This window comes from Myotis myotis, unplaced genomic scaffold, assembly GCF_014108235.1.
Source record: "Myotis myotis isolate mMyoMyo1 unplaced genomic scaffold, mMyoMyo1.p scaffold_m19_p_16, whole genome shotgun sequence".
Lineage (NCBI taxonomy): Eukaryota > Metazoa > Chordata > Mammalia > Chiroptera > Vespertilionidae > Myotis > Myotis myotis.
The window spans coordinates 16569632-16839358 of record NW_023416320.1 but is presented as its reverse complement, the minus strand read 5'-3'; the positions used below and the strand labels follow the sequence as shown (position 1 = coordinate 16839358).

The following is a 269727-nucleotide window of genomic DNA, read 5'->3' as shown; positions in this document are numbered from 1 at the left end:
ATCTATATCTCTAAACAACCCTAAGGAATCAAGCATTTGAGTACCTGGAAAACTGAAATCTTGGTGCTAATATTTATATACTACTGATGAGAAAGCATACTCAGATGGTTACTTAAGGTCATATCTAGTTAATGTTTAAGCAAGGAATTGAAAATGCCTTTTCAGTTATATCACACTGCCTTCACATTATTATTGCCTTATGAATCCTTTGAGACTAAATTTACAGTAGGTGAAGGGATATATGTTTAGTAAGTTGTAAATGAGGATCTTGATCCACAAAACTAAATCATGCTATTATATATTTTTTTCTATCAGTATCATTGGATACTAGTTGCTCCACACACAAAAAAATAAACACCAAAGCATTGAAACATACAAAACTATGATGACTATCTGAATGTTTTTCTATTTATGCTCTGCTCCTTTAAGGTTATCCTATATAATAAAACCCTAATATGCAAATTGACCAAATGGTGGAACAACCAGTAGCTATGACATGTACTGACCACCAGAGGGCAGGCACTCAATGCAGGAGCTGACCCCTGGTGGTTAGTGTGCTCCCACAGGGGGAGCGCTGCTCAGCCAGAAGCTGGGTGAGCGCAGTGGTGGGCCTAAGCTGGCACTCAGATATACCCCAAGGGGTCCCAGACTGCAAGAAAGTGCAGGACGGGCTGAGGGAACTCCCCTCCCCCTTTCCCCCCAGTGCATGAATGTCATGCACTGGGCCTCTAGTCCATTATATGCATAATTAATGTTTGCTTTTTCTACCACTTTGTTCTTTTCACATACTGCTGGACTTTGAAAGATAATGCAGTATGAATTCCTAGTATCAATCAGGAAAAAAAACTATGTAAACTAATGCCCAGCCCTAGCTGGGTGGCTCAATTGATTGGGGCTTCCTCGTGTATACCAAAAGGTTACAGGTTCAAATCCCAGTCAGGCATGTACCTGGGTTGCAGATTCTATCCCTGCTCCAGCTCATATGGAAGGCAACCAATTGATATTTCTCTCATCAGTATTTCCCTTTCTGAAATCAATAGGGTCATAATTGTGGGTGAGAATTACAAAAACAAAAAAAAAAGAATGACCATTTTTACACATTGCCAACATTTGTTCATCATTAATATGCATTTGAGAGCATAGATTATGTACTGATTAATTTTCTTTTGTGCGTTTCTTTCCCATTAAATAGTGAGACCCTCCTAAGTAACAGCAGCTTTTTACAGGCTCTGGGACACATCCAAGAAGAGTTCATGAACATTACATTAAAGAGTTGTCTCTTTTTAAAAAGATTTTATGCATTCACAAGCATTTGTGTTTATGCTTTTAAAAATGGGAGGTATACAAAAGAATATATATTCAGTTGAAAAAAAAATAAAACCAATACCCATTTAGCCAGTGCCTCCTACCTGCTACTCAGCTTAAGAAATATAATGGTCCTAGAACTTTGGAAGAGCTTGTGAGCCTCTCACTAATCTTATTTTCCTCTTTACCCCTGTAAGTAACCACTACCGTGATTTTTGCATTAGTTCTTTCACTTGTATTTGTGGTTTTATCCTATATATGTATTCCTAACAATGTTTAGTTTTGCATGTTTTTGACATGTATTTAGTTGAAATCGTACTTGATATCCTGTCTTGTTTTTCTAGACACTGAGATTCATCCATGTTGACTTATTCATGTTGGTATATTTGGCTTTAGTTAATTCTTTTTCACTTCTTCATAGTATTAACATTGTCCGATTTATACCATAATTAATTAATTGAAGTGTTTATGAATACAGTGTTTTTATCGTCTTGCTTGCCTGGAGTTTTAGGAACCAGTCTGATGGTCATGTTTCTGTTAACTAGAGAGATAAATTTATTTTCTTTTATTATGATTACTAACATATGGGTTTATTTCTATCATCATTATGAGTTTTCTACTTTTCCAATTTGGATTTTTACCCCTTATGGTTCCATTTTTCTCTCCGACTAGTTAGGCATCTAAACATTGTATTTTTATTATAGAGGTCACCCTACAAATTTCAACATGTGTGTTTTGAAGTCTTAAAATTAGTATCTCTGCCCCCCAATAATAGGAGGAAGGCTTTTACTGCTATCATCTTCCTAGACAGTTATTTTTGTCCATAATCTGTCCTTTATATTGCAACCTTAACATTTTGACATTTTGTATAATTTTTTCTTGTTTATCCCTTTTGTAATTAAACTTTTTTTCTCAGATTGCTTCTAGGATTTCCTTTTCATTGGTGTTCTTCAGTGTCACTACAATATATATCTAAGTGAATTTTCAAGAAATTAATACTGCTTGGAATTCACTGGACCTCCTATGTCTGAAAATAGCTTTTGTCTCACAACAATTGTAGAAAATTATTTCTTTGGATATTTCTTCTTCTTGGTTCTCTGGTTTTTGAGTTTCTATTCCAGAAAAATCTTACTCCCTGTCATATTTTTGTTATCTCTGACATCTGTGCTGCATTTCATTTGGAGTAATTTCTTGATATCTGTCTTCTAGTTCAATAAAGACCTCTTCTACTGTGTCTAATTTGCTGTTAAATGTCCACTGAATTTCTTATTTTAATAATGTTTTTCATCGTGTTAGTCTCTTATGCTATTACTAGAGGCTCAGTGTACGAAATTTGTGCATGGTTAGGGGCCTTCTGGCTGCTGGCTGGGGCCTTCCTTCGTTCCGTGCTGCCCCCTAGTCGTCAGCGCTTGTCATAGCAAGGGATCGGTCTCGGTCGAACTCCCACAGGGACAATTTGCATATTAGCAATATAAATATATATATATATATATATATATATATATATATATATATATATATATATATGGCCCGGTGCACAAAAATTTGTGCACTCGGAAGGGGGGGGGGGTCCCTCAGCCCAGCCTGTGCCCTCGCAGTCTGGGACCCCTCGGGAGATAATGACCTGCTGACTTAGGCCTGCTCCCGGGTGGCAGAGGGCAGGCCCAATCCCTAGGTGCAGCCCCTGGTTGGGCTCAGAGCAGGGCCGATTGGGGAGTTGGGGCGCCTTCCCCAGTCATGCACAGAGCAGGGTGGATTGGGAGGTTGCGATGCCACCCTCAGTCACGCTCAGGGTAGGGCCGATTGGGGGGTTGGGGCACAACCCCCTGTCACACTCAAGGCAGGGTCGATGGGGAGATTGCGGCGCCACCCCCTGTCACGCACAGAGCAGGGTCAATCGGGGTTGGGGAGCTCCCCCCTGTCATGCACAGAGCAGGGCCAATCAGGGGGTTGAGGAGCTCCCCCCTGTCACTCACAGAGTAGGGCCAATAGGGGAGTTGGGGCACCGCCCCCTGTCACACTCAGGGCAGGGCGGATCAGGGGGTTGGGGCCCCGCCCTCTATCACCCACAGAGCAGGGCCAATCAGGGGGTTGGGGTGCCGCCACTCTCACACTCAGGGCAGGGCCAATGGAGAGGTTATGGCTCTACCCCATGACACACAGAGCAGGGCCCATGGGTGACGGGGGGGTTGGGGCACCACACCCTGTCACACACACAGCAGGGCCGATCAGGGGGTTGAGGCACCGCCCCCTGTCACACACAGAGCCGCAGGGCGATCAGGGGGTTGGGGAGCTCCCCCCTATCAGGCACAGAGCAGGGCTGATCAGGGGGTTGGGGCGCCTTCCCCTGTCATGAACAGAGCAGGGCGGATAAGGAGGTTGTGGCCCCGCCCCCTGTCACACACAGAGCCGCAGGGCGGTCGGGATTTGGCGCTGCCCCCTGTCATGCTGATCCTGGTGCCAGGAGGCCTCTGGGCTCCGCTGATCCTGGTGCTGGGAGGCCTCGTGGCTCCACTGATCTCGGTGCTGGGAGGCATATTACCCTTTTACTATATAGAATAGAGGCCTGGTGCATGGGTGGGGCCGGTTGGTTTGCCCTGAAGGGTGTCCTGGATCAGGGTGGGGGTCCCTACTGGGGTGCCTGGCCAGCCTGGGTGAGGGGATGATGGCTGTTTGCAGCTGGTCACACACCCTTCAGGTTGGGGGTCCCCACTGGGGTGCCTGGCCAGTCTGGGTGAGGGGCTGAGGGCTGTTTTCAGGCTGCGGGTGACTGAAGCTCCCAACTTCTCCTTTTTTTCCTTTTTCTTTTTTATTCTGGGCCAGCTTTAGCTCTGGCTCCAGCTCTGAGGCCTCTGCTGCTGAAAGAAGGTATCTGGTTTGTTTCGGTTCTATAATCGAAACAATGTATAACTCCAGCTCTGAGATCCCGGGCTCGCTGAAAGCAGGTTCCTGGGGTTTTGTTTAGCTTCTATATTTGTTACAATGTTTCTTAAACTTCAGGCTCAGAGGCCAGCAAGGCAGGCAGGGAACGTTGGAGTCCTCCATCACTGAAGCAAGCAAGCCTCATGTTAGTTTCAAGCTGCCTGGCTGCCGGCCGCGATCTTGGCTGGCAGTTAATTTGCATATCTCGCTGATTAGCCAATGGGAAGGGTAGCGGTCGTACGCCAATTACCATGTTTCTCTTTTATTAGATAGGATATATATGTGTGTGTATATATATACATATATATATGTGTGTGCGTTAAATTTTCAGTGTGCACTTGTATTCTTTAAACTTATTTTATATTTTGTGTTTTGAATCTATTCTGCATCATTCTTGCCCAAATTATTATCCATCACTTAATGTGTACAATAGCTTTTGAATTATTCTCATTTTAACTATTCTTGACCCCTTTTTCTCACCTATTTTCCATATTACAGAGTTAATCTTTTCAAGTTTAAATTTTACCATTTTTTCTCCCCTGTTTAAAATACTTAAATGGCTTTTCATTATTCTTAGCCTAATGACTAAATCGTTAACATGGCTCTCATTATCTGTTACCAGCTTGCAGCATCAGCTTCATTTTATGCCAGCCTGGAGCCCCAATCGTCTCTTCTCTGTCCTTTAAAAGAGTGGCTTTAAGCTATTTTGACTGCTACAGAGTAAGAAAAATGTTTTGCATCATGACCCAATACTATAAAAATAAATACATTTAACTGTTACAAAAGTGTTTTTTTTAAATATATATTTTATTGATTTTTGTACAGAGAGGAAGGGAGAGGGATAGAGAGTTAGAAACATCGATGAGAGAGAAACATCAATCAGCTGCTTCCTGCACACCTCCTACTGGGGATGTGCCCGCAATCCAGGTAAATGCCCTTGACTGGAATCAAACCTGGGACTTTACAGTCCGCAGGCCGACACTCTATCCACTGAGCCAAACCGGTTAGGGCTGTTACAAAAGTTTTGTTAAACAATACCCACCCTAACTGTATGTAATGATATCTATTTTTTATTATTCTATGTAATTGTAATTGATACCATTAATTGGTATCAATCCACATTTGAAAACTGCTTTAAAGAGCCACAATCCATCCTCTGCTTTGATATTTGCAATGCTGTTTCTACTATCTGAGGGTTTTTTTCTCCCTTTAATCCCACTTCCCATGCATAGATGTACTTCTAGTTTATATGTTATTTATACCTCAGAACTCAACTCAGATACCAAGGAAAACTTGACATTTTCTTCCTGAAGGAAAAGTTTTCCTTACCTCTAAACTGGGCTACATTCCTCTATTACAGTATCAGTCTCTTTTGTATTATTCACCCCACTTGTAATTGCATTGTTAATTTTATAATTAGTTGACTAATATATGTCCTAGACTGTCATTTTCATTTGTTTATGAATGACATCTGGCTTATTGATTATTGAATCCCTAATGCCTGGCTCATATTTGATTAAATAATTGAATAAATGAATATTGTTCAACATGGTATAATGGAAAAAATGTGGACTTGAAGGGGAAAGGTTGATAAGTAAATGTACTTGTCCGAAAACCTTAATTTTGATCCTGTTATTATCAGGTGATCTTGGACAAAAATATGTGTTTCTTATTCTCTGATTCCAAATCTGTGTAAAGGTCATATTAACTGTTTAGTGTGCTGGCTTCTTGAGATTAGACCCAAACAAAAGATTGCCATGGTCTTTCTCTCCATGAGTTCACAATTGATGTCTGAGATGCAGACACTCAAACATACATAAGAACTATTGTATGTGAAAACAGACGTAAGTATGAAGTGCTGTTACAAGATACTTTATTATGGTTAGGTCAGTGGAATATTGGTTAAAAATGTGTTACTGCAATTTATGAAAAGTTTCAAACCTTGCCTTTCTCTTGGTCTTGGCTCTTTCTTTGTAATGGAAGTAAAAATAGAGGCAGATACATATACCAATGATTTCAGATGTTTTCCTTCCTTTTTACTTCCAGTGGTCAGGAAAACAGCTGGATAGTATACAAAATTATTGAATTCTAAATTCACAATATTTTGAACTTGTGTTGTTTGCCAGCCTACTGTTGTTTGCTGACCCCCGCCCTCCCCCCCCATATGACCACTCTTGTTTTCCAGCTGGTGGATGTGTAGACACAGTACAGTCAGATACCCTCAAGCATCGTGAAGATGTCAGTTGGGAAGTAAACCCTTTGGTTCTAGTGCTACTGTTAACACAGGAGCAATTGAAATTCTAAATCAGATTTGCCTCAGCAGTAAATGTCAGTAAAATACTGAGCAGTCAAGACCATCAGTAAGAAAAGTAATCAAGGTCAGGGCCAAACTGCTAGAACGAAATGTTTAAAACTTCTAATGAGTCATTAGACTCTTAGAAAATAGGCTGCTGTTAAACTGTTTTGTGTGTTTTCCATGCATAATTTACTCCGCTGTATTTTTAATTCTTTCAGAGATCAAACAATCCCCTGGAAAAGTGTTAACTTCCTGGAGAGGTAGCACAAACACTGTTAGGTTTTGTTAATTTTTCATCTCATGGATTTAGTAAACTGTTTGACTGTTAGAATCTGTAAGAAATAACATTAAGGCCATTTCCTATTTTGGTTCTAAAATTGTGACTCTTGTTCTGACTTCCATTTAGTCTGATGCGATTGGAAGAACAGTGCCAGATTGATTAATTTTGTTTTTAAGTGTTGTGAAGACAATTGAGCCATGGGAAGAAGTTGACATTTTGAACTGGCAAACAGCTTGGGCACTTAGGCACAATTCCAGGTAAATAAGTTAAGTATAGGTGTGTATATGTAAGTCTGATTGCTTAAAGGTATACATCTAAGATCCCATATGATCAGTGCTAGGCAGCAGCTGATGTGCAGGATGGCAGGGGAAGAAAAACTGGATCACAGACACTCTTACTTAGGACTTGAAATCTGGCAGCTTTCCTAGGGGAATAAAATACCGTTGGATTGCATTTGTTTGTGGACATTTTTTTTCTTGCCTTCTGCATTGCCCTTTAAGCACAGAAACCATGATTTGTTCATCTTTGTACTCCCCAAACAGTAGGTATGATTGTCGATACTAAGAGATAGCCACTCTTTCATTACCCATTTGTTCATTCAGGGCCACAGGTGATGTTTGGGAAATAGTAAAAGCAGCAGTCCAGCAGAGAGGGCATTGCTGTGATTCTCTGGCTTCCTCTACTAGGGAGTCTGCAGCTTTTCACTTCGTTTTAAAGACAAATGGTCTGCATAGGGGAAGCACATGATGAGCTGTGTCTTTGTTCAGTTGGCTAATCAGGTCAGAGCTGTTGGTCCATCTGTGGATACACCAGTTCGTGTTTCACCACTCCTAGCCACAGATTTGCACCTTGAACCTTTGCCAGCCGTTTCCTAAGTGCATGCCTTTGCATGTGAGGGAGCCCAACAAAAGAGTGCACATAGATCAGCTTAAAATCATCACAACTCTTCAAAACAAAACAAAACAGCTTAAAGCATGAGTCCCAGAGTGGCGGCCCAGGAGCTTGATCTTTGTGTATCAGAGGTCAGCACGGTGGTGCCATATGTATTGCTATCACTATAAACACTGCACTAATAGGGACAAACTTAAGAAGCTGTGACAAATGAGTATTGGAACTTTTGTTATTTTTACTTAAAAAAATTAAATTTCTTAGGGTGTTAGTATAACCAGCCCTAGAAAATATTGGGTGGAGGTGGGTGGTCAAATTGATTCAGAACTGGCCCAGAGCTCTACAAGATCGGCATGATTTATGTTTTCATAGATGACACAATTACAGAGCGTTATTGGTTGTACAACTTGGGGACTTTGTTCTTTGAAGACTTGTGGTACTTAAATGAGGTTTCACTAATAATCAGTAATAATGCCGCTTTGCTTCGCATTTCCACTTTTACGTAACATTCACCTGTAATTGTTTACATCATTTCAAGTGAGTCTCAAAACAATCTTGTAAGTTGGACATTACTTTTCAGGTTTACCACTTGATCATCCAGCAACCTCTTTTTGTCTGAACGTCGGTGTGACTTAAGGAGCTCCAGGAACAACAGTTGACTAAGAAGTATACAATGTCCCATACTGACAAAATTATTTCTTTTAGAAGTTGCTGCATTCTCTTAGAAAACAGAATGAACATTTAGGTGAAACAGCATTCATCAAGGTAAAAGAAAATTACCGAAACAGATTGCTCCCTTCTAGAGCATCTGAGGAAAAAGGTGGAAAAACTCCCTTTGGCATCTCTGGATATTTGAATAGACAGCAAGGAAGAACTGTAGCTTTCTTCTTTCTTCTTTTTTTTTTCTTCTCTCAGCTAAATTATCCTAAGAACACTCTTCTCCAACATAGGAATTCCAGTGGAATAAGAGATGGTAACACAAGATGCACCAGGAGACTCGAGGTTTTGTGTGTTTGAAACTTATATTCTACTATAATGACTAAATTGTAGAGAAGCAAAACTAATGTGTGTGTGTTTTTTTAAATTTATCCAATGTTTTTCTGGTTCTGTCTTCTAGGAGCAGACAAACTTCTTTTGTGTTTTGTTTGTTTGCTTGTTTGTTTTTAAAAGTTCACTCTTAAACTTTATAAAACAATATAAGACAAGGAAAATTAAAGTTACACTACATTGGAACAATGTATTTCCTCAAACAAATGCCAAAGGCATATGAAGATATAAAATGGTATGCAGTGTTCCCCCCCACACACATTATTTATTTAAATTGGTAAGACTTTTTTGTCTTTCAACATTTAATTTTACTATAAACAAAAGTGAAGTAAATGCAATGATTGTTATCAACTGAATACTAGATGAGGTCTCAGTATTTAAAAGAACATAGATCTCTTCTTATAAACTTGCTTTTGATTTTAATTCAAGAATAATTATGGTGGGTTCTTATGTCTGACTGGACAAAAAAACATGTGGTTGTGTGTTTTGGCATATGTTCTTCCAGATTTTTCAGTGATAGTTATGATAACCAACAAAGGAAATTTGGATTGAAAGGCTTTTCTGTAAGAGATTCTAATCATCACCCTAAGAATAATTCCAACACCTATTAGTTACTTTTACTTGGAGACCAATGTATATATGCATGCCAGTGACTCTAAGAGTTGGACAACAGGGACATGGAATTCTGAAGAATAAAGTTTTGGAATAGATACCTGCACAGTACCAGCCCCACTGCTGTTACTAGAAGAAGACTTGGGTAAGTAAAAATGAATTTAGTACAAATACAGCGTTTTTACATTTGTTTCATGTCTATAGCTTTCCCCTGAGAACAGAATTTAAATTGTAAACCATAGCTTTAATGTATATCATTACCATAAAGGAAAATAATGTATGTACATGCGCACACACATCACGGCATGTGTGCATGCACACACACACGTAGAAAAGTCTAGATTTTTTAGTATCTAACACAGAGATGTGGGTGTTGTGCAATCAACAAAACACTGTTGTGCAATAATTAAGGAATTTTTAAACTGAAGATTAAATTGGAATGTTGTTATAAACATAAGGGAAATGGACAACATTTTTCCTTGTATCAAAAGAAAACTCATTTCTAAAAATAAGCACCCTCTTTGTGATGACCCTTTAAAATAGTTTTAAGTAATTCCATTCACCGATGAGCTTTAGGTCCACAGCACTTTGCTGTAAGTGGCTTGCTCTTTGATCTTGCAGCCTTTAATCAGGTGTGTATCCAGAAGAAAGCATTGACTTGGCAATATCACCAGCCAGACTCTGCATCTCTGAAAGCGAATTGAACATGGCATGACTAAAACATGCTGCTGGGTCCTGAAAGGTTTTCTTTGGTGTATGAATCTAAGGAAATATTGATTTGTTAAAGCTATTTCCCATTACTAAACTTTATCTTATCAAGTGGAGGCAAACACAGACCTTCCTAAAGTTATCAAAGTAAAAAACTTGATTTTTTAAAAAAGGAAAGTGTTTTTTGTTTTCTCCCATGTTTCATTTTACTTTCCCAGAAATGACAATGGAGTAAAAGGGTTGAGAATGTTACCTTGTCTTTTAAGTGTTGTTATTGACCATCAGCGGTCAATTCCTTTGTAATGTGAAATTGATTTAGTGTAATCTAAATGACCCTTGTTTTTCTTGTGTGTGTTTTACTTAGAGTGTCTTGCATAGTGCTTTCACAACAATGTTTTATTCCACTTCTCCACTCAAATCCATATTTCTTATCACTACTGATTCTGTCCTTTAGACACAAGACCATCTTTTTCTTCCCTTTAGCTTCCACTATCTAATCAGTGTCTCCCCCTAATAATTAATAACTTAGTGGTTAAGAACTAGGCTTGAATTTTGTGCCCTTGGGCAAGTTACCTAACCTCTGTAACGACTGTTTTCAATACCTGTTTTGTAGGTTGATAGGATTAAATGAAACAGTTCACATGAAGCAGTTAGCATAGGGCCTGCACTCAATACATATTAGCTACCTCTCTTCCCCTCCTCACCCTTCCCTTCTTGTCCTCCCAGGACTCCTCTCCCCACCCTCCTCTTTCTTCCTTTTCCTCCGGCCCTTCTTTCTTTCCCTCCTCTTTGAGTGAGTGCTTGACACAAGGTAAAAAATAAAATGGTCCTTTTCTTTTTTTCATCACATTGTATTTTTTTTTAATTTAATTTTGGTTTATTTCTTAAAGTATTACAAAGAGTATTACATATGTCTCCTTTTTCCCCCTCTTGACATTCCCCCGGCCTCCCCTACCCCCCAGTGTCTTGTGTCCATTGTTATTCTTATATGCATGCATACAAGTCCTTCGGTTGATTTCTTACCTGCTCCCAACCCTCCCCAGGCTTCCCACTGTAGTTTGACAGTCTGTTCAATGCTGCTCTGCTTCTGTGTCTATTTTTGTTCATCAGTTTATAATGGTCTTTATTATCCATAAATGAGTGAGATCATGTGGTATTTTTCTCAGCTTCCCAGGGGCCGGCGCAGCCTCGCAGGGGCCGTCTCAGCCTCACAGGGACCATCGCAGCCTCTCAGGGGCCATCCCAGCCTCACAGGGGCCGTCTCAACCTCACAGGGGCCATTTCAACCTCTCAGGGGCCGTCTCAGCCTCACAGGGGCCGTCGCAGCCTCGCAGGGGCCGTCGCAGCCTCGCAGGGGGCACCGCATCCCACGTTGGGGGTGAAGGTGTGAGTCAGAAGCTCCTCTCGCTGTCTCTCCTGCTGCTCCCTTGCGTATCGCCGATGCTGGAAGTTTCTAAGAGCAGTCTGCAGGTGCTGGACATCATACTTTAACTGGTCAACACGAAGTTTGGCATTCTGTCTTTTGTTGAGTGGCTCCTTGCTGGACAAAATCTCCAGGCGTTCTTGGTGGCTGAATATCTGTTATGCTTGCTTGGATTTCGTTTTCTAATTGCACACACTGCTTGTCTGCCGTCTCCCAGCGTCCCATGTGAGATTGGATCTGGTGGACCTGTTGTGTATTTGCTGGTACAGTGGTTCCATGTCGCCGGCCCAGCCGGGTTCGGCTCCGGCTTCCTCCAAACCTGATTCTGCTTCTTGAGTGTGTCCCTTATGGGTGCGAGGAGTTGAAATCTGCAGTTTGTTGGGTTATGCTGTAAAAGTGCATGTGGTTCCTTTTGTGCCTCTGGCACAGCTTGGGCGGGGATGTAAATTGAGTAGGGCGGGGTCTCCCGGGAATCACCAGGGCGGAGCAAAGAGCAATGGCATCTCCGCGACTCCGCATCTCCGTCTCCGTGTCCCCAAGTGCCAGCGAGCAGCTCCATGAGAAAACCACCCTCGCTCTCCGACCTGCTGCAAGGCCATCCCACCTCTCCCCATAGGGGTCTGGGACCTCAGAATCCCACTCCAAACAAGCTCAGTGGATTCGAGAGTTTGTAACCCCTTCGGATTGAAAAAAACCCACGCATCCAGTTGCAGCCTGCCTGACGCGCGACTCCGTACCTCTGGTCTTGGCGCCTCTATACATCCTACTCAGTCTCAATGCTCTTCTTTCTTTCCTTCCAGTTCTAGAGCTTCCACTGGGCCAGCTTTCCCATGGTTCTGAATGATAGCTGTTTGTCTTATAGTTGGTAGTTTCAATGTTGTTGTGGGAGGCACAGGTCTGTACCTTATGCCGCCATCTTGGTTCTCCCAAATGGTCCTTTTCAAACTGCCTCCTCCTCTCTAGGAATCAGACACTCACCATTTCCCCCTGGAATACTGAATTTGTTAATTGGTCTTCCACATCTTATTTATTTCTGTTTTTCACATTAAAAATAGTTATAAAAAACAGTTAAAATTCAAATACCTATCAACTTGAATTTATAATAGTTTTTTAAAACAATTTTTTATTGATTTTTAGAGAAAGGAAGGGAGAGAAACATCTATGTTAGAGCAGAACATTGGCCACCTCCCACAGGCTCTGCACCCAGGATTAAGCCCACAACCCGGGCAGTGCCTGGACCAGGAACCGGTGACATTTTGGTGCATGGGACAACACCAACCAACTGAGCCACACCAGCCAGGGTGGTTTTTAAATCAAATCATACATTTGGTATTGGGAAATATATGGAAAAAAAATCACTGTTAATAACTATTATGCTTTTGTTTTCTGATCATATTCTGTCTTCATATAGACGTATTTTGAAGATTTTTAAATGACTTTGAGAACGTATATAAACTGTTTTACTTAAAAAGAGTTTATCATGTGTTAGATACTATAATTTAAGTGTTATACATATATTATCCTATTTAATTCTCAGTAACCTATGCAATAAGTCCTATTACCACCCATTTTACAGAGAAGGAAACAAACAGTTATGCTTAAGGTCATATAGTTATAAATAGTAGAGAAGGATTTAAACACAGATGGTCTAATTCCAGAGCCTTTGCTTCTAAACACCAGTCTATACTGCCCAGCCCCCACCTCACCTTCCCACCCCCACTTCCAGGAATAATTACATAATGTAGTAATCCTGGGTACTTGCGTTAAAATGAAAAATTCCTGAAAATTCAGTTTCTAAAAGGAAAAAACAAATTCCTTTTGAATAAATACTACTGAAAAATAAACCTGAAAACAAATCTTACCATTGACTTTTCATCTTTTTTCATGGCTGGTCAGTAAAGTTTTCTGAAATTATCTGAAAAAGGAAATGTGTCTAAAGGGTAGCACTTGAGTTGAAGAGACAAAATCATAAGAAATAGTTAAAGAATCTGGAGATACTTAGCCTTGAGAAGACTGGCGTGGAATGAAAACTTTTCAAAGATTTGAAGAGCTTGCATGGAAAGGGAGGATTAGATATACTCTATGTGGCCCAAAAAGATAGAATTAGAACCATTTGTTGAAAGCAATTAGACAATAGCTTTCTAACAGAACTGGAAAGACCTTTACCAATCAGTTTAACTGTTTCTACTTGTCTAGCTCAGAGATCTCACACTTTCAGGGAATGGGAAAGTAGCTCAGTTTCCGCAAGAACATCAGAGATCTTCAAGTGCTCACATTGCCTCTGAGATGGAGGCTATCATGTGAAAAGGATGCTTTTTAAAAAAAATAAAATAAAAAGTCAGATTATAAGTGCAATACATAGAAAAATTAGGATTCCATAAAACCAGAAACCTGCCCCTAATCCCACCATTCAGGGACAATAATTTGGGGTATTAAAAAGATGTATCTTTTATGATTATAAAAATAATATTGTAGAAAATATAAATACAGAAAAGCATAAAGAAAAATATATACTAAAGGACAAAAGTAAAAACTTCCATAATCCCCTACATATTCACCACTTACATTTTGATGATTTTTTGAGTCCTTTATTATACTATTTTTATATATAACTTAATTTATAATTTTTAATGACATTTATACTTTACAAAGTTTTGTAGGCTATTTTTCCCACATAGTATTATATTATGGGCATTACCTTGTAATTTTAATATTTCAAGTATGTAATTTTTTTAAAAATATATTTTATTGATTTTTTTTACAGAAAGGAAGGGAGAGGAATAGAGAGTTAGAAACATCGATCAGCTGCCTCCTGCACACTCCCTACTGGGGATGTGCCCGCAACCAAGGTACATGCCCTTGACCAGAATCGAACCTGGGACCCTTGAGTCCGCAGGCCGACGCTCTATCCACTGAGCCAAACCGGTTAGGGCATCAAGTATGTAATTTTTAAGGGGGACATTACTTTGTTATGAATGCATTATGATATAGTTAACCAATTTCCTATTCCCACATAATTATGCAGTGGATTTTTAGTATAGGTAACACTGCAGTGAACATCTATATATTAGTAATTACCCAAATGTTAATTGTGTTCTGAAGTTAGATTTTAGAAGTGGAATTATTAATTCTGTTATGTCTGGCCAAATTGATCTCTGAAAACCATATATTAACTTTCTTTCTCACTGTCAGAAACTTTAATTTTTAATAGTTTGGTAAATCTTAGTTGGTAGATTATGCAGGCAATTTTTATTTTAATTTGTATTTAAATAAAATTGATATTCTATGTCGATCTTATATGTCTCATGACCAATTATAATTTCTTAACATACCTATTCATATTTTTCTCCATTTTCAGCTGTTTTAAGAATTTACTCATAGAAATCTCTACATATCAAGACATTAAACCTTTATGTTTTATTGCCTTTAAATGTATTTATGTATTTTAACATTTAGAAGTTTTAATTTGTATATATAATCATACTTATCATATTTTGTGATTTCTTCCATTGCTATTTTTTTAAGTCCTTTCCTTCAGTCCCTTTTCAGTTAGACACTGTGTCAGCCACAGTTCAATGAGAGAAGCAGAACCACTAGGAGGTACACACACACACACATTTGAACCTATGCAATTGGTGTGGGGGCGGAGGGGCAGCTTAAGCAATTGTCTGCAAGGCTGCATTATTTGCGTCTGATGCTGGAGCTTGAAGTCCAACAGGCAAGCAGTTGGAAGGTAAAGTGGGAAGAGTAAGGATAAGGTGCAACCTCAGTCTCAAACTGGACTCCCCAGGGATGGAGTGGTGTGGTGTGGCTGTCTGCCTTTGGTCATGAGGTCAAAGACACACCTGACCCAAGAGTCAGAGCAACTGAAGGCAGAGCACTGCAGGCCTGGACACCACATCACACCATCAGGTGAAACTGCAGGTCGGTGAGGTGTGTCCAAGCTGCGAAAGGGCTGCTGCTTCACCTTCGTTCTTCCAATCTCCCATAAGAATCTCTCTTGGCCATTCTTATGAGAAAAAGAAAGGGAAGTTGAGACATCACAAAGCCACCCACACCTACATTTTTCTAGTTTTATTAAATTAACTCAGGAAGAAATTATTTCTTTGCAAAATTTGCCTATTCAGGAACACGATATGTTTCTACATTTAAATCTGATTTTGTATAAGGAAAAGTGCTATAATTTTGTCAAATGAGCCCTACAAAATTCTATTAGAATTATTTTATGTTTCTTGTTTGTAAAGCAAATGGAATCATTCCTCCCAATTTTTTTAGTTGATTGGAAAAAAAAGCTATTTTAGCATATTTATCTTTTATTCTGCTGCTTTGCTAAAAACCTATTAATTTTATAATTTTGTAAAGTTTATTTTCACTAGTTTTCTAAGTATGTAATTATATTATCTACACAACAATAACATTTAATACTTTCTAACTCTATTTTCACTTCATCTCATTGTTCTGGAATTCCTGATGGATGCACTGTTAACCAACAGTGATGAGAGTGGGCATCTTCTCAGTTTCCTGAGTTTTAGTTTTAATAGTTTTAGTTTTAATATTATAGTTTTAATTTTCAACAGCTATTTCCATTTTTGTTTGTTGATTTCCAAAATCAGGAATCTGTATGGAATGCCATTTGACATCTAATAACATCAATAGCCCTCCATCTCCCTCAGCTACAATTCCCACTGGGTTTTACAGTCAAAAGTTATGAGCCTTCTTTTTCTGGTACCGGAACCCTGGGCTCGTGTCCTGGTGTGGGGCTGGGACCCCTCGCTCCTCAAGGGGGACTTCCACAGCAGAGATATCCCTCCCATTTTTAAATATATATATTTTTTTATTGATTTCAGAAAGAAAGGGAGAGAGAGAGAGAGAGAGAGAGAGAGAGAGAGAGAGAGAGAGAGATATCAATGATGAGAATCATTGATTGGCTGCCTCCTGCACAGCACTGGGGATCAAGCCCGCAACCCAGGCATGTGCCCACACCAGAATCAAACCTGGGACCTTTCAGTTTGCAGGCCTACACTCTATCCACTGAGCCAAACTGGCTAGGGCTCCCTCCCAATTTTTATTATTATTATTGTTATTATTATTATTATTATTTTTTTTTTTTTTATTAATCCTCACCCAAGGATATTTTTTCCATTGATCTTTAGAGAGAGTAGAAGTGAGTGGGAGAGACAGAGAAAGAAACATCGATGTGAGAGAGACATATTGATTGGGTGCCTCCCGCAGGTGCCCTGACTGCGGCCAGGGATTGAGCCTGCAATCAAGGTACAATGCCCTTGACTGGAATCAAACCCAGGACCCTTCAGTCTGCAGGTCCACACTCTAACCACTGAGCAAACCAGCTATGGCCCCCTCCCAATTTTTAACCACAACACATGGGTATGGGACCAGCTAGGTCCGCATCTCCACCTTTCCTATAGTCTCTCTCTCTTTTTTCCCCCCCCCTTCCTACCAGTCTTGATATGGCTTCTTCTTTTTGTTCTTAGTTGTAGGACTTCTGTTCAGCTACGTTCCAGGTGGTTCTGAATGATGGTTGTTCTGTAGTTTAGCTATAATTTTGATGCAGTTGTGGGAGTTTTCAAGAACTGCATTTACCTGCACCACTATCTTGACCAGAACCCCCCTACATTCACTGCTTTTGGCTCTTATGCTGCCAAGAGTCTAGCTTATACTCAGCTTTCTTCTTTCACTAATCCTATATAATAAAAGCCTAATATGCAAGTTGTCCCTTCGACTGGGAGTTCAAGCAGGGGGTGGAGCAGGCTGGCCAACTGCCCATGGCCCCTCCCCCCAGCCAGCCCTGCCCCAGCCAGCAGCCTCAAGGGCTATGGTTCTCAACCTGTGGGTCGTGACCCCTTTGGAGGTCAAACGACCCTTTCACAGAGGTTGTCTAAGACCATCGGATAACACATATATAATTACATATTGTTTCTGTGATTAATCACAATGCTTTAATTATGTTCAATTTGTAACAATGAAAATACATCCTGCATATCAGATATTTACATTATGATTCATAACGGTAGCAAAATTACAGTTATGAAGTAGCAACGAAAATAATTTTATGGTTGGGGGTCACCACAACATGAGGAACTGTATTAAAGGGTCGCAGCATTAGGAAGGTTGAGAACCACTGCTCTAGGGACTCTATCCATGCATGAATTTTGTGCATTGGGCCTCTAGTACTCTTATAAGCACATGAGTAATGGTACTTTTAGAAACTCCATCTTATTACTTAATAGTGCTTGCATACACCACCTTAGGATAGTGCCATTACTGTAAAAGCAGAGGCATTGATTGCTTTTATCTCTCAACTGCTATGCATATAGTGTTGGTCAGTTAGTACTTGCTCTAATGAATGTTTGATTTCATATTGATAGCTTTGATTCAAACTCATTTTAGGTAGGTGACATAACATATCATCTAAACTCAAATATATGATCACCCTAACTTCATGTAGTGTTTTAGAGAAAGGGTTTTCCAAGGAGGCATACAGGTTCTTTGGGGATATTGATAAGAGTAGAAAAATAAATCTGATTTTAGAGGACTTCAACGTAAATTTGAATTTGTAGGAAAAAATTTTATTAAAGTAAAAAGTGAAAGTTGAATAAATATTTATTAGGACCGCTTTTATTTTACCATCTTTATTTTGTTAAGTCAGATTTTGACAATTATAGCCATAGCATAAAACACAAATTAATCCTTTTGAGTCCAGTTCAGTGGCAGAATTGCTTTAAAAATTATGGAAACAGCAATAATTGGTCCTAGACTTACTGAAATGACTTAGTCATAAATTTTGGAACCTCCAGAAAGAAGATGGGCATTGGGCATTTTCCAACTCATTTCTCTTGGCATTTACCATACGGGGGTCAAAAAAAGCATCTGAATTTTAATAGCTTTAAGAGTCTTGAGTCATTTCTTGAGCCAAATTTTGCTTTTCTCAAGTCAGCATATGAGTATATAGATCAATTTTAAAGACATCTGGAAAACATTTAATATCATCGGAAATTCCCATAATTTTATTTTAAATTCAGAATCATATGAACCATAGTAACTTATTTTGACTAAGAAAATTAATAAGATATTTAATATATTCTCTTGAAAATGTCAATAGCCATTTGAAATATAAACAGATTTACAAAGATGTGTTTGGGGAAGATGAAAACCCACCATTTACTCATTTGAAGTGGTTACTGAGTTTCCTAGGTAAATTCTTGTTCTAATGATTAAGTGACTTTTTAAGGTAACAGTAAAATGATGCCATAGGTTATGAGACAGATTAGAATGAGGCAAATCATGAGCTCTATTTAAACATAAATCTACTTGGGATTTGCTGTCTCTTACTTAATATCTTCTATGATATAGATTGGGATTTCTTCAAAACATCTACAGCTATTAATATCAGAATAATTGGGGATTCTTGTTTAAAACGCATCCAGTTTGAATACATCCTTCTGTCCAACTGGTCAATCTTTAGCAAGACTGACCAAAACAAAGAAAAGAGAAAACCCATTCACCAGTATTAGGAATGAAATGGGAGATACCTCTACAGACGCTAAGGAAATTAAAAGAATTAAATGTACCATGAACATCTCTATACTTATAAATTCTACAACAGGTTAAGTTGAAAATTTTTTGAAAGACACAAATTCCCAAAACTCACTCAGAAATAGATCACCTTAACTGTCCTATATATATTAAAGAAATTGAACTTATATGTTAAATGCTTTCCAACAAAGAAAACTTGTACCATTAGCAAATTATATAAAACATTAAGGAAGAAGTAATATGAATTGTTTCGGAAGAAACACTTCCCAACTTTTTTTAATGATCTCAGCATTATTCTAATACCATAACTAGACAAGGATAAGAAAAGAACCCAACAGACCAATACATCTCATGAACATACCAAAAATCCTCAATGGTACATTATCAAATACAGCAACATATAAAAGAATAATACATCATGACCAAATGGGGCTTATCCCAGGAATGTAGGGCCAGTTGGACATGCAAGAATCCTATATAATAAAAGGCTAATATGCAAATAGACCGAACGGCAGAACAATCGAACAACCAGTTGCTATGATGTGTGCTGACCACCAGGGGCACACATGGAACCTGGTGGGTGTTGGCTGCGGTGGGATGGTGGAGCAGGTGAGCGGGGATGCCAGACCAAGGTCGGTTGCCAGTTGCTGTCATCCGGCAAGCCTCTAGTACAGTGATGGCAAACCTATGACACGTGTGTCAGAGGTGACACCCAAACTCATTTTTTTGGTTGATTTTTCTTTGTTAAATGGCATTTAAATATATAAAATAAATATATAAAATAAATATCAAAAATATAAGTCTTTGTTTTACTATGGTTGCAAATATCAAAAAATTTCTATATGTGACACTGCACCAGAGTTAACTTAGGGTTTTTCAAAATGCTGACACGCCGAGCTCAAAAGGTTCGCCATCACTGCTCTAGTGGTTACTGAAAATTCTTTGCTCCCTCGCACCACAGTCCTGCCCGGCGCTCAAACCTGCTGCCAGCGCAGGCCCCGCTCACACCTGTTGCTGGCACTAGAGCCACTACTCACACCTGCTGCCAGTGCCTGGTGCTGGCTTTGATCACTCAGCACTGTCAGCAGGTGCAAGCGGCAGCTGCTGGCCCTGATCACCCCTTAAGACTTCTCCACCTCCCCCTGCTCCTGAGGGGCGATCAGCGATGGCCCTGCTCGCACCTACTTGCCGGCACTGGAGCCACCGCTCGTGTCCACTGCCGGTGCCGGCCCTGCTCGCACCCGCAGATGGCGCATGGCGCTGGTCCCAATCTCTTGGCACCGTCAGCAGGTGCAAGGCAGCTGCCAGCCCTGATTGCCCCTGAGGGCTTCTCTATCTCCCCCTGCTCCTAAGGGGTGATTGGGGCACCAGCCTTGGCTGCACCCACTAATGGTGCTGGCCCTGCTCTCACCCGCTCCTGGGGCTGGCCTCAATCGCTCCGCGCCATCAGCGCATTGGAGCAGCAGGGTCAGGAGTGGGGATGCCGGCAGACAAGCGACCGGAGCCGCGGTAGGAGGAGCCAGGAGGGAGTTCAGAGGATGGGGCGAGACCGGCCCCTGGGCCCACTGTAGCCTCCTGGCACACAGTTCCTTTCAAGGTGCACAAATTTGTGCACTGGGCCCCTAGTGAATCAATATAATTTACAGTATTGACAGATTAAGAGGAAAAACTCCATGATCCTCTTAATAGATGCAAAAAAAAAAGGGCTTGTAGAAATTCAAGAACTATTCCTGATAAAAAGTAACAGCAAACTAGATATGGAAGGAAACTTTCTTAACTTGATAAAGGGCATATAAAAAAAATACTACAGCTAACATCATAATAGCAAAAGACTTAATGCTTGCCCCCTAAGGTTAGCAACAAGTAAGAATGTCTGCTCTCATCAATCCTATTAAACATTGTTGTGGAATTCTTGCCAGTGCAATAAAATAAGAAAAATAAAATAAAATGCATACAAATTGGAAAGGAAGAAAACTGTCTATTTAAATGAATTAATCAAGGTTATAGGATACATGATCAATATGCCAAAAAAATTATTCCTATTTATTAGCATTGAACAACTGAACATGGAAAAAACTTAAAGCTACTATTTACAACATTAAAAACAAAAACGTTTAGGTTTAAATCTAGCAAAATATATGCAGTATCTATATGCTGCAAACTACAATTTTTTGATGAAAGAAGTCAATGATAATCCAAATCAATAAAGATATATATTGTGTATGGATTGGAAAATTCAATCTTTTTTTTTTTTTTTGTAAAAATTGTGATAAAATGCATAATATTTACCATTTTAACCATTTTATTTATTTTCTTTTTTTTCTTTTTCTTTTCTTTTCTTTTATTTTTTAATTTATTGCTTAAAGTATTACAAAGGGTATTACATATGTGTCCATTTTATCCCCCCGCCCTAGACAGTCCCCTAGTCTCCCCTACCCCCCAGTGTCTTATGTCCATTGGTTATGCTTATATGCATGCATACAAGTCCTTTAGTTGATCTCTTACCCCCCTACCTCCTGCCCCCCAACCCTCCCTGGCCTTCCCGCTGCAGTTTGACAATCTGTTTGAGGCAGCTCTGCCTCTGTATCTATTATTGTTCAAAAGTTTATAATGGTCTCTATTATCCATGAATGAATGAGATCATGTGGTATTTTTCCTTCATTGACTGGCTTATTTCACTTATTCAATCTTACTAAGACATTAATTCTTCCCAGATTGACTTATAGATTAGTGCATTTTCTATATAAATTTTAATAGGATATTTTATAGATATTGACATGCTGATTCTAAAATGTACTTGAAAAGACAAAGGAGCTATAATTGCCAACATTTGGAAAAAACAAAATTGGAGAGCTAACACTACCTGATTTCAAGGCTTATTTTAAAGGTACACTAATCAGCGAGTGTGGTATTTATGAAAAAACAGGTACATAGATCAGCGGAACAGAATACAGAGTCCAGAAATAGGCCATACATATATGGTAAATTGAAATTTGCCAAATGTAATGAAGATAATTCAATGAAAAAAGGTAGTCTTTTCAATAAATCTTGCTGTAACAACTGAAATATGCAAAAATAATGCATCTGGACCTATAATCCATACCTTATACCAAGCTTATCATAGACATAATTGTAAATGGTAAAACTAGAAAATGAGAAAATCATTGTTACCTTGAATTAGGGCAAGAATTCTTAGATACAGCATCAAAATCACAATTTATAAAAGAAAACTATTGACAAATTGGACTTCAAAAAACATTTTTACTCTGCAAATGACACTGATAAAATAAAACACAAACCATTGACTTAGAGAAAATATTTGGAAACCCCGTATCTGACAAAGACCTTGGATCCAGATATATAATGAAAATTCAAAAATAAGAAAAGAATCTAATTTAAAAATGGACCAAAAATTTGAACAGATACTAGAGGTTACCAAAGGAGGTATGCAGATAGTAAGTATGTACATGAAAATATGCTCAACATCATTGATCATTAGGATTATACAAATTAAAACTACAATGTAATACCACTACTCATAAATTCTAACGGCTAAAATCAAACACTGTTCCACAAGTTCAAAAAGGCATTGAGCAGCTGAAACTTTTCTACTAAGCTGGTGAGAATGCAAACTGGTACTTGGGAAAACAGTTTTGCAGGTGTGTTGTTTTTACTGAAAAGCATACACTTAAATTACAAGTCTGTAATCCCACTTATAGGCATTTAAGTGAAATAAAAACCGATGTTACATAAAAACCTGTATGTAAATATTATAACAGTTTTATTCATAATTACCAAAACCTGTCAATAATCCAATGTCCCTCAACTGGGGAATTTGATAAAAAAATATTCATATAATGGAATATTGTGCATCAATAAAAAGGAATGAACTATTGATTCATGCAACAACATGGATTAATCTCAAATGCATTATGCTAAGTGAAAGAAGCTGGATTCAAAGTCTATATAATATGTGATCCCATTTATATGATGTTCTGGAAAAGGCAAAACTATAGGGAAAGAGTACAGATCAGTGGTAGCCAGACAGTAAGGCTAGAGGGAAAGTCTGACTCTAAAGGGATAACCCAGGGTATTTAGGGGGCTGGGTGTAGTTCAATGGAACTGTTTTGCATTTTGTTTTTTTTCTTTTTTTTTTTAATTAAATCTTTATTGTTCAGATTATTACATTTGTTCCTCTTTTTTCCCCCCATAACTCCCCTCCTCCCAGTTCCCGCCCCACCTTCCGCCCTCACTCCCCACCCACTGTCCTCATCCAAGGGTGCACGATTTTTGTCCAGTCTCTTCCCGCATCTCCCACACCCCTTTCCCCCCCAAGAATAGTCAGTCCAGTCCCTTTCTATGTCCCTGATTCTATTATGATCACCAGATTATTTATTCACTTGATTCTTAGATTCACTTGTTGATAGATGCATGTTTGTTGTTCATAATTTGTATCTTTACCTTTTTCTTCTTCTTCCTCTTCTTAAAGGATACCTTTCAACATTTCATGTAATACTGGTTTGGTGGTGATGAACTCCTTTAGCTTTTCCTTATCTGTGAAGCTCTTTATCTGACCTTCAGTTCTGAATGATAGCTTTGCTGGATAAAGTAATCTTGGTTGTAGGTTCTTGGTATTCATCACTTTGAATATTTCTTGCCACTCCCTTCTGGCCTGCAAAGTTTCTGTTGAGAAATCAGCTGCCAGTCGTATGGGTATTCCCTTGTAGGTAACTGAGTTTCTTTCTCTTGCTGCTTTTAAGATTCTCTCTTTGTCTTTTGCTCTTGGCATTTTAATTATGATGTGTCTTGGTGTGGTCCTCTTTGGATTCCTTTTGTTTGGGGTTCTCTGTGCTTCCTGGACCTGTAAGTCTATTTCTTTCACCAGGTGGGGGAAGTTTTCTGTCATTATTTCTTCAAATAGGTTTTCAATATCTTGGTCTCTCTCATCTTCTGGCACCCCTATAATTCTGATGTTGGTACGCTTGAAGCTGTCCCAGAGGCTCCTTACATTATCTTCGTATTTTCGGATTCTTTTTTCATTTTGCTTTTCTGGTTGGGTGTTTTTTGCTTCTTCGCATTTCGAATCTTTGCCTTGATTCTTGCGCTCCTCTGGTCTGCTGTTGGGAGTCTGTACAGTATTCGTTATTTCAGTCCGTGTATGCTTAATTTCTAGTTGGTTCTTTATCATAACATCGAGGGTCTCATTAGATTTCTTGAGGATCTCACTACATTTATCGGCGGCTTCTAGACAGTTCTTAAGAGACCTTAAAAGTGTGGTTCTGAACTCAATATCCTCCATTGACAGTTTTGTCCTGTTTCTTTGTCTCTGCATTTTTTATGCTTTCTTGGTGCACCCCCTAGTGGTCTTTGTGCGCAGTCTTGTTGTAGTTAAGCCTTGATTGTTGTCGGCAATACTGGGGGTGATTTGACCTCCAGGCTAACTGGCTATGAGAGTCCGCTGTGTCTGCAGTGGGAGAGCTTCTGTGCTGGATCTCTAGGGCGGTGCTAATCTAGCGTTTTCCTGAGGCTATCCGGCAAATGGGCTCTGTGCATGGCTCGGGCGGAACGGGTCCCCGGGGGATCTACAGGGCGGGTCGGAGCGAGCAGTTATGGCTGCTCTCAGTTCCGTCCCTAGGGGCTCTGCCTCACAGAGTCCCAGCAACCACTGCAAACCTCGGAGAGAAAGCTGCCTTCGAGTTCCGACCGAAGCCAGACAGTCCCACTTCTCCCGTTTGAGTCTGGGTCCCTAGAGACTCGCCCGGATCTGGAGCTCAGAGTCTGAAACTCCCTCCCGATTGAAAACAACAACCACACCCTCTGCCTCCAGCCTGCTCTGCGTGCACTCCGCACCTTAGTATTTCACTTCAGCACTGCGCCTCCTCTGAGCCTGGGCACGATATTCTCTTTCCTCCCAGTTGTAGAATTTCCACTCAGCCAGCCTTCCTGTGGTTCTGGATGATGTCCGTTCCGTCTTTTAGTTGTTTTTTGAAGTGGTTGTTCGAGGCAGCAATCTCCGGCATTAACCTATGCCGCCATCTTGGTTTCTCCTGCATTTTGTTTGTGGTGATTGTTACACAAGTCTGCATTTGTCAAAACTCATGGAACTGTATGCTGAAAAGAGTGAATTTTTTTGCTTATAAATTAAAATAAAAAATGCATCTACACCTCTGGATTTTAGAATTTGTACCATCTCCTGGTAATTTCTGTGCATACTAACTTTCTAAACGCCTGTGTGGCTGATTCAGAAAGTAACTTCTCAAGGGACATCTCTACAATTTCAGTTTATAAATTGCTTTGTGGTTATATAAGCAATAATATAGCTAAATACCATTTAGGGGACCAAGATTAAGTGACATATGGTACTTTTTACTGAAAGTATAAAGTTTTAACTATTATTTAAACTACTAGAGGCCCAGTGCAAGAAATTCATGCACGGGCAGGGTCCCTAGGCCTGGCTGGCGATCAGGGACGATCTGTGGGGCAACAGGCAGGGTGATCAGGGCCCCGGCTTGCACCCGCCTTGGCTGGCCTGGCGCTGCCCGTTTGCCGGCCCTACCCCCTGACGCCACCACTGGCCGGGGCCTGCGGGCTTGGGGCAGCTCCTGCGTTGAGTGTCTGTACCCTGGTGGTTAGTGTGCTTCATAGAGGCCAATCGTTCTGCCGGTTGTTCTGCTGTTTGGTCGATTTGCATATTAGGGTTTTATATAGATATTATAAACTATAAAAATAATATTTATGATTATAATTGTATTTCTCTCCCAATGATTCTAAGAGCATTGTGTGGTGTTTAACTTTCACTAATCTGAGCAATGGATGTAGGATAAAGAACAAGGAGAAGAGCCAGTTGGTAACGTCCACCCTCAGGAAACAAGGATCCAGTGACTCATCGGAGGGACAGGTGGTAGAAGAGAATGTCTTGACACTTACCAGAGTCTTAATGAGCAGAGGTAATGGTCATGTTATTTTTTTCCCTCCTGTTCTACAGATGGTCATTTATGGTGACCTACATAGAGAGAACAGTAGGGATAAAAATGTCCATGGAGCATCTAATACTGTTACTCTAACTAGTGATGACCGCTCTTCCCTGAATATCATTGCAAGTTGAAAGTTTGAATTTTGTAGTTTAAAGAAAAATTTCCCATAACATCCTATAACGAGAAGCAGTGTGTGTGTGTGTATGATTTAACAAGAAAAAGTATCAGTATCAAAGGCTTGATGAAATCTACAGAGAGGTGGCAGAGCATACATGTGAGGTCAGACATATTTAGGTTCAAATCCCAGCCTGTCACTAGCTATTTAGGCAAGTTACTTAACCCTCAGTTTCCTTGCTTTTATTTTAATTGTTAAAATAGATGTGGGTTGTTTTGGATTTTTTTTGTATTTAAATTTATGAACCAACCAGCCAAACTGGTATTATTATCACGTACAGCAAAATACAAAACATCTTTTATGAATACTTGATAAATAAACAAATTAGTAAAAGGGGCCGAGATCAGTGAAGCATATTATAGCTTAACCATCACCTGAAGTGAGATTTTTAGTAAGCTTCCCAATCTCAGAAAATATGAATAATCCTTTCACACATCTTTGTACTTTCACTTTCTATTCTTGAGGTTAAGATTCTAGATCCTAGCCAAAACCAGTTTGGCTCAGTGGATAGAGCGTCGGCCTGTGGACTGAAGGGTCCCAGGTTCGATTCCGGTCAAGGGCATGTACCTCGGTTGCGGGCACATCCCCAGTGGGAGATGTGCAGGAGGCAACTGATCGATGTTTCTCTCTCATCGATGTTTCTAACTCTCTATCTCTCTCCCTTCCTCTCTGTAAAAAATCAATAAAATATATTTAAAAAAAAAAAAAAGATTCTAGATCCTAGAGTTATCCAAAACAGTATTATATCTAATTATGTATAGCCAGAGACATGTTTTATCATTTGTCTATAGCAGCAAGGCTACAGAAAGCTCTGATTAGACTCCAGTCATACCCACCCCACTGCTCCAAATTGGAACAACAGGCATGAGAAGCAGCATATCAAGGCAGAGATACATAGAAAATCCCAGGAGAGGTAATACAGCCACTGCCAAAATTGAGATTGAATAATGATTCAATCTCACTGTATGTTCATGGAGTAACCTGGGACTAAATCCATGGTTTGCTGGGTACTACAATACTCAGAGGGGTTTTCAGTCCTGCATCATAGCTTCCCCCAGCAGTTTCCAAGGTGGCCTCCAAATCACTGGCAGGATTGTGCTGCAGGGATCTCTCTTTATAACTGTAGAACTGATTGTTCCAGGCCTGGTTGTTCCAAGGCCCAACTACTCCAGGAATGGTAGTTACAAGATGGGCTGTTCCAGGAATGGTCCCAAGTTAGGTTACTGTAGGTCTGGTTGCTCCACCTTGAAGGGTTTCCAGAAGCCTGACTGGTGACGGGAAGAGAGGCCCAGCTACTCTGTTGTTGCTGACCTCAGCTGAGTCACACAGTTGCTATTCTTTGGCCAGTTGTATTTCTGCCACCTCTTACATTTCATTTTCTGGTTCTGGAACCAGGTCTTAATCTGTAGCTAAGGTTCAGCATGTTGGAAAGTGCTTGCATCTGCTGAAGGCTGAGATATTTCTATCTCTGAAATTTCTGAGTACACAGAGCTGGGTCTGTGAGAAGACAGTTCTGATCTGCTTCTTGACATGGACTTAATTCTTTCTCTTCACTCTCTTGTTCTCCACAGAAGTGGGTAGTTTACACTGGGACTGGTGGAAGAATCAAGGCTGTTCTGAATGAGCAGAGCCATGGAGGAAGGAAAAGGAGAAACAGTCTCCAAGTGGAGTATCCCAGATGTCATTTGCAAGGATGCATAGTTTTCTTCAGGCTCATTTGAAGGTTACCTACAATTGGATTCTTTGGGGCAGAACAGGCTTTGGGGATGAGTTGAATCCACACTCACGCTGCTGATGAGAGAGAGAGAGAGAGAGAGAGAGAGAGAGAGAGAGAGAGAGAGAGAGAAATTAGATTGTAAGAAAGGCCCAGGTTTAAATATCTAGAGGAAGAGCTTAGAGAAATATAAAGATCTCCAGATATAAAAGTATCAAAAAGATGGGATGAAGTGATACTAGCAAAAGGTGAAATTTTTGGAGGATGTTAAGTTGGAAATACAGTACCTATCATAATGAATTCTTGGGAGAATGAATGAGATCATGTAATTGGCTGAATTTAATATTTATTCTTAAAGGTACTCAACAAGTAATAGCTGTTACTATTTTTTTATTTTATTGATTTCAGAGAGGAAGGAAGAGGGAGAGAGAGATAGAAACATCAATCATGAGAGAGAACCATTGATTGGCTGCCTTCTGCACACCCCCCACTGGGGATCGAGACCACAACCTGGGCATGTACCCTTGACCAGAATCGAATCTGGCACCCCTTAGTCTGCAGGCTGACGCTCTATCTACTGAGCCAAACCGGCTAGGGCAATAGCTGTTTCTATTAATGCTATTGCTATGACTATACCTTTGTAAATCAGCATGGAATAACTAAATTGAATATATTTAAGTTTCTATTATTCCTTTTGTTTTAACACTCACTACTGTTTGACTTTGGACACATTATATCACTTCTCTGGTCTTAGTTGTCTCATCTAACAGGAGGATAAGCATAGTGGTACCTATATCATAGCATTGTTGTGAGGATTAATTAACTTAATATACTAGAGCTCTTAGAACACTGATTTGCACATAGTAAGTACACAATAAATTTTAGCTAGAACTACTACTACTATTACCATTATTGTTATTATTCTCAACCAAGAATTAGCATGTACTAATTGAGCACTGTTATGGGCCCAACAGTGTTGGTAAAATAAAAGACTTGTGAGCTATACTGAATATTAAGTTGAGTAGTATTGTCTAAGTTCCTAGTACTAAGTACTTAAAGTATTTGATTAATTAATGAAGGTCTGCATTAGTAAGTCAAAGAAGGAACAGTAAACTGGTAAGGAAAAATCAGGAAGAACAATATTCATATTTTGAGAGATTTGAACATGTGAGGAGAAAAAAGGAGAGTATCTAAGTCTGGACATGGAGGCAGAAGAGGAGCAAAGTGCATTTGGATAGTGAAGTAATACAATGGGCTACTGGAGAGCAAAAAACTTCCACTAATACTACCTACATGTCAATGGGGATGGGACTCACAGACAACATGGAATGAAATAAGCAGGTCACAAAATAAAAGCCATTGTTCCATTAATGTAAAATTCCAAGACAGGCAAAACTAAATTACAGTGTTAAGTGACAACATATGTAAATGATAAAACTATTAATAATGATTGTCACAAAAGTTAAAATAGTGTTATGTCTGGGGAGGGAAGTGAAGCTCTCCTGGGATATGAATGTTTTATCATTTCATAATGGGTGTATGTGAGAAGTCAAGTGCTAGCTTTATAATTGTTTTTGTTGTTTTTTATGTGAAGGTATGCTTTATACATTATTTTTTATGGGTGACATATTTCACAATAAAAAGTAAAATCACTTAAAGGTAAGAGTGAATGGGGTCGAGGAAGTCAGCAAGCCCAACCTGAGGATATTGTATGTTGTGGAATAGCAGGAATTAAAGCAAATAAAGTGACATTCAGTCAATCCATTTTGTTTTGAGTGCAAAACAGTATTCTATTGGTTGCTTTCCCCACACCCCTCTGACCCACCCAACTGGAAGCTTAAAAATCTCACCTTCCTCAATATATAGAAACAAATAATGGAAGTCATCAAGCAGAGTCAAGGGGTCATGATGGAGGGTATTGAAACCTCCAAGAGGAATGTTACCTCTGACACCTAGCTAAGTGGGCTGGGGTATCAGGCACAAGCCAAGAGTGAGGCGTTGATAGACAGTATCGATATTCAGGGCTTCCTCATTACAATCGAGGCCCTTATTCCAGTTGACAAATGACACCCCACCGAAAGAGATGATAGAATTCATTCTGCTATCGAGGGTATGGCTAAAGTAGAGTCTGGTCAGTCCTCAGTGGGAAAACAGAAGAGATCAAGTGAAGATAAACCAAAGGAATGTACTTCTACTAGGAAGATCAGAAAGAGATATAGGCTTATATATGTGCAAATTTAGAAACTTGGAGTTTATCTCCTGTGTCCGAAATCTGCCCCAGACATTCCATTGCTCATTACTCTTAAAAAAAAAAACCAAAAAAAACCCTGCTGTCGAAGTAATATGCAAGTTGGATAGATGGAAACTAAAGTCAATGTTTAATATTCTATTATTAAATTCTAATATTCTAGAATTTACCCAGCAAGGAAAAGGTTCCTTCTGAACCCTTTATTTTAATGGGCAACCAGCTAAGAGCTGCATAGCTGGATGTTTGGAAGTATTTCTGTGTTATTTGGGTTCAGTCAAAATATTTCTCTCTCTCTCTCTCTCTCTCTCTCTCTCTCTCTCTCTCTCTCTCTCTCTCCCTCTTCCCCCCGCCCCCTTAAAAATTATTCTGGGAACAAGGTAAATGACCAAGGCTAACTAAGAGAAAGACCAGAATACTCTAGCAGATAAATCCTTCTTTGTTATAATTGTTGTATATAAAGTGGTAGACACTTCACATAATCCCTCAACCACCTTGCAAATTGGTATTTTTCTAAATAAGAAAACTGAGGTTATATGAGGTTAAATAACTTGACCAAGTACATATAGTGAAGCTAAGATGCCAACTCAGTTCCAGCTGAACACAAAGCAAAAGTGATAGTTCGGTGATAACTTGCTTCTTAAAAGCAGAAGGAGGGGACTTGAAAAGGAATCTTATCAGAGCTGGTCAGAGAGGCAGGATAGTTTCCAGAGGGTTTGGTATATCTAGGGGAAGTCTTTCTAAAGTAATGAAAGACAGGGAGGTGAGGCTATTCATTAGCATGTACCAGGGAACTTCCTCAGGAAAAGAGAAAGATGGAACCATTGAAAGTGAGAGTGGGCCCCTAAATTGGAAAGACACAAGATAGCACATTTGAACATCGTCATCTAAGTGATCAATTATGGTTCAACTTTTGCCTTTATATTGCCATGGAACCTAGGGCAATCATTTCACCAATTTGACAAATGCAAACTATAGCGTGTCACAATGAATTGAAGTTGGAAAATGTGTGAGGTAACCTAGACCCGAGATAACCTGGCACATGGAAGGAGTGAAGATAATTAGTGTCAAGCCATAGGTTTAATGTTTATACATCTTCATTTCTTTCCTGTTATAAGGTAAGAACTGTACCATTTTCTTTCTGCACCTCACTGGATTATCTTGGCATTCTAAGGTACACATTCAAGGCACTTGGAGCCCTCTGACCAGGAGATGCATCCCTGAAGATAGCAGAGTAATTCTAAGTCTCATTCCAAGGACATACGCTGAATGGAGCACAGGATGAGGCTGGGAGAACGGCAGTTCCAGCTGGAGACCTCTACCTCAGCAAAGGTCAGCCAGGTTAAATACATCAAGAAAGGAATTTGGTTTAGAAATACTTTGAGGGGGGGGTGTGGTTAGGAGAGGGAGCTGCTTTATGGGCTCTGCATTACAGCTCTCCTGCAAAAATGCTCTCTAATTTTTAAACATAAAGAGACCTTTGTTTATCTGAAAGTGGCTTATGATGCACATCACACACTCAAATGCCTAAAGTGACCTCAAGTGAAGTAAGCTGAGTGTGCACGGACACTCAGTCCTTTTGTTTTCTCATTTGGGTAAGAAATACGCTTCTACTACAAGGAACAGCTTGTGTGCAGATAAGTGGCACGAGCCACTCAGTGGAGGGCAGCTGTTGGGGATGATGGGGACAATGTGAACTGAGAAAGGCATATGCCATTTTAAAGGGGGCAGTGGCTACTCATTTCCAGCTGATTATTATAATATGGTATTTAAGCCTAGTGTTGTTAAATTTCTTATTTTTTAAGAGGCCAGAAATACAACTTTTAAGTAAGAATCTCCTGATTTTTTTAAAAAGACTACATTGGGTCTGACTTTTTTAAAAAATATTTTATTGATTTTTTTTTTTTTTTTCAGAGAAGAAGGGAGAGAGAGAGGGATAGAGAGTTAGAAACATCGATGAGAGAGAAACATTGATTCAGCTGCCTCCTGCACACTCTCTACCGGGGATGTGCCCACAACCAAGGTACATGCCCTTGACCAGAATCGAACCCTTCAGTCTGCAGTCCGACGCTGAGCCAAACCAGTTAGGGCTGGGCCTGACTTTGTATATAAAACATTATAATGGCCAAATAATGCATTCAGCCTGAATCTGCCTTGTAGGCAACTGGTTTGCAACCAGGGACTTATTTCAATGCTGGAAACCTGGGCTTGCAGATGGTCTTCCTTCTGGCCTCTGGTATTAACTAGCTGTCCTCAGGAAAGCCTTCCCTGGCTGGATTGGCTCTCCCCACTGTACTTTCTCTAGTCTTCTCTGTGTTTCCCTGTCCTACCTCTCCACACACTTTTTGGGGAATTGCATTTGTTGTTTATCTTTCCTGCTGGACTGTAAGTTCATGAAGAAGGGAGCCACTTTTGCGTGTGTTGGTTGTTGTCATTGGGTTTGCTGGAATCGGACCTGCTGATGGGGAGCTTTGAGAAGGCTCACTGCAGTATTCCTGGGAGCCAGGTGAGTGAGGAAACAGGGCTGGACTGGGAGAGGTTTACCAGTAGGGGGAACTTTTTAGAGTCCTAGCCTGGGACATAGCTTATACATAGTATAACAATAAATAACTTACACATTTTTACTTTAACATAAAGATATAAAAAATGAATGTTTAGTTGAGATTATGTTAAATTCTGTAATATTTACTTTTCTTTATATAAATGCTATTATTTAAACCAAAGCAATAGAGCTAGTTAACAGTGAGAGTAGCAAGTAAGAGTAGGACTAATTCTAACAATATTTTGATATTATTTTCCTCTGATGCAATGATTTATTTAACTCCTGTTATTTCTTGATTGGATGTTAAACAATTTCAGGCTAGTAGTGTGTATTTTAAGTTCCATAATAAATAAATAAATAAATAAATAAATAAATATTATCTATATCTAATTAAAAATAATTTTAAAAAATGAGATGTTTCTTTCTGTCTCGTGATACAATAGGATATTTTGACTCTTTCAATTTCCTTTTCCAGTAATACTTCTCTGAACTGCCCATGGCCTTTACCTCAGGACATCCCTTTTGTCTTTCATGTGGTAAAAGTAAATAGCTCTGCCCTGAAGCCCACATCACACCGATTCCTGATGTCAGCCCACTGTGGTGACATTGATCTAAATGTCTTGAGCATTGACTACTTGGGATTTTACTCACTAGAAACAGCGGGTTTTCGGTCTCATAAGAATTTGTTTCTAGCTCTCCCCAAGTGCTTGTTCATTTGGTGTCTGCAGACTTGATTTGGAGAACAGCTTCTTATCAAGCAGGTCCTTTGCAGGTAGAAGTCACTTAATAGGTTATCCATATCTAAATTCTCCATCATTTTTACACCACACTCTTAAGCATATTGGATGTCATAAGTTAAGAAATGGTTTTAAAGCAAAGAGGTAATTTGAACTTGTGAAATTGAATTTCAAATAAAGTACAGTGTTAGTAAAAAAAAAAAAAAAAAATTAAAAAGTCCTATTTAACTTGGCTGCCATTTCCTGACTTTTGAAGCTGTCATTTTTTTTTAAGTCGTTTTTATTTGTTTGTTTTTTACTCTAGGAATTTTGTTGTGATCTTCATATAACATTAAACAATTCATGTGTAGTCAATTCACCCTTTTCCAGGTTCCATGTGGCCTCTTGAAAGATCATCAGACAGTTCCAGAGAAATAGCATATCAACTTCTGGTTTACTGTAATCTTTTTTTCCCATTCTCACTCTCATGCATTTTCAAATCAGAGATAGATGGTCTCCTTGTCCACTTTGAAAATATGACTTTATGGCAAGCTAACATTTTAACGTCTTTTCTATGGCTAGGAGCAATGACATCCATCTTACAGGCATATGTCTAAGGAGGCAATATCCCTCCATTTCTATAAGGTCAATAATATCATTAAGTGCTTCCGCACATTTTAAGGAAATTGAAAAGTGACCAATGTTTTCATTTGGAAAGTCTCAATAAGCAAATCACACTCTCCCCTTTTTTTAGCAGTGTTGTGTATAAGCTGTGTAGCATATATAGCAGGTAAAAGCTTTTCATTTGCTTTTATATAAGTTTATGGACTGTAATTTAATAAAACATAATTGTACAGTCCATCTGCTGAATATGCAGATAGCTGAGCAGAGTATAGTTCTATTTGAACAAGGGCTCAACAAAGTTTATGAAGTTTTAAAATCTTCATAGAAATCAAGAAGAATATGATTGAAACTATTTTTCAATTTTTTGGAAGAGTTTGAGAAGCATAGGTTTTAAATCTTCTTTGGACATTTGGTAGAATTCACTGGTGAAGCCATCTGGTCCTGGACTTTCGTTTTTTGGGAGGTTTTTGATGGTTGTTTCAATTTCCTCACTGCTGATTGTTCTATTTAGATTTTCCAGTTCTTCATAATTTAGTCTAGGAAGGTTATATATTTCTAGGAACTTATCCATTTCTTCTAGGTTATTGAATTTGGTGGCATATAGTCTTTCATAATATCCTAGTGTGATCCTTTGTATATCTGTTATGTCTGTGGTAACTTCTCTCTCATTTCTGTTTTTGTTTATATGGGTCTTTTCTCTTTTTCCCTTAGAGAGTCTAGCCAGCGGTTTGTCAATTTTATTAATCTTTTCAAAGAACCAGATCTTTGTTTTATTGACTTTTTGTATAATCTTTTTATTCTCTATTTTATTTAATTCTGCTCTAATTTTTATTACTTCCTTTCTTCTGCTGACTTTGTGTTGCTTTTGTTTTTCTTTTTCTAGTTCTTTAAGATGTGATGTTAGGTTGTTTACTTGGGATTTCTCTTATTTCTTGAGATAGGCCTGTAATGATATAAACTCCCTCTTACTATTGCTTTCGCTGCATCCCAGAGGTTTTGACATGCTGTATTGTCATTCTCATTTGTCTCTCTATATCTTTTGATTTCACCTTTTATCCTTTTATCTCTTCTTTGACCCAGTTATTTTTCAGTAGTATGTTGTTTAATCTCCATATGTTTGCTGGTTTCTTTACTTCCTTTTTGCAGTTGATTTCTAATTTCAAGGCATCATGGTCAGAGAATATGCTTGGTATAATTTCAATCTTCTTGATTTTGTTGATGCTAGTTTTGTGATAGTCACTACTTTCAACTGAGCATTGGTGTCTTTAGGGGAGATGAAAAATCTATTGATTGATTTAGAAGTCCTGTAACTGCCTGTTTTATTCCTAACTTGTGAGATTTCACCTTCATATATGCTTTCACCTTTCCTTCTCCTCCATGCCCTATACCCCCCTTTTTTTTTCATATCATACCAATATTGTGCCAACAGTTTTTGGTTTGGGCATGTGTCCAATATTTCATAAAGTGTTTTTAGTGGTATGACAGACCAAGCCTGGAGCTATATCTTTTACTTAGGAACTCCTCTGACTTACCATCTCATCTTCAACTGCTTAATGGAGTTCATTTTAATTCTTAGAAACCTGTTCAGTTTTCTACATGCTGCATGAACAAGAAGCTGTACTGAAAGTGAGGCCCCGACAGGAAATTGCTGTGAGTCCTGGAGTCACTTAGTACAGCACAATGGAAATGAAAGCCACCTCCCTTCTGTTGTTACATTTCTCCTTTTGGATGAGCAAGTGGAAATCATCTTTACGTCATTATGTATTCATTAAGGGGCTGTGACCTTAATCCATAAAGTCCTATAGAGTTTATGCCTTGATTACCTTAAAGCCTGCCTCCCCCTATGCAGAGTCCCAGACAATGAGAATCGCCCGCAATGTGTCTGCTATCAGTTCACAATGTCAGTAGACTGAAGACCGAGCCATCTGGTAAACAGGGGTTGGCACAAAGATTCCCCTTTAGGGGATCTGACCATACCACACACTTTGCCTGGAAATCTCCTCCAAAAATGCCATAAAGCTAGGCCAGTTTTTAGAACTCTCTTTGAATTATTAGAGACTATAATAACAAAAAGATACTATGATTATTGATCCACCATAATAAAGTCTCCATGAACAAGTTACACATGTTTCTAAATAGTGGCATTTAGGGATTTCCTGTTATTAAAAGTGGATGAATAAGGTTTAAGTTCAATCAGAGGTATTAGGGAAAAAACAAATATTTTTGAAGGGCCTACTATGTGACAGGAAATTGATATATTTTCTAATGTGGCTCTCACAACTCTATGATGTAGATATCATTATTCCTATTTTTCTAAATGAGGAAACTAGCTTACAGAGGTTAAGTAACATTTCCAAAAGCACATGGGTAAAAAGTGATAGGGTTGGAATTCAAGTTCAAGGGTGTGGGCTCCAGACTCCAGTTCTTTGTACTCTATTACTCAAATAATAATCTCTTTCTGACCTCCCTACTTCTCACCTCTGCTCTAATTCACTTCTTCTTTATTCTCTTTACTCTTACTATATTGTCCAACGGATTGTTATATTTTTCATCATTTTTTTTCATAATCTCTTTACTACTTTTAATGACTATATTTTTAGTTTCATTTCTCATCTCCAACAGTGAAAGCCATTTTCGTCTACTAGACCAATGCATTACTCTCCTAACAGGTCTCATATGTATTATCTTTCCCCTCATAGCCTGTAGTCTACACATGATAAAAGGAAATAAATAATCATGCAACTCTCTTGCTCAAAAATCCTTCCATGGGCATATATCACAATTTAGAATATACTTCTCTCTTTTGATGGATGAGAGGGTCCTGTTGCTCTGCCTGCACTCTCTCTCACTCTGTCTCTTGCCACTGTTCCCCATGCTCAAACTGTAGTCAGCCTGGTTTTCTTGCAGGACCTTGCACTCCAAGCTCATTCCTGCTTTTGCACTTGCTGCTCCTTCACCTTCTCTCTGATCTTTTCTTGCTTACACTCTTCATTTAGGTCTCTGATGAAACATCTTTGACACTCCTTTTCTAAAATAACTGCCATCCTTTCACAAATGCCTCAGGAATAATCAAGGTGATCTTAGCAAATTGCTTTTCTGGTCTCTGAGTTATTTCTCTCTTATTTATTGCATTTTTTAGTTAAACCCCTACTCTAGCAATTGATCATATACTGCCTTATAACGTATTTTGTATTACCTAAATAAATTGTATAACAATATAAGTTTGTGTGTTTATCTTGTTGATAAATATCATAGTAGCATCTTAAGCATGAACTGTACTGCTCTTAGTATTTCCCATAGCAACACAGTTCATTTATAACACATAGGATAAGATGCTTTGTTATATGATGATTGAATTAATGACTATTAAATACCTATGTACAAGACAATATTCTAAGTGCTTTTTCAATATTATGTCTTTTATCCTTATGACAACAATCTGAGAGTGGGAATCCTTATTCTCATCTTGCAAATAAGAGAACTGTAGTTGAGAAAGGAGAAGTGACTTGCTTCATTAAGGTTGTATACCTAAGAAAAGATTAAGTGGGTCTTAGACATAGATACTGACTTGCCCTGGCCGGTGGCTCAGTTGGTTGGAGTATCATCCCAAAGCAACCAATGGATGTTTCTCTATCACATTGATGTTTCTCTCTCCCTCTCCCCCTCCCCTCTTTCCTAATAAAATCACAACAACATGCCCTTGGGTGAGGATTAAAACAACAACAACAAAAACCTTTAAATATAGATACTGACTTGAAAACAACTGCTCTTCCCACTAGAAACTATAGCTTTGTAGTAAATCTCTGTTAATATATAGATTCAGTCATAAAGCACAGTGACTCCCAAATCATGCTGAGCTGACCTGTCTACTGTAGGGGAAGAAGAATGTACTGAGTGCAGTATGTTACTTTTGATTATTACCTTTATGCCATGTGCTTACAGAGTTATGTGAAGAAGAACTGAAAAGGTAACTGAATCTACTAAAAAAAAATTTTTTTAAAATGTTGCCAAAGCCGGTTTGGCTCAGTGGATAGAGCGTCGGCCTGCGGACTGAAAGGTCCCAGGTTCGATTCCGGTCAAGGGCATGTACCTGGGTTGCAGGCACTTCCCCAGTGGGGGATGTGCAGGAGGCAGCTGATCGATGTTTCTCTCTCATCGATGTTTCTAACTCTCTATCTCTCTCCCTTCCTCTCTGTAAAAAATCAATAAAATATATTTTAAAAAAATAAATAAAAAATAAAATAAAAAAATAAAAATGCAACACCGCCTGGCCAGGTGTAGCTCAGCAGTTGAGCATCGACCTGTGAACCAGGAGATCACAGTTCGATTCTCAGTCAAGGGCACATGCCCAGGTTGCAGCTCAATCCCCAGTGTAGGGTATGCAGGAGGCAGCCGATAAATGATTCACTCTCATTGTTGATGTTTCTATCTCTCTCTCCCTCTCCCTTTCTCTCTGAAATCAAATATATATATATATGCAATACAAATGGGTGTAAAGGGTAAAGTACAATTTTGATCCAGTTCTCGTTATTTGGGTTCCACATTACTTGAGACCCAAGACAAAGCATGTTGCTTTCCCTTTTCCTCCCTATGACCATTATTCCTAATTAGGCTTGAGGTGTAGGAATGTGTAGGACTAATTAGAATTGGAAAACTCAATATGGAGCCTATGGGAAAGAGAGTCAGTCACTAGTTAACCACATTTCAGTTCTCCACAGTTGTCCAAACCTTGCTTTATCCTGACACCTTTGCAAGCATGACATTGTATAAGGTGCCTAGCAAAACCAGAGATATGGAATTCCTGCCTAAAGAGCAGCACACAGTGGGTATTTGGTGATTTGGTGAAGCTTGACATTTCATGATATCTTTACCTTTGCTGTACCTTCTTATTCAAGCTGAATTTCCCGAATGTTATCATAAACCAGTGGCTCTCGAGTTTAATATATTCAAGATACCAAGGCACCCTCTGTGGAAAAGCAGGCCTTAGGGTCCTCACTGCCAGAGGTTCTAATTTATTGGGCCTTGGGTCGAACTTGAGAACCCAAGTCTTAACCAGGTACCTCCAGAGGATGCTGATAACACATTATCCATAGAGATATGTACGTAGATATAAAAAGAAAAAAAACCTTTCCCCCTCAGATATTTTAAGTCTGAAATTATGTTTTATATCTTTGAATAATATAGTATTTCCCACATGAGCATGGAGGACAATTGAATATGCTATTGTGTTAATATTAGAAACTCAAATCCAAAATGATGATCAGCCAAGAGATTCCTCTTATAATAATTTATTCAAGCCTTTTTTTTTTTTTTTTTTTGGTCTTCTAGGGCTTTTAATGCATAGTCCATCTTTTAAATTAGACATTGGCCAAGCTTTAGCTCACAATCTATATTACTAAGTACTAAAAGCTGGCCCAGCATTCTGGCAGGAAGGATGGGCAGTGAGCAGCAAGGCCTGACAGCCAAAATGGTGTGAAGTGCTTAGATCACCCTTGCAGGAATCTTGGCACAAGTGCTAATCCCTATTTCCCAGAAGGTTCCCCTCGTGTCACACAGTGGAGAAGTCGTTAGCAGACACACTGCGAGAGGACTCCGATTGCTGCATCTTCTGGGCAGTTTTGTACAGCTTCCATTACATGTAATTTCTCTAAATATTATTGCAACACCCTATTAGAATTATATATGTCACAGTCCTTGCTTTCTATACCCCAGTGGTTCTCAACCTCTGGCCCTTTAAATACAGTTCCTCATGTTGTGACCCAACCATAAAATTATTTTCGTTGCTACTTCATAACTGTAATGTTGCTACTGTTATGAATTGTAATGTAAATATCTGATATACAGGATGGTCTTAGGCAACCCCTGTGAAAGGGTCGTTCGACCGTCAAAGTGGTCGCGACCCACAGGTTGAGAACCGCTGCCCTAGAAGGTATGGATAGATGCAGACCTATATGTTATTACTCATGACAGAATATGAAAAGCACCACACAGAAGATCTGAGCAAAGTGCTCAGAGATCAAAGGTGGTGAAGGAGATGGTAAGGATGATGTCTGAGTCAGGCCATAGGGGGTAAGTAGTCTTTCACCATGCAGAGAGGGGAGCAAAGGTCTATCTATTGAGAAGAACTGCCTTAGGATAAGACAAAATAATAGCAACTAGCATTTATTGAGAACTTATTATTTGCTGGACACTATTATAAGCACTTTGTGTTTCATCTCATTGAATTCTCAAAAAAACTCTGTAATGGGTGCTGTGATTATCTTCAGTATATAGGTGCAGAGACCCAGCGGGGTGCATATGTGGATACTTGGGGAGCAGAGCAAGAGCAGGTCAAGCAGTGGCAAATGGCGTGGTGTGACCTGAGTCAACAGAGGAGGCGTCAACAGTAGGTTGGGGCCAAGTGATGAAGTGCTTTCATTAGATGCTGATACAGTGCTTGCATTATATGGAGAGTTTTGTTTTGCTTTTAAAATGGTTTCCTAGTCCAAAAGTAATGTCTACATATGGTATTAAAAATCTACAAGAACATACAATAAAAAGCATCTTTGGCAACCCAGACCCTAGGTCCCACAGCCTCTCTCCTGGGAAGCAGCTGTGACCGTTAACTTCTGTGTATCTATGCGGAAGTAGTCTATGTGTATATAACTCCTTTCTTCATCCTTTGTTGCATACACAGGAGCATACTGTACAGACCTTGCTTTGTACCTTGCGATGGTTCCATGTCGGCACATTTGGCACATTTAGATCGCTCTCGTTCTTTTCCACAGCTCCATGTTTCTGATTATGTGGAGGGATCAGGGTTTATTTAACTAATCCACTAATGAGAGACATCAAATGTGTTACCAGTCACTCCATAATGATTGGAACATTCTTGTCTTTGAAAATCTGCAAGTATTACTGATAGGAGGTACTCCTCAGGGTGGAATTTCTGTGCCCTAGGAAGGAATTCAGACAAGGAACAGCAGGGACAAGCTATGGAGCCACCAGTCTGGCAGGTGTGTGGAGGATAGAGTGAGTCAGAGCAATTAGAACAGGGAGACTGGTCAAGAGTCTCTTGTATTTTTCCAGGAGAAAGGCAGAGAGAGAGTTGCTGAAACCCTGGCCATGGGCAGGTGGAGAAACAGTTTATGAACAGAACCAGCTGAGAGATAGTTGGCTTCCACCCCCCCCCCCCCCACCTTCCGCTCCCCCCGCCCCCACCACGTCTTTCTATTTTCCACTAAGCTCTCTCCAGCAGACAACCAGAACCTGTGTGTCAGCATACCCATCTCTATCTTTGAGGGTAAAGCTATATGTTTTTAGTATTTGGAGATTAGTAACCACAGAGAATTTAATAGGCCAAGGGAGGGAATCCTTTTTACAAATGAGTTCCAAAAGTGGTGGCCGTGTTATCTCGGTGGTCAGTGTGCTCCCGGCTCCATCAGAGGAGCTTGGATGAAGCTGTGCACTGTGTATCTTTTATTGCCATTGTTCCCTTTTCTTCTCATACCAACAAAAGCACACTTGTTATCCTTTCCATTTGGGGGTAGCTATGGTATCCTCATTAAGCCCTGTGACTTCTTTCATTCATTGTCTAATCATAATCTTAATTAGCCCTACTTTAAAAAGCTTAACCTACTTAAAGGGGAAATAACACACTAATCCTAGTTTGACAACACATGTATGGTGCATCTGGCATTCGGACCAATGCGGTCTACCCAGCATCTATCACTGTGCAGCTTCCAGGGGAAAATGCAAGGAAGTGTAGGCTCCCAGCAGCCGTCCTCTTTTCTCTCACGTATGGAGTTCGCTTTGGGAATGGACTTACTCCAAACCCAAGCTCAAGAGAACTCCACAACCCATGTGCCCTAGGGCTGTCCAGCTTTGTGGAACCCAGAAATGAAGCAGAACTCCTTCTGCTGTGGTTGCGAGTCAGTTAGAATTTTAGAAACATAAACTGAAAGCCAGAGAGGACAGTGTGCTTTTCTGCCAGGGCATGCCTGTCCCCTCCTATATGTACACCAGTGTTTATTCGATTTGGGGGGGAAATGCCCCAAGTGCACCTCACACGACTTTGGCTCAGAGGAAGACCCAGTAGTCACAGGTTGCGCTCACGCCCGGCAGGCAGGTAGCTGCTGTGCATTGGGGGGAAATATGGAATCTGCAGCTTGGTTGTCTTCCAGGCACATGGTGCTCACGTTTAATTACTTCCATTTTAATTACCATTGTTCTGCTTTCCTGGAGGAAGAAGGAAGATAAAGGAAAGCTGTAACTGTGATCTTTTAGGTGGTGGGCATATTTGTTTGTTTTTAGTGGTGAACCTGACTTTATTCAACAATCCTTTTATCCTTGGGAACATTGAAATGCAGAGCAGGTGAAGGAGCAGGGAAAAGGAAGAGGTGAAAAGGGGAGGGTATGGGGTAGGTTCTTCATGACCTTCCTGCCTACGAGCCTGGAATATTTCTCCAAGGCGGAACTTCCCAAACAGGGCGGTTTCAGTTTTGATAAGATATTGAGCCTTTTAGCTTATAGGTGGCAGGACAGGGTCAAAAGGGCCTCAATCTTCCTTTTCTATGTAGCCCAAGACACTTTCAAATGTAGTCCTCTTCTGTGTATACCAAGATGTAAAATTTTTGAAGGCACTAAGAAATGCTATCTTAGCCCAGCCAGTGTGGCTCAGTGGTTGAGCATCTACCTATGGACCAGGAGGTCACGGTTCAATTCCAGGTCAGGGCACATACCCAGGATGCAGGCTCAATCCCCAGTAGCAGCTATACAGGAGGCAGCCGATTGATGTTTCTCTCTCATTGGTGTTTCTATCTCTCTATTCCTTTCCCTTCCTTTATGACTAAAAATCAATAAAAAAAATACTTAAAAAAAAAGAAATGCTATCTTAGAACCTATGAATCCCAAATTCTTGTATAGGAACACAAGATGGATGTTGACCCCATCAAACCTTTACTTTTCTAGGTTGTGTGGATGTATCTGTGTATTTACATATATAGGCACATATGTATACATGTGTGTCTGTACCTATATCTATAGAGAATATTCTGGAGTGAAGCATAGTGGCTAACAGCACATCCTTTGGAGTCCAGTGGATTTGGTTTGAAACTCAGCTTCACCACTTTCTCACTGTATCACCTTGAGTAGGTTCCTAAACCCTTCTGAACCTTAGTTTTCTGGAGGATAAATACCCACCTTTTAGTATTATGACCTTGAGCAAGTTCCATTTCCTCATCTGTAAAATGGGCTAATGATAGCACCTACCTCATAGTTTTGCTGTAAAGATTAATATGTTAACTCATGCATCAATGCATGTGTTCATACAGGTAAATCACTTAGAACACTCTCTGGCACATGGTAAAGTATGAAATTGTGAGTTCTCATATTTATCACCATCATCATCATCATTACATAAGTATTTAGCACAGCGTCTTATATACATGGTAGCTACCAGCATCCACTTCATCATTATTGTAGTTAGCTTTGGGAAGGAAAAATGTTTTTGTTCCCACAACAGAAAACCAAAATGTGTGGTGCTCCGAAAATGTGGTTGCAACTTCTGAGAACATAGGAGATAAAACTCTTGTCTGGGTGACTCCACAATTGAAGTCATCTTTGCAGCCTAGAAGATGAGCTCCAATGTGGGGTTTTGTCTAGTCAGAAGTTTGTCCTCATTACCCCTTTCTTCCAGCCTCTCTTCATCATATTCCTGTTTTTCGTTAAAGCATTTATCCATTAATTCTGCCAAAAAGAAAAATGGGAATATTTGTGTTCTTTGGAGCCCTTGCCTGCCCCTTGCCCAATTAGAGAGCCGCTGCCAAGGTGACGCTGCCTGGGGCTCACTGGCTTCACCTTAGCATTCCCATTCAGCTGCTTCCACATGGGCTGCTGGAGGAAGCAATGTGCTGGGAAGGCCCGTGAGGAGTCAGCAAAAGCTGAGCTGGGCTACAGGGTTTTTAGAAACAGAAAAATGGAGCTTCCAGATGGAAAGATAAAGAAGCAATTAAAACCAAGGAGGCTTGGCTGGATATGTCATGCAGCGAGTGTGGCATGACCAGCCTTCTGAGGACGTCTCATTGCTACCTGCCATCCCATCAAAAGGACCAGGAAATGGGCAGAAAGCTGCCCCTGGGAGAGGAATAAAGCAGGAATTGCCTCGGTTTACCTCTTTTCCCTCTGTGCATGCTTGACAAACAGGTAGCTGGAGGAAGGAGGGAACAAGTCAGAACTCAAATATTCCACCCAGAGTTCACTCCGAAGCTCTCAGGCTGCTGCCCAGGGACTAGGACAGCTACATGGGGGTCAGAAGAACCTGCGCTGAAGTCCTAGCTCTTCTCTGTGACCGTGGTCACATTATTGGAACCAGCATCTGATAGGTGGAGGTACAGGCGGTTGCACACATCACATTAGGCCCGAATGAGTTAATGTATGGAAAGAATTTGTGACAGTGGGACATCACAGGTGCTTAATAAGTAAATGGTAGCTGTTGCTATTCCATCATTATTATCATTAACGGTAACATCACTTACACACCGCTCTTCAGTGGGTCTGCGAGAAAACCTTTTTCCTTTTTCACTCACTTCTGCTGGAAGCTTCCTGCTGGCCTTCCTTGACTCCATTTCCCCTTTGAATACTGCAACTGATTGTGCTTTTGATCTGAATTTTCCTTGTATAAACATGTTCACTCTTTGTGAAAACCCCTGGACCCTGAGCTCTCCTCGGGCCACCCTGCTCAAGAGTGAGGTTGGGAGAGAGAGAGAGCTCACAGCCTCGACCCAGGCTTGTCTCCTGCTCTGATCCCTCCAAAGTCTTTCCCTGCCACATCCAATCTGCCCGAGGAGTCTTATAAACTACAGATGCATTCATGGGGCACTGGCTTGGGTCAGGAAGAGGAAAATGATCCCTCCCTATAGAATGATCCCTGGGCGGGAAGGTGAAAGGGAGCCTGGCTTACACAACTGGGAAAATGCCGTGAAATCTTGCTGTCAGTACGTTCTTATTGGTAGTTATTTTGGTTTCTGGTTTCGAAACTTCTGTGCAAAGTCAGCTATTGACAATTTGGGTTGCTGTTTGTTGATGCAGGGGGATCATAAGCCCAACCAAGTTCCCCAAACCTCTTCCCCGGGATTGTTTCACAGAAAAATAAAGAGAAAAAAATATTAGTATCTTCTCCCTCCAAAGCTTTGGTAGCGTCTCCAATTATCATTCTAGATTAGAAAGAGCTCTCACCCAGCATTTCATAAAAAATCCCAAATGAAGCTTGCAAAAATAATCCTTTCTGGGCCACAAAGAGGAATGACATTAGATGCTGCAGATAAAAATACTGGCTCCAGGGGACTGAGTGTCAGTATGAACAAAACCATCTTGATGGTCATAGACAGAGGGACTCCACCGGTTAAAATGCAAGAAGTGTGCTTCAGCCTCCTCATTAGCCTGTAGAGAAGGCACCAGGATCCTTAGAGTGACTTTGCGATCCCAGGGTCCTAAGCCTTACAAACCAGCAGACATCTTTGGTAGAACATTTGGTTAGCTTTACAAAGAAATAAAGAGGAAGAGTTTTAATTGAGTAAATGAATACCTGGCACCTGTGTGTTTCAGGCACCTCTCTTTGCTCCTGAGCACAGTTTCAAGTGATATTATCTGCGACTGTACTGAAATGACTCAGGATATAAGTATTCCTTGGCCCCACCTGAGTGATTTACTCTCTCCTACCCCCTATGTCTAATGACTGCTTGCCACTAAGTTTAATTCCTGGAATTAACTGGCCACTAAAATTGTCTAAAATTTGGTATGTCCTGATCATATCTAGTTAAGGAATCCTAACTAAATTCATATTCACTGTGTTGCAAAGTGGCTCTGAGGTCTGCATCCTGGGACTGGAGGGGATAAAGTAGTACAATGAAAAGAGATAAAGGGATTCTACCCTTCCAAAGACAATTTCCTATTCAAGTTAACCTTTGGCCAAGGGATGGCCTCACCCTTGCTGGCCGAGCTGAGAACTATGTATTTTCCCCTGTCTTTCCCCTAATAGGGGATTTATTTATTTATTTATTTATTTATTCATTTATTCAACAAATGTTTATTGAGCATCTACCATGTGTGAGGAACTCTTCCAGATCCTGGGAATATAACAGTGAACAAAACCAAGTTTATGCTCTCATGGAATTGTATTCTACTAGTGGGCAACAGACCAATAACCCAATGAATAAGAATGCCAGTGGAGATAGATCCTACAAGGAAAAATAAAGCAAGCTACCCAGCAGAAGACTAGTTTGGAAAGCACACTACTCTTGAGCATTGAGAGTAAAGCATGAACACTTCAGACATCATTCATTTGGTAGAGCTTTTCCCATTTGAATGCCTCACGACTCTCAAATGATGTTAGTGGGTGCTCAGAAAAACAAACGCCTTTGTACAGACATGGAGACATATGTACTGAAAGAACCCTGACTCGGTGTCATTTTGACTGCCCCATGTATACCAGCGCTTACCTCAGAGGTGGAGCTAGGCAGACACAGGTTTGTGCTGAGTTTGACACATCCAATTTAGTTCTTCTTTTGGCTTTAAATCTACATTTCTAAAATCATGGTGAAAAAACACATCACATAAAGTTACCTTCTTAACAATTTTTAAGTACAATATTGTTGACTATAGTTGACCTCAAAAAATGCAGGGATTAGGGGCACAGATCCCCATGCAGTCAAAAATCTGCATATAACTTTTTACTCCCCCAAAAGTTACATTGTTCCTCATAGCTGTGAGAGATTGTTTCCAGGACCTCACACCCCCATACCCAAATCCATAGATGCTCAAGTCCCCTATATGAAATGGTGTAAATCAGTGCATACAGGTAGCCCACTATTTCCAGAGACTGCCAACTGAAGATCATAAACTGTACAGGCATTTATTTTTAAAAATCTGCAAATAAATGGACCTGCACAGTTCAAAACCTGTGTTGTTCAGGGTCAACTGAATATGCACCTTGTTCATATTCCAGGTCTCCAGAACTATCTCTTCCTGCGTGACTGAAATTTTATAGCCACTGAACACTCCCCATTTCCCCTCCCCCAGCCCCAGGCAACCACTCTACTTTCTGTTTCTATGAGTTCAATTACAGGAAGTACCTCATATAAACGGAATCATAGATTATTTTTTTCCTTTTAGTTATACTTTTTTTATTAGATTTTTTTTTTATAATCAAAAGAAACCTTTAATGTGTTGGCTTCATTAGCACAAAAGAACTTTGTAAATAGTTCAAGGAGGCTAGTTTTACATCCGTGTCTTCAGATGCTTCAAATAGAAAATCAGAATAAGTTAAAAATCAGAATAATGGCTTGATTTTTTTTTAGTTTGCTTCTTCATGGAATCAGAGGAAAGATTTTTGATAGTCAATCTTGGAAGATAAAACCTCTGGCGTTAAAATAAATATTACCATAAATTCAGTTGACAAATTCAACAATCGAACGGAAATTTTTGGTTTTGTAGTGATAGCATAAATGCGGAATCATATATTATTTGTCCTTTTGTGACTGGCTTGTTTCGGTTAGCATAATGTCCTCAAGAGTCATCCATGTTGTAGCATTGACAGAATTTCCTTCTTTTTTAGGCTGAATAATATTCCATTGTAAGTATATCTACTTTCTTTATCCATTGATGGACATTTCCGTTTCTTTGACATTTTGGCCTTTGTGGATAATGCTACAAGAACACATGTGAGCAAATATCTCTACAAGATCCTGTTTTTAATTCTTTTGGAACCAATTTAGCCATTCTTGAAACACTATATGATGTGTTGCTTCTTAACCCCCCATGAAATGTATGAATCCTTATTATTTTCAGTGGTTCTCTGGTTCCTCCAACTCCCATGCCTCAAGCACTGGCTATCCCCCAGACACTGGGAGATAATAATAAATAAAACCAACAATTTACATGCTGGGCACTCTCTTACACTAACCATGGGAGGTAGGTACTATTAGAATCACTCCCCATTTCAGCAAGGCACACTTAAATGGCAAAAAGAGAATGGGATTTGGTAACAGGCAGTCTGGCCCCAGAGGCTGTGCCTGTAACCATCACACTGAACAATCTTTCCTCTGCCTTCCAAGAGTTCCGTGGACAGCAGGACAGACTGACAGACAAAGAAATGACCACATTCAACAGCACAAGAATTCAGCAATGTGGATTTGCTCAAACAGTTTGCTTCAGGAACACAGCAAAAAGCACTGAACTCTACAAAGTTGGGCAAGATTTTTCCAGAGGTGGAGAGATTTGGGTTGAACCTGGCAGATCAGTGGGAGGAAGCATCGACAGCACCTTCCAGGTAAACTAAATTCCATGTGTTTGCATACCTGTTATGTGCATACTTGCATCCAATTCCTACTGTTTAAGTCCTTTCTAGGTGCTAGATCCTGTGGTAAGTATTGTATGTCTTATCCCTAACAAAGCACTGAAGGGCAGGTGTATTGATCCTCATTTTTCAGATGAGGAAGCTGAGTTTCAGAGAGGGAAAGCACATTGCCCAAGACACACAGTCCAAGTCCAAGTGCAGTGTGTTTGACTCCCAGGCCAGTGCCCTGACACTCTGCAAAATATAAAGGGAGCGCAGATGGTGTTGAAGTCAAACTCTTCACCCTGGGAACCCCCAAGGGTGCAGTGGACCAGGCAAAGGCGTGGCGTGAGCTGGTCCAACTTGGCCCACTGGCTGATAAACCTGACTGGCGTACACAGCAGAAAAGGAAAGGTTAGGGAAAAGGGCAAAGTAGCAAGATCTTTCTTTAAGGAGAAGAAAGCCGGCCTCCTCCTCCCCCAGCCTGGCGGTGCGGCACCAAGGAGGAGCCGGGTGTTCGGGTGTTCGGTTGCCTTGCAGCCGCTGCTCTCTGTTCTAAGGTTGCAGCGCAGGCCTCTGTTCACCTGACACTATTGAGAAGCAGAGCGAATGAAACAGTGGCTTATCACAAAGCACCGGAGGTCTCTGTTTCTGGCTGGGTTCTACCGTGCACTTGGCATTCAGAAAGCACTTGTGGATGGACTGCCAAAGTGCCAGCTTTTTTTTTTTTTTTTTTCCAAATCCAAAGTAGGGTCAGATTTTCTCTCCATCCACCCCCTCTCCTTTCCCCACAGCAGTAATCACATCCCAGCGAAACCTGAGCTCACTTGTTTCTTGCTGCCTGCTCCTGTTCGCCTGGGAAGGACATCTGCTGGAGAAGACTTCGGGAGGAGCCAGGTTTATCGCTCTTTCCCTGAGAAGTTTTGCTTGTGAGAATTCTACTGTGTCGGACCCTGGGTGGAATTTCGGTCTTGCTCTAAAGGATTGAGTCTTGGAAATGGGATTCACAAAGGGCATGTTCTGGCCCCTCCAAGCACTGTGATGGGGCAACTAATGAAGGCGAATAGAGAAGCGTGACTTGTTAAACTGTCTTTGCTGAACTACTGGTGGATCTGTAACTACCAGCCCGATGCACCCTGATGGGCATCCAGGCTGTCTCTCAAGCCCTCCCTGGCCTCTGAGCACACACACCTCTGTCTCCTCACCCCTCACACACAATGGCAAGATGCCCTGGACCAGGGGAACAGAAAAGGACTAAGAGTGTTTTCCCTTCAATAACAAACAGCCTTAGTGATGTAGGTGCTCTGTGTATGTGTTAAATGGATGAGCTGGGATTTGAGGAAGAGTGAGTGATGTGGAAATCAGGGCAAAGGGAGGAAGAGGTTGGTGGCCCAGAGTGGGAAGACAAAGCTGGTGTCCAGACCTCCTTTGCTTTCTTCATGACCAATATCTTTTTACAATCCTGGCTTGAGAAATCAAATATGCTCAGTATGTCCACACAGAGGAGGGCCTTTCCCTGAACTGAAATGGCCAGGGAGTATTGTAAGTAGAACTTGAAATCTGTTTTAACTTTGGTGTTCCAAGAGGAACCCAAACCCAGCGATAGTTTCTCTTTTGTGCGACAGTCACGTAGTTGAGCACTTGTCAGCACTGGGCCCAGGAGTGGTGTTTTTTTTGTAACCATCCTGAGTGTTTGAAGAGAAAAACTTTTATCATTTCTCAAGTCCAGAAACTGTGATTTGGTAGATATGAAGAAAAGGATATTTTTGACAACTATATAGGAAGATGGAACAAGGATTACCTTGATGTTCATTCTGAAAATAATCCAATTGCTATCAAATGGCAAAATACAAAGTTATAGGCAACCAGCATCATCATTTCTGAAGGGGTGGGGCAATAATGTACATTCTTAGCGAGGTTGGACTGGACTCCTGAATTCTAATTTACCTGTTGGAGAGCATTATTTTCCAGTCTTCTACTAAGTTGAGGATCAGAATAATTTGATACACAGTTGCATCTAACTACTTCGAGAGAGGAGCCCAGCCATGGTGGCTCAATGGTTGAGCATCGACCTTTAAACCAGATCACAATTCCATTCCAGGTCAGGGCACATGCCTGGGTTGCGGGCTTGATCCCCAGTGTGGGGCATGCAGGAGGTAGCTGATCAATGATTCCTCTCATCATTGATGTTTCTATCTCTCTCTCCCTCTCCCTTCCTCTCTGAAGTGAATAAAAATCTATCAAATAAATAAATAAATAAATACTTCCAGAGGGGAGGGGGAAATGATGAAAATGCTGCCAGTTTTGTTTTTTTAAATATTTCAATTCTTTTTTTTTTTTTTAAGAGCAGAATCTGGAAAAGACCAAGTAAATTATGAGACCTTGCTTCACATTGCTCATCATGAGCAAGAAAGGAGCTTTCAGCATCAACATGTTGAGACCCAGAGGAACAGAAAGTGGATTCAGAGTCCAGGGGGCTTCTCTAGACAGCAGAGCATGCCCAGAAGCTTTCCCCGTGGCCCCTGAGACACTGTAAGAGCCCTGAGGTCCAGGGCAATGCCTCTCGTGCATAGCTCTATCCAGGATCCCTGATGAAGACTGGTTACCCAGTGAGTACTCAATCAATAATTTTCATGTAGACTGAATGGAATAAAATGTAAAAGGTATTGTGCTAAGTGCTGATGATTTAGCAGTGTGTAAAACAAAGCCCGTGCCCCAGGGTGCTTCCATTCTCACACCATGGCGCAAGCATAAATAATTTCATCAGAATTTTCCCACTGATGACATATTCTGGTTGAGAAACTATTTTTCTGGAGTGAATTGTACCAAATTGACTTAATTCCTTGATCAATTTTCTATAGAGTACAGTTAAACATTTCTAATATTTCCATTTTCCTTCTTATTTTATTAATTTATTTTACTATTTTTATTGAGATTTTTTTGCCCTGTGAAAAATTTACAATGTGGAGATTTAAAGAGATTGGTACATCTCTTTACAATGAGTACATCTCTTTAAAATTTACAATGACATTTTATTCACTGGTTAGTTGTGTGTTTTTCCCCCCATATAAGATACACTAATTGTAGCTTCTTTTAGTTGTTTTTGAACGCCCCCTCCCCTGTTGGTCCCTGTATTTACTAAGTATAACTTTCCAGGTCAGATTGAAAATCTCATAATTTAGCAGTTGCCAATTTTGTTTTATGTTGATTGATTCTGCTATTTGTTGTAAATGGGATAGAAGATCACTCGTTTGCGTATATGTTCTAACAAATCCTCAACGCGGTGCGGAATGGCTCTATATGTCTGGAATTAGTCTCCCGCATTGCTAACACAGTTATTCTGATCACTTTGCATACTCTGTTCTCCCTATTGGCGGAACAGAATGTCCTGTCCTGTTTCATCTGTAACTTTATTGCATCCATGACATATTAGGCATCGCAAGTTCCAGCCAAATGGACTTCCCACTGAATGTTGCTTAACTTCTTATTCTTTCCCAACTTGAGGGTTTTTTGCTTACGTAAATTGTACCAATCTCTTTAAATCTCCACAAAGATGTTTCTGAATCTTCCAATCAGAGGTAAGTTTTTTAAACAACTCTAATGGCACAGATAGGATTTTATAGTGTTTTATTACACTATATTATATATACTACTATATTTATATAATATAAATGACCTTGTTTTGTTTTCCATATATATCTTGAAATTTTTTTGAAGACAGGGTTCATGTCTTACTTATAGTGATGTTATCTAGGATTATTAAAAAATTAAAGTTGAATTCCTCTTTGAACCCTTGTCACAGTAGGCAAGAGGGATTACCAGTCTCATTTCTGCTGCTCCCCTCCTATCACCAGTCCACACACTGCTTCTTCACTGAGACACCTTCATTCCAGCTAGAACAGCCCTTTCATTTTCTGCAGCTGTGCCCCATCTGTACCACACTTGGGTGTGGGAAACATAGGCACTGGGTGTTCCTGGGCCAAGGTTTCTTGGTAACTCCTGCATCCAGCTCTCAGAGGTCTTGTCAACTCCCAGTTGACTTGTGCTCCCCTTGGATGGGCCTGGGTCCACAATCCTCTTACTTATCACAGAAAATACGGTTCTCTGTTCTACCCATTCAGGATCTTTAAAATAAACACTTCAGTAAGTTTTTCCAAAAGACGAAAAAAACCATCTTCTTTAAGCTGCTTCTGCCTTCTTCTCAGCCAAATTCTCTGTGTCGAGGAAATATGAAGGCCTGGCTACTTTCTTGGAATGTTAGGGTAAAGAAAAAAACATGAAGAATAAATATGTATTAATATTTTTTTTGGGGGGGGGGGATTGTTTTCACAAACAAAAGGTTGAAGAATTGGTCCCGAGATGTAAGCATTTATAAAAATGAAGGACAATTCTGAATCCGGGTTGTAACTAGCTGTTCAACAGATTTGACTCAGAAGACCAGACAACTCTAAGCAATAGGAAATAGGAGGAAATAAGTACTGGCAAGTGAGCTGCTGGAGATTTGACAACTAGCAATGGCTAGAAATGTCAACAAGAAGAGAAGAAGCATCAGGAAGGCTTGGCAGAGAGTAGAGAGTAGAAGGCTTGGGACTCAGGGTTCGAACACTGGCCATTGGGAGGACCAATGGGACCCAGGTAGGACTTCAGGTATGGAGGGATGGGCTTTGGATCAGGCATCTCAACAGGATATTAAACAAAGAAAAACACTATGAGAACCTAGTTATTAAAAGGGATTCAAAGGTTAACTATGTCCAGAAGCAAGGCTGACTTCATTCTGGGTTGCTGAGTCACTGAGCTACTTGCTTAAGGTTCCAGAATTGCCTGGCTAATAGGAGGGAGGAAGATTGGTCCTCAAGCTGGGGGTGGGGCTAAGCTTCAGCCTGAGGCAGAAATCTGAGTTGCCCCAGGGGTGGGGAGTGGAGGGAGGGGGGAAGGAAAGGAGAGTGAGTCAGGCAGGCCATTAAACCAGGCTTTTGATGCACAGTGTTTGAAAAGGACACTGGCATAAAAATTAGTCTTCACACACTTCTCCACACATGGATGCCATCAACACTTAACTTAAAAGATATTGACCAAAATAAAAATGGCCTGCTTTTCAAAAATCACCATGTATATTTCCTTCTCAAAAGCTCAATTGCCACAATCCAAAATAAAGAATGTCTCATATGTTGAAAATATAGTGACAATGTTATTCTGACAATGACTGTTAGTGAAGTCTGAAGAACGACTGGCACATTTTCGGGGGGATTAGTGAGCATGTCATGGATGATTGCCAGTTTGTGAACCATTAGTCAGGAAACACTTGTGTTAGGGTAACTCTAAGACCTTCGGTTGTGCAACAACCATAATTGTTGCCGTGAAAGCACTTGAATGTTTTTCAGTGACTTCATAAGCAAATAGATCCAATCTCTTTCCACTTTAATCTATACCACATTCTGCAACCACAGAAAGCTTTCTTAAACTGTTACTTAAATACGTTCTTCCTCTTACTTCAAAACTTCCAGTAGATCCTTAATATGCTCCATGTCAAATCCAAAGCCTTCCTGACCAACATCTCCACCAATTCAGTCTTCTCCATTGCTCCCAGGCAGTCTCCACCTTCATCTGTTCTCTGCATGTGTGAGGCTAATCATTCAAATCTGCGTTCTACTTCTGGTGATGCTGTTTATGCCACTAGAGTAAACCCTTTCTGTCTTCTTTTGCATATCTAACTTTTGTCATCTAGCTCTTGTTTCACTTCCTCCATGAAACCCTTTCCAAGAAATTTTTCCCTTTTCCAACTCTCATTATTTCAGAAACAAATAGTCGTCTACCAGTCTCCCTTTCTTTCTTCTTTATAGAATCCCAGATCCTTTGGAGCATGAAATGATAATATTCTGGCCAGTGAGACAAATAAATTTCTGGGAAAATTGCTTTCCCAGTATTGAACTGGAGCCATCTTTTCCTCCTAAGGTACTTTTTTCATCTTTCCCCCCAGCCTTATTAAGATATAATTGACATACAACATTTTTCAGGATTAAGGTATACAATCAATGTGATGATTAATATATATATATATATGTATATATCAACCTTCCACCCCTGGCAACCACCAGTCCACCACTCTCTTCCTATGAGTTTGACTTTTTTAGATTCCAAATATAAGTGAGATCATAAAGTATTTGTCTTTCTTTGCCGTGCTTATTTCACTTAGCATAATGGTCTCAACATTCATCCATGTTGCTGCAAATGACAGAATTTCCTTCTTTCTCATGGCTGAATAATAGCCATTGTGTGTGTGTGTGTGTGTGTGTGTGTGTGCGCGCACACACACATTTTCTTTATCCATTCGTCTGTTGTTAACACTAGGCTGTTTTCATGTCTTGGCTTGTGAATAATGCTGCAATGTACATGGGAGTGCAGATAGCTCTTGTAGATAGTGATTAATAAAAGTGGATGATTCTCTGCTGTTTTGTTTGTTTTACTTTATAACCCTTTTGTCTTTACTTTTTCTATTAAAGTGTAGTTGGCATACAGTAGTATATTAGTTTCAACATTGTGATTCAACATTTTTATACTTTACAATGTGATCACCACATTAAATCTAATATTCATCTGCCACCAGGTCATAACAATATTATTGACTATATTCCCTGTGTTGTATATTACATCTCTGTGGCTTGTTTATTTTATAACTGGAACCTTGTACCTCTTATTTTCCTTTACCCTTTTTACCCATTCTCTTATAGCCTTCCCTGCAGCAACCATCAGTTTGTCCTCTCTTTCTGAGTCTGTTTTTGTTTTTTAATTTTTTGAGAAATCTCCATACTGTTTTCCATAGTGGCAGAAACAATTTACATTCCCATCAATAGTGCCCAAGGGTTCCCTTTCCTCCAGTCTCATCAGCACTTACTATCTCTTCTTGTTTTCTTTTCTCCTCTTCTCTCTCCTTCCTTCCTTCCTTCCTTCCTTCCTTCCTTCCTTCCTTCCTTCCTTCCTTCCTTCCTTCCTTCCTTCCTCCCTCCTTCCCTCCATCCTTCTCTCCCTCTCTTTCTCTTTCTCTCTCTCTCTCTCCCTCTCTCTCTCTCTCTCTCTCTCTCTCTCTCTCTCTCTCTCTCTCTCTCTCTCTTTCTTCTTCCTTTCTCTTGTCCTCACCCAAGGATATGTTTTTTATTGATCTTAGAAAGGGAGAGAGAGAAACATCAACTTGTTGCCTCCCATACACACCCTAACCGGGGATCAAACCCACAACCAAGGTATGTGCCCTGAGGGGAAATCTAACCCAAAATCTTTTGGTGTATGGGATAACACTCAAATCAACTGAGCTACTTGGCCAGGGCTCTTGTCTTTTTAATAATAGCTATTTTAACGGGTGTGAGGTGACATCTCATTGTGGTTTTGATTAGCATTTCACTGATGATTTGTGATGTTGAGCACCTTTTCTTAACTGTAGGCCATTTGTAATTGTAAGCCATTTGTATGTCTTCTATTCAGGTCATTTGTCCAAGTTTTCATCAAAGTATTATTATATTTATTTTGCTATTGAGTTGCATCATATTTTAAAATATATTTGGGATATTAATCCTTTAGAATAGATGAATGGTTTACAATATTTTCTCCCATTCCATAGGTTGCCTTTTAAATTTGTTTATTGTTTCATTTGCTGTGCAGAAAATTTTTTAGTTTGATGTAATCCCACTTTTTTATTTTTTGCTTTTGTTGTTTCTGCTTTTAATGTCATATCAAAAAGAATTGTAACCAAGACAACATATAGTAGCTTTTCCCCATTTTTTTTTAGGAGTCTTATGCTTTCACATATTCCATTTAAAATTTTAATTTTTGTGAGTGGTGTAAGATAGGTCCAATGTTATTCTTGTACATGTGAATATCCAGTTTTTCCAACACTATTTATTAAAGAGACTATTCTTTCCTCCTTGAGTATTCTTAGCTGCCTAGTCAAATATTAGTTGGGCATGTCCTCTGCCCATTTTTTGATCGATTGTTTATTTTTTGTTACTGAGTTGTATAAGTTCCTTATATATTTTGGATATCAACCCCATTATCAGATCTATCTTTTGAAACTATCTTCTCCCATTCATTAGATTGTCTTTTTGTTTTGTTGATGGTGCCCCTCACTGTGAAGAAGCTTCTTAGTTTGATGAAGCCCCATTTGTTAAATTTTTAACTCAATGATTCTATTTATTCTTTATTTTTCATTTTATTATATATTTTGGGTATGTAACTTCTCCTGTTTAATTTCATTTTGTAGAATTTATCAAGGATTTTTTGTGGCCTACAATAAGGTCAGGTTTTGTCCATGTCCCATTGCTGTTGGAAAAGACTACACTTTTGGCTTGGGTGGTCTGGAGTTTGATATGTAGTTCTTGAGTTCATTTTATTGATTATGTTATTCAATGATGAGGACACAAATTCAGAGCTTAACTAATTTTGTGTTAAACTCAAAATAATCTGTGTATACTATTACATAAATAGCTTGTTGTATTGAAGAAAATTTGAAATTTAGCTAATTTGGGAGATTAACCCTGTAATGCCAACTTTGAAAGGTTGATTGATTAATTAATTGATAAATAAAAGTTTATTATTTTAAGCTGAAAGTTGTTAAGAGAAGTTGCCTAAAATTTAAGACTATTGAAATATTTATGAGAATTTGAGATTCTCTTTCTCTTTCTCTACACACACACACACACACACATATACACACAATTTCTTAGACAAAAGAGTTGTATAAATTCTAGAAAGGATTTGCTTAATAGTGCTATGTACCTGCCTAATCATGCATTTGAAGTTCTTTATTTTTTAAATTTTATTTTATTGTTTAAAGTATTACAAATAGTATTACATATGTTTCCTTTTTTTCCCTATTGACCTTCCCCCAGCCTCCCCTACCTCCCCACCCCCCACCCTTACCCCACCCCGCCAGTGTCTTGTGTCCATCCTTATGCTTATATGCATGCATACAAGTCCTTCAGTTGATCTCTTACCTCCCTCCCCCTCCCCCAACATTCCCCAGCCTTCCCGCTGTAATTTGACAGTCTGTTTGATGCTTCTCTGCTGCATTTGAAGTTCTTTAAAATAAAATATACTAATCTGAAATGAAGTTTTAAGTGCTTAGGGAAATTAATTAAGTCCATAAATTAAATGGCTTAAGTGGAATTGAGTCCAGTCTACATTAGGTGGCCAAACATTAATTGAAGATTCTCCTAAAAATTATTGTTCTTGTTTTACATAAAATTTACTAGATTTATAGTTAAAATAAAATAATCTCTTAGGTGGATTTAAAACCATAAGGAAAATGTGGGTTTTAAATTGGGCACTTCATTATATTGAATATTTAAACCTTCTATAATTCTAAATAGTCTTTTCTGGGCACAAAAGCCTTCCTTGAACAGCAGAAAATTCCCATTGATGTAAACTGGTATTTTAATCAAAATTTCAAAAAGGGTTGGGGGGTGGGTTATGACTTTCTAAGCAAGGACACATAGAAGAAATCCCAGTGAAAGACTTCAGGTGAAAATGGTAGCATGAGCACAGGTATCATAGAATCCTTCCATGCTCAACTGAAATGAACAAAGGAGTACAAAAAATTGAGAAGCTGTATGTAAAATTTGGAAGATTATACATACCTTACATACTTTCATACATTTTTGCTAGATTCATTGCAAATGGGACCAAATTAACAGAAGATATCAAGGGTTTACAACTGTCACTTTTTAAAAAGTAAATGGACAAATAACCTGAAAAATATCATCAACATCCTCTAATTTTGAGGGGCTAGGGCTGGATGCAAAGAATGGGGACTCTGGAATGGGTCAGGGGAATATTTCAATTAGAGTCTCTTTCACCATCACAGATCAAGAGTTTGGAAGCAGAATGTCTGAAGGCAAGTGTGGGCACACTAGGCAGAAAGCTGATTCTTCCCTCCCTGTGTGACCAGACAAGGGCTCATGATGTGGCTGTATTTATTACAAATAGTTCAAATCAATGTTCATATACTGAGGGAGGAGTGACGTAGGGACTGGTTCAGAGTCGTATGAAAAGGGCCAGGCTCTACTCTCATCCTGCTTTGTTTTTTTCCTGCTGAGTCTTTTTACACTAAAAATTAAACCCTAAGATTTATTCCCCTACTTCCTTCAGTGGTTCATTAGGAATGTCAACTCTAGTTCATTGGAGTTCTAGACTATGGATTTATGGAATTGGGGAGTGAATGGGAGGGAACCTGGTCTATACCAGACCCTTTTCAACCTTCCTGTTGACTGTAGAATCTGTGGTCTTCAGTGTAGACCTAAGAACCTGAGAAGGTGATGTATGATTGGCTTTTTTACATGTATAATTTGATAGAGTAAATGCCTTGTAAAATGGCTGTCAAATTCATCTATCCTCAGTTTTAGTGATGCTGGTTTATGCGTGCAGTGAGTTACAAGAGAATAATCATTTATTATCTTATGATTGTACTTGTTACCAGGGAAAGCAATTCATAGGCATTTTACCTTATCTTTGACATGATCATGGCTGAAATCATATTGTTTTGTTAAGAAAAATTGGTCAAGCCGAGACCAGTTTGGCTCAGTGGATAGAGCGTTGGCCTACGGACTGAAAGGTCCCGGGTTTGATTCCGGTCGGGGGCATGTACCTGGGTTGCGGGCATATCCCCAGTGGGGGATGTGCAGGAGGCAGCTGGTCGTTGTTTCTCTCTCATCGATGTTTCTAACTCTCTATCTCTCTCCCTTCCTCTCTGTAAAAAATCAATAAAATATATTTTAAAAAAAAGAAAAAGAAAAAGAAAAATTGGTCAAATACGACTGTATTTGAAGTTGTTAGTTGTTCTCTGTCTTTTTTTTGCTTTTTTGGCTTAAAGAACAGGTGGCAGCTAAGGGATCTGTAAATGTAAAGTCATAACTAGGTGAGCAAGGATCTACTTAGCGTATGCTTTAAAGTAATAGTGTGGTTTAGTGGAAGAGCAAGGGCCCAGGGTCAGACAGATTTGCATTTACCCTCTGGCTTTGCCACTGACTAATGTGTGATTTTGCATAGATTATTCAATCTTCCCAAGTCTGTTTCCTCATCTGGAAAGGTGGTAACACAGCCTACTAATCATAAAAATAAATTATTAAATTAAACAGCAAAATCCTTGAACACAGTGCCTAAAAGATAAAACATGCTCAGTAAGCACCAACTGTTCCCTAAATATAGCTTATAATTTATTCTAGGTGATGTGATAGTTTCTGTCCTATGAGTAAAAACTCTTGGGGTATTGATTTTCAACTATATAGAGAGACCCTCAAACTTGGCTACAAATTATATATAGAGAGAATAATTCCCAGACATCTGAACACCCTTCTAGTCTAATGCCATTCCTCAGTCTTGGTGTATTTGGATACCTATTTATATTTCAAGGTTTAAGGCAGGATGACACACTTTTTAAAAAGAGAAATTGGATTTCATTCCATTACTTTCTAGTGCCTAAAAGTCATGCCAGGCACTTTGCTTTGTTGTACCTAAATATAAGAGATGAATGTTAAGGTGAGGGAGTGAGCAGTATAAAGGATAAAGGAAAAATCAGGATGATGAAAGTGGGAGCAACAAGAAACACTGTTTCTCTCTGACTTAGGTTATGTTTGCCCTTTCATGTATGACGAATGTCTAAGATGGCCTGTGTAACTGACTTCTTGACGGGCACAATTTGGTAGAGTCATGGAGTTTAGTGACTCTGAAGCAGCTGGCAAACAGCCAGCAGCACATGCACTAATTAGCATAGGCGATATGAAGGGTGGGAGGAGCAGGGCATGAGAGAGTAGGGGGAAGACTGAGCAGCACTGTAGTTTTGAGAACTGGTTTGAAAAACAACCCAATGACAGCTTGTCTCTTTACATTCAACAAATTCCTACACCCATATTAACTTAGTTTATATGTTAGACTCCCTGGGTAGTTTGTAAGCTCCTTGATGGCAGGTACCATGTCTTATTTCTCTCTGTACACCCACCCGCTAGCATAGACACTCCATAAGTACTTGATGGATGAATGAATGAATAAATGAAATCACAAAGTTAAGTAGTCTACAGTTATTGAGCTGAAGGTGTCCAACAATCCTAAAAAGTTAAGACTGTAACTTCAGTAAATATTTTTAGAGGCTAACTTTGTCCATTTACATGTCCAGAGAAATGTCACTATCACCAAGGCAAGGCCTATAGTCTTAATCTGGTAAACAGTGTGTATATGTGTGTATGTACTTAACATTTTTAAGTTAGCTACACAGGAAAATTGGGATATGTCTTAAAAATTTAGATTTGTATGCTTTTCTTGATTAATCTTGACTGATACACCATTTTCCTTGAAAAAAGGAAAGATTTGGCTTTAGTAGATCAAATGCTTATGGGGAAAAATTTGCCCAGAACTAATAGTGACTGACCTCTCTGGATGGGACATGTAATCTGTAGTTCACCACTTTCTCCTCCTACTCACGTACCTCCTTTATGTTACTTGCTTGATCCCAAAGACCTGGTTGAGTTTGTGACCTCTGCACCATGTCATCACATGTTGGGTAAAAAAAAAAGGGGGGAGGGGCGCTTGCACACAGGAAGAAGGGGATACCTCCTCCTCTTCTAAAAATCCCCTGAGAAATCTGATTGGCATCTGATTGGAGCAGTTAGGGTCGGAGGACACGCATACCTGCAAAGTGGCTGCATTTAGGGCAAGGCTGATACAACTGTCTGCGCATAGAGAGATGGAGGAAAAGCCATGGAAGATTCCAAATTCCATTTCATTAGGCTGCATAACGGCCCTTCATGGTCAAGAAAGACCAGCCTTTCGGCAGTCAGGGCCTGGCAATTAACTTGGTTTCTGAAAGGGGGAAGAGCAGGCGGAGGTGGGCTGAGATTGCACTCCATCCAAACTACCTCATACAGCTCTCTGGTTCTTAGAAGTCAGCCAATTCAATTTACTTACATTTGGCTTCCACTTTCAAAAACGCATACACTGGATGACACAATCTGTTATATTAGATTTACTATTTTACAGTGATGCAGCAAAGAGCAGGCCAAGTACCTTAGATACATGAGATTTATGGCCAGTGATTAATCTTGTAACAATAATAAATTGCCACTAAAAAGGGGAAAAGAACGGATTCTTTCCCAAACAGGAAAGGAAATCTAACCCACTCATTTGATGGATGAATATTTCTTTTAAAAAAACCAAATAAACAGAAAACATTTGAAATCTTAAAAAAAAATCTCTTTCTGAACACCCAGCAGTCAACATCTTCCCAAACCAAGCTGGTGGATACCGTCGAATGTGCCCTCTCACCTTAAGAATATTAGCAAATTGCGATGGGTGCTTCCAGGAGAAACACGATCTTCTCGCACCAGGACTTCCCAGCAGGGACATAGCTCCGACAGCTGGCAGGCTCCCACTGACACGCGCAAACAGGTCCAGTTTGAAAGATGAGGATTCAGGATGCAGTGAACAGCATATTTTTCTTATTACTTTTTATGTGTATCTAGACTTTTGGGGGGGGGGGGGAACTAGAGAAATGTCCCTGAAACTGAAACTCAAATGACTTATAAAAGCCATCCCTTATTTTTTCCCTCTAGCTCCTACTTTCTTCCCCCCCACCCCGTGATTTGAAAAGAAAGATTGAAAATGAAATTTTCTTTTTTAGATATAGGGGAAAAGTAATTTTCTTTCTTTTTTTTTTCTTTTTTTTTTTTTTGAGGAGAGCTGGGTAGCAGGTTGGCTAAAGCTATATATACATACTCACATATATACTGGATTGCTGGCAGTACTCTTGCCCATTATTATACCTTATAAAGTGAAAATCCCACCTTTTCTGAGGTGGTGTTACCTTATTATAGTCCATTGCTTTTTTGGGGTGGGGGTGGCATGGGGAAGCTTTATATAAAAATTCAGGCGAGTCTTGCTTCACTGGTTTTTCATGAAAGAAAACATTTCCTTTGTAGCTTGGAATTAAAAAATGCAACTATTGGAGTTGTTTTCCTTTTCCTTCCTCTAAAACCAAGAAACATATTTTTCTTTCTGCACTGAGACTATTACTGAACTATCAGATGACCAGTTAGGTCCTGAAACCAAGATATTTATAGTCTGTAAATATTTTTATGGTGGTAGTGGTGAGGAAAGGGGTGGTCTTCCCTATACACACAGACAGCCTTATAATTTTTTTTTTTTTTTAACATTTAAAAGTAAAGTCTATTTTTCCTGCAATGAGAGCAAAGCAATCTAAGTCTCTGCTGGGAGAATTTATGGAGATTCTCTTTTATTGCATTCTTGGGCATTGTGAATCTGTGAATTATATGAGTAGTAACGAGTATGGGTCAATTTTTGGTGGTTCTTTTTCAGGTCCTACATAGGTATTGAGAAATAAAAAAGAAAAAATTATAAACGTAGATAAAATTATATTTCACACATTGTATTGTTTTTCTGAATCAGTTTTATCTCAGAGCATATAACCCTGGAAAGAAAGTAACTCAGGAGTTTACTTTAAAAAATAATTGATGTTTGCCTGGCCAATGTGGCTCAGTGGTTGAGCATCGACCTATGAACCAGGAGTCTATGGTTCAATTCCCAGTCAGGGCACATGCCTAGGTTGCAGGCTCGATCCCCAGTAGGGGGCGTGCAGGAGGCAGTTGGTCACTGGTTCTCTCTCATTGATGTTTCAATTTCTCTCTCCTTCTCCCTTCTTCTCTGAAATCAATAAATATACATTAAAAAAATAACTGATGTTCGTGCTTCAAAGGCAATTTAATGATGCATAAGTCAGCTCTGCTTTGGGAACAAATGATCCCTCCACCTCAATAACTTGGAATAACAAAGGTGCCTGAGGGTTAGCAGTGGCTCCATTGCACATGTCTTCTTATTCCAGGATCCAGGACAAAGGAGCAGCTCCTATTAGAATCATGCCATTTTTGCATCCAAAGAAAAAGAGCTAGAGACACTAGCTATGGTTCTTAAAGCTTCTGCTTAAATGTTATGGGTCAAAAATGCTATTGACCAAAGTAAATCTCATAGCCATAGCTGATGTCAATGGGGCAGGGAAGTGCGTTTGTTCCACAGAAGTCACTGCAGGCTCCATGGCAATGAGTAAGATGAATAATTACCCTAAAGGAAAGGGGAAGGGAATAATTGAAAACCACATGCAATCTACCATGATGATCAAGAAGAACTTTCCATAAGCCCATCACCAGTCTGTCTAGGGCAGTGGTTCTCAACCTTTATAATGCCGCGAACCTTTAATACAGTTCCTCATGTTGTGGTGACCCCCAACCATAAAATTATTTTCGTTGCTACTTCATAACTGTAATTTTGCTACTGTTATGAATCATAATGTAAATATTTGATATGCAGGATGTATTTTCATTGTTACAAATTGAACATAATTAAAGCATAGTGATTAATCACAAAAACAATATGTAATTTATGTAATTATATTTGTGTTTTCCGATGGTCTTAGGTGACCCCTGTGAAAGGGTCGTTCAACCCCCAAAGGGGTCACGACCCACAGGTTGAGAACAGCTGGTCTAGGATGTTTCCAGTCTCCTTCCATCCATTGAAATCAGGATGCCCCCTGCCATCCAGAACACATACAGAGTGCCTTCCTTCTGGTGTTTGATGTGCACTTACAATATTAAAAAATAAATGTTATGATTTGTACAAGCAGAGGAATTTTGGAAGGGTCAAAAGTCTAAAAGAGCTCTATCTACTGAGTTGGTTTTGCTCAGTGGATAGAGCGTCATCCTGGGGACTGAAGGGTCCTGGGTTCAATTCTGGTCACATGCCCAAGTTGTGGGTTCTATCCCCAGTAGGGCGTGTGCAGGAGGCAGCCAATCAATGGTTCTCTCTCATCATTGATGTTTCTATCTGTCTCTCTCCCTTCCTCTCTGAAATCAATAAATATATATTTTTAAAAAGTGTAAGAGAAAAACATTATAATGTAGCCCACAACTGGAGACACACACACACATGTTGCTCAATAGTCCTAATTTCTTCTACCTGCTCTTATTCTTTCCTTCTCTCTTCCAATTTCTCTCCTTCACCCTTTCCCAAAAGACATAATCTTTATTTTCTTACAATCTCTCACTTTTTCTTCATTTCTCTTATTTCCTATTTCCTTTTCTCTTTTCATTTCATTAACTGATTCCTTCAATTAATTAATATTGCTTCCTGAATATATCTAGGATACCAAGGTAAAACATATATGGTCTGTACCTCAATTTTTGAAATGGAAGTCTGTCCCAGCTACTTGATAACTCTGAAATCCTATGATTACTTGCTCCTCAAGGTATGCAGATTTGTAGGTGAGATAAAGAGGCACAAAATTAGCCACAATAGGAGGTTAAATGTTTTAAGTTCCGGGAAAGGGTAATTGATAAGGCGGAAGTTCAGTAGAAGGAGATTATTTTTAGGATTGGTTGGTAATAGATCAGTCTTCTATCTGAATTTTCTAATCATTTCCTCTTAAACTTTCTGTTCCCCTTCTTTTACTGATCCTTTCTCCCTCTTTCAGATAGTTTATTCTTGTTGACCGGCCCACTACTGACTACAGTTCTTATACACCAGGACTCTCTTGTTTGCAGAAACACAGTTCAAACTGGTTTAAGCAGAAAAAGTGAATGTACTGCCTCATAAAATGGAAAAGTGTCAGGCTCAGAACCTAGGTACTTAAAGGATGACATTAAGAATCTGTTTCTCAAGTGATCAAAAAACTTGTATGCATATATGCATAACCATGGACACGGACAGTGGGGTGGTGAAGGCCTGGGGCACGAGGTGGTGGTGGGCTGGATGGGGTCAATGGGAGAAAAAAAGGGGATATGTATGTAATACTTTCAACAATAAAGTTTTTTTTTTTAAAGAATATTTTTCACCCTGGCCGGTTTGGGTTCAGTGGTTAGAGCTTTGGCCCCTGGGCAGAAGGTCTTGGGTTCTTGGGGTCTTGGGTTGATTCCAGTCAAGGGCAGGTATCTTGGTTGCAGGCTCTACCCCCAGCCCCAGGTTAGGGGGTCAGGGGGTCAGTGTCTCACATCAGTGTTTCTCTCTCTGTGTCTCTCCCCCTCCCTTCCACTTTCCCTAAGAAATCAATGGAGAAAATATCCTCAGGTGAGCCTAGCCAGTTTAGCTCAGTGGATAGAGCGTCGGCTTGAAGGGTGCCAGCTTCAGTTCCGATCAAGGGCACGTATCTCAGTGGCAGGCTCAATCCCCACCCTGGTGGAGGCACGCTTGGGAGGCAACCAATCGAGGTATCTCTCTCACATCCATGTTTCTCTCTCTGTGTTTCTCCCCTTCCCTTCCACTTTCTCTAATAACCTCCGGTGAGGACTAACAAAAAAATAAAATAAGAAAGCTTTTTAAAAAAAATACCCTCAGGTGAGGATTAACAACAACATCAACAAAGAATCTATTTCTCTTCCTTGGCTTTGCTGTTCTTGGTGTTGGTTTTAGTCACAGGCAGGCTCTCTTCTCACGGCACTTAAGAGAGCCACCACCCTGCTAGTTTACCTGTTTAGTGATCTCAGCAATTTTAGTTCTCTTGGGAGTTCCAGCAAACGTTCTACTTTTATTGGTCTCTCTTGGGAAACAGTCCATTGCTGAATCAATTACAGTAACTGGGGGAATGGAATGCTTCCATTGGCCAGGCTGCGGTCACCTTACCACTCTTGGAGTCTGGAGGAAGGTGAGGCTTCCTTGTAAATGGACACACTGCATGTGGAAATAAAATTGCTGTTTGAGAGGAAGGGAGAATGGAAAACAGACATGCAGAAACAGCAGATACCTGCCACATAGGAAGGGCTTAAGAGTGCATTTCAATGGAAATAATGCAGTTACGGATGTTATTCATTTTATAGGCATGTATGGATGCAGAGTCCTTTCTTTTCTCCCCAGAACTTTATTGTTCTTAGCCTTTTTTCCCCTATCTCCATTCACTATCAATTCTACCCCCTGAAGATATTGTCAAGCTTGTTTTTTTTTTTATTTCTTTAAACACATTAAAGTATAATTGTTTTGTAGTTTGCCTGGTTATACCAAGGGTCTGTGGTCTATTGCTTCTTGTCCACAGAGACTGTTTTGTGTCTATATGTCTAGTTATCTTAAATTTTGTGCTGCTTATTATATTTGAAAAATTATTCACAGAACTAATATGACTTCTGGATAAAGGTACTTTATTCTGGGCAGTTTTTAAAAAAATACATATATTTTATTGATCAGAGAGAGAGAAATATCAATGATGAGAGAGAATCATTGATCAGGTGCCTCCTGCATGCCCTATTCTGGGGCTTGAGCCTGCAACCCAGGAATATGCCCTGACCAGGAATTGAACTGTGGCCTCTTTGTTCAGAGGTCAACACTTAACCACTGAGCCCAGGCAGGTTTTAAATTTGCTTCTGCCAGCACCTGTGGGCACTATCAGTACAGGTAGAGCAGTGGTTCTCAACCTCGGCTGCACATTAGAATCACCTGGGAATCTTTTTAAAATCCTGATTTCTGGGCCTCATCCTCCGGAAATTCTGTTTCTTTGTTACGAATGTTGTGGCCCCATCCCATAACAAAGAAACAGAATTTACGGAGGATGAGGCCCAGAAATCAGGATTTTAAAAAGATTCCCAGGTGATTCTAATGTGCAGCCGAGGTTGAGAACCACTGAGGTAGAGGATCAGCTTTTTCCAACTCAATGCCTGAGGGTCTCTAGACCACCGAGGTAATGAAAGTCTGGGATGCAAGGTGTGGTGAAGGCGGCTTTACTGCTGAGCCACCCTGACTCTAAAGCTACTATTTAACCTTCCCTGAAAAAAAAATGAAAATTCACATTTTTATGTTGGTCAAACAGCCTCAGAATAAAGTGGCTTTTGTGCTCACTTATCATCCTGAGTTCTTGTTTGGCCTGTTATTCTTTACTATCTTACTAGCTGCTTGTGGCTATTGGAAAAAATGTTATTATAATCAGCATTTTTAGTGGTTTCCAGCAGGACAGTTGGTTCAAATAATTTAGCTGGCCATTCCTAGGAACTGGAAGCCTTCTCTCTGAAAACCCTGATCTGTGCTCCATCATTCCTGGTCCCTGGTTTCTGTTGTCCACTCTCCCAGTTTCCTGCCTCGTTCTTCCATTGTCCTCTGCGTGTGGATAGTGTTTGGAATGGGATAAGCAAACCTGTATTTCTTTCCTTTTTAAAAAAATATTTTTATTGACTTCAGAGAGAGAAAGGGAGAAGATGTAAATAGAAACATCAATGTTGAGAGAAAATTATGGATCGGCTGCCCCCTACTGGGGACCGAGCCCACAACCCAGGCATATGCCCTTGACTGGAATTGAACCTGGGACCCTTCAGTCCGCAGGCTGTTGCTCTAGCCTTTGAGCCAAATGAGCTAGGGCAAACCTATATTTCTTGATGTGACATGGATCAACTTCTCATGATCTTTCTCTCTCTCGATAGATGGTGTGGGTGCTTCTGATTTCCTCAAAATATTATCATCTTGGTCCATTTGGACTCTGATATACTTCCAATCTTAACTTTCCAATGTTGACTCATTTCTACCATCTGAAAGCATCATAAAAACTACAGTGTGACACAGGCGAAGGGTACCAAATATACAAGCAATGCTGCCTATTTAGAACTGTGTTACATAATTGTCACTGATATTTATAACTTACGTTCCCCCTAGAACTGAAATAGAGGGGCAGCCTACTAAAGTCTTACTTTATTTGTGTAACAGAAAAGTTTGACTTATGGAAATGTAACTTGAGTCACCACACTGGAGAGTCACAGCCCTTAACTAATCCCAGGCTTGAGCCAGTTCACATCCCGGAGCTCCTTGAAGAGAAGGTCAGGCCTCTTGAGCAAGGACCCTCGCTGTGAATTTCTCCTGGCCTTCCCCAACAGGACCTGGGCCCTTTACTCAGATGAATGTGTTTGCAGGGAGGGGAAATAACCAGACTTTGGAGAACCACTGTTAATTTCTTGACATTCAGAATGTCAAAAGAAGGGGCTGATGAAGACTAGGTAATTAGTGGACTTTTGGCTTGGGTCCATTTCCCAGTGGGGCTAGTGGATCACCAACTTCACACCATGGTTATGTCCTCAGTTCTGGAAAGAATAGAGTAGACACACTCAGCAACTAGAAGAACCCTCTGGCTGATTCTCTGAGCTGTGTTTATACTTTTGTATCGTTATGAATGTAATGTATGCATTATTATTTTTTGAATGTTGTATATTGTTCCAAAGTTAAAGTGGCTTATAAAGATGCATATAATATTGCAAATTATAATACATTAAAAATAGGCAAGTAAAACATAGCAAAAGGAAAATAAGAATAGAAGCATAAAATGCAGCAAGAAATGAGACCAGTAAAAAGCCTATCTGTCTTGTACATTTGCCACGAATTTGTTTTGTTCAATAATGCAATTCATTACAACCATAAGTTAAAGACAAACCGATGGCTTAGTAGAAGCATATCTATTTTGGATACTAGTACTGAGAAAAGTTCTGGGAAGGTAGTTCCTGCTCTTAGGGTTTCCCTATTCCATTGTTCATCTCAGTATTGCAGCGAAAAGAGATATTCTCTTCGCATTAATGAAAACTGAGTCTGTTCTTAAAATGGCTGAGAATCTTTATGTATCTCTTGTTATTAACTGGGTGTAGTAACACTTCCTCCCACAAAAAAGAATGGAAATGACACATGTTACTGTAGTTCAAAAGAGTTTAGAACACACAAGATTAAAGAAAGGAAGTAATTTGAAAACTTGAGGTCAAATCTTGAGATTTCTCTTATGAGCTGGTCAGAGTGGGACTTCCTTTGAGGGGGGCCTCCTGGACCTCGTCCATGAGGATGGAGAGCAGATGAGAAACGGGCCTTATCACATCACCCGCAGACCAGTTCTTGAGTGTCAGAGCACAGTATTAACATTTGGAGGAGTCAAATATTTACACATTTTTCAAATGTTAAATAAGTGATTATGGTGTGGCTTTTAAAAACAACAAATTGGCCTGGATAAGGACTGGTCAGTGACCTTGTTGAAGATCTTTCCTGTTAATGAATTTAATTATTTCATACAAAATATGACAAATGAACATAGGCTATTACATGCAACCAACAAAATGGACATTCAGCTTATATTTAACAGAAAAAAAATTATACTATCAATATGATACAATGGCAAAAAATGATGTAATTTATTCCAAAGTAATTAGTGAATAAATTCTAGACCAGAAGAGTGAGTACAGTATCAACAAATTTCAACAATGAATAAGAATGTGGGAAACTTTAAATCAGAGAATATGAATATCTGATAACATAAAAGATAAGAGAATTCTAAATCAATTAGCTAATGAAAATGAGAGTCAGAGCCAAAGACAACCAATCTGTGAACAAAAATGTTTAGGAAAGATTCAGAAAATGTTAAATCCATTCTAACGTAGCCATGTCATACAGCCATAAAATCACTAATATCTTATAGTTTTTAACATTAAAAAAAGTATGTGGAAATTGACAAATGAAAATTTAGGAAGACTGGCATGGGAAAGAGCTTTTATAAGTATTACACAAACATAGAAGCTATACAAGATAAGGCTGACAAATTTAACTACATAAAAATATTTTATAATTTTCAACATAGTGATATACATTAAAAGCAGGGTTAAGAGGCAAGTGAGATAAATTCAGGAAAACATATGAAATTCAAATCTCAAGGAGAAACTAAGATGGCGGCATAGATAAACACCAGGAAATTGCTGCTTCCCACAACAATCGATAAATGCAAATCTCAAAAGATAATATATTTCTACTAGGGCCCAATGCATGAATTTGTGCACCTTAAAAGGCACTGTGGGCTGCAAGGCTGCGGTGGGCACAGGGGTGAATCTTGGCCCATCCTCTGTGCCATCTGGCCCCCCCCCCCCACGCCGCCCCCCACCCCCCCATCTGCTGGCAGCCCCATTCCTGCTGCTGCCTGCCACCAGCAGCAAGTGTGAGTGGGCCGGTGCCTTCAGCAGGTGCGAGTAGTGGCTGCTGATCGCCCCTCAGGAGCAGGGGGACATGGAGCAGTCCTCAGGGGCAATTGGGACCAGCAGCCACCACTCACACCCGCTGATGGTGCTGAGCGATTAGGACTGGCCCTGGGCACCGGCAGTGGGTGCCAGCAGTGGCTCTGGCGTCAGCAGTGGGTGTGAGCAGGGCCAGCGCTGGCAGCGGGTGTGAGCGCCTGGTGGGACCGCAGTGTGAGAGCAAAGAATTTTCAGTAACCACCAGAGGCTTGCCCTGAATACAGTGACTGGTGCCCCGCCTTGGTCTGGCACCCCTGCTCACCCACTCCACCAACCCACTGTGGCCGTCGCCCTCCATTTTCCGTGCTCTGCCGCCTGCTGCCAACACCTGCCATGTTCCATATGCCCCCTGGTGGTCAGCACATGTCATAGCAACCAGTTGTTCAGTTGTTCCGCTGTTTGGTCTATTTGCATATTAGGTTTTATATATATAGATGTATGTGTATTCTACAAAACAAAAATTAATGACAACATATAAAAAGAGGTCGCCAACATCATGGAGAGTTTATGGAAAAGGAAATATAACTTACTTAAGTATATTAAAGACACATTAATTTATTTAGAAGAAAAGAAATAAAAATTTAAACTACTGAGATACCATTTTTTTTTGCCTAGGAGTATCAAGGACCAAAACATGTTGGTTGGTTTGTAGGGAGACAGACACTTTCATACACAGTAATTTGATAGAACCTCTGTGGAAGGTAATTTTAAAAATACATACATATACATGTACACACACACACACACATTCAACTGTTTGATCCAACTTTTCCACTTTTAGGAGTTTATAGTGAAAAGATAAAATGACCCGTGCAAAGGTTAGTTAAAGCTTTGCTTACAACAGAAAAAGAATGAATGCCATCTAAATATCCATCAGTAGGGAGCTGGCTAAATACAACTGGACAATGAAATAATATGTGGAACAGGAAAGTCCTTTATGAACTGATATTGAATGAACTCAGATGCATAAAAAATTGAGGTGCATATTAGTGAATACAGTATTCTAGTTGATGTTTGTAGGACAATGAGATCACCTAAGGAAGGACTCATTTCCCAGAATGTATCCTTGTTGTTAAGCAACACATGACTGTGTGTATGCACACACACACATTTTCCTGATAAACACAACATATCTCTGGAAGTATACTCAAAACCTGGAAGGTAATCATGGATAATTGGTTGTTTCTGAGGAGAACTGGCTGGCTGGGGCAGAACCTTTCCCCCCTATGTCCTTTATTAGAGATTGAAGTTTAGCTGTATGAATGAATTACAAGTCTAAAAAGTAAAGTACACAAGTTGCCTCACATCTGTAACATTTTCCCCCATCCCTGCCCTCAGTTAATCATCTCTATCACCCATGAGTGTTATGAAGTCCACCTCATCTGTATGCTTCTCTGTAAACAGACACCAGGCATATGTCTATTTACAAAGCCAGTTTAATGAAACCGCCATCTAAACTCAGTTTGAAGAAAAAGTCTATTGAGCCTCCAAGATGGAGAAACTATGAACTCGGCCTCAACAACACATTCAGGGTTTAGAAATGAAAGGAAACAGAAATACAGAACTAAAGTTAATAATTTAGGGTCCACTAGAGCTGTATTTTTTAGAAGTGAGATCTTTCCTGGAGTCTTGAAATCAGGAAAAATATTCAGTGAATGGCAAAAAGAAAAAAAAAAATCTGCATTATCAACAGACTAGGCCCAAAGAGATTAAGTACTTCAAGAACTAAGTGTGACAGATATTTGAGGATCAGTGGTATCCTTTAAAAAGCAGAGACAGACCAGGAGGAAGCACAAGAAGAAAGGAATTAGGCATCATCTTTTCTCCCAGAGCCCATCCTTATCTTATTAAGAGCATTAACCAATCTCCAACAGAAGCAGTGCTGTGAAAATTCTCCTTTCCAAAACGGATCTGGGAGTTCACTAAATTGAAAAGTATCTCTGGTTTTAAAAAATGCCATCTGGGAAACCCAAATGATTAAAATTATGGAAGTAATCTTTGAAGACAGAAGGTGGAAAGTGGGCTGTACATTTAAGGAGGGGAGTGGCTGACTTACTTTTCTACATTGAAAACCCGTCAATGGTTTGTCCTCACACTGGTTAGACTCCATAGCAAACTTCTTGATGCAAATAGACCGTTGATTGTAAGCCAGAACATAACAGAGATGGAAGAGTTCTTGGTCTAATTTCCTAAAAATATTGCCAAGAAGCCGAGAGCCAGAGAAATGCCCAAAGTGACCCTGCTGGTTAGTGGGAGAGCTAGATCTACTGGGTCTTGTGCTTAGTTTTGCTCTGAAAGATTTGAAAAGACGCTGATAACCACTGTTCTTGGTTATTAAAGCTGTATATGAAGACAGAGGGCTTATCTGGAGAAGGCCGTATTCTCCCCTGGGTTAAACTGCTTTAGAAGTGCCATGAATTTGGTGTGTGCATATACGTGAGTGGGGGGGAAGTGGTATTTATGATGGAGGGCCATTCACTGCAACATCAAGTCATTATGTTTGTGTCACCCACTCCCTAAGCTGAACTGTTTCCAATCGCTTCCAAATTCTGTGATAAAAATCAAACACTCTGGGAGCAGAGAAACAGATCCTCTGTTTCTGCAATGTGTTTGTCAACTCTGAGCCCTATGGGCCAGTCTCAGGGGCCGACTTTCCTTATCTAGGAAATGGAACCAGTGATCGCAACGCAGATTTAGGCAACTCAGACGAGCATAAAGGGAATTCTTAGCACCTAAGTCTTGCTATGCAATAGTGATGTTGGTAGAAATGGTTATAGATAGGCAATAATGCAGTAGTTAATAAACATGACTATTCTAATACAGTAGTCTTATTGTTACGATACGATTGACTCAAGTCTCCACCTTCTGAACATCTGAAACTGAAGGCATGGAAAAGAAAATTAAAATGGTACAAAACGCTCCCATAATCAGTCCAAAACGTCAATTACAAGTGGCCCAGGTGTGGCATCTTTGGGAATGCGGCTCAAGGGTTTTTTCTCCTCCCATCGGAAGCGGCAGCACAGAAGCCTTCTGCAGGAGGGACGGCGCTGAGGTTGGGACCGCCCGCGGAGTGCCCGAGAGGACGCCTTGGGGGTGAAGCCCGCTGGGCTCCCCAGCCTAGCAAGGTCAGGGGGCGCCCCCACCCCTGCTACCCACTCCAGGAAAGCCCGGAGGGGGCTCGCTTGGGGTTAGGCTAGCTGGAGGCTGTCAGCGCGCTTTAGGACCTCAGGGAAACCTGAGACTTTCTGGCTTTAGGACCCAGGAACTCCTAGGCAGCTCTGGCTTAGATGCCGTGGACCACAGCACCACCTACTTATAGAAGCATCCTGAGCCACTGCCGGCTGCATCTCCGTCGGAAAGTGCGCTCGCCACATCCCTTCGGCCGCCCGCGAGCGTGTCGTCTCCGCTTAGAAAGGGAGAAACCTGAGCTGTGAAGTAGCTGCGGAGAGAGCTCGGGAAGCCGCCCCATTGGACAGGGACCCAGGGAGTGAGAGCGGGCGCGCCCCTCGTCCGAGGATCGCAGTCCCCGGCGGGGACGCAGCACCCGCCGCGCTCCTGCCGGGCGCCGCCCGCCCGGAGGACCCTCCGCGCACTGGGAACCCGCGGCGGCGGCCGGGATCCCGAGCTGCCAGGCGCTCCCGGCGGGTCCCGGCTAACTTTCCCCCGGCCCACGTGCTAGCGGGGCGGCTGGCTTCCGAGCCCGGGATGGGGCGCCGCGCCTAGGCACCCGCACCGCCCGAGACGTAAGTGCCCACGGCGGGCGACCCCCGCGACCGCGGCGCCTGGGGGTCCCACCCTGGGACCCAGGGGCCGGAAAGCGCTCCCCGAGCCCCGCGCCCTCTGTGCCGTGGGGGCGCTGGCCTTTCCCTGGAGAGCCGCACGCGCCCTTTCCCCGGGTCGGGGCCTCCAGCGCCGCGGAGGTGGCTAATTTACTGATTGTAATCACCTCCCGCCCCTGGTCAGAGGCAGCTGTGCGCTCGGGTGAAGCTGCTCCGCGGCCAGTGCTTGGCCAGGAGCTCGCTCCCAGCGCCCGCCCCTCCTGAAGTTGGGACGCGCGCAGAGGCGGCTGCCTCCCGGGGGCTCTCCACCCCCCACCCAGCCCGTCTCTCCTCCTGGTCTCAGGGTCAAGGCGGGGAGATGCCAGCCGCGCGGGACTGACCAGCGCTGTCCTCGGGCTCCTGGCGACTCCCCCTCCGCGTCCTCCCACCAGCGGGCAGCGCCGGCTCCTCTCCTCCGATGAGCCCTCCAGTTCCCCGACTCTGAGAGGCGCCTCTCCCCCGCCCGGCCGCCCAGATGCAGTTTCGCCTCTTCTCCTTTGCCCTCATCATCCTGAACTGCATGGATTACAGCCACTGCCAGGGCAGCCGATGGAGGCGCAGTAAGCGAGGTGGGTGCTTTCCCCCCGAGGTGCGTGGCACGGAGGGCGGGTCGTGACCCTCCCTCCCTCCCGTGTCCCTGGGCTCCCGGGAGCAGGACAGTGCCCCCCACTGCAGGGCACACCACTGCTCCCCACTCTCCGGACGCGGAGCCCTGCGCGATGCTGTCTTCCCGTCCTCGGAAGGTGTGGCCGACCCGGGCGCCTCGTGCGGGGAGCCCGGCTTCCGTGGGGTGCTCGGGGCTCCATGGAGTGGTCCTGCCCAGGTTCGCCGCCGCGCGTCTCCTCCGAATTCCTCTCTCCTTTGGTCTCATTTCTTATTTGGCCCCCAGGTTCCTTGTTCTTCTCTGCCTCCTTTTCCTTTTAGTCCGTTTGACCGCCTCCCCTGCAGCCCTACCTTCCCCCGCGCACGTGCGCCCCAAATCGTGGCCCCAGGTCGCTCTGGGCACGGCCGAACGGCGCGTGTGCGCGCGTGTAACCGAGGGCGCGGGAGAGCGGCTCGGAGGGCACAAGCCGAGGCGGAGGACCTGCATTTCCAGGAAAAGGGCAGCACTGATGGCTTTTTCTGGAGCCTCAGGCTGCATGAGCTGCTGCACGGAACTGTCTGCCTTGAGCAGGGGCTGGCTAGCAGGTTTTCTGGGGGAGAGCTTGCCAGTCCCGTGATGTTTTGGGGACAGGCCGGGCTTTGCCCTCTCCCTTTACTTCTCTCCACGAAGCAGCTGTTTCTGAGAGAGGTTTCTGTTCTCCATGAAATTCACTTGCGGCTTTTCAACCGCTCCCTCCCTCTCCATCACTTGTGTGAGCTGCGGAGTAGGCGAGTGGAAGCCTCCAGAAAGGCTTCAGAGCGCGAGCCCTCCTGCAGAGTTAGAGCGCCAAGCGCTGCCTCGCAGCCCCGCTGTGGCTGTAGCTAATCCAACTGCGTTTAGAGGAAGAGCTGCTAAGCGCAGTAAAGTCTTCTGCGGGATTTAACGCCCCCCCCCCCCGCACCCCCCTTTCCCAACCCTCCTACACCTTGCACTGCCCGCTCCTGGGAGGTGCGCAGCCGCCCTTCACGGCCATCTAAGCAATTTGAACTTTGGCGCGGTTAGGAGTTGCCTTGAGGTCAACAGATCTTGATTCCTCTGGGCTGTAAACGTCTCGCTCGACCTGTGATGTGATTTGCTTATAACTCGTTTTATGGAATCTCCAGTCCTGCATCCAGATTTTGGAGCGAGCTTTTCGCACCCTAATTTTTTCACAGTTTCTTTAGGAAGTCGTTAAGCTGTTCGCACCTACCCGCGGGGCTGGAGGCTGGCCCCGCCGAGGGCAGAGCCGGAGATAACCCGTGGCGTGCAGCCTCCCCAGCCTGCGCTCCAGCGGACGCTGCAAACCTGTGGGTTACAAGGAGACTCCTCTCTCTCTTGCTCTTTCTCTCTCCTCTCTGACATTTGGAAATGCTTATTTTTAGAGACTTTTCTGTATAAAAATACTAGGGAGAAATGTCTCCCAGAAGCCATGAGAGTTTGATATTGATATTAGTCTTGGAAAAGTCCTGTCTCCCTCTTCTCCGCCCCTCCCACTGGCTCCTTTCTCTGCCCCAGTGTTTTCTTTCGAGGTATTATTTGGTTGAGTTGGCAATTTTTGATTACACTGTGGTCGACAGTGTTTGGAGAGGCTTCCCCTACTTCCCCCCTCTTAGAAGCAGAAGTTGCAGTCTACTGGGTCGAAAAAGTCAAGTGCTTAGAGTTTGAGAAATACAGAAATATCAGAAAACCCTCCGCCAAGTTCTTGCTGATTAGCGGACTTGCTAATTCAGGGATGTCTTTCTGATCCACACAGTCTGCCCGGTTGCGGTTGAGCTGGGAAGAATCCGGCGCATTGTGTCTGTAGAGTTTAACGTGGAGAGTGACATTACAGCACTCCTGCGGCCAGAAGCGATACTGCATGCTTCTCTCCCGTGCCATCTCTAAGTCCTGCTCTGCCTTCTTAGGTATCGAGGCAAAGCCTATTTATTTCAAAGCCGCTTTAGCAAAATCTCATACCCTCCACACCCCCCAAGTGCTGACATTTAGCAACCCGGTCCTAAAGTCTGCAGTGGTAACTTTTGCCAAACCAACTTTTCAATTTCATAAAATTCAAATGCTTTCAAGTACATGTAAATTGGGAGGGTTGTAAAGAAAAATAAAATTCTATCAAAGTGTACTTCCCTCCCCTCCCCCACCTCTTATTTCTTAGCAGATGTCCCTTCCCAAACCCCAAGTTTCTGGCTAAAATAACTGCGGTCCTTAAAAGTGACCACACTATCTGTGCCAACAAAGGGGGTACTGTGTTTTTAATTAAAAGTGGAACTACTTAAAGGGCTGGCTAGACAGTGTAGGGTGATAGTAGCTATTCTGCTTTGCAAGGAAGCTTAAGGATTGCATTGTGAGAGTCTTGGAATGAATAGAGATCTAACTCAGGTTGTGTGAATTGTTCCTCTTCACAAACTTAAGCTGGTTTTAATTGATCTCATGTCCACTGATTGATCCTACACCAATTGTTGCGCATACCAAACAATTGGCTTCCCCCAAGGAGATGGATTTAAATGAGTTCCTTGGTGAGTGCCTGACTACAGGCCAAATCATGTCCGCAGTGACAGCTGACATGCTAGAGCCCATTGTGGTACCAACATTTCCCCTTTTCCCTGTGTTTTTGAATAGTGGCAGTTAAATATTACTTTCCAGGAAGAAAAGTGATTAGTACCTTAAAAAAAGAAGGTGTTGTGGTTCAGAAGATCAGTTCTGTTCTTGGCTTTGTGCTGCCATGTAGGCAGTAGTGATACCAGGATTGGTTAGGCTAATGCCTGGGATCTGATACTTTTTTTTTTTTTTTTTCATATCCCATCTGCAAATAATCAGCCCTTCACTGTGGAGCATTCTCAGAGCTTCTTTGGCATTATGTTTAGTCTGCTCTATGATCTCAGATGCGCTATAATATCATTTTCTTAATGAAATAAAATTCTTGGCAGAGATCAGATAATTTAGTCAGTTAAAATCAATTGCATCCAGTCTGGAATAGAGAGCAAATATATCGTTTAACTCTATGTTTTATTTCAAAATATAGCCAGAGGATTTAGAGACTAGAATGCCGACCTTCCCCCCTTTTGGACAAACCTTTTTCTGGGGGAGACCATCATACGCAACCCCGAGTAATCTTTCTTCCCCTTTAGTTAGAAACATTTCTAAAATAAAAGTGCATTTGATAAACACTAATAGGGCCCAGCAGCAATAATTTTGAAAATGAATTAGGCACGAACACAATACTGAGAATATCTTGAGGGGAGACACGTGTCAACGTTTTGAAAAGCTGATTGACAACTCCTGTGCTGTCTATATGTTAACAGTCATACCTCATTGGCCCCCCTTACCCACCTCCCATTCAAATGCATAGTCATTATTAGCTACTGTTAACCCCTCCTGCCTGCTTCTGTCTTTGGACCTCTCATGATTTTATTTGTATGGTAAACTGGCTTATTTGATTCGTTTTCTTTTTTGTAGTGGTTGTAAGCCACATTTCAGGCTGAATTACTGAGAGGTGGATAGACACATCATAACTTTATTATAGGCCCCTGGGATTTCTTGAGCCTGGTACATAGTGACTTATATTTATATCTCTCATTCTGTTTAAATGCTCAGTCATATTTTAACCAGGGTTTTATGAGAACTTCTTGATAAAATTCTTTAAAAGCAGCAAGGCCCCCAAACCTGTAATTGGTGTTCCTGGTGGTCTGATGGTAAAGGGCGCGGTGTAACAAGTGCTTCCTGCCGTAGCCTTTTCCATACTGAAGTGTGGGAGCATCTCATTTTCCTAAGATTAGAATTGGCTTCTTCCGTGAAACTGAAGTATTGATCACAAACTGTGTGGTGTGTTTCTAGCAACTGAGGTTGGTAAAAAACAAATGTTTTCTCTTACACCTTAGAGGGCTAGACTAATTTGCATCTTTACAAATGGAATGAAGAAATTTGGAGATATTTGCTTTTACACATACTTTGAGTGATAGCTTATTCCTCACAGTATTCTCTCAAAATATGAAATGGCACATGGAACATATTAACCTGCACTTAAACAAAAAAGCTTCGAAATACATTTTGTATGCTTACTTCCTTTAAGTTCCAAATATTTCAGAAAAGCTGATGTGATGTTTAACTTTGCAACATAAACACGTTCTTTCTTTTCTTTGGTTAATGGGCTGCTTTTTCTTCCCCCATGATTCTGGGTTTTTCCAGCTAGTGTCTTAGCAGTGCACGGGGGTCAGAAAGGCGCCATGCCCCAACCAACACCTTAGTTAGCTACTGGAATTTTGGAAGTGATTCAGAATAGGTAACGCTCTCCCAGGCCTCCATTTAATCCTGGCTTTCTGTATCTGCTTTTAATATCCAGCTTGGGTGGAATCCAATATTTGCAGAAATCACAAGTTGGAAATGACACTTCTAATTCCTTAATGCAAAACCACCTCTTGATCTAGTCAGAGACTGACTGGCCAGTTTATGGATTGTCCAGGCTACTTTTTACTTTTAACTTCTCTCCTCCCAAACGGCTGCCTCTTAATCCATCCTCCCCCTCCCCCCAGAAATAAGTATTCTCACCCCTCCCAAGGCCAGGAAAGAGGTGACAGACATCTTTTGATATATCACTTGATCACCACTCTGCTGAAAGGAGATGGTAAGCTCTCATATGAAGACAGAGTTTTAAACATTCCTTTTTTTAAATTATCATGATATTCATTATTTTCCCTCAGGATTTGCAGCAATCAAGGACTCACCCTTAGGTAAATATAGTGTTACATAACCATGTATATAAATTTTCATATTTTAGCTAGAATACATATGGAGGGTGAAATTAATATTCAAGTGCATATATTACAGACCTAACTATTTATATGATAGGGCATGTATATAAGCCTACAGGTATATGTGTGTGTGTATATTTAGGTGTGTGGGTGTGTGTCAAGAAGAGGGGTGGGGATGGTATGACTATAAGGGATTGGGTTTTTGCAACTAAAAAGGATTTTCACTTATCTTTCTCAGTTCTTGTTTCCCTTCCATCTTTCTCTCATCCAGGTTGACAGTACAGGACAGGAGACAAGGGATGGGAAGGAGGAGGAGGAGAGGGAATGAGTAAGAAAGGGTAGAGCATTTTCAGTTTTTCCAAGGCCAACCCTTATTCTTCTCTCTTCTAGGACTTTCTGTATCACTCACTTTCTTTTCAAGCATGCTGCTGCCCCCTAATTCTAAAATTCTTCATCTCCTTCCCCAGGGATTTTTCCAGTCTTCCCCCCCTTTTTTTTCACTTCTCTTTTCCTTTGCTTAACAGTCCTCTTTCGTTCATTTCATTTCAGGAAAGTGTGTTTTGTTTTGTTTTGTGGGTTTTGTGTGTGTGTGTGTGTTTAATGTCATCCATACCCAGTACTCACCTCATTGCCAACTCCACCAACATGATTGCAGTCCTGTTACTTGTTCCTCGGGAGATATCTTATCATTCCTATCCAGAAAAGTCTCTTTCTTTGGCTAGTGGCTCATGTTCTAGTTTTGCCTCCACATTCTGCCCACTTCTCTTATGTCCCTCATTTGGAATAGGCACAGACTACTATTTCTTTATTCTTCCCTTGGAGATTGCACCCATCCCTATATCTTAGGGATATAGGGATCCCTATATCTTGAATTGTTATTTACACATAGAGCCCTTCAACTCAAGTCCCAACTTTTTTTCTTTTTAGAATAAATGATTTTTTTTGAGCTTCAGAATATATTACCCTCTGATTTCCCAACTACTGTCATATGGATAGATAGTCCATGCATCTTCCTATATGGATAGATAACCTATGCACCTTCCTATATGGATAGATATCCCATGCACCTTCCTGTATGGGTATGTTTTCCATTTCATGCACACTCAAACTTGATAACTTCTTTTTATTTTTTATGCCCTCTCCCAAATGTGTTCCTCTGCCTGTGTTCTTATTTTTATTCATGGGGTTTCTATGTGTAAAGGCTGGAAGCCACACTGTAGGATTTGACTTTCCTATTTCCTCTTTTATTGGTTCATTCAGTCCTAGTGAGTCTACCTCAGAAATTCTGTTCATATCCACCCTTTCCTTTCCATTCCCAAAGGTATTTTGTAGCTCAGACCCTCACTGACTCTCATCTCCCAGCATCCACTTCTTCCTCACTTCATCCTTTACAGTGATGGCTGCCACACTGACTTTTCCTCATCCATGATCATGTGACTTCTCTTCTAATAAACCTCAAACCTTCCAGGTCTCCATATCAACTGCCTTTTTTACATTGCATTCAGGGTTCCCCATCATCTGACCGCAGCCTGTTTCCAACCTTCCACCACCCTGAAAGTACTATACGCTTAAGCAATACCAGATTACTTGATTTCCAACCACGCCATGTGTTCTCATGTTGTTGAACATGTGGTAGTCCCTGGCTAAAACGTCACTGCCTCTGCGAAGCCTTCCTGGAATTTTCCTGTTTTCTTAACTTTTGGTGCTGCTCTTAAAGAACTCTTATTTTCACTTCTAGTCTGGTTATTTTGCCATAAATCTTACTACTATATTTTAGGTTCCTCTTTGGCAGAACTTCAGCATATTCATCTTGATACTCCCCTAAACGAAGTCTAAAGAATGCTTCCTCCACAAGTTGTGGCTGAACAAAAAAAAGTCATTGACTATGAGGTTTTGTTTATTTCCCATTAAAATGATTTTGGTCACTTCATGAGAACTTTTTTAAGTCAAAGGTCTTTGGACATAGTTGCACTTTGAATGAATGATTAGACAATGAGTATACACTCACTGTTAACTATATTCTTCTTTAGAGTTGAAAGACAAACAAAACAACACTGATGTATAAAAGCATCCCCAGCCCAGTCCTCATCTTGTAGTCCTCTCTTCATAATCTTCAGGATTTCACAGAATGTTAGTGCCTGTGGGTTGCATGTGGTTGAGTTGCTCTGACTCTGATGACCCTGTAAGTGATGTCCCCAATGTTCTGTCCTCTACAGCCCCACACTAGCTCCTATAGACTCATGCTTGTGGCTTCTGTTATGGAGTCTTTTACCTACACATCTGTTTATAATTTGAATGATAGAGTATCTCAAATGACAGGTGAGTTTGGGGCAGGGTAGGGTAAACTCTGTGTGTGGGGGTAACCTATATTTTAAAAACACTTCTTTTAGAGAAAGAGTCAATAAGGGATTTTTTTTTTTTTTGCTCCAAAATAGTTTGTCTATATGAATAAGCACTTAGGGCAGTGGTTCTCAACCTTCTGGCCCTTTAAATACAGTTCCTCGTGTTGTAACCCAACCATAAAATTATTTTCGTTGCTACTTCATAACTGTAATGTTGCTACTGTTACGAATCATAATGTAAATATCCGATATGCAGGATGGTCTTAGGGGACCCCTGTGAAAAGGTCATTGGACCGCCAAAGAGGTCGCGACCCACAGGTTGAGAACCGATGACTTAGGGGAAAATAAAAGGAAGCGGTATTTATCTTTTTAAAGGTAATCATATCAATAACATAGATCAATTCGTGCAGGAGAACATTCAGTCTATGTCCTTATGTTTATGACTTTAGTGTAAATCTAGCTATGTAGAGATACCTGTGAGAGGCGTGTGTGTGTGCGTGCGCATTTTAGAACAAGTTCTTTTGTAGGTGTGAGTAGCCTATGTAGTTTCTTGTATTGTGACTTTCAGGAGAGCACTGATAATTCACTACCTTTGAAAGAGTTGAGACTGGGTTGACTTATTAGAAAGATGAGCTTCTCACTGAAATAAATGTGATTTTATAAAAACTAACAGTTACATTGAAAAGAAATAGAACTAGAATTCAACCCTCCTGAATTGCCTGGCTTTTCTTGTACACTTTCAACATAAATACTCATTTAAAAAAAGGAAAGAAATCACCTTTGTACCCATTTAAAGTTCTTTGGTCCACAGATTATTATTCAGCCTTAGAACGAACTACAACTCATAATTATGCTAATAACACAACTGATATTAAGTAACGGAGGGCCAAGGGGGTGAAGTGTGATCTGGCAAAATTTGCATATTAATATGGCTAAATTTATTATTTTTTAAAAAATCAATCTTGTATATGAACTATAGGAACCTCTTTTATTTCTGTATTCCCATAGCCAGAACAAATGTGTGTGTGTCTGTGGGTGCACACTCATGCATGTGTGTGTATATACGTATTTTATGTATACACACATATTTTAGCCATCAGGATGCAATCAGATAACCAATCAGGATTAGAGGAAAGTTATTAAATATTTCTTACATTTACTCTAAAGCCTAGAAACTAATTATAGGTAGCTATCCCCCTTATATAGTTGTTGGGAAAGCCTTACAATTTACTCAGAACCTTTTCATTTTCATCACCCACTGGAGGATATTAAGCACACTTATAAAACAGAGTTAGGCTTGGTTGGAACATTTATTTTGAGTAAGGTTTCTTCACTGGGGACTCCAGAGGTGGGGACAGTGTTTTTGTGTCTCCTATAATTAGAAGGAGAAGCTTTTTTGTTTTTTGGGGGGGTGAGTATATATAGAGAGAGGATCTAGAGCATTTGCTGAATTATCAAAGTGGCCCACAGTTCATCTTTCCTTCAACACGTTAAGAAGCAATGATTAAAGAAATAGAAGGTAACCTTCTTAATTAGCATGATGCCAACTGGCTGCTTCACGCTGATACAGAAATTTGTTCTCCAAGTTCATGTTCTGTGTGTCGGTTTCTAGCCACTCGCCATGAGTATACTTTACAATACGAGGACACATTGGGAGCACCATCTCAAGATTTATTTTAGTAAATACCTACTTGGCTAATACTCCTTACTCCAAGACAATAGTTGTTAAAGTCTCCTCTCCATTTCCCTAAAAAGTTTATGAAAGTACAAAATAAATAGACAGCATAAGGAGCTCTGTTAAAACTTTTCATATGGTCTAATTTTGACCGCATTAACAAAGCAATGATATAGTTTTAGCAATCGCTGTTGCAATCTTCCAGCTGATGCCAGATGGTGCCGGCACTGGTGTGACTTGTATGTTTCATGCTGCCAGTTCATAGACTGGACAGAACCAGGCTAAACCCTCTTCGGTTCTGGCCAAATGGGCTGCTGGATCCTTGCTGCTGGGTCAGCACATTTGGAATTTTTCCACAGCGAGGGCTTCAGCCTCTCACCTATTGCTGGATACCACTTGCCAAGCAGCCACTCCACAATGAGAGCGCTCAGACCGATAGAGGGCACACTCTGCATTCTTTTCCTTGTGCTTTGTTCTCTGACTTTCTGTAGGATTTGTGTTTGCTTCGCTTTCCCCTGTAGGTTCCGGTGGCAAGCCTGCTCTGCTTTCTCCACTAAGATTGATGCCATCATCGTCTTAACATCCTCACAGAGAGGGAGGGGAAAAGGAACCATAAAGAGAGCTTTCAGTCTGAGCATTTCTGGGTTTCGTCCTTAATCTCCTTTATACAAGACCTTTTCGTCAAAAGGCAAATGTAACCAACCTCTCAGTTTTAATATCTGGAAGGCAGATATTGAAGCTAGGAATTGCATTAGCCTGGGGATGGATTCCAGCTTCTACAGCCACTTGGAAAACATTAGGGTTTTTTGTTTGTTTGGTTGTTTTTTAAGGATGTTTTCCATAAATGGCATGCCTAAAAAATTAAGCAACTGGTAATATTCGGGGTTGCCCAAACAAGTTCAAATTGATACTTCCCAATAAATTGTTTGCCAAACTCTTTAATGTTAATGGAGAAACCCATTTCTTTCAATGATTCAACCCTTTGAGAATGGTGGAAATTGTCTGATTTTATTTAAAAAATCCAAAGTTTATTTTTATTTTAAAGTTTTCTCTCCCCTCAAGTAATGAAAGTCTGATGTAGGATTAAAAAACTCTCTTGTCCCTTGTTATTCACCTTCCATGCTGTAGGCAAAGCTGGTTTCTAATGTTGAGGAATTTGTGCTATATCATCCTCAACTTGCATGTTTAGTCTATCACACTGCTTCAGTTTCAAGACCAGGTTCCAGTTTAGTGGAATCAGAGTGGGGTTAATATCCCTATCACGAAGTGACACATCCTATGTCTGTCACCCCCACAGAAGTAGACCTTTGGGGGTAACGCAGGGATTTGTTTTCTCAGCTCTTCTACTGCCATGATTGGTCTTTGAAGACTCTCTATTCGAATGAGAAACACTTGGCAGCCCAGTGGATGGAGAAGGACTGCACCTGGGGCACCCAGGTTACCATCCGTAAATCTGCGTTAAATGAAGGCAGACCTAGTGTTTGACTTATGTCCTCTGGGCAGTTCTTGTAGGTGGGAGAATACTTGGTTACAGTTCATGCTAATTTTGACACTTTGCTTCTTGATGATATGTTAGAAATTCACTTTCTTTGGAAGTGAGTGTGCATGCGTGTTTCAGGGTCAGGCTTATAGAAGAATTTTGAGGGAGCTAGTTCTGGGAAGACATGGCCAAGAACAGCTGTAGGTTGGGTGACTGGAATGAGCAAACTAACTTGAATTCTTGTATTTATCTAAGGATCTGGATATCTGTTTAATGCTGTGAGAGAAGTCAGAGCTGTCCTATCCATAACATTCCTTCTACTGGTGAAAGATATTTTGTGGTCACCCTCCTTCCACCAGCTCAGTATAGTGGAGAAACTTTGTTAGGGTCAAGAGACTAAGTAATTTGAAAAACCAAATGTTGTTTGATAGTGGACAGTGGTGGTTCCCAGAGGCACCATTAGTGGATTGAGGTTAGTTTGTTGTGGAGTTAGGGAGGCCAGTCATACCACTCCTAGTGGCCAATAAGTCATGCAGTGGCTGATGTGATTCTTGACTGTATCCTGTCAATTACGAAATATTTATTTTAAAGCACAGCCCAGATATGTCCTTTCATCCTATGTATATTTCTTGCAAATATGCTTATTCCTTGGTAACACATCTTAATTAGTATGTAATCAAACTTCATCATTTGTCTCAAAAATATCTTTATACAGCTGGTGTGTATGAATCAGCATTTGAGTAATAGCCACACATGGCTAGGTTGATATGTCCCTCAAGTTTCTTTGATTATAAATCAGGACGTTCCTACCCATCTTTCTATGCCATTGACTTACTGAAAAACCCTGGTCAGTTTTTTTGCAGACTGTCTAATATTCTGGATTTTTCCATTTTCTCCCTCCTGGGGGGTCATTTGACTTTTTCTGTATTTTTAAAATATCCTCCATATTATCTGTAAACTTGAAAGTCTCCTTGAAGGTTGGATTAGATTCAGGTTCCACTTTTTTGACTGGAACACTTCCGCAAGTGGTGCTGTGTGCTTCATTTTACACCAGTCAGGAAGCGCAAGGCCCCATGTGCCATTCTTAGTGATGCTGAGATTGATCAAGGGTTCATGTGGTAACAGCCTGATCCTTCCATTTTAAGGTTCCTATTAACCTTTTAGCTAATGGTTTCTTCTATTAATTATCTATGTCTGATTAGGAGTTACAAATAGTGATCTTAAAAAATTTTTCATTATTCCTTTCACATGTGCTAGCTGAAATTTTATTAAAAATCATTTCAGTCCTGGCCAGATAGGGCGTGGTCCCAATACACCAAAATTGTGGGTTTGATTCCCCAGTCAGGACACATACAGAATCAATCAATGAATACATAAATAAGAGGAACAACAAATCATTTTCTCTCCCTTCTTTTCTCCCTCCCTCCCTCCCCCTCCCCCCCTCTCAAAATAAATAAATTAATTTAAAAAGTTAATTTTAGCCATAGATATTTTATTCCTATGAAACATAGTTATTATAGGAAAAGCAGACAATGCACTTAATTCTTTCCCTTTAATTGCCAGTCTTTAGAGTAAGGAGTTGGTCCGGGTCTGGCCAGCCAGTGGATCAACTTCACTATAAGTGAATGAAATGCTTTGATTTGTGTCAAACGATTTTGCCTGTCAGATGGAGGAGGTGAAGTCTTCCAATGAGTAGTTTCTGCTACTGAAACAGTAGTGGGAGCCTGACATCCAAAACATCTTTTTGGCTCCTGCTGACAAGAATGAAATGCAAACCTTCTGAAAACCTGACTTCTATTAGACATCTTCTGATAATGTTTTCTGTTAACAGCTTTCAGAGAAGCTACCGAGTGAGCATACAGTAGCTCCGGCCTGGTGTAATCTGAGGCTCATTGGGTAGGAAAACAGTACTTTGTGCTACTTAAACACTCTCTGGAAGGCTTAGAGAGGAGAGGAAGGAAAATGTTTGAGGAGATCAACTGGATGTTGTAGAACACAAGTAACATCACCTGAGAAGGATTAAAGTTTCCCCGAGCTTGACCTGAATGGCAGCTGGCCACTTGCAGTGCGCTCTCCAGACCCGTTGGTGGCTGGTTGTGCAGCGCAGTCTGACTTGCAGATGAGGAAAGGGTCTAGATATTACATGTTTTTAGTGAGGAAGTGACGGCAAAGTTGTAAAAAAATTCTCCTACTTATTAGATGCAGCTGGCTCTTTCAATTACAGAAATCTTTCCTTTATCCATTTAGAAACCTAGCTTATTGCTACTAAGAAAGCCACTATCGGTGTAGTTTTTGGTACCACCCAATGAAAGACACCATGATATGTAGATTTAATAATTTCAAATTGAACATTTAATTTACACAGACATCCATAGGGAGGACCAAATTGGAGAGGACGTTAGAGATTTTGAATATAAACATATTTGATACACGACTCTAGCAAGCCGCTGCCGGAGAAGTACAGCACTAAGGAGTGGAGTGCCTTCCCAGGACGTTGGAGAGGGCAACGGTGTGAACACAAGGCACTGGCTATGTTGCCAGCGAGGGACACGGGGCTGGGAATGCACACGGAGTCTTTCCTGATGGAAGGTTCTGGAGAAGGAATTTTTTTCCTTTTGACCTGGATGTGTTTAAGAAACCAGATGAGCTGTATCCACTGGTTAGGGGCTAGTAGTTCATGTCCTTCATACTCCATTTTCTTTCATTTGGTTTTAAAAGTTATTTTGGTGATAAGCCCCCATATTGTTGAGACATTTAGGTGTTTTGTCCTGGAAGCAAGTGGTAACGACTTGACACCATGCTCACATAAGTTGTTGGTTTAAAAAAGCCACTAGCTGAGGAGTATTTTTTTTTTTTTATGAATACAAACCAACATTTAATTCATTGTTGGAAATTTGGAAAACCGAAAACATAATGAAGAAAACAAAGCTAGCAATCATCTTTCCACTCAGTGATAACATTTTGGTTTTTATATTTCCAGATGTTTCCTTCCCTTCCCCATAAATAGAATACTTTAAAACAATATATCATAAGCACATAATCTTAACTCTTTTAATGATATTGTTTATAATGCCTGGATCATAAGTTATTGATAACCATGAAATTTAAAAATCCATGTCCCTGTTGTTGGACAGTTAAACATTCCAGTATTAACTTTTCAGTATTAATAATGATGCTGTTATGAACATTCTTGTATATCTTTTCCTTAGGAACCATTTCAGCCCTAGATATAACAATTAATATACTGTAATCATTGCACTTATTGAGCAGTTACTATGTACCATGCATAGTTCTTGAGGCTACATATGATCTCATTTCATCCTCAAATGACCTTGTAAGGTAGGCTCTATTTCTTCCCCTTTTTATAGATGAAGAATCTTGAGGCACAGGAGAGTCAGTACTTTGCCCAAGATCACCGATCTCTAATAAGTGGCAGAGTCAATCTAGGCCTTTGACTCAGCCGTGGTCTTAACCACCGAGAAGGAAAGGTGAGACTTCAGATCTTATTGCCAACCTTCCTTCAGAACGGTGTACTGATGCTAATTCTGTAGGTGGGAGATGGTGTGTACATTGCCTTGAGGCTTTGATAATATATATTACTTTCTTTGAAAAACACTTTGTTGAATTATTCTTGCTGAGAACACACAAGAAGCATCTCCCTGATCCCTAAGGAGCTCATGAGCTAAACAGAGAGACACAACGTTCTCTTCTGTTTCTCCTGCCTCCGCGTGACATGAATATCCACGTCGTGGCTTAAACCTTTGCTCCTCGTTTTCTCAGCAGCACTTGTTACTTCTGTGTCCCTCTCCAGTATATCTTGAATCACTCTTCTCTCAGCCTATGGATGTGCTGGAGAGCAGGTCGTCAGCATCTCCGCCCTGTACCACATCCGCAGCCTTCCAGCCCATCTCCCTGTGACCCGCTCCCCACAGGGTGACCAGAGGCATTGGTCATAAAACAGAAGTCAGAGCATTTGCTGTCACCGCTGAAATGCTGCAGTGGATTTCATCTATAGCTGACATAAAGCCCAACGCCTCGTCAGCCCGGAAGACTGTGTGACTTGGTCTGCTTATTTCTGCAGGCGCCTCAGGCCCATTGACCTCTATCTGTTTCTCAAACAGGAAACTTGCTCCTGTCTCGGGACCTTTGCATTTGCTGCTTAACTCTGTCTAGAAAGAACAGCTCCTTTCCCGATAACTGTATCTAAAGCAGCATATTTCTCTTTTTCCATTTTCTGTATTCAATTGTCCAGGATAGGGGGAGGAGAGGAAGGGGGCAGTTATGGCATAGATCTCAAGATATACTTGCCTCAGCCCGCTGGCATGGCTCAGTGGTTGAGTGTTGATCTATAAGCTGGGAGGTCACGGTTTGATTCCCATTCAGGGCACGTGCCCAGGTTGTAGGCTTGAGCCCCAGTGAGAGGCATGCAGGAGGTAGCCGATCAATGATTCTCTCTCATTACTGATGCTTCTATGTCTCTCTCCCTCTCTCTTCCATTCTGAAATATATATATAATTTAAAGATATCCTTGCCTTAGGCTACGTGTAAGCAGCTCCTTATATTTTGTATTGTAGGAGCCTCGTTCACTCCATCCTAGTCCCAGCCCTGCTCTATTATGTCAACTGTTTATTTCTTAAACATACTAGAACTTTCTCTGTGGCCGAGAACACTGTGTTCATCAAAACACATTTCTTTTGCCTCTTGGGCATGTAGCTAGACCGTTCCAGCCTCCCTGGGAGCTGGGTGTGGCCAGGGGCCCTCGGTTTGTAGTGGAAAGTGTGCAGAAGTGATGTAGTCACTACCATGAGCCCTGGCCCAGGAAACCTGCGGAGGAGTCTCTCACTCTTCCTGAGTCAGTCAGCTCGGTAGGGAGGACCTAGGCACCCCACCTCTCCCTGACCCTGAGCCCCTGGGGACAACAGGGCCTCCATCCAGGTAGACGGGCTTGGGTGCCCGATTGACCCCGTGGGGGTCCCCAGCTGTGTATGTGCACTGGATCCTGTGTGAGTAGGAAACACACTGTTTGTGTTTAAGCCGCTGAGACTTTGACATTTGCAACGACACGGGTGAATCTGGAGGGCATTACACTAAGTGAAATAAGCCAGAGAAAGACGGATACTGCATGGTATTACTTATGTGTGGAATAATAATAATAATAAAAAGTCAAATTCATAGAAACAGAGTAGAAAAGTGGTTGCCAAGGCTTGGAAAGTCAGGGAAACAGGGAGAGGTTGGTAAAAGCTGCAAACTTTCGGTTATAAGATGAATAAGGTCTGGGGATCTACTGTAGAACATGGTGACTGTAGTTGGTAACACTGTATTGAATAATTGAAATTTGCTAAGAGAGTAGAAGAGAAAAACTAAGGTGAATATGTTAGGTGATGGAGGTGTCTATTAATTCATTGGGGGAATCCTTTCACAATGTATAAATATGTCAAATCACCTTTTTAAAAAATATATATTTTATTGATTTTTTACAGCAAGGAAGGGAGAGGGATAGAGAGTTAGAAACATCGAAGAGAGAGGAACATCAATCAGCTGCCTCCTGCACAACCCCCCACTGGGGATATACCCACAACCAAGTTACATGCCCTTGACTGGAATCAAACCCGGGACCCTTTGGTCCGCAGGCCGACGCTCTATCCACTGAGCCAAACTGGTCAGGGCCAAATCACCTTTAAATATACTTTAAATACATTACAAACTTAGTTGTCAATTATATCTCAGTAAAGCTGGGAAGACAAAAATATAGCACCGCTCGTCCTCGCCATTGCAAGCTCTGGTATCCCACCAGAGGATTTGGAACATGTGCTCCAAAAGGGTGGGGACCTTGCTCACATTATATCAAAGAAATATTTATTTGAACAAATGCATGTAGAATATCAACATCGGTTTATAGACAATTCAAGACAGTATGCTAAAGAATGATGCCGGTAGGAAACATCTCTGGGTTTAGAGGGGAAGGAGTGGGTGATGCTCTAGGAAAAGATTTCATGAAAATGGAACTTCATTCTTTTAAAATATATTTTTATTGATTTCAGAGAGTAAGGGAGAGGGAGAGATAGAAACATCAATGATGAGAGAGAGTCATTGATAGGCTGCCTCCAGCATGCCCCACACTGGGGATCGAGCCCACAGTCCTGACCAGGAATCAAACCATGAGCTCCTGGTTCATAGGTTGACGCTCAACCACTGATCCATGCCGGCCGGGTGGGACTTACTAGTAACTCTTAAGTGTAAGGTATTCACTATTTATAAGTGGTCCTGATAAATTCCTGAGTCACAGATGTTTTGAAAAACTATACCAAAGGTATGCCACGGTGATTTCACACGGGAAAGTATAGAATTTAATAACAGTTTACATACTAGGCTATATCCAATCATTTTTAGAGTTACATGCCTACAATTGGAAAGTACTGAAAATTTCCTGCCTTTATTTCTTACTGATTATACCCAATATATATTTGAACTTATATTTTAAGAATTTTGTAACTTATGCAACAGAGAAGGAAAGCCTGCTTTTATTACTTATATAGTGGGATTCCTTGATGTCCAAGGTCAGTTGATTATTTTTTCTTGCCTAGTGGGAGAAACATTAGTGTGGGGTTAGAATCTGTTGGCATTCTAGAAATTATTTAGATTGGATATTATTTAGCATTGAACAGTTGATGATGGGAAGGATTTGGGTAAGGACTAAAGATTTTAACCCTTATAAGAAGAGACACTGTTTGTAATTTCTTGGGAGCCTTGAGACTGGACATGGATCACTGCTGCTAATGAATTTTCTGGGCAGGTTGGGGCCTGGGGCAGGGTTGAGAGGGTGGGGATGGGGAGGGTGTGCTTCTGCTGGTTGTCCTGGGGGCCTTTCCACCTAGTGGCCCACAGGATGGATTGGTGGCAGCTGATGGCCCAGGTTGTATGGTCTATTAGATCTAGATACACAGACTCAGCACCCCAGTTAAGCCCTAGAATAAGTAAAATCTGGGGCTTTGTTCCTCTTTGTATTCTAAACTCACAGGTAAGGTGTGTGGCTCTCAATGCTGCCTACACTGGCCCTGATAAGGTTCTCTTTGCCAGCTCTGCTACAGACTGAGAGAGAGAGAGAGAGAGAGAGAGAGAGAGAGAATGAATATATGAATGAATTTGAGTTCACCTTGTTGATAAGACATCCTGCTTACTTAAAATAAAGGGCTTGGATTAAATGGCCCCAAGAGTCCTTTCAACAATAAAATTCATATTTCTATTCTTTCTTTGTTCACAACTTTTATACCAAAAATTCTTCAACCCTTAATTATTCTGTAACATTGATCAGGTTATTTTGCAGCTCTGTGCTTCTGTTTCACTGTTTGTTAAGAGGGGTTAATACTCTTACCTAACTTGTGATTTTTGTTGTGAGAGTTAGAGGGGACACGTCAAATCCTTGGAAGAGTGCCTGGCACTGAGCGAATGCGCCGTGACCGTTGGCTGCTGCTAATTAAATTTTCCACTTGCTTACTCTGCATGTCTTCTTACTCATATTTACTCCCACATCAGATTTCTAATAAGTTCTTCATTCATGGTTTTGAAAAATTTCCCGAAATGGTGACTTTTTAAACTTTGTACTAATTCTAACGGACCACTAAGTTACTTCTAAATTATGTAGGAATTAGAGAAAAGGTATTTTTCTTACTTTATCTTTGTTGAATGTGGTGCTGAAGAATGCATACTTGCCGGAAATTTGTTCAAAATAAGGAAAGTTTGGATTTCTCAAAGGAAGCAGCTTTTTCTCTTAACACTGGCTGCTTCTGGTGAGAACAAAACATGTTCATGCTTAGAGATAACAAATGCTGCTCGTTAGGACGCAAAGTACACCTTACACAAAGTAATGAGCTCATGGAATCGTGTTAATCTCGAGCTCTAAGTCTTATGCTCAGTTTTCTCTATGATCCAGTTTGATATAAATAGGTTTATCTCACTGTGAAAATGAGTCACATTAGAAATAATCCACCAGCTGAAAAAGTTAAAATTTTCCTTTTCATACTTTTTAAAAATTGATTTTAGAGAAGGCGAGACAAAGAAAAAGAGAGAGAGAGAAACATATCCATGTATGAGAGAGAAACATGGATTGGCTGCCTCCTGCATATGCCCAACCAGGGATCGAACCCGCAACCTTTTGATGCATGGGATGACACTCTAACCTGAGCCACATCGTCCAGGACCTTTTCATACTTTCAAAAAAGTATACATGCACCCAGCCGGCGTGGCTCAGTGGTTGAGCATCAACCTATGAACCAGGAAGTCATGATTCAATTCCCGGTCAGGGCACATGCCTGGGTTGTGGGCTCTATCCCCAGTGTGGGGCATGCACGAGGCAGCTGATCAGTGATTCTCTCTCATCACTGATGTTTCTATCTCTTTCTCCCTCTCCCTTCCTGTTTGAAATCAACAAAAAATACTTTAAAAAGTGTACATGCAAACTAATATGTTAACATGTACATGACTCAGTTTAGTATAACTTACAAAAAAACTAAGATGGATTCCCTAAGAAAACACTTGAGGAAACCAACTTAAATTTACTTAACCCTGGTTGCTCATGTGATTTTAAAAAAAATTTTTATAGAGATATAATTGATATAATCAAAATCTGTACATATTTAATAAATGCAATTTGATGAGTTTGGGGATAAGTATACACCCATGAAACCACTACCACCATCAAGGCCAGAGACATATCCATTACCTCCCAAAGTATCCTTCTGCTCTCTTTAGTTTGTTTGTTTACTTATTTATGTATTTATTTATTGTGATAAGAACTTAACAGCAGATTGAGCCTCTTAGCAAATTTTAAGTAAGCAATGCAGTATTGTTAGCCTTGACACTAGGCCAACCATAGTAGATTTCCAGAACTTATGTATGTGAATGTGATATGAGTTCTTTGGTGATCATTTAGTAGAAAGTGCTGATTTAAGCCCTAGCTGGTTTGACTCAGTGAATAGAGCACCGGCCTGTGGACTGAAGGATCCGGTTTCTATTCCAGTCAAGGGCACATACTCAGGTTGAGGCCTCAATCCCCAGTAGGGGGCGTGTGCAAGGCAGCCAATCAGTGATTCCCTCTCATCGTTGATGTTTCTATCTCCCTTGCCCTCGCCCTTTCCCTCTCCCTTCCTCTCAGAAATCAATATATATATATTAGAAGCCTAGTGGATGAAATTTGTACCCGGGAGCGGGGGTGGGTCCCTCAGCCTGGCCTGCAACTTCTCGCACTCTGGGACCCCTTGGGGGATGTCCAATTGCCAGTTTAGTGGGCCTAAACTGGCAGTCGGACATCCCTCTCACAATCCAGGACTGCTGGCTCCTAACTGCTCACCTGCCTGCCTGATCGCCCCTAACCCCTCTGCCTGGCTGCCTCATCGCCCCTGTCCACCTCTGCCTCGGCCCCTGCCACCGTGGCTTCATCCGGAAGGATGTCTGGAATGACGTTCGGAAGGTCGATCAGCTGTTTGGTCTAATTAGCATATTACGCATTTATATATATACTAGAGGCCTGGTGCATGAAAATTCATGCACTGCAGGGGGGGGGGGGGTCCCTCATCCTGGCCTGCCCCCTCTCACAGCCCGGGATCCCTCAGGTGCGGGAGGTGACCCGGCGATCAGGGGAAGACAACACCCCTATCACACCTCTGCTGCTGCCACTGTCGGCAGTGCAAGCCTTGGGCAGCCCTGATTACCTGAGCCTCGGGTGGCCCTGGGCCAGCTGGGCAGCCACCACCAAGGCTTGCCTGAACCTCAGGCCAGCTCTGGGCAGCTGGGGGGCTGAGGGCAGGTCTGGCTGCACTGTGCACTTGCTGCCCCCCCCCCCCCCCCTCGGTGGGGCTGAAAGGACTGGGGGACTCTGGCAGGGCTGAGGGGACTGGGCACTGCCATCTTTGTGACAGTGTGATGGTCAATTTGCATATTCCCTCTTTATTAGATAGGATATATATATATTTTTTAAAAAAAGAAAAGGAAAATGCTGACTTAAGAGGCAGGAGGCCTGGGCTAGAGTTCCTTCTGGAACTATAGTCCTCCAGTCTTTCTGGGCCTCATGTTAAAAGAATGAATTTGAGTATGTGATTGTTACTCCCCTCCTCTGTCTCTAAAGACTAACTCCTTATCTTTCTTCTTCACTTACTGGGATGATACTCACAATCCTTTTGTACAGCTGCTCCACTTGTCCTTTTAAAATCACAGCCTGGTAAGACCCACACCCATCTATCCACCTCTCTAAACATTCATGTGTTTGCTCTGTGCATTGTTATTTTAATTGATGAGATTTTTAAGCCATAGATAGTAGTTTAAAATTTTCTTTGAAGTCATTTGACATCTTTTTAGTACTCACATTTTCTGTATAGTGCAAGAAGCAGCCAGTTCAAATGAGAAATTAATTTCTCTGCCACCTTTTCTCCTGCTGATGGAGTCCCCAACCCCAGACTTTAACTGGGTTAACTTTGAAGTTTTATTTTTTTTCTTCCCCCTCTAAACTGTCTCTACAATGCTCACTCTCAGTGTGGTGACTGCCAGTGACACACGTCTACATGATTTTATAGCAATAGGCATCCTATTTTAATATTTAGATGAGTTTTTTTTAAAACATTGAGTACCCATTTTTATTCTCTCCCTTAACATTTCAATGAGGTTGGCTTTTTCCCTTCACCAAACGTGTTATTGGTGGGGTTGGGGTGCAGTGGGCTAGGGAAGCTTTGCTCACTGCTGAAAGCCCCACAGCATCCTTCGGTCTTGCACACATCCTTACATGTGGTTTTGATTTTATGGGGTGAGAGGGTTCTTCACTTGTGGATTCATCTGTGCTGTGTTGCTGTAGCCGTCACTGTAATTAGCCTCCCAGGAAGAAATCTGAAGGTTGAAGTCGGTAAAAGGGAACCCAAGAAAAATCAGCTGCATAACAGTGTTCTTCCCAGGTAATTCTTCTGTCCTTGGAGATGTAGATATCTTCTCTCCCTTATCACATTGAGTATACTTTGCTGTTTTTTAATGCAGAGGGTGTTGGGATGGGAACAGATTCTCCAGGTCCCAGGTCCCGTTCAGCCTTGACCAGGTCCTGGCAGCAGTTGTCCCTGGAGACCGTTTCATTTATTCATGCTTACAATTTTCTTTCTAGCTTTGTTCATCCCAAACAAGATTTTGTTAATGCTACTGTACCTCCTATTGCCTTTTTAAAAATGCTTTCTTGTGTCTGTATTTATTTATTTATTGTGAGAGCATGCAGATGTCCCCAGTTTTCCCCCATTGCCCCTTCCACCCAGCTCCCACCCACTCCCTTGTCATTTTGATAAGCTAGAAATAATCAGAAACATGAAAGGATGCCCAAATACACATCCACATACCCACAGCTAACATGTTTGCCATATTTGCTTCCTCCATCTATACACACATACGTTTGTTATTTGTTTTTAATGGGGAAACTATGACCATTTAATGTGGATGATCCCATGAAAGAAGTGAAGAATTATCCAGAGAGATGTTTTACTCTCGTATAAATTCTTTTTAAAATATATATATATATATTGATTTCAGAAAGGAAGGGAGAGGGAGGGAGAGATAGAAACATCAATGATGAGAGAGAATCATTGATCGGCTGCTTCCTGCACGCCCCCTACCGGGGACCGGGCATGTGCCTCTGACTGGAATTGAACCTGGAACACTTTAGTCTGCAGGCCGGTGCTCTATCCACTGAGCCAAATCAGCTAGGACTCTCGTATAAACTTTTTAAAATTAAGTTAATTATTATCATTAATAGTCTGTACCTCAAGTCCAAAAATCTTATGAAAGCAAATGTTTTAGCCCTTAAATATGTACAAGTAAAAAGCAATTTGTTTTCATTGCATGGCATTTTTCTGGGCTGTGGAAATTTTATTTGAAAACGCAATAAATATAAAACAAATATATCCTGGAAATACACGTGGCTTGGAAGGTAATGAGGATTTTCCAATGTTCTAACTGTGGTGGAAACAGTAGAGCAGTGAGTAGTCTAGTGTTTTGTTTTTTCCCCTGGGACTATTGACCTACGTATAAGACAGAATTTGGGGCCGGGCGGGGTGGGGGAGGGTGTAAAAAGAAAGGTAAGTGGGATGGAATTGTATTTTTCTAAACATCAAGGTTTTAAAGGTATAGTAGCAGAGCCTAGGCTGTTTATAACTCTAGAGAAGGAGTAATTTTGGAGAGCCAAGATTCCAAGTAAATGAAAATGATGATTATAAGTGTAGGAACTTAGAAAAATGGATGTATTTCTTACTTAAATATAGTCATTTTCCCGACTCTAGTAGATTTTCTGTAGTTTCACTGTTCCTTTGTGGCTTTGTTATTAGATTTTGACAGGTTAGCTCCACTCCCGTCCTGTCCTGTAGCCCTGGAATTCACTTTCTTAAAGTCCCTCAGGAATTTGCTTTTTCAAGTCCCCCACCCCCCCACCCCACAATGAGGCATATAACAGCAGTAGGTATTTAATGGATTGCCCCCTAGGTCTAAGCTGTGTGTTTTCAGCAAGTTGTTCAACCTCTCTTGGCCTCAGTTTTCCCATCTGTTAAATGGATGTTAATAGTACCTGCCTTCTAAGGGTAATTATACGCATTAAACAATGATACATAAAAAGTACCTAACAGCTCGACTAGCGTGGCTCATTGGTTGAGTATTGACCTATGAACCAGAAGGTCAAAATTTGATTCCTGGTCAGGGCAAATGCCTGGGTTGTGGATTCGATCCCCAGTAGGGGACGTGCAGGAGGCAGCTGATCAGATTCTCATCATTGATATTTCTATCTCTCCCTCACCCTTTCTCTCTGAAATTAAAATATATGCAGAATTATTTAACATATACACAAAACAGATCCCTTGTATAGAGGTATTTTCTCTTTACAATAAAGAAAAATCTCGTCCCTTGCCCCATTACTTTGGGCTATCAGCTTCCTCTTTCACTGCACCCAGTTTTTTACTTTGCCACATTATTTACTGAGTAAGAAGCAGCACAGGTCCAACAACCTTTCTAGAAATTTCCCTGAGGTGTTTGGAAGAGCATGTCTGGTGAAGTGTGCAAATTTTTCACCGTTATCAGAAGATAGCTCTTTTGCTGACAAGACACGCGGTCACAGACTCCCCAAAGTCCCCTTAATGTACCTGGCATGGCCTCTGACCTAAGCAGTAACAAAGGCTGCCATTGAAATATTTATAGTGGGTGAAAGCTGTACTCACTGGTACATGATTACATTTCACGTGCATTCATAATATTTCATATTCTAGGTAATACCCCTAGGTTATATGAAGTGATACTGAAGAGCGGGGAGGTGATAAAATATTACCCATGGCTAGTCCTCTGTCCGGGGGGTGACCTCTGGCAAGGAAATGGCATTCTGGCTGCCGAGTTCTGCTAAACACTCATGTCTCTAGGCGCTACTTGCTGATTCTGACTCATGCAGTTTCCAGCTTTGCTGTTTTCCCCTCTTCCTCTTGTCTTTTTACCTTTCTTGACTTGTTTCTCTCCAGATACTTGGAATCGCTGTGGTCCTTGCGAGTGATTAGGATATTTTTTTTCCAATTATGTCTGCAGACTTGAAGCTGTTTTGTCTGCACACCCAAATGGTTGATTTTCTTTCTAGAAAGCCTATGCTGTGGATGGCCCTTGCCAATTGCATTGGGAGAGGGCGTTCAGAGGATGAATGTTAAAATTCTTGTCCATTTCGTGTGTACTTTGGCAGAGTTGCATCACTCAGCACACGGGGCCAGACTTGAGTTGTGGACTGGAAGCATGCGCAGTTCCGAGCACTGGTGTGTCAGGCCGCGCAGAGAGCAGTCGTTTACAAATGATGCTTTTGTCTCCAGGGGCCAATTTTAACCCCGGAGGAACGTTTACATGGCTGGATATGACGTAAGATTGTTCTTTCCCTACACAAGTGTTTAGAAAAATGACCAGTGACCATTTTCATTGCTAGTCTTAGGTCTTTTTATTTTTCCTCTCTCTCTCTCATATGTATTCATATCTTAATGGTTCCATCTACCACTGAATAGACATTTTTCTTCCTTTCTAATCATTTGATAGTCTTAAAGAGGACCTTGTTAAATGTTTCCTGGTGTATGCGGTGTGAGACAATCTATAATTGTTCTTGATGGAGACATTTCTCCAGGCAATCAAACCCCAGATATTGCAATCCATGATACATGATAGCACATTTTATCTTTGCATTTGTGAAATCTCATTATACTGCTCTGCAAATGTATCAACGTTTTCTTTTCAAAAGGCCCTGGGCCTAAATCATGGCCGCTCATTAACAAATGGTTTCCATGCTCCGTGAAACGTGTGCGGGCAGCTTCTCCCAGCAGCAGCGCCATCACGCGCACAGTCTGCATGGGGGTCAGTTAGCATTTACTCTACCTGCCTTGGCTTCTTGCCTCTCCAAGAGAAGCGGTATTTCATGTTTTATTGAATACTTACTTATGTGAACCCGAGGCACAGGGATTCTCCACGTCAGTGAATAAAGATGGCAAGGCAGGAAGAAGAGATTTAAAACATAGCTGTGTTTTCTATTACACAGTTTAATTCCAACCGTATATACATTTATCCTGGAGTGCTGACTCTGTGGCAACCTGAATGGAGTAAGCAGTTAGCAAATTGTTCACATGTTTCCCTCTGCAACTCGCTGAGGGAGATGGAGAGAAAGAGTCTTTTACTGTTTAAGATGTATATATCAGTGTAACATACACAGACGAGATGGCTATCTTTCAGTGTCTTGAAAAGGTGAATATAATTCAGCTAAGCTTGTGCTGCAAGTACGTGTGGAACAGACATTTCTGCCCTTTACCCACAACCCCTCCCCCCCAAACACTTTCTTTTTAAATATATATAATTTTTATTGATTTCAGAGAGGAAGGGAGAGAGAGAGATAGAAACATCAATGATGAGACAGAATCATTGATTGGCTGCCTCCTGCACATCCCCTACTGGGGGGATTGAGCCTGCAACCCAGGCATATGCCCTTGGCCAGAATTGAACCTGGCACCCTTTAGTCTGAATGCCGACACTCTATCCACTGAGCCAAACCAGGTAGGGCCCAAAAAACTTTAAAAAAAACCCACATTTTTATTGATTTCAGAGAGGAAGAGAGAGGGAGAGAGAGATAGAAGCACCAATGAGGAGAGAGAATCATTGATCAGCTTCCTCCTGCACATCCCACACTGGGGATTGAGCCTGCAACCTGAGCCTGTGCCCTGACTGGGACTTGAACCCTAACCTCCTGATTCATAGTCATGGCTCAACCACTGAGCCATGCTGGCTGGGCCGAAAAAGTTTTAATACTTTTGAGTTTTGGTATTTGTGAATAGTGATGGAAACATACTTCTTTATGATTTTGAATGTATCATATCTATATATATAAAACCCTAATATGCAAATAGACCAAACAGCAGAACAACCGAATAACCAGTCGCTATGACATGCGCTGGCCACCAGGGGGCGTGCATGGAACATGGAAGGCGTTGGCAGCCAGCGGCAGAGTGCAGAACATGGTGGGTGTTGGCCGTGGTGGGATGGTGGAGCAGGTGAGTGGGGGCACCAGACCAAGGTGGAGCGCCGGTCACTGTCATGGGGGTGAGCCTCTGGTGGTCACTGAAGGTTCTTTGCTCCCGCGTGCCACAGTCCCACCTGGTCCTTGCACCTGCTGCCAGCACCAGCCCTGCTCGCACTTGCTGCCAGCACTGGAGCCACAACTCGGCTCAATCAGTGGGTGTGAGTGGCGGCTGCCAGCCCCAATTGCCCCTGAGGGCTTCTCTACCCTCTACCTCCCCCTGCTCCTGAGGTGCCAGCCTTGCTCGCACCCGCTGTTGGTGCTGGCCCCAATCACTCCTCACTGGCAGTGGGTGCAAGCGGGTCTGGCGCGGGAGTGGGGCTGCTGGCAGATAGGGGACCGGGGGCCACGGTGGGAGGGACCGGGTCGGGGCACGGAGGATGGGCCGAGACCCACCCCTGTGCCTGTTGTGCCCAGATTTCAAAGTTCCCAAGACCCCCAGGGAGCCAGTCAGTCCGATGCAAAAGCAAAGAGTCATTTACTTCAAACCTAGGTTTGGCTCCCCTGCCACACTCACCGATGCAACGGTAAGCTCCAGTGGCCGAGAGAGAGAGACGCCTGATGGGACAGGGGGTTTTAAAGGGGGGTGGAGTGAGGGCAGGAGAGGGGACTGTGGGCCCCGCTGATTGGCCAGGCACAAGTCGGTCATAGTGATGGCGTGCACTTCCCTTGATTATTATTGGTTAGTCCAGAGAAATCCTGGGTGTGGCTAGTAGCGGCTTCTTCCCGTGAGGAAGCACATGGTACCGTCCCAAAATGGAGGACCCAAGGCAAGATGGAGGGCGCACGTGGCTCTGTCCCAAGATGGAGGCCCCAAGGCAAGATGGAGGGCGCAGTCCTTGTCCGGTTCCTGCTGCTGCCGCTCGAACTCACCACAAGGCAGGATGGCCCTCCCGCACAGCCCCCGCAGCTGGCCTGCGGGCAGACTGGGACTCTAGCGCGTCTGGGCAGCACAGGCCCAGCAAACGGGGTGCGGCCGGTGGAGCGGCCCAGCTCTGGAGGAGCAGCATCCGCTCCGAGCAGGCCCGGCCATGGGGCCGGTGCACTGCAGCATGGCGGCCTCCCCGAGCTAGGGCACGCGCCCCACTCCGCTGCCGCTGCTGCTGCACTGGGCCCGGTCCGGGGGGCAGCGGGCGGGTGGCAGCCCACGCCGGGCTCCCGCCGTGGGCTGGGGAGCCAATGCCCCCCCCATGGGGCCCAGCGGCTGGCCCACGCAGGCCCCGGCCCCCCCGACCGGGCCCCAAGGGCCGCATGGACCCCTGGCCCCAGCGCGGGCAAGCGGGGAGCCGACCACGGGGGAAGGGAGGGAAGAGCCAAGCGGTGAGGCCTCCATTTAAGGTGTATGAATTCATGCACCTGGACCCCTAGTTAGATAATAAAAGAAGACAATTAATGTTCTGAGGGCATTTGGATTTGAACCCAGATGTCTAAAACATGGGCTTTGTAATCCAGTGAGAAATTTATGTTTAAAATTAAACTTTTAACAGTTTTTTTGAGGAAGCATAGATATTAGTGTTTTGTTTTATTTTGTTCTGTTTTTAAAGAGCATTTAGGAGAGTTTTTTTTAGGAGCATAGGTATTAGTGTTACTTCTTGGCTCTAAAATTGGGATCTGCCCCTTCTTGATCACTTCCTAAGTATCCATAGCTTCTTTTCTGGACCACAGAGTTGGTGGCATTTTATGACTGTAATTTAGAATTAGGGCATAGTCATTGGGACATATCAGCTATTCATGGACATAAATTCATTGAGCAAAGGTTTCTTCAATTCCTACTGGGTGTCAGGCATTGTGCTAGAAGTGATTATTTGTAAGACAGTAAAACATTGCTTTTCTGCAAAAAAATTTTTTTTTTAGTGGGGAACTGAGCATTTTTTTCCTCTAAAGTTGCTATTGATAATTCGAATGCAGTTTTACCCATGGGATGTCTCTTCACATTTCTGGTTATTAAAACAATGCTGGTCAAAAGTGGCTCTTTCATTTCACTTTTCTCTGGAGGATTCTTGCCCGCCAGAGACTCCTTTTCTTTCCTCGTCCCTGCTCTGCGGTTTTCACATTCTTGTGCCTCTTGATTGGCTAGCACAATTAGAAAGTTCAGCCAAGTGGTCATGGGTATCGCTTCAATTTTCTTTCAAATTCAACGTGGAGCGAGAGAATGTTGGCATGCCTCGGGCAAGAGGTGCTGACTATCTTTTGGTGTGTTTTTTCCCCAAGATACTACTTTTTTAAAAAAAGTATATTAGTAAAGGGTATAACTAAATTAAAAGAACCATTCTCCTGTAGCAATTCAGCAAATTGAGCCATGTCTTAGACAGAATTTTAGAAATACTTTTCTTTTGTTTCTTATTAGGAACCAAACATTACGTCTTAACTTGGTCCCATTAGTGAAACAAAGCAGATGAGAGAAAAGCATTACCCAGTTGGAGAGCAGCCTGGTGGACGTCTCCATGGGGCAGGCTCTCCAGGACACCCTGCCTCTCTCTATGGCTCAGACAAGATGCTTTTTTTAAAAATATATTTTATTGATTTTTCACAGAGAAGAAAGGAGAGGGATAGAGAGTTAGAAACATCGACGAGAGAGAAACATCGATCAGCTGCCTCCTGCACACTCCCTACTGGGGATGTGCCCACAACCAAGGTACATGCCCTTGACCGGAATCGAACCTGGGACCTTTCAGTCCGCAGGGCGACGCTCTATCCACTGAGCCAAACCGGTTAGGGCAAGATGGGTTTTTAAGGTACAGATTTTCAAGTGACAAAGCATTAATGTAGCACATGAACAGAGCAAGCGTTTTAATCCAAACAAGCTTCCTGTTACAGGTTGAGTACACTTACCCGAAGGTGTACAAGCCCTGTGTATCAGGGCACTTGCTCTTCTGCCCTTGCCCGATGGTCCCCTCTCCCTCACCCACAGGTTGCCCAGACGGCTTTCACTATCTGAGGCTTCTCAAGGCCTCCTCCCTTTAGGAACACTACTATCCCTTATTTTGGATGTTGTTTTTGTATCCTTACTATGTCTCAGCCACGTGCTTTATAAGTATTCATTCTTTTACTTACTCCCTGCAGCAGCCATCTGTAGTTGGTGTGGATTTGGAAGCACATAGATGAGGAGTTCTTAACGCCAGCATGTGATGGGACCAGGTTTAAAGCTGGGTCTGACTCCAAGCCCAGCCTTGGCTCCCCCAATCCTGCCTCCTGCCCGCCAGTCTCTTGCTTCCTTCATCATTTCCCACCACTGTTGTCCTAGAGTCGCAAAGCTTATCCTGCACCTTCCGCTAGTCTAGGAACCACCTTTAAGAACTCAGCCCTCACTTCCCCATGCTCCCCACGTTGTCATGTAGATTCCCTGGGTGTCAGGAGAAAGCTGTGTGAATGACAAAGTTGCTTCTATTTCTTTATGGAGACTCCTTCCATCTTCTTGCCTTTTGTTAACTCAGCATTCAAAGAGCACCAGTACTGAGCTGTCATGAAATCTGGGTTGCAAGCCACAATGCCTTTTTTCTGGAATCTTCCTCTTGGGAAGACCCGCTCCTTTTATTTCTCCAGATTTCCTTGGAAAAGGAAGGAGGGCTTCTTATTTCTCTGCGCCCCATTTAACCATTATTCCCACCATTGTTACGTAAAACACTCTCCCTCTTTGGTTTTGACTGCATTCATTTCTGCTGCTCCCCCCACATTATCACCCATCCATGGACCTTCAGGACATTTCTTCACCATCTTGCATTACACTTGGGTCCTAGTGTTACTTCAAATTCAGCACCAATAGGCACCCTGTTGGTGACTCATGAGAGTTTGTCCTTGATCACATTTTCTCCTCTATGACTGTATCTTGAGACTTTCCTCATTCCCAGCTCTCAAATTTGTATTTTCTTCTCTTGAATATCATTTATGTGGCTCACCCTCTCCTTACCATCCCTTAATTAACTTGTCCATTGACCTTTGGTAACCACACACCTCTACATTTCATTTATTTATTTTTTACTATCAGCGTATTATTACGCTCAGGATTCTGACTGGACCTGTAGTGATCATCTTAGTCCAGTTGGGCTGCTGTAACACAATGTCATAGATGGAGTGGCGTATAAACAACAGAAATTTATTTCTCATGGTTTTGGAGCCTGGCGGTCTGAGAGCAGGGTGCCCGCATGATTGGGTTTAGTGAGAATCTTCCATGTGGCAGATGGCTGTTCTCTTGTATCTTCATGTGGTAGAGAGAGGGTTAGCGAGGCCTCTGGCCTCTTGCAATAAAGGCACCAGCTCTATTCATGAGAGTTCCACCTCATGACCTGATTAATTCTCAAAGGCCCCACCTCTAAATACCACCACTTTGGGATTAGGGTTTCAACATATGAAGTTTGGAAGGACACAAGACACTCCGTCCTGTCTTCCAGGCTGCCATCTTTTTATCCAAATGCTTTCCCCTTTGACCTTTTATGATGCAAATCCCATGCTGCTAAGCATTATCCAAATGCTTTCCCCTTTGACCTTTTATGATGCAAATCCCATGCTGCTAAGGGGTATTTGGTGTGTTCTTTGCACACAGGTGGAATTTATTTTCCATGGAAATCCTTTTCAGCATTGGATTTGGAGTCCTTTTTGCATCTCCCCCGTAGTGTCCTTTGCAAATGGTTGTCTGCAATCTGGTCTTTATTCCATCCTGTCTCTTGTCACTCAGATAACCACCTTGCCACTCAGTTTACTGATAAAAGGAACATTATCTACCGAGAGCTCACTTATCTTTTTGCTTATTCTCACTACACTTGCATTTTCCTGTTACCATACACTACTCTTCTTAAAAACTTCTTTATTCAGTCACTACTTCTCTTATATTTATTTAAGTGGGGTCTCTTGCTTCTACTTGTACTTTGGTCCTGGTCTCTTCTACTGGCTGTGCTCAGATATGACCTATTCTGTTTGTATGTTCTTCCTCTCATTCCTGGCACCGTGCCCTTTCTCTTGGAAACATTTTTAGATTATCTTCAATGTTGCATATTAAAGTGTCCTTCGACTCTGCAACCCTAAAGAAGTAGTATTTTTGCTTTTGTCATTCCTTTCATTGTTTAACTTCTTGGAAAAAATAATCATTTGAAATCCCCATAGGATTTTTCTTTCTTGCCACACACACGATCATTCTTTAACTTCTTCTAACATGTTGCAAGGAGTAGAAACTTGATTTCAGCTCATGCTCTGGGACCCTCCTAAATTGTTTAATAACTTTAAAATCTCTCTGTGACAAGCCCTGTGTTTTCATCTGCATGCTGGAGAGCTCCACTTTTTTGGCCAACTGAACTTGTCCTAAAAGCAAATCCTCTGTATGCTCTCCCCCAGCCAAAGTTAAGCAAATGAAACCCACATCCTCACTGTCATCTTGTTCAACATGGACATTGCTTTTGATTTTAGTGATACCTCAGTTCTCTCTCCCCCAGGTTGGAAATTTTGACAATGTCTTCAAATAGTCTCTCTCCTTCAGATCCTCACACTCTGTTACCAACATGTGTTAGGTTTTTGGTTCATGATTTCCCCTTGCCAATGCTTTGGTCCAGGTCAATATTTCAGTCATGATTATTGCAAAAGTCATTTAACTGAGGTTTCTATTAATTATCCTCTCGCTCCATTAGATTTATATGTCAAACCAGATTAGTCTTCTTATTATGATTCTTTGGTCATGTCGTCCTCCTGCTCAGTTTTAGGAACTTCTCAGTACCTGACAGAAACTAATTTTGTTTCTCAGATATTCCATGTTCTGTGTGGTCTGGACCCACCTATCTTTCCAGCTGTCTCCTGAGACTATCAAGCTATATGCTGCACCTGAACTTGTTCCCAAACATTTGCTCATGGGGGTATATTTTTTTTCTGTCTAAAATGCCTTTACTTCCCCTAAACCTTATTTCTGCTTGAAGCCTAGCCCATAACACCCAGTTCAAATTCCATCAGTGGTCACCTGGTTGAGAAGTTAGTGGATTAAAGTAAAAATTTCAACACTGCCTGTTCATATAGCCTTTCTGATGGGACATTTTTAAAGGACTTTATTTTTTTAAAAATATTTATTGTTGAAAGTATTACAGATGTCTGCTTTGTTTTTTTCTCCCATTGACCCTGTCCTCCCTCTCAAGCTTTTGACACACTATTGTCTATAATCATATCTTCTATTTTCTGATTCCTCCGCAGCTTCTAGCAACAGGTGCTTAGTATTATCTTCTTGGTCAATCCTTTGTTTATACTATTTATTATTTGGCTGAGAAAGGGTAAGTGTGTGTGATGACTCACTAGACACTGAGACCCCCTTCAGGTTCAGGGGTGGGGTTGATGGGAAGGCTGGATGGATGAGCTCATGGCTCTTCATTATCCAGATCTTTTTTTTTTTTTTTTCCTTTTGAAAGGAATCTTAGAATAAACCATCTTTCAAGTGTTTCTTTCTTTTCTTTCTCTCAAACACACAGGAAAACACACTTGAATCTATCTTTGTTCTACACGCTAAAGGCAGACTACCTGTGTGTTGAATTCTGTCTCTGACACTTAGTGGCTGGATGACCTTGGACCAGATACATAACCTCTCTGAACTTCACTTAACCCTCCGTATACTTGGAATAATAACAGTATCTCATAAGGTTTTTATAAATGTTAAATGAGTTAATACATGCATAGCATATGAATCAGTGTGACAGTGCATTCTCAAATGCTGGGAATTACATTACCATTATTAAGCAATGAGGAAGTGCTACAAGAAAAAGGGCAGATATTAGAATTTACAGTTTGTAATTTGCTTTCCAGATTACTAAAGTGCTATGATTTTAACACGTGAGGTCAAGAACCAGTAAGATCTAGAAACTCTTACAGTGGAGCACAGTGAAAGAGAATGAATGGAAATGTCAGGAGTTATGGAAGCCAGCCTCACACTGGCTGTGTTGCCATATACACCCTGATGTAATTACTTAAGCTATTTAAGAACGTGCATGATGACTCGTGTGATTCCTAATAGGCACTAAGCAAAGCATTTATCGAATACTTCCTCGATGCTGGTCATATGAAGAGGAATAATGCATGGTCCTTGTTTGGGGGGTGCTTGGACTTGTGCAAATGGGTAAATACATGCAGCCCAGCCCTGAAAGCACAGGCACCTATGATGCATTGCAGGCCTTTCTGCCAAGACCAGAGGGAGGTGTCATAGGAGCTGAACCATTAAAGGTGGCCACACTCTTACAGAGGGGCTGGAGACTTTGCTATAGACTTTAGTAGTTTTTAATAATGTGAAGTGGGTTTTTGTTTTGTTTGCTTTATTAAAATCTGTGAGAACAGCAAAGTGCCAATGATGGTTTACTTGGTATGAAGGGAATGCTATTGTACCAAGTATTTTGTTTTTATTTTTCATAAACTATTTTAGATTTTGAAACTTTTTAGAATGTTGTGTTTTTTTTAATACTTGGAGGACAGTATGTACAGGTTTACAGGCTGCCTTTGTGTCTCTATCTCTGTAATATGTCTAATAAAATCAAGAAAATGCTCACATGAGCCAGGACATGGATAGACTGTCTGTGGTTCCTAAACCTGATAATAGCAGGAATAACCTGGGGGAGCAGTTAATGACGTGGGAGCCGGGCCCCAATCCAGATAAACTGAAACAGACCCTCTGAGGGGAAGCTCGGACTCTGTGTCCAGGAATCACAGATGTGTAAGGGCTGCGGGAGAAACCAGTGCTCACTTTAAGCTTGTACCGTTGGCATGGAAATTACTGGTTGTGTCTGCGATACTAATTCATACTCTTCTGAAACACCGTGAGGAATCCCAAAAGTGAGTTGAAACTCAGTAGGAAATATCATCAAATTCTGACTTGTGCTAACTAATCTGGTAACTCATCCTGAGAAGCAGCTATGAGAGGCAGTAATTTGAAGATAATATAATTCAGAAAAAGTATTTAGATTTCTTAAGTCCTGTTGCGACTGCTAGAAACTCAGGTAATCATTCAATCTTTTGTCTCCATTAGATTGTTTTCTTGGAAAAGGCTCCAGTCATCTTGTTCCCAACTCCCTTTTTTTTTTTTTCTCCCTCTTCTGAGTAACAGTCAAGACTTGGAAGATGTGTTTACCTGGAGGAAGTTTTCAATAAGTTTTGATTGCTTAATGTAAACCATGTTCACTGGTGGTGGGGACAAAAACAGCCTTTAGGGGAAACATTGGTAATTTCAGTCAACACATGGGCCATGTGAGTTATCACAATATTATTAGGTGTTCTGTATATACACACATCTTTTCTAGACCTCGTATTTCAGGTGCTTCCTGGATTGATCTTCACAAAGCTTTGGCCGTCCCTGGTCACAGCAAGTCTTCCTCTACTTTGATGCTACTGTGCCCTCAGACCTCGGTTGGATCACTACAGTCGTTATTCCGAGTCCTATAAAGAGGGGACAAAGTAGACATTATGAATATTTTTATGTGAAAAATTTCAATCAAACCACAAATAGAGGATAGCCCCAAATGTGAGTTACTCAGTTGCAACACTTCTAAGTGGATCTATGTATATTCTATATATGCTTCATTTGTCCTTTCTCTTTTGTCTCTGCTAAAAGTATTTTAAAAAAAATATTTTTATTGATTTCAGAGAGGAAGGGAGAGGAGAAACATCTATGATGAGAGAGAATCATTGATTGGCTGCCTCCTGCATGCCCCATACTGAAGATCGAGCCCGCAACTTGGGCATGTGCACTGACCGGGAATGGAACTGTGACCTCCTGTTTCATAGGTGGACGCTAATCACTGAATCATGCCAGCAGGGCTCTGATAAAGTATTTAAAGCAAATTTCAGATATCATGTATTTTACTTTAACATACTTCATTATCTATATATAAAGTGTAGTTCTTTTATAACCACAAGGCCATTACCGCATTTAACAAAATTAACATTAATTTCCCAGGATTGTTTAATACCTACCACAACAAAATTTCTCAAATTGTCTCAAAAATGGCTTTTTTCATTTGTTTATTTGAATTGGGATCCTTGTTTATTTGGATTGGGAAAAGGACATTTTTAAGGGTGGTACTAATGACACACTTAAAGAACACTTTATTCCTGATATAATTAGAAAAAGCGGGAGGAAAACCCAGAAGCTCGTGGGATTTCTTAAGTATTTCGTGGAAGGAACTAATACATTTTTCTCAATTTTCTGTCCTTAAGGGGCCCTGTGATCTATCCCCAGAGAATGAGCGATCCGATGTACTTTTTAAACAATGTAAACCACAGTTTCTGGTTTAATGAGAGATTACTTTTCACATTGCATTCCACCTCGGTGCAGATACAGTGATTTCATGTTCCAAAGTTAGTCCTGCAATTACCATTTTGATTGCTCCTAGAAAAATGCACACAAGGACTACAGTGACTCAGTGAGGGGTGATGCCCATGGGTTGCAGTTTTTAGCTTTCCAATTATGATGGAATTGCATAAAGAATGTACAACACCATGTTGCTTTCTTTTTGCCCCCCCCCCCCCCCCGGCCTTTAAAAAATATTGATTTCAGAGAGGAAGGGAGAGGAGAGAGTGATAGAAGCATCAATAACGAGCGAGAATCACTGATTGGCTGCCTCCTGCATGCTGCACCCTGGGGGTCGAACCTGCAACCTGGGTGTGTGCGCTGACCAGGAATCAAACCGTGACTTCCTGGTTCATAGGTCTATGCTCAACCACTGAGCCACACGGGCTGGGCATGCCCTCCAGGCCTTCCCCCCCTCCCCCCCACAACACCACCAGCACCAAACGACTCAGCCTCCTTTTTTTATCTTAGTTTTTTTCTGTGTGTGTGTGTGTGTGTGTGTGTGTGTTTAAATATTAACAAGGGTCTGGGAGCACAGTACACGGGTGAATTGTAAAACTCCCTAGCAAGCACTTCCTCTTAATAAGAAGTAAGCTATCCATTCCCTCGTGATTACAAAGACTCATGGGTTATAGTTAGAGAAAATAATCCAGAGAGTCCGAAAAGTCTCATTTTGGACATATATCGATGTTCATGTGGCATCTCAGTCGGTGAGGTAGCTGAATGTTCTTACTGAAAACATGTGAATGGACACTGAGTTGAACAAGACATGACACCTTCCAGGTATCCCTGTCTTCTGACGGCGATGAGAGCAGGGCATGGGGAAGATTCGTGGTTTGGAGGGGAGGAAGCTGGAATCAGGGTTGGGGGGGGGCACCTAGAAGTTCTTGCAATAACCTGAGCACAAGTTAATGACCAGCTGGACTAGGATCCCAGGGTTAGGCAACAAGAAGAGGAGCTAAGAAGGTTTAGAAATATCCTCAACTTGGTGACTTAAGAAGGTGGTGACCAAGTATTTGTGCCACAATACACAATAAAAGATGCTTATTTTTTTTTAAGAGAGAAATTGATGGGAGAGGTCTATTTTGGAAATTTCAATATCTTCACTTTGAAGTCTTAGGCAACTAAAGGAGAAATGTTCACTAAATATCTAGTTTATGTAGCCAAGATACAGAATAGAAATGGGTATTGTTGATTTGGAAGATAATAAAACCATTTATTCATCTATATAGAATACATTGACAGTCCCTAGAAACTGTATTAAGGTGCCAGTGATAAAATTTTAAGAGTGTCTGCTCTCAAGGACTTCATCATTTAGCACGAAAGAAGATGAATAAGTTCTCAGAGGGATGGACCACATGTGAACTATGTATATTATTACATTTTTATGATTATATATTATGCAAATTTGGCAGAACCAATGGATTTTTTTTTATGTAACTTTCTCTCTTCTTTCTGTTCCCATTTTTCTTTTCCTTTTTTAAAAATAAATATATTTTTAGAATTAGGACAAGCATGTGCGAGGTGATTTACTGAAGTTGTTGAGTTGACGAAGCAGGATCAGGGTCAGAACTTGTATTTGTTCTCTATTCCTGTGATCTAGTCATATTTCCTGAACGAAGGCCACAGCCTGACCAAGCTGTGTGTTGCTGTATAGGGTGACAGCCCAGCTGTCCCTTCCCTCACTGCTCTTTGCCAATCTAAGCCTCTATTGTAGCTACCAGTCCAGTTTGTTATGAGCAAAGTGTGGGATACCAATCCTGCTTTATTCTATGACTTTTTTTCTTCTTTGCTACTTGTGCTGGAGTTGGACGAAGCTAGTCACTATCTCCAAAGGATGTAAATGACCTCAGCAGCTTTGTGTATCTCCTGGTTCAAGGTTACTTCCCCCCCCTCCCCTCTTCCATGAACAGAGGAAAAACAAAAACACAACCTGAACCAAAGCTTCAATCTTTAGCATTCCCAGTGTCAGTAGTGTTTTCACATTTTTATTCAAGGGACATCTTGAATTTTCAATGTGCAAAATTATGGTCTTTTTTTGTCCTGATTTTTTTATGTGATGTATCACGTTTATTGACTTGCGAATATTGTACCAACCTTGCATGTTCTAATTTTGATATCATTTCTTATTCTCATCCAGGTGACACTTAATACTTTAGTCCTCTTGTTCCGAAAGAGCTTTTGCAAACATAAAAGGTTTGGTCTCTTTAAAAAAAAAAAAAAAAGGAATCACAGTGTACTCTGTGACGGCACTTTTTCAAAGTGCATGGGATGCATAGTGTTTTTAATAATCAGTAATAAACATTACAATTTATTTTTGTAAAGTTGGTAGCATAATAAAGCCATTTAGTTACACCACAAGAAAGGAAAGCTCATAATGGACTTCATCTGTTTACTCTTACAACTTCCTGAGTCAAGTTTTCTGCACTATGTAATGGTGATCCATTAGTGATGCAAGATATTTGCGATCTTTTAAGTACCCTCTTTACAGCCATTATTTGAAGAAAGATGAATCTGGTGGTAGGTTCAAGCGTGTAATACCATGACTTACAAATAGGCTGGTTCAAGTTATGCTTGTTTCAGTTTGAAAATGTAACTTAGATGCATATCCTGTGAAACACAAGAATAATCTAACAATGGAATTGGTTGAGCCTCAAAGGACTCAGTAAATGGGAGACACTACTCTCCGGTAGCATAAAAAATCATCTGGATCTTTCACGGCTATTAACACAGGATTATAATCGTCAGTAGCAAAGTGCTTGCCAGTTCTTCATGCAGTGATTTCAGTGGATGTTAGAAACACTTGATGAAATGTATCCTGTTGTTGTACCTGCAGGAAGAGAAAGCTGAATAGCTGACAGAATTATAAAAAAGAGAACCATTTCATAACAGGGAATGGCTTTCTTTGTTACAGTCTTAGTAAAACCAGATGTAACTGGTCTTCCTCGGAGTTCTTTCTGACTTGCTTCAAGTGGCCAGATTTGGAGTCCCTTCTCTGGATTCCACAGGAGCTTGTACACACCTCTATCACAGCACTTACTATACGGTAGGGTTTTATTTTCATGTGTTTCCTAAATGAGTAGGGCATATTAAAGCCAGCAGAAGAATGACTGAAGGACTATGGGTTCCACTCCCAGCCAATTACTCCCCTTATTTCTGGGCATCACCTGCAGTCACCATATGGCACCCATCCTGTCTTTCCTCCCTTGCTTAGAACCCACTAGTCTATGGCTATGGCTCCTGGAGTCATTTGGGGGAGCCTCACCATGACCACTGCCCACAGGAGTGCAGGCATTAGGCAGGAACAAACACTCTTGCTTCTGAAAGTTCTCAAGTTGCCAGCCTGTGGGGTTCGGGCCATGCTGACTTACATGCAGAGGTGGAGACACCGGCACCCTCCTAAACTTTAAGGTATATTTTGATCCTGAGGATAAATACTGCTTGGGTCTCTCCAGAGTCTCCTCAACCAGCTCATCTAGCTACGATTTCTCACCTTTTCACTTCTGGCCAAGTGGCTCTCGACATCACAGGCCTAGCTGCCTGGACCTTTAATCTGTCCTAGGACTCCCCCTTGCAACACCCACTCACCCCCACTCCATTGCTGGTATGAAATAAAAATGACTTGGAGCTGAGAAAAGGGGAGATGGGTCGTTACTTCTAAAAGTGTTTGAACTTCAGTTTGCAGAATTCAGATAACCCTGTTAAATGCATGTTTGTGTTCCTTCCTGGACTCTGACCCCTACAAGGACACGGTCTGTCTTTATCTTGGATCCTTGGCACTTAACACAATGTTAAAGGAGTCAAAGTTAATTGCAGGAAGAATTAGTGCACAGTCTCAGTCAGACTAAATAGTTTTCACAACTCATTTTAAATGGAAATAACTCCCATTGGTACCCTCTGCTTCTCATCCATTAAAGATGATTAAATATGTAAATATACTTGTTGCTCAAATTCTATTTCAAGATTCCCCTTAGCGGAAAAAAATGTTTGGTATATCTTTCATTTCTCTTGAGTCATCGTTGTTCTTGGTAACACTGATAAATGTCTGGTAGATGAGTGTAAGTTTGTGGTAGGTAATGCTTCCGGAGCCTCCAAATTTGTGGCAAATTAAAAATGATGATTCTTGTAGCTTTTCCCTCCTGTCTTAGGGGTGGGATATTTGAGAATAGGGTGTTTTGGCCGTTAATTTTGTATGCCCATAGGAATTTTTTTTAAATATTACTTTAAAATTACTGTGGTATTTAAATGGATAACACCCATTAATATGCTAGGCCCTAGCAATAAATAACATCTGATCTGTGATCCTCACAACAACCCTTAGAAAAGGGATCAGCTTTATCTGTGAAGGGCCAGAGAGTAAGCATTTGAGGCTCTGTGGATCATAAGTCTCTATAGCAACTGGGAAAAAATTTGGACTCAGGTGTTAAGAGACTTACTCAAGACCACCTTGCTTAAGGACCAGCCTCGGGATTTGAACTGACTCCACTCTGTCATGATTCAGAAAAATATAAATAGTAAGATACGTACACCTGCTTCCTCAGATAGGGGGGCCTACTATCCGCAAGGCACTATACTGTGTGCTATGGAGGCGATACAGGTTTGGTTACAGGACCCTACAGTATAGGGGGGAGGTCGTCAATAGATAGTATCCCTGGTACATGCCAAAATCAAGCTGTGCGTGATAACAAATCAAAGTTTTCGGATGGAAAACTGAAATGTTTTTGTTACTGGTGAAGCTGATACTAGAGAACACGGCTTTGATGTACAGGGAAAATGAGCTCCTGATTTCATACCCTGGATTCAGACAGACCCATCCCGCTAGGTACGGACAGTGTGGACAACCACTGGACTCCACGTGGAGGCTGCTTCTGTAATACTTGGGGAGTGCCAGCCGACTCCAAAGGGGAAAAGAAGAAGGAGAGCTCTTGTCAGCAGTGCATAGTTCCTGGTCCCTAATTCTCCATCCAGAGGACCCCTCCCCGCTTTGTAGGGATTGGTGAGCAGGAGGAGGATGTGCATAGTATGTGCATAGAGATGTCCCCACCCCCACACACATGTGAAGGTCACATCAGAAATAGGGAGTAAGGCCCCACCCCCTTCTTTAGGGAGTAAGTGCCCAACAGGGAAGAACTGGCACCATTGAGTTGCTTTGGAATTTACAGTGAAGAGAAATTCTAGAAATGGAGAAAAAGGAACATGACAGAGAACTTGGCATTTAGATAAGTCCTCGAACAATTGTCACTTGGATATGTGGAGATAATGGGTGGTGGGGGAGCTGGATGAGCCAGAGAAAAGGAATATCAGGAGCAAAGGTGTCGTCGGGAGGTCAAGAGGTCAGTTGCTAGGTCACAGAGCTAGGGTGACCAAACGTTCGATTTGTCTGAGACTCCGTGTTTCAGCTCCAAAAGCCTCACATTCTGGGGAAACCCTCAGTCCTGGGCACACTGGATGGTTGGTCTCTTGAGGCTAGGAACTTGAAACTTTAATTTGTTGGATGGTACAAGATATAGAATGGCTGCATGTATGGCAGGTCACTGCACATGTGGTACGTTTAATTCCACTGGGCTGGAAATAATGGGTGAGAGGCCAAAGGTTATCAATAGACATTGGGAACCACTGAAGAATTTGTGAAGGCTGTGAGGGGTTACAGTGAATCTCCAAGTATGTAAATATGCGGAGAGGACTTTGTGGACTGTTGAATATAAAACCAACTGAGAATAGGTCAGGGAGTAAATTGAAACATCAAGGGGGGGTGGGATTTATTTTTGAGAATGATGACATCCTAAAAGAAATGTAATCACTTTTTATTGTTCCTATTAGGCTCTGCAAAGAGCTGCTTAGCATTAACTCCCCAAAACTATATCCATTCCAATCTGTCCATTCCAGTGGGTAGTAGAATTTATGTGAGGTGATGGAGGTATTAGCCAACACTCTGGTGGTGATCATATTGTAATATATAAATGTGTGAAGTCAACACATTGTACATTTGCACAATATTAAATGTCAATTATGTCTCAATAAAAAAGAATCTAATGGATAGTGGTAATTTGTATTTTCCCATATAAAAATGCCTTTGTAATGGAGGATGCATTTCCAGCAAGTTTCTTAAAATTATTCAAGAATTGTTTTCATTACCAGGGCTGTATTGAATGTTCTGCCTGCGTTTGATAATCCTGCCAGATTGACAATTCATTTGGCAAAGCCCATTGGATAAAACTTCCATGGTGGTTTGTTTTTGGCACTGAACTAATGAAATGGGATGAACCAGAGGTAGATGTTATCTGTGTAAGCGTCTGGTGTCTTTCATTGAATAACTATTTGTTAATGAATTAATCAGTTGCCTAATTTTCTCTACTGAGAGATCTAAAGCGAAAATGCAACATGTTTGGGTATGTTAGTCTTTTAAGTAATTAGCCTTATTATGTAAGAAATATCAGAGGTGTTTTTCATGATTTACTCAATAGCTCCAGGAAATATAGACGTGTTATAGAGATCTGGTTCCTTGGGAAAACCAAGAGCAGTTTCACAAAACTATTTGCATTAGTTGCTATAGTTATTTTATAGGTAATTATTATGTTAATTATTTTTAAATGGATTGGTTGATTATTGCTTTTTCTGCCTAAACTTGGATTACTATATTGTTTAACTTTTTATTTTGAAATAATTTCAGACTTACAGAAAAGTTTAAAAATTTGTACAAAGATTTCTTATATACCTTTTACCCAGATTCCTCAAGTGTTAAAATGTATCTTCCCACGCTCCAAATTTGCTATATCCTATTATTTATCTGTCTCTATTTTCCTGAAAATTTGTAAATGAATTGGAGACATACTGCTCCTTAAAAACATCAGTATGGCCCAGCTGGCATGACTTAGTGGTTGAGCGTTGACCTCTGAACAAGGAGGTGATGGTTCGATTACATCAGGGTACATGCCTGGGTTGTGGGCTCAGTCCCCAGCGTGGGGCATGCAGGAGGCAACCAGTCAATGATTCTCTCTCATCATTGATGTTTCTATCTCTCTCTCCCTCTCCCTTCCTCTCTGAAATCAATAAAAATATATTTAAAACAACAAGAAAAAACATCAGTATGTATTTTCTAAAAAAAACACCTACTTTATAACCACAATTAAAATAAGGAAACTAACATTGATGTATACTGTCATCTACAGAACTTAAATTTTCTCAATTGCCCCACTAATGTGTTATGATGTAAAAGAAAAAAAAATTGTTTCAGATCTAATCCAAGTTTTTTTTTATTAATAAGTTTTCATTGATTTCAGAGAGGAAGGGAGAGGGAGAGAGAGATAAGAACATCAATGATGAGAAAGAATCCTCAATCAGCTGCCTCCTCCATACCCCCTACTGGGGATCAAGCTCAAAACCTGGGCATGTGCCCTGACTGGGAATTGAACTATGACCTCCTGGTTCATGGGTCGATGCTCAACCAGAGTCACACTGGCCTGTTCTAATCCAAGTTTTTAACTCTCTTTTCTAACAATGAGAAACCTCTCTCATTTGCACAATTCTAAATTATACATAGAATAGTTTTAGAAAAACCTATGCCACTGGGAAAAGCCCACTGTGAGTCAGTGTTTATTTACAGTGTTCATTGTCTTTAGCTTGAGCATATGTAGTCAAAACATTGTTCAAAAGTTACCTAAGTTAGGTTCCCTCTCACTCCAGTGTAGTTCTGTTATTCATTTGAAATTCAGTTAGATTCATCTGTGTTTGTTTTTTTCTCTCTACATATTTTGGTTTTCCTTTTCCCCATCCTTGTTGTTGTCACTTATTTATTTTTCAAGTATGTCAAATATCGCCATGCTTTTGGAGGTCAGAACAATACAAAAGAGGTGGACAATTCCCCACACTCTACCCCTTCTTTCCTGCTCACATTTCTTTATCTTTTTATTCCATTTCACCTGCCTACTGCAGGCAACTAATCTCCCTAACTTTTGGTTCTATATCTTATTATACAAATGAGCAGACATGCATTTTTTTTTTTTATCTCTCCCCCTCCTTTTTATATCAAAGGTAACACACATTAGGTATTTTTTTTTGCACTTTGCTTTTTTCTCCACTTCATACCAGGTTAGCAATCCTCCTCATTCTTTTTTATGGCTGCATTGCACCCCGCTGTGTGGCTACACCATAATTACCCACTTACTCTCCTGTGTATGGGCATTTGGGGCGCTCCCAGGATGGTGTGGGGACAAACAGTGCTGCAGAGGACAATCTTGTGCAAATGTACTTTCGGATTAATATACTTTCTATTTCATCAAAGCAATTTAACCCACATGTTCTCCGAACTGTCTTTGATGGGGAGCATTTCAGAGTTATGTGTTAGCTTGTTTTTCTTCCTTCAGAAGTATCCTCCGTGTATAAAATTGTTAAATTATTTTACTTTTAAACACAGAAACACACTATATTGGGACTGCACACCATGAAATGTCAGTAATTTAATTCATGTTTAATGTGTGGTCAAAAGAGCCCTTATGCTTCCTGGCTTTTTATTATCTTAGGTAATCTGAGTAGCTTCTAACGAGAGGTTCTAAAAGAATTTGGGTAACTGGTTTTATAGCCGTAATTGAGACACAGCTCCGCATAACTCCTTCCATCCACCACTTCCTCCTCCTGGGCAGGATGCAGGCCTTAAAGACCACAAGGAGGGCCATGTGCGCTGTTGAATTAATAGTTGTTCTTTTATTATCAGTAGTCTCCTAAACAATGCATTTTCTAAACACTTGGTTATCTGATATCTGTGATCTGTAAGCACAACGCAAGGTCTTATTAAACAGAACCGTCTATCTTGTGGATTTACAAATAAAGATATTTATAGGGCTGCTTTGCACCACCTTTCATATCACCACTTTTCTATTTCACTGCCACCTCCTAAGAGGATGCCAATCTTCATTTTATTTGTACATCCTTTCTCTTCAGTGTTTGCATTCTGCTGGTTTCTTAACTTTTAATCCGAAATCAAAGCATATCATTTTAGTTCAGATGCTATGTGTTGTGTTTTATCTGCTTCCCGTGCACTTGAACTCGAGTTTCCTTGACAAAGACTCTCTTGTTTCTGGGGTGATTGACTTAACCAGAAGCTGGTGCTTTCGAAGCTTCATTTTCACATGGTCTCTGGGGGCCGTGTGGCATGCTTAGGTCCTGTGGGGTGCTGAAGGGCTATGATGTTTCCTCCTTTCTGAATTGGCTGCATTCGATTCAAGTGATATAATTGTATTCCTTTGCTGTAACCTGGAAAGGGGGCTGTTCTCACTGTTTCTGATGAGTAAGTTATAAATAATGATATGAATACCAAGGGAGTTCAATTTGAAAACTTGCTGATTGAGTCATCTACACTAACAAAAGAGAAAGATGCAAAGTGACCGTACCTTTGTGACATCCACCAGCCAATCAGGAGTGAGTATGCAAATTAACCCAAACAAAGATGGTGGGTTAATTTGCATATGCAGGCGCTGAGCAGCCAGGGGCAGGGTGGGATGTTTGCATTGTTGCCATGGCGACGACACAGGCATTCCACCCCACCCCAGCCACTCAGGGCCTCTGGGCAGTGTGGGAAGGCAGAAAGGCAGTTCCAGGCCTGAGCGAAGGTGGTGCCGGCAGCCAGAGGAAGGAAGGCCCATTCTTGCACAAATCTTTGTGCATCGGGTCTCTAGTTTCATTATAAGAAATGAATTCATCTATCACTTCATTTCCTCTTTCCCTTTTTCTTTTGGTTCTCATTTTAGTTACACTTGCTATACATAAATATATCCTCATTGTAAAAAAAAAAAAAGTAAAAAGCATGTTTCCCATGTCCCCTTTCACTAACCTTCTCTAGATGTGACCACTGTTATGTCAGTTTCTGATACTTTCTGTGTGATGATAGTTGGACATACATAAACTCTCATACGTGTTTGGGAGCTTGGGGATGACGAACTGTTTCTCTTCCAAAGGCAAGGGTGGGGTCTTCAGGAAAGTCACTCAGCAATTTCCCTACTGCTGACAGGAAGAAGAGAATGGAAATCTGCTCAGGCATGGACTGCTCTAGCTGTGCAGTGGAGAGAAAGGGGACCATGACATGGAAACAGCCTCTGGAAGGTGCTAGAGACTGAGCCTGCGTGTTACAGGCTGGATGAGATTAGGGATTATGCTCTTTTTAAACAAATGCATTTATCTTTGTTGTTGAAAGTATAGATGTCCCCTTTGTTGTTTTTTTTCCCCCATTGACCCCCTTCTCCCTGCCCCCGCCCCTCCCAAACCTTCGCCACACTATTGTCTATGCATGTATGCATATAAGTTCCCTCGTAAAATTTTTTCTTACCCTCCTAGATTTTAGATTTTATTGGTGGATATAAACAAGTAAACAAGATACTACACTGAACTCATAATGCTGAACAGAACAAAGGGGGAACGCTAGTTGCACAAAATTAGTGGGTTATGCTGAAATGCAATATTTAAGGGATACATTTAAGGATACATAGTGTCACCTTTATAAATTAAATTAAAGAAAAAAATCCTCAAATCAATTAGTATTATTGACCCCAAGTTAAATTCAGCCAAATAAAGTTATGCCAAGTGGAAATTTTTCATTCCTTCCCCAATGTTGTATTCAATTAAAACAAATATATTAAAAATTTGATGATATTTTTATGTTATCCATTGCTTTGGGGAAATTGTTTATAACTATAACACACCCGTGTATACTCCTAAAAGACAAATCAAAACTCAGTTTTGCATTGTGTTTTTTCTCCTCTTTGAATGATTCATTTACGCATTGTTTCTTAAAAAGTCTCTTTAGCTCTGGCTTCTTTGACATCTTTTTACATGATTTTCTTCCTACATACGCAATATTGCCTTTGCGGTGTCTAGTATTGGTTCTTATTTCTCTATGGCTCTAAATTGTTGGGTTCCCCAAGGGATTGTGCCCTTTGACGGGACCCTTGTAGCATCGTGGGGAAGGGGGTACCCTGCGGACATGGTATTAGCTGGAGGATGTGAGGAGATTTGTAAAGGGACTACCAAAGCCTAGAGAAGTTGCTATGGGTGCTAACCTACCAGGTAAGTTTCCTTTTGTTGATGAAGGTGATGAAGGCATCACTTTTCCTTTCTGAGCCCATTGGCAATGAGACCATTATGGTCAACTAAGGAAAGGGGTGAACCCTCATCTTTTAAGTGGATAACATGGTCCATCTTCCTCTGTATCATACGGGGAGGTTAAAGTACCAGCCCATATGTTGGGGAATTAACTTTTCCTGCCTGTGTGTGGGAAGGGGAAAAATTCAATTTAAATAGATGATTTAAAATAAAAAGGAAATATGCCTTAAATATGCAAGAAGAACTACTGTCATAAATTTCAACTTGCTTTCATTTATGGAATCTGCTCAGTAATGTCTAAGGAACTGACACCCAAAGAGAAAGTAGGGGTACAAGGTAACAGAAAAGGGGGCAGGTTTTTGGGGAAAAACAGTTAATTTACATATCCTAGAGAGTCAAACTTTCTCAGTAAATGGTTAATGGTTTGTTTGGCAAAGAGATAGAGTTGATTTGTCTTTCAAATCCATGATCTCTAAAACCTTGTCATAAGATTGTTCCAAATGATTGAGACCAAACCTTAGAGACTTTCCTCTTTATTCTATAATGTTGCATGAAATTTGGCGTATCGCGTATGCATATCTTAGGTTAAACTGTATGTTCCTGAAGACTAGGAGCCTTATTGTATTTCTTAACTAGCCAAGTAAAAGACGTGTGCATTAAAATTTGTTAATGGAAACATACTGCATTTTAGCAATTTATTTTTGCATAATAGCAAACATCTATACTAGGTTCAAATCATCGAGGTGGACTCTGGGCACATCAAAATATATAGGCGGTGACACATGCCATTGTCTACTGGGGAAGACAGAGAGACAGCTGGGTGACATCATCCTAATGTGACAAATATAGTAAAAGAAGACAGTCCAGCATGTCTCAGGGGAAAACTGTCATGGCCCTTCACCCCTTAAAAGTGGTTAGAGTATCAGAGAAGGCTTCCTGGCGGGGATTGCATGCTCCTATGTCATTTTACTTGTCCCTTTGTCCTTAGTGTGTAGGACATATAAAATAATCATAAATGTTGAATGAATGAGTGAAACACAACCTGATAAGAGTCTTGAATTATGAATATAGTATAACTAGAAAAATAAGGGCAGTTGGGAATGAAAGTATTAGGGATGGATGGTGAAGAGCAGAAGCAGAAACTCGATAGTTTGGGGCCAGTGTTTTGTGTGGGGATGAGACATAGTTTGGTGGTGAGACTAGGCTTGTTTCTTTGGGTGGTGGAAACGATAGCGGAATTTTAAATGGGGAATGGTTGAATTGTAATTTTAATTATATATATATATATATATATATATATATATATATATATATATATATTTGGATTTTAATTTTAAATCCCTCTGAAAGTTTAGTGGAGAAAGGACTAGATGAAAGTGAGAGTTGGGAGCTCAAAAGTGTGTAGGCTAGTAGAATAGCCCAAGTTCTGCAGTGAGAAATGTAATTATAGAAATGCAGAGTTCTTGGAGTGACTGACACATCAGAGAGGGAAGATTGGTAGGAGTTGGTAACTGACCATGGTGAGGGGATGGGAGTCTAAATGGAGGTAAGGTTTTGGTCTCTAAATATAGGCAGAAATCTTCTGGTTAGGGCTTCTGGAAAAGCTTTTAGGTTCTTAAAAAAAATGAGAGAGACCCTCTGGTGTATACCCTTGTCCCTGACTAGAGTGCATGCAATGAGTGCCTCCTAACTATCAGAGGGTCTGGGAAATCAGTTGTTCAGCCAAGCATATGGCCTCCCTCAAGAGAACTGGGATCCTGAAAGAGTAGGTAACTAGTAATGTCTGATATATATACACATGTAAGTTACCTGTTAGTCTTCCTACACTAGTATTAAAGAGCATGAGGTCTGTTCTTTTTAAATATGTTTTTATTGATATTTGAGAGAGAGAGGAATGGAGAGTGAGAGGGAGAGAGAAACATTGATTGACTGCCTCCCGCACACCCCCACAAGGGCTCAAACCCACAACCCAGGCATGTGATCTGACCAGGAATTGAACCAACAACCTTTTGGTGCATGGGAAAATGCTCAACCAACTGAGCCACACCAGCCAGGCTGAAGTCTGTTCTTTTTAAGAACATTCTGAGGAAAGCATAAACCAATGGGCAGTTATTCTATCTATAAGAAAGATGTGGCTGTTATATCTACACATGCACTCAATCGGCAAGTGCTTTAGCACTTTCCAAGACTAATTATTGTTCTAATCACAGAGAAGAGCAAAAAAAGACAAAAGAAACAAAAAAGAAAGGAGGTAATTGTGTTCTTTCTCACCCAGCTTGATTTGAATGAAAAGTTAAAACACACACACACACACACACACACACACACACACACACACACACAAAACCATCAAAGGAAAGTTTAAGAGCAGCATGTAAACATGTGATTACAGTGTGGTTCAGACCAAAAGGCTAAGGGAAACCCACAAAAGGGAAAGACTACCATGGAGTGGGGACAGCTTTGTAGCCCATGCAATAAAGATAGACGAGGGAAAGAGTGGAAAGGGTTGTATTTGTTTTTTCAATAAGAAGCAGTGTTGGGTAGTTCATTGTAACATTTTGAATTAAATTCAATTTGTTAGGTTTGAAAATAGTGGAGACTATGAGGTCTACAGAACAGAAATAAAATAATAAATCTATCAGGTTTGCTTTTATATACATCTCTTTTGTATTTATATTTTAAATAATCTATATTATATTGGCTACACTTAAATATACCACCATATGTCAGTTTTCAAAACTATTTTAAACATATAGGCAATAACATATGTGCAATTCTTGGGCTGGCATGAAGTCTGTTTTCTTAAAGTGTGAATTGTTAAATATAAAAGCCAAACTCGCTAAAAGACCATGAAGGCATAAAATTTAGAGTACTGGCACTTTTCGGTTCTTCATGTTTTACAGGAAAGAAAAATCTTCACATTTGATGATACATGATTCATTTTTAATGCTTTATCTGGACTTTCTATCATGTCCCTACGCCCTTTCCATTCCTATTTAAGAATTTGAGACATCTTGGCAAAGAGGAACAAAGAGTTTTAATTCTTAGTGAATATGAAACTCCTTAGGTCTGGATAATGTCTGTATTTTTGCTAAGTCTGGAAAGATGTGAGTTTTAGCCAAGATTGGAACAGCTTAAGAAACTATTGAAATCATACATGTATTGTTTTGTCTCTTATGTAGGAAAGTACTTCTGTGTGGCCTGGGTTTACTTGATGTGGTCCTACTTAATCTGGTCGGCTGCTTGAGGACTCTTATGTTGACCTAAGGGAGGTTTGGGAAATATTGGTTAATATAGTACAGCGTGAGAAGGATTTATTACAAATGCCATGTATTTTTAATATAGGAATTCTTATCTTGTAAACCCAGTATTTTATATAAGAATGCATGATGATAACTTGTATTAATTTCCTCATTTCCCCCTGAGTAAAATAAGAGATCTCCCTCCCTAAAAGGGTTCATCATACAATGAGGTGAACTGTGTGTCTGTCTTGAAACTTTTGCTTTCTGCCAAGATTTAAGTGAAGTCCCCTTTTATTAAGGAAATATAAATATGAATTAAGGGTATAACTTTATCCACAATTAAGTACATAAAAATGTTATAGCAAATAATGTTTTGTGTTTCTCTACATCAAGGAGGTTTTGTTTAATTGCTGAAAAGGCAACATAGTGTGGAATGAGACCTCAGATTTTAAAGTTTTTTGTTCTGTTTTGTTACTTTTCTGATTGGTAAAAATTAGAAAAAATCTGGGAATTTCAATATTGTAATATTAATTTCTGATAGCCCACAGAATATTAGCATTCAGCTGTATATTTCTCTCCCTTTAACTTTGTAAGGGCTATGTAATTGAATCTTTACTTTGGAATTTCTTCTAATTTTATCCCATAAAATTAAAATTTTCCCAAGTATAATTCCCTAATCATATATTCTAATATTAGAAGAAAATAAGTACAGCTTTTGTTTTAAAATTTTGTTTTTAAGTTATACACACACACACATAGTTTAGATCAAATGTTCTACCAGGGTTGTCATGAAAAAGCAACTGTCCTTGTCCCAGTGCCTTCCTGCTACCTCTCCTCTGACTATCTTAAAATCTTTATGTAGTTATGTTCATAACTCCTCATAACATGCTTTTATTGCTCTTGCTCAACCTTTTTTAGGCGGGAGGGGTATTGTTGAATTTCCACTATGGGAGATAATGATTTACCTCACTTTTACCACTTCCCTTCCTCACTATCCTCCTTCCAGTATAGTTATAGTATAATTTTGGAAGGATGAGTAGTTTGTGTTTATATTCTTACAACCACGCAAACACAGCTGAGCCACATAGTGTGTGTATATATTTATTACATTTCCTATTTGTTTTCTTTAGAGATGGCTTTTCTTTTACAGATGCATGCCTCATTCAACTCTAAATCTTCTTCAGTTAGATGTGGACTGAAGCCTACATCTCTTCCTAATATGTTAGACTATGTTAGAATATATTAACTAGTTTATTCATTTTATCTTTTTTAAAATATATTTTTTATTGATTTCAGAGAGGAAGGGAGAGATAGAAACATCAATGATGAGAAAGAATATTGATTGGTTGCCTTCTACACGCCCCACACGGGGGATCGAGATTGAAACCAGGGCCTGTGTCCTGACTGGGAATTGAACCGTGATTTCCTGGTTCATAGGTCGATGCTCAACCACTGAGCCACACTAGCTGGGCTAATTTTATCTTTTTGAAGAAACTTCTTCCAGAGTCTCTGATCTGCTACAATCTACACTGATTGCTTTATGGGCTATTTCACAGATATTGTTTTGGGATTTCCCTTCACCATTACCTTTGGATTCCTTCTGCCTTTAACTTGTGTTTGATGCCCTCTTTCCTGGATTCCATTTTTACTTTTATTTGGTTACTCCCCTGGTTTTGTGGAGCATATTCTTTAGTAACTTACCCTAAAAGGCATATGGGATATCTATTTTTGAGACTCTACATATCAGAAAAGTCTGTATTCTGCTTCACAATTGGGTATTTTGGGTAGTCCTGGACACTTTCTGAAGATTTTCTACAGACATCTCCTTACTCCCAGTTTTCAATCTCAGGATGAGTCCACATCTAACTCTCCTAATCTCCTCTTCAGTTCTTCAGCACCCCAGTGGGTGGTTGGTGTTAAGAGAATGTGTGCTTCTCCTTTCTGCATCCTTACCTTCAGAAGTTATCATAGGTGCTGAATGTTGGTATCTTATTTTACTTTGAGTTGTCAAAGAGAACTTGAACTGGACAATAGTTAAAGTGGTAAAAGCAGATTTTATTCAGGAACTATTGCAATAGGAGAAAAGAAACCTTGGTATAGAACTGGACTCAATTCCAAATACAGCAAGAAAAAAATGGGGATTTATAGTCAAGGATTAGGGTGGGGAGGGGGTTGGTGGATGCAAAATCAGTAGGGGAATTCTTGCTAAGCTGACTTGAATGACTCTTGATGAAGGCAGGCCAGGGTGATCAGATATCCAGAAAGGGAGATGAGGAAATGTGATTAGGTATCAAAGGTGGGAATGAGGAGTGTGATTGGATATTGAGGTGGTCAGATATCAAGGGTGAGGAATTCTCTCTAAACTGACTTAGCAGGATTCTTGCTATGTCTGGGCTACGCAGGCCCAGTCCAAGGCTCCCAGAGGAGAGAGCTTAGAGGAGACTGACAGATGTTTTGTCCAGGTTGCAATCTTTGTCATGGTTGAAGTTCTTGTGACTTTACACATGGGTTCGGGTATTAGAGAATAAAAGAATTCTCCAAAAAATACTTGTAATACTTCTCATGAGTGGTGTCACTTATTTTTTGTGTGACCTCTAAGGGGTAGTATCATAGCCATTAAATTACCTTCTGGGGATAATAATTTTTTTTAAGACTAATCATGCTTACTTATTAGCCATATTGAAGGATTTAATACAAATATGTATGTATATCACAAAAAAGTGATATAACTATGTATAAAAAACTTTGTCACCATATACTTGGGGAGTATATACTTTTGTGCTTCTATTATGGTTAACTAACTTAGGTCTAGGAATCCCAGGTGTAGTGTGGGGCATTTTTCTATAAAGGAAATATGTAGCAAGCTGGGAATCTTAAAGATTGATGATCAATGTAGTCCAAAGTTAATTTATTATTTAGAAAGAGTATACAGGTTCTACTTTTGCCTGCCAATTCTAATCTCTACCGGGTAGTAGAAAGCCAAGCCAATGAAGAGAAATTTTAGGGCAAACTCTTAGCTTACCTGAGTGTGCAAAAATAGAACTATGCAGATGAGTTTATGTTTACAGTGGGAGACAAGTATATTAGTGGAGGAAAAACAAAACAAAAACAAACAAAAAAGACACAAAGAAGGTGAATTATAAGTATGGGAAGTTAAGTGTCTAGATTATGTTAATGTTACTAGTATTGATAAGGGCTTGCAGGACCCCTGAAAATTTTGACTGAGGTCTTAAATCATCAGGAAAGGAATTTTGAAATCAATTTCAGCACATTCCCTTATCTTTTAACACATCAATAGTATACCTACTTCTCCCAGAAGATATATAGTGAAATTGGAGAAGATATAAGAAGCACACTAAAATGGTCAAGGTAGGCGGTGCCTGCCCATAGGGAGTAAAGAAAATCAATAAGAATCTATAGACACAAGTGTGAGGAGATAGGGCCAATTTTTTGACATAATGGATGATATGAATGGTATTGATAGTAACAACACTGCCTTATTCCAAGGTTTGGTGATCAGGAAGATGAGAAAGTATCACCTTACCCAACTCGTTATAACTAATGGAACTGGCTACTCTAAGAGGAAGTAGGAGTGGGAAATATAAATAACCTCAAAAATGATTTAACTAAATTTGTGGATGACAAATCCATAGTAGGTTATTACAGGGAACTACAATGTTTTGGGTACACTCCTAACCTTTGAGGTTGACGTCAAAGAACTGCCATTCTTCCCGCAGTGTGTCCCTTGGTGCCATCATCTGAATCCTGGACAGGAAGGATCATGAGTCTGATCCAATGTGGCAAGACCCATTAGACTCTGATCTGTGCCAGGTTTATGTGGGTTGCCGATTTAGGGTAAATTCCAGTATGAGGATTGTAAATTTCAATGAAAACCTTAACTTTTATATTTCCTAACTTGTGTTAATTCTCCTTTACATAGTGTACTCATTTTCTTTTTTTTTAAAATTGTTTTATTGCTTAAAGTATTACAGAGAGTATTATATATGTCTCCTTTTTTTTTTTCCTCCTCTTGACCCTCCCCTAGCCTCCCATACCCCCCAGTGTCTTGTGTCCATTGGTTATGCTCATATGCATGCATACAAGTCCTTCGGTTGATCTCTTACCCCTCCCCCCCCAACCCTCCCGGGCCTTTCCGCTGTAGTTTGACAGTCCGTTCGATGTTGCTCTGCGTCTGTATCTATTTTTGCTCATCAGTTTATAATGGTCTTTATTATCCATAAATGAGTGAGATCATGTGGTATTTTTCTTTCATTGACTGGCTTATTTCACTTAGCATAAATGTACTCATTTTCAACTTTGGGGAAGATCTCATTATCATGTAGCATGTACTTGACTATGATGATACTTTGTAAACCTAGTAGTTGTCCATACTGTAGGTTGAATAAGGTCACATAATAACCCTGGGAAATTAATCTTCTCCCCTTGGCATTTCTTTTGCATGTCAACCTATTTTCAATTTGCAATTTAAGACTGGGAGAATAAAATAGATTCTACTTCAAGTATGACTTTTGTTTTTTTGTTTTGTTTTAAATAGAAAAATATATGAATTTCCCCTTTGAATTGATCTTAGTTTATGTATAGGAAGGCATAAAGGGAATTTTAGTGTAATTAGGTACAGAGATTTATTTTTCTTATGTTATTATTTTTTTTGGGGTGGGGGGTGTTGTTGCATTTAAAACTTAGATCTAAATGCCTTTAAGCAATGTGTAGGAATTGCCTGGGGATCTTGTTTTAATATGGAGTTGGATTCAATAGGTGTGGGGTGAGGCCTGAGATTCTGCCTCGAGGTGAAGCTGCTGCTGGGGCTGAGGTCCACGTGTAGATTTGCACACTTTGCTAACGTAGCCCTCCCGTTTTAAAACCAATCTTGGTTTCAACTTTCCAACTAAATATGTTTTTGGAAAGCTTAAGAAATAGTTCAAGCAAATCATTGATATAAACAGGATGCGAATACTATGTTTATTTGGATATTGAACCAATCTAGGAATTCCTTCTTTCCACCTATTCTGAATTCTTCCATCTCACTTCCTTTCCTTTCTTAAATATTCCCCTTCTGTATTGAAAAACGTGGGCTAAATGACACAATGTCTCTTGATTGTATTAAACTTAACGCATATACACATGCACACACTCTTCAGTTCTGTGTACTTTGCCTAATTACTGGCAATAAAACTCAGTAAAGGGATTTAAGGCTTATGAATGCTCTACTTGGAGGAAATTGTAATTAAGGTTATTAAAGCCTTTGGGTTCCTGTGTGTATTTTAAGCATATTAGGGTTTTATGTGTTTTTTAAAGGGACAGTAACTCTTCCCTGCCCAATGATTTCCTTTGCATGGATGAGCACGCCCATTTATTGCATATGGTTTAAATAGCACATGTCCTGCTTTGTTCTTACAGGTAAATCACTGATGCAAGTTAAGGATTTTTCCCCTCTTCCCCCCCGACCCCCAATTTCATGTGTGGAACTCTGGTAACGTAAAGTAAAAAGTTAGAAATGGAGAGAAATGTTCCATTGTACTTTGGTACCAAAATTATTTTTAAAATCAAATTATTCTTTAATTTCTTTAAAATATCTTAAGGCAGAATAATTGTCATTTGCCTTTTAGTTTCTAAATAACCTGTTTTCTGTAAAAAAAAAAAAAAAAAAAAGTAATGGGTTCATTGCAAGACATACAAAGTGCTGAATTATATAAAGAAAATGATCAACTCATTCTCCCTCCTTTCATTAACCACTGTCAATATTTTTGCGTCTATTTTTCTAAGACATTTTTTCTGTGTGTATGTAGAAGGTGGAAATTCCCTAAGACACATACTCAGGAGTGCAACAAAGTCACTTTATTTCCAAAACTTGAATTTAGTGTCTACCTTGAGGCCTTGTTCCTTTGAGTAGTGGAAAATTAATCCTGGTACGTTCTTGTACTCTGTCAATTAAGTGTTTTTCCATTTTCATCCCCAGATGAGCCCTGCCCTTCCCTTCTCCTCCCACTCCCTTCTCAGCAAGATTTGCGTCAAGTGTGTCTGGAGAAGGAAAGCAATGGAGGGCTCTGTCACCCTGATGCCACTTGCCACTGCTGCGCCCTGCTGCCCTGCTGTTGATCTGTCCTCCTCCACTTCTAGCCCTGCCCGCCCCGCCACCCGTGGCGTGCACTCTTGGGGGCTCTGTTCATCTGTCCGTGCGCTTTTGCCTTCTGTCTTGACTTAGAGGCTGTCCCTGGGCTGTGATCTCTCTCAGCCACTTCTGAGCTCTTCTTGGGAGGGAGGTTATTTAGGGGGGGGGGGGGTCTTTTAGTCTGCTTTGGGTTTGAGGAAACTTGTTAGGCCCTCTCTGCCCTGAATGCTTCACTCCCATGTCCCCCCTCCTGTTGCTGTAAGTGTCTTGGTTGGAAGGGCACACCTGGGTGCTCCTACTTTCTTAGGATTCGCAGAGATCTTCTGGTCTGAATCTCAAATTTATCAGGACAGGATATGAATATTCTTTTGTTGCACCACCACCCCCCATTCCCCTAAGGTTAGGGCACAGGTCCCTTTATAGAGACACACTCAATATAAACTCAGTGTTCTCATCTCCCTCCCTCCCTCCCAAATTATTGGGCCTTTATCTTGTCTAAGCTGATAAATGTCTCTGATGGGTTCCACAGTCCTCATGATTATTTAGGACAGAAACGTTTTTTTTTGTGTGGTGTCTTTGTGTCTCTGGTTTTTTTTTTTGTTTTTTGTTTTTTTTTTTGTTTGTTTGTTTGTTTGTTTGTTTTTTAAAAAAAACACCTTGTATTTATTGATTTCAGAGAAGAAGGGAGAGGGAGAGAGAGATAGAAATATCAATGATGAGAGAGAATCACCGATCTGCCGCCTCCTCATGCCCCACACCGGGGATCCAGCCCACAACGTGGGCATGTGACCGCGACTGGGAATCGGCCTCCTGGTTCATAGGTCGATGCTCAACCACTGAGCATGGCTTTTTATGCCTCTCAGCAGGCTGACACTCTTCCAACACGACTAGGTCAATCCTGTGCCCTAGCTCTCACCATCATGGACCATGACTTACACTCTGAACTGTACTCATACAGTGCATAGAATGTCATAGGCGAGGACTTGATTGGAAAGGGATTTGAAGAAGTGAAGGCTTGCATGTTTCCTAGGAAATGGTCAAGGAAGACTTCTTTGACTTGTTAAGGACTTTTGGAAGCTGGGTTGGGCTCCTTCTCACAGCCTGGGTGTGCTCCAGCACCCCAGACCTTAGCTTCAGCATGGCGTGGGTCTGTACCCCAGCTGGTTTTTGATACTCAAACAAACAACAACAACAAAAAACCCCCACAAAAACTCAGTGTCTTCTAACGCAATAAAATTAAAGGAAAGGGAAGGCTTTTGTCTCTTTCAAAAGTCTTAAAATTATTTGAAAACTCAAAATTCGAGCATTTGTACCTCTTTGCGAAACCTGTTCCTCTGTATATTTCAATGGAGAAAAAGCGAAGGGCTAAAAATGCATTTAAAATACATTAGTTAACACTTCAAAATATATCATTGTACATAATCTTTATTATTTAAATTGATTTTGAAGAGAGGAAAGGAGAAGGAGAGAGAGACAGAAACATTGATGAGAGAGGAAGTCATTGATCGGCTGCCTCCTTCAAGGCCCCCACTGGGGATCAAGCCCACAACCTGGGCATGTGCCCTGACGGGGAATCGAACCGTGACCTCCTGGTTCCTGGGTCGATGCTCAATCCCTGAGCCACACCAGCTAGGCTATCCCATAGTTATTAATTCACAGAGAGAAAGGTTGCATTGGTTTGTCAGATGACTTAAACGTCCCCGTTAGTAAGTGACTGAATGTTAGGAAAATGTTGTACAGGACAGCATGAACTCTAGTGCCCTGTCTCCTTTGTGGAAGGTGGTCCTCAGAGGCCCGGTGGCTGCTCTGTGAGTGAGGTGGGTCATGTGCTTGACTGTGGAGAGTGGTGAGCAGAAATAGAGAGCATTTGCCTGGTTAATGGAGGCAGCTGCTATACAGCTCAGGCCAATGGTTATCGAACTGGAATGGGGGCCATGCCATCTGATGGTTCTAGAAAAAGCCAGAAAGCTGGATTTCCATTAAAAAATTTAGAGGGAAAAATGTAAGTAGTATTATCTTGTGCATATCAGTTTCTCAGTTCTGACAATGGCTTTGTGATTATGTAAGACAATTACCATATTCTTCAGCAAGTGCATGCTGAAGAATATAGTGTGCAGTATTGTGATGTCTGCAATTTACTTTCAAATAGTTTACCTAAAATATATGTATGTATATTTCATTCCTCTTTATCTACAGATCTATGTGTATATAGAGACATAAATAGAAAAAAAATGGAAAATTATGTGGTTTTTTAAAAAAAATAATGAGGTTCATTTTTATATAACTTATTCTCCTGTTTTAATTTAGAAACATTGACTGCAAACCCAAAACTGCTTCCTTCCAAACTTTTGAAAATATACATTTCTAATGTTTTAGATTATACAGTCTCTGTGCTCCACTCTTAAAAACCCCACGGCACCATCATAAATTTCCTATTTTCAACAAATGCCTCCTGTATCCCAGTTAAGTTCTGAGAGGCTCCTTCTGTCGTTTCTGCATTTGTCTGGAAGTGGCACTGTCAGTGAGCCAGGCCAAGGCTTACCAGACGTACGGACCCTCTTGTCTTTCTATTCTACGAAACTATGCGCACATCGCTCCTTGGGATAGCCTCCTCCAACTGGCAAACTCCTGCTTTCTCCTCAGAACCCAACTCATATTGCCCCCTACTCTTAGCTCTCCCAGGATAACTTAGAGCTCTTTCCGCACTATTCCAAGCACTTGGTGCCATGCACATAAAATACAGTTTCAAAACCACAGCACCTTGAAGGATTCTCCCTGAACAAGTCTAGGCTAAGTTGAGTGTTCATACAGTTACAGATTATTGTCCACTGAGTAAAATCCACGATTTCCTACTAATATAAACAAACAAGCAGACAAACAACTGAGGGAGAAGGGGATCTCTCTCTAATACTAGAATGCCCTGTAACGAATGGAGAAGGAATAATGGCACTAGAACACCACCTTTGATAACAACCAGAATACGAGTTGATTTACAAGAATCATCAATGAATACCAAAACAAGTGTGTGGAGTTTGGGGGAAGAATAGGCTACTAATACAGTCTTACTGCATCTCTTCAAAAATTACTTGCTATAGAGGGAAAACAGTGACTTTACAATGTAGACACCTGGCAGACATTCTCTTAACCAAGAGATCGAAGTTAACATCACCAGTAATACAACCAAACTCATCTTGTGCCACCTGATGCACACAAAGAAAGGACACAACATCATTTTACACATTTCCCTCAAAGTGCATGACCAATCATGAAGGAATGTTAGACAAACCCAAATGGACATTCTCTAAATACCTGATCCGTTCTCTCCCAAAACATCAAGTTCAGGAAAGAGACTGACCAGGTTAAAGGAGACTAAAGAGACAGGACAACATGATGCAGTACATAATCTTGGATGGGATTCTAGTCTTGGAGAAAAATGGATATAAAGGATGTTATTGGAATAATTGAATATGAGCCATGGATTAGAAAAGAGTAGTGTATCCATGTGGCTGATATAAGACAATGTCTTTGTTCTTCGGACATACATAGTGAACACTGACAAATTTAAAGATAAAAGAGCATAATGTCTGTAACTTGCACTCAAATGATTCAGAAAACTAGTGTATGCATATATTTGTATACACACAGAATGTCTATGCACATAGCTATGTCTGTATACACACATAACATCCTATATAATAAAAGCCTAATATGCTAAGTGTGCAGTCGTCTAGTCATTTGTTCAACCAATCAAAGTATAATATGCTAATGATATGTTAAGGCTGCTCAACCGTTTGCTATGACATGCACTGACCACCAGGGGGCAGATTCTCAATGCAGGAGCTGCCCCCTGGTGGTCAGTGTGCTCCCACAGAGGGAGTGCCGCTCAGCCAGAAGCTGCACTCATGGCTGACTAGCTCAGCGGCGGTGGTGGGAGCCTCTCCTGCCTCCATGGCAGTCAGACATCCCCTGAGAGTTGGACTGTGAGAGGGTGCAGGTCAGGCTGAGGGACCTCCCCCTCCAGTGCACTAATTTCGTGCACCAGGCCTCTATATGTATGTCTATAAACACACCTATGTCTGTATACACATGCATTTTTGTCACTTTTTGAAAGAGACCAAATACTATTTAGTGTCCCATTAACATTTGTGTAGTTTGCCTGTGGCTTCCAGGGCGTAGAGGGAGTGGAGAAGAACCATGGTCAGTGAGCAAATCGCTCTCTTCTTCGTGTCAGTCTGTCAGTCCATACCTCCTTCCTTTTGCACATCTTTCAAGTCTAGTTGCATCCTTTGCGGGCCTTGCCCAGCCTTTCTAATTACATAGGTATGCCTGCTGCGCTGCTTCAAAGGCCCCTTGGCCAGGGCAGGCTCTGTCTTCAAAGACGGTGAGGAGAGTGGCCCATTTGCAGGAAATTGCATGGTTTGGGGGTGATTTTTTTTTTTTTTACTTTGAACTTGTCAAGTGGAGATTCTTATTTACAAAGTGCTGGTGCTTTGCTGTATGCCCAAATAGTTTAAGACTTTCCATTTATAATTCTGAAGCCTTCTCTCTAACCTACACCAGAAGAAACCTGTAACAGTTTCCCCCATTATCTTTTTTTTTTTTTTTTAATGAATCAGCTGTTCTATCCTGAAGTGCTTTTGTGGACAACACCTTAATTTTGTTGGTTGAGATTTTATATAGTCCTAGTTATGTTAGGAAAGAATTAGTATAGTACTCTTAGTGGCTAATCATCAAAAGTAAACCTTGATTATTTTGCTGTAGCTAAAAGCAGAACAAAGCGGCAGGGAGCAAATTATGAGGGCACAGCCTAATGAAAGAATGTTCTCACAGTTTTAATCATGGTACAGTGCATTTCCCCCCACCCCCTGGGTGCTATCCATATATCTCTTAAGGGAGAAATAGCATGGCTTTTAAAAACAATTGATTTGAGAGAGAAACATCGATTTGTCCCACTCATTTATGCGTTCATTGGTTGATTCTGTATGTCCCGTGACCAGGAATCAAACCCACAACCTTGACCTGTTGGGATGAGGCTCTAACCAACTGAGCTACCTGGCAGGGCCAGAAATAGCATGGCCTTTGAAATCAGAGGTGGGAGCTGGATTCACATTTGTCACTAACAAACTATATGACCTTGGAAAGGTTTCTTAAACTCTCTGATCTGTTTGTTTATTTTGATAAACAGAAATTATAAGTAATAAGCATTACTTTCATAAAGTATGAAATCATGTAGCCTGCAATTTGATACATGACACGTTCCCCAAAGTTCATTTTCTTTTCTCCCTCCAGCTCATTTTTACCTTCCTCTTTTTCATTTCTTCTTCTGAATAGACAGAATTTTTTTTAGAATAATAATGGTTAAGGAGCTAGATTTCAAAGTAGTTCTAACGTATGAATTGTTGTGAAGTTAGCAAATCAATAAAGCGTGTACTGAAATCATTCTGAGTTTCGTTAACATATGTGATATATTTTTTTTTAACCAAGTGACCTACACTGAATATAATGATACTTTCACTTTTTTTTTTCATCAGAGTCTATTCCTGAATAACTCTTGCATAACAATCTTTGTCAACCCTAAGGGTTTGTTATTGTGTTTTTCATTAAGGCAACTTAAGCAAAATTTTATTATCTTTGTTTGAAGAAACCTTTTTCTAGGACAGTAGCTCACAGAGGGCTCATTCTCAATTTTAAAACAGTGGTCTGACCCCTGGAAGTTTCCACATCTAAAACACATGGGGCCTTTAATCTGGTTAGTTATGACACGGATTCTTCTTCAGGGCTGTGTTTATGACACCAAACAAGCCATCCAGTTTCCTTTCCATTTATTGTTTTAAAATGAAAAGAGTGGAAGAAGCAGGAGTTGGCAAACAAATTTCTATTCTAGGAAATAGGCGGTATGTGAGGGGTGGTCGAACAGCTTGTACATGATGGGAATATACGTTAGGTAGACTCCATCCGATCCCTCCTTCCTTTGAAAAAACAACTTGATCTTTGGCTAGGCAGGAGGGGGAGATGTTTTCCTATGGGCAGTGGGGTAGGTCAGACACTATGGCACTTATGTGACAGTGTTTAGGAAGTACGCAAACACTATTTGGGAACAGTGTTAGTATAACAAGTATTTAAGAACTTTATGGAGTAAATACCTGGCTCTGTGAGCCCCTTGTTTTTTATATTTAAACTAGGGGCCCAGTGCATGAATTCGTGCACCTTTAAAGGAACCGTGGACCGTGAGGCTAGGGTAGGCACAGGGGCGGGTCTTGGCCAATCCTCCACGCCCTGGCCCTGGTTCCTTGTCTGCCAGCAGCCCCGCTCCCACGCGCTGACAGTGCCTGCCCCGCTCGCACCTGCTGAAGGCTCAGACTGACTGGGGTTAGCGCCAACAGCGGGTGTGAGCGAGGTGGGCACCGTCAGTGGCTGCAAGTGGCAGCTGCTGCCCCGATCACCCCTCAGGAGCAGGGGGAGGTGGAGAAGCCCTCAGGGCTGGCAGCCACTGCTCACACCCGCTGATGGCACCGAGCGATTGGGACTGGCACCAGGCACTGGCAGTGGTGTGAACGGTGGCTCTGGCAGCGGCTGCAAGAGGGGCCAGCACTGGCAGTGGTGTTAGCGGTGGCTCCGGCACCAGCAGTGGGTGTGAGTGGGGCCGTCGCCAGCAGTGGGTGTGAGAGGCGATTGCCGGCCCCAATCTCCCCTTAGGAGCAGGGGGAGGTGGAGAAGCCCTTGGGTGATTGGGACTGGCAGCCACTGCTTGCACTCACTGATGGCATCGAGCGATCAGGGCCAGCACCCGGACGCTCGCAGTGGGTACAAGTAATGGCTCTGGTACTGGCAGCAGGTGCAAGTGCTGGGAGGGACCGTGGCGCATGGGAGCAAAGAATTTTCAGTAACCACCAGAGGCTCACCCTGATGGCAGCAACCGGCACCCCGCCTTGGTCTGGTGCCCCCACTCACCTGCTCCACCATTCCGCCGCAGCCGACACCTGCCATGTTTCATGCATGCCCCCTGGTGGTCAGCACACATCATAACAGCTAGTTGTTTGGTTATCCGGTTGTTGCACTGTTTGGTCTATTTGCATAGCAGCCTTTTTATTATATAGCATAATTGGATTATCTCCTTATGTAAACATGCATGGTTGTGAACATGGTGGTTTCACGATCTTCAGAAATGTATATATTTGATTTGCTCTTGTTGGAGTTACCATTAGCAACAACAGTCTGTCAGCATTTCCACGGGGTCTTTTAAGTATGTTGGGAAAGCCCAAGCCAGCCCTTGGCATGTGTAATCCATACGACACAGCAGTTTCTAGCTACGGCTTATAGGATCGCATGCATTCTAACTAGAAGCTTACTTTTCTTTTGGCATTAGAACAGTTTCCTGGAGTACATTTTTTCTCTTTCACAGATGTAAACAGGTGGCTTATTTTATACAACATAAGATATGATTTTTTCCCTTGTTTTAAAACAACATATATCTTAGGGAAAATGAGCAGTCTCAAACCGTCTCCCCCCCTCCACCCCCCGATTTTATCAACTAATGTTACTGGTGTCAGCAGTTGCAGAAGCTGAAGAGCACATGATTCTGGTGGCATATGTTGCCTGCTTTCATAGCTTAGTTTTGTGATGAGAGTGTTCCCCCCCTACCTATCAGAACTAACGATAGTGTAGGGATGTTCATTAAGATTTGTTTTTGTGTCAAAGAGTTTGTAGGAGGGACCAAAGGAATAATTCTTCTAGGGTTTGGCTTCCAGAGTGAGTGTTAATTAGGAAAAATTCATTGTTTAAGGAATTGTATATGCTAAACTGAAGGCTCATGATTGTAATTTTTTAAATCAGGGTCTATACATAGCTACTTTTTTGTATGTGTGTCTTGTCTTTCTACTTGAATTTGGGTATTAGCCTGTTTCTGAAGAATTTCTGAATTCCGTTTAATTTATTTGAATTCTTTTGCTCTACTTGAGCTCCTCACTCTGGTACCGGCTAGGACAGCCGTGGGCAAACTATGGCCCGCGGGCCGGATCCGGCCCATTTGAAATGAATAAAACTAAAAAAAAAAAAAAAAACTGTACCCTTTTATGTAATGATGTTTACTTTGAATTTATATTAGTTCACACAAACACTCCATCCATGCTTTTGTTCCGGCCCTCCGGTCCAGTTTAAGAACCCATTGTGGCCCTCGAGTCAAAAAGTTTGCCCACCCCTGGGCTAGGAGGTAACTGACTCTTGATCAGTGCATAGAACTGCTGTCACAGTGTGATTTAGCACCTCTCTGAGTGCTGAGCCCTGAGGACTAGGGCCTGATGGTGCAGATAGAAAGCACTGGAGTCTCTTTTATCTTTTTTTTTTTTTTAAATATATATTTTATTGATTTTTTACAGAGAGGAAGGGAGAGAGATAGAGAGCTAGAAACATCGATGAGAGAGAAACATCGATCAGCCGCCTCCTGCACATCTCCCACTGTGGATGTGCCCGCAACCCAGGTACATGCCCTTGACCGGAATCGAACCTGGGACCTTTTAGTCCGCAGGCTGACGCTCTATCCACTGAGCCAAACCGGTTTCGGCAGCACTGGAGTCCCTTACATTGCAATTGCTGTGCATTCAGAAGCTCTGGGGCATCTGTGGCTCTCACCACCAGATGTGCAACCTACATCCGCTTCAGCTGCTTACGTTTAGGGTGAACTGTGTTGAAGGAATACTGCTTTGTCTCAAGGTAAAATGTGTTGAACCAAAGTTATTTTTCCTCTAATGTCTGTAATGATTGTTTGTTTTGGTACTTGCTTTCAATCTCCTCCAGGTGTTTTTTTTTTGAAGTTTTTATCTTGAAATTTAAAAAAATATATATTTTTATTGATTTCAGAGAGGAAGGGGGGGGGGGAGAATGAGATAGAAACATCAATGATGAGAGAGAATCATTCATCAGCTGCCTTTTGCATTCCCCCTACCGGGGATGGAGCATTCAATCTGGGCATGTTCCCTGACCAGGAATTGAACCACGACCTCCTCATTCATAGGTTGACGTTCAACCACTGAACCACACTGGCCAGGACCTTGAATTTTTTAAATTTTATTTTTCTACTAGAGGCCTGATGCATGAAATTCGTGCAAGGACCTTGGCCCCCGCTGCTGTGGCAGCCACCTCTGCCTCGGTCCCCACCCATCGTGGTGGCCAAGGGCCTCTGCCACCTCTGCTTCGGCCCCTGCCCGCTGTGGCTTTGTCCAGAAGGAAGGACGTCCGGTCTAATTAGCATATTATGCTTTTATTATTATAGATTACAGTTTACATTCAGCATTTATTTTGCATTGGTTATAGGTGTACAGCACAGTGGTACAACCAAATACTTCACAAAATGTTCCTTCTGATATTTCCAGTACCCGCCTGGCACCGTACGTACAATCTCCTCCAGTTTTGCAGACTGTCTTGGATGTTGATGATATGTGTGATTTGTTCAATGAAAAGCAGAATGTTTAGCTTGTTCTTGATAGATCTGTTGTGCCCTCAAATAGACACATGTAAGACTCTATCCACATTTATTTTGCAACCATATCTTGGTTCATCTTTCCTTGATCTACAATTATTGAGTATTCTGGGCTTCCCTGGGATATCTTAGTTAAATCAGACTTGAAGTTTTCTGCTTTCCCATGTTGTGTGCAAAGTATCCTGTCCAGTGAGCCACACTATGGCCATGGTTAATTGTAATTGTAAATGTACTTCTGAGGTGTGCCCATCTATAAAGATTGTGGCTCAAATGGTGCTGGCACTGCAGAGTAATTAATTAAAAGTGTATAATTATGATAATTTTCTTCATGTTTTTTAAAAAATCTTTATTGAAAGTATTACATATGTCCTGTTTTTTCTCCCATTAACCCCTTGTAGCCCGCCCCTAGCACCTCCCCCCCTTTTCCCCCTCCCCCTGCCTCAGGCCTCCACCACCCTGTTGTCTGTGTCCATGGGTTATGCATATGTGCATACACATTCTTAGGTTGATCTTTACCCACCCACCCTCACCCTCCCTTCCTCTGAGATGCCACAGTCTGTTCCATGCTTCTGTGTCTCTGGATCCATTTTGTTCAACAGTTTATTTTGTTCATTAGATTCCACATATGAGTGAGATCATGTCATACTTGTCTTTCTCTGACTGGCTTATTTCACTTAGCATAATACTCTCCAGGTCCCTCCATACTTCTTTTTTACTATTGCACATGTTTTGTTTTAGAAGATAGTAGCACTTCATGTATTAAAAAATAAATCTGTGACTTTATTAACTCTCTTCCTTCATATTTTAAAATCTCCTAGTAGCTTAATTTGAGTTTTCGTAGGAGAAGCAAAATCATCCTATTAAAGACCTTTAATCCTGTTGTTATTAACAATATTCATTTCTAGAGATGATTTCCATATTTTGAGGGACTTGTAAATTTTTAGAAATATTATTTTCTCAAGGAATACATCTAGAGATAAGGATATTTTTCAGGCTTCATTCCTAATTAACATATTTTAGGTGCGTAAAATGGTATTATTAACTAATAACATTTTCAAACCAATTAATAATGGATTTTTATTTTTATTTATTTATTTTTTTTAATAATGGATTTTTAAAAAAATTTATCTTTATTGTTGAAAGTACCCCCTTTCCCCCCATTAGCTCCCTCCATCCACACCCTTGCCGCCCCCCCCCCCCCCCCCCCGGGCCTTCACCACAATAATGGATTTTTCAAAACTAGTACTTGGAGGTTAGTTTTGTAAGCTTTTTATCTAAAAGTATTACCTATTGAAGAACTTATGAGAAAAGAAGAAAAGATTGAGAAAATAATTGTTTAATTATAAAAGTTCTATAATTTTGGAGTTTTTGGTACATTTATCCTTTTTATGCTCAAAATTTTTTCTAGATTAAATTCATGTTAATTTAGTCCTCTAAAACTTTAATGGACATGTAGAATTGTATCTCTGTTTATTAACATTGTAAGTTTTAACATTTATTTTCTGTCTAGGGCATGATGGTGAACATCTAGAATGTTAAAATTTGTTGTAGGTATCAACGATCAGATTACATGTTTTATGGTGATAGTTTCTATAAATACTTATAATTTAATATGAAACTAAGCAAAATGTCCTGAGATAGGCATTTCTCATTTTGGTCAAATCTTGTGTGGCTCAATTCATGGCCTTGATTACTTAGTTGAGTTTGAGTGTGGTGGTACACATGATTACAGGATTGTACTTTTACCCCAATGTTGCCAAGCTCTAGTGGGAGGATCTATGCCCAAGTTGATTTGTCTAAGATCCAACATGCAAGTTCCTATTATTGGTGCCACAGATAGGGTTTTGGTTTTTAATTATAGGTCTTGAATTTATAATTGGGCAGAGACAAACATTAGCAATTTTATGATAAGCTGGATCAGTGAAGTTCATAGTGATTATTAATTTTTAAAAATCTGTTGAACTTGTAACGTTATCTAAGCAGCAAATATGGAGTAAGGCTACGATGCCAGCTGCCCAGTGTTCAGTCCCATTATTTTCAATATGAGAAATCTGTGCCTTTTGTCAGGAATGGATGCCCTCACTTAGAAGGAATTTAGATTTCTTCTTGCTTGGCCAGGGCTAACTCCAGAAACAGGGGAGCACTTTTAAAAAGTGTTAGGATTATATTAGAAACAGATGGGCATGCAACACCTACACAGAATGCTCTCTGGAATAACTGAATTTGATTTAACAAAGGATCAAACTTAAAATACCAAGATTCATAAAACAAAAACAAACTCACTTTGCAATTTAAGAGGAGTCAAAAGTAAAAATTTCTACTAATGTCGTTTTTCTCTCTTGATGCTCTTGTTGGTGACATAGGTATTGTCACCTGGTTTCTGCCTCATCATTTGTCTTGTTTTCTATATCCACACATTCCTTTGGAAATGTGCGTGGATTTGTGTTAATACCATTAAACATCATTTTTGAGGATTTTTCATGTTTTGAGTGATATAGTTCATCTTTAGAATTTTGGGTGGGTCTAGTTTTAGAACAGTGTTTTGGTTGGAATGATGAGGCTCTGGGTCTCAGCAGGCTTTAGGGTAGGAAAAGTTGAAGCTTACAGAGAGAGCAAATAAACATGTCATCTGAGCTGGGAATTAAGATCTGTTTATTCATCTGCACACTTGAATTAAATCTCAAAGCAATAGGCAGAGCCATTTGACTTACTACGATCCTGACAAAATAAATTACCTTGGTCATGTTTAAAGGTCTATTCTTGCCTGACTTTAGATACAGAGATTGGTGTAGTCACCATATTACAGGTGAAGAAGTTTTTGTTAAATTGTTAAGTTATTGATTTACAGCAAGGAGGCTACTAGGGTACTAGACACTGGGCATGGTTAGTTAAACTAAAAAGTCTATTTGAGGTTTGGAGCATGAAGCTTCAAATTGCAAATCCTGCCCTTCAGCATTGAGGAGCACTGTTAATGACTGAAGAAGATTGGGGGAGAGGAAGAGAGAGCACTTAGGTTGGGTGTGGCTCACGTCATGACGGTTTAAGAGAACTCTTCATCTGTAGGGTTATAAAGATATCTAAGATAGAGACTCAGGTAACTATTCCCTAATTCATTTTCATTAAGCCAGTCAAGGTTCAAGTAAATAAAGCAATGCTTTTAATGATTTAAGAATACCTTTAAAAAATGTGAAGAACAATTTGTTGACTCTGAAAGCTTTGTGATCAAGATGAAAGTTGGCATCTGATACATAAAAACAGAACAAAACAAAAAGCCTATCATTTGTGTTGATTCTCCTAGTTCTGTAATTCTCTGTTCTCCTATGGAGTGTGATTTATGGTGATAAAGAGCCTCTTGGGTTAACTTCTGAACTGAAAGTAAGGACGGTTTCAGCTTTAGATTGTGATGACTGTGGTCCAGAGAACCTTCGTAAACCTGCTGCTATGTATGTAGATCTTCCAAAGCCTCTCTTTACTTATGAAGCTAAGTTTGGGATTTGGGTAACCTTGATATTGACTTTTCAAATCTATAGTTAAACTGAAGATCAGAAAGCGGTCAGCAAACTCCTCCTAGACGTGTTCCTACTTAAAGGCTTTCTCTTTCTCAAAAGAGTCATAAATTACTTCTCCAAATATCATGCCATGGGGCCTTTCTGCTAGAGGCGGGCTCTGTTCTTAGACAACCTTGAAAGTTACAATGAGTTGGGTTCTCCCCAGTTTCCATCTCCTCTGCTAAAGCCATTTCATCCATCATTCAGCGACTGGATATTCCCAGTTCTGTTCCTCTCACTCAGCGTTCTGCACTTACCCACTCCTCTCCCCAGTCTTACCCCTTTCTTACACAGAGAAGTTGAGCTGTATCCCAGTTTTTGAAACTTACAGGCTCACTCCTTACATCCTGCTCAGAACACCAATAGCAATATTAGAATAAAACCTTTCAGAAGGCAGCTGGAGAGATTGTAAATAGTAGAGGCTATTTTCAGATAGTTGAAAATGCTCTATAAACAGACCATAATGATCTCAGAGTAAGGTGTAACAGAAACCCTTAAATAAGTATAAAAGCAGAAATAGAGTGTAGAGTGAAGTAGAGAGAGGTGGGTGGGGGTTGGGTTGCCCTAAGTAGATCTAAGTGAGAAAAGGAATAAGGGCCTGGTTATGAGACTAGTGAACTCACAAGGATGAGGGTTGGAATTAAGTCACTAGTAGGAGACATTATCATGAAAGCTAGAGGAGAAAGGAAATTTTCAGCAGTGACTCAAGCTACCAGAGTTGTGAGAACCAGGAACTGAGAATGGCGTCTTACTGAGGATTAGGAAAGTGGTTGTGGTCTTTGGAAATGCGGTGTTTGGGATAATTGATGGGTGGTCGTGGCAAGTAGAGGCAGCAGATAAAACCGATGCTTTAAAGAATATCAGAGTGATATTGATCTGGTTCATCACTATGAAAAGATGTTCACAACTTAACTGAAATTGAGCAAGTTATGTAAAGTCTGATCACAGTGATGAAAAAATACAAATCACACATTGCATATATATGCATACATAATATAAAGGGTTATCTGGAAAGTTTGCCAAATTTTATTAGGAATTATTGCCGAGGAGGCGAGTTTTCATCTGAATGGATTATTTCTTCCTCCACTATGGCAGATTTTAAAAATAAGGCAGTAAATGAGAAATAATTTGGGAAGGGTAAATAGGTTTGCAAGCAAGAGAATGTCCATGAAATAGATTCAATATGCAGAGAAAAGCAGTTGAACAATTGATAGAACAAAGTTTTGGAATAGATGGGAAAAAGTAGATCTCAGTGGCCAATTCAAGATCTTTTATTCAGTTGAGTTTATTGGGGTGACGTTGGTTTGCAAAACCATACAGGTTTCAATTGTACTACTCAATAAAACATCATTCGCACACTGCATCGAGTGCCATCGCCTCCGATCAATGATTCTCTCTCATCATTGATATTTCTATCTCTCTTTTCCTCTCCCTTCCTCCCTAAAATCAATACAAATATTTATAAAAAATAATAATATTGAATGTAAACTGTAGTTGAGCAGTAAAAATTTTCAATAAAATTTTTAAAAATTTTCAATAAAATTTTTAAAAATTAAAAATGTATTTTATTGGATTAATATTAGAAGTAAATAACAAGATGGGAGAATTGGATGAAGGTGGTCAAAATATACAAACTTCCAGTTATAAGTACTTGGGATGTAATTAATATATAATGTGATGACTATAGTTAACACTGCTGTACAGTATATTTGAAAATTGTTAATAAAAGAGATCCTAAAACAAAACTATATATATATATATATATATATATATATATATATATATATATATATATATATATACATATATTTTAATGGTCCTGATCCTGGTCCTGAGTGCCTTTATTGATCCCTTCCCTGGGAGGTAGACTAAGCCCTGGTTTTGGGATCTCCCTGGAAGAGAGGCTATAAGGCCAAATCAAGGTCAAAAGCGGGGGAGAGCATCTTATGAAACTGCAGTCTATATGGATTTGCTACAGGTAGCTATAGGTAGATTGGATGTTGAATCCTTATAAGAAAAGGAAGTGTGTGGTATACAGTGTATTTTGTTGTATTGCTGCTAGTATGAATACTTATTGCTTGATATTTTTTTTAATGTAATAAAGATTATATGTAGAGCAAATAGAACGTAGTCTCAAAGCTAAAAGTTTCAATAATGGATGAGTTTTCTATTCCTTCTCTTATGTCTTTCTTTTGTAGGTTAACCCAATAAAATGAAGTCACTGTGACATTATATATCTTGTTATATTTATGACCTTGCTTGGTATAGTAATAACTAAAATTATGTAAATTTTTTACATTTTAGAAATTATACTGGGATTTCAAATTGTATCATTTCTGAATTTTATATCAGGACTAGAAACAGTATTTTGTTTCTTTTTCAATTACTAGGTGTAGTGAACTTCCTAAAGCTCATATATCAATTATCAGATGCTATTTCTACACTTACTTACTGGTAGTACTATCCACATAATCCCTCCAATAAGACATTTCTGTTTTGTTTTGTGTGTGTGTGTTTTTAAAAAACAACATAAAAATAAAGATTAGGTGAGAATTCAATATAGTTTATGAATCTTCAAATGTGATGAAATTATAAGTAACTACATCATCCTTAAAGTTATTGTGTATAACATATTGTATTATAATTTACTTATAAATTATACACATTATTTATAAAAATGCATAGGTCTTAAATGCACAGTTTGCTGAGTTTTGCAAATACAGGATGGGGCAAAAGTAGGTTTAAAGTTCTTTATATGGGAAATAATACAATAGTGAATAAATAATGAAACAAGAATAAACTGTTTTTTCTTTTACCTACTTTTGCCACAGCCTTTATATATGTTTTTTAACGTATATCTAATCAAGATTAGAACATTTCCATTACCTCCTGCAGTGGGTTAAATAGTCCCCCAAAGACCCCCAGCTCTTAATTCACGTCCACCTGGAACCTCAGAATGTGCCCTTATTTGAAGACAGTGGCTTTGAAAATATAGTGAAGGTAAAGATGAGTATGAGATCATACTGGGTCCAGGTGGGAAACAGGAAAGGATACATACAGTTATGTAGGGAAGGCACATGTGAAGATGGAGGCAGAGACTGGAATGATGCTGCCACAAGCCAAGGAACTCCTGGGGCCACCAGAAGAGGCAAGGAGTCCTTTCCGGGGGCCCTCGGAGGAATCTGGCCCTGCTGACACCTTGATTTCAGACTTCCAGTCTACAGGACTGAGAGAATAAATTCCTGTTGTTGAAGCCACATCTTGTGGTAATATGTGAAGGCAGCTTTAGCAAACTAATATACCTACCAAAAATCCCACCATAGCCCTTTCCAGTTAGTCCCCAATCCTCAAAGGTATTAGTCACCATGGATTAGCTTTATGGGCCCTTGATATCAATATAAATAGAATTATTAGAACAAACACTTATTTTTCCTTTTGGTCTCGCTTCTTTTGCTCCACAAAATGCATATGAGTTTCATTTATGTTTGTGGTTATACTGATAATTTAATCCTTTATATCATTAAAATTCATATTAAGAATACTAGAGGCCCGGTGCACAGATTTGTGCACTGGTGGTGGTGGGGGGGGGGATGGCCTGCGGGAATTGGCCTCCTGTGGGAGCACCACTTATCCTGGTCAGCCAAGCAGTGCTCCCCCTGTGGGAGCGCACTGATCACCAGGGGGCAGCTCCTGCGTTGTGCGTCTGCCCCCTGGTGGTCAGTGCACATCATAGCAACTGGTCGACCAGTCGTTCTGGTCATTCCGCCTTTCAGTCGCTGGGCTTTTCTATATATAGATACCACAATTTTCAAATGTTTACAGACATTTGGATTGTTACTTCCTACTCGTTTTTTATACATTTATTTTATCTGTTTGTAGCCACCCTGGTTTATAAGTTATGCATTATTCTTTTTGTACTTGCTGTTTGGAGTTTTAGCAAGTACATTTAATGTTACAAAGTTTAATTTATATTGGTCTTCCTCACTCATAATAACAGAAACTTTAATTGCTTTAACTTTGCTTCCCTCAAGTCTTCCATTCTATTGCTGTTGAATATAAAACATGTATTACTTTTAAACCCTGAGGCTTAATCATTGTTTTTGAAATTGTTACTTTTATAGGTACACCACCATTTTTCTCAAGTGGTTTGATCATTATTGATTATTACAGTCTACTTCCTTCTGGGTTCCATTTTATTTTCCCCAATGTATACAGTTTATTAGTCCTTTTAGTGAGAGTTTCTGATTAATAGGTTCTTTGCCTTTATTTTGGCCTCATTCTTCCACTATCATTTAAGTGCTTATAGAATTGTAGTTTGAGAATTTTCCCCCAGCCTGTTGCAGATAAGATTCCACTAACTACCTAACATTGTTTCTAATGAGGAGTCTTCTAAAAGTCAATTTTTTATTCGTTTCTAGGTAATCTGTTCCCTCTGGTTTGATTTCCTTCTTTAAATATAAATAGGCTATGTTCAGATGCCAACTTATGCTTGCTGATCTGCTCAGAACTGATTTTATCTGATTTTATCATTGAATAATTCATGTATTTCTTTAATTCTGGAAACTAATTGGCCATGATCATTTTGAATATTATGTCTTATTCTCTTTATTTGATTTTGCAATACCAAATAATCATGTTTTGGAGCTTTACCATTTTTTTTTCTTTCATGCGTCTTACCCTTTTTACATTTCTGCCTTTATTTTGTTGTGTGCTTCAGTTCTTTAAACCTGTTTTCCAGTTAGCTCCCTCTCTTCTACTTTGCCATGTAATCTGTCAGCTCTAGAGTTTTCATCATTTTCTAATTTTTGCACATTATTTTATGATATTCTGTGATTTCTAGTCCTTATTTTATCTCTTCAAATATCCTAAAGATACTCATTTAAAAGTCTTTTTTAGATTGTTCTGTTATTTCTGACTTTTTTTTTTTTTTTGCTGTTTGCCTAATAAGTTTATTGTCTCTCTGAAAAATCTTCGTAGAAAATTGTGATTTGGTTTATCAGCTCTCAGAAGCCCGTTCCTGAGCTCTGAGGAAGCTTGCTTTCTTCTGAGCTACCTGATCTTTCTTCTGGGCAAGAGACATTTTGGGATGGTTCCACCTCTTCTTTTTAACTTCTTTCTTAGGCTTCTTCTCATAGACTGGATTCTCTCGTATAGCAGCATGAGCTTTCTTATACATCTCTTCCATCATGTCTGGAGTTACGTTGTTCTTTATGTATGGAGAGAACTGTTTCTTGTAAGCATCTTCATCTTCTTCCATTAGATAACGCATATAATCTGCAACATTTTGACCCATTATGTGCTTCCGATGTACTTCTGCATTGAATTCCTTGCTTTCTGAATTATAACCAGGGAATTGTTTGGTACTGTGAGAGATAGGCCTCCATCCTCAGCTCCCAAAAACTTTATTTCCAGTAGTAGTTCTGGCAAGCCCTGCATCCAAATAGCAGGTGAAGGCACCAGGTTGACCATCAATGCTCTCCACGTTGTATTCATGTCCAGTCAACTCCACCTGGCCTTCATAGATCTTGCCCAGGCCAAACCTATTAAGAAGCCTGCAGGCCAGCAGCAGGCCAGTATAATATGCTGCAGCATATCTTGTCAGGCCAGCTTTCACACCATACTTTGGGAGTTCATGAGCATAAGCTGCACAAACTATCATATCTCCTTTTATACAAGCATAAGCAATATGACAGTGATATCTCTGTTGGTTACACGAACTATCATCCTGTATTTATTTTTATCCTGGATTACCAAGTGTTTCTGGGCATAGTAATCAGTTTTACCCTCTCATCATCTTCTGAATTTCACTTGGTATCTCTCGAAGTAGGCCTTATTCTATTTTTTTAAATGCTCTGAAAGCTACTTTATTTATTTTTAATATATTTTATTGATTTTTTACAGAGAGGAAGGGAAAGGGATAGAGAAACATTGATGAGAGAGAAACATCGATGAGAGAGAAACATCGATCAGCTGCCTCCTGCACACTCCCTACTGGGGATGTGCCCACAACCAAGGTACATGCCCTTGTCTGGAATTGAACCTGGGACCCTTGAGTCCGCAGGCCGACGCTCTATCCACTGAGCCAAACTGGTTAGGGCAGTAGGCCTTATTCTTGACAACTTTCACAAACCCCATCCTGCAGAAGAGAGACCCACGGTCGCGGCTCACCACAGACCTGTAGGCCTAGCCTAACTCGTCTGACTCTTTAGGGGTGAAATCTCTCTCTCACCAAGACTGATGACTCTGTCTCACAGCAGTTTGCCTGTATGTGTGACTTGTTCATTTTGTTAAGGTGGTTTTCCATGAAAGCCCCAGGTCTCAGGATTGTAAAAAATTTAAGGTAGTTTCAGATTTCTTCTTCTTCTTTTTTTTTTTTTTTTTTTTTTTGGTGGGTTTTACTAGATTTGGACAAGTTTATATGTTAACCTCTTGACCTGGGCGCTCCATACTACATCGATCATTTGGGCTTGGATCCCACTCTTGGATGTCTTGCAGATGTGGGTACTTATTTCTCATGGGTTACATTTTCCCTCTTGTCTGCTCACCCTCCCAATGCCCCTAATCCAGGGTTGGAATCTTCTTCTCTGGCCAGTTGGAGCGGGAGCTTCTAGGATTGTTTCATGGATAAACAGCCCTCACAATACCAGCTCCTCATGTGCACATTTCTTGGTCTGGATTCAGGACCTTGCCATGAGGTCTTCCTCTGTCTGGTCTAACATCTCCACAAGCCAGTCCGTTTGAACTTCTGGCCTCGACTCTGACTCTGAGTTTCCTCTCTGTTTCTAACTTTGGCTGTGCATTAATCATTTTCTTGGGGGTGGCAGAGGTTATTTTGTTTGGATTTTCTATGTGATGAAAATAAAGAAACAAGAGATTCTTGTCTACACAGCATATCGTATTGACCAGCCTCATCCAATTTACATTTAAACATGCTTTCTGTTTTTTTTTTTCTTTTACAGCTAGTTATGTATCAAATCCCACTTGCAAGGGTTGCTTGTCTTGTTCAAAGGACAATGGGTGCAGCCGATGTCAACAGAAGTTGTTCTTCTTTCTTCGAAGAGAAGGCATGCGCCAGTATGGAGAGTGCCTGCATTCCTGCCCATCAGGCTACTATGGGCACCGAGCCCCAGATATGAACAGATGTGCACGTGAGTAGTTGGCTTTTGTCTACCCTCTTTTACTATTTATGCAACTTAGGGAGGTTAAGTTGAAATATTTTACTACAACAAGGATATATCTTTAATATGTAAATATTAAAGAAATAATGTAAACTTCAAATTTAAAAAATTGGGGTGAGGTAAGAACACTTTACATATATCTTTTGTGGAGAAATATATTGCACACACTTTTTAAAGAGTATCTAAGTATTTTTTTTTATAACAGTCATCTCAATACATAAGCTGATTAGGCAGATCTTTGTAAGGCTTATGCAGCACTTTAAAAAAGAAAGAAGAAGAAAAGGAACTTAAATACCTTTTTTACTGGGAACGTTTTTTCCAGTTTACCCCACAGTATTTGTAGCTTATTTTCCCTCTTTTGCCTGAGTTTGTAATACCTTATTTAGTCTAATGTTACTTTAATACATTCATTTTGAAGTTCTGTAAAGCACCATGACTGATAAAAGATATAACTAAAATATTTCATTTACTTCAAAGTATTCTAACTTTAACAACTACAAAAAAAGCTTATTAAGAAATGGCATTTTTACATACATATATGGGAATGCAGGTGCAATGTTTCATCTTTTAATCCAAAAATCATTCATAGAATACTACAAACATAGAAATTAGAGTTTAAAAAACGAATGAGATATCAAAGGAACATCCATTTCTTTAAAGGAGTTCAAATTCTAGGGAATAGAGGGGATAAGAGGAACATGGAGTGAAATGAAAGGTGGGTAAGAAGTTTGATCATAATTTAATACACTGTGCTAATCAGCAGGCAACCAGTGTGCTATGGGAGTGATTTAATGATCTCCCATTAACACACTGTGTATATGACTATCAAACTAGTTGAGCTCTTTGGATAAGAAGAGAGTTTGAATTGTATTATCCAACTATAATATTATTTTGGACAGAGGCAGAACTAGTGGAGGGGAGGTTAAGTAGATTCTAGGAAGAAGGAACCACACATGTAAAAATAATGTGTTTGGCATTTTGGTAAAGCATCTTGTCCTACATTGCTGGACCTTGGTTGTCCTTAGTCCCTGCTCATTAAATGTCTTGTGTGCCCTCAAATCACTATGACAAGCAAAAATGTCCCCAAACATTTCCAGACACCTAGGAAAGCAGTACCATCTTTGAATGAGAACCATTGAGTAGTATGTGCTTAATGGGGAGTGTGGTTGGAATTGGGGATGGAAAGTGGAGTTTGAGTGCAATTAATAAAGGCCTTGAGTACCATGAGAAGAGATCTGGATATTTTCGGAGGGTTCTGAGCCAGCAGTGGACTGAAGAAATTGTTTTAAGATAATTCTGGCAGAAGTGAGGGAGATGAATGAATTGGAGAAGAATAGAAAGTAGAGGAAGGGTACTTTAGCAATCAAGAATTGGAAATAGTGTTCTGACGAAAGGTTTGTGGGTAATGAATTCCAGAGACTTTAAAAATAGTCAATGGAATACTACTTGGCCATTAAAAAAAAAGGAAATTTTACCTTTTGCAACAGCATGGATGAACCTGGAGATAATTATATAAACTGAAATAAGCCAGAGAGAGACAAATATCTTATGATCTCACTTATATATGGAATATAATGAACAAAATAAACTGATGAACAAAATAGAAACAAGGAACAGACTGACAACTGTCAGAGGAGAAGGGGGGTTAGGGAGCTGGATGAAAGAAGGTGAAGAGATTAAGCAAAAAAAAAATGTATATCACATGAAGACACAGACAACAGAGTGGTGATAGCCAGAGAGAAAGGGGGTGGGGGTAGGTGAAGGTGGACAAAGTGGGGGAATATGGGGACAGAAAGAGACTTTGCTTGGAGAGATGGACACACAATGCAGTGTGAAGAAGATATTTTATTGAGTTGTACATTTGAAACCTGTATGGTTTTTCAAACCAATGTCACCCCAATAAATTCAATTAAAAATAAAAATAAATAAAATAAAAATAGTCAATGGGACTTAGTAACTAATTTGACAGAATGAAAAAAGAAAATTAAATTTGATCCTATGGTTTCTGGCTAAGGTGACTAAGTGAATAGTTTTGCCATCAGCACAGATAGGAATATATAGGCTTAGAGAAAATTGGCACCTACTTCCATTTCATGAAATTGTTTTACATTAATAACTAGAGGAGGCATAACTCCCAACAAGTATCAATAGACTGGCTAGTTTTGGGTTTTTTTTAATCCTCACCTGAGGATATTTTTCCATTGATTTCTTATAGAGAATGGAAGAGAGAGGGAAAGACAAAGAGAAATATTGATGTGTGAGAAACACATTGATTGGTTGTCTCTTGCACGTGCCCTGACCAGGGCTCAGGCCAGGGAGGATCCTGCAACCCAGGCACGTACCCTTGACTGGAATGGAACTAAGACCCCTTGGTCCACAGGCTGATGCTCTATCCACTGAGCAAAACGGCTAGGGCTAGACTGGCTAATTTTTGCAAAGAATTACCTTATCCTTATGCTGTATGATTTTGGCTACCTAGTTATTTGTCTTTTATAGTTTTTGAACTGCCTAGGAGAATGGGTTCATCTTAACACATTGTGTACCGCATAGAAATCTCTAAGACATACGCCAGGGGTCGCACGTTTTTGGGCAAACTGCACGTTATTTAAATCATCATAATGCACTTTAGGTGTTGTTTTTCAATAATTATAACATTTTTATTTACAAAAACAATTAAACAATTAAAGTTCCTAGTACTTTTTTAACGTATGGTACTGTGTAAAACATTTTCCTCTATGAAGAGGGACCAAACAAAATTTACATAAGTATCTAGATTCGCTCCTTTTTCCATGGGCGTGAAAAACGAGAATACTCGTGAGCAGTCCTTTACAGATGGCGCGAGAAACATGAGAAAACTGAGCGGTACGAAATGTGTTAAAACGGATTCCTACTTAGATTGCTTTAGACCACTTTGCGGGGATTTGAGTCCACGAATATTCTGTGTGGTTTTTTGTTTTAGACTTTTAGTGCACAAGGAAGGTGAGGCAAGAATGTAAATAGCTCCTGAAATTTATCTCAAGTTCTAGGTGTAGCATTTTACATACTGTGTATGGATGATAGGGTGGCCATCTAATGTGTCACTCAACTTGGGACATTGGGGAGTGCAAGGTGCTGCTCTTAAAACTATGCAGGGACATAGGGTGTAAAACAACAGTCTGGGCAAACTAATGCGGGCGGTCACTCAACAATACTTATAGTGTATCATAGGGTCTTCCTTAGAGAGATGCTCCCATGTCGGGGTTAACAGGCACAGTTTGGCTATGTTGATCCGTTTTCTCAGAAATGGAGAGGGAACAGTGACTGAAAATCAGCCTTGAAAAGGTATCTGTGTGTGAGAATGGTTTGCCAGAGCTGTCCTTACTGTGAGTGAAGGCAACCAATGTTGCCGTTACTGACCTGGAGGAGATCATTACTCGTCTGGTACAAGCAAGAAGTGCTGGTTGACAGGACTCCTGTGAGGCCAAGTGAAAGGGGAAAACGATTTCTGCATTCTCAGTCTGTGACTTGGGATGACCCTGGTTCTTTCATGCTAATGATTCCCCCTTTTTTGCATAGACACTTTGCGTATATTGCGTTGTTATTTGTATTGAGAGGAGGAGACAGATTTAAATTGGGAAAGCTGTCACGGACTGAGAATCTGAAATCATACCCACTTTTTGTTTTCTTAAGAGATCATTTCTCAACAGTAGAGAAGAAAATTATACTTCAATCAACAGTAGCCCTAAAAAAATCCTATACAGAGACTTGCTCATCTGTTTCCTAATCGCTAGAGTAAGATCCCAATTGTAAAGCAGTATCTTTCTTCCAAAAGAAGACTTAATGAAATGTTGGCTGAGGTTGGCTTCTTGGTACAAACAGAGGCATAGTGTGTGTGTGTGTGTGTTTGTGGTCTCTGATACTGTACATTAGGTGATTTTTCTCCATTTTTTATTTTTCATTCATTGATAAAGTAATTTATTTGAAAAAATTGAATTTTGAAAACTGTTATGCATATTTCTTATAGAAAGCTTAGAAAGTAATAGACTTTTAAAAAAAAGCAAAAATAAACAAAAACCCAACTTATGCAGAGAGGCCTTTTGATGGTTCCTCTCACAGTTGGCTCTGGGTCACCAATCAGTTGGGTTTCCTAACTTACTCTTTGACGATGAGTGAATCTCATATTCTCTGAGCACCAGTAAAAACTTATCTATGAAATTTAGGGAGGCTATGAGATCATTGCTCTAACATTCTGTGATTTCTACGAATGCTTCTAGAAATTACTGCTATTTGCTATTCCAGACCAGCCCTTCTCAAACGCAAATTCCAGGTGGAAATGGCTATTCCAAAACTCTCTTAATAACCCCATGTGATACAGGTAAACATTTACATGTTACTATTGAAAAGACAAGCTTAGAACCATTCAGGAACCTACTCAGGGACACACAGTATGACTCAAAGATGAAAAGGGAATGCAGTTTCTTTCAGATTACTGTTTCTTTAACCATACCACCCTGATGCTCTTGGAGAAAACAAAATAACAAAAACCACATTAATGGATAAGTTTAGAATGTATCCTTTTTGAGAGGTGGGCACACTTTGAAAGGGCATTTTCTCAAGCTAGTTTCTTTTCTAGAAACTTGGGACATTGGGGAGTGCAAGGTGCTGCTCTTAAAACTATGCAGGGACATAGGGTGTAAGATGCTCTATAGGCCATGCTGCAGAAGGTACCAAAGAAAACATCTTTCCAATAGTTCTTAAAGGAGAGGATGTTTAGTTCAATTAATAAACACTTTTACCTTTCAACCTGTGTGTGAGTGTGTGCACGTGTGTGCACGTGTGTGCATGTGTGTGTGTTTTCACAACCCTGTAAGTTGTGAAAACATCTTTCAGGCATGTAGACGTTTCCTTAAACTAATAAAAAAATTATGCACCTAGATCTGGAAGAGTCCTAATTGATTCAATTCCACCTGTCTCCCTCCCTTCTCCCCTGTTCCTGCCATTCCTGCCCCCAAGAAATTTGCATATTGAGGTTTATAATGGAAATAATTCTTCAAAGTCACACAATGAGTCAGTAGCAGGGTGGCCTCAAAGTCTGAGACTCCAATAGAATATTCTTTGGGGCCGGGGGGAGCATTATACTGTTCTTTAAAAATCAAACCATGTGATATAGACAAAACTATTATGCACAGTTCCAAACCTAGTATTAGACAAATCTCAATGTTTCTTTGCCTATTTCTTTTTCCTTAAATGAATGGTCAGTTTAAGTATTTTAAATCCCATTAAGGAATTTAATACAGATTTTATCTTCAAACAGAGAAATCAATTTGTGGTAGATGACATCTTTAAAAGAACACTAGGTTGGAAGGAACTTTGGGCTCTGATGTGAGCTCTGACAGTAACTAGCTTTGTGAGCTTAGACAAATTACCTAACACACTCTGTAATAATAGCCTTCTAGTTCTAGTAACTCTCATGAGTCTGTAAAAAAAATCTCTAGAGAGCCCTAGCCAGTGTGGCTCAGTTGGTTGGGTGTCATCCCATGCACTTAAAGGTCGCTGGCTTGTTTTCAAGTCAGGGCCGGTGCTGGGGTTGCATGCTTGATCCGCGGTGGGGTGCGTGCAGGAGGCAGCCTATCAATGTTTCACTCTCATATCAATGTTTCTCTCTCCCTTTCCCTTCATCTTTCTCTAAAAACCGATATTACTCAAGAGAGTAATATCTGCTGTTGGCAGTTACCTCTTTAATATTGATCTCTTTGTGACTTTATATGGATTTTTAGATCTAGTTTCTGCAGTGTTCAGTCTCCCCCTCCAACTCTCATCTCTATTTCATTTACAGTTAAGGAATATGCATAGTTTTTGTTTCTTAGAGATGAAAAATGAGACATAAGAGCTTCAATGTAGTATATAATAAATTGATGCCTAAACTGGAAATGGAGCTCTTCATAATCTAAAGTATTTTTATTTGTAACAAAATCATGCAGTTGCATTAAAATGTACAAGGTGGACTCTTTTTCAGTGTTTATTCTAAACTGATAGAAATTTAAGTATGAAATTCGTTAGTCATTCAGCAGATAGATTATCACCTGTGTGATGGACCCGTGAATATAGAACAGAAGACATTCCCTGTTTTCTTTATGGGAACCCCCTTTAGTGGGGGGGGGCAGTTTAATGAACATAGTAACCTCAAGGACAGGAGAAGTGCTGACACAGTATCGTGGTGCGGGGAGGCCATGGGGAGGTCAGAGGAAACTAGCGTGGCTAGGATGAAAGGCACACGTGGAGGTGAAGCTAAGGCAGTGGGTGGGTGTGTCTAACAAGAAGGATCTTCTGTTTTAAAATCAAGGGTTTGATCTCAATCTGGAAGTGACAGGGAGCCACTGAAGGTTTTTAAAGCAGGGAAATGACAAGACTGGTTTGTGCTTTTGAAAGATGGCAGCGTCACTAAGCCTCCCTAAGCTTAAATGCGACCATTTCATATTTCCAGAATGAAACCCTTTTCTTTTTTTCCTATTCCCTTCAATGTGCCTCATGCATTTCAATCATCCTCTAGTTTAGGGGCAGCAAACCAAGACTAGTGGCCATAACCTCGCCTGCCCCCCGTTTATGTTGGGCCCTTGAGCTAATGAATAGGTTTTAGGTTTTTAACTGGCCTGGGGGGGAGAGGGGGGGGAGAAATCAAAGGAAGAACAATATTTTGCAGCACATACAAATACTATTAACTTCAAATTTCAATGTTCATAAATAAAGTTTTATTGGAAATAGCCGCATAGTCATCTGTACATTGTCTACGGCTGCTTTTGTTCTACAGCAGACAAGAGTCGTTGAGACAGATCCTATGGCCCACAAGCCTAAAATATTTACTATCTGGTCTCTTACGGGAAGAGTTGGCTGACTCCTGCTTTCGCCTATTTGGCGTGCGAAGGGATTAAGAGATTCTTTTTGTTTTCCTTGGGTAGAGGTTGTGTGGAGGGCAGGGCATATGTTAGCTTACGTATGCTTTTCCATTGGGTTGGAGAGCTCTGCTTTCTTCAATGTTTGAAAAAATGCAACTAAGACGCAAGTCTGGTTTATGAAAGTGCTCTGCTCCCGTCGAATGTGAAAGGGTGAGAAGTCACCAAAAAAGGAAAAGCACAAGGAGTAACCGGGACGAGAGAGCGGCTACTGCAGGGATTAAACATCTGATAAGAGATATTAATTTGGTTTGTAATTTTAAGACCATTTTTATTGTTATCACATTCCTTTCCTACTTTGTTTTGAGGTAGCTTGTCCTCCTCTTTCACCCCCTTTAAATGGGAAAAAGAAAAATCCCTCTAAAACACCTACTCCTGAAGCCCCAGCAGATGTGCCCAAGTTTTAATTCCGGCTGTTTTGAGAATGATTTCAAATATGCATCACTTGAATACATGAGAAATGAAGCCAGCATTTTTATAGTTCTTCATTACTTGACCACACAATTTTGCACAAGCCTCAATATTTCTTCAGATTTTTTTCTGTGCATGGGTGGGCAGGCTCTCATTTTTAAACATTCAACTATTGCAGTGAAGCTACCAGCAACATATTTCATAAATTTGAATTTGGGGTTTTTATTTTAATGAACTGTTATAATGCGAAGCTAAAATGAGTCAGGAGGAAAAAAATTATTTTTGACAGTGTATATATCCTCAGAGGTTGAAATAAAGGGCACTTTGGGCATATAAGATAGAACTTAATATCTATCTGAAAAACAACATGTAAATTTCTGGATGGAGTCCATTCATCTTGCCTAATTGCAATTTGGAAATGAAAGTCACTGCCAAGGCCAGGATCATGCCATCCTTGTGGTCACGGCCCTCATGGCCATGACAGACACCTTTAGTGCACGTTATGAACCCAACAGCTTCCTGGTTCTCAGAAAGGAGCCCTGCACATTTCAAATGGTATCTGTTGAAGGGTAGGCTTATCGGACTCTAGGGAGTGATACACATTTTAGGTGGCACATTTTACCTAGTCTTTTGTTCTTTAATTTGATACTCCGAACCTTCATCTGATACAGATAGGTCAGGCATTTTGCCCTCTATCTGGCAGTAAAGGGACTAGGGCACACAGAGGATGTAATTCCCCCACTCCCGCCTCTACCCCGAGATCTAAAATTGCATTTAGATCTCAGTTTTTCTAAATCCTGGTTCCTAATTTTGAAGTAGATGACTTTCCATGCAGGTATTCAACAAATGATTGTAGTCAGTTTGTTTAGCTGCATGACCAAAACAAGGGCAGAGATAATTTACTACAGATAATGACTTTTTTTGAGTAATATAAATATATATTATAGGATTATATATTATAATAATTATAATATGTATAAAATTACATTTTATTTATTAAAAATTATTACATATTGTTGCAAAGAATGTAATTTTTTAGATTTTAGGTCATAGTTTTCATCAGTCCCAACTCTAATGGGATTACTGCCATAGTACATATTAGAAATACATGAATTTGTTAACATAAAGCTTAAAAACTGTATTTTGGTATATTTATAAATCATTGGGAGTTTTGAAAAGGAAGGTTAAATAGCATTATTTGAAGTTTTTACAGAAACCTAAACATATTTAAACAGTTTTGTGAAACCTCATATGAAGTTGCACAGTCTAGTACTTTTGATGTGAAAAAAATTGCTCAAGGTCTAATTTCATGTCTTTTGGAACAACCTGCTACCTTCATTTCTGTTCAGATGTTAGTACACACTGAGCAGAGAACCGTGTAGAGTTTTCCAGGGGTGGTCTTGATGCTCTCGATTCTTGTACTGGTAACTGCACTTGAAGACAAAATGCCCCGGCGGGGGTCAGCATCGGCCTCATTCTGAATGGAGATGCTTGTAGTCTGACAATGAAGGGCAGCTGAGGAGCAATCTGCAGCCAGGTGACCAGGGTGTGTCCATGCAGCCTGCGGCCCACAGCCTGGTGACCAAGAAATAACAGAAAGGGATTCCTTGGTGTGTATTTTCACAGCTGGGCTTAACAAAGGTTGATTTTTCTCTGCTTTCACTTCAGGGTGTTAGTTTTTTGTTTATACGATTGGCCATGCTGAGATGTTCAATTAAGAGATGGTTCTTGTCATCTAGATCTTGGTGGTAAGATAAACAAAACAAACTCTGCCAGTGTGCCAAGACCATCCGTGCTGTGGGACCACAGGCAGAAGGGATGATGGCGGACCTGTGGCTTCTCTCAGGTTTCATCTCAACTCAGCTTGTGGGCTCTACTGATTCATGTAACTCCTTTCCCCACGACTGTTTCCTCTTAGAGTGTTGAGGCTCTGGGCGCCTTTCCTTACCTTCATGCTCTTCCTGCTTCCAGGAAGCTTCATTTCCTGAAAACAAGGACTCCCCAGCTCACTCTGTGCTCACTTCATAGTCACATTGTCATCTCATTGCCTGCCTGGGACGGTTCCCGTTAGTGGCCTGATGCTGGCATGCTTTTCCACCTGGGCCTTTAGCTATCCATCGTGATGCCTGGCTCCCAGTGGCTTTTACTTGTTGAAGTGAGGGAACAAACCAGGTACCATCTTTGTCATGTTACTCCCAGGTTCAAGAATTTTACAATAGTGAAAGCAAGCCCTAATCTTGAACCGAACTTCACTTTTACTGTTACTTAAATACTGAAAACCACACAATGTACAAATAACTTATAATCTTACTTCCTTTTTTGAAACTACACATGAAGTGAAAATCCCTGCCCACAGCCATCTAAGCCGAAGTAACCCTAACCCTCCACGTAACCATCCCCTCCACGTAACCTCCAGTTCATCCCAGTCTCTCTTCCTGGGGTCCATCACATGCGTGTGACGTCTCTTCATTGCCTCGTTATGCCTGCTTGCCATGTCCAGGTCTCTGTCTTCCCTCTGTCTTTCTAACACCTGCTCAGCGGAGGTTCCAACTTCCGTAGCACAGATTACCTGGCACCCTTCAGTGTTGACATTCTCCATTACAATTGCTTTCCATTTAGGTGTTTTCTATTTCTAAATAGGTATTTCACTGTTTGTTCCTCCAATAAGATTTACAGCAACCAACCAACTTTTCTTTTCTTTTTTTTTTTTAAAATATATTTTATTGATTTTTTACAGAGAGGAAGGGAGAGAGAGAGAGAGTTAGAAACATCGATGAGAGAGAAACATCGATCAGCTGCCTCCTGCACATCTCCTACTGGGGATATGCCCGCAACCCAGGTACATGCCCTTGACCGGAATTGAACCTGGGACCTTTCAGTCCGCAGGCTGACGCTCTATCCACTGAGCCAAACCGGTTACGGCCCAACTTTTCTTTTTAAAGATATTTACAGTGCATGTGTAAGCAATCTCAAACCAAGCATTCAAATGAGCCTGAAAATGCCATAAAGGAATTGCATTTTTAAGTGGCATGCACGTGAGTGCACTTGGCAAGCATTATAACCCCACCACGTGCCCGGCTCTGTGTTAGAAACAAGGAATTCACAGACTGAAAACAAAATAAAGAAAAGTAATGGCTGAACAGAAGTGACTGCGTCTTCCCTGCCTCTGAGGTACCCAGTGGGTAACTACTGTGCTATAGGCAAGGCCCTGGAAGTGCACATGGCCCCCTGCCTTTGGCGTTCGCACCTCCAGGACAGGGAATGGGTCTTATAATTTTATGTTCTCGGGGTCTGGCACAGTGCTACATTTTTGGAGAATGTTTGGAATGAACTGTTGAACTGCGCTACAGTATAATTTAAAAATGTTATAATGGAGCCTGTATGGATACTGTGGGAGGCCAGGAGAAGGGGTGCCCAGCCTATTTTTTCTCCCCTTGGCCAGAGTAAACCCCTCTTGCCAAAGGACAGCCCCGTCAGACTGCATTTGGAGGCAGTTTCACTTGGACAGTAATTTTACTCAAACCGATATTGGCAGTCCTCATTTCGCGGATTGCATTTTTGAGGAGGCATGTAATTTAGAAGCATGTAAGTTGGCTAAACCAGGGTCTTATATTTCTGAGTGAGGACTTAAAGCCCAGATTTTTATAGAAAAGACCTATGTTTGGTAAACTTTGATATACCTGTTTTTTTACACAGTATAAAATTTTCTAAGGTTTATCAGTCTATTAAATGATCCCACTGGTATTTTAAAACTCATTTATTTATAAAGTTGACATAGAGATTTTTCTGAAATGTAATACAGTTGTTGTTTCTGAGAAGTAGGCCTGCTATGCCATTAAAGTAAGGAAGGGTATTTCTGTATGCTCTTTGAAACCTTCTGTGTTGTTTAGAATTTTTATTTATAATGAGAATGTTTTACTTTTATGTTAAGAATGAGTTAATAGAGTAGATTTAAATCCCAATTACCTAAGGATAACAAGCTTAAGCAGTGTTGGGTAGAGTAGCTGGGGTGAGGGGAGCTCTGAAGCCCCACAAATAGTGGTTTTCTCCAAAGCAGAAGGGGTAGTTTCTGGAGAAATGGCAGGAGAGGGCAGGGGTTGTGGGTGGGCCTGGAGCAGTGAGGACGGTTTCGGGCGTGGAAGCATGTGCAGATGTAGATCTCCAGGGCAGTGGTTTATACAGTTGCTCACTTTAAAAAGCTTTCATCTCATAGGAGTCTGCGCCTAGATGAGTCGAGTCAGTTCAGGCCACTGAATGTACGGGCTGCGGGCGTTGGTTTTACGTTGTGGCAAAGAGGGACTGAGACCAGGAAGGCCAGCAGAGCTTCTGGTGATGTTGGGACTTGACACCAATCAAAGCTTTTGTTTAAATGCTTTACTGAACAAAAAATAATTTAGTTCTTTTCCTTACGATTTGAGTGAAGGAAAAGTGCCATTGACTATATGAAAACAAAGGATACTGTCAAGAGTTGGTCAAATGATTGTGTAATTTGAAGGCCAAAACAAGGTTCAGCATTATCAAAGAATGGGTGTAATTTCATGTACCCAAATCTAAAAAAAAAAATTGGGATGGGATAATATTTCTTCATTCTTACCTTGAAATCAAAAGAATTTATTTTAGAATGCTAATAAAGTTTTATATCCTGTAAATTCAAGTAGGTCACAAATGTATATTGCAATAACTTTGGTTTGCTTTAATACCAAATGCATTACAATGATAAAAGATTCATATAATTCAGAAATATATAATTTTAACATATTTCAAAATTCTACCACCCTTTCCCAAATTAAATTCTCCAAGCTATTCATACCCCACCATGCACACATGGTTTTATTATATTATCCACTAGATATCGTGCAACTTGGTTTCTTCACTCTAACTATTGATCTTCACGTTTACAGTCACTGCTTATAATTCATCTCATGCTTTTTCATGGTTGTCATATTCAACAATTTGAACGCATCAGATTTTTGTTCTACTTAAATTTTAGGACAAACAATTAAGCTTTCTTCTAGCAGGATTTGTGCCTGAAGAAGTCCTAAGGGACTTGACAGAGAATGATAGGTATTTCAGAAATTCCACGTTCTGTGGACTGGTATTAGGAACGTGGAACAAAATGAGGAAAGGGAGTTACAGGTAACAATAAAGACCAGCAAAGGACCTTGTAAAATTAATTCCAAATGCTTATTGCTATAACTTTTTGGCCAAAAAGCTTAATGGTGCAGGTCATGTTTAAAGAAAAATCAGACTTTCTAGATAACAATTGATTTATGAAGTGTATAGTCCCTTTTTAAAAAACTTGAAATGCTTTGTTCTTTTTCATCCTTTAGTTCTGTTGTATCTTTGGAATGTTTATCATTATTTCTCAGGAAATAATTCTGCTAACAGGAAGGGCTGCTTGTTTTAAAAGAATAAAAAAGAAAGTAGCAAGAAAACCAGCAATTTGTGGACATGATGGTCATGTATTTTCACCATGATTAAGAAGCGACTGACCAGCTATCGACCACTGTTGTGTTAAAATATACGTTACAGCTTTTAAGACTACAAATGAACCTTTTATGGGATGATAAAGTGTCCTGTGCCCAACCATCCTCCCCAAAAAGAGCAATACTATAATTTGACTATGGACTTTCACCCACACATAGTTGGTTTTCCAGTTGTAAATATGGTAACATTTTAGAAGTTGAATTAACTGCTTCATGGTGGTCATTTAATATATGAAGAGCTATTTAGACTCAATATTGAAAGGTGAAGAGTTACCATTTTCTTTTTATAGGTCTAGAAACTGTAATTACTTATAATTTATTTTAATGAAATATATATATATATATATATATATATATATATATATAATTAGCCTTTAATTCAACTTTCTGGCTTTATTTTCTCAATTTTCAAAATTTTAATATTCAGTGAGTTCATGTTTTGGTGACTATTTTTTATCCCATTTTTTCTTTGATTACAGGAACTATATATTTTAAAGCTTCGCTGAATCATGAAAGCCCTAAATACAGTACTGGCACTCCGAGGCTTGTTAAATGAATATAAGCAATGCCATGGAGTTTTCATAGAGCTTTACATGCTGTTAATTACCATCAATTAAATCTGTTACAAGTAATAATGAACTATAATCTGTTGAAGACCTGACCTTCCAATTAACCAATCCTTTAACCTTCTCTCCTTTTCTCTGCAGAGCAGCTTAGAGTATATTTCTTTTTCCCCATGCAAGCCCTCTATCTCTGGCCCAGATGTTACTGGCCTATTCGGGAATCTGACCTATAATACAAGATACATTTTCGCTCCTTTTTACACCTTGTTGTAATGTGTGTTTAGTGGAAAAATACGTTTCTAATCCACTATTGCTTCTATGTGCAGATTATGAGTCAATTTATCTAATTATTACAAGTTCTCACAATAGCCTTGTGACATCTCCGTTTTATACAGAAGGAAACAGCGGCTCAGGGAGCTGTGCAGTTGTCTGGAGTCACAGAGCTGGTCAGGGCAGATCTGGGGTCCAAGCCCACAGGGAGCAGGCCTGACAGCACTGCTTCCCAAACTGCTCCTCACCAAGTTCAGTCAGTGGGTCAGGAAAAGGAGCCCAGATGTAGGAGGCAATCAGTTTTGGGGGCTTTCAGAACCCGCTCAGCCACTACTAGCTCTAGGACTTACTCTCTCTCAGTCTCGAGTTCTTTAGTTGCAAAATAGGGATAGTACTGCCCTCCTTGTAGGATTCTTATGAAAACCAAATGGAAATGCATATAAAGCCTTTGGCACATTGTTACATGTGTTGTTTTGTTTTTAAATGACCTGAACTACCCCTCCGAGTTAAGGAACCCTCTGATGACAGTAAATGCCACACTGACCAACATAAACAGAATTTTAATTGACTGTCCAGAAGCAGGAGATCCTGATTAGAGTATCCCCCTTTGTATGTTTTCCGTTGTTTGTCTTTTGAAGAGCAGAGATTTCAGTCCCAGCAGCAATGTAATTTGTAGTGGGGGTGTTTTCTTTTTCTTTTACATCCTTTTTAATCCCATGTGGAGTTGCAAAAATTTCAGAAGGATCTCATGGCTGCCCAGGGCCTTGGGCTGGAGTTGTGTCTTAGCTTATTGATGTGGTGAGCTCTTGCAAGAGGTAGGAGTGATGCAGAATGAGATGGCGTTAGGAAACAAAAGAGTTGAACACATATTGCTTTGACCACTAGAATTTCGATTGATCTGACCAATGAGTTTGTGAAAGTTTTATTTGTAAAACAAGTGCATTTCTCTTTGACTGAAATTTTCTCTTTAAAATTGTTTTTAGGGTGCAGAATAGAAAACTGTGATTCTTGCTTCAGCAAAGACTTTTGTACCAAGTGCAAAGTAGGCTTTTATTTGCATAGAGGCCGTTGCTTTGACGAGTGCCCAGATGGTTTTGCACCATTAGATGAAACCATGGAATGTGTGGGTAAGTAGTTTTTTGTGTAACTTTCAAACTGCAACTTTTTACACCTGTTTCTTGGGGAGGGGGAAATGCATACTGGGTTATTCAGCCTGGTTGTCTTGTTAATTAGAACGGAAAATTATTTGAGTTTTTTGCTGACTTTCTGAATTCTTTAGGCATCATGACATTGGGTAGTTCCATATACTACATCTTGCTACAAAATTTGCGAGTTGTACATTTGCTAGATTAAACTATTTAGATGCTGATAATGCTTTTTATCATATGTGTAATACATCTATTTCTTACTTATCTTAAAAATTATTAGTATCTGTTAGATAAAAACATTTTGTTTAAAATAAAAATAAAAATTTCAAACTGTACCATGTTATTAATGATTCTATCACTTTTGTTATGTATATTAATTATGGATCTTCTTAGCCATTTGTTTTTTAAATATCATTGGGAAGAAAATTTTTGTGCAAAATATATTTTGACAACTGACTGCATGTTGCAAAGTGCATTAAAACAGTTTTACCTTTACTAAATTTGTATAGCTAGAATGCATAATTTAATATATACATACATATCATTTGTGAATAATAATGAGGAATACACATTTTATAAATTGTGTATTTTTTGAGTGTTTGAAAACACCGGTTTTTATACTACTTTTTCACTGTTTTTATATAGTTTTTATATAGTTTTATATGGTTTTTATATGGTTTGGCTTTTATACTACCAATTAAGAGGTAAAGCTCTATCAGTACCTGCATTTTGATGAATGCCTGAATCTGTTCTTAGGTGCAATGGCATCTTCACTACGTCCAGCCCTTTGCACCTACCCCTGAGTTTTATTTGGCATGTTACACATCTGATATGATGTACAAGAGAGCTGTGTATTATGAGACTTTCCATCTCCTTGAAATGGAGACTTAAGAGAAAATTGAGAACTTTTTTCCTGAAGAAATATTGCTAAAACAGTCTATCTATATATATAAAAGCCCAGCGAACAAACACTGGAATGACCAGAATGACTGGGCAACCAGTTGCTATGATGCACACTGACCACCAGGGGGCAGATGCTCAATGCAGGAGCTGCCCCCTGGTGGTCAGTGTGCTCCCACAGTGGGAGTGCCACTCAGCTGACCAGGATGAGCGGAGCTCCCACAGCGGGCTGATCTCCGCAGGCCATGCCCCCCACTAGTGCACGAATCCGTGCATCAGGTTTCTAGTAATTATATATTCAAAAGCTTGTAGAGAACACATTTAAAGAAGAGGTTAATGAAGTAATGTGTACTTATGTTCCTATTTGTGTATGAGTGAATACATTCATACAGGCAACACCTTATTAAACATAGGAAAGCCACTAGAAGAGCATATTGAGAATGTTGAGTTTGCTTTTGAGAGGCAAGACCCATGCCCCTTATAGACGGTCAATGGATGCTCTTATGAAACCCTCAAAGATAAATTACAAATTGAGTCCAGTGCATTCACCTGAATACAAATCATCTTGAATAGCTTTGAAACATCTAAGAGTAACCATGATCATGCTTGCTAAGATCTGGAATGCTGAAATATTGTGTGTGGACCCTGGGCCTGAGTCGTGACCTGGTAGTGTGAAGGGGCTTTTTAATGGGGAATTTGATGAGGACGTTTAACTTTACCAATTTTTGTCCTTTTATTCCCCAACCTCACCCCAGGAGACTGGAGGCTAGCCCACTTTTCCGCTTTATGATTTTACAAAAGGGGGTGCTAAAAGTTAGATATGTAATCTAGAAAAATCATACATTTTTCATATACCTAACCATACTTGTTTACTTTCACACTATAATAATATATAGCACCAATTTAGGGAATAGGAAATACATAATGTGGTTTCCTGACACCTATTGAAGAATTGAGATAAATCAGAAAATGCAAAACAAACACTCTATCCTTTTCACCAAATACTTTTAAAATACATATAAATATAAATACATACATACATATATATATATACATATATATATATGTGTGTGTGTGTGTGTGTGTGTGTGTGCATATATATTTTCCAGAGAGGAAGGAAGAGGGAGAGATAGAAGCAATGATGAGAGAATCAGCTATCTGCTGCCTCCTGCATGCCCCCTACTGCTCTAACCAGGAATGGAACTGTGACCTCCTGGTTCATAGGTCAATGCTCCACCTCTGAGCCATGCTGGTTGGGCCCAAACACTTACTTTCAAAATAAAACTAACACATGTGAATTTCAGTGGGGTGTTCAGAATTAACATGAAAAGCTTTCTCTTCTGTCATAATGTGAAAATCGTATCTTCTGCTGTAGATTTTAGCTATGGAATCTTTTAGAGATTATATATTCCAGTGTCTTTAGAATGGACCAGAAGCATCGCTTCAAAAAATGAACTAAGACAAATTGAAAGTACTAGTTTTAAAATTACATATGTGGCAATTATTGTAAATGAAAGTAACCCTCTGGTTCAAAGAATTGAAGTTTGAAAGGCGAATATAGGTCTCTGTGGGCTGTGCAGCTTAATTTGGGGAATCTGAAAGTGAGGAGAGTATATAAATTTGATGACAGTGGAGCAAATGGATACCAAATTATTTGTATTTGTTTTGTTTATTTTTAATCTTTATTTAGAAGGATGTGAAGTTGGTCATTGGAGTGAATGGGGAACGTGTAGCAGAAATAATCGCACATGTGGATTTAAATGGGGTCTGGAAACCAGAACACGGCAAATTGTTAAAAAGCCAGCAAAAGATACAATACCATGTCCAACCATCGCCGAGTCCCGGAGATGTAAGATGGCCATGAGGCACTGTCCCGGAGGTGAGTGTGGGGAGTCACTGCCGTGGGTGGTGTGCTTTTGGAATTTGCCTCTTCCCTACCTCCACCCCCAATAATGACTATTTCTCCATGAAGGAAACCTGATAACAACATTGGTCAGAGGGTCAAATTCCACATTATTCTTATTTAAAGATGGATGCTTACACTGAGAAGAGTATAGAGCAGGGGTCCTCAAACTTTTTAAACAGGGGGCCAGTTCACTGTCCCTCAGACCGTTGGAGGGCCGGACTATAGTTTTAAAAAAAACCTAAGCACAAATTCCTATGCACGCGGCACATATCTTATTTTGAAGTAAAAAAACAAAACGGGAACAAATACAATATTTGTATTTGCATGTGGCCCGCGGGCCGTAGTTTGAGGACCCCTGATATAGAGGGAATGTTTCATTTACTTTCATGATACCTTGATAATAATTTAGGAGAGTGCATTACAAATGGGCTTTCCAAATTGAGATTTATAAGAGAGTGTGTGTGTGTGTGTGTGTGTGTGTGTGTGTGTGTGTGTGTCTGTCTTTTTTTGGCTAACGTACCATACAAGTAGGTCTTATGAAATCAGGCTTTTGCAGATGTTGCTCTGAGGGAAGCAGCCAACTTTCAGTTGAGAAGAGTTTAGATTAGAAAGGTTTATGGCATCTGTAAAATCATCGGCATCATTACTAGTTGAAGATGACAACTTAAAATAAACTTGCCCAAACACTGGGAGGAATAAACGTTGTCTTAATGTTACCACAATTAGCCGGTTCTCTTTGTTTTGATAATAATTTGTAGAAAACAGCTACTGGTATGTGTGTGTTTATTCATGTCTTTGTAGTAATTGTGCTGATTTGCAGTAATTATTCTGTAATAACAGGATTAGGCCCATTTACAAATTAGGAGACGCGTACATAGCTCAGGTGCCAGCTGAAGCCATGTCAGTTTGAGATGGAGTTCTCAGCGCCGTCACTGTGGTTCTTAAAGCGTAATCGCTTGTTACCGTTTGTCACTAGTGGATGCTACGTTGTTGGAGATGAAGCTGGGGTTTTTCTAGTCTACAGCATAGAAAAGCAAAGAAGTTGTGTTTGGAAAATTGCCCTGTGAAATAATCAAAATTTTTGTTTGTCTTTATTTATTTTTCTGTTGGGGCACAGTTTTTCAGCTTTGTGGTTACAGGCCAGAGAGAGAATACCTATCGGCTTAAAATGGATTTACATCCGTATTATGCTGCCCCATAGAGAATGTCTATGATCCAGGGAGGAAGACAAACTTTTAAGACTCGAAGACTCCAGTCGGCCTGTGAGAACTATTAGATCCAGATTCAGAAGCTACTATTAGGAAGGCAGCTTTTCCTCTTGAATTAGTTTTGCTTTGCTTTGCTGGGTCTTTGAAACAAAGTTTTGTTGGAGTTTGCTTTTCACTAACAAGGATGGTTTTGTTCCCTTTAAACTGAGTATTTTTCAGTCAAAATATAAGAAAATATTTTCTTACAAAACTAATAAGCCACTTCTTGGATAGCTGAGAGCATTTAACCTGCAACCTCATGCCTAAAAACAAACCTGATGTATTCAGGTATTGGGAAGAAAGGCTTCCTTTGTTGTATATTGTTTATATAACTACCCTCCCCCCATTTCTCTCCCAGCGATGTGGTCCCCCAATTGTGGTTTACGTTAATAGCAAAAATTAACCTGAAAATGCTCCTATAACAAACATGCTTATGTGTAACAAGAGCCAGAATATTCCCCTCCCGCTATTTTGACCTAGCCCCAGTCTTGCTTGAGAATTTTGTAGATAACAGCTAGATTGTTAACTTGTAATGTTTATTGCACTCATAGTTTTTGTGCTACCAACAGCAGTATACTGTCGCACAGAGTACGACCTGACCCTGTCAGCAGTGTAAATTGTGCTGAAACAAATGCGTATATGTCATCTGCCAACATCCTCCTTTTGATAACCAGGCATGAACTCTGATTTAATTCATAGTTAGGTTTTATCAAGTATTATTTATTAGGAGCGACTGGCTATTGTTTTAATTCCAAAATCTACATTTTCAGTTGAATAAATTCAATTTTTGTATGATGTTAGTAGGTCTAAAAGGTTATATGGAAACTTGTTTTATTATTTTATAAAAAGGGACCTACAATAGAATTTTTGATAGAAACGGAAAATTACTCTGCAATAAAATAACTTCTATTTTAAAATGTAAGAAATTACAACTAGAAAATTAATGTTGGAACTTGAGCACCAGCTTATAAAAATAGGCATAACTTCCAGTGTAGTATCCCACCTTGCCTCAGGTGAGAGAGCAGAAAGTTCCTTTCTTTGGTAGGTCACGGTGATTAATGGAAGAATGGAGAAGAAAACCGCTTCAGCCCATTTTACATCTTGATTTGATTTTAGTGATCTGCTTTGACAAACCATGCAAAAATGTAAGTCGTAATCAGGTTGGGAATACAGGCATTTTTCAGATCTTTTCAACATATGTATGGATTTTTCTCCTGTTGGAGCCAATCTTAACCTGATTGCACACAAACACAGCCTTAACCTCCTTCACACTAAAGCACCAGCACATTAAAATCAGCTGCATTCGATTACTGGAAGGCAGAAGTTAAAGGTCAATGCAATGGAATAGTCACTAAGTATATAAGATATTACATTAAAAACTACTAAAAATAAGAAAATAATGGGTGCAAGATTTGTTTTTTTAAATGGTGTAATGCTTCAGCCTATCTTCCTCGTAATGGTCATATGCTTATTTGCTTTTAAATGGAGATTCTCTGAAAATATCCTAAGTCATGGATTGATTTACACTTGAAGTTACTTGGTGTTCCTTCCCAAACTTTTCTTTTTAATCAGTTCCCTTTTATTCCAGTTCTGATGACAATAGCCTGTAGAGTTTCTTGGGCTTTGCTGACACTCATTTTTCAGGATTCTGTTCTGGCGATCAGGAGATCTGGGTCTCTGTACCCTGTCAAGTCATTAATTCTGTGACCCTGGGCAAGACACTTAACCTCTTGTGGCCTCTATTTCCTCATTTGTTAATTGGAGGGTATGAGGGTAGGCGAGCTCTAAGATCCAGCCCAGTTCTAAAACCCAGTGATTCTAAGATTCATTGTTAGAAGATATGGGCCAGTTCTGTGGCCGAGATGTGAAGGGCGAGGAAGAGACTGGAAGCCCAGGACCGCTGTTTTACGAACAAAGAACGGAACACTTTTTCAGCAGCTGCACTGGGCATGTGCCAAGACTTTCACATCGGGCAGCTTTCAAATCTTTCTTCCTTCTCTTTCTCTCACAGGTGGTCAACCCTCAAAGACTATGCAAGGCTTTAAATCCACATGACCTGTTTATCTACCAAGATAGCAGGAGGGTAAAAAAGAGAAGAGCTTAAAAAAACGATGGTGAAAGGAGAAAGGTGGATAATGAGTGAGAGGAAAAATATATTGAAAAATGAATATAGGAAATAAGGGGGAAAATAACAGATTACTTAAAAACGGAGCCCATACTCACTGCAGATATAGCTGCCTTTCCTTTCTCCCACCCTGAGCTCACTAATGAATAGAATTCACCCTGTTGTGACGAATTTATTCTCTTAACATATAACTTGAATCTTTATTTTATTTTTTTATATATCTTTTTTATTTCAGGGAGGAAGGGAGAGGGAGAGAGAGATATGCTTTGTTTTACATAGTTTCAAAGACCGCCTCCTGCATAGCTCACCCTGGGGATTGAGCCCACAACCCGGGCATGTGCCCTGACTGGGAATCAAACTCTAACCTCCTGGTTCATAGGTCAATGCTCAACCACTGAGCAATGCTGGCCGGGTTATAACTTGAATCTTTAAATGAAAGGAAGTTTGAGTTTGAACCATGTTGTATATTAGGCAACATATTAATAGAAAAATATAAACATGCTACCATTATATATTTAAATAACAAATAGGAAAACGAAATCATGGTTGTGGAGGGACAAAGTTGGCAGATGCTCATGTACAGGGGAAATGCTGACATTTGGAAGTGGCTATAATCTTCTACTCCTTCATAGGGTTGGCCAACATAACCTCAGCCTGAGCTATCCTGTCCTGTCTGTATGGTACTCACTATTTTGTAAGGTCTCATGACAACTACTTTTAATGTATTCATTAGATATTTATCGAGCATGGCTATATATCAATCATTGGGTTATGCATAATGAGTCATTTTAGAGCTTTTCTAATGGGAATCATGGCAAGAAAGTGGATGAGTGCATAATTTTCTGCGGAGATAGAGGCTGTGGAGAAAAATAAAGCAGGATTTGGAGTCGGTGAAAGAGTTTATTGGAAGTGCCTATTTTTTTGTAGGGTATTCAGAGAAATCGAGGGAGTACCATTTGATTATAGACCTGAATGGAGGAGAGCTTTGGATAGACCTCGAGACAGTTGTTTAGCTGCTGACTCGATGGCTATGCCATGTAACCATCTTGATTCTCTTACTTGCATAGGGTAGAGGAGGGAACTGAGATTTAGGGAGGCTCTGACTGGACCAAGGTGATGCACAGCAAGTTTCTAGTGGTAGAGCCAAGAATAGGACCAATATTTTGCTGCCTCGGAAACGCAGGTTTTCCCCTGCCTTTTTCTTGTTCCTTATAATAAAAATCAAAGACAGAGCCATGGTTGTCCACCATTGAAGTAGCCAACTTTAAACTATTTCTCCCTCCAACAGACACATCATTTTACTTTTGCTCTACAAATACTTAAAAAACACCACCCAGGGCCTTCTGCCATCACCACCCCCTCCCAATATCTTCCAACTTGAAACAGCCAGCGGAACATACCCCAAAGGTCATTTAGTAAATGCCGAAGTGTTGAGCCACTCACTGGCTTTGTTTTGGTTCAGCTGCCCCTACTAAGACCTCTTCTTCTATCATTTTACTGTCATTCATCCTCAGTTTGTTGGGAGAAAAAGAGTGACTTCAAGCTTGTTATTTTTTTTTAATCCTTAGTCCTTCAAAGTCACCCTCTCGCTGAGGCTGCCTTATGTTGAGTCCCACCCAGCATTCATCTCTGTCCCTTTGCTCCCTGGTCTGCACAGAAGTGCTGGGATCCTCGCCCAACCCCACACCTAGTTGCTCTGTGCCCCGCATGGTTTTTCTCTTTCTGACACATAGAAGCAGTCAGATAGTTAAAGTAATTTAGGTGATGCTTCGACATGTGCTTAGGTAGTTTTTTATCCCTTCTACTCCTAGCTACCTCAACTCACCATACCACAATTGTTAGTAAAAATATAGTGGAATTCTTTAAGCCCTAATATTTTCTCAGGAGTGTGTTAAAACTTAAATATGGAATCTGCTACTACATACTGTTTCTATTGGAAAATAACTTATTCCTCTTATGAGACCTTACTTGACCATTATCTCCTTTTTTTTTTTAAAGTGTCTTTTAACTTGGTAGGAAACAAAAGAAAATATTTTTTTAGTGATTTAGACCCTTAATTTCTGCAAACATTTTCTTTTTAAAAAGCAAAAGTAATAAGACCTCTCTAATTTTTGTTTTCTGTATATAAATTGACAGCAACATGTGGACTAGGTATTAGATAATATAACTAAATATGGTTGTAGATTGTGATGGATTAAACTGAGAGCAGGAAATAAGCGCATTTTCAGTAGGATAAGGGTCAAGAAAATATGCTTTAGACATATGTTCTTTATTTGTGTACATTTTGTTTACATTTGAGTTGCAATTTATGTGGTCTGTTTTATACATGCCAACCTCAAGAATAGTTTGGAAGAGAGGATAAGAGTAAAACCTCTTTCCTTTTGAAACTTTCATGGCTGTCTGGAATGTAGATATTGAAATTTTTATATGAAGAAGACAGCATCTGAAAAAGGGGGCATTCTTGCTCCCCCTCTGCAATGCTAAATACTTCATTATATTTTAAAATCAGTGAGTGTTAGTCATTTTATATTAAATAGCAAATTGTACTATATCCCAGGGACCTCTGGATACATGGAAGCTGATTTTAAGGTTATTTCATAGTGTTTATAAACTGGGACAGTCACCCAGAGGCAGCCACTTTTCAAATGTTAATGTATAACTATTATATTAAATTGATGGTTAGCTAAGATCCACCTGCCCTCAAATACTTCTCAGCAGCTAAAGTGTCTGGAATTCTGCCCTAGCTGATTTGGCTCAGTGGATAGAATGCTGGTCCACAGACTGAAGGGTCCTGGGTTTAATTCCCATCAAGGGCATGTACCTCGGTTGCAGGCTCAATCTCTACCCTGGTCGGGGTGCCTGTAAGAGGCAACCAATTGATGTGTCTCTCAGATTAATGTTTCTCTGTCTCTCCCCCTCCCTTCCACTCTCTCAAAAAATCAATGGAAAAATATCCCCAGGCGAGGATTAACAAACAAGCAAACAAACAAAAAAGTGTCTAATTCAGGGGTGGGCAAACTTTTTGACTCAAGGGCCACAATGGGTTTTTAAAAAACTGGACCGGAGGGCCGGAACAAAAGCATGGATGGAGTGTTTGCGTGAACTAATATAAATTCAAAGTAAACATCATTACATAAAAGGGTACGGTCTTTTTTTTTTTTTTAGTTTTATTCATTTCAAACGGGCCGGATCCGGCCCGCGGGCCGTAGTTTGCCCACGGCTGGTCTAATTCCTGCTTCAGCAATCTTAACAATGAACTTTAGGCAGCATCTTGGGAAGTATGCCCACCCTCTCTGCACCCTCCACCAACCACTTTTCAATTTTTTTCCTTGTTTGCTGGAGTGTGGGTAGGTGGTAACTATTCACACCTGTCGGTGTCTTATGTTTTTGTTTTTCTGGGGGTTTTATTTTAGCAGTGATTTCTTTCAGACCTACTAATTGTCACATTTCAGAGGGTACAGGTCTGAGGAGGTGGAAGAGCAGGAAAGTGGGCTGCAATGTGGTGTGCATGGACATCACGGAACGTCCAGAGAGTGCAAAACGACGTACCGTCTTGGACTGAGACGCGGGAGTGTTGGGCGTGCATAGCACCCATCCCATGGAGGCTGAGGGCGGGATATAAGGGAACCGCTTCTCCCGCTTCATTTTGAGCCTGTCCTGGTGCCAGCCGGGCTTGCCCCAGGGACCAGGGAGGCGTGAGTGCGAGAAGCCACACCTTGGTGTTCTCTGCAGCTTCCCATCTGCAGTCTGCACCAGCCCCACTTAATTACAGTGGGGAGCACCATGTACTCGTCTCTTTTACGGGTCCTTGTAAAAAGGATTTCTCAACTGCATATGCCACCAAAGGCCCGATGTGCTGTGTGCAACAAAGCAAGGACGGGAAAATTCCAAAGGAGCCTTTCTTTTATGAATTTTACGCAGCAGTAAGCTACTCTGGTCTTAATGTAAAATATATACAACAATTTTTACAGCACTCTAAAATAAAAACAACTTTAATAGGGCACACATGGTGTCAGTGCTGGACTCCCCCCACCCCGCCACTTCCAGAGGACTTTTTTTCTTTTTCCTCATGAGATAAGAGAGTCTCAAGTATAAACCCCCTACTGAATTCGTAGAACAACTTATGTTCCTCATCAGGCACCTCTCTGGGACTTTGGCTGGTGTTGATAAGAGGCGCAGGCAGTTTGCTCACTGAGATTTCCTGTAAATGTTCTCCAGCTACTGGAATGACCCAGAGCTGTACTTGTGGAAAGCCTCCAGGATCAGGACGCAGGAAGAAAAGACACACACACACACACTTTAATGGAAATAATGACAGAGTTTTACTAAAATCCCAGTGTGATTCATGTTGTCATCATACAGAAGAGCTTGAGATGATCAAGTTATTTGTGCAATTGAGGGGGCAGAAGGTTCAGGTGGCAAAAGTGATTGCAATTAATTTAGGCTAATGATGTAAAGGCAATAGATTTTTGCTTTGCAGATGACTTTATATAATACAGTGGGGCCTTGACTTACGAGTTTACTTCATTCCGAGACCTAGCTCGTTAACTCAAATTATCAACTCAATGCAAAAAATCGGCCGAGAGACAGCTGGTATCTCAAAAAACTCGTTAGTTGGGACACTCATAAGTCAAGGCCCCACTGTACTTGGCCCTAATACTTCTGTGTCAGTATTATTGTATTTGAGCTGGTATGTAGTCAAGAGACCTTTCATAACTAATGTTATGCCCTTATATCCTGCCCATTACTCGAAGGATTTAATAACTGAATGTGAAAGGTTATTTAATAACGTGCTAAAAGCAAAACAAATTTACTAGTAAAAGATCAGAACTAGGAAAAACTTAGAATGAGAGCTCAGGACTGATAAAAAAAAATAGAGCATACAAATATGTGTTGGTTGAAATAATTGGGCTAAAAATTTGGGCCTCTTACCAGGCAAAGGGGAAAAGTAGATATGGTTCTTGCTATTCTTATTTAAAGTAAGTGATTAATTATAAAATAGAATATCAATTTTGTAACAGCTTTTAAAGGGAAAAATCGCCACATATGTGTGTCTATATCTACACAACCATATGCATGTGTACAAATATAGACAGCAGATATATATGTATACATAAAAATATATGAATATATACACATACACTTTATATACCTATATCACAACGCACAGATATGAATACTCATTCCAATTCAGACACATTGCAGTGTGTGCATGTGGGTGGGAGGGATGGGTCCTACATCATAGAATTCAGAAATTAGCTCAGTCACTGTGGCTAAGGGGATGAACATCGACCTATGAACCAGGAGGTCATAGTTGGATTCCTGGTCAGGACATGTGCCTGGGTTGCAGGGTCAGTCCCAGTAGGGGGCGTGCAAGAGGCAGCAAATCTATGATTCTCTCTCATGGTTGATGTGTCTATCTCTCCTTCTCCCTTCCTCTCTGAAATCAATAAAAATAAAAAAGGATTGAGGACACTAATGATAATTCTCATTGTAGAGAAAGCATTCTAGGTTCATAGGTAGACACACTGTAACGTATTTCTCAAGTGGGGATTCACATCCAGAGCCATGAGTAGCATAGAGGACAGTGTCTTCAGCACCTGTGTAGCAAAGGGTGTTTCCTAAAGGAGAGGCAGCTTGGGAGGCTTATCCTGCAATGAAAGCTGAAGGTATAGTCATGAAACGTGACTCGACAGAGGCAACGTGGAATCAGGACTCTTTGATTTACCTGTTATATTTGAATGAATTGTCCACTTGGTTCTCTTAGTGAATACTGAACACATTTAGAACAGCCTGGTGTCTAGTGAATCTAGAAAATGTACATTTGTACTGAGGGTCAGTTACCCTTTGAACTTGGCAATAAATGTGGTGTCTTTTCTACATAGTACCATGTTCTTAGGTATGATCAGGAGTTGCCTTATTTAGATGCAGAGTTATTTCTGGTGGTGATTTCAAGTCCTGCAGTAATATTTTAAGTAACCTTTTGTGATTTTTGTTTTTTCTCCAAGACTGGTCTTCAATTATTTTAATCTGGCAAAACTATTTGATATGAGAACCACATGGATTTTGAGTAAATACTCACTGAGTTGAATTGACTTTATTGAAATATGTTGCAAGGTGCCTTCTAATTCCTCTTTTGAACCTACTTCTACAATATAATTCAGGTAGTAAGTATTGGAGCTGAATTTCCAATCCCTTCCACGACTTTCCCATTGCCATGTCTACGGGTTTATCAAACCCATTATTTAACATGTTAATGCCTGTGTTCTAAAGAAATGGACAGATTGGGAGCAGGGAAGATACAGATGAAAGAGTTTATAGTCTAACCAGGGAAGACGAAAATGCAAATTAAAATAAACGAAGCAGAGGTCTCTTTGTAAATATGAATAACTATTGTGATAGGCTCTGATGTTTTAAAGAAAAGTATCATTTTTAGTTCTTGTGGCCAGGGAATGCTTCCTGAAGAGCAAAGCTTAAATTATATTATAAGGCAAACACGTTAAAAAAAAAGGGGGGGAGAGAGTTTTCTAGACAGAATGTTGTGGGGAAAGATGCCATGATGTACTCCTCATGTCCAATGGGGTGAGCAGAAGAACCTGGCTGAAGCGCGGAGTTTGAGAATGGCAGTCACCAGAGCTCACAGCAGAGGCCTAAGTTGCACACTGATGGTGAAGTGCCTCTCTGGAGGGAACCGGCTTTTGAATTTTACTTTGCACACAGTGGAGAGCCATAGGGGACTTTTGAGCATGGAGGTGGAAGTGACTCAGGTCGTGTTGCTAAGGTGTCAGAAGATAAACTGCACGTCCCAGATTTGGGGGCAGTTCTTTAAACAGAGTCTGAGTTTGGGAGAATTACCAAATACTTCTGCGTTCTGATGTTTATGCATTTTTCTGTTCTGCTTGCTTTTCTGAAGAGTGCAGGATTCTGCCTTGACTTGCAGTCCACTATGACCCTTATATCTTTTTCTGCCAACTTTCTAAGCCAAGCCATTCCCCAGTTTTATCAGTGTAGTTTATTTTGTTACATCTAGGCACATTTTGCATTTACCCTAACTGAACTATATGTGCTTTCTAACTACTATTTCTGTATGCCATTTACCAAGACTCTGGGATGTGTTAGTGCCTATTTTCTAGCTTATGATGTTAACTTCTAAAGGGGATTTCCTTAGAGTACTCTGAAATTTTAAAGTGCACAAATATTCAGATCAAGGATGAAATGTTCCTACAGGGTCCAATTTCAATTGTATATCGAAGGTGGTTTTATTTAGCACGTTGCTTACTGGCAGTTGCCTGGAACATTGGATTGAGAAGGATTCTGAGTTAAGTGCTGAGTTCAGAGAAATGTGTATAGTTATCAATTTGTGGTGTTTGCCGCATCGGTGGGAAGCAATATACCATGTATTTGTTCCCCCTCATTCTAATCCTTTAGCCCATTCTGTTTGTGACTCTTTCTCCCGCCTTCCCTCCAAGCCCCCAATACATCCTCAGATGTCTTTGGGAAACAGCCATTTGCTTCTATTTTATACCTTCGGTGATGGTGCACGATTATACATTGGAAAAGTAGTGTACAGAGTTGTAAATTTGCTATGTATTGGTTTTGGTCACTTATTGGTTGAATAACATTGGGAAAATTAGTTCATTTGCCAAGGTGTAGCCATATATGAAATGAGGGTAATATGTTACAAGATGGTTGTGAGGAGTAAATGAGCACATATGCAAATAGGTATGTTTTTAAGATTCTGGTACATTTTGTTATAATCCTGTTGTTGATTCTTTCCATGACTGGCTAATGCTTGCCTCTTTGGTGTTCTTTGATTTTGCCCACTTCATGGCTGCATTTAGATGCAGATCATCTTCGGTTTGAGCCCAAGCCTACATATCTGGCTGTGGATGGGCATCTTCTCTAGACACCAGCATAACAGGTGACACACACCATGCTGTCCTTTCAAGATCTTATGTCTCCTGGGGCAACTACTCTTTCTAATGGGATTACTAGCCTCCCAGTTACCCAGGCTCTCAGCCCTGCCTTTGAATCCCTTCCTCACATTCTGACAAATCAGAACTCAGATCTTTGTTCAACCACCTGAATGCATACAAACTTGAGAAGTTAATCTCTCTAAGCCTCAGTGTCAGCATCTGTATCATGGGGGTAGCAGATGCCTGCTTTATAGGATTGTTATAGGAATTAACATTCCCTGGCCATACCATGTCTTGCACAGTCAAGGATCAGAAAATGTGGGCTGTTATTACTTAAAAAAACAAACTAACAAACAAAAAACACAAAAAACCACCCACCCACTCAGTCCTGTTTCTCCATTGTCCATTCATCTTCTTTTCTATTGTCTTTACTTGACTTGAAACCTTTTATTCTCTTTACCTAGAAGATTGCAATCACCTTTGATAGGCAGAGGGAGTACAGTTTAATTTGCAAACCAGCTAACAGAGGTGTCAGCGTATTCAAAGTTGAATTCATTTCACCTCATTCACAGCGTAATCTAGGCGGAACAACTCACACACTGAGTTCTAAAAATGACTGGATGTCTCTGAGCATCCCGATCAGCACAGGGCCTGGCCCAGAGCGAGCCTCAATTGCTGAAAGGAATGAAGGTTGCCAGGCCACTAGGACTGGTGGCTGAAGAGGTGAGACTTCTGACTATAGACGGGGAATCACGTGTTTTGAATAAGTGAAACTGAGTAGAGAGTGGGGGGAAGGATCAAGTGATCAAAAGTGTGAAAAAACAGGATGTGTGTATGTAAACATAGAGAATCTGTTTGAAACAACACAGGGAGCAAAATGGGGAAACTGGGCAGAGGGAGTTGAATACGAAGAAGGAATGAACTCAGTAAATACTTCAAAGTTAGTGAGAGTTACTGAGTTGAGCCCTATGGATTGACCAGTGCAGAAAAATTTGAGACTGACTAAAGAATTACCCCAGGGAAGAGGAAGTCTTTGCCCACTTGTGATTCATTTACAAACCTCAGGCTTGGGAATGTGAATATTTAAAGAGAAACTGGAGCATGGGTATGACAATGAGGCATAGTTCATAACAAATGAATCAGCTTCCTACGCCATAGTGATGAGCCTAATGCCAGGAATATGGGTATGGATGTATACCATTCAGTGATGTGTGTCACTTCACTGTACTAAAGATATCTTGTTATGAAAATTCAGTTTCTTAAACCCATTACATATCAGAAACTTAACCTTGAGAAAGAGTGGGGTTTACAGAAGAGAAGGAAGCTCTCCACCTGGGCTCCGGAGTGGTCCTTTCTCACAGGTGAGGGTCTGGCCCCTCAGCCTGGTTGAGTGAGAGTCGCTTTACTTTTTTTCTCTTTTACATTTTGGGGATCCTGCATATGTTTTCCTCTTTTCAAAAAAAGAGCATGTCTTTCTGTTAAACACAACTTTAAGTTGCACTCATTTACATCCCCTCTTTTACATGTTGGAAGCTAAGGGGCAGGGAGGCTGAGAGAGGTCTCCTGGGCAGTGTTAGATGCTAAAGGCAAAGCTTGGTGTTTGCTTAGATGTTAAACCTAGAACTTTCTCCCGTATAGTCTGTTTATCCTCCAACCCGTAGTAATCCCTGGAACTTCCTCAGAGGTAATGCAATTAGGATTGTTCATGCTGTTGCATCATATATCCTTTATGGTGATTGACCTTTTATTTTTGCATTGTTTTCTCTCCAAATAGTTGTATGAAATTTAGCATGGACTGAATTCAGTAATGTATCTACTTTTATTTTGGTAGACCCTGCAAAATTCTATAATGGACCAATTTTTTAAAATTTCCTCTTTAAGTAGTTTATGGGTTTTCATATGGATATACAAGTTATATACAGTTAAATATGGTATTTTAGGAAAGCTCATGATATGCTCCAAACACAACTTTACTTCATCTTGAGCTGCCTTTTGAACATTCTATCCAATAGGTGTCATCTTCCCATGTTCCTAGAAGAAAATTCTGGCAGACCTGACATCTTTTCTGCTCACTTTTTGGTGATATAGTCCAATGGTCGCTGTTAGTTATTGATAGTCTTAATTTATTTGTTAGAATATTTAGCTCAAGGTAGCAAAAGACTAGAACCTTGAGTTAATAATAAGTCTCTGATTATTATCTTGGACTTATAAATAGAACATATATAATAACATAATCAGACTTTGGCTGATATGAAGAACCTGTTTCCAAAACACCGATATAGAGAAGAATCAATTTTCCAGACTACCTCTTTCTTGAAAATTCTAAAGGAAATGAACCTCTAATGAAATGAAATGGTAAAAAGCAATGAAGGCTAATTCCTGGAAGAGGTATATTGTGTAGCCTCCCATCCCTTTCTCCCTCTTATCTTTTCATCTTATGTCAAAACCTATAGAAGAACACCACATGCAGGTCTTCCATGTGAGCATAGATTTCTTATAGTACTCTCATGTTGAGAGTGGTATTGCTAACGCAAGTAATTTAAAGTAATTTCTGCCTCAAATGTCAAGTGTTTGTTGATTTCAGATCTTCCTCTCTTTGGTACAATTGTCAAATCCAAGTGCACAGACTGACCTAGTCCAGTCGTCAAACGTGCTTTGAATTAAGAGTTACTTGGCTAGCTTCTGTCGCTCTGTTTGAAGCGGTAGTGGCAGTCTGGGTTGCTAGGACCACACTGCTTCAACGTTAACAGAAACATAAGACCTGTACATCCCAGGAACCACTACGTGAAATTTCCACCAGGTGGAGGACATGTGAGCCTCTCCAGTTGCAACAGTGTAACGTCGGCAGTAGCCTAATTTGAACCATTCCTTTTATAATGGCTTACATTTATTAAGAACTTGCTTAAAGGAGTTCAAACAAGGGTGGTGACCTCTTAAGTACCCATATTTTAAAACTTTAAAAAAAATCATACAGCCCTCAAATTGTTCATCTTTTATGCAACCTTAAGTACTTAGTAACAAATCATTCCACAATCAATATTATGCAATGAATGCACAATTAAAGATGACTGAAAATTCAAAATAGGTAGTCGTTTATTTTCAGACGTGTGTGTGTGTGTGCAGGCGGGAGGGGTGGAGGTGGGAGGGGAATGAGAATTTGGGGTTTCAGCACTGCGTTTGGGGAAACGTTCAAGGTTGTGCTCCGCTTTTTGTTTGACAGTTGTCACATTGTTTTCATTGTCTCCCCACTTTGTTTATTTCCCTGCTTCTTAAGCAGCCTGATGAAATCTCATCAACTAACCAGGGTTGAATTTTGATGACTGCCAAGTTGCTTTGATGAAATCTAGCGTAATTATCTTAAACCCGACGTTATTTGGCTTTAATGCTGGCATTTTCCATATTGAGAAAATTAGTGCATTTGTCCGCTCCTGGAGATAGAAGCCCAGTGAGAAACAAAGATAGCTCCAATACAAAAAGCAACCACAATTTAAGTGCATTTTATAGCTCTGTTTCAAAGCTAGCTTGTCTGCACATCCACACTTTCCTCTTTATGTTTTAGCATCTGTGCCTTTTAATAACAAAATCAAAAATAGCTATTAGCAAAAACCACCCTCACCCCCAAACTGGAGAAAAAAAATATATAATTTTTGTTGGCCGGAAAAAGCTTTGGTGTCTTATTTGGATTTTCCTAAGGTGGGGGCAAAAAATGTTTAGTATTTTAAATACAAAATATTATTTTATCAACAGTGGAAAATTTGAATTTTAAAATTGTACATTTTATTAGTATTTCAGACTACAAAGCCAGCGCTGTAAAAGAGGCAAAAAAATTGTGAGGTCAAAAGACTCCCAAGTTTAGAACCTGATTTCTGATACCGATGATGTAGAGGAAGTGAAGCTTGCTGAAGTCTTTATAGTTAAGTTATGTAATGACTTTGTTGAATCTCTTAGGTTTGTTGGATCACTGCAGGGTTTTCAGAATGGCCACGTAGGCCGAGGTAAGACACCAGCTGTTCAGCCAGTACAGTTCCCGGCAGCATCAGAGGCCAGTGACCTCCTGCTGCCCAGGGCCTCGAGCGCGGGCACACACGCTGCAGCTGGAATTGGAAGAGCCACGCTGCTCAGCCACCTTCAGAGGCTCTCATTCTCTAGCTCAGGTGGCTGATTTGAGTCGATTCCCTAAAGTTACTGTACGGCTTTGACCTCCAAACGCTGGCACAGACATCCCCCCTCTAGCACTCTTACAGCCCGTGGCCTTTAGCAGAAGGCAGATAATTGATGGCAGGTCGCGGAAGGCAGTTCTGTGCCCTGGGAGAAGGTCCTGTTTGTTACTTTGCTTTAAAATTGGTGTTTTTGTGCCTCTGCCTAATCTAATTTAAATACCTCTCCTTTTTCATGTTTCCTCCGTCAGTAACCTTCCTGACTTATTAATCACTGCCTGTAAAGAGTTCCCGTCTTGGTTTTACTATGTTGTTTATGGAGTGTTCCGTCAGAGACTACTTTAGAATCCTAGCGGGACGGGGTTCTGCTGAGTGCGAAGCCGACTCCTCGCTGCTTTAGTCGCGGTCCGACGGACGCCCATGTCCAACTGAAATGGACATTTATCAGGGCGGTATCTTGTGGTGATGTAAATTTCACTGGATTGTACATTTTAAGTGATCCATGGAATTTCTGGCAAGGGCTAGCTTAATGCATTTTACAGATAAAGCCCCAAAACACAAAATAAAAAGAGTGTTCCACACTTACTATGTACCGTGTTCAGAAATTAGCTCTACTTAAGTGATTTCAGAATACACTCCTCCTTACAGCAATTCCCTCTCCCCACCCCAATGTGTGAGGCTGTTGTCGCTGTTATTATCATTGTCTAGACTCAGGATCTGGCGAGCGCTTTGTATAGCCAAGTCCCTGGACTGTCACGCGGTATGATTTAGAGTAAGGCGACCGCAGTAGATGGAGATTATAGGAGACTGACTTCTGACAGCTCTGTTCTTGGCCTCCTGTTTGGACTCTGACTGCGCTCTATGTCACAGACCCAGATGAATCGCAAATGGTTATTCCAGAGTCTGTATGTAGTTGTCCTCTTCTGGATAATTGACATCCCTTACAGCAGGGATATCAGTCCTTGACCCACAGGTTGGAAAGAAATAGGCCAAATGAGCACTTCCCTGGTGAGATGCACGGCTTCTCATGATACAAGGTGTTCTACAAACCAACGGCTGTGAGAAGGAAGTGATTCAAGATCTGAAAAGTTTAAAAGCTGCCACAACTGGAATTAAAGCAAGAACCCAATGCTGAGAGCAGGGAACACAGACACCATAGAAAAATGTTGATGCCAACGGCTTGAGAAGTTCATAAGAGAGCTATATTGAGCCTTAGAAAAGAAAAGAGCTTAATCAGCAAGGATCTGTGATTGATTGGTGGTTCATCCATTGCTAAACAGTTCCGTGGGTTTGGGTCTTCCTCTTTTATTGATTTGTTAATTTTTTTAAAAATATATTTTATTGATTTTTTTACAGAGAGGAAGGGAGAGGGACAGAGAGCTAGAAACATCGATGAGAGAGAAACATCGATCAGCTGCCTCCTGCACATCTCCCACTGGGGATGTGCCCGCAACCCAGGTACATGCCCCTGACCGGAATCAAACCTGGGACCCCCCAGTCCGCAGGCTGACGCTCTATCCACTGAGCCAAACCGGTTTTGGCGTGATTTGTTAATTTTTTTTCAGACGTCTTTTCCACTTAATGATTTTCCTTTCAAAATTGTGCTTGTGTTCTTTAGATTTCCAAGTCCCCTGAAAACTTGCTCTTATTTTTAAAATTTGTTTTGAGTAAAATGGTACATATTGGAGACACGCAAGTCCTTTCTTCTGATGTTGGCCCTCCGTTGTTTGCTAGACCTGCCCCAGGAAGGGGCTGCGTGAGGCGGATCCCGGATGCCTGGTGCCCAGCAGCTCTCAGCGGAGCATCTGCTGCGCAGACACTGGGAGTCGGAGCTTTTTAAAGAGAAACAGACTATCTGACTTTTTAATTAGAAAACTGCTAAAGTCCACACCTCAGTGTCATCTCTTGGGGCTCCTAAACCAGAATCTAGGGTATCTTTACTAGTGTTTTTCTTTTTGAAAACATGCAATAAAAATGTGAACCTTAGCCAGGGGAGAGATGAAGGGGGCGAGTCTCAAGGGATTGGTAACAGGATTAGAAGTTTGTAGAAATCATTTGCATTTCTGGCTTGCGTCTGTTAGAAAACTTGGCTGGAGCTAGGAAACCTGGTGTTTTACATTTCAAGTTCCTTTTAGGCAAAATCCAACACTTTATTTGCTAAGCAGAAATGACCACCTCTGTGAAAATTTAAGAACTAGCCGTGAGCGCAGGAAAGAGTAGACTAGCAGGAGAGGAAATCCACTCAGCACATAACTCTTTAAAATATATTTATATTGATATATATATATATATATATATGTATATGTATATATACATATATATACATATATATATATATATATATAAAATTTTAATTGCCGAGAGGAAGAGAAAGAAAGAGAGAGATAGAAACATCAATGATGAGAGAGAATCATTGATTGGCTGCCTCCTGCACGCTCCTCACTGGGGATGGAGCCCGCAAGCCCAGCATGTGCCCTGACCCGGAATGGAACTGTGATCTCCTGGTTCACAGGTTGACGCTCAGCCACTGAGCCACGCCTGCCAGGCCAGAGCTCTTTCTTTCGCCCTTTCAGTGCAAAACACAGGTGTCCTTTCAAACTGTAGATGAAATTGGAGATGGTGTTACAATAGCACAACCAGCGGGTTCTAGGGTGGCTACAAGTTACAACATTATAATGCTCTATGTTGACTTACAGGAGGTCAGTTTGTATTTAGCGGCATTAGAGATTTCCTTAAAATTAACATTGGTTCAAAGATGTTATTAAGCAGAAGGTGGTGGTGGGTGGGAAGAGATCAACCAAAGAACTTGTATGCACATATGCATAACCCATGGACACAGACAATAGTGTGGTGAAGGCCTGGGGTGTGGGTGGGGACTAGAAGGGGTCAATGGGGAAAAAGGAGATATATGTAATATTTTCAACAATAAAGGTTTTTAAAAACGAAAAGAAAAAACCCCAAAGATGATATTAAGCAATTGTAGTTTTTTGTTTTTTTTTTCAGAGATACCATTTAGAGGAAAACACTACCTAATATAGGCATTTTATTTGTAAAACAGCCACAGAACAATCAAGAATGTATTTACTACCAAGCTCATGGCACACACTGGACTTTGAGATTCTAGATAGTTCTTGTTCTTATTATGTTCACAGAATGTGGGCAAAATACTTGGCAGTTAACTTAGCATCTTTTGCCTTAAGTACCTGTGCAGTTGAGCAGATGCTCCAGAGGGGCCAGTCACACAAAGATTACAGCAGATTTTTTAAATGTTGTTTCTTTACTTTCAAGCATTTCAGGCTGTACTCTTGCCAGTGTTCTCTAAGTTGAATGATTAAACAGCAGAATAGAGGCACAATGGAAACAGCCTTAATGCCAATGCTAACTTAAATTGTCGTTCTATATAGCTGTCCATAATAACTTTGTAATCATTGTGCACTGTGGTCTAGTGTCTTTTTTAGTCTCTCCCCCACTCTCCCTGTTAAACAGTTTGTGATGGATCAGCTGTACTATCAAGCCATCAAATGTATTCAGTTTTGGAAACAAACACTTCATGGTTGTTTAAAAATCCAGAGTATCCACATGGGGAAAGTGTGGGAGGTTTCAAGTTTCCGAAACATTCTGCAGAAAATGAAGTGATAACAGTTCCTGCCAGTGGCCATATGACTCAATAATAACTGGAAGGAAAAAAAAATGTTTGTTTAGGCTTGGCCAGAGTTAATAACAACCAAGACTTATAATCTTATTTTTGCTCCCAAACATGTTTCCTTTCTCCGTGATCCCTGTCCTCCTCTTTTGTAGACACGCGGGCTGTCCCAAGACCTGGCTTCATTCACTCTTGGAGAGATGTTCTCATGTGTATTTTGTGCTGATTCAAGGCTTTGTTTTGATTCTTACCATTAATTAAAAACATAATAACAACAGATCTCAAGTCCATTGCCAAAGTGCAATGTTAGCCTGTGCTGTGGCCAACTGTGGACCGCCTTTGAGGTAGCCCGTCAGAGGTATATGGTTGGAAGGTTTTCATTTCAATTCCACAGCTTCGTGCCTCAGTTCATCAAAATGCTTGACTCCCAAAGATTGCGGGATGCATTTGGCACCAGCATGTGCTAACATGAGGTTTTGTTGTGTTTAAATTCCTTCCCAGCTTGATTGGCCAGATCTTTATTTTATTTCAGTCCACAGGCACATCTGTCACCTGTCTCCTCAGAGGTTAGATGTCTCTTGGGAGGGGCTCCTTTTTCCTGAACCTATGCTTTGTGTTTAGCTTCCAAATGCTTTTCACATTCCGATAGCCACCATCAGGTGAGCCACCCAATTTTTAATTCATTTGGTTGATGGGCTGGGGAGGTACAGTCTGTTTTATTGTATTTATTTTCACTAAGTGGGTGGGATATTATAGCTTTAATAAATGACCTTTTGTGCTGATAGTATTGTGGGTAGAGAGACTGTGTATTTTGAAAAGAAAACCTTTCCTTTCAATATGTTAAGTAATTCTGCAGGCATTCATAAATGAGAGGTTTAAGATAATGTATTCTAAGGAAGGTTCCTGGAGCATTTGCTTAGAAAAATGATGGGCAGTTGTGAATTGTCACAGGGATGAAATGATTTGAACGTTTCTGGGTTAATTTTAATTTCTTCTAAGCATTTTCAAGCTCTGAAGTAATAAAGACTTGACTGTAAACAGAAGCAAAATCTTTTAATAAACATGTCAAGAAATGTAGCAAAGCTAAAATTTTTGTGTGTGGCACCAGAACTCCTGAGTCTATTAAATGTTTTCTCTCTTCTAACTTGAAATATAAACTTTAAAGGACACCAAATTTTTATGTTATGAGAATGTTGTCTGATAACAGCATTTTCATTTCAAGTGTCCTATTGTGTGCATGTTCGAGATTTTAAGCAGACATGTAAGAAATATCTGTCCTTAAATACCTCATTCACTCATATTCTCTGTGTGTGTGTATGACCAAACATATTTTCTTAACCCATCTGCTGAAAATGTGGAAGAGAAGCTCTCCCTATAATATGGATCAAATCCATTTGTTGAAATACTGTTACTAAAAGGCTTGGTGAGAATAATCTTACAGGAAGTCAGGGTGTGGACTTGCAAGGCTACACACCTCAGGATAAATATTTTGGTGTCTCACCTGTGAATTGCCGTCAGTTCCTTCATGATCTGGCATCTCCAGTTGATGCCAACCTGTTTCAGAGTCTACGCTGCCACCACCACCTGGAACTCCACTGCTGCCCCCCCCCCCCCCCCCGTTCCCTCCATTCTTCCCTCCCCACCCCCATAATGGGAGGCAGAACAGCAAAGGAGCAAGGAGAACAAAGGCTTTGCAGTTGGACAGACCAGAGGTTGTCCCCCATGGCTGCTGCCCATTAACTACTTGTCCTTGTGACATCTCTGATGCTATTTTCCTTTTCTGTAAATTGGGGAGAGATGATGGAATCTACCGTGAAGGCTCGAGAGGCTTAAAGGAGAAAATGCAGTGCCTGCACACAGCTACGTTCCTGGCATCTTGTGGTTGTTTATGAGTGCCAGGTCTTCCACTTGACCCTGGACGGCTTGCCAGGACACTAAAGCTCTTCAGGTTCCAGATTCCTAGCTCCTTCTTTTAGATACCAGGTGCTTTACTCATGAGGCCCAAAGGTGCCATTCTGCCATAGAATAGAGCACTATTTTGTGGTCCTGGTGTATTAGTCCCATGCCTTTGCGTCTTTTGATTCTTCCCACCTGTCTGGGCAGTTCCATCTCTAATTTACATATCTAGAGACCTAGTCATAGTTTTTCTAAATCTCGATAATCCTCAAGGAGGATCAAGACTTCTCCCAGCTCTGGCTGGTGTGGCTCAGTTGGTTGGGTGTTGTCCCGTGCACTGAAAGGTTGCCAGTTTGATTTCCAGACAGGGCACATGCCTGGGGTGCTGGCTTAGTCTCTGGAGGGGTGGGGGGTGGGTGGGGGAGGGGGGTCGTGCAGGAGGCAGCCGATCAGTTTCACTCTCACATTGATGTTTTTCTCTTTCTCCTCTCTAAAAATCAATAAACTATTCTTAAAAAAAAAAAACAAAAAAAAACTTCTCACAAATGTAGGACCCAGTAGGAAGCCATGATATTGCAAAATTCTAAGGTGAATATTTAGATTACATCTCTTTTGAACCTTATCTCATAATGAGTATCTTTTTTATTTTTTAAAATTTATCTTTATTGTTAACAGTGTTATAGATGTCCTCCTTTTCCCCCAGGCCTTCAAAACCCTGTTGTCTAAGTCCATGGGTTATGCATATATGCATATAAGTTCTTTGGTTAATATCTTCCCACCCCCTGCCCCCTTCCCTCTGAAATATGTCAGTCTGTTGCATGCTTCAATGTCTCTGGGTCTATTTGGTCAGTTTATGTTGCTCTTTAGATTGCACATACAAGTTAGATCATGTGATACTTGTCTTTCTCTGACGGGTTTATTTCGCTTAGCATAATACTCTCCATGTCCCTCCATGCTGTCTCAAAGGTAAGAGATCCTTCTTTCACAGCTGCACAGTATTCCAGGAAAAAACACACAAGTTATTTTACAAGCAAATATTTTTGTCATTATCATTATGAACAGAATTCTCTGTATTTTAGATTACTTTCTTAGAATAGCTTGAATAGTAGAACTGCTACATAAAAGGAAATATTTGCCAACATTTATCGTTAGGTGGCTTTCCACAAGACTTGTATGTATTGTATCATTGTGTAACCAGCAAAGTTGAGTATCACCCTCAACACACCTTGCCAGAACGACATTTTATGTTTTAAACATAATCTTATTAAGTGTTTAAAAATGTCATCTGTTTTCAGTTAGACTTGTTTATTAACGAGGGGATCCCTCTTCCATTTCTTTGTTTACTAGTTACATTTTCTCTTGTGTGAATTGCCTTGGTAACCTTTGCCTGTGACAGGCAAAGAGCATGTGCATTCCTTTAAAAACTTAGAAAAATGGAATATAAAAAATTATGGGGTAATTTTATTTGTTAAGATGAGGGTCCAAGACTTACACAATGGCAAAGAGTTTTGAAATTATCACAGTTGGATAGTTATGACTAGATTATCATGTCCAAGTACAAGGTCTTTAATTTTCAGATGGATTGAAATGAGTACAAAATTGTACTAAAAGGCTGAATTTATAACCTGTTATGTTGTACAATGATAGTTTTAGCTTCTGGTCTTGTCTTCTAAGTTTTCTAAGTTTCGAGTGGTGCCAACTAAGCCAAACAGAGTTTAGGCACCAGCAAGACAAATGGAATTAGTTTTCTTTTGAAAAATTGTTTTATGAAAATAAATTTTAAAATCTTCCTTTAAGGTACATTTTGGTATATCTGCTCCCCCAGAAATCATATATAATGGGTGACAAATTTGAGACCAGCATTTTTATGAGCATAGAAGTATGAAAGAGAATGGATAATTTAACTCTTTTCAGTCCAATTTTATTTTTGGAATTCAAACAGTCTGGTCCAAATTAATTGACGGGATTGAATGTTGAACTGGTTTGCAGCGTCGACCTCAGCCTCAACATTGGACCTGCTCCTAGCGCCTGGTCTCTCGAGTCAGCCTCCACGTTGGACCGAAAAGGGTTAAGTACATGTATAGCCCAGACGGTGTGGCTCCGTGGTTGAGTGTCAACCTATGAATCAGGGGGTCACGGTTCCATTCTGGTCAGGGCGCATGCCTGGGTTGTGGGCTTGACCCCCAGTAGGGGGTGTGCAAGAGGCAGCTGATCTATTATTCTCATCATTGATGTTTCTATCTCTCTCTCCCCCTCTACCTTCCTTTCTGAAATTAATAAAAATAAATACATACATGCATGTATTTTCATATGAGTATATATGCAATTTCTTTGTCCAATTTCTTGTCAAAGTCAACTGGATTTTTTAAATCCTCATCCAATGATATGTTTTTATTCTTTTTTTTTTTTTTAAGAGAGAGAGGAAGTGGGGGGGAGGAGGGAGAGAGAGAAACATCATTCAGTTGCCTCCCCTATATGCCCCAACTGGCTATCTAACCTACAACCTAGGTATGTGCCCTGATTGGGAATTGAACCCGCAGCCTTTTGGTGTATGGGATGAAGCTCCAACCAACTGAGCTACCTGGCCAGGGAAAAAGTTGACTGTTTTATGTGAGTTTATATTTACTTTTATATCAGGCCCAACGAGTACATGGGCTAGGTTGTAAACTGGAAAAATTATGCCATGTGAGTTTTCATATTGGTAGTGACATGGTTCATTTAAGCTCAGCATCAGCTCAGAGAGGTCTATGTATGTGTAAGTGAAGACTCCATTAGGCTGTGTTCACGAGGTTGCCTCATGGATGTTAGCTTTCTGTGCTTGAACACCATGCCAGGCTCAGAAAGAAAGGCTGGACTTTCAACTACCTCTGGGACTTCAAAATCCCCAAACCTGATTCAGTCTAAGGCTGAGGAAATCAAAGACCTACTGGATAGTGTCCTCACAATCTTAGCTAATTCCTCAGGCCAGCTTAGGATCCTGTTCTCTCTCTCCTCTCTCCCCTCCCTTCCCCAGCCCTCTCCTCTCCTCATTCTCATTCAGCACAGTAGTTAATCCTAACCCTGACTGTTCTCAGATGGTTCCTTATGGCAGACAATTGAAATAAACTACCTCCCTTTTCTTCCCATCCACCTTCCAACACTATACCTACTTGTAGTATTTTCTCAAGGGAGGGACACAGCTTTTCCTTTCAAGGCTACCTCAGTATTTCTGAGTCTTAGCTCTTCAAGAGGACCTTATTCGTCTCTTATGACCTTTTCTTTATTATATTTTCTCCCTCGTCTCTACCAGCTCCTTTTAGTGCCTCATTATCAGCTCCTGGCCTTCACATTTCCACCCACTTATCCCACACGTACTGCAAATTAAAAATTTCTAAAATGACTTCTGTTTCTCCTTTCAAACATGCTGTTTCACTGCTATGCCCTATTTTAGAGGATGACACCAACTACCTAGTCATTTGGGCCACAACTTGGAAATCTTCCAAATTCCTCTATTATTCTTATTTCCCATTTCCATTTGGTCACCAATTCCACTGGATTCTACTTGTGATCACCACTTCCAAATAGCTTCATTTAACTTGTTGCCTGCAACCTCTCTTTACTCAGTCCTACTCTTCCTCCTTTTTACTTTTTAAAAAATATATTTCTTATTGATTTCAGAGAGGAATAGAGAGGGAGAGAGAGATAGAAACATCAATGATGAGAGAGATGATGAGAGAGAATCAGTGATTGGCTGCCTTCAGCATGCCCCACACTGGGGATCAAGTCCATAACCTGGGCATGTGCCGACTGGGAATTGAACCACAACCACCTGGTTCATAAGTCAACGTTCAGTCACTGAGCCATTCTGGCTGGATTACTCTTCCTTCTTTTTGCCCGCCTACACTACTGTAGTGGTCTGCCTGGGTTCTTTTGACTTTTTTGAGACTGACTCTAGAAGAGTACTCATTTAGTATGTAAAGACTAGAATCTTTTATTTTATCGAGGTATTGCCTTGAAACAAACAAATATGCATGTTTATTAAATGTTGCTGAAATTTCTAAGTGAACTATTATTTAGTAGTATAGTTTTAAAAAAACCACGGAGTCTTGCATTTATTCTATTAGTGTGATCACCTCATGTTAAGTTTTCAGCCAACTGGTTTGTGTTCGTTGTTAGTTTCCGGTTTTGTGTAACTGGACTTCTGCAAATTTTATCCTATTTTACTTTTCTGTATTTAATACAATATTTGTTTCTGTGATTTGATACAAACAAATGATTTTGGCTAATTTGGTGAGAGCCAAGCATCCGAACATAAAGTAATGCGGAGTGATAACATTCATGTGTTTTGACAGCATTTAAGGGGGAAATAAAGGAGGCTTGTGTCAAAAGTATACTGCAGATCTCAAATTTCCAAGGGCATTACTGGACTTTGGCTATCTTGGAGCCATAAGTACTGCAAAGCTATAATTTGGAGGATATGTGAAGAATAAAGACCCACTTTATATAACATTTCTTTTTACTATAAAGGAAATAGCATTAATTTGAAGAGAGTTAGTTACACAAAGTAACTCTTGTCCATTGTTGGTTTCAGTTTTTGGTGCAAGATTAATAAGAATTATTAAGTAGTTTAAACCCTAAACTTGTGTCTTGTAATTAGCTTAATTTCATGTCACAGGTTTTTATGGGAGCCATCTAGACTTTTTTATTCACTGGCAAACTGCTATTATGTTTCCAGCCTGGATCGAGGAATGCTGGATTTTATGTATGTCCTGAAACAAATTAGCACAGTTTGGTTAAAACAGCTGCCTACATGATGAGAAACAAATTGGATTATAAAATCTTACTTGGTAGTTTAGCATGTCAATTAGTTAAGTTAGGATTCTAACCATGTCATTCAGTCCTGGGATGAAAAATGACACCTGGTGGTCAAGCCACGTGTCTGGTGATAGGGCCAACCCACGCCTGGCTCTGCTGTTGATCTAGCGCAGTGGTTCTCAACCTTCTGGCCCTTAAAATACAGTTCCTCATGTTGTGACCCAACCATAAAATTATTTTCGTTGCTACTTCATAACTGCAATGTTGCTACTGTTATGAATCGTAATGTAAATATCTGATATGCAGGATGGTCTTAGGCGACCCCTGTGAAAGGGTCGTTCAACCGCCAGCGGGGTCGCGACCCACAGGTTGAGAACCGCTGGTCTAGCGGATGATGGACGTGCCCTTCTGACAACAGCCCAGTTTTCTCCAAGTGTGAGATCAGGGTTGTATACTTAAGGCTTTACTGAGTGCCCGTCATGAGTTAGATGACTTATTTCGGGATGAAGCAACATACTTTGAAATTATTACAAAACCTAGACTGGATAATTTCAGTGCACTGGTGTTGGTTATTCAACTTTGTGGTTCACATGCATCTGCATATCATGAGAAATCCTGATGGCAAGATGGTGTGATGCAGGACATTTCCTAGGTCGGATGTTTGAGGGCATTTACACTGCTCATCAACAGTAACTTACCACTTGAAGGATCCATGCTACTTCAGAACTGGGGCAGTGGGAAAGTACGGCAGTTAGATTGATAGAGATCTTGCTAACAGAGTCTACAAAGTTTAAATCTTCTTTTATCTTTTTTTTAAAATTAAATCTTTATTCAGATTATAATCTTCTTTTATCTTCATTCTCCTTTCAAACTCAGTTTCCTGTACTCTACTCCTACTTTATTTCTAACTTTTTAAAAAAATATATATTTTTATCAATTTTTGAGAGGAAGGAAGAGGGAAAGAGAGATACCAACGATGAGTCTGATTGGCTGCCTCCTACATGGCCCCTACTGGGGATTGAGCCCACACCCAGGCATGTGCCCTGACTGGAATTGAACCCGAGACCCTTCATTCCGCAGGTCAACGCTCTATCCACTGAGCCAAACCGGCTAGGGCTATTTCTAACTCTTGATGCTCTTTTATAACCAGGCAATACAACATATTGGTTAAAAGTAAAAGCTTTGGCCCTGGCCAGTTCGGCTAAGTTGATAGAGTGCTGAACTGTGGACTGAAGAGTCCTGGGTTTGATTCCGGTTAAGGGCAAGTACCTCACTTGCGGGAGGCAACCAATCAAGGTGTCTCTCTCACATTGATGTTTCTTTCTCTTTCACCCTCCCTTCCACTCTCTCTAAAAAATCAATGGAAAAATTCCTTAGGTAAGGATTAAATAAACAATAAATAAATAAAAAGAAGAAAAGCTTTGGAGTTCATATCTGGGGCTCCTTTATTTGGTAGCTTTGTGACTTTTGCAGTTATTTAACTTTCATAAATACCTCAAAAGTTGTAATGAATACTAAATGGGTCACTACATGTGAAATGCTTGGGCATAGTACTTGGGAACCTATTAAGTTATAACTAATAATAACATTGGTAATGTCAGTCCACTTAAAGAATATAGATAAAGCAGTCTTAATAGTACTGACCTAGAGAAGAGGTTCGCAAACCAAGGAGATCATCAGAATCACCCAGAAGGCTTAAAATAGGTAGAAGAATAGATACAGAGATTCTTTTTATGAATACTAGAGCTGACCTGGACTTTGTAATCCCCACTGGCAACATTTTTACTTTCCAGCAGACATTTTGCCTTATGGTGACTTAAGAAAATCAGAGTTAATAGTACAGACAGAATTGCTTTGCATTTTTCTTTATATGGGAAATCTATTGGGGCAGATAGAAAAATAAAAGCAGCAGCTATTGAAAAGATAAAATTCATGTCTAAGTTTCCTACAACCTATCTATATAAATAAAAGCCTAAGCGACCGTTATGACCGAACGACCAGTCACTATGATGCTCACTGACCACCAGGGGACAGATGCTCAATGCAGGAGCTGCCCCCTGGTGGTCAGTGGGCTCCCACAGCAACCTCCTGCAGTGCCTCCTGCCACTGGCTGGTCCTTCCCCCTGGCCGGCCAGCCCCCTTCCCCCCCCTCCCCACCCCAAAGGCCTCAATCGCCAGCCCGGCCAAGTGACTCCACCCATGCATGAATTCGTGCACCGGGGGAAGGTTGTGGGGAGGATGGGGGGAGGAGAGAGAAAGAGGGAGAGGAGAGAGAAATTGATTTAAAGTATCCTTCAGAGATTTTGCAAACTTAATAGAATATTTTCTACCTTTGCAGGGCTGAGCCCATTTATCTGTATAATCTTTTCAAGATTGTAGTTATTGGAAACTTTGTCTCCTCGCTCATCTTTGCAGAGAGCAGTTTGCAATTACTTGCTTACTTGGGTGCTGTTCTGCAAGTTTGCGGATTTCAAGCTTGTGAGGCAGCCAAGCCACAGGATCTGGCTGGCTGTCAGCTGCTAAACAGGGGGCATGTAACTTGCCATTGGTCCCCAACTGAGAGAACTGTGGATGTAATTTCTTTTTGGTAAATATCCATCCTGAAGTGGATTTATCTCCTCTACACATTTGTTTTCCTTTGGGTGTATCTCTTTTGTGGAGTGATCCTCACTCTGTTGGACAGGAGTACTTCTGTAATGTTACTTATCCTTTGAAAACAACGAAAAATTACTTCTGCGAAGCTGTTCAAGTCGGAGGATGTGAAGTAAATCCCATCCGAACCAGCAGTGACCATCTCTCAGAGGTGGAAAGAGCAACTTCTAATTCAAGTCAGAAAGCGAACAGTCCATGGGGTGACCGAGCTGGGGTGGCACAGCCACCGAGGGCTCACAGCAGGGTCAGGCCTGTGCTCGGACCTCCCTGTGGTGTGGCTCTGAGTTAGACTGTTTCCTGTGCTTGGTTTAAGGAAGGCGAAGATCTGTTCTTGCTCCCTCACCTCACTGATTGTCTCTTTTGTTATCATCATCATCACTACCGCCATCACTATTCCCACCATTTCTAACACTGCGACCGACATATATTCAGTGCTCACCAGGGGCCATGAACTGAGATACAATTTACTTGATTTTCTTGTTTAATCCTAACACCAACTTGATCTGGTAGGAACATTTTACAGATGAGAAACTGAGGCTTAGAGAAGACACCAGCTCTGAGGCTTTGGATGAGCTAAAGGGGCAGAGCTGAGGTTTACACAGAGGCGCTCAGTCTCCAAAGAGCATGTTCGTAACCTCTATGCTATCTTGCTTTCCTGAGCTAAGATGATTATTGGAAAGTATTCACTTCAGGAAGTCACCACTTTTAAATATTCCATACATAAAAATTTGAAATGGCATTTCTCCCAGTTCTGTTACTTGCACATAATGTAAGTACCTTCAGTAACGGAGTCAGAAGGTTAGGCTAGAAGTAGTGTTGGAGGAATCTTTGCATGAGTTGGCAAGACTACATTTTTACTCTCGTTTAAAATAAATACAACATTTCAAAAGAAGAATAGGCCGTGTTTATATAAAGCTAATTATGCAAACTTTGTTAGATAAGCAGTACATCTGTTAGCTATATATTTTTTTAAAGGGTAGTAAAAGATGATATAATAAGGTTTAAAGAACATAAAGATTATGGGGAACCTGGTGGCCAACTAGTTTTCTCTGAAAAACTAGACTTAAATAACCACAGACGAGCGTTTGGAGTTTAAATAATCAAGAGCTCCTTCATACTTAAGATTATTAAGAAAACTTAAAGTATTCTCTTGGGTCTCTAAAATACTTTTCCAGGATAAATGGGTATAGACATATTTTAGGGCAGATGCATGGAGTAGATGAGCCCTCAAAGTCATGTCCAGCACTGTGAATCTTTGGGGGAAGGGGTGTTCCACATTTAATAATTCTGATTGATTGGGAGAGTTTTAGAATTTGCTATTTGTCATTGGTTTAAATAAAACAGAACTGGACTGGGGAACTGTTCTTAGTCATGTAAACTTTAGTTGTACATTTTCTTTCTAATACAGAGTTGTTTTTTAACATACTTCGGATGAATGGTCATTAGTTTAGAATGGTATCTAGATGGATTTGCCCTCTCCTGACTTCTCCCTATTATACTTATAAGGATGGAGTTGATAACACTGTAAACTAACACCAATGGGCCACGTGTGTTCAGAATCCAGAAAGACATTCTAATAAAAAGCACTGAATTGAAACATATAAGTAGAGAATCAGTAGCATTATGTTACCGATGACTGTCTACCTGAAAGCTAGAAATGGCTTTCTCTGGTCCTAACCAGCTGGCCCCTGGGGCAGAAGTGAAAGTTCTCTGTCAATTAGAAAAATGGATAGATGTACTTTTTTTGCATGGCCTCTGCTTTATAGCAATATAATGATAATTACAACTAATAGTGAATACTAATATTCCAGATGAGGAAATAGAAGCACAGAGATTGTCAATATTCACTGTGTGATCTGAGTGAGTGAACAGGGCCAGGATTTGAACCCAGACTGTCTGGCCTACGGATGTGTGATCTAATGACAAGGATAAACTGTCTCTGAAGCCAGATTTCTCTTTCTTACATCTCTCTCTCTCCAAAGCCTATTCATATTGTTCTTCCTACAAATGCCAACTCCAAGAAAACAAATATGTAAGAAATAGGTGGTACTTTCTGTGTTCTGGAAAATGTAGTTCCCTTAAGTACTCAGGGGATGACATAAAAAACCCTGACTGGGTGACTGTTCAGGATTAGAATTTAATATATTTCCCTTCAGTGTGTTAGAAATCCAGACAGTAGCTAAGAGAAGGTTCCATCTGAGTCCAGCAGCATCATAGCAGAGTGGCCTAAGCATTGGATTAAGTTGGGGGATTGGCAGATCAAGTCCTATTCATGTGTTGGGATGAAAATAGAATTTAATCAACACCTGGATGGGTAGAGAGGGGGTTGAAAGGCAGTCTCCACAATTCAACTCTTAGATCTGAGTAGACTTCTTTTTTTTTGAGAAAAAAAAATAAACTTATGGAATAATTATTGTTGAATAAGAGGGAAATAATCTAAAATTTAGCAAACTTCAGACTCAACTCTTACTACTGTTGCAATATAAGACCAGAAGAAAAATTTAGAAAAAAATGTTTGTCCTCAATAGAATGTAGGGAAGACATATTATTCAAGAAATAAGTTAGGAAGCAATAATGAATAGGCTGCGATAAAAGGACAACATGATCAGATTAAGAGAGGTCAGGTGAGATAAAGATTTAAAGGTGACCTAAACATAATTAAGTTAAAACTTTCCTTAGCGAGTGTCAAGTATGTAATTGATCCTTTGGAAAATAGAGTAATGGTACTGAGGAAAATCTTGAGAAAGTAATAGAATTTCAGAAGGAAAAATTGAAACTGATGATGGAAAAGGTAATAAATATTAACAAAAAAACTTGAGTTGAAAGATTGTCTGAGTCTATAGAGCCAAACAAGTCAATATGTGAAGGAGAGATCTATATATAGTCACAGCCTGGCAAAAACATTTGAATAAAAAAGATAGAGAAAATTCTGCATGCATCATAGCATCCATAGGGAAAATACTTTACATCCAAAGGACAAAAATAAAAATCAAGCTGCCCTCAGATTTCTAGTTTTGATGTCCAAAAAAGAGGTAGTGGAATAGCACCTAAGTTTTGGGAGATGAAGAGTGTGACTCTATAGTCTTATAACCCAGCCACGTCACCATTACCGCTGTGCCATGCTTCCTGAGCTGTCACTGTCTGCTGAAACAACTTGCAGATATTCTTGCACCAACTTTATGAGCCCAACCCCACTAGGTTTACATGACTTGCCAGCAAAAACATTCTAGTAGGATGCGAGTCCAAGTAAGAAGGATTACCGTGCGTTTCAATCCTACTTCAGTAGTCCTCCAAATAGTATAGTGTATATTCTGGTTATCTGTTGTTCGTGACAAACATTCCAAAATGTAGCAGTTCAAAAATCAAGAATTTTATTATCGTTTCACATGGATGTGCGAGTTGACAGCATGCAGCTGGGAGGCTGTCTCTTGGGGGCACTCATTCTTTTGTGTCAGCTAACTGCTGAAGGATGAATGCACCGGAAGGCTTCTTACTCCCATGTTTGGCTCCTGGGCTGGCAGGGCTGCAACACATGTGTTGGTTAAGCCTCTTTCTTTCCACTTAGTCTATCCATGTGGTTGGCTTGGGTTTCCATACAGTGTGGTCCACCCAGATGAAGCTGTCAGGCTACTTAGGAAGGAAGTCCCAGAGTATCATCTCATACAAGTTGGTAAGGCCAGCCTGGATTCAAAGGAACAGAGGCATGAGGAGAGAGACTGGCCTCTGGATGAGGGAATGGCATCTGGGGAGGGAATAAAGTGATGGCAAGTGTCCTGGAGTCACCCTACTACAGCTGTCCTCCCTACTCACTTTATTTCCAAATGCAGGCTTCCAATCCTGTGTGGTAGCATTGCTTGGTTAACGTGAATATACCTATCAAAGACTTTTTAAAGTTTTATTAAGTAGGCAATTAGGCTATCTAAATCTCTTGTGGGAGTCTGTAGTTAAAGATAAGAGTGTATCACCTACCTCCTCCTTCCTCTCTCTCAGGAAACCACCTTTATTATAATACAAAGGTGATGGGAAAAGTATAGCATAATGGATAAGAACATAAGCTGTGGGACCAGACTACTGAGTTTAAATCTGAATTCTATCATTACTGGCAGTGTCATCTCAGGTCACCTGCCTTCTCTTATCTTTAGTTTCATCTGCTGTGAAGTGGAACTAATGACATTATCTATTTCATAGGGATATTATTATTATAAAGTTAGTTAACATGTGTAACACATTTAGTGCCTAGCACACAGCTAACACATTATGGTGATGATGACGACTTAATAATTTAGAAGAACCTCATAGCACATTTCTGAAAGAAGGAAAAAAGACTGTAATATGCTTCCTTCTGTCTGTAATACAGCTAATGCCACCTTAATGCCTCTGGTGTTTTGTGTCACCTGGTCTGAGGGGTACTGTTCTTGTCTTTCCAATTTTTGAAGTGGCAACTCTATATCCTAGTTAGGAGGAAGCCCAGAACTTGATAATAGTTTTAATTTTTTCAAGTGCAATTTTGTTTTTCTTTTTTTTTTTTTTAACTTTTTTTTTTTTTTAAATTTTTATTGCTTAAAGTATTACAAAGGGTATTACATATGTGTCCATTTTATCCCCCCGCCCTAGACAGTCCCCTAGCCTCCCCTATCCCCCAATGTCTTATGTCCACTGGTTATGCTTATATGCATGCATACAAGTCCTTTGGTTGATCTCTTACCCCCCTACCTCCTGCCCCGCAACCCTCCCCGGCCTTCCTGCTGCAGTTTGACAATCTGTTTGAGGCAGCTCTGCCTCTGTATCTATTATTGTTCAAAAGTTTATAATGGTCTCTATTATCCATGAATGAGTGAGATCATGTGGTATTTTTCCTTCATTGACTGGCTTATTTCACTTAGCATAATGCTCTCCAGTTCCATCCATGACGTTGCAAATGGTAAGAGTTCCTTCCTTTTTAGAGCAGCATAGTATTCCATCGTGTAGATGTACCACAGTTTTCTAATCCATTCATCTACTGATGGGCACTTAGGCTGTTTCCAGATCTTAGCTATGGTGAATTGTGCTGCTATGAACATAGGGGTGCATATATCCTTTCTGATTGGTGTTTCTGGTTTCTTGGGATATATTCCTAGAAGTGGGATCACAGGGTCAAATGGGAGTTCCATTTTCAGTTTTTTAAGGAAACTCCATACTGTCTTCCATAGTGGCTGCACCAGTCTGCATTCCCACCAGCAGTGCACAAGTGTTCCTTTTTCTCCACATCCTCTCCAGCACTTGTCGTTTGTTGATTTGTTGATGATAGCCAGTCTGACAGGTGTGAGATGGTACCTCATTGTTGTTTTGATTTGCATCTCTCGGATGATTAGTGACTTTGAGCATGTTTTCATATGTCTCTTGGCTTTCTGAATGTCCTCTTTTGAAAGGTGTCTATTTAGGTCCTTTGCCCATTTTTTGATTGGATTGTTTATCTTCCTTTTGTTAAGTTGTATGAGTTCCCTATAAATTTTGGAGATTAGGCCCTTATCAGATATGACATTGGCAAATATGTTTTCCCACACAGTGGGTTTTCTCGTTGTTTTGTTGATGGTTTCTTTTGCTGTGCAGAAGCTTTTTATTTTGATGTAGTCCCATTTGTTCATTTTCTCTTTCGTTTCAAGTGCCCTAGGAGCTGTATCAGTGAAGAAATTGCTTCGGCATATGTCTGAGATTTTGTTGCCTTTGGATTCTTCTAGAATTTTTATGGTTTCCTGTCGTACATTTAAGTCCTTTATCCATTTTGAGTTTATTTTTGTGTATGGTGTAAGTTGGTGGTCTAGTTTCATTTTCTTGCATATATCTGTCCAATTTTCCCAACACCATTTATTGAAGAGACTATCTTGGCTCCATTGTATGTTCTTGCCTCCTTTGTCAAATATTAATTGAGCATATTGGTTCGGGCCGATTTCTGGGCTCTCTATTCTATTCCATTGATCTATATGCCTATTCTTGTGCCAGTACCAGGCAGTTTTGAGAACAGTGGCTTTGTAATACATCTTGATATCTGGTATTGAGATCCCACCTACTTTGGTCTTTTTCAGTATTGCTGCAGCTATTCGGGGTCTTTTTTTATTCCAGATGAATTTTTGGAGAGTTCGTTCTAGATCTCTGAAGTATGCCATTGGTATTTTAATGGGAAGTGCATTGAATTTATAGATTGCTTTGGGTAGTATGGACATTTTAATGATGTTGATTCTACCAATCCATGAACACGGTATGTTCTTCCATCTGTTTATGTCTTCCTCTATATCATTTTTCAACGTCCTGTAGTTTTCTGAGTAGAGGTCTTTTACCTCTTTAGTTAAGTTTATTCCTAGGTAGCTTAATTTTTTTGGTGCGATGGTAAACGGGATTGTTTTTATAATCTCTCTTTCTGAAAGTTCACTATTGGTGTATAGAAATGCCTCGGATTTCTTGGGGTTAATTTTGTATCCTGCTACATTGCCAAATTCATGTATTAAGTCCAGTAGCTTTTTGATGGAGTCTCTAGGGTTTTGTATGTATAATATCATGTCGTCTGCAAATAAGGACAGTTTTACTTCCTCTTTTCCAATTTGGATGCCTTTTATTTCTTCTTCTTGCCGAATTGCAATGGCTAACACTTCCAGTACTATGTTGAAGAGGAGTGGTGAGAGGGGGCATCCCTGTCTTGTTCCTGTTCTTAGGGGGAATGGTGTTAGTTTTTGTCCATTGAGTATGATGTTGGCTGTGGGCCTGTCATATATGGCTTTTATTATGTTGAGGTATGATCCTTCTACTCCCACCTTGCTGAGAGCTTTTATCAAAAATGGGTGTTGAATTTTGTCAAATGCTTTTTCTGCATCAATTGATATGACCATGTGGTTTTTTTCTTTCAATTTGTTTATGTGATGTATCACGTTTATTGATTTGCGGATATTGTACCATCCTTGCATCCCTGGGATAAATCCTACTTGGTCATGGTGTATGATCTTTCTGATGTACTGCTGGATCCGATTTGCTAAGATTTTGTTGAGGATTTTGGCATCTATGTTCATGAGGGATATTGGCCTGTAATTCTCTTTCATTGTGTTGTCTTTACCTGGTTTTGGTATTAGGGTGATGCTGGCTTCATATTTTTAACTCTTTAGAATTTCTGCAAACCCACTAAACTGTCTGTCAAAACAGAACCTGTTAATTGAGTGAATTGAGAGATTCTGCAGAGTAAAGCTAGTCTCGAATCCAACCGCAGGGAGAAACGAATCTACTGTAACAGGAGTGACCTGCAACCCCCTTGAGCACAGAGATCAAGAACCCTTTGCCTGGGTGCATGTTCCACTAGCCATGGGCAACTTGATTCCTGCTGCTTTCTTGGGGCATCACCACAAACAGAACCTGGGGAAGGGAGTCCAGGCAGAAAGAGGACTGTGTTCATTCACAATTTGGAAGCTATTTCTCAGCTCAGTTAGGAAGGAGGTTGCAATGCATTCTGAAGTGCTCTCACCTAGCACTTCCTTCTTTCTCCTGTTCCCAAGTCCGCCTTTTCGCCCATGCCCTTTTTGAAGAGCTTTATGCTCTAGACTTCCACGTTATCTTAACTTTGCACTGAACCACCTCTGAAGCTAAAACAATAACAGTAATTCCAGGTTTTTCCTCCTGAAGGTTTCATTCAGGAGTCAGTGTATGGCTAGGGAACCTATGTTTTGCAAAAGCTCCCTGGAGGGTTCTACTATTTCTGGCCCATGAACTGGCTTTTGGACCACAGGTCTAAACTTCTCCCAAGTCCCAGCTGAAAAAGAAGCATGCTGTGTTTTCTTCCCTTGGGTTTTTCCAAGGACACACTGTTGACTCTGAATTAGAAATGCTAAATGTATTGCTTGACCTCAGGAAACTGAGGCTTTGAATGCCTTAACTCCTATAAATAATTAATATGAAAAATACAGGTGTAGGCCAGGCCCTTTGGGGACCTAATGTGCCCCATGGGAACCCTGATATCTCAGGGTGCTGAGTGGGGAGGTTGATGCTTTTCTTCAGCCTAGTATATTAATTTGTTTGTTCAGCAGCCATTTTAATGATTATGAGATCAAAGAGGTTTGCTGGGCACAAGGGATCCAAAAAGTACAGGTTTTAGAATCTGCCAGATGTTGGTTTGACTCAATGCTGAGCTATGTGATTTTGAGCTATTTACTTAACTTCTCTAAACTTATTTCCTCATGAGCAAAACGAAAATCATGCTTTCCTTGCAGACCATTGTAAGGATTAGAAATAATACATGTGAGGTACCTCATATATGGCTATAATTTGTTCAGCATTTATGTGCCAGGTATAGTTTCTGGATCTTTATATGCATTGTCTTTACCCCTCACAACAATACTGAAGTGGGTACCAATGATTTTATCAGTTTAGAAATACGAAAAACAACCCTCAGAAAAGTAAGTAACTGGTCCAAAATCACTAGCTTCTAAGAGGCAGAGGTCTTTTTTGAATCTAGTGCTATCTGTCCCCAAGCCCATGTTCTTAACCTTTGTGTCCTAGATGCCTGCCCAGTCCAGGGTCATGTGACTGCTCCAATCCTCCAGGATAGACCTGGGAGTGACCAACCCATTAGCTGGCCAGGCCACCCATCACTCTGTGGGTTAACTCGCAGGGGGAGCAAGGCCTGTGGAATTCCCCTCTTGGGAATATGCAATTAAGGCAAAAGAGAATGAGCTATTATTTTAAGAGGGAGTTAAGCTGAAAGATCATGGAGTTTACTCAGGGCCAGGGTCACCTTCATAGACCATGTGTAAGTTGAAGTTGAGGGCAGTTCATTTTATAATGGTGACAAAGACCACATGGCTTGGGTCCAGCCCATATATCTTTGCTTTGACTCCCCATATTAGGTGAAATAAGTGAATATCTATAACTTAATTTCTGGAAAGATTCTTACCAGGGCACTATGGCATATATTGATCTTAATTGTAGCTATTTGTAATTATTCACAAACTAGGGGCCCAGTGCACGAATTCGTGCAACCTTGAAAGGAACTGTAGGCTGTGAGGCTGTGGTGGGCACAGGGGTGGGTTTCAGCCCATCCTCTGCGCCCACTACAGCCCCCGGTCCTGTCTGCCAGCACTAGCCCTGCTTGCACCCACTTATGGTGCAGAGCAATTGGGGCTGGCGCCAGCAGTGGGTGCGAGGTGTGGCTGCTGCCCTGATCACCCCTAAGGAGCAGGGGGAGGTGGAGAAACCCTCAGTGGCAGTGGGCGTGAGCAGCGGGACCAGCACGTGTAAGCGCTCGGTGGGACCAAAGAATTTTCAGTAATCACCAGAGGCTCGCCCTAATGACAGCAACTGGCACCCCGCTTGGTCTGGTGACCCGGCTCACCTGCTCCACCATCCTGTTGCAGCCAATGCCCTCCATGTTCTGCACTCTGCTGCCAACGCCCGCCATGTTCCACATGTGCCCCCTGGTGGTCAACGTATATCATAGCGACCGGTTGTTCTGCCATTCGGTCTATTAGCATATTAAGGTTTTATCTATATCTATATCTATCTATCTATCTATATATATTGCATGACATATCCACAAACATAAAATTAAAACAGAAAGTGGTAATTTGTTTAATGAGGGAGGTTCAAGAGCTGCCCTGGGCACAGAGGAGGGAATGTGTTCCTGAGCCTTTGTGGAACATGCAGCTCTTTATTATCCTGTGCTGACTCCCTTTGTGTAAGGCCTACTACTTAGGTGAGCTGTAGGCTTGGACCGGTAGCCCATGCCTGACACAGCTGTCTTGGAGAAACCATTTCTGTTTTTCTTTTCACTTGTGTGTCTTCAAGTTCCATAGAAATTGTGTTGAATCCAAATTAAATAAATGCTTGCCATATGATTATAGTCCTGAATATCATTTCTTAGACTTTTTTTTCATTTAGTTAATGGTTATTGATTGAAGACCAAGGAGTAGATATTAAATCCTCTTATTCTAATGGAATTACCTTAAAAGGTATCTTATGTTATAGTATGAAGTCAGCTATGGAGGAACTTGAAATTCTTCTCTGATTATCCCATTGCTCCTAATCAAATGAAATAGTTGTATCATTTTCTCTGCAAAACCTGATGTTTTTTTCTGACTTAATTTAGGAGTGCCAAATGAGCCTGATGGTTTTCTGCAAATTTTATTTATCTTGAGTAATTTTAGGATGCATAACTGCACAATGTTCTGGCAGGCAGTTGGAGTACTTAAGTTTTTTCATGATATTCAATTACGTGAGAATGTGTCGAAAGCACTTACAGTGAGTGCATGGTCCATGGTAGGAATGTCCACCATCTCACTTACCCGACCTAGGAAACTTTATAGATTGCATCTTGCTAAAAGGTAAGAAAAAGAATAAGCAACGAATCAATGCAGTATAAATTTACAGAATGCCAAAGTTACAGATAAGTTGTTCTTTAGGCAGTACTTTAATAGTTCATAAAGCAGTTTCTTCACAGTTATGAGGTGGGCAATGACTTCTCCTAGAATTTGGTCAGAGTAATGTTATTTGTCTTCTAAGGTTTGTCTGTTTTTCTGCATTTCTTGAAAAACAACTCTATAACTGTGTCCTTATCCAGTGTTTTAAAACTATAAAAGTATCTAAGAATGACACTGAAACCTAGTTCCAAGCCCAGCTCAGCTTCTAATTAGCTGTATGAACTTGGATAGGTCACCCTAGTTTTTCTGTACCTCACTTGTTTCATATCTAACCCCTCCTTCCCCCAACATAGCCAGTTGCTTCTGGTGCTGGGAGACCAACTTGATCAGAACCCTTTGTCAGGACTCACCACCTAATCGGCTTTCATACTTGATATCAGGTCTATGTACCAGATAATAGTGAATATCATTTTTAATTTTACAACTCCATTCTTATAAATAAGAGACCCAAGGAAAGGACTTGTTCTTCGCAGGTAATTTAGGTTAATTTTGCCATAAGAAAATACTACCTGGGTTTATAATAATGTGTCTTTCCCCAAATCACTGAATAGCAGATTCATCTTTTCTCCTCTCATTATTCCCTGCCTTTACTTTCAAACATCTTTAAAAGCATTGTGCAATTATATTTTTCCTGGTCTTGCTACGATTCTTTAGTTTACTAAAGAGCTTAACTCTGCCTAGAAAGGAAAAAAAAGGTCTCCAGTTGGAGTTAAAATGAAGTATGTAAGAAGTTAGAGCCCCAAAGCTCCCATGTACATTTAAAAAACAACAAACAAACAAACCAGGGTACTCTTACCTTACAGTAAAAGTGAATTAGTGCCCTCTTGTGGTAGAGTTATGTATTTATTCCTTCACACAAGTGAATTTACGCAGAACATTATTTTAGTTTTCACTACCCTGAAACACTTTGTCCTTTACAATGAACCTGAAGTATTTATAAAAAGAACTCTGGATGTTTTTGAAATAAATGTATCCTAATTTATTTATTTTCACCTGTCTTAAACGCCATAGACTTATGTCTTTGAACTGATTTTTCTTTTTTCTGTTTGAGGTACCAGATATGTATGAGCTTATATTAAACAAATCACTGGAATGACCAATGTTATATGGAACAAATCCAAATCTCATTGAAATTACTTTTCTGTAGACCTTACCACTTCAAGTGAGTTGGGAGGGGCTTGGGAATATCTTGTTGCCCCTTCAGAATTCTTGTTATATGCCTGAAGAACAATGATTTTCTTCAGGACTATAAATTTTGAAATACCAAGTGCAGGAAATCTTAGTGGTGGTATAATTAACTTATAAAGGCTCAGGTGATCTTCAGAATTAGCTTTTCTTCCAACTTCATTGTTTTGAACATGAAACAAGATTTTAAAACTAAACGAACTTCCTTTCAACAAAATAGGTAACAGACCTCACGCCTAATAAAATGTGCTATATAAGAAAACTTGAATGGTTTTAAAGACAAAGCAATTTCATACTATTTTTTTTTACAATAAAAATATGGCAGACTTGTACAGGTAGAACATTAAGACAGAATTGCTTATTGAAATAGTGTAAATCTATAGCAGTAAATATTCTGAATTTTGAATGATTTTCACATTTGTATGTTTAGAGAAGTGTATTGTCATTATTTTGGATGATTGTCACTCTTCACCAATAGCCTTGTAAGATGGACAGCTACTTGTAATTTATCTCCAGATTGTGTGTAGACTTTTAAAACACATTCACTTTTATGAAGATGAATGACCTGAGATTCAAGATGCCCAGTAAGTCTCCTTTGGAGGTAGCTTGCTATTTTTCAACTCTTTTTTTTTTGTCTCTATATTTTTCCTGAAAGAAAATTTGATTAGTCATCAAATAACCATTGAGGGATTTTCTAGTTCTTTCCAAAGACATTTGTCTGTGAAATATTTTTAGTGAAAAGGGAGTTATTTCTTTTAAAAACCCAAAGAAACAGGTAAATGTTACTAAAAATGACAAGGAACTTTGTACTATAACTAAGGAGCCAAAAATGAATTCCTTTGCTTTACTCAGAGTTCTAGCTAACTTCACTCTCCTCTGACTTCCAGCTAATGTGAATCAATAACCATCAAGATATGTTATCCTGAATTATTATAGACAGTAGGAAAGTTTTTATCTTAGACTATGTAGAATATTCTGTGGTAGATGCCAGTCATGCTCATCATACTTGGAGTCCTTTCTAGGAAAAAAAAAGAGCTTCATGAACTAATATATATTCTTTTTAAAAAACTTAAGTAGAATTGGTATACAACATTATATTAGTTACATCCCCCACCCCCTTCCCTCTGGTGACCATCCCTTTGGCCTCTGTTTCTATGAGTCTGTTTAGCCTGTTTTTATATTCTTAATGTCTGAGTGTTTAGGTCCAGTAGTTCTTAAGCTTTTATATATCTTAGATTCATTTATGATTGGCCACTCATTAAAGAATCTGCTTACTACCGCAGGAGAAATGTTTTAGTATTACAAGGTTTTCCTTATAGCTATTTATGATAAGTATTAGGAACATGCAATTATTCTTGGACATAAATTTAATTGTTGTGGTCTTAAAATACAAAATGCATCTTCATAGTTTAAAAAACACTGCTTTGGTAGTCATAAAAATTGTAGAAGGGCACTTAGGTAATTTACAGGGTTTTTTCAGAGTTATGGTAAACATCTTATAAATTTCTGCCCAAGTTTAGATTATTTCCCTAGAATAGATTCCAAGATCTCGTTCAAAGGTTATGAACATTTTTGCCCTGGCCAGGTAGCTCAGTTAGTTGGTTGGAGCATTGTCCCGATACACCAAGGTTTCGGATTTGATCCCCAGTCAGAGCACTTACAAGAGTCAGTCAGTGAATGAGTAGATGAGTGGAATAATAAATTGATGTTTCTTTCTCTTTCACTCCCTCCCTAAAATTCAATTTTTAAAATGTTATGAACATTTTAATGCTCTTTTTACACTTGTCAAATGGCTTTTCAGAAAGGCTGTATGAATCAATTGCATATTCTCAAACTGCATCCCGAAGCCTGTCTCATCACATTCTCACTAGCTTTACATATTTTCACTCTTAAGCATCTTTGCAGTAGCAACTCAATTTATTTGGTGGTTTTGATTGTGAGATTTGATTGTTTAAGTATACTTATTAGCTACTAGCTATTTTTTTTACTTCTTCTTCTGAATTGTATTTAGGACTTTTGTCTATTTTCATATGAGCTTTTAAAATATTTTAGGAACCAGCTGGCATTTTTTCCCCAGGGAATCATCAATCACTCTTAAATAAATAGATCTCTGTTGCTACTCATTTTTGGACAAACTCAAGTTGCCCATATGAGAGAAAGTAATGGCCCAATTACTATTCACTGTCTACAACTCAGTCCCTCTGAGTTTAGATGTGGAGCAAACTTTTATGTTCTGCCTAGTGTGTGTGTCCTCCTATGTAGGACAAGATTCACCAGCTGGTGGTTACACAGGTTTCTTGTCTCTCAATGTTAACTGCTTTGAAGGATGACAATCTCTTTGAGGTGATTCCCTAGTCACCATAATGAATTTCTTAAATACAATGAAGCCTAGGTTTTAAGTAAGCATCACAAACTTATTAAACTGTAATAGAAATTGGTCCTGGTTTTAGGTGATGACCTTTGTTGTCATAGTTGTGGCTCTAATACTGGTCATTACAGTTAACTGTATTTGTAATAATTGTGGCTACTTCCCCCAGTGTGTATATATGGAAGCTTTTATCTTTTTTGTTAGTCACAGTTACTGAATTTTTTTATTTAGTTTTCTTCCATTAGAAAGTCTTCCTCAAAATACTCAGTAATCATTATGGAAACTCTTCACAACCTTTGTGCCTCATCTATGGATGTATAAGAACCACTGTTCCAATGATGAAAAGATTTTTATCTAAACCTAGTAAGAGGGGGGGAAAACCATCTGAAGCATTTTCTTGTATTGGGGAGCTTACGGAAGAATGAAATTCATGTGTGACTGACAGGGCAGTCAGTATTTTCACAGCTTCATGTAATTTGTGAGGCTGCCTGATATCTTGGTTCAAAATAATCTATCCTGTTTCTGATTCTAATAGCAGTAATCTACAGCTGGATGTTAGGAGTATTTCCATAAGGCACTGCTCACCTTTCTCTGTAGAAGAGTTGATAGGTTATCCTGTTGGACTATTTCCACATGTGTGCAAGTCAATGTAATTATGTTGGTTAGAGTGTGGTTTTGATAATACCTTTCTAACTTTGTTCATTTTGATGATGATCTTGTTTTCTCAGTGGTATTTTACTCATCTTCCTTTCATCCCAGGAATATAATCTTTTCTAACGGCATCTCATAACTTTCTAGTGAAAGATGACTATCGCATCTTCTTCCTATAAATGTAGAAACCGAGAATCACAAGTGTAATATTGCACCAGACACCTCTGTCCCAAGACAGTGCTCCCTACCAGGTTTGCTTCCTCCCGGAGAAGGTCTTTCTCTGTGAAATCACATTGCTTTGCCTTAAAAGCTAGTTGTCTTCTTGCATTCACACAACAGTGCTGAAGAGATCTGCTCTGTAGATCAGATTCTCTTCGATCTTGAAGAGATTCACTCAATAGTGATTTGTCAAGGCACCTGCATTCTTAAAGCACTCAGGACAAAGATACACATAATTTGTCATCAGTGTTGGACATACCTGGAGGCTGACAATCTCCTAACAAAACTCAAATCTTTTCTGCTGATCTTGGGGAATGTATTTTCCAAGTCTTCTCTTGTGAACTAAAAAGCAAGAAAGTTAAATCAATGAGTTGAATTAGTCTTTGGGTGACTGGCATCAAACCTGCCTTTAAATGTTTTCTGTATAGGTGAATATTCTTGAAAAAATGTGCAACCATCTAATCCAAGTCTAGAAGTCATTCTCTGAGTCTAATCTACCCACAGATGTAAAGAAGTTAAGTGAAAACATAAGTTAACATGCCTGTATATTCAGTGTGTTATTTTCAAATATATAAATAAAAACAGGGATATATACTTTTGTTAAATCTTAGAGATCAGAAGAAAATATGTGCAAGACTCTTTTTATACCCTTTGTTAGGATATGTTTCAATATTCTTTTATTACTTTGAGTTGGGCTTAAAGTCAAAACAACCTACTATGGACCACAAAATATTTTCAGTTAATTTAGGCCTATTCGTGGTCAAATATTGGCTAAATGTCTTAATTCTTTGGTATTTGCAATATATCTTACATGAGAAATGGGGCTGACCAAGAACAAAACCAAGCAATGAGCCAACAGCACAAAGATGTCATTCAAAAGAGATTGCTGAGGAAAGTTTTAGGGTTATAATTAGGTCTCCCAGAACATCTCTAGTTGGAACAGGTATCATATGACTTATTGCCAATAGAATAATTGTACAATTTGAGAAATTATTTTATATAAGTTTTCAGAAGCATTGCTGAATTTTTGGCTACAATATGAACAGTTTTATGCAAATACTGAATAACTTCTCTATCACACACAATATTATATCAGCCAGCAAATCCAAAGACCATTTGATATTAACAATTACATCAGAATAATATAGTAGGTAAATGACATGAAATTGACCCTCTCTTAAAATGAGTTTCCAGTAATTTAGCTTAGATTTGCTGTTAGTGAAAGTAGTGTACATTTGATTCCCAACTAAATCATTTATATGAAGAATTCAAATGGTGACTGTGAAAAGCTTTAAATAACATAGTCAGTATATTTTTATCTTAACAGAATACATTTTAAAATCAAGGAATGTTGGCATTATTTCCCATTCACTGGATTTCAATTTGCTTTTAAAGAAACCTCCAGCCTTTACAGAAATGAAATTTAAACTGAACTTTTCAATGTAGTGAGCAATGACTTTTAAAGGATTTTCTGTTTAGATAAATATAGATCTAAGAAAAACCTTCATATAACTTTATCATTGAAGCTTCTTTTTAAATATTCTATTTAATGTTAAATATTTCATCTCTCTGCCCTCATTAGTGTGTCTCATCATCAGATATGGTGTTATTAAATAGTTGTAACTTTACAGGTTTTTTTTTTTTTTTATTAATGCTGGCTTGGACTAAAGCTTCATTGGGTAGGATTAACTATATTTAAAGATGGCAAAATGCCATTATAACATTAATGCCAGAATTTAATGAGAACCAGAAGTTAACTTCAAGGACCTTCATAATTTAATATGAGGGCATGATCATATTCTGATTATTTTACTACAGTGTCCTATTAAAGTAAGTTACTCTTTTTCTAATCTTTTTTTCTTGTGATAAAAGTTTTACTCAGCAAACACTTATTAAGTATCCACTATGTGGAAACCATGTGCTATAGTCTTATCAGTGAGACTATTTTCCATCCTCAAATAGAATAAAGCCTTTCTGATCAAAAAGAGCAGAAATGAGAAACACCTCCCTTATGCAGGACTCTCATGGCCTCTCTTGATCTAGAATGTCTGGCTTCCTAAGGCATGCATCTACCTCTCTAACCTCTGGTCTGTTTCTTCTTCACTTCTCACATCGGTCATCTATGTCCCTGACGTGAAAAGGTCTGGAGGTTGGAGAGCATGGATTACAGCTGGATGTCCCAGTTGTGGTACTGATTACTATGGTGTCTCACAGGAAAAGCTTTGTAGAACTACACGATAAAATTGGACACAGGGCAGGGAGGTGAGCTGGCTGTAGGATTCTTTGTCTTTTGAGGAAAAAAACCTTCCTGTACCGAAGATGTATAGTGATGACTCACTTTCTGTAAAATGCAAGTGAACTTTAAAGCTATTTCCTGCTTTAAAAACGATCCCTGCGTGTTTAGAACTCAAAGAGATCAATAGACCTAAAGTGAATGTCTATGTCCCTTATTATTTTTTTCATAATCTTATGTACATATACTTGCAAAGAAATGCTGAGACCTTCTAAAGACCGTGATGCATAACCACAAGATGTAAGAAGTGAAATACAGCAGAGGCAAAGGGAAAACTGCACCCAAAAACTCCAACTATTTAGCTTGTGCTCCGAGCTTCCTAGTGACTAAGGCAAAGAGAACAAACAGGATCACATGGTGTGATTTTCTGCTTGTAAGATATATTCCACCAGTTATTCAGGAACAAGCATTTTTCTTGCTCTCAATAAGAACAACTGGTCTAGGCGATTTTTATAAGAAGCCATAAGCCGCATCATGAATGATGGCCTCATAAATTTTTATAGAAAACAAAGTATTCCACATATGTCATATCATATATTGGCCTTTGGAGAACACAGAGGGAATAATGTTAAAAGCAAGACATTTGTTTCTCCTGTGGGGCAGGGCGAGGGGGGTTTGAAACTTCTGGTATATTTACTGTAGATAGATGCTTATTTTCTTTTGACCCACTGACATGTGGAGCAGGAGAAAGATGTAAAGATGTCTAGTAAAGGGTAGCATTGTTAAAAGTAGGAGGGGATAAGTGAAATTTTTGTGGCAGGATGATATTTGCAAGACTGATCAGGCTGCTAGGAGGTGTTTAAATATGCCAGTTCCCTGTAACAGGAAGATCAGTCTCTGGTTTAGACAGCATATCCAATTTAGTAAATTATTATTATTCCGTCAAAATTAATGTGAACAATTTTCTCTTTGAGGCTGCTTTTTCCATAGGTGATGTTTTCCAGATGGGCTTTGTGTAAAACTCTTAATGTTTTATGTTTTCTTTCCTAGAAAAAGAGCCTTTTCTCTCATGTCTTTATTTCTCTCTCCCCCCGCCATTGTAGGGAAGAGAGGGCCAAAGGCGAAGGAGAAGAAGAACAAGAAGAAGAAGAGGAAGCTGACCGAAAGAGCCCAGGAGCAGCACAGTGTCTTCCTCGCTACAGACAGGGCAAACCAGTAAAATGAGAGACACGTCGGGTGGATTTTGGGGGTTTTTTTGTTTGTTTTTTGCAAAAGTGCACAAAGCTACTCTCCATTCCTGGACACTGGTGCGCGGTGTTTGTGCTGCTCTGACCGGTATCCGTTCCCGGTGACATTGTGAAAGGAGGAGCCCCGATGGCCTCTGTTATTTATGCTTTGATTTGCAGCTGGAGACTGTGAAGGTGGGAGCTCGTGACCTGAATCGGGGGAAGCAGGAGTGAGTGTACAGCACGGGACTGGGCTTGGTGTGCACCACCACCAAGTGTGAGGCTGCAGACCCCCACTGGAGAACGGACTCGTGCATATTTATGGGAAGGAAGATGCTCAACAGGCAAAGTGCTATTTCACTTGTGCCCTCTATTTCTCACATTGTGCACTGTCAAGGATACATGTATGTGGATATCTGCTTAATGTTACCACATGTTCTCGGCATCTGTTCCCTTCCAAGCTGTTGCGGGATGGAACTGTTCTTAGCTGGGGATATGCTGCAGGAATTCCTGCTCAGTTTCACAGTGGCTCTGATATGTACATATTCCGCTGGGGCTATGCATAAACCTCTTATTTACTGTATATTTATGCTCTCTTATGTGTAACAAGTCATGCCTGATTAATAGATGTCACTTTGTTTTTTAGTGGTTCCTAACTGTTGTCCAGTAAATGGCTGTTCTAGGTTTGAGAATTGACAAATGTTTTGTTGCCCCTTGAACCTTACCTTTTTCTTTTCTTTGTGGGCTTATTTCTCACTGTAAGGATAGGATAAGCTAGTTTGTACATAGGGTCAAATGATCGGTGTCAAAGAATGTGAGTATCTCCTCACAAGATAAAGCAGCATCTGGCAGTCAGAAACCAGAAGTCCCTTTGAGTCTAAGATGGGATGACATCATGAAACACACCTGAATCACAAGGAATTACAAGCAGCCATTCCTAGTACTCGTCATGCAACTTCACAGGCCAGCTAGAGAACTTTGCAATCTTCAGTATGTGTATATATGCATCATTTAAAGCAGTCCCTGACTTACAGTGACAGGGCACCTACCAGTATTCTTGGGTCACTGTAGGAGTTACCCTCATAAGACTATGCTTTGGATCTGAGGAGAAAACAAGATAAATTCCTACAACTGCTGGTCAGATCTTAACAGGTCCCCATGGAGCCAGAATGTATTGCATATCTGAGATGGGCAGGAACAGCGTGGGAGCTCCTAGGTGATGGTTTCAGAGTTGTGCTTTCAAAAACATCCTTGTCCCCTTGGGGGAATCAACTTTTAAAGGATTTTGAATTGGCTACTTCTAAAAGCATCATTATCTTCCTGGATGATCCAAAAGAAATGGTTGCAGATTTTTGAGGAAAAAACAAAGCAAGGTAAAGCCTTTCTCTCACCTTGCATTGGCAAAACTACCTCTTCACAGCATTTTGGTATTTTGGTTAACTTTTGAGTCAAAAGCATCTTACCAATAAATATAAATGTCATATACACCATTATGAAAATACTGATATGAGATAAGCCATATATGAATGTTGTATTCAACTTTAGGGTTTGCATTTAATCCTGAAGTGTTGACCTCCTTTCATGTCTATTTACACTATATTCCTATTACTAAGCAGGGAGGGGGCTCTTGTATAGTGCTTCATCGTTAATAAGTCAATACCTGTTCTGTTTCTGGGATGTTCTTTTCATGCATTAAAAAACTTCAAAAGTATTTGTTGAAATTTACTTTTCTTTTGAGATATATTTAGGAAAAAACCCAACACTTTAAACTCTACCCTCAAATGATGGTCCTTAAGAAAAGGAAAACAAATTTTTCAAACCTATGTTAGTAACTACATCTAAGGCACTAACTAGGTTAGCTATAAATTACATGGTAGTGGAGTGGTTAAGAGTGGAGGTTTTAGGAACTAACAAGCAAAATAGAGACAAACTCTAGGGTGGTGGTGGGGAATAGGCTGGGGGGATAAATGGTGATGGATAGAAACTTGGGGTGGTGAACACACAATACAGTGTACAGATGATTTGTTATGGATTTGTGCACCTGAAACCTGTATAATTTTGTTAATCATTGTCATTCTAATAAATTGAATAAAAAGGAAAAAAATAAAATTAGAAAAAAAGGAAATTTTAGAGCCAGACTGAGTTCCAGTAGAGACTGAGAATAGCTTGGGGTAAATTATGTAATTTATCCAGGTCTGTTTACTCATCTATGAAATGAAGATAACAGTATTACCTACCTGCAGGGCTGTGTTTTAAGGGCTGTATGTATAGGATTGTGTTTTGAGGATTAAATCAGGTAAAATGCGTAAAATATGGCCAACACACATGATACATACTAAGCACTACATAAGTTGTTAACTGTTATTCTTTTTAACTACCCCTCTCCCTGGATATTTAAATTATTTAAAAATATTCATTTCTCAAAAAAATATGAATAAGTGTATGAAAGCATAAGTTCCCTTCAATTTACTGTTTGATGCCTGGACATTATTTGCTCAAACTTTTATTCTCATGGGAATTGATATACAGCTGTAACACACACACATGCTACAGTGTAATTTGTAACTTCAGGGCAGTTACAAAAAGATCTGGTGGTTTCCCACAAATAGATATACCATTCCTATACTGTATACAATATATATGAGTAGAATATATGAAACTGGTTTTCTTCCCAATATTTTCATGTAGCTTAGTGTCCGTAAAAGGTGAGACTATAACTTTCACAATTCAGAGGTTTGAGTGGGAAATGGGTAAAATGGGAGAAGGTGATCAAAAGGTACAAACTTCCAGTTATAAAATGAAAGTCATAGGGATCTAAGGTACAGCATGGTGACTATAGTTAATACATAGTTAACTGCATATTTGAAAGTTGCCAAGATTATACATTTTAAATATCCTCAACACAAGAAATAGAAATTGACAAATCAGCACTTAAGAAAAGCCAATTTTATATATGTTCTTGTTTTTCAAGATGCTAATATCAGTCATGTTTGCAAACATGGAATTTTCATGTCTTGAGACATTGGTGAAAAGTTAACACTTAGCCTCAAGCATGTGATTCCTTCTCCAACTTTTTTTTTTTTTTTGCTTTAAAGGGGAGCTGAAAGCAAGAGAAGTAAATAATACTTCTGTTCATTTTAAAGAAGTTTGTACACAATGAATACTACTTGCTAATACCATGTTACAAAAGGCATAATTAGCAACCCTGTAAACGTATCTATATCTTAATCAACCTCATCACCCTTCCTCTCCTTTCAAAGGCATAACCAATTATTTCACTTCTACATTCGACCCCATTCCCTCTTACTTTTGTGGGATGTTCAGTATCCATGCCTTTCTTCACTCCTTCCTCTCCCTGTGACTTAAAGTTCTCTTTTTTAAAGTTCTTCATTGTGTAGTATCCTGAAAAAACAGTTGACATTCACTGATGTCTTCAAGCTTCTCCCATTCTCCATTTTCATCTTAACTCATCATAATCTTGTTTATTCCCCACAACTGTATTGTAATTGTTCTGACAAAAGTAGCAATGACATTTCACTTCCTAAATTCAAGCAAAATGTTTGTCTAACGGCCTCGATCCCTTTTTATGTGTCCTATCTGCTATTTTTTAAAAATAAGAACAGACATATAGATCAATGGAATAGAATAGAGAGCCCAGAAATTGGCCCGAACCAATATGCTCAGTTAATATTTGACAAAGGAGGCAAGAACATACAATGGAGCCAGGATAGTCTCTTCAATAAATGGTGTTGGGAAAATTGGACAGATATATGCAAGAAAATGAAACTAGACCACCAACTTACACCATACACAAAAATAAACTCAAAATGGATAAAGGACTTAAATGTACGACAGGAAACCATAAAAATTCTAGAGGAATCCAAAGGCAACAAAATCTCAGACATATGCCGAAGCAATTTCTTCACTGATACAGCTCCTAGGGCACTTGAAACTAAAGAGAAAATGAACAAATGGGACTACATCAAAATAAAAAGCTTCTGCACAGCAAAAGAAACCATCAACAAAACAACGAGAAAACCCACTGTGTGGGAAAACATATTTGCCAATGTCATATCTGATAAGGGCCTAATCTCCAAAATTTATAGGGAACTCATACAACTTAACAAAAGGAAGATAAACAATCCAATCAAAAAATGGGCAAAGGACCTAAATAGACACCTTTCAAAAGAGGACATTCAGAAAGCCAAGAGACATATTGAAACATGCTCAAAGTCACTAATCATCCGAGAGATGCAAATCAAAACAACAATGAGGTATCATCTCACACCTGTCAGACTGGCTATCATCAACAAATCAACAAACGACAAGTGCTGGAGAGGATGTGGAGAAAAAGGAACACTTGTGCACTGCTGGTGGGAATGCAGACTGGTGCAGCCACTATGGAAGACAGTATGGAGATTCCTCAAAAAACTACAAATGGAACTACCATTTGACCCTGTGATCCCACTTCTAGGAATATATCCCAGGAAACCAGAAACACCAATCAGAAAGGATATATGCACCCCTATGTTCATAGCAGTACAATTCACCATAGCTAAGATCTGGAAACAGCCTAAGTGCCCATCAGTAGATGAATGGATTAGAAAACTGTGGTACATCTACACGATGGAATACTATGCTGCTGTAAAAAAGAAGGAACTCCTACCATTTGCAACGGCATGGATGGATCTGGAGAGCATTATGCTAAGTGAAATAAGCCAGTCAATGAAGGAAAAATACCACATGATCTCACTCATTCATGGATAAGAGACCATTATAAACTTTTGAACAGTAATAGATACAGAGGCAGAGCTGCCTCAAACAGATTGTCAAACTGCAGCGGGAAGGCCGGGGAAAGTTGGGGGGCAGGAGGGAGGGGTATAAGAGATCAACCGAAGGACTTGTATGCATGCATATATGCATAACCAATGGACATGGGACGCTGGGGGGTGGGGGAGGCCAGGGGATAGTCAAGGGCGGGGGGAAAAAAAGACACATATGTAATACCCTTTGTAATACTTTAAGCAATTAAAAAAATAAATTAAAAAAAAATAAAAAAAAATAAAAAATAAAATATATTTCTTTATTGATTTCAGAGAGAAAGGGAGGAAAGAGAGATAGAAACATCAATGATGAGAGAGAATCATTGATTGGCTGCCTCCTGCACACCCCCGACTGGGGATCAAGCCCGCAACCCAGGCATGTGCCCTTGGCCGGAATCAAACCTGGGACCCTTCAATCCGCAGGTTGACGCTTTATCCACTGAGCCAAGCCGGCTAGGACCCTATCTGCTATTTACATAAAGTTTGACTCTACTGTTACCATTACTTTAGGAATTTCGTTTCTCATTTGGCTTCTGTGACATTCATACCTTGGGTTTCCTACTTCTCTGACTCCTCCTTTTCAGTTGTCAAGCTATTTCTAAGCCTAAATTTAAAATATTGATATATCAGAGGTTAGTTCACTATTTAATCTTTTCATCTCATTCCACTTGGGAAGTCTAACCTTATGGTTTCAAATACCACTGGCAGGTTGGTGCTTTCCAAACCAATTTCTGTTGCCAGGTCTTTGGTAGCTATTTCCAAGCATCTTCTAAAATATCTTGACCAGGGAGCCCCACACTTATCTCAAGTTCAATGTATAGAAAACTGAACTTATGACTGTATCAGTCAGTGTCTAGTCAAGGAAATATACTAGTCTAGGTATTTCAAACAGGGAATTTAACACTTGGAATTGATTACATAGGTAATAAAGGAAACAAGAAGCATGGTGATTGATGGCAAGACAATCCAGAGATTAGCAACAGCAGGAAGCCATTATTACCCATAAGGCAAGAGGGATAACAGGAATGGTGAAGTTTCCAGAAGGTAGAAGGCAAGGCCGTCCAACGAGAGCTGGAACAATAGTTGAGGCTAGAGCTATGACCACTGAGGAAACTGGAACCAAAGACAAAAAGCTTGTCTGGAGGGAGCTGAAATCTTGGAAGAAATCTGGTCACCCTAAGAAATGTTGTCTGAGGCAAAGTGAGAGAAAAATACCTTGGCTTCTTCCAACCTTTCAACCTCCAGTCCCCCACCAGCATCTGCCATTGCCTAAACCTGCCTGGAAACTAGAGAGCCTGGGTAATGCTAACAAGCACAGAAGTGCAAAGATAGACTCAAGATCAAAGAAGCAAATTCTCTACCTACTTAGTTGATTAAAGAAAAACTCGTATATTCATCATATACTCCCACTGTCTCTAAGTCTAATCCATTATTAGACTCTATCAACCTCAGAAACCTTTGTTGAATTTCTCCCCACCTTTTCACTTGCTTTGTCCTAACCCTGTTTGGTCCTTTTTTTTTCTCTTCTGAACTGTTCATCATCATCCTAAATATTCTTATCCCACTTTCAGTAACTCCAACTTCTTATTTATGTGTCTCCATTTATTTTTCTAGTAATATATTTGTTTTGCTATTCTCTTGTTTAAATACTATCCTGTTCCGTGTGGAATAAAATATTAAACATTTTTCACTTGAATACAGTGCCCTTTTAATTTCCTCTTCCTCAGTGTATCTTGTGGGGATCAAGAAAAGCCTGACTGGACTGTGATGATCATTATTATAAAATCTCCAAGGGTTCCTTTGGTAAATACATTAGTTGATAGCCCTTGAATCATGAAGGCAGAGATATCACAGTAACTATGGCTTTGAAAGTAGGTGGTAAACAGATTAAAGTTGATTTAGAGGTTGAATAGTCTGAAAAATGTGTCAAAGATTTAGATATTTTAAGTTAACTTTTGTATATGGTATCAGAAAGCCCAGTTTCACTCTTTTGCAGTGGCTTTCCAATTTCTCCAATACCACTTATTGAAAATACATAGAAGAAAATATAGGTGCTAAAACTGGTCTCAGAGCATTTTTTGTGAATTAACCTCAAAGGCAAGGGAAATAAAAGCAAAAATAAATGAATAGAACTATGTCCTACTAAAAAGCTTCTGCACAGCAAAAGAAACTATCAACAAAACAAAAAGATATCCAACTGAATGGGAGATTTGCAAGCAATACCTTGATAAGGGACTAATATCCAAAAATATATAAAGACTCATACAACTCAACACCAACCCTCCCCCAACCCCCACCCACCAAACAATCCAATTAAAAAAATGGGCAGAGAACCTGAACAATTTTCCCAAGAAGATATGGCCCATAAATATATGAAAAGATGCTCAACTTTACTAGGTATAAGGGAAACGGAAATCAAAACCACAATGAGACACTACCTCACATCTGTTAGAATGTCTATTAGCAATAAAATAAATAAAAAGTGTTGGAGAGGATGTGGAGAAAAGAGAACCCTGGCACACTGCTGGTGGGAATGTTAAACTGGTGCAGCCTCTGTGAAAACAGTATGAAGTTCCTCCAAAAGTTAAGAATCAAGCTACTGTATGACCTAGCAATCCCTCTTCTGGGTATCTCCCCCAATATTTTGAAAATACCTATTTATAAAGGTATATGTACCCCTATGTTCACTGCAACATTATTCACAATAGCCAAGACATGGAAACATGAAGGTGAAAGATTGGATTCGATCTAAGTGCTTAGATAATCAGTGGAAGATTTAAGCAGCTTAACGATGTGATCAGATTCTTTTGCCATATTCACTTGGGCTGTTGTGTGGAAGGTGGATGTTCAGAATGAAGGCAGAGAGACCAGATTTTTGCAGTAATCAGGTGAGAATTAGTGTGACGTGGGCTGGTGGGTGGCAGCAGAGGAGAGAAGTGTTTGGATTCAGGATATAGTTTGGCAGTAGAACCCACAGACTTGCTGGTGAGTTGCATGGAGTGGGTAGTGGTGAAGGAAAAAAAGGAAACCAATATGTCTCCTAGGTTTCTTGCCCTAAGCAACAGAACACATAGGGAAGATGGGGAAGACTGGAGAATAAAAATAAGCCATTTTTCATATGCTAAGTTTAATGTGCCTGTTAAGATATTTATGTAGAAATACCAAGCAGGCAACTGGATATAAACCTGGAGTTTAGGGAAAAGTTCAGGGCTAGAAATACACTATTTGTGGGATATCAGTATATTGATGGCACTTAGTACCAAGGAACTTTATGGGCTGACCAGAGAGAGAATGTACAAGGAGAAAAAGAGCCTTAGAGGCACCAAGCCTTAGATGTTGACCAGAGAAGGAGGCACCAAGAGAAAGATTATGACAGTGTCCAGGGAGGAAAACCAGGAGCAGGTAAGTCACTAAGAGTGACCAAGGGATTCAGGACTTACATAGTTCTCTTGCCCCTTATTTTAGAATAAAAATATCAGGATAAGTGAAGGGCAATTAGGAAAAATTTGTAATAATTACGGAGTTTGGACTTCTCAAATATTTTTCCTCATTGTACACTCCAAGAGCAAAACTTAAAAGCTCCTTGAAAATGGTTTTGATGTAAAAAGAACGTAAAATAAGTCAATGCTTAAAAACTTTCGAAACTACTCTTCACATAAATGTGATAATGATACTTAATTTCAGGTTACCATATCACCTACCAATTTCATCTACGTTTATGATGAAATAATTATCTCAATGACCCTACAAAGAATTTTCCTTTATTTCTTTCAAATTTAATAAAATATGTCAAATGGACAACAAAACTAGTTTGTGAATTATAGGTCCTTGGGTTTGTAATTTTCAACAATGAGGATTTTTAAAACTTGTAATTATTGAAATACTTTGGTAACAACTCTTGGACATAAGAGCATACATGTTTGAACAGAGACACCTACAATCACGGTATTTAACTAAAAAGTGAGATAAGTGTTAAAAGTATTTTTTTCAGAGTTCAGTATGTAAAATAGGATCTCAAAGTTTTAGGTACTCGCATGACACTTTTTAATAAAATAAATATGTTCTTAATCTTTTTTTCCCATCACACATGCTTCTCCCAAGTTTACTCTTTCCTACAACTACCACCTGGGAAAACTAAATGTGACAGGGACTTCTAGTGCTTAGTTACATCTAGTTCTTTCCTTTCTGACCACCAAGCAGCCAACCATTTCTCAGTTCTCTTGTAATTAGATGAAGCCTTGTGATTTATTTTAACCAAAGGAATCTGACTGGGAATTACATGAAACTGCAAGGCTGGGTCACTTATGAGCAAGTATCAGTTCTGCACAATTTCTTTTCCCATTTGGCTGGGATCACAAAGATAGAGCTACAAGGTGAAATCAGCCTGCATCTAAGTCATTGCCTCGAAAAGAGTTGCCTTGGGTAGTTGCTCAACCTAACTGAGACTTTGCACGAGCAAGGAAATAAACCTTTATTCTACTAAGCCACTGAAGTTGTGAGCTTATTGGTACCTTAGTATGGCTGACATTATTCTGTAATGCTGTTTTTCATGGGATCAAGAAACTATATTAGTGGAAACATGATCAGTAGATAAAGAAAAGCAGAAAAGTCAATGATATTTGACTAGAATAAATAACTTACATAAAAGTTTAGAGTTAGAACAACAACATCTACTTTTAATGAAGCATCTCTCTCACTTTAGGAAAGATATTGGCAGTCTAATGATGGTGGTAAAATAACTTATTGTAAAACTTTTTCAAAGATTTCTACAATATTGTTAGATGGCCAAGGTGCACATAATCTTCATAGGTTTTCTCCACATACCTACCATATTCAACCAGTGTAGGCAACCTACAGAATGCTACTAGTGAGAGGCCAACCAGGATTAAGGTTCCCATACTCCCCTCTACCCACAGACACATGAATATATATTTACATAGGGATCAATTACCACTGCTGAGTAACTCTTACACTTTGGGTGAATGAGAAAATACCCACATCAAATGGGTAGATAAGGCTGAGACACACCCTCACCTAACCCCTACCCCCAGCACAGTGCCATTCAATCGAGAGGAAACTACCAACTCCCAGCTCCGCCCTAGGAAGGGAAAGATTTAGCACCCCAACTTTAAGACTCCCTTAGAAAAGGGACCTCAAAATACTTTGCTTTGAAAGCCAACAAGGCTTTATCCAGAAGACACAAGACTACAGTAAAAAAAAAAAAAAAAAAAAAAAAAAAAAAAAAAAAAAAAAAAAAGAGCCAGTAGTTAATAAATGGGAACATTCCCATGGCTATGCCCCTAGGACACAGTGCAAAGGGAACTGCAAAATTGCCCATCTTTCAGTCTTTCCCCCAAAGGGGTCCAGCTGCATACTTTGAAAGCTGCTGCTGCCTAAAGTTCAGGCTTCTAATTTAGCACACATCTAGGGGCTGCCTGTGATCCCAGAGACCAGAGAAACAGGCAAATTGCTCCACCACCTTCACCCTGTAGCCTACTACAAGTCACCAGTATCTCCCTTTTACAGATATTTCATGACCCAGTTTTCATGACTGCCTAGGAGGGATGGGCCTCCAATTGGCTGGCTCTGATTGCCAAAGGGGTTTGCATTCACAAGGACTGTAACAAACAAAGAAGCAGTTCTTAATCTTCTCAGAATCTACCCTCGGCAGCTGTAAACCCAGCATAGCACAGAGGGAGCAGGCAAAAATGTCCATCTCTCAGTTTCTCCCTGGAAGGGGCTTAACTATGTATTCTCCAAGATGCCTCCTGAGGGTCGGGCTTCCAGTCAGCTTGATCTAGGAGCCAAGTGCAATCCTCCCCTTAGGTACACTGATAGGTCCTGGCACACACTCTGCTACTGGGAGACACTAAGAACAAAGAAGGCAGTTTAGAACAATCACAAATGTTTGAGAGACAACCAAGAGCTCAGGCCAAACAGATTGATGAGGTTTGTCTCCTATACAAGACCATGCTGTCAAGATTGGTATAGCTGGCTGTTTTATCTTAATGTGCAGAAGCCAACGCAGAGAGTAAGGAGAATAGGAATACATTTCAAACAAAGGACAAAGAAATATATTTCAAATAAAAGAACAAAATAAATATCCAGAAACAGACTTTAGCAAAATGGAGATAAGCAATTTACCTGATAGAGAGCTCTAGTAAATAATGACCTTAAAAATGCTTGCTGAGGTCAGGAGAACAATGTGTGACAAAGTGAGAATTTTAACAGAGATAGAAAATAAAAAAGTGCCAAAGAGAAATCATAGAGCTGCAGAGTACAATCCTTCTCAAACTATTCTAAAATATATCGGATGGCACACTTCCAAAATCATTGTACAAGGCCAGCATACCCCAATACCAAAGGCAGAAAAGGACACTATGAATAAAGAAAATTACAGAAAATTAAAGAATATTTCTGATGCAAAAATCCCCAACACAATATTAGCAAACTGAATTCAACTGTACCTTAAAAGGATCATGCATCATGATCAAGTGGGATTTATTCCAGGATGTAAGGATGGCTCAACAACCACAAATCAATGTGATCACTATATTCACAAAATGAAGGGTAAAAATCATATGATAATCTCAATTGATGCAGAAAAAGAATTTGACAAAATTCAATATTCTTTCATGATAAAATCTCTCAATAAATTGGTATAGAGGGAACATGCCACAACATAACCAAGACCATAGATGACAAGTTCACAGTTAACATCATACTCAATGGTGGAAAAGTGAAAGCTTATCCTTGAAGATCAGAAACAAGACAAGGATGTCTGCTATTCAACATAGTACTGAAAGTTCTAGCCAGAGCAGTTCAGCAAGAAAAGCAAATAAAAGGCATACAGATTAAACAGGAAGTAGTAAAATTGTCTCTCTTTGCAAGTGACATAATATTACAGATTGAAAACCCTAAAGACCACCAAAAATCTGTTAGAACAAATTTGGTAAAGTTGCAGGATAAAAAAAATCAACTCACAAAAGTCAGTTTCATTTCTACACACTAACAAAGTGTCAGAAAAAGAAAATAGGAAAATCTCATTTATAATAGCAACAACAACAAAAAGAATAAAATATTTAGGGATAAATTTACCCAAGGAGGCTAAAGATCTATACACTAAAAACTGAAGAAGATACAAATAAATGAAAAGATACTCCATACTCATGGATTGAAAGAATTTATATTGTTATACTACCTAAAGTCATCTATAGATGCAATACTATCCTTATGGCACTTTTCACATAAATAGAATAATAATCTTAAATTTTTTGTGGAACCATAGAAGACCTTGAATAGCCAAAGCATTCTTGAGAAAGATGAACAAAACTGGAGCCATCACACTTTTATTTCAAACTATATTATAGAACTATAGTAATCAAAAGAGTATGGTATTGGCACAAAAAAATATACATAAATCAATGGAACAGAATAAAGCCCAGAAATAAACCCAGGTATATAGGATCAATTAATTTATGACAAAGGAGTCAAGACATGCACATAAGATAGTCTCCTCAATAATGGTAGTGAGACAATGTATTGACACATGCAAAATAATAAAACTGGATCCCTATCTTATACCATATACAAAAATTAACCCCACATAGATGAAAGGCTTGAATGTAAGACCTAAAATCATAAGATTCCTACAGGAAAACATATGGGGTGACTTCTTCTCAAGATGGCAAAATTGGTATATGCTGTGCTTGCCTCCTCCCATGACCACACCAAAATCACAACTAAATTACAGAACCAGCACCACTGAGAACCACCTGAAGACTAGCTGAACAGAACTCCTATAATTAAGGATAAAGGAAGAAGCCACATTGAAACTGGTAGGAGGGATGATGACACGAAACAGGCTGGTCCCTACACATGTGTGATAGTTTAGAATCAGGAAGGATATCTTGGTAACAGAGGTACACAATGGGGAGTGAGGAGTCCCATACCCACACTGGGCAGCTTGCAAAGAAAGAGGGATATATGTAGAGGAACTCAATTATCTGCCTTCAGGGTAAGGACTGAAGGGACAGTTCTCCATAGGACAAACATGCTGGCAGGGACCATTGTTCCTTTGTTCAGCTCTCCTCTCACACAGCTGGCAGATGCAGGCAAATATCAAATCTGAGTCTCCATCAAAGTAACAATACTCATCTCACCCTGGTAATTCCCTTAGACCAGTGGTCAGCAAACTGTGACTTGGCAAACTGCGGCTTGCAAGCCACATGTGGCTCTTTGGCCCCTTGAGTGTGGCTCTTCCACAAAATACCGACTTCTGCGCATGGACCACGAAGTTTCAATCGCACTGTACGTGCGTGCCCGCACGTGGTATTTTTGTGGAAGAGTCACACTCAAGGGGCCAAAGAGCCGCATGTGGCTCGCGAGCCGCAGTTTGCTGACCATTGCCTTAGACCAGTGGTTCTCAACCTTGGCTGCACATTAAAATCACATGGGAATCTTTTTAAAATCCTGATTTCTTGGCCACATCCCCCGGAAATTCTGTTTCTTTGTTACTAATGTTGTGGTCCCACCCCATAACAAAGAAACAGAATTTCTGGAGGATGAGGCCCAGAAATCAGGATTTTAAAAAGATTCCCAGGTGATTTTAATGTGCAGCCAAGGTTGAGAACCACTGCCTTAGACCCTGCTCCACCTAACTTTCATTCCAGGCAGAAACCTCTCTCAGTGCTATTCCTTACAAGCAGCCTGCCTTGGCTCAAGTTGCAGATTTTCATATAATCTCTTGAAGGTCCACAAACCCCAAACAAGCAGTTGCAGACCTCAGCATGCCCTGTGTCTCTTGTTAAGCAACCCTGAAACCAGAGTAGTGGAAGCCAGCCTTGGTTGGCAGCATGGCCTCTCCCAGGTATCCCCAGGCGAAGCACAGACACTTTGTAGCTCCTATCAGGAGCTGATCTTGGCCTGTACCAGGGCCCCTCCCAAGAGGCCCCAGAAGCAACAAACCCAGTGGCTGGCTTCAGACCATATGGGAGCACCACCCAATTAGTGTCACAAATGATTCAGTGGTCACCAGAATCCTGCTAAAGCAAATCCAGCTCATCATCTGTAATCACAGCAAGTCCACACAGTCAGTCATCCTGAGAGTTAATATCACCCACTGATGTGCAAACAGCAATCGACCCTCAACCACAACAAGAGGGCACACACAATCTACACAAGGGACACCCCTGGAGCACCCAACTGAAGTGACCAGTGAGTCTACACCACTGGGCCCCACAGGACACCTAATATATAAATTTCCTCTGCCAGGATGAGAGACATAGCAGATCTACCTAATATATAAGGGGGGGATATGAGGGGAGGGGTAGGCAGCCACAATGAGAAGACATGTCCCAATTGAAAGAACAGGAAAAACTCCAGAAAAAGAACTAAACAAAATGGAGGTAAGCTATATATTAGATATTAAGTTCAAAGCCCAGGCTATAAGGAAGTTCAATAAACTTAGAACTTACACATGGAGATAGCAAGCATGAAAAAGGACATAAACACCATGAAAAAAAGAGCCAGTCAGAAGTAAAAAATACAATAAATGAAATAGAGAATACATTACATGGAATCAACAACAGATTAGATGAAGCAGAAGAATGAATTAATGATTTGGAAGTCAAGGTAGTGGAAAACACCCAATCAGAACAGCAAAAGGAAAAAAAGAATTATAAAAGTTTGGATAGTTTCAGGAACTTCTGGGGCAATATCAAGCATAACAACATTTGCATCATAGAGGTACCAAAAGGAGAATAGAGGGAGCAAGGGACTGAAAACCTATTTGAAGAAATAATGACTGAAAGTTCCCTAACCTGGCAAAGGAAATAGACATACAAGTTCCAGAAGCACAGAGAATCCCAAACAAGATGAATCCAAAGTGGCCCACACCAAGACACATCATAATAAAAATGCAGAAGGTTAAAGACAAAGACAGAATTTTAAAGTAGCAAGAGAAAAGCAGTTACTTACCTTCTAGGGAGCTTCCATAGACTATCAGCTGACTTCTCAACAGAAACTTTGCAGGCCAGAAGGGATTGACACGAAATATTCAGTGATGAAAAGCAAGGACCTACAACTAAGATTAGTCTACCCAGCAAAGCTATTATTTAGAATCAAAGGACAGAAGAGCTTCTCAGACAAGCAAAAGCTAAAGTTGTTAATCACCATCAAACCAGTATTATAAGAAATGTTAAAGGGAGTTTTTTAAGAATATAAAAAATTATTAAAACATAAATAAAAATACTGCAAAGAAAAAAAATTATAGACACAGGAAGACAAAAATAAAAATAGCTTGGCTGGTGTGGCTTGGTGGTTGAGTGTAGACCTATAAACCAGGAGGTTATGGTTCCATTCCTGGTCAGAGCACATGCCCAGGATGCAGGCTCGATCCCCACTGGGGGTGGGAGGGGGGGTAGGGGGAAATGCAGGAAGCAACCAATTGATCAATTATTCTCTCTCATCATTGATGTTTCTATCTCTCTCTCCTCTCCCTTCTTCGCTGAAATCAATAAAAATACATTAAAAAATAAATAAATGGTACTGCATCAAACTAAAAATCTCTGTACAGCCCAGCTAGTGTTCCTTAGTGGTTAGAGCAGGGGTGGGCAAACTTTTTGACTCGAGGGCCACAATGGGTTCTTAAACTGGACCAGAGGGCCGGAACAAAAGCATGGATGGAGTGTTTGTGTGAACTAATATAAATTCAAAGTAAACATCATTACATAAAAGGGTACGGTCTTTTTTTTTTTTTTAGTTTTATTCATTTCAAATGGGCTGGATCCGGCCTGCGGGCCGTAGTTTGCCCACGGCTGGGTTAGAGTGTCCATCCATGCACTGAAGGGTTGAGGGTTCGAGTCTCAGTCAAGGACATGTACCTGGGTTTCAGGTTCACTCCCAGCCCCTGATCTGGGAGGCAACTAGTTGATATGCCTCTCTCACATTGATGTTTCTCTCTCTTTCTCTCTCTTCCTCCCTCCTTTCTTCCCTTTATCTCTGAAAAGCAATGGAAAAACATACTCAGGTGAGGATCAAAAATATAAATAAATTAAAAATAAAAAGCTCTACACATTAAAGGGAACTATCAATAAAATGAAAAGGCAACCTATGGAATGAGAAAATATTTTCATACCACATATGTGATATGGCATAATATCTAACATGTATAAAGAATACATACCACTCAATAGCAAAATGACAATCTGATTCAAAAATGGATAAAAACCCTGAATAGACATGTTTCCAAAAAAGCACATACAAATGGCCAACAAAAGACCCTGAACCATGTACATGAAAAGATGCTCAACATTTCTAATCATCAAAGAAATGCAAATCAAAACCACAATGAGACATCAACTCAGACCTGTTTGGATGGCTATAACTAAAAAGACAAAAGATAAACAGTGGTGAGAATTTGGATAAATGGGAACCCTTACACACTGTTAATGGGAATGTAAATTGGTACAGCCACTATGAAAACAGCATGGATGATCCTCAGGAAATTAAATATAGAACTACCATATGATCCAGAACTCCACTTCTAGATATAAATCCATAGAAAAGGAAATCACTATCTTGAAGAGATATTAGCACTTCCATTTTCATTGCAGTACTATTCACAATAGCCAAGGTATGGAAACATCCATCAATGGAAGAATGGATCCAAAAATGTGGCCTATATACACAATGGAATATTTCTGTTGTTTAAGCCGCCTGGTCTATGGCATTTTGTTATAACGGCACCCCTGGAAGGCTAATACACCATCCCTTACAATGTTCCCCTTGGTTACTTCCTCCTCCTTGTAGCCTTACTCTTCTAAGTTACCATTGGTAGCCTACTTCTCTGAATTTCCACAGTTAATATACTTTGAGACTTGGTAACATTTTAAAATAAAATGCTTTAACTTTATTCAATGATCGAATAAAGTTATCTTACCAACTGGATTATAAATCCCTTGAGATAAGAGTTCAAGTTCTGTATTCCATCTTTTTATTCCTCAAAATTGCTATAGTAGCTATTCAGCAAAGGGTTCTGGTAATGGTCTAACATTTTGTGATATTTTGATTATTAAAATCTGAATTAGCCCAGAATCCTAAGAAAATTTTTATGAGAGTCAGGAATGAGAATTTTTATATTATTTATATGATTTTCAATTATAATAGTAAATTTCTATAAAACATGTGATTATTATATTATAAATTACTTCATATCATATTTTTAAGATAACTGTGTTTCTGTGATTTTGTTCAATGTTTAAAAGGGATAGAAAAAAATCATGGCAATTTATCTGTTTTAAAATATATTTTATTGGTTTTTTACAGAAAGGAAGGAGGAAGGGAGAGGGATAGAGAGTTAGAAACATCAATGAGAGAGAAACATCGATCAGCTGCCTCCTGCACACCCCCTACTGGGGATGTGCCCACAACCAAGGTACATGCCCTTGACTGGAATCGAACCCGGGACCCTTCAGTCCACAGGCCGATGCTCTATCCATTGAGCCAAACCGGTTAGGGCAATTTATCTGTTTTAATTAACTTCATAATTTATTAGATTAGCTTTCAATTCAATATAGTTCCTAAAGTGACACTTGGTCAAATTTTTAATTAGAAATTAAACATCTGTTTTAAATGTGGCACCTTGATTTTGTGATGAACTAAGTGATTTGAGATGAATAGCTAAGGATTTCCTTTACAACAAAGAAAATACAAGGGCTCCCCCATTTTCAATCATGAGCCACACTAAAAATTACATTGAAACAGTCTGAACTCTTCCACACATTCATGGAAATATAAAGGACCTTCTCTCTCTCTCTCTCTCTCTCTCTCTCTCTCTCTCTCTCTCTCTCCCTCTCTCCCCCCTCCCCCCCCCCCCCCCCGCATGTCTCTTCTCTCTGATTCTATTTCTACCAGCTTGGTTCTATCAGTTTGTGTCCATCCCTAAAAACACAAATCATTTTCTCATGGATTTGTAGGCAAAATACCCCTGAAAGCTCTTGGTGTTCTCTAGTTTGTTTCAAAATTACATTATTAAGAGCTTACTGAGCAAAACTCAACATTGATCAAATGGAAAAAGGAAGCACCACGAAGTTACAGCTCCAAGCAAAACCACTTTATGAGTGTGTGGCTGGGGTGCACGTTAATGACACCAGTGCCCAGGTGGCCAAATTTATGTCCACCCTCTTGATCTGATAATACAGCACAGGAGATGAATTGGTAATGAACCAGGCTAAAAACAGATGGTGACTCCATGTGTGTTTGCTGCTGAAAACCTACAAAGGGGAACATTAAATATGTGTCTTTAAATTTAAATTAGTGCATTTCAAAAACACAGACTGTTGAGCTTTGGAAAATAGGCTGGCTGAATGTGTTTCATCTTATAGTTTTGAACTCTGATGTGTTTTGTGGAATAGCAACAGGCAAAGTGGATGGTATGTTAGTTACCCTTTCTTTAGCTCCTCAATATCAGTGGTGTTCCACTGTAATTAGCTGCTTGTGTGTAGTTCTTTGTCATTAAATTTGCTACACCCTAATTAGGAAATTTAGAAAATTCTAAAGACCACCATCTAAAAATTGGCACCAATTATTAAATATATTTTCTCAAATTATATGATTTTTTTTAACTCCACAGTACTGATTGAGTCTAAAACATGATTAAAAAAAACATTTCCTTGATTTGCTTTAAAATATTTCCTTGATGTACAAACAATATTTTATAAAAATGAACTAAAATATAAAACATTCTACTGCTATATACAAACTCTGGCTATATGAAAGATATTTGGGTCTGAATTGACCCAAAAGTGATTCTTTATTTGATTTACACTCCAGGACAAATAAAACTGATGCTTAAATGCCAATCCAAACATATCCCAGAATAATTTTGGAAAAAAGCTACCACAAACTGACCCTATGATTCTGTGATGATTAAATATAAAACTACATAAAAATTGTATAGTTGAAGGTTGGGTAAAGTTTAAGCAAGTCCAAAATCTGGTCTGGATTCACTAGACAATGGAGTTACAGGAAATCGGGGCCCAGATAAGAGAGATAGGATTGGTTTACTCCTACTCTCATCTCACATCTGCTTTGCAGAAATCTCTGGGCTATTATTACCTGAGCAATTTTTTCTGTGTTCTTCCATATAAAAGTCAAACTGCCCAAGTTAAACGCACATTTGATTTACATCTTGGACATGCCTGAGTTTACCCAAAATGGCAGCATTCTTAGGGGTGCCAATTCTATATTACTATATGGATGTCTTAAAAAATAATATACATATAATTGATTTCAGAGAGGAAGAGAGAGGGAGAGAGAGAGAAACATCAATGATGAGAGAGAATCACTGATCAGCTGCCTCTGTTCACCTCCAACTGGGGATCAAGCCTGTACTCTGGGAATGGAACCATGACTTCCTGGTTCATAGGTAAATGCTCAACCACTGAACCACACTGGCTGGGCTGGACTTACTTCTTAAATATAATCTCTTTCTTCCTTTTGTTTTGGTGGTTGTAGTGATGATGATGATTTGGGGGAGAGTTTATTATAATTTGTACAAAAATATTAAAATCTTTAACAAGTGGCCTCACCCAGGAAGTACAGTAAGTAGCAAATATTTCACAAGCCAAGGCGATGGGGGAAGCTGAGATGAGAGATAATGGAACCTTCCCAGAGGATCCTGATTCCATCCTCTCTCCCTCCCAGCTTCTTTCCTTTCCTGCAGCTTCATATTCTCTGTCTCTCCCTCCTTCCCCCTCCGTTTTCCCATAATCTGTCTCAACTTCAGAAATACAATTCAGGGATAGTTATGGTCCATGATTTTTGTTGGAAATTATATGTTTGCAAAGCAGAACAAACACAAAATGAACAATAAGGACCCTTGTCTCTTGTCACTGTTTCAAATGCGAAAACTGACCAAAATTAAGGTTCCAAACTGTCTGAAAGTATGAGCAGTTAAAAGTGCAGGTTCCTAAGGTCTACAATAGGAATGGCAAGCCTGATGAATTCGTCATGGTGGTACTTCTGCTCTGTGATCCAAACAACCACTGGTTACTCCTACTACTAGACTGAACAATTCATACTTGTAATTAGATTATAAATTCCCTAAAGAAAGGGCTCTTGGGTTTAAATCACTGGTTTCCAGATCACATAGCATAGCATTTTGCATATAATATCTAGTATATCTGCAGTGATTAATATATATACATATATATATATGTATATATATGTGTGTGTGTGTGTATCCTATCTAATAATAGAGAAACATAGTAATTAACCATAACTTTGCTACCCTTCCCATTGGCTAATCAGTGAGATATGCAAATTAACTGCCAACCAAGATGGCGGCCAGTAGCCAGGCAGCTGAAGCGAACAGGAGGCTTGCTTGCTCCAGTGATGGAGGAAGCCAAGGTTCCCCGCCTGCCGCTGCTGGGCTCTGAGCTTGCACTCTAAGCAACTATGTTGCAATTATAGAAGCTAAACAATCCCCAGAAACCTGCTTTCAGCCGGCCGGCCTTGGAGCTGGAGCTCAAACAGTGTTTCAATTATAGAACCCAAACAAACCCAGATACCTGCTTTCAGCCAGAGCTGGAGCCGAGCTTCAGAGCTAAAGCCAGCTCTCAGCTCCAGTGACAGCCATAGAAGGTAAATAAATCCCAGAATAAAAAAAAAAGAAAAAAAGGAGAGGTTGGGAGCTTCAGTCACCCACCAGCCTGAAAACGGCCCTCAGCCCCTTACCCAGACTGGCCAGGCACCCCAGTGGGGACCCCCACCCTGAAGGGGGTGTGACCAGCTGCAAACAGCCATCATCCCCTCATCCAGGCTGGCCAGGCACCCAAGTGGGACCCCCACCCTGATCTGGGACACCCTTCAGGGCAAAGCAGCCGGCCTCCACCTGTGCACCAGGCCTCTATCCTATATAGTAAAAGGGTAATATGCCTCCCAGCACCGGGATCAGCAGAGCTGCGAGGCCTCCCAGCACCAGGATCAGCGGAGCAGTGAGGCCTCCTAGCACTGGGATCAGCTGAGCAGCGAGGCCTTACTGCCCCAGTGTCAAGTGGAGCCGTGAGGCCTCCCAGCACTGGGATCAGCGGAGCTGAGAGGCCTCCTGGCCCCTGGAGCAGCGTGACAGGGGGCAGCACCCAAACCCCCTGATCGCCCTGCGGCTGTGTGACAGGGGGCGGGGCCACAACCTCCCTATCCACCCTGCTCTGTTCCTGACTGGGGAAGGCGTCCCAACCCCCTGATCGGCCCTGCTCTGTGACTGATAAGGGGGAGCTCCCCAACCCCCTGATCGGCCCTGCTCTGTGTGTGACGGGGTGGAGCCGCAACCTCCCCATCGGCCCTGCCTGAGTGTGACGGGGGGAGGGCCCCAACGCCCTGATCCGCCCTGGTCTGTGTGTGACAGGGGGTGGTGCCCCAACGCCCCTATCGGCCCTGCTCTGTGCGTGACAGGGGGGAGCTCCCCAACCCCCTGATGGGCCCTGCTGTGTGTGTGACAGGGGGTGGTGCCCCAACTCCCTTATTGGCCCTGCTCTGTGCGTGACAGCGGGGAGCTCCCCAACCCCCTGATCGGCCCTGCTCGGCGCGTGACAGGGTACGGAGCCCCAACCCCCTGATCGGCCCTGCTCTGTGCGTGACGGGGGGAGCTCCCCAACCCCCTGATGGGCCTGCTCTGTGCATGACAGGGGGCAGTGCCTCAACCCTGATTGGCCCTGCTCTGTGAGTGACAGGGGGTGGCGCCGCAACCTCCCCATCGGCCCTGCCTTGAGTGTGACAGGGGGCGGTGCCCCAACCCCCCAATCGGCCCTACCCTGAGCGTGACTGGGGGTGGCATCACAACCTCCCGATCCACCCTGCTCTGTGCATGACTGGGGGTGGCACCCCAACTCCCCAGTCGGCTCTGCTCTGAGCCCAACCAGGGGCTGTACGTAGGGAATGGGCCTGCCCTCTGCCACCTGGGACCGGGCCTAAGCCAGCAGGTCGTTATCTCCCGAGGGGTCCCAGACTGCGAGAGGGCACATGTGGGGCTGAGGGACACCCCCCTCCCCCTGAGTGCACAAATTTTTGTGCACCGGGCCTCTAGTGTGTGTGTATATATATATATATATATATATATATATATATATATATATATATATATATATATATATGTTAGAGGCCCGTTGCCAGAAGATCCTGCAAGAATAGGGCTTTCTGCAGCTGGAGCGAAGCAGAGAAGGGAGTGAAACCCGCTCCGCCGCCCTGCTGGTTTCCCTCCCGCCTCCCGCCTCTGCTGCCTTGGCTCCATTCCTGTCTGTGCCCCCTCTACTTTGCTCCCTTCTGCAGTGCTTCACTTCCACATTGTCTTCAGTCTTCGCTCCCGGCCAGTAGATGCAAATTAACCACCATCTTGGTTGGGTTAATTTGCATATAGTTGCTCTGATTGGCTGGTGGGTGTAGCAAAGGTATGGTCAATTAGCATCTTTGTCTTTTATTAGTGTAGAAGATATCTCCTCTACAAAAACTGTGAGGTATGACAAGCAAGTAGCTGTATTCCCATTTGACACAGCACTAAAGTGAGTCTGAGGGAATATATCCAAGTCTCAAAGTTCTTTTCATACCAACTATCAACTGATACTTGTTCAGTAATACTTGAATCTAAAATTGGTAGCCAAGTGTTCTATGAAAATGTCCCACAAAGGTATGTCCTCTCATACTAAATGGCTGTCATAACTAAATTGAAGTCATGTTTCCATCATCTTAAAGTTTTGATATCGAAACTTGGTTCTGTTTAAGTAATTTCATCAAAGCCCTTTATTTTTAAAATATATATATCTACATTAACAAAAGAGCCAAAACCGGTTTGGCTCAGTGGATGGAGCGTCGGCCTGCGGACTGAGGGGTCCCGGGTTCGATTCCGGTCAAGGGCATGTGCATGGGTTGCGGGCACATCCCCAGTGGGAGATGTGCAGGAGGCAGCTGATCGATGTTTCTCTCTCATCGTTGTTTCTGACTCTCTCTCTCTCTCCCTTCCTCTCTGTGGAAAATCAATAAAATATATAAAAAAAAAAAAAACAACAACAACAAAAAAAAAACAAAAAACAAAAGAGAAACATGCAAATTGGTGTCACTCTGCTATACCCACCAGCCAATCAGAGTGACTATGCAAATTAACCCAACAAAGATGGCGGTTAATTTGCATACGCAGGCACTGAGGGAAGACTGAAGATTGAAGAGGCTTGGCTTCTCCACTGCGGCCAGACCAAAAGCCTGGGTCCTGGGTGCCAGAGGAAAACCAGTGCCAGCAGCCAAGGGAAGGAAGGACTATTGCGTGAATCTTAGAAATATATATATTATTGATTTCAGAGAGGAAGAGAGAGGGAGAGAGAGATAGAAATATCAATGATGAGAGAGAATCATTGGTTGGCTGCTTCCTATACAACCCTCACTGGGGATGGAGCCCACAATCCAGGCATGTGACCTGACAGGGAATCAAACTGTGACCTCTTGGTTCATAGGTTGGTACTCAACCACTGAGCCAAGACAGCTGGGCTCATCAAAGCATTTTAAAGCATATTTAACATTACATGTCATACAATATGATCCATGTTAAGATAAATAAGACCTGACTTTGTAAATCCTTCATTCATTTTAAAAACATTTATGATGTCTTAATATATGCCAGGTCTCACACTATGCATTGGGAGGGAGGACACATGAAAAATACAGAGCCTTTGCTTCAAAAATTAAGAATTTCAAGAGAGCCACAGTGCTGCATTAAACCATGAGTGTGGCCCTTCAAAGTGTGGGCCGTACATGACTACACACACCCACGAAGTCAATCCTGGATACAAGCATAAGTGTATAGTACAGGATGGTAAGTGCCTAAATATAGGTAAATGTTGAAGTAGAGTAGGAACACAATGGAGATGGTGTTCTCATTCTAGACAGTCCTAGTGGCTACACCAATGGGCACGCAGTATTCAAGACAAACATGACTTTTTAGCAAAAAAGAAAAAAAGCAAACAATGAGTCAAACCTGCAGATTAAAAAAATAGACATATTTGGGCCTCTTTCATCCACTAACTCAGTATTAGCATATATTGTTGTTTCAAGACTGAATCCAACATTTTTGGAGGAGAGCAGAGAGCCATTTTCATGTGTGAAGAATAGTGAAGCAGACACATGAGATGAACACCAATATGTTTATGATTTTGTTACTGATCTAGGGGAGCCAAGAAAATGCACATTTTACTTTTCCTAACCTAGTCAAGACAATATAATTCTAAGAAAGCAAATGAAAAATATTCCAGCTTAGGACATCAATCGTTTTCCACAATAAGAGTGAACAGACCAACAGAACTTTTGGCTTTTCTTATTTGGATTCACTTCAATGTCTAAAAGTTGCTAAGTAACACTTTTAATAATGAGACTTCAAGGCAAGGGAATTAATGATCCGTGACCCTATTTAAGAGAAATATTAGTGCATCGTAAGGCGAGATGTCTGAATACAGTAATGGGAACTTTGGGTAATACACTTAACTACTTTCACGTGCTTCTTTCTCATTGCTGCCCAAGGTCAATTTGGCATGACACTAGTTTTTATTAGACCATTTACCAAGATCATTTCATCATTATCTCAAGGTAGCTAATAATTACTTGGGGAAACAATGATATATAGAGCATAATCCAGCGGTTCTTAACCTGTGGGTCGCGACCCCTTTGGCGGTCGAACGACCCTTTCACAGGGGTCACCTAAGACCATCCTGCATATCAGATATTTACATTATGATTCATAACAGTAGCAACATTACAGTTATGAAGTAGCAATGAAAATAATTTTATGGTTGGGTCACAACATGAGGAACTGTACTTAAAGGGCCAGAAGGTTGAGAACCACTGGTAACCGTTGTATAGTCATTACCAAAGTGATTTCTAGAACTGACAAATGTAAATGTTTAGAACACACTAGTACAACTTAATTTTTCAATATACATCTCATGGGTTCATTTCAGCAAAATCTACTCATACCTATTCATACTCAAACCCACTCCACACATAGCCTTACACACACAGCCCTACACACACTCCTCTCACAAACCTCTCCCTGGGCTGGAAACATTTATCTACTCTGCTTTGTACTTGAGCAGCAACTTGGTTCTCCCCAGGAAATTTGAGCCAAGGGCTCAACCACCATGTAGAGAGCACACAACCTGGGCAGAGAACAATCTCTGAAGGTCTCCTGAAGCCAAGTTTGGCTAAAACCATGTCAGCTCATAGTGAAAGAAAACTTCAAAGAAGTCAACAGCTTCTGTGGATTAGTGGCCACAGTTTTAAGACTGAATATTACCCCCAAAATTGGCTTGAATGCATTCTGCCAAAAGCACAAAGAGTTTCAGAGGGAACATATCACCTTTTAAAATAAATGTTTAATCTCTTTATAAAAAGATATTGAGTTTTTCATCTGGGAAACTTCAAGTAACAATTGACCTTCTAGCACCAGCAGTTAGACCCCTGAAGCTCATATTGGGCTACTGCTGCTGGCCTCTGAGAAGGGAGACCTCGAGAAAGTTGGGAGTGTTTGGGGTAACTCTGGAAGAACATCCTGGAGGGGTTCATTTTGGCTAGTATATGAAAGCCTGAAATCCTAGAGCTAGTTTTTATTTCCCCTGCAGAAATGAAATGGCTCACAAATTGCCTAAATCTGAAGCTTTATACATTTTATGATAAACCCAGAGGGTTGCTATGTACAAGTGGCTTATTCTCCCTACCAATATCCAGGGGAAGATGGTTGAGGATGACAGCAATAGGGAAGAGGAGCTGTATGTTTAGAATGTCCAACTCTTTGGGTTTCTAGTCAGATCTTTCTTAGTGGTGACCTCGCATCTACTTTCAGAGGTTTATATACTTGGGGCACATGATACTTTCATTGTAAAGAAATATGTGAGGTGAGGTGTAAAATAACCTGGACATTTCCAAATAAACTGGCAATTCTCAACTCCAGGTGGGTGATAATAAAATTTAAATTTGAAATAAATTACTAGTAAACTCTGTTTCACATCAGCTTTAAGTAAATCTACCGACTTTATCACAAGGCAAGCACTATCTATGACCAGTAACTTATTAGCTATGACTATGGGTAAATTATTCTCCAGGATGAACCTCAGTTTCTTCATCTGTGGGATGACTTAACCTGTTAGGAGTACTGAGAAATCCAATGAGCTAGTGTGTAAAGCATTTCCTATATAACAAACAATAAATACAAATCATAGGCATATTATTCACTATGATGTCAGAGGATACTGAGGCAATATCCAGCATTATGCAGGACTCAACAGGCTTCATAAAGAACTTTTGGTTAGCAGGTACTGACTCCATCTCCATACATTTCAGTGGTCACTGGCCTGTATGAGGACAGACAGATCACACACAAGCCAGTGGCTCCTGAGACTTTTGTACTGAAGGGCAGCTCTAGCCTGAGCCCTCTGCTGGTATGAGACCTTCCATTCTCAATTTCTGTGACCTTCAACGGTCAGTGATCATTCTCTATTCTTCATTTTCTCTCTCTGCTTGGGGGTAATAAAAGCCTCTTGACTGTTTCAGTCTGTCTAGTCCTTTAAGAATTGCCACAGGAACCTAAGTTTCACTCTATTCAACTTACTTCTCACTGCACAGACAGAATTAAGAAAGCAATACTCTCTATATGCTGCTTCCAGATTTCAACTTTGAAGAAAAGTTAATTACAAAGAGGAAAACTGGGTGATTGGGAACAAGGATGGTAAGGTTTTTTAAATTTTCCAATAAGTTTAAATATTTTTTTACCAAGACTCTAATAAATTTAAAACTGGAGAAGAAAAAAAATATGTCAGTTCTCCTGCTATGAAGACACTTTGAAGAAATGGGCAAAAATTATTCATAGGAGAGAAAACCCAAATGACCACTAAGCATGTAAAATGATGCCCAACTCCACTGGTAGAAAGGAAAACATAAATTGAAACCATATTGAAGTACCATTTCACACCCTTTCATTTGAAAACATTTTTATATATGGCTATGCCAGGAAGTAATGAGAACGTGGAAAATTAGTAATTCGTATACTACTAGTGGAAAGTTGCATTATTACAGCATATTGGGAGTCATTTGGTAACATCCATTAAATAGAATTTGTGTATATTCAACGATCCAACAATTTTACTTCCAAGTATGCCCCTGAGAAACTCACACGTTCGAAATTACACCTTGATTGGAACATTTATGGCAGCATTGTTAAAGCAGCATTTTAAATGTCTACCAACCAGAGCAAAAATAAAGTCATGAAGTATTTACATGGAAGAGTATGAACAGAAAAGTGACTGACCTAGCTCTGTACATATCAACAAGGGTGCATCTTACAAACACATTTGCAGGGAAATCTGATTTTTAGAACCTAGACTGTGATGTAATTTAAAAACACACAAAACAACATTATATACACATGTAGTACATATGTGTATATATGTAATAAAAATAAATAAATGCATGGGGTTGATATACAGCAAACTCAGAATAGAGGTTATTTCTTGGAAGAAGCTATTGCTAAGAGGGAGATGAGAGAGTCAGGTACATAGATCTTAACTGTATTGATAATGTTGTGTTTCTGAAACGGGCTTTATTAATTTATTCTTTAAACACTTTGTAGCTGAAATATTCCATTATAATTTTTTAAAAATTTAAAGTATAAAATCACACTTGGATCCTAGGGTGAGTGAAGAAAAGGAACATTAATTGGATATTTAATCTGTTAGACACCTTATATTTGTTATATCCTTTAATCCTTATTGCTATTTCTCCCATTTTACAGGTGAACAGCTGGAGGAGTGTTAAGTACCTGAAAGATGTTTAAGGATATAAAAGAGATTTGACCAAGTCTAGCTGGCTCCAAAGTATTAGATACAGGACATTTTAGGAAGAGGGGGAAAGCTGCAGCTTACAGAAAGATTACCAAGGACACCGCATAATACTGGGCCTGACAAACCCCTCCCTCCTGCTTTATCTTGATAAGTCAACACCTCTGGCAATTTCTTTTCTCATTTATTTACGTGTGTCCACTCCTAGTGCACGATAAGCTATAGAAGTTCAAGGTCTACTGGTCAGTGGGTAGAGCATCGGCCTGGAGACCGAAGGGTCCCGGGTTCGATTTCAGTCAAGGGCGCAGGCCGGTTGTGGGCTCGATCCCCAGTAGCGGGTGTTTCTATCGCTCTCTCCCTCTCCCTTCCTCTCAGAAATCAATAAAAATGTATTAAATAATAATTTAGAGAAAGAATGAATAAAACACAGTGAAAAAAAAAAAGAAGTTCAAGGTCTACGTCTGGTTCATTGCCATGGCTTCACACTGCAGTTCTTGCACAGAGCATAGTGGGTACTAAGTACATGCCGGATGGATAGGTGAATGATAGATAATAACACTGATAGTTAAATATGATCATACAAAGATGGTCTCATCGTTCATTGCTATGAATGTATTGATTTCAACATGTAGAAGTCAGTACATACAAGTAAAGGTAAATCAAAAACAGAATACTTAGGCTCAGCTACAAAATGAAAGGGAGCTACATGTTCTATTACGGGGGCAAGGTAATTCCCTTCAAAGTGGTAATTAAGGAAGATGATTCTAATTTGAAACTGGTTTCCTAATTGGTGTTTGGCTTTTAGAAATCACACAGCCCTTTAATTTATATATATTATGTTTAACTCTATAGTTCACCCCACCATCAACAGACTCCCAAATTCTTTAAGATCAAGGAGGTGAGTCACATGAAGAATTACAAGTTACTATCCAGAACATTTCACTATCCAAATTCTCAAAAAAGTCTGAAATTATGAAAATTATTAATTAAAAGCATTAATGTTATAAAAGGGTTTTCTGCTCAAATATCATCTGTCAGATCTTCCCTGTCCATCCAAAATAGTAACCTCCTCCCCCATTATTCCTGTCTTCTCCTTCCCCTGCTTTACTCCCCTTGACAATCATATAGAATTTATTCATCTGTGTGATAAGCATTTTGTCCCCTCTACCCCATAAAATATCATCTCTGAGAGGACAGGAACTTCACCTTTATTGTTCATAGATATATCTCTGGTGTCTGGAATAGTGCCTATAAGTCCTAAGTAGGTATACATTAAGTGCATGAATAAATAATTGAGTCCATCTTTCATTTACAGCAATAATCCTTAGCCAGATTTTCATTTAAAATATTCAAGTCTTCCTCTGCAAACTGTGTTTATCTATATAATTGATTTTTTCCAATGGACAAAAAGGTTTTTTTTTCTTTCTTTTCATTTATCTTTCTACAGATTTATTGAGGTATAAACGATATATAAAAAACTGCATAAGTTTAAAGTATGCCAATTTGGTAAAGTTTGACATATGCAAGCACCCATGAAATCATGACTGTAATCAAGATAATGAACACATTCATTGCCTTTAAAAGTTTCCTTGTGACCCTTTGTAAGCTCTCTTTGTATCCATCTGTCCTCAGGTAACCAATAGCCTGCTTTTTGTCACTACAGATTTGTTTAAAATTTCTAGAATTTTATATAAATGGATAATACAGTATGTACTCTGCTTATGACTGGATTCTTTCACTCAGCATAATTATTTTGAGACATTTATGCTGCTGTATTAGTTCATTCCTTTTTATTGCTGAGCAGTATTTCATTGTATGAGTATACCACAATTTGTTTATCCATTCACCAGTTGACGGATGTTCGGGCCATTTCCAGGTGGAGGCTATTGTGAAAAATCTGCCATGATCATTCATTCATGTGCAAGCCTTTGTGGGAACATATATTTTCTTTTCCCTGGAGTAGATTCCTAGGAGTGAAATGGCTGGGTCATATGGTTGGTATATATTTACGACTTTAAAACACTGACCAACTATTTTCCAAAGTGATTTGATCATTTTATATTCCAAACAGAAGTGTATGAGATTCAGTATATGCACTTACTCACCAACATTTGATATGGTCAGTCTTTTTCATTGTAGATTTTCTACAGGTACATCACTGTGCTTTAATTTGTATGCCATTAGCATATTTTCTTGTGCTGAAAATTTTTCTGAATTGCCAATGACTGGGGTATTTTAGTGGTATACTTCCATTTTTCCATTTATAAACTATCTACTGAATATTTTGTGCTACCCGAGATGCAGGGAAATGAATGAGTTTCACTCACCAGTAGCTGTACAGAAATATGGTCCAAATCCTTTTAAATTTTGATAAAGAGTATTATTCATAGGCTGCAAACACTTAAAATAAAAAGAGTATATGTACTTATTTTGAGAAATGTCAAGGAAGACAGATTTAGGGATACTGTGTCCTACTCATTAGACACTCTAAAGAATAGTCTAATGAACTAGGAAGAGGGATGCAACTTGTCTTTTAAAAAGTGAACAAGAGACCATTGGAAATATTGAGTCAGCATGATTGATGATCAATGAATTCTAAAACCTAAGTGACACAGTACATCAATGGTGACTATAAGATTTTATGCCAAAATTAATAAAGGAATAAAATGGTGCTATTGTTAGAAATGTGTACATACTAGTAGTTTTGAGTTAAGGATAAGTTTGATTAAATACTTTAATTTTGGACAGACAGTAAGACATCCAACTGGAAATGGCCAGTGGGCAGGGCTAAGCATGATTGAGGCTTAGAGGAGTCATGGGGACTAGAGGAAACCACTTATAAATCATCAGAAAAAAACTTGAATCAGAATAGATATAGTTTTGAAGGAATGTGAAAATAAATACAGTGCTGAGTAGATAATAAATACTGGATAAAAGAACCCAGAATTGTCATTCCATACAAGCATTGAGTAAAAAAGTAATTCAATTATTTTAATCTCTTCTGCAGTAGGAAAAAACATCTTACAATATCTGATGTGGTCAGTAGGTATTTGGTTGAAAAATGGATTATTTATAGGTTTTAAAGATAGCCTACTCCTTGGACATTCAAACTGGAAAAAGCCTTTGTTGTGTTGAGCCCTATGTGACCAAACTATTATTTTAGATCTTGGTTACAGTTCCTGGCACAGAGTAGGCACCCAAGCAATGTTTGTTAGGTGACCAAATGGTTATTCTTGTGATCTCAGCCAATTCAGTAAGTCTAGTGTCTTCCATGTGTAAGCCAGATGGCTGAACAGTTACATGAATTTTTAGCTATATAAAGTAAAGTAACTTTAATCATCATCATTGTCTATTGTGTACCCCCACTTGTCTTTTTCTTTTTAAAGTAAATATTCTCCATTTACAAAGAAAATCCTCTTATGATATCAAGACAGAGCCATTTTGAAGAAGAAAAATGAGGAACTATGTCACATAGCATCTTCTCAATAAAAGTAAGTGGAGTTATTTGTTCTGAGTCGAAATATTTGAGGAGACTAAAAGTTTTGTATAGTGGCTATGGAAGAGGGTACTTAAGAACCAGTAAAAGATGTATGAAGAGCCAAAACCGGTTTGGCTCAGTGGATAGAGCGTCGGCCTGCGGACTGAAAGGTCCCAGGTTCGATTCCGGTCAAGGGCATGTACCTGGGTTGCGGGCACATCCCCAGTAGGAGATGTGCAGGAGGCAGCTGATCGATGTTTCTCTCTCATCGATGTTTCTAACTCTCTATCTCTCTCCCTTCCTCTCTGTAAAAAATCAATAAAATATATTAAAAAAAAAAGATGTATGAAGAGATTTGGAATATCAATTAAAATGTATATATCATGAATTTTCAGAGGACTGTGACAATTATATTTTTTTTCCAGAAAAAAAAATCAATCTATTATTATGGGAATTGTAAAGGAAGGGGACACTGAGAATATTGCTCAATTAAGCAGACAAAGTAGAGATAGTATAAAATGTAACCCTGACATGTCAGACCATGAAAGCTCTCCCTCCTTGGACTTTGTCAGAATCCTACTTGTCAGTTCATCAGTGGGTTGTTAGCCCTCAATAGATCACAGTACTGGGTAAGGCCGGAATCATGAATTAGGATATGCCCAGGTTCAGGTTTCTAAAATTGGAAGATGGTTGATTAATGGAATAGTCAATCCTAACTTAAAAATGGCCACAGATAAACTACCTCTCTTTTTTGGGGTAGTTTTTGCTACTCAGAATTATCTCCTGTCCTAGGAGAGGCAATTGATAAAAGATCATGGCTTACTGTTTTAGTTTTCCATCCACTAATCACTAATATAGCACAGTGATTAAGAGTATGGATTTAGAAGACAAAGACAACTGTTTAAATTCTGGTCTTGCCGCTTACTAGTTTGTACAAGCAATACTAAATTACTTAACATCCATGGTTACCCATTTTTTTCTTCTAAAGTAGTAATATAATATTTAGGTTATAAGTTTTAAATGGCTGTGAAAATATTAAATGAGGTAATATATCTAAAGTGCCTAGCTAAAAATGAGTAAATAAATAAATAAATAAAGTGCCTACCTCAATAGCTAGAACAATATTAAAAATTGTTATTGGGGCTTGGCCTTCCAGAATCCCTGGCCTTCCGTTTTTATTTATATTATCCCATCCTCATTCTAAGGGATGCTCATGACCTTGAGATTTAGAGATTATAGAAACTTGTGTTTCAGAATAGCAAGACTCTTCAGGTTTGCAAGAAGAAGTCTTATATTTGTTCTTGGTTATCTCAGAATGCATAGATGTTTAGAAGGAAATCCATGAACAACACAGTGATACTCACACAAGGACTGATGATATTAGAGAAGAAGTTAAGCTTACTAACCAGCTACAGGTAGAAGCAGCTGCAAAACTGCAGATTTCCCTACCTTCACAACTACCTGCCCTTGCAAGGTCCGACATTCCTAAACTTAATGCAGAAAGGAGACCTGAGAAATAAAGACTGCAGGTGGAGGAATAAATAGATATGCAACTCCCCTAAAAAGGGAAAGGGCCCAGAAAAGGCTGTTACATGTTATTCCTCAAATCCTGAGAGGTAAAGAAATGGCAGAAAAAATTTTCCCAATACTTCTCAGAGGGTAGGAATTCCTTTTTTATTGGTGCAGGCAGGAACATGGAAAACTTGAAAGAATATCTGATCTTATGCTTTTATGTATCAAATGGGAGTGATCAAGAGGAGGAAGAACCCTTCATTTTGTGGTTCTGTGCGTTGATCCTATCTGGTAAGGATGTGGCCATGACCATTCATTCAAGTACTGACTGTGGCTGCTTTCACACATAACAGCTGAGTTGAATAATTGTGACAGAAAACATATGGCCCACAAGCCAAAAATATTATCTTTACCATTATGGAAAAAGTTTGCAGACCCCTGATCTGAATCAATTACCCAGGAAGCACAGGGAAACCTTTACCTCCCTATTTGTCCAGAAGCCCAAAATGGCAAAAAGTCAGTCTCAGCTTCTAATTCAATGAAACAGTTGCTATCTCTCATTGTGGAAGCATTTCTCTCTTGGGCATTAAATTCTTCAACCAGCAAAGCCCAGAGTTTTGGGAATAGGGAGAAAAGTTTTGGGGGTTGAGTAATAAGGTATAATAATGGGCGAAGTCATACCTACATCCACACCTGGGTTTCCTTGCCTGTGTGTTCTAACTTTGGAAGAACAGCATCTCACTGGTTCAGAGTATATGCTGCATCCCAGCCTTGCAAGGTGATGACTGTCAACTGATACTATAATTGAATCTTTGATAAACATTATTTAATATGGGTAATAAGGCACATGGTAAGAGCACTGAGCTCTGCCCTGGCCGGCAGCTCAGTGGTTAGAATGTCAGCCCATGCACTGAAGGGTCGAGGTTTGATTCTTGATCAAGGGGACATACCAGGGTCGCAGGTTCACTCCAGGCCATTCGGGGGCATTTGTGAAGCAACCAGATGTCTCTCTCACATTGGTGTGGTGTTTCTCTCTCTTCTCTCCCTCTCTTTCTTTCTTTCTCTCTCTCTCTCTCCTCTCCCCTTCTTCCCTTCTACTCTCTAAAAATCAATGGGAAAAAATTACCTCGAGTGAGGATTAACAACAAAAAAAAGAGTAGTGAGCTCTATAAGGATCAACCCACTCGCTCACTTTTTTGGCTGAAAAATATGTTTCTTGGTCAAGCTATACCATGCAGAAAACTTTACAGAGAAGGCATTATGGATGTTACTTTTAGCAGAAGCATGGTGGGTAGAGGAGGCAAATACAAATCCACAAATATCTATTTTGTAAAAATAAATCACTGTGGTCTGAAAGCTTGTGTCCCCTGAAAACCCATGTGTTGAAATCCTGATCTCCAAGGTGATAGTATCAGGAGGTGGAACCTCTGGGAGATGGTTAGGTCTCCTATAAAAGAGATTGCACAGAGATCCCTAGACCAGTGGTCGGCCAACTGCAGCTCGTGAGCCACATGCGGCTCTTTAGCCCCTTGAGTGTGGCCACGAAGTTTCAATCGCACTGTACATGTGCGCCCGCATGTGGTATTTTGTGGAAGAGCCACACTCAAGGGGCCGCAGTTTGCCGACCACTGCCCTAGACCCTTTCACCATGAGAAGACATAGCAAGAAACCTACGACTCAGAAGAGGAGCCTCATCGAACCCTGCCGGAACCCGGGTCTTAGACTTCCAGCCTCCAGGACTATGAAAACTACATTTCTGGAGTTTATAAACCACCCAGTGGTATTTTGGGATAGCAGCCTCAAACAGCCTAAGACAATGATGGTAGGGATGCAACATAATTAGCATTTCACCAGAGAGGTAGCTGGATCTCCTGGGAATTAGTACTGGTGTTTTTAGAAGTGGGGGTAAGCTGAACAGTCTTGGCTAGAGCAGACTATGTGGTTCATCTTGCATAAAATACATCCCTACCATCATGGCACATTGTTCTTGAGTTGATTGATCAAACATTTGGGGGGCTAGGAATGAGGTTGACTTGAGATACACAGGGTATATCATCTTGTTCGTGTTATTATTGAGAGTCCCTTCTGTAAAGGGGACCGATAGTGAACATTCACATAAATTATTTTCATACTCTGGGCCCATTTTGAGGGGACCATCCACATAACTCTTCCCCAAATCTCCTTGTCACTAATCTGCAAAAATTCTTCCTTCTGTGTGATCATGTCTAAAAATCAGCATAGATTCATACCTTAGACTGTCTGTCTTTCAAGGCAAAGTAAACAAAAAAGCTTATCAGCAGTCCTCATTTTGCAAGGTTCTGATATGCAAGAATTTCAGTTATTATACTTTAAATACAACAGGGTCCCTCAACAACACAGTTCAGATTTAGTTACCATGGTACAAGATCTATGAGAGATCGCATAAAGTACAAACTTCACTGCCAGCCCTTGGGTCCACAAGTCACTATGTAAACAATAGACACACATAATGATCAGTGACCGGATGGGTCACTTTTTTCAAGTCTATCAGTGACTGGTCACCATTCATCTGTTATTCAGTTCACACAGAGCAAAGTGTGTCATTTGTTGCCTCCTTGTCTTCCAGTGATAAACTCATGTGACTTTTACAAAAGTGGGTAACTATAAAAGGGAATTGGCCCACAAAGATGGGTATACAGCAAAAAAACAAAAATGGATTACTCCAAAAGTGAAATCAGTGATAGAAGAAATAGCTGACCTTTGGAATATTGGAGAGATTCTAGGTATGTAGCGGGAGGAACTTACTTCAGGCAAACTTATTGACATAAATGAGGAAAGGGGTTGTGACAAGATGAAGAAATTCCAGAGTAAGTGATGCTGACCTTCACACACAAAAAACCCCACATCTCATTAAAGGAAGTCTCAGAGATTTCATGACAGTGTAAGTGCAAAGGACAAAATGTTAGAAGAATAAAAAGGAACTGGGCAATTCATCAAATTATAAAAAAAGATGCTCTTTCCACTTGCTATGTTACACAACCAGGAGGCTATCACTGTTCAAATTACTCTTGGTCCTTTTTTTTTTTTTTTAAACAAATAAATAAAATACTTTAATTCTCAATGTTTCTGTTTTAAATTTTAGTGTATTAAGTATTACACTATAATTTAGTAAAATTTAATTACTAAAATTTTAAAATTTAGTGTATTAGTAAAAAAACCTAATATTTAGTTTTACTGTTTTTATTTCCCTATACATTTATATTTGACAGTAAGAGGATTTTTATTGTTTGACAATTTTTAAATGTTGCAAAACAACTATAGTTTTTCACATTGTTTATTAAGATTGCTTTCTGCTCAAAAAATTAAAAACTGAGCTACTATATGACCCAGCAATCCCTCTTCTGGGTATCTACCCCAAAAATTTAAAAGCACTTACTTGTAAAGATATGTGTATCCCTATGTCCACTGCAGCATTATTTATAATATCCAAGACATGGAAACAACTTAAGTTTCCTTTGACTGATGAATGGATAAAGAAGATGTGGTACATACTAGTATATGCAATAGAATATTACTCAGCCATAAAAAGATGAAATATTGGCATTTGTGACAATATGGATGAATCTTAATAGTATCATGCTAAGTGAAATAAGTTAAATGAAAAAGAACAAGAACCATATGATTTCATTCATATATGGGATATAAAACAAAAGGCAACAAACAAAACAAATAAACTAATACAGAAAATGGTATGGTAGTTACCAAAGGTGAATGACAATAGGGCACAGGATGAAGAGGGTAAAAGGATTCAAGTTTATGGGGATGGAGGGAGACTGGATTTTGGATGAGTACACAATGGAATATGCAGGTAATATATTATAGAATTGTACACTTGAAACTTATGTTATTAAGCAATGTTACCCCAGTAAATTTAATGTAAACAGGTTGCTTTCTAAAATTATAGCTTGCATGGTCATTTTTATAGTCCTATGCAAAGAGAGGCATATTAGGAATTTTTTTTCTTTTTTTTTTCTGGGACACTTTCCTTTTATTTTATTTAATTTTTTAAAAATAATTCTTTATTGTTTAAAGCAGTGGTTCTCAACCTTCCTAATGCTGCGACCCTTTAATACAGTTCCTCATGTTGTAGTGACCCAACCATAAAATTATTTTCGTTGCTACTTCATAACTGTAATTTTGCTACTGTAAACAATATGTAATTATATAAGTGTTTTCTGATGGTCTTAGGCGACCCCTGTGAAAGGGTCGTGCAAACCCCAAAGGGGTCGCGACCCACAGGTTGAGAACCGCTGGTTTAAAGTATCACATATGTCCCCTTCACCCCCACCTGCACTGATCACCTCCAGCCCTCCCCCACCCTCTGCCCCAGGACCTCACTGCTCCATTGTCTGTGTCCATGGGCTATACATTTATGCATACAAGGCCCTTAGTTTATTACCTCCCACCTATTCACCTTCCCCCATCTTCCCTCTAAGATTCCACACTTTGTTTGGAATTCTGCCTATTAGGAGTACATCCATTCCATGTTTCATCCAAGGATATCTCTGTTCCTTTCAAGATGAGGCCAGCATATAAACAGAGCAATCTTTAAACCAAGCTCCCCTCCTCCCCCGCTTTTTGATCATCTGTCATAAAGAATTCCCCACAAGGCCATATATGGAGACAGCAATGCCACAGTAGTAGTTTCAATGGAAATGCAAGCTACTTGTTCAAGCAGTTTATGATTTCAAAGCCTGCCCAGTTACACTTCCACTTGAAGATGGAGTGGTGTGGACATGTCCACTTTATCTGCTGGTGGAACAGATAACACCCAACTCTTGATGCATGGACACCTTGATTCCCACAATCCCTCTCTACCAGGACCCAATTGTGAGCCAAGAGCTGTTGGTACTGTAACTTTATTATAGGGACTCACCAGAGACTTCATACAATATTCTGATCTTGCATAAATGCTCTAATCCCTGTGTTCCCCTGGTGTACACCTGGAAAGCTAGAGAGCCTTCCCAGTTCTACTCTACTCAAAACTAGCAAGTCTTCTGGGTCATTTAATACACTGGTCATAATATTTTTAAAAAGTTGTATGTTGTCTCAAAAGGCCAAAGAGCCCTAATAAATGATATCACTAGTGTGTGACACACAGGGTGCTAGATACTTCAACTTGTCACCACTGGGTCTCCAGAAGCACAACCATGGTAGCAAATCCCTGTATTTTTGGTGGGATTTGCTTTCCACCTTCTGTCCTACAACATCTATACTATCTGCTATTTCCCGTTGTCCAGATTCTATCAAAATGTTGTCATAAATGTTGAGGATTAATGAGTATTCTGTAGGATGCTAAGACAAGTTTCTGGAGGACTCAATTATGGATCAGAGTTGGAGAGGTGACCCAATTCTAGGCAAAACAGGAAAGGTTAGTGCTATCCCTGACAAGTGAAAGCAATTTGTTTTTGGTGTTTTCTATTTATTGGGCTAAAGAGAGAGCTTTTATTTTGCTCCATACCAGATACTGAGGGGTGAGAGAGTGGGGTTGTTTTGTGCCAACAGAAATACCTAAACCTGCAGTTGCGATTGGACTTGACCACTTTAATGATTTCTTTCTAATATTTATACCTTTTGTTTCTTTTTCTTACTTTATTGAGCTACTTAAGAATGGTATTAAGAACTGTGGCATTGAGTGCTGACATTGGAAGCCTGGCTGGAGGGCCTGGAGGCCAGGTTTGTTTACCTGAGCCACAAGGGGCTGGTCAATTACAAACAGCAGAATAGAATCCATAGGCTGGGAGACTTCTTTCACCAGAAGTGCCAAGACACTTAGACTGCCACAGATAGGGAAGGGGGCTCATAAAAAATAACTGCATTTAGATTTTTAACAAGTTGTGCAGGCCTGAACTCAACTGAATTGATTTAGAAAATCATCCATGATCTGGTGAGGTGAAGGAAATATGGGGAGATAGGAAGCTCTATAGCTCCCATTCTTTGAAAGTCATGGAGAAAATTCATATGATTCAGTATTATGTTACATTTTCCTGGTTCTGTTTTTTCACTTACTGGATTTTTAGCTTACCTCAAACCCACCCAGTTACTCTGGGAGAACCTACAGAGTTCTACCAACTCTTCACACTGCTACTTGGAGCTGTCAATGACTTACCCCTTTACTATCCCCACTAAGCTTATGGCTGAAGCCACTGGTCCACTCACAAGCTTATGGCTTCCTCCATAAGGTCAAGCTGGCACTCAAACTGCTAGTAATGCCTTTGGTGAGAGCACAGACACTGCTAATGACCACAAATCAAGAAGTATCAACACAGAAATATGCCAAAGCCACTCTCTTAAAGCAAGGAGGGTCCTTTTTTCTCATCTTTGTTTCTTTAGTTTCTGGGCATCCTTATGGTCCCACATCCTCCTACTTGGGGCTTTCTTATTCCTACACCCAATAGTCATTGGTTAAAGGCCTCTGGGGAAGCAAAGGAGATCTGAGAAGAACACTAAAATTGTCCATTACAGTCGTCATCATTGTTATCATCATCATCATCATCCCTCAATGCTACCATTTATTCAGCACACACTAGGTACAACACTAATCTTACATGCATTCTCTTATGTAATCTTCACAACAACCCCCATTTTACAGATGAGGAAAGTGAGGATTGCATAGATTAAAACCTTGCCCAAGATCACTTAAAGCTTATTGTATTCTGAGCATCCAGAGGTCTTGATGACAACAATGCTGAAGGGAAGACATCAGGGTAGAGGAAAATGTGGATGTCCCAAAAGACTGGATCAGAATTAACTGAGGTTGTGGGTCCCTTTTGGTCTGTACTTAATTCCTTTTAAGAATGGAGAAAAGCAAACAAATGAAAAGTCTCCCATTTGACCTTTGGGGAGTCCTGCATATCTAGATCCTGCCCATGGAACTCTGTGAGTAGGGCTGGGAGTGTAATTAGCTTAGCAGGTCAGGGAGTAGATGAACTGTAAGAAACTAAGCAGCGCTGATGGTCAGCAGCTGCAGATATTTAGCTAGATGGTTTAACCCAGTCTCTTGTCATTAGACAAAGAAGATCTTGGAACTGTAGTTTTTGTATTTTTAGGGGTGGGCCAGTTTAAATTGAATTTTCAACAATAATTCAACAAAAGAGCTCTCTGGATGAGGAAATAATTGATTTAATGAGGAAGAAAATATTTCTATACATAGGATTTCATTCTGAAAACTATCAGGAAGTGATTTCATAGCAATTCTCAAACTTTGCAGCCCACCCAGGGACACCAGCTAGTCTGACAGTTAATGGGTATTTGGGGGCTGAGACCTAGGGGTCATGATAGGATTAATTCCCTTTCCCTCGGAAAGACCCAAGGAACCTTCCCCCTCTCCCCAAGAAGCATGGAGTTGTGCCACAGAGGCCCGTTGACCAGTGGTTCTCAACCTTCTGGCCCTTTAAATACAGTTCCTCATGTTGTGACCCAACCATAAAATTATTTTCGTTGCTACTTCATAACTGTAATGTTGCTACTGTTATGAATCGTAATGTAAATATCTGATATGCAGGATGGTCTTAGGCGACCCCTGTGAAAGGGTCATTTGACCACAAAGGGGTCGCGACCCACAGGTTGAGAACCGCTGCCGTAGACAATTGAGCATCTGTCTGGTGGCCCAGTTGTAATTGGAGCCCTTAAGACCATGGCTTGTTGACCCTTGAAATTCTATCTACTGACCTGGCAGGATGGGCTATTATGTTTGTCTCTTGGAGTTTGAGTAGCCTTGTCTGTAAGAACAGTGGAGTGACTCAGTGTGCAGGAGGAGCATGTCTGAGGGACACTGTTCCTTCCGATTACCTCTTACAGATTCCACGGGGCCCCAGTTTTTCTCCCAGTGGGATTGGTAGCTTTGATACTGACCTACTCCTTAGGTAGTTTTGTTGCATATATCATGGCTACTCAGCACTGCAATTTGCCTTGGAAAGGAGACCCAGGTTGTACCAAATCAGCTACGAAGCTGCCCAAAGTCATTGTGATTTGCCCAGTTGGATCTTACCTGTATTTGTGGTGAGGGCCTAGGCTGCTCCATCCTCAGGCTGCACTGCCTTTCACTGGAAGCCACAGTTCATCTTCCTGGGACTGGTAGAAGTTGCCGGAGCTGTTTCCTCTTTTGTAAGCCAGAATGTTCTAAATCACCTGGTGCATTTAAGGTTACTGTGGACTCATGATTCTACAAAATCCAGCGTGCATTGGAATCACCTGGTGGGGGGTTCGATCACAACCAGCTGAGCCCAGCCTCAGTTTCTGATTCCGGCGGTCTAGAATAGAGCCCAAGGATTTGCATTTCTAACAATGCAATACTGATTGTAATACTGATTTTCTGGCTTAAGGACTGGATTTTGAGGACCCCTGAATAGACAAAAGTTTAGATGTATGTTACAGATGCAATACAGCATGCAGAGAGTTGCATTCACAATGGCTTGGAGGTAACGCAGTCTTGGTTCCAGACCACCCTACTAAAGCAACTATCACAATAAAGCGAGTAGGAATCTTTTTGTGGGGCCTTCAATTTGTAAAAAAGGCAACACCTGTGAAGCACAATAAAGCAAAATGCAACAAAACAAGGTATGCCAGTATTCATAACAAAGATTGCAGGGAAGGGGTAATTAACTGTTGGCCACACAATGGGTAGAGTAGACCAAGTGAGGAAAATGAGGATGGGAAAACTCTGATGAGTCTAGTTCGATGTCTCACAGTCCAGATTCTGGAGAATGTCATCAGTATTAAATATTTCTAAACTAGAAATGTGAACATCACCCTAGACTTATGCTGAAGCATGAGAGCCAAATCCAGTTAATGCTACTTATAACTATCTCACAAACCTACCTGGCTTCCTTGCCCTCTCTCATCTCCTCCCACTGTAATAGTCTCTCAACCTCTCTGCTACCTCTCCTTGCAATCACGTTTCCACACAGTTGTGGGAACCATGATCTTAAATGAAACTGTAATCACCTGTTTATGTTATTTTCAAATTAATTAAAAATTTATCAAGTTACATTTTAAAATGTGTGCTTTTCCTACTATCCTGTACATTTCCATTCTCAGAAAACTATTTGCTGGTACATTATTCTTGTCACTGGAATGTTAAGCATCTCAACAGCAGAGACGATGTCTTTTTCTCTTTGTATTTTCAGCATATAATCATCATAATCGAAGTAATAAAAACAATGTGCCAAACACTTTATACTCATTATCTCTCCATTTTAAACTAGTTACAAATTAGACATCCTTAACCTTGCTTTCCAGACTAGGAAATGGAGGCCTGGAGAGGTTAAATAACTTAGGATCACACTGCTAATAAAGGGCAAAGTTGAGATTTGAAGACAGGTCTGTCAGAAGCCAGGTAGTATCATCGCAGGTACTTCTTCCACACAGGGCTCGGAGGAGATGAAATTATTCCTCGTCACCTGAACAGACCTGCTGATAATCTATACTAAGCCTGGCAGGTATGACCAGCTTCCTGCAGAGTCCCTCCTTCCATGCTCTCTCCTACATCTGTGCCTTTGCCTGCAATGCCCTTCTCACCCACTTTGTGTGCTCATTTTTTAAGGAATTAGTTTGGGCTTTTCTCTCCTAAAGCTTTTCTATCCATCCCTAGTGTTTCTATTGCATTTTAAATAAATCTGTTTTGAAACATACCACAACTTTATTAGTCTGACACCTTTTCCCCTAACACAAGTCATTGAGCTTTTGGGGGAAACTCACTTTAAACCCGCAGGGCTTGGAATAGAATATGTGAACTAGTTAGGATATTTTTGGCTTCAAGGAACCAAAACCCCAACTCAACATGGCTTAAATGAAAAGGAAATTAATAGGCTCACAGAATTTGAAGTTCAGCTCAAAAAGGTCTGCAGGGATTTTGTGAAAACTAGGTATTTTGTACACATACACATATATAAAATATCTAATTTATTGCATGTGTGGCATAGAATGTGCACACAGTTAAATAGGAGCCTGTCATTACCTTAAATATCAACTCTTATTTATCCATATTTGGATTACATATATAAACATTATTTACAAAAAACTGCACTTCTAGACTGGATTGTTTTCTCTATTATCTAGGACAGTGTTTCTCGAAGAAACTGCATACATCATAATCATATGGGGCACTTGTTAAAATTTTTATGTCTCTTCTCATATTTAATAAATTGGCAGGGGGGCCTAGGAATCTGGGGGGTGGAATCTAACAGCCTTATTAAAAGCTCTGCAAGTAATTCTTATTCCCATGTCCTTCCCCTTCTGCCTCATTCAATAACGGAACCGTACATGTTTACTTTATTTTATCTGGGAAAGTGTCTGAAATTATCCAGATCACTCAGCTCCCCTTCTTTACAGTGAGGAAACTGAGGTTCAGGGAAATCTAGTGAAGGGGCAGAGTTGAGCTTTAATGATTTTCTCTCTACCTTAATTTGGTTCATTTTTACCATTGCTGCTTCCCCACTGCTGTGTCAGAGCCAGTTCTGTGTTCAACAAATCAGAACAAATGTAGGTTGGCTAACAGAAATACATAGCCTTTGTGACATGTTAGGGACTGTTTCAAGAACTTTTCAATGATATCCCATTTAATACTTAGAAAAATCTTCAGAGGTAGATGTTCTTAGTATGCTCATTTTACAGATAAACAGAAGCACAGCAAAGTTAAGTAATTCAACCTAGGTCACACAGCTTGTGGGTGATGCTGGGATTCAAACAAGAGAGCCTGACTCTGCACTTCACTCTCACCCGCTCTGCCTCCACTAGGGAAGGAGCTTACAGCCCACTCAGGGATGTTTCCTATTCTTACCCACAAACATGGCAGAGCTTTTACAATTGCAGAGTTTTAAAGTCATACTTCACTTCCTGTGCTCAAGGATGGCAATAGACATGGTATAAGCTTTAGCTGGAATAAGACCATGACCCAAAGAAGAGGCAGTTAATTGTTAAACTCCAATTGCGATCATTACTTCCTCTATATCCAGATTTTATAATTATACTAGAGGCATGGTGCATGAAATTCGTGTACTGGGGGGAGGGGGGAGTGAAGGACCCCTTAGCCCGGCCTGCACCCTCTTGCAGTCCGGGACTCCTCAGGGGATGTCCACCTGCCAGCTTAGGCCCATTCCCCATGGAAGCAAGCCTAAGCTGGCAGTCAGAAATCCCTCTCGCAGTCCAGGGATTTCTGTCCGCTCGCTCACTGCTCCTTACGGCTTGGCTTGCTGCTCCTTAGCACTGCTGCAGAGGTGGAAGAGGCTCTTGCTACTGCCACTGCGCTCGCCAGCCATTAGCCCAGCTTCTGGCTGAGCGGCGCTTCCCCTGTGGGAGCACACTGACCACCAGGGGGTAGCTCCTGCATTGAGTGTCTGCCCCCTGGTGGTCAGTGCACATCATAGTGACTGGTCATTCTGCCATAATGGTCGCTTAGGCTTTTATTATATAGATAGTCTTGGTGCTTGAGGGACAAAAGGTAAGAGATTTAGAGTCACGGTGCCTGGCCCTAGGACCTGGTCTTAAGAACTGCCTCCATAATTTTATCAGCTCTATGTCATTGATTAATTTGCTGACCTTCTCTGACTCTCAATAGCTTCTGGTATGTTCTTCACCACATTTTAATTTGTTGAAATCCTCACTGTCCCTTTAAATATGTGTTACTCAAAGTGTGGTTGGAGGATCAGTAACATGAGCATTACCTGGAGTTTATTAGAAATGCGAATCTCAGACCCTACCCATAACCCACTGAATTAGAATATGCAGTATAACCAGCCTACTCAGGGATTCCTATGGACATCAAAGTTGGGGGACCACCTCTTTAAGGTACCTCTGCAATTGCCTAAAACTTCCCTGGATTGAATCCCAAGTCTCCAACCTGCCAGCTGTAACCTTGGCCAGATCTTTAACCCCTCTCCGTCTCAATTGCCTCACCTGCAAAATGAGGATGATTTAGATTGTAGAATTCTTATGAGCAGCAAATGAGAGTGTAGAAAGTACCTAACACATTAATAATCAAAAATTTATTGTTATTCTCAATCTACCATCAGTGATCATAATTTTGCCTCTTTTGAATATTGCACTTCGGTTTTTATGTTCTCCTCTTCAGGGCTAGTCTCCTAAGGCACAGTATGTTGTCCCCATGATGGTTGGCTCACTCCCCTTTCTAAGTTGTTAAATATATATTTATCAAGTTTCATACTTGTCAACTATTTCAGATTATTTTCTACATGCTCCACGGCCTCTCATGTCAGAGACCCCGATCAATTCTTTGTATTTTAATAAAGTTTCTACATTATGTAGAATTTTCAAAAGAGCACAACATATGGGCAAAGGCCCTAATTAAGCACTTGTTGAAAGTAAATTAGTTAATTAGAGTTGACCGCTACTTCCCACAGAGGGTAATCAACACGAGGTTTGTGGAGCGCACCAACATCCTGTGGGGGCAGAAACAGGGCTTGTTCTCAGGCAAAAATATGTCCTTTAATAACTGCTTTTATGTGCTTCATCCTGTCCATATTAGAAAAAACATTCACCAAGTCCACAAAAAATAAAATGTAGTAATATTAAGGTTACTTCTAACATTAACGTTCCATTCACAAAAGGTGTTATCATTTTCTCCAAGGATGAGTGAATGGGGGAGTTAGAGACTCAAGGTTCTTTTGTTACAAAGAAAGCTTAATTCCTAGTTGGACCCCTTACAATGAATAACTGAGGAAATAACCGTAATATGTCACCAATCACTGGAATTTGCCTAATACTTAATGGAGTGGGCTGAATTTCTGAATATTTCTCGTCAGTGGTGGCGGTGCATTTTATTTTACCAGTACACTAACAATTTTATTCACGTCAAAATTGAGGATCTAAATCAACAAGGAATAAAAAGAAATCCTGATCTAACCAGCTTAGAAACAAATTAAGGATCTAATTCAGATAAACTTTAAGCTAACCCGAGTCCTCATTCATTTACTCTTCACACTAAGCTGAAGCCATTTCTGAGGTTTGATTTATGTTTATTTTCATCTGGGCATGTAGTTTGGGTTTTGGCTAGTACCAGCAATGGAAATACCATGAGGGGAAAAAAGTTACTCTCAAACGTTTGGCCTTGACTAAACCTGTTGTTTCAAGAAATGGAAGTTTTGACATTAAATTTTTTGGAGAGAAACTGCCAAATAGTGCTGGTTTCAGTCATAATAGAGCAATAAATGAACACTTTCCCTCTTCTGTATGGCTGAGGGAGAGATGGGTGGGAGCAAGAAGAGTCAGTATTGGTTTGTCTTAGTCACAATGTTAGTCTGTTTTTAATTCAATAAGCCCTGGAGGCACTGAGAGGGGAACTCTATAGGGTGGCCTAAATCTTCTCTTTAGCATCTCACTGAAGATCCATTTTTCTCTTTTCTTTCTTTTCTTTCTTTCTTTTTTTTTTCTTTCTTTCTTTCTTTCTTTCTTTCTTTCTTTCTTTCTTTCTCTTTCTTTCTTTCTTTCTTTCTTTTCTTTCTTTCTTTCTTTCTTTCTTTTCTTTTCTTTCTTTCTTTCTTTCTCTCTTTCTCTCTTTCTTTCTTTCTCCTCCCTCCCTCCCTCCCTCCCTTTCTTTCTTTCTTTCTTTCTTTCTTTCTTTCTTTCTTTCTTTCTTTCTTTCTTTCTTTCTTTCTTTCTTTCTTTTCTTTCTTTCTTTTTCTTTCTTTCTTTTCTTTCTTTCTTTCTTTTCTTTCTTTCTTTCTTTCTTTCTTTCTTTCTTTCTTTCTTTCTTCTTTTTCTTCCTTTCTCCCTCCCTCCCTCCCTCCCTCCCTCCCTCCCTCCCTCCCTCCTCCTTCCTTCCTTCCTTCCTTCCTTCCTTCCTTCTTTCTTTCTTTCTTTCTTTCTTTCTTTCTTTCTTTCTTTCTTTCTTTCTTTCTTTCTTTCCTCCCCACCTCCGTCGCTTGCTCCCTCCCTCGCTCCCTCCCTTCCTTCCTTCCTTCCTTCCTTCCTTCCTATCTTCCTTCCAATTTTCATCCTTTCTTCCTAATCCCATCCTTTCTTTCTTCCTTTTGCTTTAAAAAAAAAAGACTTTTCAGTGAGCTCAAAGGCAAAATAATAGCTCATATTAGGAATGGGACTGTCTAATAGTGTGTTGTGTGTTGTGTGTGTGTGTGTGTGTGTGTGTGTGTGTGTGTGTGTGTGTGTGATTTATTATGATTTGCATAAAATGTCAAATGAAGCTTTGTCCTAGAATGAAAGATGACAGCATTCTGAATTGAAGAAACTGACCAGTGAACAAGGAATGAAGATGGGGACACTCTGTGGCAAATAGAAGCATGGCAGTCCCCTCACCTGACAGACTTCGGTGGTTTGGAGAATGTTTACACATTTCCTGCTTGTCAGAACAGCTACATGAAGTTTGATTTGAGTTACTGTTCACAGATCCCAGCCACAGAGACTTTCTGTTTGAAACCACAAACCTATTTGTCCTGAGAAAGCAGTCCCATGGCTTATGAAACCCAGCTATTTCATTGGCGCCCTTTCAGCTTCATGTTCTTCCATTAGAGACTGGTTCTTCAATTAGGGGTGAAAAATGCAAATGAAATGCGTCTCCTATTTTTTTTTTTTTTTTTTACTCAAATTTAGAGAACTTTCAGGAGCTGAAGAAAGCTCTGGTGTGTCTTATGTTTTCTACTCATTTGCTTGTGTCTCTGAATATCTAAACAAATCACAATCAATTCAGATATTTTTATGTAAGAAAGAAATCTCTTCATTTTATGAGGACAGCAGAAAAAAATGAAATAGAAATTATTCACTATTAGAGTCAGGCTGTTCAATATTTGTATCATAAAAATGTATCTTGCTGAAGTTAAATTTCATGATTTCCTAGGACAACCTAGCATGAAAGATGATTGTTTCAAGCAATTGTACCTACCTACCCTGTGTCTGTATTCTTTTAGTTATGGCTTTGTTTTGTAGCTCCTCTCATATCCTATTCCTGACAAACCTCTGATTGACTGACCCAGGGTTTTGCTGACTTTGAGAGGGTTCAGTTGGTGAGGACCCACAGTGCCCATGGCTTCCAGTAATATCTCTCTGGTTCCTGAGGGTTGTGTTTCGAATATGCAAGATAGAGATTTTCAAGAGTTGAGTTCCCTCCAATTTACTGTTGGATGTTAGCTATAATCTTAATGTAAGAGGTTGCAGGAAGCCCTGAATAATGTTAGGCACACTGGCTTCACAACCCTTACTCAGAAACATCCCATCCCAGGGAAAACTAAGGGGACCCACTGTGATAAAATTGGCTACTTGGGAGGGCGGTCCAAGTCCTGCCACATTGTTTGAGTGGCTTAAATGGCCACTGTTTCACATCAGAGAGATTTTTATTTTTCTTCTTGCCTTAAAGATTGTCAACATACTGCTGTGTGATCCAAGTAAACCCACGTTTGTCTGTTCCTAATGTAATATTTGGTAAGCTTTTGAGGACAAATTTCAAAAACAGTCAGTATACCAATATATTATTTCATACAGTAGTTCTCAGAATAATTTTGAGGCTTATTTTTTAAAAATTAATCAGGACAAAAAAAAAATAGAAGTTTCAGGTTACCTGATATTATTATGGAGGAAATATTAATTCCAATGACCCCAAACCTCTGATGTAACTCCAGAAACCACAGGTAGAATAAAAGACGTTGCTACAGGGACTGTGGCCCAAGAACCCCGGGAGCAGTCACGGTGAATGACTCTCGGAGCCTTCTCCACCTTGAAGAAGCCGGCTCTACCTGGAAACCTTCCACCCAAAATTGCCGTTGTCGATTTTTTTACATTTTTGTTTTTTGAAATTCAGATTCAATAAGCATTAACTGAGGAGACCTACCCTGTGCCAGAAACTCTGCTAGCTTTTAAATTATATATTCTCTTATTCCACCATTACAACCATGGTCTGTGGTATCTTATTCATTATTGTCATTACTGCTTGCCATTTTATGTATGTGAAAACTGAGGCGTTGTGCAATTAGGTCGATTGCTAGCAAGTGACAGACTCAAGATTTGAGCCCAAGTCTGATTCCAACCATCTGTAACCATCTTGAAAAGTGGTTTCTGATTTTGTGACAATCACAAAAAGTTTGAGTAGCCTGTGCGTTTTATAAAGCAGAACTTAAAAGACTTCACAAAGGTTTCAATATGAGTATATTCTCCACTACTCTTTTGACAAATATTTAAATCACTAGACCAGTGTGTGTGTGTGTGTGTGTGTGTGTGTGTGTGTGCGCGCGTGTAAAGGGTATTGGTGATAAGAGGCATATTCATTCATTCAATGAAATTTGAGTATTACCATGCCAAGCACTGTTTTAGGTACTAGAGTCCTGTAAAGAGAACAAGATGCAATCCAGCACAGAAAATACATTAAGCAAATATAGTTGTGACGAGTGCCATGCAGGAGAATCTTTTTCTTTATAAATTCATAATGCCCAAGCTGGTTTGACTCAGTGGATAGAGCATCGTCGGCCTGTGGACTGAAGGGTCCCAGGCTCGATTCCAGTCAGGAGCACATGCCCAGGTTGCGGGCTCGATCCCCAGTCAGGGGCATGCAGGAGGCAGCTGATCAATGATTCTCTCTCATCATTGATGTTTCTCTCTCTCTCTCTCTCCCTCTTGCTTCCTCTCTGAAATCAATAAAAATGTTATATATTAAAAAATACTAGTAAATAATGCCTTTAAAACTATTTTTAAAAAATTCATAATGCCCTGGCCAGTGTGGCTCAGTTGATTGGATTGTCGTCCCATGCACCAAAAGGTTGTGTTTTCAATTTCTGGTCAGGTCAGGGCATATGCCTAGATTGTGGACTCGATCCAAATTGGGGCATATGCGGGAGGCAACCAATCGATATTTCTCTTTCCCATCAATGTTTCTCTCTCCAATTGATGTTTCTCTCTCTCTCTCTCTCTCTCTCTCTCTCTCTCTCTCTCCCTCCCTCCCTCCCTCCCTCCCTCCCTCTCTCTTTCTCTTCTTTCCCCTCTCTCTAAAATCAATAAGCATATCCTTGGGTAAGGATAAAAACATAGTAATATTACACAGAGATCCAAACTGATTTGAAAAATTCCTGAAGAACTTTCTATAGACAATGAAATTTAAGGTATGACTGAATGAAAAATCAGGGGTAGGCAAAGCAGAACTATTGTGAGAATTTTTCTCCCTGTGGCTATCATCTTCTGCACTAGCAGGTTACATAAACAATGTTGCTTGTGATGTGATCTAATCCACCCCACTCATTATTGTATCTCCCCTAAGACCTTCCCAACTAGCTCAGAATTAGATCTACACTACAGGGGAGGTCTAGGAACCAATATTTTGAATACAAACAAAATAAAGGAAGCCTTGGAAAGTTTAAATGTTTTTTCCCCAAGCTAAACATTGGCAAGCACATCAAATGTACCACCTCTACCTTTGAGAAAACATCAACATTTAGCTTAATTTTTATTATGTTTCTCAAGTTTATAAATCTCCATTGTACATTTTCCACAGAATGCACGTTAATTCCATTGATATTAAAGAGTACATGAAGCGCTCTGGCCCACTAAATGGGGAAATTAGAATGTGACGGAAGAGGGGCCAAGACTCAAAGTTTCCATTCTCTTCCAAGGGAAACCAAATGAGAAAAATAATACATCGTAAAAGCCAGAGTTCTGATTACAATTCTGGAAATAGGAATGAAATAGGATATTTTATTTTTAAAAAATTGTGCCTTGAATTCTCTGCTGAATCTAAAAGGTTATTCAGAGTACACCCTATCATCCGTCTAATCGGACTTATCAATGTGTCCCCCTGGGGTCCCCAAAACACCTAGGGAGGCACTTAGAGAAACCAAATTAGGTGCATTCGTTTGGATCATGAGTTAGATTCATTAATCATCTGTTTAATATAGACCTCCCTCTACCATAAATTTGATTTTCACAAGATGTATTCATCTTAATTGTTCAAAGATAAATAAATACTTTCCCTGCAGTGAGGTCTCCAATGGCTGCGAGGCAGTGTTGTAGATAGTAGGTGGTGACTCACGAGTCCTGCCTCATCCAGTATTAATTGGTTCTATGAGAAAACCTTAACCAAGCCCTCCCTGCACATTAGAATTAAACGGGCAGCTCTTTAAGTATCTCCATGCCCATGTGCCAGTACCAGAGATTCTGATTTAAATAGTCTTAGTGTCACTTGGGCAACACTGGTTTTTAAATGCTCTCCTAGGTGCTTTTAATAGTCAGTTGGGCCTTTACCAGTTCTAAGTCTTAGTTTTTTCATTTATAAAATGAAATAATTCCTAAAGCATTTTCTTTTCTTACGTTAAATAGATTCAGGTTATGCATGTAGTCGTGGTTTGGAAGTTTTCATTTTTTTGCTCTATCTGTAGTGAATGCTTATTATTTATTAACTGATGACACTGAACTTGAGTTAATGTGCACACTACTGGAAGCTTTCTACTGGGACTCAATAAACATCAACATAGCTAACACATACTGTGTATTTGTTTGTGCTGGGCATTGTGTAAGGCAGTGTTATTCAGAATGTGGCCAGCAGACCAGAGAATGCGAACTGCTATCAGTGTCAAAGCAGAGATATGTACAAAAATTAAAGTGCCCAGAAACTTTTGTAGTAGTGATTTGAGCTTAGATTGTGTACATATTTACCTTTATTTATATACAATAAGGAGAAAAATATATACGTATATATATATATGTAGAGAGAGCGCATGCTTTTAGACATATAAGTATATGTACATATATGATTTCAAATTCATTGCATTTTTAAAAAGTCTCTTCCACAGCTTCTTCTGAATGTGAAAATCCCCTAAAACCTCACCAGGGCTGGTTTGAGAGGCAGCATCACCAAAGCCCCTTATGGGTGTGATCTAATTTAACCCTTCTCATTAATTCCTATGAAGCAATTGTCCATTTTACAACTGAGGAAGCTGAGGAGGGAAACTATTTGCTTAAGGTTGCTCTATTAGTCAGATCTGTAAGTCAGATGGATGGAACCCAGGAAGTCTGAATCCAGAACCTAGAGCCAAGGGAGTCACATGAACGTGACTTCCATTGTTCGTGTGGGAGAGCCTCAGTGCCAGGAAGGGCCACTTTCACATGGCATGATCCATAACGTTCTCCATGTTGTTTTATCCTTTGTGCACAATTACAATTGGCCCCAGCCTTGTGAACATTAGTTCAGCTACTATAAGTTTTAGATTTGAATTGTCTGGGTATTTATAAAATGAAACAGTTAGGTGAAAAGAGACTGTTTAAATAGGGATAGTGGCCTTTAACTGGCAAATTTGAGGTGTTTCTACCATCAGTAAGATGATATTAAAGAAAATAAAGAAGTTACTTTTCTGTGTACTTTGGTCACCTGAATGTTAAATTTTAAGCTAAGGAGGTGTGGTGGGCCTTGTTTATCCCCTCTTCATAATCTGGGTAGGAAGAAATTGCTTTTAGAAAAGTTGCTAAGACTCTTAGCCCAGGAAAAACAGATACTTTATCTTAGGTATTAGCCTATTTCCCCTCCAGAACTTTACTTTTTATCCAAAAGATGTAAGATAAAAATTAATGAACTTTCTCTTTTAAACTTCATTTTAATATATTTCATTTACTATTAAATATTTAATTCATTTTTATATATTTACCATTTAAATAACATGTTTACCATCATAAGTGATAATTTATAAGAAAAATTAAATTCAGCAATTTTTATCTTACATCAATTATATCATAACATAGTTCAGATTTGGTTTACACACACATTTTCAGAAATGTACCTATGATACAGAGTGAGATGCATCTGGATTATCAAGAGCATTGAAAGAAGGAAGGCAATAAAATGCGAAGTGGCATGCAAGTCCTGCTACAGAACTATGGAATACATATGGAATTCAGAATCAGGGCCTCTGACCTCCACATTTCTCCTAGGTGTAGACACAGCAAGGCGTCAAAATCACCTTGTCTTGGTATCCAGTAACCCACAGTGGTGTAGTCACACAGCACACAGGCAACACATCTGAAATCTACACACATAACTGTATTAGTCTTGGGTTATCTTTTTAGTCATTAAAAAGATAATGACTAAATAATAAAATAGTAAATTTAATTTTATAATAAATGCTTGCTAGTTCCTTGCTGTGCTAAGTAGGAGGAAATCAACAAACTGGTGATAACTGGTTCTGACAGATGCACAGGAAAGAACAGGTGCATAGCGCAGGAAGCAGGCACACCTTGACTTAGGTGTGATGTCACTGCAGGAATCGGTGGCAAAAACATACGATTGGAAGTGAAAAGACAATCTTCCCTCCACAATAATTTACTAAGCATCTTCTTTTGAGCCTGTCACAGAATTCGGTACTGGCTCTAAGAGGGGCATAAGAGGTGGTTCTGGCCTTCAGGTGAGATGGAATCTTCACTTTATGAGGAAAGAATTATAAGCAACCATGGGAAGCACATGACAGAATTCCTCATGGATAGTGTGGACAGGACGGAGCATGAACTCTGTCCTGGCCTTGGGCAAACCACTTAACTATTCTGTTTCCTCACTTATAAAAATGGGGATAATTCCATCTATCACAGAGTTGCAGCACAACACTCATCTCCCTATATTTATAGTTACTGACTCAACTGATATTTATTGTGATTCTCTTGTACAAACCACTCTTGCCTTTTTTGTCTTGGTCTTCACTGTTCCAAGCATCATGACTGCACATGCCATGCAAAGCAGTTGTTACATGTTTATGAAAGGAATGTCAGAAAATGGCTTACTAGATAGTAGCAAAAAGGAGTGATGAATAAGCTCATTAAGCAGCATAGGGGTCAATCAACCATATGTTTATCAACCATAGTAACTCATAAGAATAGATTTGACTTTGGGGAATGAGCACACGGTACAATATACAAATCTTGTAACATAGCAACCCATACCTGAAATGTATATGTTTATGTTGACCAATGTCACCCCAATACATTTAATTTAAAAAAGGATTGGTATAAAAATACCAGGAAATTTTCTTGAAGATCTGTAGCCTTGGAAATATACCAGGAGAAGGTCCTGGGAGGTAATGTGAGAATAGTATTTAGACCTACAACACCTTAGAAAAGAGAACCCTTGATATACTCAGCCAGGTATTGAACAGAAATGCAGATTGCTTTTTAGGACTAGGCACACTTGCTAAATGAACATAGTTTATTTCAAATTCCAATGTGGGCTAAATTTGGAGGCATTTTTAGTCATTGGGTGTTCAATTTAAACTACCTGCACAAATGGCTTGTAAATTTGTCCAAAGTTGCTTTTTTTGTTTCTCCACCTGCAATTTGTATCACTGAAATGAATATGACCAACAGTCTGGGCTCCGTTTGGTGTGGTCCCAGAGTGTAACTGTTCTAACAGGGCCCCGCTGGACAGTCTTATAGTTCAACACCTTTTATTTGCAACTAAATAAAAGAATGTAATGGTCTAACTACCTTCTGCCCACTCCACTCTTTCACCCTTTCCAACAATCAGCCTGCTGTAACCGTTCAGTCCTGGAATAGGAAAATATTGCAATTTATCCAGGCCATCTGAGCAAGAAGTGAGTAACACTGTGTGAGATGTGGAATGGACAATACCTCACAACCTGAGACAAGAAGGATCAGGCCAAGAGGAGATTTTGGCAATGGGGAAGTTGCTCTCTTGGAACACGTTAGAATTTCCAAGAAACAAATTAAATGTGATTTAAGGAAAGTGGGTGTGTTCCTCTAATCTAGACTTAAAGGGAAAATTGCAACCAGGGTTAAATGCTGTGGATAGGCTTCCTGGTGGGCTCCACGCATGTCATCACTTTTCCCATCAAAGATTACAGAATGTCATCCTGGTGTTTTTATTTTTCAGTTCAGTTGGTTTGTTTGTTTTGCTTCACAGCTTGAGACTTTCAGGACATGCATTGGATTCTAGTTCACAATGTCTGATGAATGTGTGGAAGACAGGTAAAATGAACAGGTTCTATCTTTTTCTAAACTTTTTAAGTGATATCAGCAGCAGGTTGACATTCATCTCACTTATGCTAAATGGCCCTGAACTGGCCCTCATCCCCCACTCTGGTTGATATAATGTATTG

The 269727-nt window shown here is 40.1% G+C and overlaps 1 protein-coding gene and 2 pseudogenes across 1 annotated transcript; 1 reads left to right on the top strand and 2 right to left on the bottom strand.

Moving 5' to 3' along the window:
• Positions 1-27171: 27171 nt before the first annotated feature.
• LOC118670779 lies at positions 27172-36953 on the bottom strand (annotated as a pseudogene).
• A 36758-nt stretch (positions 36954-73711) lies between these two features.
• Positions 73712-216811, top strand: RSPO2 (R-spondin 2). The gene is made up of 6 exons (XM_036338698.1): positions 73712-74122; positions 74502-74766; positions 150391-150579; positions 165252-165395; positions 168007-168195; positions 214842-216811. Exons 2-6 carry the CDS (start codon positions 74673-74675, stop codon positions 214955-214957), a joined length of 732 nt encoding a protein of 243 aa, XP_036194591.1. The 5' UTR covers positions 73712-74122; positions 74502-74672; the 3' UTR covers positions 214958-216811.
• Positions 148428-149566, bottom strand: LOC118670989 (annotated as a pseudogene).
• Positions 216812-269727: the final 52916 nt, after the last annotated feature.

Bases quoted from the DNA above. Each gene is read 5' to 3' on its own strand.
- RSPO2 (XM_036338698.1), top strand. From the start codon at position 74,673: ATGCAGTTTCGCCTCTTCTCCTTTGCCCTCATCATCCTGAACTGCATG. The intron at 74,767-150,390 runs GTGGGTGCTTTC...TTTCTTTTACAG, and splicing joins ATGGAGGCGCAGTAAGCGAG to CTAGTTATGTATCAAATCCC. The intron at 168,196-214,841 runs GTGAGTGTGGGG...CCGCCATTGTAG, and splicing joins CATGAGGCACTGTCCCGGAG to GGAAGAGAGGGCCAAAGGCG.